General features: G+C 42.4%; 2 protein-coding genes across 2 annotated transcripts; one reads left to right on the forward strand and one right to left on the reverse strand.

The window, feature by feature from the left end:
- The first annotated feature begins 43,760 nt into the window (after nucleotides 1–43,760).
- LOC139390663 (GPI ethanolamine phosphate transferase 2-like) lies at nucleotides 43,761–169,876 on the forward strand. The gene is made up of 14 exons (XM_071137936.1): nucleotides 43,761–44,228; nucleotides 44,485–44,690; nucleotides 55,006–55,215; nucleotides 55,528–55,716; nucleotides 92,181–92,319; nucleotides 94,962–95,174; nucleotides 105,392–105,609; nucleotides 109,429–109,704; nucleotides 124,133–124,569; nucleotides 130,910–131,101; nucleotides 143,689–143,823; nucleotides 144,039–144,213; nucleotides 150,594–150,754; nucleotides 168,508–169,876. The coding sequence occupies exons 1-14, from the start codon at nucleotides 44,075–44,077 to the stop codon at nucleotides 168,728–168,730; spliced, it is 2,928 nt and encodes a 975-aa protein (XP_070994037.1). The 5' UTR covers nucleotides 43,761–44,074; the 3' UTR covers nucleotides 168,731–169,876.
- A 91,348-nt stretch (nucleotides 169,877–261,224) lies between these two features.
- LOC139391214 (transmembrane protein 271-like) lies at nucleotides 261,225–262,288 on the reverse strand. The gene has a single exon (XM_071138832.1). The coding sequence runs from the start codon at nucleotides 262,286–262,288 to the stop codon at nucleotides 261,491–261,493; it is 798 nt and encodes a 265-aa protein (XP_070994933.1). The 3' UTR covers nucleotides 261,225–261,490.
- Between the last annotated feature and the right edge of the window lie 15,092 nt (nucleotides 262,289–277,380).

Raw genomic sequence — 277,380 nt, forward strand, 5'->3', positions numbered from 1 at the left:
AATTGCTTTCAAAATCAGAACATCTCAATGTCATGGGTATGAAATAGTAAGAATGCCCCTGCAGCCTACTGATAACATGGATTTATCTAAACACAAAACTAAAAATACAATCTTAAAGGAAAAGGACACCTACATTGAAGAGCACTGATATTCCAACCTACTTTCTCAATGTTTTGCCTCTCCAAAAGTCTTGACCCACTGAAAATGGAAATACATAGATATCCTGGGATCGATTTCACAGCTTTATGGACTGAGCATTGCAGGTTTTGTGGCTCGGATTAGGAAGTGGAAGTGTGATTGGCAGACATTCCTGTGCCCAAACCGTGGACTTGGAATTTGCAGAACATTCCGTAGCTTTATTTTTCCAGTCCACAACTTTCATTCTCTGCAAAAAAATAAATACATCTCAATGACATTCCTTTAAGGGACATGTGAATAACAAAATATCCACAAAATGTTTACTTTTAATAGATGTTTTGACATGTGGATCAAATCACATTTAATTTGTCACATCGTAAACAAAAGTTGTAGACCTACAGTGAAATGCTTACTTATGGGCCCTTCCCAACAGTAGAGAAATAATAGATAAGTAAAACACATAATAATAAGTCATAATAAATCCACAATGAATATGTCACACCCTGATCTGTTTCACCTGTCTTTGTGATTGTCTCCACCCCCCTCCAGGTGTCGCCCATCTACCCCATTATCCCCTGTGTATTTATTCTGTGTTTTCTGTCTGTTGCCAGTTCATCTGGTTTGTTTAAGCCTACCAGTGTTTTGTGTCTCAGTGCCTGCTTTTTCCAGTTTCTAGTTCCTCACCCTCCCAGTTTTTGACCCTTGCCTGTCCTGACTCTGTACCTGACCACCTTGCCTGTCCACCCTGCCTGTCCCTGAGCCTGCCTACCGTCCTGTACCTTGGCCTCTACTTGACCCCTGCCTGCCTTGACCTGTCGTTTACCTGCCCCTGATGTTACAATAAACATTGTTACGTCACACAGTCTGCACTTGGCCTTACCTTGTTACCTGATAGTGTAACGATAGCCAAGTTATGTACACGGGGTACCAGTACTGAGTCGACGTACAGTGGTATGAGGTAATTGAGGTAGATATGTACATATAACTAGGAATGAAGTAACAGAAAATGAACAGTAGCAGCAGTGTATGTGATGAGTATAAAAGTTAGTGCAAAAATGGTCCATGCAGATAGCCATTAGGTTAACTATTTAATTGGCAGAGAGAACAGTCTATGACTTGGGTGGCTGGAGTCTTTGAAAAACTATAGGGCCTTCCTCTGACACCGCCTGGTATAGAAGTCCTGGATGGCAGGGAGCTCAGCCCCAATGATGCACTGGGCTGTACGCACAACCCTCTGTAGCGCCTTGCGGTTGGGTGCCAAGCAGTTGCCATACCAAGCAGTCATGTAGCCAGTCAAGATGCTCTCAATGGTGCAGCTGTAGAACTGTTTGAGTATCTGAGGGCCCATGCCAAATCTTTTCAGCCTCCTGAGGGGGAAGAGGTGTTGTCGTGCCCTCTTCACGACTATGTTGGTGTGTGTGGACCATGATAGATCCTATGTGATAGAACCTGCTCTACCCGTGCTCGGCCCTCATTTTCCTGTAGTCAACGATCAGCTCCTTTGTCTTGTTCACGTTGAGGGAGAGGTTGTAGGTCTGGCTCCACACTGCCAGGTCTCTGACCTCCTCCTTATAGGCTGTCTCATCGTCGTTGGTGATCAGAACTATCTCATCTTTGTCGGCAAACTTAATGATGGTGTTGGAGTCATGCACGGCCACGCAGTCGTGGGTGAACAGGGAATACAGGAGGGGACCATGTGTTGAGGTTCAGCATGGTGGATGTGTTGTTGGCTACCCTCACCACCTGTGGGCGGCCCGTCAGGAAGTCCATGATCCAGTTGCAGAGAGAGATGTTCAATCCCAGGGTCTTTAGTTAGTGATGAGCTTGGACGCTGAGCTGTAGTCTATGAACAGCATTCTCACCACAGGCTGTTGGTGGCACCTTAATTTGGGAGGACGGGCTCGTGGTAAACGCTGGAATGGTATCAAATACATCAAACACATTCCATCCGCTTCGTTCCTGGCCATTATTATGAGCTGCCCTCCCCTCAGCAGCCTCCTGTGATTCTCACGTAGGTGTTCTTCTTGTCCAGATGGGAAAGGGAAGTGTGGTGTGCAATAGAGATTGTGTTATCTGTAAATCTATTGGGGCAGTATGTGAACTGGGTCCAGGGTAGAGGTCTTAACGGATCCAAAAAGTTGGACCAGTTCTGAAATGTACCTGGGGATTTCCCACCTGGACCCAATATGCATGAATAAATAATATAGAGACCCGTTCCAATTGGACCTGAAGACAACAATACCCGTACTGTATAGACCTGTTCGGATTTAGACCCAATCCGAGTGAGGGAAGCAGCAGAAAAGTCATTTTTTAAAGCTACTTTATTAACCGGAGCTGATAAAGCGTGATAGGAGCGAGAGAGAGGTGCCACTCTAGTAGGCCGGTGGAGGGGTCGTACTTTGAGCGAGTGACACGGGAGGAGGGAGGGTGGGAGGGAGAGTAGAGAGACCAATCAAGCAACCAACCAAGTAGACCAATAAATGCCATAGCTAGGTTATTTATCATCAAATATGATTACGTAGTGCCTGTCTTGAATGCATAAAACTGTGAGAAGCTAGTTAGCTAGGTGGTCTAATTGAGGCTGCAGTGCATACACTTTCTCATCGTACAGTTACAAATAACGACTCCATTCAGAATATTAAATAGCAGCCTACCTGTTGCCTCTTGGTCGTTGTATCCTTCTCCTTTAACTTTGAATTCCATTTTAATTCCATCTTCCATTGATTAGATATCTCCTAACTTTTGCCACATATGGAGATTCTATGACTGTAGCCTATTTCCGCTTTGATGACTTATGATTGGCCAACAACAACAAGCTACAATCAAGCTTGTTGTCTCGTGACAAGCAAAAGCAGCAGGATAATTGATAAAATGTCACTATCTCTCTCTACTGTATTTTTTATTTTTTTATTTCACCTTTATTTAACCAGGTAGGCTAGTTGAGAACAAGTTCTCATTTGCAACTGCGACCTGGCCAAGATAAAGCATAGCAGTGTGAACAGACAACACAGAGTTACACATGGAGTAAACAATTAACAAGTCAATAACACAGTAGAAAAAAAGGGGGAGTCTATATACAATGTGTGCAAAAGGCATGAGGAGGTAGGCGAATAATTACAATTTTGCAGATTAACACTGGAGTAATAAATGATCAGATGGTCATGTACAGGTAGAGATATTGGTGTGCAAAAGAGCAGAAAAGTAAATAAATAAAAACAGTATGGGAATGAGGTAGGTGAAAATGGGTGGGCTATTTACCAATAGACTATGTACAGCTGCAGCGATCGGTTAGCTGCTCAGATAGCTGATGTTTGAAGTTGGTGAGGGAGATAAAAGTCTCCAACTTCAGCGATTTTTGCAGTTCGTTCCAGTCACAGGCAGCAGAGTACTGAAACGAAAGGCGGCCAAATGAGGTGTTGGCTTTAGGGATGATCAGTGAGATACACCTGCTGGAGCGAGTGCTACGGATGGGTGTTGCCATCGTGACCAGTGAACTGAGATAAGGCGGAGCTTTACCTAGCAAGGACTTGTAGATGACCTGGAGCCAGTGGGTCTGGCGACAAATATGTAGCGAGGGCTAGCCGACTAGAGCATACAAGTCGCAGTGGTGGGTGGTATAAGGTGCTTTAGTGACAAAACGGATGGCACTGTGATAGACTGCATCCAGTTTGCTGAGTAGAGTGTTGGAAGCCATTTTGTAGATGACATCGCCGAAGTCGAGGATCGGTAGGATAGTCAGTTTTACTAGGGTAAGCTTGGCGGCGTGAGTGAAGGAGGCTTTGTTGCGGAATAGAAAGCCGACTCTTGATTTGATTTTCGATTGGAGATGTTTGATATGAGTCTGGAAGGAGAGTTTGCAGTCTAGCCAGACACCTAGGTACTTATAGATGTCCACATATTCAAGGTCGGAACCATCCAGGGTGGTGATGCTAGTTGGGCATGCGGGTGCAGGCAGCGATCGGTTGAAAAGCATGCATTTGGTTTTACTAGCGTTTAAGAGCAGTTGGAGGCCGCGGAAGGAGTGTTGTATGGCATTGAAGCTCGTTTGGAGGTTAGATAGCACAGTGTCCAATGACGGGCCGAAGGTATATAGAATGGTGTCGTCTGCGTAGAGGTGGATCAGGGAATCGCCCGCAGCAAGAGCAACATCATTGATATATACAGAGAAAAGAGTCGGCCCGAGAATTGAACCCTGTGGCACCCCCATAGAGACTGCCAGAGGACCGGACAGCATGCCCTCCGATTTGACACACTGAACTCTGTCTGCAAAGTAATTGGTGAACCAGGCAAGGCAGTCATCCGAAAAACCGAGGCTATTGAGTCTGCCGATAAGAATATGGTGATTGACAGAGTCGAAAGCCTTGGCAAGGTCGATGAAGACGGCTGCACAGTACTGTCTTTTATCGATGGCGGTTATGATATCGTTTAGTACCTTGAGTGTGGCTGAGGTGCACCCGTGACCGGCTCGGAAACCAGATTGCACAGCGGAGAAGGTACGGTGGGATTCGAGATGGTCAGTGACCTGTTTGTTGACTTGGCTTTCGAAGACCTTAGATAGGCAGGGCAGGATGGATATAGGTCTGTAACAGTTTGGGTCCAGGGTGTCTCCCCCTTTGAAGAGGGGGATGACTGCGGCAGCTTTCCAATCCTTGGGGATCTCAGACGATATGAAAGAGAGGTTGAACAGGCTGGTAATAGGGGTTGCGACAATGGCGGCGGATAGTTTCAGAAATAGAGGGTCCAGATTGTCAAGCCCAGCTGATTTGTACGGGTCCAGGTTTTGCAGCTCTTTCAGAACATCTGCTATCTGGATTTGGGTAAAGGAGAACCTGGAGAGGCTTGGGCGAGGAGCTGCGGGGGGGGGGGGGGGCGGAGCTGTTGGCCGAGGTTGGAGTAGCCAGGCGGAAGGCATGTCCAGCCGTTGAGAAATGCTTATTGAAGTTTTCGATAATCATGGATTTATCGGTGGTGACCGTGTTACCTAGCCTCAGTGCAGTGGGCAGCTGGGAGGAGGCGCTCTTGTTCTCCATGGACTTCACAGTGTCCCAGAACTTTTTGGAGTTGGAGCTACAGGATGCAAACTTCTGCCTGAAGAAGCTGGCCTTAGCTTTCCTGACTGACTGCGTGTATTGGTTCCTGACTTCCCTGAACAGTTGCATATCACGGGGACTATTCGATGCTATTGCAGTCCGCCACAGGATGTTTTTGTGCTGGTCGAGGGCAGTCAGGTCTGGAGTGAACCAAGGGCTGTATCTGTTCTTAGTTCTGCATTTTTTGAACGGAGCATGCTTATCTAAAATGGTGAGGAAGTTACTTTTAAAGAATGACCAGGCATCCTCAACTGACGGGATGAGGTCAATGTCCTTCCAGGATACCCGGGCCAGGTCGATTAGAAAGGCCTGCTCACAGAAGTGTTTTAGGGAGCGTTTGACAGTGATGAGGGGTGGTCGTTTGACTGCGGCTCCGTGGCGGATACAGGCAATGAGTCAGTGATCGCTGAGATCCTGGTTGAAGACAGCGGAGGTGTATTTGGAGGGCCAGTTGGTCAGGATGACGTCTATGAGGGTGCCCTTGTTTACAGAGTTAGGGTTGTACCTGGTGGGTTCCTTGATGATTTGTGTGAGATTGAGGGCATCTAGCTTAGATTGTAGGACTGCCGGGGTGTTAAGCATATCCCAGTTTAGGTCACCTAACAGAACAAACTCTGAAGCTAGATGGGGGGCAATCAATTCACAAATGGTGTCCAGGGCACAGCTGGGAGCTGAGGGGGGTCGGTAGCAGGCGGCAACAGTGAGAGACTTATTTCTGGAGAGAGTAATTTTCAAAATTAGTAGTTCGAACTGTTTGGGTATGGACCTGGAAAGTATGACATTACTTTGCAGGCTATCTCTGCAGTAGACTGCAACTCCTCCCCCTTTGGCAGTTCTATCTTGATGGAAGATGTTATAGTTGGGTATGGAAATCTCTGAATTTTTGGTGGCCTTCCTGAGCCAGGATTCAGACACGGCAAGGACATCAGGGTTGGCAGAGTGTGCAAAAGCAGTGAGTAAAACAAACTTAGGGAGGAGGCTTCTGATGTTGACATGCATGAAACCAAGGCTTTTTCGATCACAGAAGTCAACAAATGAGGGTGCCTGGGGACATGCAGGGCCTGGGTTCACCTCCACATCACCCGCGGAACAGAGAATGAGTAGTATGAGGGTGCGACTAAAGGCTATCAAAACTGGTCGCCTAGAGCGTTGGGGACAGAGAATAAGAGGAGCAGGTTTCTGGGCATGGTAGAATATATTCAGGGCATAGCAGTCACATTCAGAGCTGTACGGGCCCTTCCAGACAAGTCAGTTAAAAATTCTCATACCCTTGACAATCATATTATGTCCGATTCAGACCTGTGATATTATTTAGAATTCTGGATCCAAACCCGCTCGGGTACTGGATCGATTCTTGGGTATTCAGGTACAGGGGGATCCGTGAAGACCGCTACTCCATGGTGTCTGGCATGATGGTGTTGATGTGAGCCACGACCAGCCTTTCAAAGCATTTCACGGATTTCATGTGAATGCTATGGAGCGATAATGATTTAGACAGGTTACCTTGGCATTCTTGGGCACAGGGACTATGGTGGTCTTGTTGAAACATGTAGATATTACAGACTGGGTCAGGGAGAGGTTGAAAATATCAGTGAAGACACTTGCCAGCTGATCAGTGCATGGTCTAAGTACACGTCCTGGTAATCCCACTGGCCCTGTGGCCTTGTGATTGTTAACCTGTTTAAAGTTCTTACTCACATCGGCTACGGAGAGTGCGATCACACAGTCGTCCGAAACAGCTGGGGCTCTCTTGTATGGTTCAGTGTTGCTTGCCTCTAAGCAAGCACAGGAGGCATTTAGCTTGTCTGGTAGGCTTGCGTCACTGGGCAGCTTGCAGCTGATTTTCCTTTTGTAACCCATGATAGTTTGCAAGCCCTGCCACACCTGACGAGCGTCAGAGCCGGTGTATTAGGATTAAATCTTAGTTCTGTAGTGATGTTTTGCCTGTTTGATGGTTCATCGGACAGTGTAGCGGGCTATCTTATAAGCGCCCAGATTAGTGTCCCGCTCCTTGAAAGCAGCAGCTCTAGCCTTAGCTCAGTGTGGATGTTGCCTATAATCCATGGCTTCTGGTTGGGATATGTATGTACGGTCACTGTGTGTCCTGAAGTTCAGCATCCGCTTCATCGGACCACTTCAGTATTGAACGCGTCACTGGTAATTCCTGTTTGAGTTTTTGTTTGTAACAGGAATCAGGAGGATGGTTATGATTAGATTTGCCAAATGTAGCGCAAGGGAGAGCTTTGAAAGCATTTCAGTTTGTGGAATAAAGGTGATCAAGAGTTTTTCCGCATCTAGTTGCACACGTGACATGCTCGTAGAAATGAGGTAAAACGTTTTCAGTTTTCCTGCATTAAAATCACCGGGCACTAGAAGTGCCGCCTCTGGATGACCATTTTCTTGTCAATTTATGACCGTATACAGCTTGATGGCCCTATACAGCTCATTATATATTTGTTGCGGTAATAATCCAGCTAAATTAATTTCAGAATTAGGTTTTCAAAGTTCTTCAGTCTAAACACGGAGTAATCTGGCATCTAATTCTAAATCAAGAACAATCTCTTGAGATGAAATACTACCTTGTAGTTCAATCAACTTACTATCAACAAAACGTCAAATTCAAATTCAACTTTGTGTCACATAATCTTCAAGGTATCATACCAGTACTTAAACAATGGAAATTAGTCCAGTACGCTGATGCTCCAGGTGGGTCGTTTCCTTCTCTCTAGCTATTGGCTCAGGTCCAGCTAAGACTATGTTGATGGAGCTATAGGTAGTGGGTGGCGTGTCCGAGAGGGCATCAGTGTTGCACAGCTCATCTGGCATTGCAGCAAACGTGTAATGTATCAATTCAGTAAACCATGAGAAGACCAGATCACTCTGCTCTTTTTGATTGGCTACACTGAAGCTACAAGCAGGAGTACATAATTAGTTATTGTGTTCAATGATTTTGAATTGTTTAGAATTCTTACCAAAAAAAAGTATGCATTTTACCATATAATTTCCTTCTAAATAGTAAATACCACCTGTACAATAAAGAATTATACCAAAATGTTGTCATTCCTTCTCTAACCTGTGCTCAATCATCAACAAATTGCTTGCTTGTGCATTACTTATTTCTTCCACTGCAACTATAGAAACACATCCACAAGCAATTCATCACTGGCTGTGGTTCCTCTGTGTCCTATTCAAGATACTCCAGTGCTGTGATTGCTCTTATATATTAATGCGATCACGTTCGAGGTGGCACACAAAGTGAATTAAGAAGCTGAGAAATTGATTGTTTGGTGAATACAAAGGCCTAGGTAGCTTGTACGGCACTTTAAATACCCCATAATAAACTTGGAATTTAGATCACGCAGCAGAATTCAATGGGGGGCTGAGGTCGTATTTGTTTCAAGAAGCGGCCACCGTGAGGTAACAAACAACCTCCCTTGACCTTAGATTTACTTCCGAAAGTGTTTCCATTCCCCTTTAAGGTCAAGGGAGGCTGTTTGTTACCTCAGGGTGTCCGCTTCTTGAAAAAAGCACTTGCAGGGACTCAATGCATTTAGTTAGTTATCAGATTCAATGGCAGATTCAACCATGGGGTATTTACATGTCTTTCTCTCAGACAAGCACTCCAAGGTTGATTTGTACCATGATATTTTCATACATATACAGTCAGGTCCAAAATGATTGGCACCCTTGATAAATATGAACAGAAAAGACTGTATAAAATAAATTATTCAAATACTGAACTATATTGTATGTAAAAAATTAAATAAAAATGGGGAAATTATATAATATTATACTTACACAATTGCTCCGCTTTTTCCTGCAATCTAGAGCCACAATCACTATGCTTGATTCTTTGTCCAAAATATGTCTATTTATTTTCATATAAAATCAAAGTGTATTTGTCACGTGTGCCGAATACAACAGGTGTAAACCTTACAGTGAAATGCTTACTTACAGGCTCTAACCAATGGTGCCAAAAAAAAGGTATGTGTGTGTGTAGGTAAGTAAAGAAATAAAACAACAGTAAAAAGACATTTAAAAATAAGAGTAGCAAGGCTATATACAAACACCTGTTAGTCAGGCTTATTGAGGTAGTATGTACATGTAGATATGGTTAAAGTGACTATGCATATATGATGAACAGAGAGTAGCAGTAGTGTAAAAAGAGGGGTTGGCGGGTGGTGGGACACAATGCAGATAGCCCGGCTAGCCAATGTGCGGGAGCACTGGTTGGTCTGGCCAATTGAGGTAGTATGTACAGTGGGGAGAACCAGTATTTGATACACTGCCGATTTTGCAGGTTTTCCTACTTACAAAGCATGTAGAGGTCTGTCATTTTTATCATAGGCACACTTCAACTGTGAGAGACGGAATCTAAAAAATCCAGAAAATCACATTGTAGGATTTTTAAGTAATTAATTTGCATTTTATTGCATAACATAAGTATTTGAACACCTACCAACCAGTAAGAATTCCGGCTTCCACAGACCTGCTAGTTTTTTCATTAAGAAGCCCTCCTGTTCTCCACTGTATTAACTGCACCTGTTTGAACTTGTTACCTGTATAAAAGACACATGTCCACACACTCAATCAAACAGACTCCAACCTCTCCACAATGGCCAAGACCAGAAAGCTGTGTAAGGACATCAGGGATAAAATTGTAGACTTGCACAAGGCTGGGATGGGCTACAGGACAGTAGGCAAGCAGCTTGGTGAGAAGGCAACAACTGTTGGTGCAATTATTAGAAAATGTAAAAAGTTCAAGATGACGGTCAATCACCCTCAGTCTGGGGCTCCATGCAAGATCTCACCCTGTGGGGCATCAATGATCATGAGGAAGGTGAGGGATCATCCCAGAACTACACGGCAGGACCTGGTCAATGACCTGAAGAGAGCTGGGACCACAGTCTCAAGGAAAACCATTAGTAACACACTACGCCGTCATGGATTAAAATCCTGCAGCGCACGCAAGGTCCCCCTGCTCAAGCCAGCACATGTCCAGGCCCGTCTGAAGTTTGCCAATGACCATCTGGATGATCCAGAGGAGGAATGGGAGAAGGTCATGTGGTCTGATGAGACAAAAATAGAGCTTTTTGGTCTAAACTCCACTCGCCGTGTTTGGAGGAAGAAGAAGGATGAGTACAACCCCAAGAACACCATCCCAACTGTGAAGCATGGAGGTGGAAACATCATTCTTTGGGGATGCTTTTCTGCAAAGGGGACAGGACGACTGCACCGTATTGAGGGGAGGATGGATGGGGCCATGTATCGGGAGATCTTGGCCAACAACCTCCTTCCCTCAGTAAGAGCATTGAAGATGGGTCGTGGCTGGGTCTTCCAGCATGACAACGACCCGAAACACACAGCCAGGGCAACTAAGGAGTGGCTCCGTAAGAAGCATCTCAAGGTCCTGGAGTGGCCTAGCCAGTCTCCAGACCTGAACCCAATAGAAAATCGTTGGAGGGAGCTGAAAGTCCGTATTGCCCAGCGACAGCCCCAAAACCTGAAGAATCTGGAGAAGGTCTGTATGGAGGAGTGGGCCAAAATCCCTGCTGCAGTGTGTGCAAACCTGGTCAAGAACTACAGGAAACGTATGTACTCTGTAATTGCAAACAAAGGTTTCTGTACCAAATATTAAGTGCTGCTTTTCTGATGTATCAAATACTTATGTCATGCAATAAAATGCTAATTAATTACTTAAAAATCATACAATGTGATTTTCTGGATTTTTGTTTTAGATTCCGTCTCTCACAGTTGAAGTGTGCCTATGATAAAAATTACAGACCTCTACATGCTTTGTAAGTAGGAAAACCTGCAAAATCAGCAGTGTATCAAATACTGGTTCTCCCCACTGTACATGAATGTGCAGTTAAACCGACTATGCATATAAGATAAACAGAGAGTAGCAGCAGCTTAAAAGAGGGGGTGGGGGCGGCACACAATTCAAATAGTCCGGGTAACCATTTGGTTACCTTCAAACTCAGTGCATCTTTGCTTGACATCATGGGAAAATCAAAAGAAATCAGCCAAGACCTCAGAAAAATAATTGTAGACCTTCACAAGTCTGGTTCATCGTTGGGAGCAATTTCCAAACGCCTGAAGGTACCCCTTTCATCAGTACAAACAATAGAACACAATTATAAACACCATGGGACCACTCAGCCGTCATACAGCTCAGGAAGGAGACGCATTCTGTGTCCTAAAGATGAACGTATTCTGGTGCGAAAAGTGCAAATCAAGCAAAGGCTCTTGTGAAGATGCTGGAGGAAACGGGTACAAAAGTATCTATATCCACAGTAAAACAAGTCCTATATCGACATAACCTAAAAGGCCGCTCAGCAAGGAAGAAGCTACTGCTACAAAACCACCATAAAAAAGCCAGACTACGGTTTGTAATTGCACATGGGGACAAAGATCGTACTTTTTGGAGAAATGTCCTCTGGTCTGATGAAACAAAAATAGAACTGTTTGGCCATAATGACCATCATTATGTATGGAAGAAAAAGGGGGAGGCTTGCAAGCCGAAGAACACCGTCCCAACCATGAGACATGGGTGTGGCAGCATCATATTGTGGGGGTGGCTTGCTTGCATGAGGGACCACCTCATTATGAGGTAGACAAATTAGGTGGATATATTGAAGCAACATCTCAAGACATCAGTCAGGAAGTTAAAGCTTGGTCGCAAATGGGTCTTCCAAATGGACAATGACCCCAAGCATACTTCCAAGGTTGTGGCAAAATGGCATAAGGACAACAAAGGCAAGGTATTGGAGTGGCTATCACAAAGCCCTGACCTCAATCCTATAGAAAATTTGTGGGCAGAACTGAAAAAGCATGTGTGAGCAAGGATGCCTATAAACATGACTCATTTACACCAGCTCTGTCAGAAGGAATGGGCCAAAATTCACCCAACTTATTGTGGGAAGCTTGTGGAAGGCTATCCGAAACGTTTGACCCAAATTAAACAATTTAAAGGCAATGCTACCAAATACTAATTGAGTGTATGTAAACTTCTGACCCACTGTTAATGTGATGAAAGAAATAAAAGCTGAAATAAATCATTCTCTCTACTATTATTCTGACATTTCACATTCTTAAAATAAAGTGGTGATCTTAACTGACCTAAGACAGGGAATTTTTACTAGGATTAAATGTCAGGAATTGTGAAAAACTGAGTTTAAATGTAATTGGCTAAGGTGTATGTAAACTTCCCACTTCAACTGAATATATACACACACACTAACGGTAAAAAGGTTTAGAACACCTACTCATTCAAGGGTTTTATTTATTTGTACTATTTTCTACATTGTAGAATAATATTGAAGACCTGAAAGCTATGAAATAACACATATGGAATCATGAAGTAGCCAAAAAAGTGTTAAACAAATCAAAATATATTTGAGATTCTTAACCAGGCAAGTCAGTTAAGAACAAATTCTTATTTTCAATGACGGCCTAGGAACAGTGGGTTAACTGCCTTGTTCAGGGGCAGAACGACAGATTAGTACCTTGGAGCATTTATTTGGGCTGCAATCTGAGGTGCAGTTAACTCCAATGATCTTATCCTCTGCAGCAGAGGTAACTCTGGGTCTTCTTTTCCTGTGCCGGTCCTCATGAGAGCCAGTTTCATCATAGTGCGTGATGGTTTTTGCGACTGCACTTGAAGAAACGTTCCAAGTTCTTGAAATTTTCCGCATTGACTGACCTTCATGTCTTAAAGTAATGATGGACTGTCATTTCTCTTTGCTTATTTGAGCTGTTCTTGCCGTAATATGGACTTGGTCTTTTACCAAATAGGGCTATATTCTGTATACCACCCCTACCTTGTCACAACACAACTGATTGGCCCAAACACATAAGGAAAGAATTTCCACAAATTAACTTTTAACAAGGCACACCTGTTACTTGAAATGCATTCCAGGTGACTACCTCAAGAAGCTGGTGGCGAGAATGCCAAGAGTGTGCAAAGCTGTCATGAAGGCAAAGGGTGGCTACTTTGAAGAATCTCAAATATAAATATATCGTTTTTGGTTACTACATGATTCCATATGTGTTAGTTCATAGTTTTGATGTCTTCACTATTATTCTACAATGTAGAAAATAGTAAAAACAAAGAAAAACCCTTGAAGGACTAGGTGTGTCCCAAAGTTTGACTGGTACTGTGTATATACACAATGAATGTACAAAACATTTTTCATTACATAGATTGACCAGGTGAATTCAGGCGAAAGCTATGATCCCTTATTGATGTATCTTGTTAAATGAAGGGGAGGAGACAGGTTAAATTAGGATTTTTAAGCCTTGAGACAACTGAGACGTGTATGTGTGTCATACACACGTCTCTGAGGCTGTTCTGAGGGCAAAAGGGGTGCAACTCAATATTAGGAAGGTGTTCTTAATGTTTTGTACACTCAGTATATATGCGTTTAAATATGGTGATGGACTGGAAGATGGTGCTTTTAACATTCAAAGCATTCTGAGCATTAGTGTTTTATTCGTCTCTGTACTAAACTATATTTTGTACATAATTCAGAATTTACATAAAATCTGTCAATACGAAGCGTGGTGATGCCCTGATTCCCTCACTCTCTTATCGTTGAACATGTTGGTGCTCCTCTGTGCTGATTGCACCCCTGATTATGTGTGAAGTGTCAGAGTTATTTTTGTTGATTTGAAGACCATTTTGGTGATCTTTAGGGGAGATCTGTTCATTAGCAGTATAAGCCTGTGCTTGTCAGAGGGACTGGAAATAACTGTGGGGGTTCGTTCACTTCTCTCCACCAGCCATACACATTCAGTTGTGTTTTTTTTTTTCTCAAATTAATTCAGAATTGCAGCATGCGGCCAAAAATTATTTTGAACAAATGCTCTGAGGTCCAACACACACAGCCACACGTTTGGCCTGGGCCAACTTTTCAATTAGATTTCAACCACTCCACAAAATTCTTGTTAACAAACTATAGTTTTGGTAAATCGGTTAGGACATCTACTTTGTGCATGACACAATACATTTTTCCAACAATTGTTTACAGACAGATTATTTCACTTATTATTCATTGTATCACAATTCCAGTGGGTCAGAAGTTGACTGTGCCTTTAAGGACAACAAAGTCAAGGTATTGGAGTGGCCATCACAAAGCCCTGACCTCAATCTAATAGAAAAGGTGTGGGCAGAACTGAAAAAACACACAAATCTGTCGTTCTGCCCCTGAACAGGCAGTTAACCCACTGTTCCTAGGCCGTCATTGAAAATAAGAATTTGTTCTTAACTGACTTGCCTAGTTAAATGAAGGTAAAAAAAAAAAGTTGTGGCAAAATGGCATAAGGACAACAAAGTCAAGGTATTGGAGTGGCCATCACAAAGCACTGACCTCAATCCTAAAATAAAGTGGTGATCCTAACTGACTGGGAATTTTTACTCAGACTAAATGTCAGGAATTGTGAAAAACTGAGTTGAAATGTATTTGACTTCAACTGTACGATCCGTAGTACCGCCACTGTCTTTATCACTGTTCTTCAGGCATTTGTCAGTTCCTAAAAACAGTCCACAACTAATTTATTCAGATTCAAAAAATACATTTCAGGCTGATTCATGTTAATTCAAACTTTACTGAGTTTAAATTCATTATTTAAAATGAACCGTTGAAGGGAAGATAGGATCATTGACTTGTCAGCAGAGTCTTTACATTATGGATGTCACTTTACGGGACAATGAAACTAGTTAATGTAGGGGAACATGGTTTGATTAAAAATGGCCTCTAGATTACATTCATCCACTGGCTCAAATGTGGCTGAAAATATGGGGGGATAGGATTTTTTTATACTTTTTTACTCTGATGGAATTCTAGCATTGCACATAACGCACAAAGATCCAAAAGTAAACACCCTGACACTCAGTTCCAAGAGACTGAAATGTAATATCAAGTAAAAAAGGGAGCGTGCTGTACATGTCTCAAGTTCCTCTTGTCTAAGTACAATGGGTATTGTATATTAAAAGCTACGATTTTGAGTCAGTCAGACTGAACTCAGAAGTTGTTAATGGTGACATAACATTAGTTGTCTCCAGAGTGATGAGGCCAAACATAGACACGGAGTTTAAACCAAAATATGAGCGGCAGTTAAGAGTATAAGTGGGGGATTGAGTGAAGACGGTATCCATCACTCCCTGGATTTCTCTGTTATCTCTCTCCAAGCAGATATTTTAAAGCCAGGCCCAGAAACCTCCCATGTCTCATAGCTCACCATGTCTTTCTTCATGACTGAAACGCCAGCCCTCCTGAAGGATTTTCACCTCTTGCCATAGCAGAAATGTGTTGATTAGGAACTTTAATGGCACTGCTGGTTGTTATTTTGTCAACTTTGTGAGTATTTTCTTCTTAATTGGGAATTTTGGTCATTTGGCTTGTTGGTTGCTTTCTTACATAACTTTCAAGATGATATACTATATATATATATAAACCAAAGATCAATTCCACAAAATTCCACTTGCAGTCCAACCACTGTCATCAATATATTTTTATCCTTTGATCATCTTTGTTTTTAGTTCTCCAAATGCTAAGTGCACACAATTAATATTTACCCATGACTATGTCACCTGTGAGTGTTAGCCTTTCATGAAGGTGGCAAACCAATTTGGTCACTTGCTAATGTTATCTTCCCTCTGCATCCTTGTCATTTTATTTAACATTTAATCTGTCATCCATCCTTTCATTTCCCCTTTCTCCTGTCAGTGCCCCCCCCCCCCCAAAAAAACAAATGGGATGGTATTTGGTGCATTGTATTCATGCTGATCTCTCTGTCTCTTTTCGATTAGCCATTTTTCCTAGCAGCCAGCCACAGGTTGGCAAATCTCTGTTGTGTTTCAAATGAGGGCATTGCAGAATAATTGTTTTTGCCATCTGTGATATTTGTTATTTGTTTGGATAATGGGCACCAGCCATTGTTTATTCGCAACTTCCGATAATAACCTTCCCTTATACACAGGGGTTGACTGAGACTTTAGTTTAATTGATCAAGTCAGAATGGATCAAATTAAAAGTGATTTTACTCTTGATTCATGGATGTGTTGTAGGAAAGGCCGTACCAGATAACACATATAGTAGGCTAACAACTATACTGAAAAAATATATAAAAGTGTTGGTCCCATGTTTCATGAGCTGAAGTAAAAGATCCCAGAAATGTTCCATAATCACAAAAAGCTTATTTCTTGCGAATGTTGTGTACAAGTTGGTTTACATCCCTGTTAGTGAGCATTTCTCCTTTGCCAAGACAATCCATCCACCTGATAGGTGTGGCAAATCAAGAAGCTGATTAAACAGCATGAACATTACACAGGTGCACCTTGTGCGGGGGCCAATGAACAGTCACTCTAAAATGTGCAGTTCTGTCACACAACACAATGCCACAGATGTCTCAAGTTTTGAGGGAGCGTGCAAATGGTATGCTGACTGACGGAATGTCCACCAGAGCTTTTTTTCCAGAGAATTGAATGTTCATTTCTTTACTATAAGCCCCCAACAACGTCGTTTTAGAGAATTTAGCAATACATACAACCGGCCTCACAACCACAGACCATGTGTAACCACGACATCCAAGGACCTCAACATCCGGCTTCTTCACCTGCGTGATGGTCTGAGACCAACCACCCAGACACCCAAACTGTGGGTTTGCACAGCCAAAGAATGTCTGCACAAACTGTCAGAAACCTTCTCATGGAAGCTCATCTGCATGCTCGTTATCCTCACCAGGGTCTTGACCTGACTTCAGTGGGCAAATACTCACCTTCGATGGCCACTGGCAGCAGCTACTCTTCCTGGGGTCTGGCAAAATTAAGGCAGTTATACAATTTTAAAACATTACAGTACATTCATAACAAAATTCACAACACACTAAGTGTGTGCCGTCACGTCCATACTCCACTACCACATATCGACAACACAAAATCCATGTGTACATCTGTGTATAGTGCGTATGTTATCATGCGTGTGTGTGTGTATGCATGTGTCTGTGCCTATGTTTGTGTTGCTTCACAGTCCCTGCTGTCCCATAAGGTGTATTTGTATCGTTTTTTAAAATTTGATTCTACTGCTTGCATCAGTTACCTGATGTGGAATATAGTTCCATGTAGTCATGGCTCTATGTGGTACTCTGCACCTCCCATAGTCTGTTCTGGATTTTGGGACTGTGAAGAGACCTCTGGTGGCATGTCTTGTGGGGTATGCATGGGTGTCTGAGCTGTATGCTTGTCGTTTAAACAGACAGCTCGATACTTTCAACATGTCAATACCTCTCACAAATAGAAGTAGTGATGAAGTCAATCTCTCCTCTACTTTGAACCAAGAGAGATTGACATGCATATTATTAATGTTTGCTCTCTGTGTACAATTAGGGCCAGCCGTGCTGCCCTGTTCAGAGCCAATTGTAATTTTTCTAAGTCCCTCTTTGTGGCACCTGGCCACATGACTGAACAGTAGTCCAGGTGCGACAAAACAAGGGCCAGTAGGACCTGCCTTGTTGATAATGTTGTTAAGAAGGTAGAGAAGCTCTTTATTATAGACAGACTTCTCCCCATCTTAGATACTGCAGTATAAATATGTTTAGACCATGACAGTTTACAATCCAGGGTTACTCCAAGCAGTTTAGTCACCTCAACTTGCTCAATTTACACATTATTTATTACAAGATTTAGTTTAGGGTTAGGGTTTAGTGAATGATTTGTCCCAAAAGTCTGTTGTCAATTTGTTTCATGTAAAATAGCATTGTATCTGGTCAAACACAATTATTTCTAAAACTTTACTAAGGGTTGGTGTCAAGCTGATTGAGCCAGGCTATTTGTCTAGCTATTTGCCTATTAGCCTTTACTGGCTATTTGAGCTAGTAAAGGGTGCTTTACTATTCTTAGGTAGCGGAATGACTTTTGCTTCCCTCCAGGCCTGAGGGCACACACTTTCTAGTAGGCTTAAATTGAAGATATGGCAAATAGGAGTGGCAATATTGCCGCTATAATCCTCAGAAATTTTCCATCCAAGTTGTCAGACCCTGGTGGCTTGACATTGTTGATTGTTGTCTATACATTTTTCACCTCTTCCAAACTCACATTACGGAATTTATAATTTGGTCAGATATATTTGGGTGTGTAGTGTCAGCATTTGTTGCTGGCATGTCATGTCTAAGTTTGCTTATCCTGCCAATGAAAAAATCATTAAAGTAGTTGGCAATATCAGCCAGTTTTGCAATTAATGAACAATCTGATTTAATGAATGATGGAGCTGAGTATACCTTTTTTCCCCAAATTTGATTGAAGGTGCTCCAAAGCTTTTTACTATTGTTCTTTATGTCATTTCTTTGTTTTATAGTGTAGTTTCTAATTATTTTTATTCAGTTTGGTCACATGATTTCTCAATTTGCAGTACATTTGCCAATCGGTTGTGCAGCCAGACTTATTTGTCGTTCTGTTTGCCTCACGCTTAGTGTATGCAAATCAACCAGTGAGAACTCCAAAAGCATATGATCTATTTGCTGTTCTCATCCAACTGCCAAGCAGAAAGAGATATGGCTAGCCAAGTGGTGGCACTGTCAACACAACTTCACAAAAACAAATGTGCACCAACAATCTAAATATAAGATTTGGCACAAGCTGACTTACATTAAAGGATACTAATACCTAAGCAGTACAATTTCTGCTCATCCTCACCACATCCAAGAAGGAAAAATGTCTGCATGTGTTGAATGCAGTGAACTAGCGTGGAGGTCTGAGGTCAGCAGGTGTTACTTTCATGGATGTCACCCCAAGGCGGCAGGGATCTCGAATCCCTCGGATCACGTCAACGCTACCCTGCTGCAGGGAAATATCGGGAGATGAGCGTGAGCACTTGTTAACATCTTCATGCGGTCAAACTCACATTGAAGGACAGGTCAACCCTCACTCCGATAAGGTTATATGCGGCTTTGTACAGTTCAGGAAGCAGCTCCTGCTAGAAGGGAAAGTGTCAATTTAGTCAATTTTACTTCCTGTCCCTGTGCAGTATGTTTTCTTTACTCTCAGATTACATCCTTTTTATCCCCAGCCAGCAGCTCTGGTGTGGGACTTCAGAACGACAGTCCCCTAATATGGCCAATTATCTATTCTGATAGGGGCCGGCCAGTTGATTCAACACTAATCTCATGAACTGATATGATGTATTTAGGTGGGCGGACACCTGGGGCGGGTTGATTTGTGAGTTGCCCTTCGTACCTGCTCCCATACCCTATAACTCTGTATTTATTTTTGTCATTTGTATATTGGTAGACCAGAAAAGCCACATCCTGATTGGCAGATGAGTGTCAAACCCGGATTAGAAGCACCTGCTGCTCATCGGATGTTCTTTACAAATGCTGTTTTGAATTAAAAGATAATTGTTTCCTAATAACTGAAGAAGGCTGTAAAGCCCCAAACATCTGTGTACACTATCCCTGATGCAGTGAAAATCATTAAAAAAAATAATTAATAATTAAGTAAGCTTTATGCAATCTTTTTGAGCGCGAACACATTACTCCTTTTTGTTCAGTTGATTCAGCACCCATTGATTTAGTGTTAGGCTTCCCTGTCACTGATGGAGCTTGACATTTCTAAGTAACACACTGAAGTAAGTGAGTCATTTCATATAACTAAATAATGGCAGCCTCTGTAATTTTGCTTCAGTACTTACCTTCCTCACTCGTGCCCCAAATGCTGATCTGGCATTCGATTCGATGTGTGAACTTCAAGTTTTCCCACATCTCCATTCATCATAACTCATTATGGTTCCGAACAGCTGGCGATATGGGGATGCAGCGTCATCATGACCGATCTATCCGTCCATTTCCATCTGTTTCAGCCCATTAACTCTGGAGATTGGCCTGTGTCTGGCGTAAATGCCTTCCCAAAACCCTCTAATCACACTCATTTATCTCCTCGTCTGTCATCGGTCCCCACATCCCACAAATATTTGTGTTCTTTCCATCGCCACGCCTACCATATGCACCCGATGCTAATCCCAACCCAAATGGGATGCAATCCACAGACTGGGGGGAACCTGTAGATATGGAACTGAAAAGCAACAAACCCCCCCCCCCTTGTGTAGTAACCTATTGTAGTAAGGTTACTACGTTACTCATTCCTTCAGAATGCACATCCCTGCTCTTCACTACAAGTTCCTGGTGCTGGGAACCATTGACATATAGTTTTGATCCAATCAGAAGGCTCAGATTCAAATATTACAAATCAAAGCATTTCTTGCAAAACACCAATTCTTTAAAACACAGCTACTCAAAAACTATCAAGGGCTGCAGGCTTATATCTGTGACAGGCACTTGTTTTGGCATTTTCAAAGGGCGGAATAATTTAATGATAGCATTAACTAATCATGTCTGAGTGTTTCTTCAATAATTTATTCATTAGCACACCTGGGCTGTGTCTTTTGAAATATGCCAGTGACCTTTAGATTGGCCCTCCTCGGTGAAATGCTCCAGGGTGATATTTCAACTAGGTATAGATCTAGTATCAGCTTCACCTCCCACAAGACTAACTTTAATCATTAGTGGGGAAAATGCAAAACTAACCCCAAATCAGCCTCTAGGGGCAACTTCACCCTACCACCGGTGGAATATGGAAAGGAAACCCTTTCCATTGTCCTCCAAACACGACGAGTTGAGTTTTTACCAAAAAGTTATATTTTGGTTTCATCTGACCATATGACATTCTCCCAATCTTCTTCTGGATCATCCAAATGCTCTCTAGCAAACTTCATACGGGCCTGGACATGTACTGGCTTAAGCAGGGGGACACGTCTGGCACTGCAGGATTTGAGTCGTGTGTAGTGTGTTACTGATGGTAGGCTTTGTTACTTTGGTCCCAGCTCTCTGCAGGTCATTCACTAGGTCCCCCCGTGTGGTTCTGGGATTTTTGCTCACCGTTCTTGTGATCATTTTGACCCCACGGGGTGAGATCTTGCGTGGAGCCCCAGATCGAGGGAGATTATCAGTGGTCTTGTATGTCTTCCATTTCCTAATAATTGCTCCCACAGTTGATTTCTTCAAACCAAGCTGCTTACCTATTGCAGATTCAGTCTTCCCAGCCTGGTGCAGGTCTACAATTTTGTTTCTGGTGTCCTTTGACAGCTCTTTGGTCTTGGCCATAGTGGAGTTTGGAGTGTGACTGTTTGAGGTTCTGGACAGGTGTATTTTATACTGATAACAAGTTCAAACAGGTGCCATTAATACAGGTAACGAGTGGAGGACAGAGGAGCCTCTTAAAGAAGAAGTTACAGGTCTGTGAGAGCCAGAAATCTTTCTTGTTTGTAGGTGACCAAATACTTATTTTCCACCATAATTTGCAAATAAATTCATTAAAAATCCTACAATGTGATTTTCTGGATTTTTTTTCTCATTTTGTCTGTCATAGTTGAAGTGTACCTATGATGAAAATTACAGGCCTCTCTCATCTTTTTAAGTGGGAGAACTTGCACAATTGGTGGCTGACTAAATACTTTTTTGCCCCACTGTATATATACATACATTCACACATTGAGAAATTCCAACAGTCCGTGACTTCATGGCAACATTGCATGTACCGTGGCTTGCAAAAGTTTTCACACCCTTGGCATTTTTCCTAGTACTGTATATGGCATGCTAGGCACATCCATGCTTTGGCCAATGAGTGCATGTATCCATTGTATTGTATTAATTGAATGCCCCCTCTAAAATACCATCCACGGTATAGTTGGAGAGGAGGTCGCACACATTGACAGAAATTCTGTCTAAACCCATTTACAAAATAAGAGTTGTCATCTTGGACACATTCTGTCCCTCAAGGTCATGTATTCAAGCAAGGATCATCACATGCACTGTCAGTGCAAATACAGCCATGGGTGAGAAGCCGTGTGGCATGCTTAAACGTGCCTCCTGTCACATTACATTTAGAGTAGGAGTGACTTACAATGCAAGTGGCTATTTCAGGAACAGCTTTACATGATGTGTAAGATCCATCAGCTGAAGTGATCAAAGAAAAGACAGAAGGGATCAGGAAACAGGAAAGGAGAAAAAAAAGGAGGAACACCCCTAAAAATAAACCCTCATCATGGATTTTAAGAAAATGATATCAGTCACATAAGCTACCTCGTGAGCCAGACAATTGCAAAGCTCATTTTCCATATACATTTGGGGGGGGAAACAAACTGAGGTTTATTCCTAAATCTGTGTTTGCGTGTTATATAGCATTTATCATGAATCTGTGCCTGGCTCTGGCATAACTAAGGTTGGTATATGCAGTCTTACCGAAGCGCCTCGCTTGCAGCCCCTTACTCAAACGGCTGTCTGGATGCAGAGCCAAATTATTCTCACTCTCTTCATCAGATGCTAATGAGCAATTACTCAGCCAAGAGTGGTCTTTGCATATCAAAACGGAAGCACATGGAAATGTGACTCCAGGACTGACTACAGTAATTTCACCACCATACCCCCAGTAAAGTAAAACTGACTTAGGCAACTCATGCATGTCCTCTGTTTATTATATTTCCATTCAAATTGCCCCTTAATTCAGATAGCTGGGGTGAAATTGTTTGTCACAAGAAAGTGAGCAAAAAGTAGTACAGTACACAAATCAGTATTCTCCCATGTATGCGAAGACCCTGTGTGAAAACATTGTACAATACATCTCAGACTTTTAGTTAATTCTCCCTGGGCAAAATATTGTCCAACGTTCCCCTCGTTATTTATATTTACTTTACCAATGTAATCACTTGGCATAAACATAACTGTTGGTATTTTTTATTACCCAAAAGTCCTCAACATACATTTTATTTTGTCACAATGTAACCTAGATTTCAACCACAACATTTGAAACATTTACGTTTCTTCACAAATAAATCAAATATTAACCCCAAATTGTGTGTTGATCGGATCTGGCCTAGACGGTTATCGGCATTGCAAGACAAGCACAACAGCTTTGTCAAGTAAGATTGTAATGAAAACATGTAATTCCATCCAGCAACAGTGATGGGAGTCCTATCTGTTATTCCCAGAATGTGCAGCGCTATGCAGCACTTGGGAAATAAGAAAAAGGTCAGTAGGTGCTGAAAGGCTGGAATTACTGTACCTTGGCACCACATGGTGGCTAATACAAAACTCATCCTGCCAAGACTGAAAGTCCAACCGTGTATTTAAATAATGAAAACGTCTACCCAGAAACCAACACCAGTGGTATAAAGCTGATCCGTCAAGATTTACCTGATGGTTTCCCTCACCTTACACAATACAAGCACAAACGGAGCTGGGCAACGAAACATCAAAATGGTATAGTTGATATTACTCTAAATACCCCACAAAACTATTATTTTGAACTGGTGTCACATGTACACTATATAGTATTTTCACAAGAAATATAAAATGTTTAATTTTCTGTACTTACCTGTTTTCAAGGTGAAGTAGAAGTCCTCCTGTACTTTTTAGATGGTATAGTCCTAAGGATGGGAAGGCAATCTGAAAGATGATTGGGCACTCTGTTCTAGACCATTGGGTTGGGTATGGGGGTGATGATGCTATGCAAAGCTCTATCCTAGCAAGCCAGCTTTTGTGAGTCCAAGTTATTGTATGCTGTTTAAACTCAGTGAGACAATTTACAGTAAGACTTGTTAAAGTCCATTTAATTTTCATATTCATCCCACATAAATGTAGATTTCTACACTCTAACAGGCCTCAACATGCAGCATTCCCATATCCATATCTGCTATGACAGCGTATTAATTTATTTAATCATAATTCATTTATTATCCATTAATGTATAATGCGGTAATAACCACAGCTGGGCAAATTGTCTTGTTAAAGCATGTTGAACGGCATGATTTTCTTTTGAGGAGCGAGTGACAATAGTCACTCACCACAGCCATGTGTCTTAGAAGCCTGGGAGCATGGTAATGGCACATTAATATGCATTAGTCCAATGTAAGAAATTAGATTTGGGCTAGAACTGAGAAATCCGTTTGAACTGAATGTTCTAACATCGACAATAATATGTTTTGTTACCATGGTATTACGACAGCTGAGATTCAGGGTCTTCTCAGAGTGCTACAATCAAATGGTTTGTACAGCTCTTACCACCTCGTTCTATTACAGTGCCTTGCAAAAGTATTCATCCCACTTGGCATTTTTCCTATTTTGTTGCATTACAACCTGTAACTTAAATTGATTTTTATTTGGATTTCATGTAATGGACATACAGAAGATAGAAGTGAAATGAAAAAAAAAATACTTATTTAAACCCCCCCCCCCCCCAAAAAAAAAAAAAAATATGAAAAGTGGTGCATGCATATGTATTCACCCCTTTTGGTATGAAGCCCCTAAATTATATTTGGTGCAACCACTTACCTTCAGAAGTCACATAATTAGTTAGATTGCACACAGGTGGACTTTATTTAAGTGTAACATGATCTGTCACATGATCTCAGTATATACAGTGCCTTGCGAAAGTATCCGGCCCCCTTGAACTTTGCGACCTTTTGCCACATTTCAGGCTTCAAACATAAAGATATAAAACTGTATTTTTTTGTGAAGAATCAACAATAAGTGGGACACAATCATGAAGTGGAACAACATTTATTGGATATTTCAAACTTTTTTAACAATCAAAAACTGAAAAATTGGGCGTGCAAAATTATTCAGCCCCTTTACTTTCAGTGCAGCAAACTCTCTCCAGAAGTTCAGTGAGGATCTCTGAATGATCCAATGTTGACCTAAATGACAAATAATGATGATAAATAGAATCCACCTGTGTGTAATCAAGTCTCCGTATAAATGCACCTGCACTGTGATAGTCTCAGAGGTCCGTTAAAAGCGCAGAGAGCATCATGAAGAACAAGGAACACACCAGGCAGGTCCGAGATACTGTTGTGAAGAAGTTTAAAGCCGGATTTGGATACAAAAAAAATTCCAAGCTTTAAACATCCCAAGGAGCACTGTGCAAGCGATAATATTGAAATGGAAGGAGTATCAGACCACTGCAAATCTACCAAGACCTGGCCGTCCCTCTAAACTTTCAGCTCATACAAGGAGAAGACTGATCAGAGATGCAGCCAAGAGGCCCATGATCACTCTGGATGAACTGCAGAGATCTACAGCTGAGGTGGGAGACTCTGTCCATAGGACAACAATCAGTCGTATATTGCACAAATCTGGCCTTTATGGAAGAGTGGCAAGAAGAAAGCCATTTCTTAAAGATATCCATAAAAAGTGTAGTTTAAAGTTTGCCACAAGCCACCTGGGAGACACACCAAACATGTGGAAGAAGGTGCTCTGGTCAGATGAAACCAAAATTGAACTTTTTGGCAACAATGCAAAACATTATGTTTGGCGTAAAAGCAACACAGCTGAACACACCATCCCCACTGTCAAACATGGTGCTGGCAGCATCATGGTTTGGGCCTGCTTTTCTTCAGCAGGGACAGGGAAGATGGTTAAAATTGATGGGAAGATGGATGGAGCCAAATACAGGACCATTCTGGAAGAAAACCTGATGGAGTCTGCAAAAGACCTGAGACTGGGACGGAGATTTGTCTTCCAACAAGACAATGATCCAAAACATAAAGCAAAATCTACAATGGAATGGTTCATAAATAAACATATCCAGGTGTTAGAATGGCCAAGTCAAAGTCCAGACCTGAATCCAATCGAGAATCTGTGGAAAGAACTGAAAACTGCTGTTCACAAATGCTCTCCATCCAACCTCACTGAGCTCGAGCTGTTTTGCAAGGAGGAATGGGGAAAAAAGTCAGTCTCTCGATGTGCAAAACTGATAGAGACATACCCCAAGCGACTTACAGCTGTAATCGCAGCTAAAAATGGCGCTACAAAGTATTAACTTAAGGGGGCTGAATAATTTTGCACGCCAAATTTTTCAGTTTTTGATTTGTTAAAAAAGTTTGAAATATCCGATAAATGTCGTTCCACTTCATGATTGTGTCCCACTTGTTGTTGATTCTTCACAAAAAAATACAGTTTTATATCTTTATGTTTGAAGCCTGAAATGTGGCAAAAGGTCGCAAAGTTCAAGGGGGCCGAATACTTTCGCAAGGCACTGTATATACACCTTTTCTGAAAAGCCCCAGAGTCTGCAACATCACTAAGCAAGGGGCTCCACCATGAAGACCAATGAGCTCTCCAAACTGGTTGTAGGGAAGTACAGATCAGGGTTGGGTTATAAAAAGATATCTGAAACTTTGAACATCCCAAGGAGACCCATTAAATCCATTATTAAAACATGGAAAGGATATGGCACCACAACTGTCACACTCTGACCATGATTTGCGTTGTTTGTTTCTATGTTTTGTTTGGTCAGGGTGTGATAGGAGTGGGCATTCTATGTTGTATGTCTAGTTTGTCTATTTCTATGTGTTTTGGTCTGATATGGTTCTCAATCAGTGGCAGGTGTTTGTCGTTGTCTATGATTGGGAACCATATTTAGGTAGCCTGTGTTGTAATGTAGTTTGTGGGTTATTGTCTATGACTGCACTAGTATTATATAGCTTGACGGTCGGGTTGTTGTTTTATATAGTTTGTTAAGTGTTCTTCGCCATTCATTAAAAAGTATGTATTCTAAATACGTGGCGCTTTGGTCTCCTCACTACGACGATCGTGACAACGAACCTGCCAGGACAGGGCCACCCACCAAAACTCACGAACCAGGCAAGGAGGGCATTAATCAGAGAGGCAACAAAGAGACCAAAGATAACCCTGAAGGAGCTGCAAAGCTCCACAGCGGAGATTGGAGTATCTGTCCATAGAACCACTTTAAGCCGTACACTCCACAGAGCTGGGCTTTATGGAAGAGTGGCCAGAAAAAAGACATTGCTTAAAGAAAAAAAAATAAGCAAACAAGTTTGGTGTTTGCCAAAAGGCATGTGGGAGACTCCCCAAACATATGGAAGAAGGTACTCTGGTCAGATGAGACTGAAATTGAGCTTTTTGGCCATCAAGGAAAACGCTATGTCTGGTGCAATAGTGAAGCATGGAAGTGGCAGCATCATGCTGTGGGGATGTTTTACATCGCCAGGGACGGGGAAACTGGTCAGAATTTAAGGAATGATGGATGGCGCTAAATAAAGGGAAATTCTTGAGGGAAACCTATTTCAGTCTTCCAGAGATTTGAGACTGGGACGAAGGGTCACCTTCCAGCAGGATAATGACCCTAAGTAAAGTATAATGCTAAAGCAACACTCGAGTGGTTTAAGGGTAAACATTTAAACGTCTAGTCAAAAGCCTAATCATAGCCCAGACCTCAATCCAATTGAGAATCTGTAGTAAGACTTAAAGATTACAGTACACCAGTGGAACCCATCCAACTTGAAGGAGCTGGAGCAGTTTTGCATTGAAGAATGGGCAAAAATACCAGTGGCTAGATGTGCCGAGCTTACAGAGACCTACACCAGGAGACTTGCAGCTGTAATTGCTACAAAAGGTGAATAGTTATGCACAGTCACATTTTCAGTTTTGTCTTATTTCGTTTGTTTCACAATAAAAAACATTTTGCATCTTCAAAGTGGTAGGCATGTTGTGTAAATCAAATGATACAACCCCCCCAAAAATCCATTTTAATTCCAGGTTGTAAGGCAACAAAATAGGAAAAATGCCAAGGGGGTGAATACTTTTGCAAGCCACTGTACATTTGTGACTCACCACCTGGATTCTGTGTTATGTAGCAACATTTGAATATCTGTATTTATTACATTGGATAAAAGTAGAGACTCAGAGATACAAAATGGTATATAATACACTGCATTTGAGGAAACAATGGGAAAGTAATTCTGCTTTGAAAGTTGATCAACTTGTGAACTCACATTTTGGAGAAAACCATCTTTCAATGTTTTGGTACTACTATTGGAGAGCCCTTCTTTTCTACACACATTCAGCATTGTTCACACCCATCTCTTTAAGGGTTGAGCCATGCATTCTGTACCAACTTGCCAGCTACTTCCAGACATCTAAGAAAGAGAGAGAACAGCTCACTGAACATTACTCACCCTAGCAGAGCTGGTTAGGCTGTTACAGTATGTTATCCAGAGCGTTGGGGACTGCAACTGTGCTGTCAGATTGTCCGTTAGTAAATTCAGAGTGTTTCGTGTTCAGATGGCACAGTGGACGCTCTGGCCAATAAGTAGGGTTGTTCCGAAAGCTCTGACCTCACAACGACAGTCAAGTACCCAAGCTAACTGGCTAACATTGGCTAGCTACTTCCAGACACATAAATGAGAGAACACCCCACTCTGACCATTTTACTCCCCCTAGCAGAGCTGGTTAGGCAGTTTTCATGTTATCCAGAGTGTTGATGACTAACTGTACTGCTGGCAACATTTGAATTATGCTTTCTTCAATGGGTGTTGAGCGTTTAAAAATGTATCAGTATTCTGCGCTCTGGCACACTAAGACAAGAGTCTTTTGTTAAGAAATGTGGCTAGATAGCTAGCTAGGTAAACAATGAATCCCAATGCATGATGTAACATTAGATAGCGAGCTAGCTAGATAACAGTACACTGACTTGAAATTAAAATACTTTGTCATAATTAGAGTGGAGTATTTTGTTAAAATATGTAGCGAGCTAGCTAAACAATGGACCATAATCACAACTCATGACGTTACTACCCTGCGTGAATCTGCAGGCAGCTAACCAACCAGGTTCTATGGCTATAACTAGTCAAACAAATGTGTCTGAGATACGAAGAATAAGATCATACACATAATGTTAGCTAGCTATTAAACCACTTTCGGTCAAAATTAGAAACCTGTAATATATGAAAATGTAGCCAGCTAACAGTACACTTTACATTAGGTTTACTTATTTTTTAATTTTTTTTAAAGCCGGGTTTGACACAATAACCTAGGCATACTGACCAGCTCCAATAGACGACGCGTGCTATATGACAGACCATTCCAAACTCATCTCTGAGCATTGAGCCTGCTGGTCATCTATGAACATTTTGGCCATGTTCTGTTATAATCTCCACCCGGCACAGCCAGAAGAGGACTGGCCACCCCTCATAGCCTGGTTCCTCTCTAGGTTTCTTCCTAGGTTCTGGCCTTTCTAGGGAGTTTTTGCTAGCCACCTTGCTTCTACACCTGCATTGCTTGCTGTTTGGGGTTTTAGGCTGGCTTTATAAATACATTTGATTGATTGATTGATTGATGTCTAGCCTACTCATTATCTCAGCCAATCACGGCTAGCAGGAAGGTTGCGTGCTTTGTCTGTGGCTAAACCAACTAGGCTAATAATTTAATAATTTAATTTGTATTTACAGTTGGCAAACACATTTGATATTAAGGCAAATTAAAGTTCACAAAAAAAGCTCAATTTCAGTCTCATATTTTTTTAACGTTCAAACAGCTCTCCTGTGAAGTTGTGACTTGCGACATATGCCTAGTTTCCTGAATCGGGTCACATTTTTGGATAATAAAATGGATAAGGAGTTCATACTTGTTTTAAAACTATGGCTGGCCCCATTAACACTTCAAACCTTATTCCCTTTTTTTACTGTCTATTTTGCCATTTACAGTATGTGTCACGGTTGTCTAAAGAAGTGGACCAAAGCGCAGTGTGGTGAGCGTACATTACTTTATTTATATATATGTCGCCAACAAAACAAGAAACAAAGAAACGACCGTGAAGCTTACGAGGTCTATAGTGCCACTAACAAAGATAACTTCCCACAATAACAGAAGGAAAAAAGGCTGCCTAAGTATGATTCCCAATCAGAGACAATGATGGTCCCTGATTGAGAACCATACCCGGCCAAAACATAGAAACACAAAAGATAGAAATCAGAACATAGAATGCCCACCCAAATCACACCCTGACCAAACCAAATAGAGACATAAAAAGGCTCTCTAAGGTCAGGGCGTGACACTATGTTATATTTTTCTATGGGCTATAGTAGTAAAGACCACATTCAATATTTATATCTTTAAAAAAAAAAAATGTTTTAAATAAATTATCCATTGTATGGCTAAAACATTTCCATATGTTAGCGTAGTAGAACACTCTCCTCCCAGGAGGTGACCACAACTATCATTTCCCACCGGTGTTACCGATTTTCACAGGTCATTAATTTAAGATATTGTACCTCTGCCAAACACAGTACAGTGTAACAATGAGGGTTTGACACACAATGGCTGCAGTGTGGTCTCTTAATTGGAGTTGTGTTGGCCAGATGGTTACAGGAAACCCATATGGCCCCATTTGCTGCTTACTGAGCCAGTTTGCTCAGAATGAACCACATCTGAGCCAGGTCTTTCACACCTTTAGCCAAGACAAGACTACTGCTGGACGGCTCAATCTTAATATTGCTACCTAATTACATTTTGGGTGTGTGATATATGCAGTTTTTATTTACTATGTACTGCATTGCATGTATGTGTGTCCCCATGCACAGATGTAGGTGAATACACTCAGTAAAGTCTTTGTACTGTGGAAATGAATAGGAAGATCACTCAGAAAGCCACTGTAACACAAAGCATTTTGCCAATTGGCACATATTTGCTGTTGAATGGCCAGTTGAAAAGGTTGGTTCACAGTCTCACTAGATTATTGAGACCAAGTCCCCATACTGCCAATGCATAAGAACAACAACAAGGGATTGGATTCACACAGTGCTTTTCCTGGTGTTAAAGTCAAGAGGCTTTCAATTGTTGGGAAACTGACCTTTCCCACTCCCAATGTGTAGCATCAAAGTAGTTACTAATACGGCTTGTGCCAACCTAGACAGTGAGGCAGTGGCGATAACCCATTAACACACACCTGATTTGGCATGTCTCCAGATTGACATAGTTCCAACAAGCCTTGGCTCATGGCTGTGTGTGAAAAAGAGTCCTGTGTCACGAGACCTGAGAAATTAGCTCAATTAGACTATAGAGACGGAAGCTATCCAAACTCCTTGGCAGTGAAGCACCAAACATGTGTTCCCTCTGTATCGGAAAAAGCACCACACTTGTGCCTGTGCATAAAATGCACTTACATAATGTACTTTAATGATTTTCAGTACTTTTAACAGGCTTTGCTCTTGATATATGAGCTGTTCAGCCCCCCTTTTTGTAAGTAATCGTTTTTCTTGGAAAAGTGTCTGCTAAATGCAAAAAAATAAATATGAATTCAAATAAATATGGCGTAGCTCAATTTTGTTAGTATGTTACAAAATCAAACTGACCTTTTAAATGTTTTGAATATATTTGGCGCCCAAGCCAGGATACAGAAAGCCTCCTGTCTGATCCAAAACGAAATCACATACCCATTGTCCTCTGTTACCCATTGTCCTGTGTTTTCTCCGTAACCCATCTCCAGTATATCTATGAGCATGCGTTAGGCCACATCTTAATGTTTTTTATCACATTCAAATGTAATAAATGCAGATAATTGCATTAAAATTGCATGTGATTTGCCAGGAACATAAATGGGGCATGTCACATCTCCATTTACTCAACATTCCGCAAATATGAATATTAAGTAGCCTCAATGTCAAACTAGCACTGGCGGCTGTGTCTGGGAGGCATTCTCTCATAGAGGGTGAGTGGGTAGGCAGTGAAATGGCAGCCGCAGGGAGCAAAGGATCATGGACCATGGTGGAGGGCACAGGGGCCGTTGATGAGTTATTAGGGTGGAAGTAATAGGAAGGCATTCAGATGAGGCGGACACACCTGCTGCTCCATAATACTGGGGCTGTAAATTCTCAGGGATTGTACTAGGATGTGTGTACTACTTGAGTTGAAGGATGCTACAGTATATGGGTACTCTAGAGTAGACAAAACCAATTGAATGGCTATTAATCTTGTTGTCACTTTTAGAAGCAATGTTAACATAGTACCATCACCCTCCCTAAAAGGTAGTGAGTAATATCTGCACAGGTAAAGTCCTTTCCATACAACATGTATTACAAGTCAAATGGTCTTGACTGCTTACTTTGTAGTAGTTACAAAAAATGCAAAGGCTTTCTGTTTTGTTTTCTGCGGACAAATGCTTTTAGAAGAATAGTATATAGTAAGAAAGGTGAACCATAGACACGTTCAGTGGGGAAACAACAGCGCTGAATGCACATATTAGGCTACATTACATTAGGGACCAAAAACAGCAACCCTAACAGTGTCCTCTAGTGCAGGTATTCCCAAACCAGGGAATGCTCTAGTGCAGGTATTCCCAAACCGGGGTAGTCCCAAACCGGGGTATGCTCTAGTGCAGGTACTCCCAAACCGGGGTATGCTCTAGTGCAGGTATTCCCAAACCGGGGTATGCTCTAGTGCAGGAATTCCCAAACTGGGGTATGCTCTAGTGCAGGTATTCCCAAACTGGGGTATGCTCTAGTACAGGTACTCCCAAACTGGGGTATGCTCTAGTGCAGGTATTCCCAAACTGGGGCATGCAATACCATCGGGGGTACGCCAAATAAAAATGTGATTCACATCAAACAAAAATCAAACAATCCATTTATATTTTCCAACGGGGCTATACATTTGGGTGTTTTTTCTTGCCTAAGTAGCCTCGTTTCACTGCCAAAAATAAAATGAAACCATCTAGTGTTCAGCGAAATAACAACACAATGTCAAATACGGGTAGCCTAGTCAAATAATATACATCCAATCACATTAACCGTTACTTTCTCACGGGAATTCCACTAACGGTCCATTTGTAGCCAAACGTAGCTGCTGCTCATGTTGCCATCTGTAGTGATGGCGCAAAAGCCATGACAGGGAGATATTGTGTAGCGGTAACGCGCGTGCAAGCAGTTGCTCCCGATTCCACTTGGGTACACTGCAGCCACTTGGGTACATTGCAACATCCATCAAGAGGCTCTTGCTGCCAATATTCCATTGGAATGCCTGACAGCTTGAAATACATTTTGGATACAACAGTGAAAATTGTTTAACTTTGTTAAAGCAAGGCACCTGAACTCTTGTGTATTTTCTGCACTATGCAATGATATGGGCAGCGACCATGTAACACTTTTACAACATACAGCAGTGAGCTGGTTATCAAGGGGAAAAGTATTGACATGTTTTTTTAAATTAAGGGATGAGCTTAAAGTTTTCTTTACTGAAGATAATTTTGATGTTGAGATTCTCACACGACTGGCCTATCTGGGTGATGCATTTTCTCGCCTGAATGATCTGAATCTAGGATTACAGAGACTCTCCCCAACTATATTCAATGTCCGGGACAAAATGTAGGCTATGATTAAGAAGTTGGCGCTTTTCTCTGTCTGCATTAATAAGGACAACACATATGTCTTTCCATCATTGTATGATTTTTTTGTGTGCAAATGAACTCAAGCTTATGGACAATGTCAAATGTGATCCCGAAATGGATGACACAATCAACAAGATTAGTTATCCCTTTCATGCCCTGCCTCCAGTCCACTTACCGATATCTGAACAAGAGAGCCTCATCGAAATTGCAACAAGCAGTTCTGTGAAAACGTAATTTAATCAGAAGCCACTGCCAGATTTCTGGATTGGACTGCGCTCAGACTATCCTGCCTTTGCAAATCGGGCTGTTAAGACACTGATGCCCTTTGCAACCACCTACCTAGGTAAAGGTGGATTCTCGGCCCTCACTAGCATGGAAACTAAATACAGGCACAAACTGTGTGGAAAATGATTTTTAAGACACTCCAATACAACCCAACATTGCAGAGTTATGGGCATCCTTTCAAGCACACCCTTCTCATTAACCTGTGATGAGTTATTCACAATTTTCGGTTAAAAAGAGCAAAATGATTTATTATTATCCTATTATGTTTTTGTGCCCTGGTCCTCTAAGAGTTCTTTGTCACTTCCCACGGGTTGTGACAAAACCTCACACTCAGTCTTATGTTTAGTACATGTATTGTATAGTGTGTGTGTGTGGCAGGCTTAAAACTACGGCAAAAAAACAACATTTGAGAGTGCGCTGACCCTGGTGCTAGAGGGGGTACGCAGCTGGAGGTTGAATGTTTGAAGGGGTACGGGACTATAAAAAGTTTGGGAACCACTGCTCCAGTGGACACCTAACTTCCTTAAACTCCACAAACTCATTGAATTGTATATATGCCCCTGTGTATTTCGTGTAAATTCTCTTACATTTGATGTCTCATATTATGGTACAGTAGATAGCAGCAAAAGCTGAAGACCATGCTGTTAAGCGTGTATATAGGAGGCGAAGTCAAGTGCAGGAGAGCGGAGTATATTAAACGGGTGCACTTTAATACCGGTCAACAACGACAGCACATAAAACATACTAGTGCCACAAACACGGTCCACAACAAACGTGCAGCGCCTGACAAGATAATTACGTAACAATAAACAATTACACACAAAGACATCGCTGCACCTCATTTACCGTGGTGGGCGTCGGCCAATTACGCAAGGCTGCAATGTGGTCACTCTCCATCTCCACCCCTGATGTGGAAATGCGATACCCTAGGAAGGAGACGGCCTGCTGAAAGAAATGCCTTGACGTACAGGTCATGCTCCAACAGTCGTCCACGTACCCTGCGTACCAAGGACACATGCTCGGCGCGTCATTGATATATGCCACTACAGCCTGCCCATGCAGGTCCCTGAAAATCTTGTCTACAAAGGATTGGAAAACTGATGGAGCATTCATCAACCCCTACAGCATGACGAAGTACTCATCATGCCCTGAGGTGGTACTAAACGCGGTCTTCCACTCGTCTCCCTCCCGGATACGCACCAGGTTATACGCACTTCGGAGATCCAGTTTCGTGAAGAAGCACGCCCCATGCATTGACTCAATTGCCATGGCGATAAGAGGTAGCGGGGTAACTGTACCTCACCGTGATTTGATTGAGACCTCTATAGTCAATGCACGGGCTTAGACCTCCATCCTTCTTCTTCACAATATACCCTGTTGCAGGGATTCAGAAACATATGTTTCCATATCCTCCGTCTTCGCCTGTGAGAGGGGATACATGTGACTCAAATCAAATCAAATCAAATGTATTTGTCACATACACATGGTTAGCAGATGTTAATGCGAGTGTAGCGAAATGCTTGTGCTTCTAGTTCCGACAATGCAATGCAGACTCCTGGGAAGCACAGCGTCTGCCATCGCACAATCCCCCTGTCGATGGGGTGGTAATTGAGTCGCCTTCTTTTTACAGAAGGCGAGAGCCAAATCGGCATATTCTGGGAGGATGCGCACAGTGGGGACCTGGTCTGGTTTCCACCATGGTAGCACCAACGGAAACCCCTACACACCTCCCCGAGCACTCTCGCGACCACCCCGTGAGAGCCCTCTGTTGCCAGGAAATAGTGGGGTTATGATGAGCTAACCAGGGAAGGCCTAGTACCACGGGAAACACAGGACAGTCAACGAGGAATATACTGATTTTCTCCTCGTGACCCCCCTGCGTCTCCATGACCAGGGAGATGGTGGCTTCCCTGATTAGCCCGGACCCTAATGGTCGACTATCCAGAGCGTGAAACGGGAAAAGTCTAACTACAGGAATAATGGGGATCCCTAAACTAAGGGCTCACGCTCTGTCGATAAAATTCCCAGCTGCGCCTGAATTGACGAGCGCCTTGTGCTGGGAATGCGGGAAAAATCAGGGAAACAAACAGGTATAAACAGGTGGTCAACAGAGGACTCTGGATGAGTGTGGTGCAGACTAACCTGGGGTGACGCCAGAGCACCGACTGCGACACGGCACCGACCGGCAGTGTGCCCTCTGCGGCCACAGATGGTGCACGTGATGGCTCCTCCTCCAGTCTCCCTATGCGCAGCCCCTCCCAACTCCATGGGCACCGGAGCGGGGGTGCTGGAAGATGGCACCGACAGAGCCCCCTCTGGACGTCCGTGGGTGACCAGCAGGTTATCCAACCAGATGGACAAATCCACCAGTTGGTCGAAGGAGATGGTGGCATTCCTGCAGGCCTTAGATCGCTGAATGCCACCCGAACAAGGAGAGGAGCCGACTCCAGCAGAAGTCGTGACACATGCATACATCCAGTAGATAATAGCTCCAATCCTTTCTGAACCAATCAATTCCCATTGTTCCTAGTGTGTCTTCAGGTGGTGAAGGCATAACAGTGATAGCAGTGTTGGCTTGGCCTACCTCATTCACTGGCTACTCAGGCTGCATGATAATCATGGTCTCAATTCAACTGTATTTCTGAGTGGGCGTAACACATACACTCGGTGTTGTACATCAACGTCAATGCCTTGTGCAATTCTGGTCAACTGTAATAACCTTTTCTAAGCTCTGCAGTATGTGGCATTTGAGGTAGGGCCAATTTGAGTCTTACAATAGGCACTTTTGTGTGAGACCTTATGCTGGCATCTACATTAATCAAAATGTAATTTTAAAGAGCATCCATGTTCTGTTTACGCATGACCCGTTCTTGCCACAATGAATCCATCCTAATGTAGCAGGCGTAAAACAAACGCCTGAAACCAGATCCCCCACACACTGGACTTGTCACCTCCTTAATGTCCAAATGCAGAAGTTGTGTCACAGACTCTCTTTCCATATCCCCTGAAAACCGGAACATCCGGTTTGTTGGAGAATTGGCAGAGGCTACATTGGATCCAACCTGAAGACTTGTATGTCTCATCTGCCGTGCTAGGCTACTCAACAATCTGTGAGTGGAAGGATGGTAAATGGATTCCAGGCAACAGCAGGCTCTGGTTCGGCCACACACTCTCTTCTGGCTCACAGTCACACACTCAGACTTGCTCCTGGCACACACACGTACACACATACTCACAAACGTATACGCACATGCGCGCGCGCACACACACACTGTTTAATCACCTATTCAGTGGTGGCACGGAAGGGTTGGTACAGAAAAACTCTCTGAAATCATATTTCCTATTTTGTGCCATCTGTGGCAAATGTGCACGCCAAATTGGGGAACTGAAGCCAGGAGAGCCCATGTTTTTAAAAGTACCCTGAGATGTGCCATCTTGAATAATTTAATGTAGCTAATTTTCCAGTAAAATATAACAAAGCGAGAATATTTACCTGAAACATGTCATTTCTCATGGGTCCATTTCTTATTGTGAAGTGTATCTTCATGAATGAGCAAATTCCGCATCAGTGACATTGCTTTCTCACTGAAAAATACATCTTAATTTGACTGAATTCCAGCTTTTATATAGGAACATAATATTGAATTGTCCAATGTCTATCTCTATGGATTCTGCTATTTGCGGGAAATGGAGAGATGATTTGATTCATACTAAGCTTGTAATCTGTGACAAATCTTTTATGGGCGTAAAACAGAGCAGCAAAATTACAGGTTGTCACAGAGAAATGAGATCTAAGAAAATGTGTAACAGAGGGATTTCAGTTAATCTTATTTCAGGAGTAATCTTTCAGATTCAGAAAGCCAGAGCTGACTCAAAGAATACTTGCTCCATCTACTGGAAACATTGTGTAATGGCAGTCATTGGCATCATGTTGATAACACACTTCAAAATAATAGATCGACCACCAAAATAATAATAATAATAATAATTCCACATGGTTACAATTATTAAAAAGTATGGCTTTAAATAAGGATGGATCCTTATGAGTATGATGTGCTGATAATTACTAGCAATTGCATTGAATAGTGTGAAAAAGACCTGTTGGTCGGTTGTCTCCAAAAGAGATGCTGGTTTAGCATATGTACAACTTTCCCAGAGTCCAGGTAAGAGAACTGTTAACGGCAGGATTCAGGGATACAATCCACACTTTATTTCACACTCAAGACAGGCGCACACACACACACACACACACAACTTTACAGAGGAGGGAATGAGTGGAAAGGATTTCTATGGAAGAGAAGAATGAAGAACATATTACACAGTGATAGTAACGTGACAGCAATGTGCCATGGTAACAGTGATATAGCAATAATGTACATATAGTAAAGGACAATGGCCTATATACTGTACATACAGGGATAGCATCAACACGCTAACAAACTAAACATAGCACACAATGCAGACACTATATACAATATCTACGTGTTAGCAATGGGCTAGAGCTTCATGCTAGGCCATAGTTTCGTAGGCTAAATACAGTACAAGGTATGCAACTAGCATTAGCAGGGCTAGGCAAGCAGCATTTGCTATATGGCTAACATAGCACACAGTAATATATTTAATATCAGCTAGCCCTTTAGGCTAGGTTACACAGTGAAGCATAGCACAGTGATATGGGCTGTATACAATTAGTGGCCAACAAAGTGCTAGCATGCTAGGTGGCTACGCTAATATGTAAACAGTAGGCCTCTATGAAATGACCATGGGGGCAGCCATCTTCGGTTATGCAAAAATGGGCCATAGACAGGTTGTTACATGGTAAGAGCTAACAGTTAAACTATACAGGCACAACATAGATAAATAACAGTCCAGGGAGCAGGAAGAAGGTCCATGGGTTGTGGCCCAGCTGTTGGTGTGTAGGGCAGAGCTTCTACACAATAAGTCCATCTCCCACCTGTCACCCAGGCCCCCCCACTGGGGAGCCAGGCCCACCCAATCAGATTGCTATATATTTGTCAGTGTTCCAAACACAACATTATTTGTCTTTTTACCTAAACACAGTACTTGACTTGGGCAGGAACTCACCAGAGCTGAGTACTGGCAGCTAAAATGTTATTCTGATTGAGTTCCTGCACCTCCTATAGAATATTAGCTAAAAAATATTGAGCAATTCCTGCACCTAAATATAAACAGTACCAGCACCCAAAATGAGTACCGCCATCTATTTCTATCCAAGTCACGCACTGGCCTAAACATGCACTATTCTTCCCTCGCAAAATAGTCCCCTTCTTAAGCTTAGCAGATAGATAAACCCGGTACAGCTACTGTAGTGTTGAATGATGATTTATTGCGACCACCTCATAGGTACAGTAATAGTGACTGAAATGAGTAAGACTGAAATATATTAAGAAAATAACAACATGTACGACTTATTGTGTTCTAGCTGAATACTAGGCTTAATTCTCAATAATAACACAGCATGTATTTGTATATATGTTCATAAACACACGAATATGCAGCCGTATGCATTAAATCAGATGTAAATAATTCCCCAAAACATGACACGGTCAAATGCGCTGAACAGATGTCCATGTGGCAATCAAGAAGATCCATACAAAATATCGTCATGAATTGAATGCCAAATATGATTCATTTGACTTACAGACAATGCTTCTACAAAATGCTAGCAAGTAGGATGGAGTTTGATAACGTCTGCAGCTCCACAGTGTGACTTTCACCATTTTGGAATGTAACAATACTTATTCTACAGGATTTAGCACATTTAACAAGCAACACACATCAACACAGGACAGTGGCCCCCAAGTGGTCAGTAATGGAATTACTAGACAGCCTAATAGAACTCAAACCCAACTACAGGAGCCAGAACACTCCCCGCCTGGTATCTGTAAGGATGCCACCATTAAGACTATGCAGGTTAGAACTTCAATGTTACTTGTCAGTCTCAGGAGAGAGGAGTAAGATAGTCTCTGAGACTGGACGCAGGAAGGTCTAGCATGACCCCTCTCTTGCTGTCTTGACTTCAACCTTTCTCACCTTTGAATCTCTGCTGGGAAAGGTCTTGGTGTCTAAGAACTTGACGGTGGTACCTTGCAGCATCTGCTGTAGGGATTTCTGCCCTATTGTTGGGAAGCTCATTGCACTCGATGGGTGTGGGAAGAGGTAAACAGGCCTTTCCATCAGCTGATTCCACAATGAAGCCTCTTGCTCTCCGGCACATGGTCTCTGAGATGCCTGCACACGTTTTGAGGGTGTAAGGTGAGGCATCGACGGCTACGTTGAACATCTTGAAGAAGGCTGATCTGGCTAAGTATTTATTACTTTGGTCGTCGAGATTGGCGTATGTTTTCATCTTCTCAGGCTGACCCTCTGGGTAGACATTAACAAGACAGATCTTGGAGCAAGATTTTCCCTGGGCGTTGTCCCCACAGACCTCTGTGCAGGTGGAAGTGGCAACTGGAGAGGAGGGAGACTCGTATTCCTCCCTGCCATCCTGTGTGGAGGAGCTGAGGGCTTCTTTCTGTGCCTAAGGGGCAGGACCCATATGAAGAGCTGAAATGTGTCTGTTGCTTCCACACTCTGAACACTGGATGACAGCTTTACAGTTATTCGCCTGTTGTGCGGTTGAGGAGACACACCAAAAGCATACAGAGTTCTCTTTAAGGAGAGTTTTCCTCTCTTCAAGGAGTTGATTCCTAAGTCCTCTACACTTTAGCAGAGGGAAGGGCGGGGGGGGCTTTTTGTGGATAGGGTACTGTTTGTTAGGATCATCCATCTTAGATGCATCTTTCTGGATGGCATTGTCCACTTTTGTCTTGTGCACTGTGAAAGGGGAATTTTTTATTATTCATACTTTTACTTTGGATACTTAAATACATTTTAGCAATTACATTTACTTTTGATACTTAAGTATATTTAAAACCAAATACTTTTAGACTTTTACTCAGGTAGTATTGTAATGGGTGACTTTCACCTTAACTTGAGTCATTTTCTATTAAGGTATTTTTTACTTTTACTTGAGTATGAAATTTGAGTACTTTTTCCATCGCTGGCGCCGAAGGAGATGACTGCCGTTTTACGATCCCATAACCAATTGTGCTATTGTGTATGTTTTTTTTGCATTATTTGTAACTTATTTTGTACATACTGTTTCTGCCACCATGTCTTATGACCGAAAAGGGCTTCTAGAAATCAGAACAGCAATTACTCACCTTGAACTGGTCGAATCATTTTTCTTTAATGAGTGACGGGAGGTATTGACTCCAGACACCCGAACAGACCCTCATTCCTGTCATTTGCAAGAGAAAGAGACAGAAAAGATATTGCGGAAAGAGATCGGGGTGCCTTGTGAGGATCCGCCGACGAGTGGCTAATCTGCCTTTGCCATCGGTACTATTGGTCAACGTACAATCGCTGGATAATAAATTGTATGAACTAAAATCACGTATATCCTACCAACGGGACACTAAAAACTGTAATATCTTATGTTTCACCGAGTCATGGCTGAACGACGACATGAATAACATGGAGCTGGCGGGTTATACACTGTATCGGCTGGATAGAACAGCAACCTCTGGTCTATGTATATTTGTAAACAACAGCTGGTGCACGATATCTAAGGACGTCTCAAGGTTTTGCTCGCCTGAGGTAGGGTATCTCATGATAAGCTGTAGACCACAATATCTACCCAGTGAGTTTTCATCTGTATTTTTTGTAGCTGTCTATATATATATACTGTATATATATTATTTTTTGGCTGCTGCTGCTGCTGCATTTGTCCTTTTTAGGTTGCTAGCCTACAGTGTAGGCCTTAGCCTACCTTGCAATAATTTTTTGTCAACTTGAAATATTTTAAATTTCTCCCACTAATAGTTACAGCTAATTGAAAGCTCCTTAATTGAAACAATAGGCTAACAAACAGGACACATCAACTCTGTTTTGGTAAAAAGCTCACTGACGGGCCTGGAGAAATGTAACCACTCTCAAATTCATAGACCAAGCTATGGATACAAGGACTGACCATCCATGATTTTAAAATGATAGTTTTAACCATGATTTGGTGCTATACAGCATTTGTTTACATCTAAATCAAATCAAATCAAATTTATTTATATAGCCCTTCGTACATCAGCTGATATCTCAAAGTGCTGTACAGAAACCCAGCCTAAAACCCCAAACAGCAAGCAATGCAGGTGTAGAAGCACGGTGGCTAGGAAAAATTCCCTAGAAAGGCCAAAACCTAGGAAGAAACCTAGAGAGGAACCAGGCTATGTGGGGTGGCCAGTCCTCTTCTGGCTGTGCCGGGTGGAGATTATAACAGAACATGGCCAAGATGTTCAAATGTTCATAAATGACCAGCATGGTCGAATAATAATAAGGCAGAACAGTTGAAACTGGAGCAGCAGCACGGCCAGGTGGACTGGGGACAGCAAGGAGTCATCATGTCAGGTAGTCCTGGGGCATGGTCCTATGGCTCAGGTCCTCCGAGAGAGAGAAAGAAAGAGAGAAAGAGAGAATTAGAGAAAGCACACTTAAATTCACACAGGACACCGAATAGGACAGGAGAAGTACTCCAGATATAACAAACTGACCCTAGCCCCCCGACACATAAACTACTGCAGCATAAATACTGGAGGCTGAGACAGGAGGGGTCAGGAGACACTGTGGCCCCATCCGAGGACACCCCCGGACAGGGCCAAACAGGAAGGATATAACCCCACCCACTTTGCCAAAGCACAGCCCCCACACCACTAGAGGGATATCTTCAACCACCAACTTACCATCCTGAGACAAGGCTGAGTATAGCCCACAAAGATCTCCGCCATGGCACAACCCAAGGGGGGGCGCCAACCCAGACAGGATGACCACATCAGTGAATCAACCCACTTAGGTGACGCACCCCTTCCAGGGACGTGAGAGAGCCCCAGTAAGCCAGTGACTCAGCCCCTGTAATAGGGTTAGAGGCAGAGAATCCCAGTGGAAAGAGGGGAACCGGCCAGGCAGAGACAGCAAGGGCGGTTCGTTGCTCCAGAGCCTTTCCGTTCACCTTCTACTTTGTTTACAAACAGTGGAGTAAAACAAGCTTATATTTTGGGTTCTGTTGGGGAATGACAATTGAACTACAAGCTCATGATGCATTTATAAGTTATATTCTTCATTATACTCTGGATGGTTCGAGCCCTGAATGCTGATTGGCTGAAAGCCGTGGTATATCAGACTGTATACCATGGGGATGACAAAACATTTATTGTTATTGCTCTAACTAGATTGGTAACCAGTTTATAATAGCAAAAAGGCACCTGGAGGGTTTGTGGTATACTCTGCGTTGCGTCGTGCATAAGAATAGCCCTTAGCTGTGGTATATTGGCCGTATACCACACCCTCTAGGGCCTTATTGCTTAAATAATCAATGGGTATATATACTGTACAATTACATATCCAGAAATGACATACAGATTCTAACTTTAAGGTTATGATTGGGGAAGGGAGTTGATTTTAGATCTGTAGTAAGGCAAATTTTACCTCAAAGCTTTACAAAAACATTACAGCAAACCATGCTCCACAAACTGTTTTCTGTTCTTACCAAACATTTCAATTTTTACCTTAATTTAACTAGGCAAGTCAGTTAAGAACAAATTCTCATTTACAAAGACGGCCTACACTGACCAAACCCAGGCCAATTGTGTACTGCCCTATGGGACTCCCAATCATAGCCGGTTGTGTTACACCCTGGTTTGATTCCAGGCTGTATGTAGTGATGCCTCTAAGCACTGAGGTGCAGTGCCTTAGACCGCTGCACCACTCGGGAGCCCAAACGAAATATTTTCTCTTTTGACCATTCAACATATCACAATAATTAAATACATGAAACTTGTAGTTATTTAAAAAATCACAAATATCAATAGATGTAATCTTTCCAAAGCATATTTCTCTGGATGGATCGTAATTATTCTCGAAGTCCCAGTTACGTTGTTTGACTGCTTCGACTATCCGTAGCTAGTTTAAACAAACCCGGAACCAAGTTGACAGCTCCAGTTCCTGAGAGCATCCTTTTCAACTTGTAGAAACAAATGTTTTTCGGTGGTGATGAATATGCCACAAAAACGAACCTTTTATTATTGTAAATCGATTTTTTTTTGGTGCAAAATTGGGGCGAGTTAGCTCGCCAGTGGGAGAGCCATTCATTACATCAAGCTAGCCACTTCCTTGTAATGCAATAGTCAGAGGATTAAATCAAACACTGCTGTCAAGATAACGTTTATCCTTTCATGTCATAGCTGTCAACTAGCTAGGTAGCTAGCCTGTCAGCAAAATGAGGGTACGTTCGTCAGTTTTTGCCTCGTTTTGTCTCATACTCGAAGTATTAAGCGTAGCCTTGTTTCTTAGGGGATTTTTCCCAGTCCCTGTCAAATCATCTTTTTCATCGAAAAGCAAGCTGTCAGATCTTCCGGCTGAACCATTCACAGGTGTGTTTTGTTGACATTCTTTTCTCTCTGGCTAGCTAGCTATACTTAAAATAAGAGTGGCGCTGTTATTCTTGGCTCTTAGCTGACTATATTGATTTTCTGCATTGGATAGCTAGCTACTTGCTTGAATGATGGCAAGTAATAAAGTTCTTCTTTTGCACACATAATTAATGTTACTTTACCCATTTGTTCCTCAGTGTTGTCTACAATACCTTTAATGTGTTGGTAACTGTGGCATTTTCTTTGGCATTTACAGGGAGCTCCCCAAACTTGTCCAAGGTCCCAGACCCCCTTTTTAAGAGAGTGGTGATAGTGTTGATTGATGCTCTCAGGGAGGACTTTGTGTTTGGTCCCAATGGGAGAAAGTACATGCCATACACAAGGCACCTAGTGGAGAGGGGCTCCACACACAGCTTTGTGGCCAAGGCAAGACCTCCTACAGTTACAATGCCCAGAATCAAGGTACGAAAGTAGAACACCACCATAACTAATTCTCATTTGTGGTGCAGTTATTACAACCCTTTACAACTTCATTGTAGAAAAGAAAACTCCCACACTCACAATATTGCAATAAATGTGCAGAAGTAATATTGTGTGCAGGATTATCTTTTCTAACTTTGAAAATGCTGCTTTGTGATTGTGACGGTGTCAGGGTGAAATGTCATGGGTTGTCATATGTTTGGGTTCAAAGTGTGTTGAACTAACTGGGCACATATGTCTAGTTTTGGTTGATTCCTTGATTTGAGTTCTGGCCATTAAAAAGTCCTAATAATGCATTTTCTTTGAAATCTTCCAAATGAGACACTGTTTCAACTGTTGTCTTGTTATAGATCTAGTCTAAGCACTGTCCTGTATTGAAGACCTTTGAATATAAGTACTTATGAGTATTAGTCTAGCTATAGATTTAATGACATAAGTGGTATGTGGTTCAAAGAGAGGCAGAATATGTGTACCCTACCACCTTATTCTGACAGTTGATCAAATTACTCTATAGCTACTTTCAAAATGTCAACGCTCATTTACCATAGCTAATTGGGCCTAATAGATCATTCATAGATTCAAGATTCAAACTTTGATTCAACAACTCCCCCCAAAAATGGCCTACCCTGAATAATAAAAGTAAACAACAATTGGCACATCTTTGTGTTGAGACGTTCTCATTCATACCAGAAGGTGGCAGTGCAAGTGTGCCATCATGGACTGCTGCATCTTTCCAAATCACTGCAGTGCACCCAATCAACTGGTATGACACGGCCAACTAACCCAAATCAGAATCACCCAGAGACACAGCCCATTCATTAGGAGTACACCAGCCAGCCTCTGGCTGTGTGACAGGAAATACATCCCAGAAAAGGCAGTTTGGGGAGAGAATTGTTGAGGAAAATAAATATTTCAGTGGATATACTGGCTGAATTGTACGCTGTGTATTGCTGCCCTTGTGTTTTGAGGCACACAGGGAATGGCGTGACTTAGGCCCAGTTTCCTGTTGTTGATAACATGTACACACAAATACACAGGGCCGGCTCTAGCCTTTGGGCCCCCCACCTCGCGACAAAACATTTTAGTGGCCCACCGCTTGACGGTGGAGAGAGAAATTCAAGTTTTAAAGCAAGTTTCCTGCAATTCTACACATTTTTTAATGACTTATACCCATGTTAATATGATATCGGAGTGAGAATGACTAACAAAATGAATGTGGGGCACCCTGGAGGTCAGGGCTCCTGGGCACGTGCACTGCGTGCCTGGTTGGTATTCGGGCATGATTACTACAAGTTTAGATACAGTAGCTGGCTAGACTAACTACCAATTAAAAAAATGTGATTTTTCAGAACAAGATAACTGCTTATGCACAACCAAATGTGGAAATTTCACCTGATGTATTGTACCTGGAACTGGCCCTGCGCTCTCTCGCGCGCACACGCACTCAGAATCCCATTCCAATTCCAGTTTCCCTTGACTATTTTCACATCTCCCGCCCACTTAAGTGATAAGAGAAAGTATTTTCAGGACATAACAATGCCTTTGCAGGTAAAGCTACAGTGTGTCCGGAAGACCCAATCACTGACTATGCTCACTCACTAACTTTAGCCGACTAGGCTGTGTTGGGAAGACCTTTGCTTTGCAGACAGGGAGTTCTCTTATAAATTAGACTGTGTGGAGTTTATTCATTTGAAAAAGGTGGAATTGTGGCCATTTAAAATAAAAATAATAATAATACCATAGGCCTACTGGTAATTGTTGAGGTGAAGACCAAGCCTGTATGTTGAGCTCTGTCTATTCTTGGAAGCCTTTTTCAGGCCTTTTTCACCACACTTTATTGGCTTTGCTGTCACAAATACTGCAGATGGTAGTGTGTGATGCAGACTTAATAACTCTGAATAACTCTTCACCCAAATGAGGTGAAGTGTATGTTATTAAGCGAAGACCAGTGAGTGAACACACACGCTCTCACCACAGCCCCGGTGGACTAGTGATGCTTCATGATTCCCTGATGATGAATGTTTGCCACTGTGACTGCACGCGTCATCGACAATGACCCGTTTGCTCATCACTTCTGTTGAGAAAGTTGGAAATGAAAGTTCATCTCTACTTATCACGGGTCAAGGCTTTCGCACATTCCCTTAGGTTGCATTGTTGAGAACACTGTTCTGTGTGGAGGAAATATTTGGTTTCTTTTTGCTCAGGTTGACAAATTGCTCTACACCTGCTCAGACTGAACTCGTTAGCATTCCAAATACTTTCCGGTGGCCGGTAGTAGTTTTCTGCTTCTGAAGAATTTCCTCACATATCCTTTCATTGGAGTGGACACATGAGAAAATATGTTTTTGTGGCCGATTGTATAATTTCCAAGCCTTCAGTTTGACTGTAACAAGAACATACAGCCAGCGGGGAGGAGTTCTGGTGAATCATCTCTATTGAACACATTTTAATAGGCCTAGGCTAACTCTGGGGAAACTGGCCCAAAATAGTGAAGACCTGTCTGCTCATGATGACCCTAAGTTGGACACAACGTCCATGAGGGTCAGCAAGGAATTGCAGCATTTGGAAATGCCAATATGGGTGACTGGGTCTATGAGAAAGTGGTTTTGACTCAATCAATAACTCAATCAATACATCGCAGACATTATTAGCCTTTTAATTCCATTGTAATGGGAAGAAGTGGGAGCTTTTCTTTCTGTTATTTGCTTTAGATACATTTGACATATTCATCTCAATGTACCTTTCCTTTGTGTGCTTTGTTCACCCGTAGTGATGTGCGTGGGTGTAGTCATTCTATTTAGTAAATTATGAAGATGACAATTTCTCAGGGACGGGGACGGGGACGGGGGATAATATTGGTTTCTGGAGAGTATGTAGGAATAAATGAAAATGCCCTGGGAAAAGAAAGCAATCATTTAATCTGCATTACTAAGACTGAACAAACCAACCATCCAACCAACAAGAAGACCTAATATTTAGTCGTTATCCCAAACACAGCATTTGGCCTCGTGTTTTTGGGCTAAACCACATCATGCTTTGAGAGGGCACTTATTGGACCCACTTCTTTATTTTCGCCAGTCTTTGACTCCGCCTTATTTAACATGCAATGCTAGCTGCATTTTCAAGGCCCTCCCTTAGTGCTAAGCCTTAATAATGCATCGGGCGTTCTAATTGGCCTAGCGTCGTCCGGGTTAGGGAGGGTTTGGCCGGTAGAGATATCCTTGTCTCATAGCGCACGGTGACTCCTCCCACACATTGGTGCGGCTGGCTTCCGGGTTGGAGGCGCGCTGTGCTAAGAAGCAGTGCGGCTTGGTTGGGTTGTGTTTCGGAGGACGCATGGCTCCCGTACGGGAGTTGTAGCGATGAGACAAGATAGTAATTACTAACAATTGGATACCACGAAATTGGGGAGAAAAAAGGGGAAAATAAAAAAAAGAAAGCATGGTGCGTTCCAGCGTGTTCCCTTAACATACGTGTGAGGATTACTTCGGTTCTGACGCAGACTAATATGTTTTTGTGTCAGGTGTATGCTTCCCCCAGAGCTCAGTCAAGGGTTTTCTCTGTTCCTCCACCAAGTCCCAAAAAGTGGATCTTCTCTCCATCGACTCCAATGCTCAACCAACATATTTATTTTGCCTACCAGTCATATCCTCTGCAGGAAACAGGTGTTGTGGTTTTTCCCAGCCTGCCAATGATGAAATCGTCAGAAACCCTGCTTGAGACAAGCTCTTTTCTTGCATCTGATTTGAGCGTGTTTTTTCTTACCACATCTAAGAACGAGACTGTACAGGTTTCAACTGAGCTCTCTGTCACAGACGGAGGGTTGTGTGGTTCGTGTGAGCTGCCAAGTGAACCTTCATAGATGAATAGACGGATGTTGTCTCTCTAGGGTTTATGTAAATATCCTGCGTAAGATCAAAAGTTAAGCATTGATCTAAACTTTTCTCTGACTTTTGCAATGTAGGCCTAGCTTGAAAAGGATGTATATGTTACCTCCAATCAGGGTTTGAAGCTATAGCAGAGTAGGGATCTAAAGATATCCATTTGGGCCACCTTGGGGTTCTGAACCAGGGGCATCTTACACCCCAACAATCTGAGGGGGCGCAGAGTGAGTGAGGATGGCTATATAGGATGGAAACACCGGAAACAGCCTTGTCTTGCAATCTAGAGCCATAATCATTATGCTTAATTCTATGTAAAAAAAGAGTACATTTTCCTGCATATCTAAGCATACCTCTTGAGCTGTCTGTATGCTCCTGACTGATGTTTCTTTTTTTTAAAGACACTAAATATTCTCTGTACCACTGCTAAATTTGGGTAAAGGATTGAAAGGAATGTGAGCCTTATTCAGTTTAGTTTGTATTTATTTATTTAGTTATTGCATGCTTATTTTCTAATGTCTACCAACCTTGCCAGCAGTCATGCTAGCTAAGATAGTTAGACAAGCTAGCTACTCTAACTTGATTGATAGCCTGAAATGTTATAGAAAATGCGCTGTAGTCAAAGACTGCAGAAAACAAAAGTTGACCGAGGGGATGCAGGATTTTGTTTTTGCCTGACTTTAGATTTGTTTCTTCTTATAATTTCTGACATTTTGGTAGGCTATTTGTTAGTCAACTTGTCTATAATTAGATACATGCAGCTTCTCGTTTGTGCCCTACAAGTCTAAATTAACCTTTTGCAAGAAAAACAAAAACCGGAATGATTTTCTGGGCAAAATGTCCGATTTACTTCATTTTGACCGGTTGTAAGGAAATAGAAAGCTGTGAAAATGACCCAACATGTTTCTGATACGATTTCAGGTTGGCCTTTTATAATGCTGATGAAGATAGCTAGATATCGCCTGTAGAGGTGCTAACTGCGAATTCACATTCTCTTAAGATGGGGAAATAAATCAATAATATATCTCCACTCCTGTTCCTGAGTAAAAAGTTAGCCTACATTTGGTGTATCATTTTAAATGCAGGAAATGCTTAATTTTGCAGGAGTTAATATTAAGGTTATTTGAGAGGTTATAGACCTACAGTCAGTTTTCAGTCTCCATTCAACCCATCCAAACAGTAGACTTCAGTTGCCTTTACGTGCCATAGGGCCATTTGAAGTCGAATTTGTTTAGCACCTCACAACCATCACACATAACATAACATAACATAACACTGCTATCATTCGTCGCTCTTTACTACTATGGCTGACCCTGTAAAACAACACATTTCACTGCTCCTATCCGGTGTTTTTGACAGTAAAACATCTTTCTTTACCACTTCACCAAATCTTTCCCAAACATTACTTTTCTGTCCCTCCCTTTTCTTTATTTACAACTCTCAATTTCACAGCTTTTCTCTTGTTGAGTTCAGCTCCTTTTTGCCTCCGTGGATCAACATGATTAACCTTTTCTGCCCATTTCCAAAAGCAATCGGCATGTAGGCAATTTAGCATGCGTACAGTTAGGCCCTAAAGTTTAGGCTTATGCACTAATGACAGACAGACTAAAATAATGGGAAAAAGTCAATGAAGCCTGTACATATATATTGCACAAGAATTCTACATTTATTGATTTGTATTAAAACATTTTTTTTTACATTAAGTATTATCTCTTTATTAAACCCGCCCCGCTACCCACCCGCCCTTCATCCCTTCATCCACACAATATTTAATGACCCTAAACCGCCCACCCGACGCATAGATATAACTGAGGGGACGATGAGTCAACGAACCCCCGCATCACTACCGCATACTATATTAAGTCGGAAGTTTACATACACCTTGGCCAAATACATTTAAACTCAGTTTTTCACAATTCCTGACATTTAATCCTAGTAAAAATTCCCCCGTCTTCGGTCAGTTAGGATCACCACTTTATTTTAAGAATGTGAAATGTCAGAATAAGTAGAGAGAGTGATTTATTTCAGCTTGTATTTCTTTTATCACATTCCCAGTGGGTCAGAAGTTTACATACACTCAATTAGTATTTGATAGCATTGCCTTTAAATTGTTTAACTTGGGTCAAACGTTTCGGGTAGCCTTCCACAAGCTTCCAACAATAAGTTGGGTGAATTTTGGCCCATTCCTCCTGACAGAGCTGGTGTAATTGGGTCAGATTTGTAGGCCTCCTTGCTCGCACACGCCTTTTCAGCTCTGCACACACATTTTCTATTGGATTGAGGTCAGTGCTTTGTGATGGCCACTCCAATACCTTGACTTTGTTGTCCTTATGCCATTTTGCCACATCCTTGGAAGTATGCTTGGGTCATTGTCCATTTGGAAGACCCATTTTGCGAACAAGCTTTAACTGATGTCTTGAGATGTTGCTTCAATATATCCACATCATTTTCCCTCTCATGATGCCATCTATTTTGTGAAGTGCACCAGCCCCTCATGCAGCAAAGCACTCCCACAACATGATGCTGCCACCCCCATGCTTCCCAGTTGGGATGGTGTTCTTCGGCTTGCAAGCCTCCCCCTTTTCCTCCAAACATAACCATGGTCATTATGGCCAAACAGTTATATTTTTGTTTCTTCAGACCAGAGGACATTTCTTCAAAAAGTACGATCTTTGTCCCCATGTGCATTTGCAAACCGTTGTCTGGCTTTTTTTATGGCTGTTTTGGAGCAGTGGCTTCTTCCTTGCTGAGCGCCCTTTCAGGTTATGTTGATATAGGACTCGTTTTACTGTGGATATAGATACTTTTGTGCCTGTTTCCTCCAGCATCTTCACAAGGTCCTTTGCTGTTGTTCTGGGATTGAATTGCACTTTTCGCACAAAAGTACATTAATCTCTAGGAGACAGAACACGTCTCCTTCCTGAGTGGTATGACGGCTGACGGAATTTTCCAAGCTGTTTAAAGGCACAGTGTATATACAGTGTATATAAACTTCTGACCCACTGGAATTGTGATACAGTGAATTATAGGTGAAATAATCTGTCTGTAAACAATTGTTGGAAAAATGACTTGTGTCGTGCACAACGTAGATGTCCTAACCAACTTGCCAAAACTATAGTTTGTTAACATGATGAAAATTACAGGCCTCTCTCATCTTTTTAAGTGGGAGAACTTGCACAATTGGTGGCTGACTAAATACTTTTTTGCCCCACTGTATGCTTAGTTTAATACACTGAAAACAAACTTAAAGATACCAAAAAACAATTAAGTTAAATTAGTGTTGCTTAATATCATGTGGCTGTCCATGGTACTGATTTATGTGTGTGTCTGTGTGTGCTTGCACACTCAAGTAAAACTAATTTAAAAAGTTGACTTGTAGAGTAGTTGAAAACTGTCGAGACTTGACTCTAATATTAATCTGAAGACTCTAATTTATCGAATTACCTAAAAATGTTTATTTGTTACCCGATTAAATTAATCATCTAACAATTTACTCGTTAGGATCTGGGGCACCACGAGAGGTTCTTTAAAGAGTTACCATCTCCCGAATTATCACATCCATAAACAGACAACTTATTAGTCATAACCTCGTATCATATCATCATTCTGAACAGTCGTAACCTCCTTGCATCTGCAAAAGCCCGAGCCTTACTTATGATTCAGTACTACACAAATTAGTTTAATTATTTATTTACTAGCTAACTAAATGGTAACACTGGATGAACATACACTCTTAATACGCTAATATCAGGTCTCTAGCGGACTGACAACAATATGGCTGCTTGTTACAAAAGACATGGAGAGGGCGAGAGAGAGAGAGACAGAGACAGAGACACTTAACGTTGGTACATTTAGAAACTACTCTAGTTTACAGTACTCCTATACTTTGCACATGAACCGTCGCCCGCTTGGCGTAAGAAATCATGAATGCATTTACATGCATTTGTCGTGTAGTCCTGAACAGAACTATAGAGTTTATTCTCCTTCCATTCACTCCGGAAGATGCTTCTTTGAAGATGGGCTAGTGAGGTGGTTCCCAGTGAGGTGATGAGAGTAGGGTAATATGGTGGTTTGAACAGAGTAATAGAATAGAGTCCCACTTACATTCGCATTTTTTGATATTTTACTTAGGACAGCTAATTAGCCATACCAGTTGGGGGCTGAGTGTATCGTCTCTACCTCGAGTTGAGATTCAGATGTCAAACCCCTTTAAACATAAGCTGCACCTCCTAAGTCTCTCTGTTCTGGTATGTTAATTCTTAACTCAGAATTTTATACAGTTTGTTCTAAAGGGCGATTCCGTCAGGCTGACACGCTCTCTGACCTCACTTAGGGGTGTGACATGTCACTGTGCAAAGTTTATGTAAAACAATTGTCTCTTGTGGCTCCTAAAATCATGTCCCTCTCTTAACAAAAACACTTCCATCATTTTTTATATTTTCATACACAATGTAGAGGATGCTTACTTCGTAAATATAGAGTGTATACTTTCCAAGTTGCAGTATTTCCTTTATAAATTGTTTAACGACATCACAAAATAACAAACAAAACAACAGTGTTCTTTAGATCGCCTCTGACCATTCTCCATGTTCTATGTTAGAAATATTGTTCCAGTATTCGCTTTAGAATGTGTTTTGGCGGAAAAAGTCTTCTTGAAACAAAGCACATTCCTTGGGTGAATTTGTAGAGGTAGACATGAATCTTCTCCGTTGGATTTACAACAGTGCGCGAGTTGTTAACCCCCCACCAGCCGCGGGTGAGATGGGGTCTGGTTGAAGTCGTCCATTGCAAACCTGATCTGACCTATTTGGATCCTCACAGGACAGTCATGTCCACCAATACCATTCTCCTCACTTTCATGTTAGCAAAACGGTCTGTTGCTCTTTCATACAGTGTGCCTTTAGTTTTATTTTTCATAGGCTACCTAGCTAAAATGCTTGCTAGCCTAACAATGCTTGCTAACATGGGCAACAATGAACCAGCTAAGTTAGCTTGCTAAATAACGTCAGCCTACTAGGCTACATCTAGGCTACATATTAAACTCCAATCATCTCAGGCCAATCATCTCATGCCAGTGGCACATTATATGCATTTATAGTTAGATCAGATTATCCGTCATAATCATAAGCCAGTACGGAGAAAGAAGTCAAAACAAAATCCACCTCCATCCATGCCTTAGGAAAGAGACAATTTTAGCAAATAGACCACTTGCGAATTGATGGAAAATCACGAAAACACAGAGCGACGAAAGATAATTTTTGTTTTATTGGTCAAATATTTGTGGAAGACTGGCTTCCCTTGGCATCCATGAATACACACAGCTGGAAGGGAGCCATGCCAGTTGTGCTCACAAGGTCAAGTACATGGCCTCTGTCATGGGTGGGCAAGTTTACATACCTTGTGAAGTTGAAGCAATCCAACAGGGCCATGAAGTCTCTGGCAAAATCACATCCGTCAGAGTCCACATGAATGTTAAGTGCGGGAACTTGCGGGGTCTCGTGAGGCCTGTGCATGAACAGCCGGGGGGAAAAAAACCTGGTGAAGACAAAAAGGCAGAAAAACATCACAAAATGTTGTAGTAATACATGCTGGAACTGTTGCGACTGGGAAGCAATACGCTAAGCTTTAGTCGCACAATCTAATTAAGATGTTTTGTGCCGTATTTCTCAAGTGAAACGATGTGCGTGAAAACATGTTGATATGCCTCGTTTGTGACAGACTAGTGAGATACTGCCAACAACCCTATATGGGTTTCTTTATTGGCTTTAACTAGCTGAGGAGGACACAACATTATGTAATAAATTGTGATACAATAAATAGTCATATAATAGTATTCTCATTACATAATACAGTATTTTATTTGTTTATCGTAAATAAATGTCCCATTGTAATTGCTGTAGCTCCGGTGTTAGCCTTATTCTACTGCAAATCACAGTTAAGTAAATGGAGATGCTAGCGTAACGAAATAACAGTGATACTTTGAATAACAGTGATACTTGCTGACTACACCTGACAATTATGTTGCACAATTAGCCTATTGCTAGCTTACATATAGTACCAGTCAAAAGTTTGGACACACATACTCATTCCAGGGTTTGTCTTTATTTAGAGTATTTTCTACATTGTAGACATCAAAACTGTAAAAAACAGTGTGCAAAGTTGTCATCAAGGCTACTTTGAAGAATCTCAAAAATAAAGTATGTTTTGATTTAACACTCTTTTGGTTACTACATGGTTACTACATTTTGGTTACTACATATGTTTTATTTCATAGTTTTGATGTCTTCACTATTATTCTACAATGTAAAAATGTTTACAAATAAAAACCATTGAATGAGTAGCTGTCCAATTTTTTTGACTGGTACTGTACGTAGACTGACAAACTCCCTTGGCCCTCCTCCTCCTGCTCCCTCTAGGCCCTGACCACAGGCAGTATCCCAGGTTTCATCGACGTGGTGATGAACCTGAACTCCCCCGCACTGCTGGAGGACAACCTCATCTGGCAGGCCAAGACGGCGGGCAAGCGGATGGTGTTCTATGGGGACGACACCTGGGTGAAGCTCTTTCCCAAGCACTTCATGGAGTATGACGGCACCACCTCTTTCTTTGTGTCCGACTACACTGAGGTCAGTCATGGTTATTGTCTGTTTGAAGGTCAGGGCCATGCCCTTTAACCTTTGCACTCTCATTGATTTTGTCTGTTTGATGTGATTTTTTCATTGTTAGTTACATGGGAATGCCATGCTAATTTACTAAAGGTTTTTTCCAAGATTCCGTATCATATTGGCTCAAGTTTAATCTGCTTCTATTACATAATATTTCTAACATACTATACATAAAGACTTTCTCAGAGGTCTGATTCAGAAACAATGACACAGTCTAGATTGTGTCTTGGTGTTAGTCTTTTGTGTTGACATGTCCCCGCTAACTCTTCCCAGGTTGACAACAACGTGACTCGTCACCTGGACAGCACGCTGAAGAGAGACGACTGGGACATTCTGATCCTGCACTACCTGGGCCTGGACCACATCGGACACATCAGTGGACCCCACAGCTCCCTCATCCAGCCCAAACTAATGGAGATGGACGACATCCTCAAGAAGATTCATGGCTCCCTCATCTTAAAGGTATAGAAGCCTACTTTTCAATAGAAAAATAACGCATACAGTACCAGTCAAAAGTTTGGACACACCTACTCATTCAAAGGTTTTTCTTTATTTTGACTATTTTCTACATTGTTGAATAATACTGAAGACAACAAAACGATAAAATAACACATATTGAATCATGTAGTAACCAAAAAAGTGTTAAATAAATCTAAATATATTTTAGATTCTTCAAATTAGTCACCATTTGCTTTGATGACAGCTTTGCTCACTCGTGGCATTCTCTCAACCAACTTCACCTGGAATGCTTTTCCAACAGTGTTTGAGAAGTTTTCACATATGCTGAGCACTTGTTTGGCTGCTTTTCCTTCACTCTGCGGTCCAACTCATCCCAAACCATCTCATTTTGGTTGAGGTTGGGTGATTGTGGAAGCCAGGTCATCTGATGCAGCACTCCATCACTCTCCTCCTTGGTCAAATAGCCCTTACACAGCTTTTCGCACTTAGTTCCACTAAGCTCGAAAACAGATGGGATGGCGTATTGCTGCAAAATGCTGTGGTAGCCATGCTGGTCAAGTGTGCCTTGAATTCTAAATAAATCACTGACGGTGTCACCATCACACCTCCTCCTCCATGCTTCACGGTGAGAACTACACATGCAGAGATCATCCGTTCACCTACTCTGTGTCTCACACAGACAAGGCGGTTGGAACCAAACATCTCAAATTTAGACTCGTCAGACCAAAGGACAGATTTCCACTGGTCTAATGTCCATTGCTCGTGTTTCTTGGCCCAAGCAAGTCTCTTCTTCTTATTGTTGTCCTTTAGTAGTGGTTTCTTTGCAGCAATTCGACCATGAAGTACTGATTCACACTCACCGCTGAACAGTTGATGTGTCTGTTACTTGAACTCTGTGAAGCATTTATTTGGGCTGCATTCTGAGGTACAGTTAACTCTAATGAATTTATCCTCTGCAGCAGAGGTAACTCTGGGTCTTCCTGTGTTGTGGCGGTCCTCATGAGAGCCAGTTTCATCATAGCGCTTGATGGTTTTTGCGACTGCAAGTTCTTGAAGTGTTACGTATTGACTGACTTTCATGTCTTAAAGTAATGATGGACTGTCGTTTCTCTTTGCTTATTTGTGCTGTTCTTGCCATAATAATATGGACTTTTACCAAATAGAGCGATCTTCTGTATACCACCGGTACTTTGTCACAACACAACTGATTGGCTCAAACGCATTAAGAAGGAAAGAAATTCCACAAATTAACTTTTAACAAGGAACACCTGTTAATTGAAATGCATTCGAGGTGACTTCTTCATAAAGCTGGTTGAGTGAATGCCAAGAGTGTGGAAAGCTGTCATCGAGGCAATGGGTGGCTTCTTTGAAGAATCTCAAATTTAAAATATACTTTTTTTGGTCACTACATGATTCAATACATGATTCAATATGTGTTATTTCATAGTTTTGATGTCTTCCCTATTATTTTTCAATGTAGAAAATAGTAAATATAAAGAAAAACCCTGGAATGAGTAGGTTTGTCCAAACTTTGGACTGGTACTGTATATTGTTCCAATCAAGATTCTAAGAACAGTTTTTAAGGATATGCGGTACTGTTTTTGTCTGCCCCAAAACATTGAAACTCCACCTTTCTATTTACAAATTTTCAGGAAATCTCCTGCTTATTTTCAACCTTTTGTAATAAGGTTTAGGATATCAGTTATGACAAGTATCATCATTTATTTGTGGGAGAATGTCCTGTTATGATTAGCGCTTTTGAAGCACTCAACAGTAGTTTTCTTGTAAAAACATGTATAGGATCATGACTGTAAACGGTGTTCTCGTGCATATTTAACCGGGCCAGCCTTGTAGCTATTTTACTCTCTCTTGCGCTTAGGCAACAGGGAGCTCTGAATTAAATGTTCTTGAAAGCCTCCGCTCCAAACTTTCCCAGTAAAAGCCTGCTGCTGTTCTTTACACAGTACCGTTGTGACCTATATATATAGACAGCCCATTGTGGTCCCATAGGGTGCCTTAGAAGCTGAATGAAGAAACCCACAAAGTATGTTACCTCAGATGGCTGAGATGACTAGTAAGACGTTCAACGAGTTTTGAGGTGTAAAACATTCCAGTGACTTTCATAGCCTTGCCGAACTAACAATATCCTTTTTCTTCACTCTGTGTCGGTGCTGTGATAAAAGAAATGACGCATCGTGCAAAGTGGTTGGCTGGGATAGGGAAAAAAGGCAACGCAGGCTCCTCCCATGGCTCCACGGTAAAAATGTAGCCAGAGCTTCTTTCCTACTTTGGCCTTCCCGGATTAGAAAGGAGATGCCAGTACCTGCAGTGTGGGACAACACACAATCTGAGCTACGGTTTCTGGAGGGGAAGGGATTAAAGACTGCAGCACTGTGACTTTTGCAGACCTGCCAACCTGCACGCGGTTACAAAAAACGACCCTAAAATAGGCTTCTAGTTCGTACATTGTGGTTTTTGACTCAACCATTTGAGGTTGGAGATGAGCCAATCAGAGAACTTGGCTAGGAGAAAAAATCTCTAGCTCTCCGCTCCAGCTGTTCCACTTTATACTGTCTTTCACAGAAGTTATGTTAGACTTTTAAAGATGATTAGGACGATGTTAATTAATCAGTTAATTAATCTCTAGACCCAAACTGTTACAGATCTATATCCATCCTGCCCTGCCTTTCTAAAGTCTTCAAAAGCCAAGTGAACAAACAGGTTCACTTGGCTATGCAATCTTGTTTCCGAGCTGGTCACAGGTGCACCTCAGCCACGCTCAAGGTCCTACACAATATCATAACTGTTATCAATAAAAGACAGTACTATGCAGCCGCCAAGGCTTTTGACTCTGTCAATCACAGTATTCTTATCGGCAGACTCAACAGCCTTGGTTTCTCTAATGACTGTCTCGACTGGTTCACTAACTACTTCTCAGAGTTCAGTGTGTCAATTCAGGGGGCCCGTTGGCCGGACCTCTGGCAGTCTCTATAGGGGTGCCACAGGGTTTAATTCTCGGGCCAACTAATTTCTTCGTATATATCAATGATGTTGCTCTTGCTGTGGGTGATTCTTTGCTCCACCTCTACGCAGACGACACCATTCTGTATACATCTGGCCCTTCTTTGGACATTGTGTTAACAAACCTCCAAACGAGCTTCAACGCCATACAGCACTCCTTCCGTGGCCTCCAACTGCTTTTAAATGATAGTAAAAGAAATGCATGCTCTTCAACCGATCGCTGCCCGCACCCGCCCGCCCGACAAGCATCACTACTCTGGACGGTTCTGACTTAGAATATGTGGACAACTATAATACCTAGGTGTCTGGCTAGACTGTTAACTCTCCTTCCAGACTCACATTAAGCATCTCCAATCAAAAGTGAATTCTAGAATCAGCTTCCTATTTTGCAACAAAGCCTCCTTCACTCATGCTGCCAAATATACCCTCGTAAATCTGACTATCCTACCGATCCTTGACTTTGGCGATGTCATTTGCAAAATAGCCTCCAACACTCTACTCAGCAAATTGGATGCAGTCTATCACAGTGCCATCTGTTTTGTCACCAAAGCCCCATATACTACCCACCACTGCGACCTGTATGCTCTCGTTGGCTGGCCCTCGCTACACATTTGTTGCCAAACCCACTGGTTCATGGTCATCTGTAAGTCCTTGCTAGGTAAAGCTCCATCTTATCTCAGCTCACAGGTCACCATAGCAACACCCACCCATAGCACACGCTCCAGCAAAATAACTTTCTAACATTTAGCAGACGCTCTTATCCAGAGTGACTTGCTGAGTAGTGAGTGCATACATTTTCATACTTGTAGCCCGTGGGACTCGAACCCACAACCCTGTAGTTTCAAGCGCCATGCTCTTCCAACTGAGCTACACGGGGCACAAGGTCTCAAACTGCACCATTTTTGGTTTCTCTCCGTCACCCATGCACTTTCAAACATTTTTCAAGATGATTGCTGAGAAAAGTATTGTCCAACCCATAGGGTATCTCACTGCACCCTTATATGTCATGTCTTGAAATATGCAGACAGACAGATTAAAAGTTTCCATTGTAATACTTCTGAACCCCAACTTTCTAACTTCGCCCATAACTTTTGGACTTTATAACATTCCCAGAAGGCATGGATTATTATAACCTAATACAAAATGTACCTGGTCATTTAATTTAATGTACTGCAGGCGTAAGACCTTCTGAATGAATGATTATATTGAAGATAGAAGCCGCCTCTTAATGAGTTCCGAGAGCCGATCTGTTACCCAAATAAATAACATCAAATTATTTAGTCTAATTGATTTTGACTACAGACAGTATGCTGTTATTCCTTTTTTCCTGCATTCATACATTTGTCTGTATGTCTATTCAACATTTGGCAAAAATGAAACCATTCCATGAATTAATAACAATATAGATTTTTTTCACAATGCAATGTGACACATTGACAACTCAAATCACTTTAAAGAGCCGTCTAATATTAGACAACAAATAAATATACAAAAAAAATGACTTCAAACAGTCCATTGATCATTGAATTTCTTCAAATTGCTGTGCAGGAAAAGGATGTCATCCACCATGTCTGGTCGTAGGCTCGCAGCTGGCTTCCCTTCGCTCTCTCTCTGCACCTCCATTCATTTACAAGGCTTACAAGTCTAGTAGTGGCTTGCGAAAGTATTCACCCCCCTTGGCATTTTTCCTTTTTTGTTGCCTTACAACCTCGAATTAAAATAGTTTTGGGGGATTTGTATCATTTGATTTACACAACATGCCTACCACTTTGAAGATGCAAAATATTTTTGGGTGAAACAAACAAGAAATAAGACAAAAAAACAGAACTTGAATGTGCATAACTATTCACCCCCCAAAGTCAATACTTTACAGAGTCTATTGGGGTATGGCACATCTATCCACTGGGATTTTTGCCCATTCTTCAAGACAAAACCGCTCCAGCTCCTTCAAGTTGGATGAGTTCAGCTGGTGTACAGCAATCTTTAAGTCATACCACAGACCATTAATTTACAAAAGGATAGTCTAATAGCTCGGCTAGGTGTGAAAAATCACCCAATTTGTGCCACAGTTTAGGCTAAAAATATATCAGCGATTTAACTCCCCCTTGTGATAGTGTGGCTCAATGACCGAATGACTCAATTTTCCACCATCTGCCGCCATCTACCGCAAACTGTTGCGGCATAAGCTCAAAACATGTCGTTAGTAAAGATTGAAAAAAGTAAGTGGCCTAGACAGCTGCCGTGGGGAATTCCTGATTCTTCCTAGTTTATGTTAGAGAGGCTTCCATTAAAGAACACCCTCTGTGTTCTGTTAGACAGGTAAGTCTTTATCCACAATATAGCAGGGGATGCAAAGCCATATGTTTTCCAGCAGCTGACTGAGTCTAAGAAAACAGCCCCTCCCCCAATATTTTATCATCAATTTCTCTCAGCCAATCATTAGTAATTTGTGTAAGTGCTGTGCTTGTTGAATGCCCTTCCCTAATAAGCGAGCTGAAAGTCTTTTGTCAATTTGTTTACTGTAAAATAGCAATGTATCTGGTCAACCACACATTTTTCCAAAAGTTTAGTAAGGGTTGGTAACAGACTGATTGGTCGGCTATTTGAGCCAGTAAAGGGGGCTTTACTATTCTTAGGTAGCTTAATGACTTATGCTTTCCTCCAGGCATTTTAAAACTACAATGCAGATTAGATGGAGGTAATGACTCTTAAGCATCTTGGATGTGTGGTGTCAGCGTTTGTTGCTGGCATGTCATGCCTAAATTTGCTAATCCTGCCAATGAAAAAATAATTAAAGTAATCGGCAATATCAGTGGGTTTGGTGATGAACGAGCCAATTGATTCAATGAATAATGAAGCTGAGTTTACCTTTTTGCCCAAAATTTCATTTAAATGAATGAATTTTTACTATCATTCAGTATTTCATTTATATTTGTTTCATAGAATGGTTTCTTCTTTTTTATTTTGTTTAGTCACATGATTTCTCAATTTGCAGTAAGTTTGCAAATCGGTTGTGCAGTCAGACTTATTTGCCATTTCTCTTCCCTTATCTCCCTCAACCATAAAATGTTTCAATTCCTCATCAATCCATGGGGATTTAACCGTTTTTACATTCATTTTCTTAATGAGTGCATGCTTATTAGTAACTGGAATAAGCAATTTCATACATGTATCATGCGCCCATTAAGGTGTATGGTTGCACCTCATTACACACCAACAAAAATTATTTACATCAAGAACACAGGAATCAATACAAAACTTATTGTATGACCTTTAATATACGATATTAGGCACAGCCTTTGGAACTTTGGTTTTCCTAGATATGCCTACGATATTGTGATCATCAGGTGGATCTAGATACTGCTTTCAAGCATATTTCTGCAGCATTAGTAAAGATGTGATCAATACATGTTGATGATTTCATTCCTGTGCTGTTTGTAACCTGTGCCTGCAACCTGAACCAGGTTGCAGGCACTGGTTGTTTGTAACCTGTGCCTGCAACCTGAACCAGGTTGCAAGCACTGGTTACAGTTTGAAGCTTTTTCTTGAGTGGGCAGCCTGATGGTGTCCTTTAGTAGTGGTTTTGATGCAGCCATTCGACCATGATGACTGATTCACGCAGTCTCCTCTGAATAGTTGATGTTGAGATGTGTCTGTTACTTGAACTCTGTGAAGCATTTATTTGGGCTGCAATTTCTGAGGCTGAGGTACAGGAGTTGCAGCGTGGGACAAGACTGTAACTACCTACCTGTTTTTTCTTTGTCATTATTGGGTATTGTGTGTAGATTGATGAGTAAAATAAATAATTTAATCAATTTTAGAATAAGGCTGTAACGTAACATAATGTGTCAAGTGGTTTGAATATTTTCAGAATACACTGTATAGTGTCAGAAAAGCAAATTCTGCAATTTCCAAATCACATATCCTTGCCAAACAATTCTTAAAAATCAACCCATGCTCTATTTCACAATATAACTTTTTGGGCAGAATTACTGCAATTAAATGCACTCCTCACGTGCACTCACAATACTCAAAGTAGAGTAATATACACTATATATATACAAGAGCATTTGGACACCCCTGTTTCAGCCACACCCGTTGCTGACAGGTGTATAAAATCGAGCACAAAGCTATGCTATCTCCATAGACAAACATTGGCAGTATAATGGCCTTACTGAAGAGCTCTTTGACTTTCATTGTGGCACTGTCAGTTCATCAAATTTCTGCCCTGCTAGAGCTGCACTGGTCAACTGTAAATGCTGTTAAGTGGAAACGTCTAGGAGCAACAACGGCTCAGCAGCGAAGTGGTAGGCCACACAAGCTCACTGAACGGGGCATAGCTCGTAAAAATTGTCTGTCCTCAATTGCAACACTCACTATCGAGTTCCAAAATGCCCCTGGAAGCAGTGGTGCAAAGTACTTAAGTAAAAATACTTTAGTACTACTTACAGTAAGTAGTTTTTTGGGATATCTGTACTTTACTATTTATATTTTTGACAACTTTTACGCCACTACGTTCCTAAAGAAAATAATGTACTTTTTACTCCTTAAGTTTTCCCTGACACCCAAAAGTACTAGTTACATTTTGAATGCTTAGCAGGACAGGAACATTCTCCAAATCATGCCTCTGATCTGAAAGACTCACTAAAAACAAATGCTTCGTTTGTAACTCTGCCTGAGTGTTGACGTGAGCCCCTGGTTATCCGTAAATATAAGTAATATATGGCCTAATATAAGGAATTTTAAATGATTAGTACTTTTACTTTTGATAATTAAGTATATTTTAACGATTACATTTAATTTTGATACTTACGTACATTTAAAAACAAATACTTTTAGACTTTTACTCAAGTAGTATTTTACTGGATGACTTTCACTTTTACTTGAGACACTTTCTTTTAAGGTATCTTTACTTTTACTCAAGTATGACAGTTGGGTACTTTTTCCACCACTGTCTAGAAGCAATGTCAGCACAAGAACGGTTAACCGGGAGCTTCATGAAATGGGTTTCCATGGCCGAGCACCCGCACACAAGCCTAAGATCACCATGCGCAATGCCAAGCGTTGGCTGGAGTGGTGTAAAGCTTGCCGCTATCGGACTCTGGATAGTGGAAACACATTCTCTGGAGTGAAGAATCACGCTTCACCATCTGGAAGTCTGATGGATAAATCTGGGTTTGGAGGATGCCAGGTGAACGCTACCTGCCCGAATGTTTAGTGCCAACTGTACGTTTTGATGGAGGAGGAATAATGATCTGAGTCAGTTTTTGATGGTTTTGGTGTAGGCTCCTTAGTTCCAGTGAAGGGAAATCTTAACGCTGCAGCATACAATAACATTCTAGATGATTCTGTGTTTCCAACTTTGTGGCAATAGTTTGGGTAAGGCCCTTTCCTGTTTCAGCATGACAATGCCCCCATGCACAAAGCGAGGTCCGTACAGAATTGGTTTTATCGAGTTCGGAGTGGAAGAAATTGACTGGCCTGCACAGATCCTGACCTCAACCCCATCGAACACTTATGGGATGAATTGGAACGCTGACTGCGAACCAGGCCTAATCGCCCAACATCAGTGCCCTACCTCACTAATGCTCTTGTGGCTGAATGGAAGCAAGTTCCCACAGCAATGTTCCAACATCTCGTGGAAACTCTTCCCAGAAGAGTGGAGGCTGTTATAGCAGCAAAGGGGGAACAAACTCTATATTAATGCCCATGATTTTGGAATGAGACGTTCAATTAGCAGGTGTCCACATACTTTTGGTTATGTAGTGTATTTAAACTCAAAATGTGCCATTCTATTCTTTTGAGATGCATTTATTAAATTCATAATGTTCTTTAATAACTGCCCTTAACAAATCAGTAATGAATGGTCTTTGGTGTTTAATTAATTAATTTTAACACTTGAATTGTGTTAAGTGTTTTCCATTTGTTTGTGCGTGTAGCCTACAGTTGCATAAAGTAAGGAAAGTGCTCTTTTGTTCTTTGAAATACATTTGATTTCATATGTTACTTAAGACCTTCATAAACACAACCAAATACGTATTATTTTGATAACATATATGACATTTATTTGTTACATTGTTAGAATGTTGATGTTCAAAAGACACGTCATTGCTCCACATTGGGGTCCAAACGAGGCCAGGCTTTTCTGATGTTAATCACTTTTACGGAGGCCAATCAATGTAGATCAGGCTATGGCTCCATATTAGACACCATCAAAGGAAGCAAATTGTAGCCTAGCAGTGTGCTAATGCAATAATAGTAGCCATTAGCTTATGTAGACTAGAACAGTGGTCAGCAACCTTTTCTTATTACAAATGCAAGCCGAGTGCAATTCTCTGCTGGGTGCCGGACATCAAGTCGGCCTAAAATGTGTTGGGTGATATCAATTGCATTATCAATAGCCTATAGGGCCTAGCTAGAGTGCACGGTCGGAGAAGCACAGGGCAAAGTTATTTTTCCAAGAAAATGTACTTCCTAAAAAGTATTAGCTATTTACACTGATTGGAAAAATAAATATTGTTTGATGCATTTGCCTTTTTATCATATATGATAAGAGAGGTCTGATTTTCTCCATGTAGGCCTTCCCTTTATTATAAATAACGTAGAGTCCCCTATATTTCAAAACTTGAATCTCAAGCTAGACTGTATGATAACACTGGTAATAGGTCAGTTGTTGTAGCCTGTTACATTGCCTTCAGAAAGTATTCATACCCCTTGACTTATTCCACATTTTGTTGTGTTACAGCTTGAATTCAAAATGGATGAAATTGTTTGTTTTTTCTCACCCATTTACACACATTACCCCATAATGAGAAAGTGAAAACATGTTTTTAGACATTTTTACAAATGTATTGAAAATTAAATACATAAGTAATCACACCCCTGAGTTCAACTTCCGGCGCCGACAGCGATGGCCGCCTCGCTTCGCGTTCCTAGGAAACGATGCAGTATTTTTTATTTTGTTACGTGTTATTTCTTACATTGGTACCCCCGGTAATCTTAGGTTTTATTACATACAGTCAGGAGGAACTACTGGATATAAGAGCAACGTCAACTCACTATCATTACGACCAGGAATATGACTTTCCCTGCACACTGCCTTAACCCATCTGGACAAGAGGAATACCTATGTGAGAATGCTGTTCATCGTCTACAGCTCAGCATTTAACACCATAGCACCCTCCAAACTCGTCATCAAGTTCGAGACCCTGGGTCTCGACCCCGCCCTGTGCAACTGGGTACTGGACTTCCTGACGGGCCGCCCCCAGGTGGTGAGGGTAGGTAACAACATCTCCACCCCGCTGATCCTCAACACTGGGGCCCCACAAGGTTGCGTTCTGAGCCCTCTCCTGTACTCCCTGTTCACCCACGACTGCGTGGCCATGCACGCCTCCAACTCAATCATCAAGTTTGTAGACGACACTACAGTGGTAGACTTGATTACCAACAACGACGAGACACAGGGAGGAGGGAGGAGGTGAGGGCCCTCCTATAGGGAGGAGGTGAGGGCCCTCGGAGTGTGGTGTCAGGAAAATAACCTCACACTCAACGTCAACAAAACAAAACAAAGGAGATGATCGTAGACTTTAGGAAACAGCAGAGGGACCACCCCCCTATCCACATCGACGGGACAATAGTGGGAGGGTAGTAAGTTTTAAGTTCCTCGGCGTACACATCACGGACAAACTGAATTGGTCCATCCACACAGACAGTGTGGTGAAGAAGGCGCAGAAGCGCCTCTTCAACCTCAGGAGGCTGAAGAAATTTGGCTTGTCACTGAAAACACTCACAAACTTTTACAGATGCACAATCGAGAGCATCTGCTCCGCCCACAACCATAAGGCTCTCCAGAGGGTAGTGAGGTCTGCACAATGCATCACTGGGGGCAAACTACCTGCCCTCCAGGGCACCTACACCACCCGATGTCACAGGAAGGCCATAAAGATCATCAACAACCGACAACAATCGACAACAACCACCCGAGCCACTGCCTGTTCACCCCGCTATCATCCAGAAGGCGAGGTCAGTAGAGGTGCATCAAAGCAGGGACCAAGAGACTGAAAAACAGCCTCTATCTCAAGGCCATCAGACTGTTAAACAGCCACCACTAACATTGAGTGGCTGCTGCCAACATACTGACTCAACTCCAGCCACTTTAATATTGGCAAATTTATGTAAAAAATGTATCACTAGCCACTTTAAACAATGCCACTTAATATAATGTTTACATACCCTACATGACTCATCTCATATGTATATACTGTACTCGATACCATCTACTGCATCTTGCCTATGCCGTTCTGTACCATCACTCATTCACATATCTTTATGTACATATTCTTCATCCCTTTACACCTGTGTGTATAAGGTAGTTGTTGTGAAATTGTTAGGTTAGATTACTCGTTGATTATTACTGCATTGTCGGAACTAAAAGCACAAGCTTTTCGCTACACTCACATTAACATCTGCTAACCATGTGTATGTGACAAATAAGATTTGATTTGATGTTAGAATCACATTTTCCAGTGATTACCGCTGGGAGTCTTTCAAGGTGTGTCTCTAAGAGCTTTGCACACCTGGATTGTACAATATTTTTCCGTTATTCTTTTCAAATGTCAAGTTTTGTCAAATTTGTTGTTGATCATAACTACACAACCATTTTCAAGATTTTCCATAGTTTTTCAAGCCAATTTAAGTCAAAACTGTAACTCGACCACTCAGGAACATTCACTGTCTTCTTGGTAAGCAAATCCAGAATAGATTTGGCCTTGTGTTTTGGTTTATTGTCCTTCTGAAAGGTGAATTAATCTTCCAGTGTCTGGTGGAAAGCAGACAAACAGGTTTTCCTCTAGGATTTTGCCTTTGATTATCTCCGTTCCGTTTCTTTTTTATCCTGAAAAACTCCCCAGTCCTTAACGATTACACCCATAACATGACACAGCCACCACTATGCTTGAAAATATGGGGAGTGGTACTCAGTAATGTGTTGTGTTGGATTTGCTCCAAACATAACACTTTGTATTAATAAGGACAAACAGTTCATTTCTTTGTCACATTTTTATTTTTTATTTTTGCCTTGTTGCAAACGGGATGCATTTTTTTGGAATATTTGTATTCTGTACAGGCTTCCTTCTTTTCACTCTGTCATTTAGGTTAGTGTTGTGGATGAACAACAATGTTGATCTATCCTCAGTTTTCTCCGATCACAGCCATTAATGTCACCATTGGCCCCATGGTAAAATCCCTGAGCGGTTTCCTTCCTCTCTGGCAACGGAGTTCAGAAGGAGGCCTGTATCTTTGTAGTGACTGGGTGTGTTGATCCAACTTCCCAAGTGTAATTAATAGCTGTACCATGCTCAAAGGGATATTTAATGTTTGCTTTTTTTCTTTGAACCAATCCACCAATAGGTGCCCTTTTTTCTGAGCCATTGGAAAACCTCCCTGGTGTTTGTGGTTGAATCTGTGTTTGAAATTCACCGCTTGATTGAGGGACCTTACTGATAGTATGTGTGGGGTACAGAGAGAGTCATTAAAAAAGTCATGTTAAACAGTATTGCACACGGAGTGAGTCCATGCAACTTATTATGTGACTTGTTAAGCACATTTTCACTCCTGAACATATTTATGCTTGCCATAACGAAGGGTATGACTATGTATTGACTCCATGACTTCATTTTTTTATTAGTTTGTAAACATTTCGAAAATATAATTCCACTTTGACATTATGGGGGTATTGTGTAAGCCAGTTACCCAAAACATCTCAATTGAATCTATTTTAAATCTAGGCTGTAACACATCATGTGGAAAAGGTCAAGGGGTACGTGTGAATACTTTCTGAAGGCACTGTACTTACGAGGCACATCGGAGCATAAATTGAGAATTTTTTTATTTATTTGACTGGACTGATGGTCAGTCTCAGTGGAGGGAGGCAGAGAGTGTGAGTCGAAGTGGAAAAGCGTGTTTCCTTTCTGAAAGGTATTTTCCTGGTTAAATAAAGGTTAAATAAATAAACAAAAGTGTTGTAGGGAAAAACACCCATTTGCTGTATTCTCTGACAACCTCTCGCTCTAGGCATGGTTTTGAAATCTTACAGTAGCCTGCTCTACAGCCAGTATTCATTTAGCTGTGGACGCGTGGAAACTGCTGTAGACACAGTGATCTAAGGTATCAGATTAGCCAAACGTTATGCCTACAGATGCACCTATTTTACTGTCTGGGCTCGCCAGGAAGACAGAGTTTGTATTGTCAGACAAATAAAATGGTTCAAAATGGGAACACTTCAGTTGCCTGGCATGCAGGGTAGCTGAATTAGGTATACCTATTGCATTATTAGCAAAGAAACACATTTTTAATACAAATAAATACAAATAAAAAGTAGCTTGGCTGGGCGCCCAACCCTCTGTAACTTTCGTTGAGGCTGCTGTACAAAAACACTTAGTTCTACGTCCTCCACAGAAATGCCATAATTGTTACTGGGTGGCTGTATCGCTGTAATTTTGCCAAATGAGTCGGATCGGGGCAGGCAGGCAGCTGCGGCCTCCTTCATGAGCCCGTACGATTGTTCTGAAAATGACTGTTGAGTTCTATAAATTGCCTGTCCAATATCTCTTTCCATAATGTCTGTAAATCCGAGTTGCTCCTAACTGGGGCTGCTTTCCCCGCTTTAGATTGTGACACGCGAGTCCCCAAACCTTGCTAACAGTTTTTTGTTTCGGGAACAGGTAGCTAGCATCCTGGTTGTGGATTTCATGTTGACCATCAAATCATCTGTAACCTTAATGATTTTAATCAAAATCACCTTTAGAATTGTCTCTTATGTACTGAAACTGTCTTTTAAGGCCCTTGATTAGATCGATGCAATTAGTGATTGATATAGAGGGGGACTGGAGGCCCTTCATGGGGAAATCACTAATATCAAATAACTTGGCAAATGCTCCAACATCCTTTTCTATATGCGGTTTCTTGAAAAAAAAATGTAACAGTGAGATTTGTTTGGCCATTTCACGTGTTTTTGTTTGCCAAGTCTAGCTAGCTAATAGTGAGTGGCCTACACAGTATAGCCTAGCCTACACAGCTGTAGCTACTGTTTACTGCACATGGTATCACTGCGGAGTGACATGTGCCAGAACCCACCAATAATGTTTTCAAATTGATACGCGGATTTGTTTTGAGTTTTTCCCTGGTAAATAATCGAGCATAATTCAAATGCATTACTTTGTCCTACATGGAATAGATTTCATGTACAGCACTAGATTTGATGTGGATGTACTTTTAATGTAAGACGTCTTTGACTGTCTGGAAAGGCATCTGCCAAATAAAATATATTATTGTTGTCGTTATTATTATTATTATTGTTTTGTCTGATGGTGTATGCATGTTTAGGACAGTGCTTGACTTGGATAGAAATGGATGTCGGTACTCATTTTGGGTGCTGGTACTGTTTATATTTAGGTGCAGGAATTTCTCAATACTTTTGATCTAATATTCTATAGGAGGTGCAGGAACTCAAGCAGAAGAACATTTTAGCTGCCGGTACTCATTTCCCGTGAGCTCCTGCCCAAGTTAACTACTGTGTTTAGATAAAAATACAAATCCAGTCCAGTTTGGAACACTGATACGTGGAGCGTAATTTGTATGTTTTTGTTGCTCAATCTTATTGGGTGAGCTTTTGCTCCCCAGTCCACCCGTGCCAACGCCCCTCCTGTGATGGCTACACTGTTTGATATCATTTAAGACTCTAGGTTTCAGGAAATGGCAGTTACAGGTTTTTCTAAAATGCAAAATGCTCAACTTCCAGACCTCCCCCTACCCAACCGTAGGCACCACCTTGTCAGAAAATCTTAGGGAGAGCCCTGGTTGTACATTTAAACGTATTTCCAGTCGTCTCCTGAAGAGTAGTCAATTACCAAGTCCCTGTAAGACTTTATTGCCTACCATTTCTACTGAGACAGTCTTCTGCCAACATTTAGGCTAAAAAAGGTGTATTTGCCTATGATTTAAGCCGTGTGGGTGTCGCACGCGTGCCATCGTGGAGTGCCGCCGCCGCTTTGAAGTGGTATTTATAAGAATGATTCAAGGTTGGCAAGTCTGCATTCGTTTGAAGACATTTTGTTAAAGGACAAGCTAATCGTTACTTAGAAAAAGAGAGGTGGAGGGACTATGAACGTGACTGAAGATGATCATGCTGACTAAGGCTGGGTTTTCTAAACCATTGGCCTTGCTACTTGAATGGTATAATTTGATGTTTGATTTACTTGAATATATATTTTCTTGACCATCAAAGGTGTCTTTTGTACAGCGCCGTGAAAAAGCATTTCCCCCCCTATTTTGTGTTGTGTTCACTCGGGTTCCCTTTATCTAATATTCTATTTTGATTGAAGACCTGATAACATTCAGGGTCTAGAAAATTCTAAAATACAGAGAGAATTTCAAAGGGGACAAATACTTTTTCACGGCACTGTATATCCTAACTAAACAGGATATTGGTTGATGCTTTGCAAGTTGCAGCCTCTTAATCGTTTAGGGATTTAAAAAAAAGACAAAAAAATCTGCAACAAAACGAATGGCTCAGAAAGCCAAATCCGCCCCGGCACATCTTTGGTTGTGTTTTCTCATTTGCACGATTTGATTTCACGGCATGCGTTTTCCACTGTGCTGAAAGCAGCCCTGTCAAACATACTCTTGCTGCTGGGTTCTCACGAGTCTACGATAAAAGGGATTACGGAAGCAAAGAAAACCTGGGCTTGATCAGCGTATGTCAGCTCCAATATACCAGCCACCTTGTTTGTCTGTGCCTGTCACCTGCCATTGCCAAATCCACCCATCCCTGAAACAACAAGAGAGCAAACGTTGCAGGCACAATTTGCCATGTTGTGTGCGTGTCAAAATCATGTCCTCACTCTTTTAAACTGTGTCTGTTCCACTGAGGTTTCAAGAGATTACTCTCTTTCTTCCCTCTGTGTAATGGCTGCTGAAGGCAGCCCCCCCCACCCCCCCCCCCCCCCCTCAGAAAATAAACAACAGGAGGGATGCCACCAAATACACTTATATTGTAAGTTTAGGATGGCTGATACATTTGAACTAGACCTAGATGTTCTGCAGATAGTCAAACAAATTCTACAATACGTACCTCGTGTGATGTCAGTCATAGGAACCCTGCACGGTGCACAGCTCCAGTCCTTGAAGGCCACATTGTATTCTCTTGTCATCCTTGCCAACGCTGTATTAAGGGGATAGTTCATCCAAAGTACACTATTTGCGTTTAGTTTCCTGAGACTTATTTCTTCCATGTATTTCTTCCACATTTTGTTGTGTTACAACCTGAATTTAAAATAGATTCAATTGAGATTTTGGGCCGCTGGCCTACACACAATACCCTATAATGTCAAAGTTGAATTATGTTTTTAGAAGGGTTATCAAATTAATTAAAAATGAAAAGCTGAAAGCTGAAATTCAACCCCCTATGTTAGGGCAAGCCTAAATACACAGTGTACAAAACATTAAGGACACTTGCTCTTTCCATGACAGACTGACCAAGTGAATCCGGGTGAAATCTATGATCCCTTATTGTTAAATTCACTTTAATCAGTGTAGATGAAGGGGAGGAGACAGGTTATAGAAGGATCTTTAAGCCTTGAGACAATTGAGACATGTATGTGTGCCATTCAGAGGGTGAATGGGCAAGACAAAACATTTAAGTGCCTTTTAATGGTGTATTGTAGTACACTTTAGGTGCCAGGTGCACTGGTTTGTGTCAAGAACTGCAACGCTCCTGGGTTTTTCAGGCTCAACAGTTTCCCGTGTGTATCAATAATGGTCAACCACCCAGACATCCAGCCAACTTGACACAACTGTGGGACGCATTGGAGTCAACATAGGCCAGCATCCTTGTGGAATGCTTTCGACACCTTGTAGACTTCATGCCCTGATGAATTGAGACTGTTCTGAGGGCAAAAGATAGGGGTGCAACTCAATATTAGGTTGGTGTTCCTAATTTTGGTACACTTGGTGTAAGTTCAGGAGTAACAATTTGCTTAACAAGTCACATAAGTTGCATGGACTGAAATAATAGTGTTTAACATGATTTTTGAATGACTACCTCATCTCTGTACCCCACATACACAATTATCTGTAAGGTTGCTCAGTCGAGCAGTGAATTTCAAACACAGATTATACCACAAAGACCAGGGATGTTTTCCAATGCCTCGCAAAGAAGGGCACCCAGTGGTAGAAAAAAAATACATTGAATATCCCTTTGAGCATTGTAAAGTTATTAATTACACTTTGGATGGTATATCAATACACCGGGTCACTACAAAGATACAGGCGCCCTTCTTAACTTAGTTGCTGGAGAGGAAGGAAACCGCTAAGGGATTTCACCATTAGGCCAATGGTGACTTTAAAACAGTTACAGAGTTGAATGGCTGTAATAGGAGAAAAGTGAGGATGGATCAACAACATTGTAGTTACTCCAAAATACTAACCTAATTGACAGAATAAGATAAGGAAACCTGTACAGAATTAAAATATTCCAAAACAAGCATCCATTTTGGAATAAGGCACTAAAGTAAAACTGCAAAAAATGTGGCGAAGAAATTAACATACAGTGGGGCAAAAAAGTATTTAGTCAGCCACCAATTGTGCAAGTTCTCCCACTTAAAAAGATGAGAGAGGCCTGTAATTTTCATCATAGGTACACTTCAACTATGACAGACAGACAATTAGAAAAAAAAATATCCAGAAAATCACATTGTAGGATTTTTAATGAATTGATTTGCAAATGATGGTGGAAAATAAGTATTTGGTCAATAACAACATTTTCTGTAAGTCTTCAAGGTTTTCACACACTGTTGCTGGTATTTTGGCTCATTCCTCCATGCAGATCTCCTCTAGAGCAGTGATTTTTTTGGGGCTGTTGCTGGGAAACACGGACTTTCAACTCCCTCCAAAGATTTTCTATGGGGTTGAGATCTGGAGACTGGCTAGGCCACTCCAGGACCTTGAAATGCTTCTTACAAAGCCACTCCTTCATTGCCCGGGCGGTGTGTTTGGGATCATTGTCATGCTGAAAGACCCAGCCACGTTTCTTCTTCAATGCCTTTGCTGATGGAAGGAGGTTTTCACTCAAAATCTCACGATACATGGCCCCATTCATTCTTTCCTTTACACGGATCAGTCGTCCTGGTCCCTTTTCAGAAAAACAGCCCCAAAGCATGATGTTTCCACCCCCATGCTTCACAGTAGGTATGGTGTTCTTTGGATGCAACTCAGCATTCTTTGTCCTCCAAACACGACGAGTTGAGTTTTTACCAAAAAGTTATATTTTGGTTTCATCTGACCATATGACATTCTCCCAATCTTCTTCTGGATCATCCAAATGCTCTCTAGCAAACTTCATACGGGCCTGGACATGTACTGGCTTAAGCAGGGGGACACGTCTGGCACTGCAGGATTTGAGTCCCTGGCGGCGTAGTGTGTTACTGATGGTAGGCTTTGTTACTTTGGTCCCAGCTCTCAGCTCTCACTAGGTCCCCCCCGTGTGGTTCTGGGATTTTTGCTCACCGTTCTTGTGATCCTTTTGACCCCACGGGGTGAGATCTTGCGTGGAGCCCCAGGTCGAGGGAGATTATTAGTTGTCTTGTATGTCTTCCATTTCCTAATAATTGCTTCCACAGTTGATTTCTTCAAACCAAGCTGCTTACCTATTGCAGATTCAGTCTCCCCAGCCTGGTGCAGGTCTACAATTTTGTTTCTGGTGTCCTTTGACAGCTCTTTGGTCTTGGCCATAGTGGAGTTTGGAGTGTGACTGTTTGAGGTTGTAGACAGGTGTCTTTTATACTGGTAACAAGTTCAAACAGGTGCCATTAATACAGGTAACGAGTGGAGGACAGAGGAGCCTCTTAAAGAAGAAGTTACAGGTCTGTGAGAGCCAGAAATCTTGCTTGTTTGTAGGTGACCAAATACTTATTTTCCACCATAATTTGCAAATAAATTCATTAAAAATCCTACAATGTGATTTTCTGGATTTTTTTTCTCATTTTGTCTGTCATAGTTGAAGTGTACCTATGATGAAAATTACAGGCCTCTCTCATCTTAAGTGGGAGAACTTGCACAATTGGTGGCTGACTAAATACTTTTTTGCCCCACTGTATGTCCTGAATACAAAGTGTTATATTTGGGGCAAAATGAACACAAAGAATCACCGAGTACCACTCTTCACATTTTCAGAATGGTGGTGGCTGCATCATGTTATGGGCAAGGACTAGGGAGTTTTTTAAATATAAAAAGATACAGAATAGAGCTAAGCACAGGCAGATTCCTAGAGGAAAACCTGTTTCAGTCTGCTTTCCAACAGACACTGGGAGACAAATTCACCTTTCGACAGGACACATTCCTAAAATACAAGGCCACATGTACACAGGAGTTGCTTACCAAGACGACCGTGAATGTTCCTTAGTGGATGAGTTACAATTGTGACTTAAATCAGCTTGAAAATCTATGGCAAGACTTTAAAGTTGGCTTGTTTGCAAGCATCAACAACCAACTTGACCGAGCTTGAAGAATTTAAGAATAGTGTGCAAGTATTGTACAACCCAAGCTTCTAGAGACAACCCAGAAAGACTCAGAACTGTAATCGCTGTCACATGTGATTCTAATGTATTGACACAGGGTTAAATACTTATGTAATCAAGATATAATATGTGTTTATTTTTCTTTAATGTTGTACACATGTTAGAATTATTCTTCCACATTGACATGTCCAAGTATTGTGTAGATTGTTGACAATTTTTTATTTATTTTTTTTAATTAAAAAAAATTATATCCCACTTTGTAACACAACAAAATGTGTATGTGCACTTTACAGCCAATCTGTCTAGTATTGGATCCAATAGCTCAGCAACATTTGATTCAACTACTCCCAGGGTTTGATGACCTGGGTTGGAACACAAATGTAGAATTAAAGAATGACAAGTCCCACACTTACCCGTACGCTGAGCATACATCGCTGAACAGATTTTCTTCCTCACAAGATCAATCTCAATCACCCAGATCGAGAAGACGTGACTGCTCATTAGAGTGTTTGACATTAGTCAAACAAAGCAGTAAAGAATTAGCCATGAAAAAACATCGGACTCTTGTACTCTACACTTTTTTGATAATGCATAGAGTTCGTCCTTGAATGTTCGTCCTTCAGTGTATAGAAATAATTGGTTCTCTGAGATGGAAAACATGCCCCTGCAACGGATGTTTATGGGATTGTGTTCATGTTAAAAGGTAAGCTCTTTCAGTTACGGCTAAGCTGCATTTTTCTAAAAACCTTGAGGAAATCAAATTGATCACCAAGTTGTTGCATAGAGCAGGGTTTCCCAAAGTGGGTCCTGGGGCCGCATTGTGGTTTTTGCCTTAGCACAGCTGATTGAAATAATCAAAGCTTGAGGATGAGTTTGTTCTTTGAATCAGCAGGGTAGCGCTAGGGTAAAACCCATAATGTACATCCAGGGGGTCCCCAGGACCCCGTTTGAGGGAGCCCTGGCATAGACCACCGTTTAATACACTGATGGAGAAACATGTTTTTTCTATTAAATGTGGAGAGGTTTGTGTTTTACCGATTCACGTCCTCGGATGAAATGCCTTCTCTTAAAGAAGCGGCAGTGCTTATGTGTGCGGCATTTTGTAATGCAGACATAATTTGATACCAGATTGAGTTTCACTTCTCTTGAATGTAACTATGTAGGAATCTAGTCTTTATTCAGTGGGCCTCTAAATTACTACGTCTATGCGCTTGCCGGGGCACTCGATCCAGCCAATCAAATTGCATTTTTTCTTTTGTGTACATAATCACTTCATCAATTCTATTTCTTATTGGTCTTTTGGAAGGAATGTAAGTGTTGTTGAGTCTTCAGATGAATTGGGGGAAATACCATGGTAACGGAATTACGCTTTGACCTACGTGCTAAAATATGTGCTAAACAAAAAAAACATTGTTTTCAAAGTTAAACCATACTCTATGCACAAGGACTACTTTAGTGGGAAAACGTTGGTAACGGAATTAGGAAAGAATCTCCTGCAGAAAGAATGGGTGTCAGCTATGACACGGCGCCTTGAGTTTGAAAGTATTGAACTACAGTAACAGAGTTACATCATGGCTCCCTGATCTGTACTGCACAAAAATGCAAAATTATGGATATCCTCGTTTTTCACAAGTTTTGACATCACATTGCAGCAGACCACAGTAGAGTACAGTGCAGTACAATACAGCACAAAAGAGCAGAGTAGTGTTTAGTACAGTACAATATACTGTGCTCACCTGTCCTATACTGTATTATATTGTACTCTCCATACTGTGCTCTACTCAACGTACTGTATTGTACTGTACTGCCCCACAAATACAAAACACAGTAACTATGTATTTTTATGTCTAGACAGACAGCAATCGGAAATTGCTATCATAACACAAGGCGAGACCCAGATGCAGACACAGGAGGCAGATGGTTGGAGTCTTAGATGCTTAATAATCCAAAAGGGAGTAGGCAAGAGAATGGTCGTGGATAGGCAAAAGGTCAAGGAGTCCAGGACGTACAGAGTGGCAGGCAGGCTCGAGGACAAGGCAGGCAGGCAGGTGGGTCAGAGTCCAGAAACAGGCAAGGGTTGAAACCGGGAGGACTAGAAAAAGAATAGCATAGGCAGGAGAATGGGGAAAAACCGCTGGTTGACTTGGTATATACAAGACAAACTGCCACAGAGAGACAGGAAACACAGGGATAAATATACTGGGGAAAACATGCGACACCTGGATGGGGTGGAGGCAATAATGAGGACAGGTGAAACAGATCAGCGTGTGACAGATACTCCATGATATATTCTGATCAACTGGCTTGTTCTTGTGTCGGAACTAAATACCACATTAATCAGACAATATACCTGGCCATTATAACAGATCAAAGATTTTTGACAGAATTCATATTTACTGCATTTGATCTTTGTAGGGCATTGTACGCTACTGTGCTCCACTTACTGTACTCTAATGTACTGTGTTATCCACATTTGTGAAACATACACTGAGTATATCAAACATTAGGAACACCTTCCCAATATTCAGTTGCAAAGCCCACCGTTCCACAGGGATGCTGGCCCACAGTTGGCTTGATGTCCTTTGGGTGGTGGACCATTCTTGATACACTTTAAGCTGTTGAGCATGAAAACCCCAGCAGCGTTGCAGTTACTGTCACAAACCGGTGCGCTTAGCACCTACAACCGTACCCCGTTCAAAAGCACTGAAATATTTTGTATTGCCAATTCAGCCTCTGAATGGAATCTATGTCTCAAATGTCTCGAGGCTTAAACATCATTTTTTAACCTGTCTTCTCTTCATCTACATTGATTGAAGTGGACTTAACAAGTACCACAATAAATGGATCATAGCTTTCACCTGGATTCACCTGGTCAGTCTGTCATGAAAAGAGCAGGTGTTCTTAATGTTTTGTGTACTCAGTGTACGTTCAGTGCATTCGGAAATAATTCAGAATGCTTTACTTTTTCCACATTTTGTTACATTACAGCCTTATTCAAATATGTATTAAATGCATTTTTTCCCTCATCAATCAACACACTACCTCATAATGACAAAGCATAAACAGGTTTTTAGAATTTTTTGCAAATGTATAAAAACTAAGGAACAGAAATACCTTATTCACATAAGTATTCAGACCCTTTGCTATGAGACTCAAAATTGAGCACAGGTGCATCCTGTTTTCATTGATCATCCTTGAGATGTTTCTACAACTTGATTGGAGTCCACCTGTGGTAAAGTCAATTGATTGTACATGATTTTGAAAGGCACACACCTGTCTACATAAGGTCCCACAGTTGCATGTCAGAGGAAAACCCAAGCCATGAGGTTGAAGGAATTGTCCGTATATCTCCGATACAGGATTGTGTCGAGGCACAGATCTGCGGGAAGGGTTCCAAAGAATGTCTGGTGCATTGAAGGTCCCCAAGAACACAGTGGACCTCCATCATTCTTAAATGGAAGAGGTTTGGAACCACCAAGACTAGAGCTGGCCACCCGGCCAAACTGAGCAATCGAGGGAGAAGAATCTTGGTCAGGGAGGTAACCAATAACTCGATGGTCACTACGACAGAGCTCTAGAGTTCCTCTGTGGAGATGGGAGAACCTTCCAGAAGGACACCCATGTCTGCAGCACTCCACCAATCAGGCATTTATGGTAGTGGCCAGACGCAAGTCACTCCTCAGTAAAAGGCACATGACAGCCCGTTTGCCATAAGGCATCTAAAGGACTCTCAGACCACCATGAAAAACAAGATTCTCTGGTGTGATGAAACCAAGATCAAACTCTTTGGCCTGAATGCCAAGCGTCACGTCTGGGGGAAATCTAGCACCATCCTTATGGTGAAGCATGGAAGTGGCAGCATCATGCTTTGGGGATGTTTCTCGGCGGCAGGGACTGGGAGACTAGTCAGGATCGAGGGAAAAATGAACAGAGCAAAGTACAGAAAGATCCTTGATGAAAACCTGCTCAAGATCGCTCAGGACCTCAGACTGGGGTGAAGGTTCACCTTCCAACAGGACAACTACACTAAGCATACAGCCAAGACAACATAGGAGTGGCTTCAGGACTCTTCAAGTCTCTGAATGTCCTTGAGTGGCCCAGCCAGAGCCCGGACTTGAACCCGATCGAACATCTCTGGAGAGATCTTCCCATCCAACCTGACAGAGCTTTAGAGGATCTGCAGAGAAGAATAGGAGAAACTCCCAAGTACAGGTGTGCCAAGCTTATCGCGTCATACCTTAGAAGACTCAGGGATGTAATCACTGCCAAAGGTGCTTAAAAAAATGTACTGAGTGAAGGGGTCTGAATACTTATGTAAATGTGATATTTCTGTTTCTGATTTACAAAATTTACAAAAAACTGCTTTTGCTTTGTCATTACGGGGTATTGTGTGGAGAAAGAATCAATTTCATTATACGGCTTCGACGTAACAAAATGTGGGAAAGGTCAAGCGGTCTGAATACTTTCCGAATGCATTGTATATGATAGACCCGGACTAGACCAAATTTGAACCTATCTGTGGGCGTTAGCATCAAGGCCAGGGTGGACTGACAACATTTCAACTACTTTTTAATGTCCATGGACGTCCGGTGTCTGTTGGTGCTCAGTGGGTGATGATGCTGGTTAAAGTAAATGGAAGAGAGAGTAGGTGTCAGTAAGAGCTGGGAGAGGTGACATTAACTGGAGTTTGAGAGAAAAGGCAGAGAGAAAGGGAGGGGTTGTCCAGATGGACTGTTTTAACAATCTTGGTTGGACCTCCAGACAACAGAAAGACAGAAAACAAAGTATACCGTGTACCAAACATTAGGAACACCTTCCTAATATTGAGTGAAAAACACAAAAACATGTTTCCACCAGCCCAAATGTTTATACCCTTCTTTAGGCAGAGTCTCCTCCTATTTCAAACTATAACACAAGAAGGTGTGTGAGAGAGAGAGAGAGAGAGAGAGAGAGCTCCTCTTTGAGTGGCATGCCTATAATTTAAGACCCGCACACGGGCATAATTAGATCTAGGGTAGAAAATGTCAAACGGCACTCATAGAAAGCTGTGAAGAAGATGCACATTATGGCTGGTGGCGTTTCCTCCTGCTATGATTTTGTACACTCTTAGCCCATGTTCTTAGCTCATGTTCTGCTTAGCCCAAGCCTACCTTCAAACTCAGTGCCTCTTTGCTTGACATCATGGGAAAATCAAAAGAAATCAGCCAAGACCTCAGCAAAAAAATTGTTGACCTCCACAAGTCTGGTTCATCGTTGGGAGCAATTTCCAAATGCCTGAAGGTACCACGTTCATCAGTACAAACAATAGAATGCACGTTTAAACACCATGGGACCACGCAGCCATCACACCGCTCAGGAAGAAGACACGTTCTGTCTCCTAGAGATGAACGTACTTTGGTGCGAAGAGTGCAAATCAATCCCAGAACAACAGCACAGTAAAATGTAAAACCTTATGAAGATGCTGGAGGAAACGGGTACAAAAGTATCTATATCCACAGTAAAACAAGTCCTATATCGACATAACCTGAATGGCCGCTCAGCGAGGAAGAAGCGACTGCTCCAGAACCTCCATTAAAAAAGCAAAACTACAGTTTGCAAAGATCATACTTTTTGGAGAAATGTCCTCTGGTCTGATGAAACAAAAATAGAACTGTTTGGCCATAATGACCATCGCTATGTTTGTAGGAAAAAGGGGGAGGCTTGCAAGCCGAAGAACACCATCTCAACCGTTGTGGGGGTGCTTTGCTGCAGGAGGGACTGGTGCACTTCACAAAATAGATAGCGTCATGAGAAGGGAAATTATGTGGATATATTGAAGCAACATCTCAAGACATCATTCGGGAAGTTAAAGCTTGGTCGCAAATAGGTCTTTCAAATGGACAATGACCCCAAGCATACTTCAAAGTTGTGGCAAAATGGCTTAAGGACAACAAAGTCAAGGTAATGGAGTGGCCATCACAAAGCCCTGACCTCAATCCTATAGAAAATTGGTGGGCAGAACTGAAAAAGCGTGTGCGAGCAAGGGGGCCTACAAACCTGACTCAGTTATTGTTACTGAAATGTAATTATGCAATGTGCTTTCATTAATTTAAAACCCTTAATCTATTTTATTAGAATTTGTAAGATTCTTGTTTGCATAAAATAGACGCAGACCAGTCTTTCAATAATAGGTAACAGAATTTATTCTCGGAGTGCGCTGCTACTTAACCACGAGCAACGGTTTATATACAGATCATGACGTCATTTCATTGCTTTTACAGAATCCCCTCCTCTCTTCCAGGACAAAGTGAGGTGAAAAGTTAATTCTTACTAACACACTCCCAGGTAACTTTTGACCCCTCAACATTATCGATCACCACTGAGCTGACAGTTCTAATTAACAGAAAACCTAGGAATGCACTCACTGTCTTGTCTAAAAACCCCAGAGCTAAGTTTCTGTAGGTTCAACGCTAGGTTAACGACCTTATGTGTTTACACAGTCCCCAACCCATTTGTTTCTTCCTAGTTGGAATGGTGTTCATTAACTTTAATTACTCCTTGTCCGTGTCACACAATCCCTTCTTATGAACTCATATTGTTAATCAGATATAATAAAACAGAGTATAAGTTTTACTTAGTTACGGTTCCATTTAAAATGATTTGTTCAGTCATTTAATCATAATTTTACCAACAGTTACACAGGCTCTGTCAGGAGGAATGGCCAAAATTCACCCAAGTTATTGTGGAAGGCTTCCCAAAATGTTTGGCCCAAGTTAAACAATTTAAAGGCAATGCTACCGAATACAAATTGAGTGTATATAAACTTCTGACCCACTGGGAATGTGATGAAAGAAATAAAAGCTGAAATAAATCATTATCTCTTAAAATAAAGTGATGATCCTAACTGACTTAAGACAGGGAATGTTTACTAGGATTAAATGAAAGGAATTGTGAAAAACGGAGTTTAAATGTGTTTTGCTAAGGTGTATGTAACCTTCCGACTTCAACTGTATTAGTATTGTTTTCACAATCTGATGAGGATACAGAGTCTGTAGACAACATGTCATGTTTTAATGTTTGCTTTGAAATTCAAGGTGACATTGCTCCCCATTTTTAGTGAAGTGATGATGCATACAGCACATTTCCCCGCAGTGTGATTGTTTTCACTCTCATGCAGTATTAATGTTGCACTGCCACTATGCAGGACTGAGCATTGCTTATTGTCCTTAACCAACAATGCTTTCTTATGAATGAAACCATGCAGGGAAAGCGACAGATTGGACTCTATCCCCTTTTCCATTGCCTGTTCCATTCCCTAGTACAGTGGCTTTTAACACTTTTCGCCCTAAGCTCATTTAATGTGATTTCCAGACTGGTGGCTTTCAGATCCCTTCTTAGCACAGGCACGCACGCACACACACACAAATGCTGGGATTTGCTTTTCATCCTCTATGTTCAGTGAAGATTATTCACTGTTTGTGGCTCATTCTTTTTAGTTGGTTTTGATTATACAGTTTGTCTCCACTTGATCTCCTGTTGTACATTTTTGTTTTCGTAGTTTTTTTTCTGGATGTACAGTAGTATATTTATATAAAGCAATTAAAGTACACGCAACTCCTAAATACTGCGTTGAAAATATTTTTTTAATCATTAAATCAAATGTGTTACTATGATCTGTGGAATAATGTCATTTACAACAGAATTAACCGCTATTTGTCATCTAAGCTAGGAATGGCATCACAGTCTCACAGATGACAACCCCCCCCCCCCCAAACTCAGACATGCCCATGTCAGCCGCATCCTTGGAGCTAATCTTGGTTCGGAGCAGAAGATTGCTCTCCCTGGTACCGCAGGTCCTGCTCCACAGAAGCCTCCGAGTGTGTTCAAACAGGTTGCTGGTCCACCTCCCAAGACGCCACTGAGTGCGGTCAAACACTTTGTTGAACAGAGAGTTGACCCACGGTGGCTGGACAGTGACTATGTTCCTGACCACGCTCCTCTCCATGTGTCTACAGTCGATGTGGGACTGCAGACTGAGTGGCGGATGGACGGACAGGCGATTCTAACTCAGACAGATGTGTGGGAAACACCCAGCATCTCAGTGCTAGAGGCGTCACTACAGACACCCTGTTTCAAATCCAGGCTGTCTCACAACCGGCCGTGATTGGGAGTCCCGTACGGCGGTGCACATTTGGCCCAGCGTCGTCCGGGTTTGGCTGGTGTAGGCCGTCATTGTGAGAGATCCAAGATGGCGTAGCAGTCAGGCGTCTTTGTCTTCGTCTTGCCGTGTATGCATCTTTTTTTCTTCAAATTTTCTTCGCACATATTTTGTATATATTGAAAAATATATTTTTTAACCTCAACTCCAACATACTCTCCTGCAATCAGCCTCAACCAATGTGGTATGGATCTGCTATTTTATTTTATTTTCGTACCGGAATCCCCAACAAAAGCTAGCCAGCTAACTAGCTTCTAGCTAGTAGTCAGCTAGCCACTGCTAGTGGTCATCAGCTAACCTTTAGCCCGGACAACTACTGCCAGACTCTTTTTCCCCACATCTCCTGATTCCTACCGCAAGCTCTGAACCTTTTCACCTTGATCATCGCAGCTAGCTAGCTGCTATGCGCGTGGCTACTCCTGGCTAACATCTCTGTCTCAAAGCAATCACCAATTAGCCTGGAGCTAGCCTATGCTAGGCCCATCTCCCAGCTAGCTTAAATATGTCCATCAGCCACTCCTTGGGCTACAATACCTATTTTGCCAATTGGCCTTGACCCCTTTTACTGCCGATACGGAGCCCCGCCGATCCATCACGACTGGTCTACCGACGTAAACTGACTGAGGGGGTTTTCAACAGGCTCCTCCATCGCGACGTCCCCTGAATGCCCATCTGCTAGCCTGCTAGCCGTGGCCCGCTAGCTGTCTAGAGCATATCAGACTGTTAGCTGAAGACGTCCATCAGCCAATTTTCTTGGGCTACAATGCCAATTGGCCTGGACCCTTTTACTACACGGAGCCCTGCCGATCCATCACGACTGGTCTGCCGACGTAACCGCCCGAGGGGGCAACAACTGACTCTTCCGTCGCGACGTCCCCATAAGGCCCTTCTGCTAGCCTGCTATCCCTGGCCTGCTAGCTGTCTGATTCTCTGTGTCTCCAGCCCACCTAGCTATTCACTAGACTCCATGATCACTCGGCTACGCATGCCTCTCCCTAATGTCAATATGCCATGTCCATTTTGGTTAGTGATTATTGTCTTATTTCACTGTAGAGCCTCCAGCCCTGCTCAATATGCCTTAGCTAACCCTTTTGTTCCACCTCCCACACATGCGGTGACCTCACCTGGTTTAAATGGGGTCTCTAGAGACTATCTCTCTCATCGTCACTCAATGCCTAGGTTTACCTCCACTGTATTCACATCCTACCATACCATTTTCTGTACATTATGCCTTGAATCTATTCTTCCGTGCCCAGAAACCTGCTCCTTTTACTCTCTGTTCCGATTGCACTAGATGCCCAGTTCTTATAGCCTTTAGCCGTAACCCTATCCTACTCCTCTGTTCCTCTGGTGATGTAGATGTTAATCCAGGCCATGCAGTGCCTAGCTCCACTCCCATTCCCCAGGCGCTCTCATTTGTTGACTTCTGTAACCGTAAAAGCCTTGGTTTCATGCATGTTAACATTAGAAGCCTCCTTCCTAATTTTGTTTTATTCACTGCTTTAGCACACTCTGCCAACCCGGATGTCCTAGCTGTGTCTGAATCCTGGCTTAGGTATGCCACCAAAAACCATGAAATTTCCATCCCTAACTATAACATTTTCAGACAAGATAGAACTGCCAAAGGGGGCGGCATTGAAATATACTGCAGAGTTATTCTGTAATACTATCCAGGTCTGTGCCCAAACAGTTTAAGCTTCTACTTTTAAAAATCCACCTTTCCAAAAATAAGTCTGTCACCGTTGCCTCTTGCTATAGACCGCCTTCTGCCCCCAGCTGTGCCCTCGACACCATATGTGAATTGATTGCCCCCCATTTATTGTCAGAGCTCGTACTATTAGGTGACCTAAACTGGGACATGTTTAACACCCCGGCCGTTCTACAATCTAAACTGGATGCCCTCAATCTCACACAAATGATCAATGAACCTACCAGGTACAACCCCAAATCCGTTAACACGGGCACCCTCATAGATATTATCCTAACCAAGCTGCCCTCCAAATACACCTCTGCTGTCTTCAACCAGGATCTCAGTGACTGCCGCCTCATTGACTGCGTCCTTAATGGGTCTGTGGTCAAACAACCACCCCTCATCACTGTCAAACTCTCCCTAAAACACTTCAACGAGCAGGCCTTTCTAATCGACCTGGCCCTGGTATCCTGGAAGGATGTTGATCTCGTTCCGTCAGTAGAGGATGCCTGGTTATTCTTAAAAGTGCTTTCCTCACCATCTTAAATTAGCATGCCCTATTCAAAAAATGTAGAACCAGGAACAGATATAGCCCTTGGTTTACTCCAGACCTGACTGCCCTTGACCATCACAAAAACATCCTGTGGATGACTGCATTAGCATCAAATAGCCCCTGCGATATGCAACTTTTCAGGGATGTTAGGAACCGATATACACAGGCAGTTAGGAAAGCAAAGGCTAGCTTTTTCAAACAGAAATTTGCATCTAGCACAAACTCCAAAAAATCCTGGGACACCGTGTAGTCCATGGAGAATAACAGCACCTCCTCCCAGCTGCCCGCTGCACTGAGGCTAGGAAACACTGTCACCACTGATAAATCCACGATAATGGAGAATTTCATAAAGCATTTTTCTATGGCTGGCCATGCTTTCCACCTGGCTACCCCTACCCCGGTTAACAGCCCTGCACCCTCCACAGCTACTTGCCCAAACCTCCCTTATTTCTCCTTCACCCAAATCCGGATAGCCAATGTTCTGAATGAGCTGCAAAATCTGGACCCTTTCAAATCAGCCGGGCTGGACCCTATCTTTCTAAAATGATCTTCCGCAATTGTTGCAACCCCTATTACTAGCCTGTTCAACTTCTCTTTCGTATCCCTAAAGATTGGAAAGCTGCCGCGCTCATCCTCCTCTTCAAAGGGGGAGACACTCTAGACCCAAACTGTTACAGACCTACAGTTGAAGTCGGATGTTTACATGTTTTTAATCTCAGTTTTTCACAATTCCTGATATTTAATGTTTTAGGTCAGTTAGGATCACCACTTTATTTTGAGAATGTGAAATTTAAGAATAATAGTAGAGGGAATGATTTATTTCAGCTTTTATTTATTTCATAACATTCCCAGTGGGTTTCCCAGAAGTTTACATACACTCAATTAGTATTTGGTAGCATTGCCTTTAAATTGTTTACCTTGGGTCAAATGTTTCGGGTAGCCTTCCACAAGCTTCCCACAATACGTTGGGTGAGCTTTGGCCCATTCCTCCTGACAGAGCTGGTGTAACTGAGTCAGGTTTGTAGGCCTCCTTGCTCACAAACCCCACAATTTTTCTATAGGATTGAGGTCAGTGCTTTGTGATGGCCACTCCAATACCTTGACTTTGTTGTCCTTAAGCCATTTTGCCACAACTTTCGAAGTATGCTTGGGGTCATTGTCCATTTGGAAGACCGAGCGACCAAGCTTTAACTTCCTGACTTGAGATGTTGCTTCAATATATCCACATATTTGTCCTTCTCATGATGCCATCTATTTTGTGAAGTGCACCAGTCCCTCCTGCAGCAAAGCACCCCCACAACATGATGCTGCCACCCCCGTGCTTCACTGTTGGGATGGTGTTCTTCGGCTTGCAAGCCTCCCCCTTTTTCCTCCAAGCATAACGATGGTCATTATGGCCAAACAGTTCTATTTTTGTTTCAGCTGACCAAAGGACATTTCTCCAAAAAGTACAATCTTTGTCCCCATGTGCAGTTGCAAACCGTAGTCTGGCTTTTTTATCATGGTTTTGGAGCAGTGGCTTCTTCCTTGCTGAGCGGCCTTTCAGGTTTTGTCGATATCGGACTTGTTTTACTGTGGATATAGATACTTTTGTACTTCCCTCCAGCATTTTCACAAGATCCTTTGCTGTTGTTCTGGGATTGATTAGCACTTTTCACACCAAAGTACGTTCATCTCCAGGAGACAGAACTCGTCTCCTTCCTGAGCGGTATGACGGCTGCGTGGTCCCATGGTGTTTATACTTGCGTAATCTAAATCCTCCCGTTTATGATAGTTTTTTTTCCTGCATCACTAACAACTCCTTTTACCTATTCCCTGCCTGTACTTTAGCCTATCGGATTTCCTGTTATAAACCTATTGCCTGATCTTCCTGACGCCGTTACTAGCCTTTTCCATGCCTGTACTCTTGCCTTTTTGGACCCCCTGTGTATGACTTTCTGCCTGCTCCTGGACCCAGCTACCTGCCTCCTCCTGTGGTCCTTTACAAATAAACACCCTGCGCCCTGCGCCCTGCTCTTGAAACCAGCTCTCTGTCTCCCATCGTGTTCGCTACACTTACTGAGGTGCTCTGTCCCAAAATCATTAACCTAATATGTTTTACTTGACAATTGTTTCTGGTGTTCTCTCTAAGATCTGGAACGTTACACATATCCGCGGCCCCTATATAAAGAAGGAAATCCTTCTGACTTTAGATAACTACCATCCCATTTCTAAATGATCTTGCCTTTCCAAACGTTTTAGAATCCCTGGCCAACTCTAAGCTAAGAACTTTTAAAACGTTTCATTCTATTCTTAATGTGCACCAGTCTGGTTTTAGACCTGGGCATAGCACCGTTTCAACTGCTACGCTTGTTCGAGATGACATGTTAAATTGCTTAGATTATAAAAACCATTGTGCCGCCTTATTTATAGACCTTCCCAGGGCCTTCGACACTGTTGACCGTTACATTCAAAGGCTGAATGAAGTAGGCCTGGATCAGGCTTCTTACAGGTGGTTTGAGAATGATCTGGCAACCCATGGACGTCTATGAGTATCGGCGAGCATGCTAGCAGATACCCATCGACTTCGAGTCATTGCGCTAACGCTAGTTAGCATTGGCTCTCGAAACTACCTCTAACGTCCTTCATACTGTACATAGAGACATATAAATGGTATCCACAAGTTCCTCTGACTCTGGGAAAATGCCAAAGTACCCATTTAAACCACAGGTGCCAGTTTTATTACTCACCACTTGATCCTGTATCAAAAGGCTGGTTGGTCCTCATTAAGGTCCAGTAAATCACTTCGCTATTCCTTTTTTGTATGCTCAAGCTTCCGACTTACCTAACTCTGCTGTTAAAATATAAAAACATGAGATGCCAAAACCCGTTCACAAGGTTGGTTAACTCTTGACGTTCCTTGAGTCTCCACCAAACTCGATAAATCCACTTTTAGTTTGAAAGCACCTGAAACCAACTAAAAAATACATTACAATTGTTTGTCCTGGTGCTGCCTCTGCAATTAAAATGATTGATTGGGGACCTTCTTATTGACGAATGTATTCGTTTTTTCTTCAATTTGTGGTGTGGTGGATATTACTTGTTTTATATTTTTATTTTATTTTAGATGTTTTCTCCTATGAAATTGTATATGCAGGGCTCTCTTGTGAAAGAGACCCTGGTCTCAAGGGTGCTTAAATAAAAGTTTTAAAAAGATGCAGAGGTTGCGCTGGCTGGCAGCTGGCTAGGTGTCGATCTCTGTACAGACAGAGCAGCGGAGGTGGTCTTCCAGAGAAGAGGAAAACGTGGCCGTATCGGAGCTGACTGTGTATTGTGGTCAAATGACAAATGTCAGATAAGTCTGTCCCTAAAGCACAGAGTCAAAATGAACCTTTACTCTCAGCCTCAAGTGATTGGTGTTTCTATCTTATCTGAAAGGGGCCGGAGCGTTCCCTTATCCAACGCCCACAGGCCAATACTTTTCCCACAGTAATTCTGGTCTTATCCATGACCCTACACATTCATGGTGTGTTTAGAATTATCTACGGGTCAATTCCTAGACAACTGAGGCAAGGCATTCTCCATTATTATTATTATTATCTACAGATAAAACTATGCCGTGACTACTTGAAATTAAATATTTTGAGAACTCGAGTGTAGAAAGTCAAAGCTGAACCTCTTTGAGGTAGAGAGTCGTCACAGAAGGCTTGGCCTGATAAAGGGGTCTCTCATCACTCATGGAAAGAACCTAAGGCCTCTAAGGGGACCTCAAGGTACATGTTTGAAAAATGTGATCAATGATTGTTTTTTGGGAAGGTAAAACATTTTCCTTGCAAAACCCCCCAAGGATGCCTCTGTAGATACTGTGCATTTTTAAAAGGTTGAAACCAGAATATTTCAAGCTTCAAATGTGAGTCAAAACACTTTGAGTGGTCTGTTTCAAGCCACAGAACAATCCATGAAAAACATCCTCTTTTTTTACGACTACCCAGAGAACTTCCATGCATTTATCCATTTTGGTATGACATTCCCTGTCACTATGACATTCAAAGGCATGAAGTCTACAGCTTTCAATAGTGGTCTTGATCTGGCGCATTCGCTATGGGTTCCTGAGCAATCACCGTTTCCGCAAAGACGCTCAGACTTCAGAGAGCGTTTTGTCATTTGGTTTGAAAAGTATTGATTTTCTTCCCATTTCTAAAGCTCTGTTGAGTGCTGACCTCGGTAATAGGAGGTTGACATGCAGGACAAGGCCATCCCTCATCCTTTTACCTTTTCCTTTTTCATTCTTTGCTACAATTTGCCTCGGGGTCAGCCCCTTTTCTCCTAGGACATCACATCTCTCACATTATGATCTAAACTCTGCAATGGTGCTGCAAATTGCACTCGCCTTTCACCCACACAACTTGGCGTGTGAAAAGTTGAAGACAAAATTGTCTTTCATTGAAAATGGGATGAGTTTATTTTTCGTTGAAAAGAAGCAGTTAGTTTGTGTCATGTTGTTCATTCCGCTTTGTGAAACATTTTACAATTTTGTCGATTACTCCCAGAACCTTGGCAATAAATCGATCGGAATAAGGCATGGCAACATATGTATTTGGTAGGCTACAAATGAGCACACTTTCAGTACCGCGTCGTAAATCACAATGGCTGCCTCAGTGCAGGGGAGGGAAAGGAGCATTTTTCTCTTTCCCCTGTTCCTTTTGCTTTACCTCCTTAAAGACTCAACTGAACGAATAACCCAATCCAGGGTGATAAGGCCACTCTTTTTTTTCGCCTGCGGATTTCATCGATCTTCATTCCCGACAGACTTTTCAACGTTTTGTCTCCTTGCCTTCCACCAGACTGCAACTGCGACTTCCGACGTCTGGCAGATTGACGCTCTCCTGCTGGTGCTCAAGCGCCCCGCTCGAGGAAGCCTTGGGGTTGTTTGATCAGAAATACAAATTGCCTGGCAGTCAGGAAACCTCACAGAGTGGTGGTGGCGAGCAGGTCCCCGACTCGCTGCTTAAACACCAATCAAAGTTGGCCAAGTGTTGTGGGGGCTCGACTTCACTTTTCTTCATCTCCAGACTTCATATATGGGAGTTGTATCCCTTTTTTCCCGTGCAGAGCAAATGACTATTACGTAAAGCCCAACTGTCTTTGCATTTGCAGTTAATACTGTTGTTGTGATTCAGTATTGCTTCTTGAATTAATTAATAGGCCTAGACATTGTGGTGAAACGTGGCTTATTGAATTACTTGTATTTACTGCTGTAGTGCTACTAGCTTCCTTACTAGCTACCTGGTGAGTTCTGAGGAGCCTGTCATGGGTTTCCCAAAAACCCGAAAGAACTTTCTATTGAAGACGCAGTCAGAATTTCCCGCCACCCGATAGTTTGAAACTGTGGCTTTGGGAAAAATAAAGCACGTACCATCGAGTGGTTGATATTCATGGTCACATGACAGCATAATTATATTTGGAATGGCCACAGGTGACGTTGCCAGATCACGTCTCTCAGCCTCCTCAGTCATATACTGTACAGTACAAATTCAGCACTCAGAGAGGGTTAGCTTATTTTTGGGGGTTAGTATAATCTACCAGCAGATGGATAAAATAGTCTATAGTAGATGACACTTGTAGCATGAACTACTCATGAGAGTAGCTGGCTATGCAGGCTGCTGATGAGGAGGAGGAAGGTTTGGAGTGGAGCTCGCTCACTTAGCGTTAAGATGCCGTTGATTTGAAAATAGCTGGCTTGGTTAGGGCGAGCGGCTAAACTGGTAGGGACTCGAGGCTTCTGTTAGCTTGCACTGCTAAAGGAGGCAGGTGAGTTTGGAAGAGAGGGCCTGAGAGCTTCTTTTGACATGAAACGGCGCTGACCACCTTCCATTCCCTGAAGAGAGAGTGAGTCTAGCCCCTCAGGCGCTGTTTAGACACTCCACTGTTTCGCTCCAGCCAGTGGAGGACATGAGGCGAGGCTGCAACTTCCAGCAGCAGGCCTCTATTTCAAACAGATTTCAAACATCCCCCCCCCCCCCCCCCCCCCCCCCCGTTTCTCCCCTGACTCTGCGTTTCTATTACCTGTTGAAGCCCACACTTTCTACCTAAAAGTCCCTCATAGCGAGTTGAGTAGAGATCAGATGTCCGTGGCTGGAATATTGAAGTAGCCCTGAATTGACTGCACAGGCGGAACAATTGTTATTTTCCAATGTGAATATATGTACCCATTATGCTTACAAACTGCCAAAGGGATACAATAGTACTACTGCTGGCACATTTAGGCTGGCATTATCTGTGAAGGATAGCCTATTGAGGCTGATGAAGACAGAGTTTTTTCCCCTCCCCAGACTCAGTCTTATGTCACGGGCCACTTACTGAATATATGCTAGCTGTAAATTGCAGTGGATTAAAAGTTTCTGATAAATGGCCATATGTCAATATTTGCTCAGCTTATGTCCCATGCATCCTCAGGAGACAGAGGGCGCACTACCCTACCTGCTGGTGCTGTGTGGCGACCACGGGATGTCCGAGACGGGCAGCCACGGGGGCTCGTCTGCGCATGAGGTCAACACCCCCCTGGTGCTCATCAGCCCTGCCTTCAAGAGGAAAGGTAAGCACTTTCGTTGGCTCCCCCTGTTATCCTTTAGCCTGTCGGTCTCCGTCTGTCTTGCTGTCAGTGCACAACTAGGCACATTCACACCAGTGTTCAAATCCATATCATAGCACTGGTCCACCCCTTTTTATATGCATTTACATTTGTTTTCACATAGCCACGTTTTTCCTTTTTCCTGAGTGAGGATTAATGTCACTTATGATAAGCAGGGGCCTACTCCAGAGTGCCTGAGCCACACACGCATACACGCCTGGATAAATACAGTTGAAGTTAGAAGTTTACGTACACTTAGGTTGGAGTCATTAAAACTCACTTTTCAACCACTTCACAAATTTCTTGTTTACAAACTATAGTTTTGGCAAGTCGGTTAGGACATCTACTTTGTGCATGACACAAGTCATTTTTCCAACAATTGTTTACAGACAGATTATTTCACCTATCATTCACCGTATCACAATTCCAGTGCTTCAGACAATTAAATAAACTTAAGTTGACTGTGGCTTTATGGAAAATTCCAGAAAATGATATCATGGCTTTAGAAGCTTCTGATAGGCTAATTGACATAATTTGAGTCAATTGGAGGTATACCTGTGGATGTATTTCAAGGCCTACTTTCAAACTCAGTGCCTCTTTGCTTGACATCATGGGAAAATCAAAGGAAAATCAGCCAAGACCTCAGAAAAATAATTGTAGACCTCCACAAGTCTGGTTCATCCTTTGGAGAAATTTCCAAACGCTTGAAGGTACCACGTTCATCTGTACAAAAAATAGTACGCAAATATAAACACCATGGGACCACGCAGCCGTCATTCCGCTCATGAAGGAGACGCGTTCTGTCTCCTAGAGATGAACGTACTTTGGTGCGAAAAGTGCATATCAATCCCAGAACAACAGCAAAGGACCCTGTGAAGATGTTGGAGGAAACAGGTACAAGTATCTATATCCACAGTAAAATGAGTCCTATATCGACATAACCTGAATTGCCGCTCAGCAAGGAAGAAGCCACTGCTCCAAAACCGCCAAAAAAATGCCAGACTACGGTTTGCAAGTGCAGATGGGGACAAAGATTGTACTTTTTGGAGAAATGTCTTCTGGTCTGATGAAATACAAAAAATAACTGTTTGGCCATAATAATCATTGTTATGTTTGGAGGAAAAAGGGGAGGCTTGCAAGCTGAAGAACACCATCCCAACCGTGAAGCACGGGGTGGCAGCATTATTTTGTGGGGGTGCTTTACTGCAGGAGGGACTGGTGCACTTCACAAAATAGATAGCATCATGTGGAACGAAAATTATGTGAATATATTGAAGCAACATCTGAAGACATCATTCAGGAAGTTAAAGCTTGGTCGCAAATGGGTCTTCCAAATGCACAATGACCCCAAGCATACTTCCAAAGTTGTGGCAAAATGGCTTAAGGACAACAAAGTCAAGGTATTGGAGTGGCCATCACAGCCCTGACCTCAATCCCATTGAACATTTGTGGGCAGAACTGAAAAGGTGTGTGTGAGCAAGGAGGTCTACAAACCTGACTCAGTTACACCAGCTCTGTCAGGAGGAATGGGCCAGAATTCACCCAACTTATTGTGGGAAGCTTGTGGAAGGCTAACCGAAACGTTTGATCTAAGTTAAACAATTTAAAGGCAATGCTACCAAATACAAACGGAGTGTATGTAAACTTCTGACCCACTGGGAATTTGTTTGAAAGAGATAAAAACTGAAATAAATTATTCTCTCTACTATTATTCTGACATTTCACATTCTTAAAGTGGTGATGCTAACTGACCTAAGACAGGGGATTTTTACTAGGATTAAATGTCAGGAGTTGTGAAAAACTGAGTGTATTTGGCCAAGGTGAATGTAAACTTCCGACTTCAACTGTAAATATATTTACACACACATACTCTCTCTCACACAACTGAGCTCTGGCTGTGAGAGACGATGACGTATTTCACGTACACACAGGCACCGCCATCTCTCAGCTGAGCTCTCACGCTGTGAGAAGCGGTGACGTCTTGACACAGTGTGAAGAGGAGCTCATTAACGTCTCGCCGCTCCGTGACGAACGTGTTGGTGTCCGTCCATGTGAAAGTGATAATTGTTTCCTCATCCGCCACATCTATTTCCGAGATCACTCCTCATCCACATGGGTTTATTTCAGGGGGATAAGATTGTCCTGAGAGACTGGCTGAGGAATTGATGGACAGGCTCATGCAGTAGCTTGTACTGTAGGGCCTCTGAGACGTGAGCAGAACCACAGAATTCATCTTCTGGATTGGCCTGTCAACTCAACTGTCAGTATTAAGATTGAGCTTTTGTCAAACCGAAAAAGTGGACACAGCATTGATAAAATATAAATAGATGTTGTTGTATTTGAATTTGTGCTACACAAACCAAATCAATAATTATTTTTAAAAAATATGGCATGGTAGGGGTTGATTAGGGATTCGAATGTTCTGGCCTGTAACTTCTCAAATGATTTTGAATGGGACTGCATTGTGTGTCCCCAGAAGGTCATTTATGCAAGACTGTGTGTCTATGCCTGTGTGCCTCCTTGCAGGCATGTGTCTCTATGTCCTGAGATACTCTATGCCCTGAGATACCCTCAATCCACCTCCTCTCTTTGCTCCTTATAACCAGTGGGGATGGAGAAGCCACCAACAGTAGAGCAGGTGGACCTGACCCCAACCCTGGCCCTTGGTCTGGGCCTGCCCATCTCCCAGAACAGCGTGGGCCGACTCATCCAGCCCGTGGTGGAGGAAGCCTCGCTCAGGGACCAGCTACGCTTCCTGCACCTCAACGGCCACCAGCTGAGCTGCCTGCTGAAGGACAGCATGCCAGCCTATGAGAAAGGTAAGAGGGAATGGTGCAGTGCAGTGCAGTGGTAGTGCCAGATCAGAGCAGAGAAAGGTTAAACCAGCTCCCAGCCTCCCAAATCCACAGAGTTGTCCGTGTGTACAAAGCTAATCAGAAAAAGCAGCTAAATTCAAGTGTGTTACTACTACAAACACAAGCAAGTATACAGGCGCTTAGGCACATACATACCATTTGTGGCGTGGACACACACACACACACACACACACAATAAATGTATTGACACCTGCAAAGGATTCACAAAGATTGCCTTTGGTTGGCTCTCTCCAGAGGACAATCCTGCCCTCCTTTCCCCTCTCTCTCTTTCTCTGTCTGCACACACACACACACACACACACACACACACACACACACACACACACACACACACACACACACACACACACACACACAGTCCCCTTCTGCAGGGTTCTACACTCTCCTACTTCTATTATCTTACTGAATCACTGTCAAAGAAATAAACAAATAGAAAGGATAAGATTATCCACCTAAAGGGGTTCTTTCACACACACACACGCACACACACACACCGCCCCCGTAGTTCCATTTCAATCTCGGCTGCTGTGTTTAGGCTCTGTTGTATACAGGTCAAAGCGAGGCTGTGAGACACAACAGAAGAAACCTGGGCCCGTATCCACAAGCATCTCGGAAAAGGTCCTAGGAATCCCTTTTAAGACAACAAACCTCCCAGCTCGGAGTAGGTTTTAGGATAATGTTAAGACTTCTCAGACCAACTCTGAGCCAGGAGTAAAATGAAGTCATAAAAGTTTATCTCAGCTGGTAATCACCACACTTTGAGGTACTGCGAAGGAAAGATAATGATGTTTCTCATTGACATTGTTGCAAATGATGGGGAATAACCAATCGCGATGAGGCATCGCCAGCTGTGAACTCTGTATCACCCTTTAGACAGCCACAGTGAATGTGACTGGACATCAAATATGGCAATGGTAAAATGTTTGATATTCTGTCATTTTCGCCTGACATGATCACTTTGCCTATTCTTAATTACTGCCTAATATGTTGGCATGCATACTTTTGATTTTTTATTTGACAATTCTGATGGTTGTTATTAGCAGAATTTTGACAACGTTTCCATTATATCAACACACTCGTCACTTCCATTTTACAACTCTAAATCGCTTTGGCACTGTAGGCATCAAGCCACTTGCCGATGATGTTGTACAGTGGGGCAAAAAAGTATTTAGTCAGCCACCAATTGTGCAAGTTCTCCCACTTAAAAAGATGAGAGAGGCCTGTAATTTTCATCATAGGTACCATTAATACAGGTAACGAGTGGAGGACAGATGAGCCTCTTAAAGAAGAAATTACAGGTCTGTGAGAGCCAGAAATCTTGCTTGTTTGTAGGTGACCAAATATTTATTTTCCACCATAATTTGCAAATCAATTCATTAAAAATCCTACAATGTGATTTTCTGGATTTTTTTTCTCTCTTTTTGTCTGTCATAGTTGAAGTGTACCTATGATGAAAATTACAGGCCTCTCTCATATTTTTAAGTGGGAGAACTTGCACAATTGGTGTCTGACTAAATAATTTTTTGCCCCACTGTATATAATGTTCCATACAACATTTGAAAGGCCTATCATTTTCATTGAACACAATCAAAGTTAACATAAGCTCTAGGTTTCCTTCAATTGCCCAATTTATAGGCATGTCCAATCACAACGTGATATTGCGCTCCAAATGGATAACTTGAAATAACATGATGTAGATAATTTGTTTAAAAAAATTGAAAGAAAACCACTTTTATTTATTAGCGTTATGGTTATGACCATTTAGTCGTGTCATGTGAAATAGGCATTCTGAAATCATTGTCAAAAGCGCAAAGGATACTGTTGCGTGTAGGTCTACATTATTTATGGCTCGATCATATAGAAAAATCAAAGCATTATTTCAACACCACCATGTACTGCTTGTAACTGCTCATGAGCTATCCTAAATATCTGTTGACTAGGTGTGACTCTTATGACCAAAGAGGCCTCATGCTTAGCTTTTATTTCTGCCCATAAGAGTAGGAGTAAAATGTCTCTATTCTCAGCACTTAGGACCAATTGTCTACTCTTGAGATGCTTTGTGCACATGGACCCTGTGCTTAGTCTATTACAGCGGATGTTCTGTAATAGGTCATTTAGACAGTCTCTTCCCAGTTTTCAAAATTTCTCCTGCACTTTTTATGTGGTTCATCATCTTTAAAAGGGTGGTCTCAAATGTGCAATATAAATGTACAGAAAAACGTGGTACAGAGTTTTTTTTTTAAAGTGGTTCACATGCAACTCCAGGGTTGTGGGTTTGATATCCTCAGGTTCCCCATGCTGAATATGTTAATTTAGGCGCTCTTTGACATATCAGAATCCCTTGATGATTCTCTGCGGAGTGTTCCAACTCTACAGTATAGGAACATATTCCATATTCATTGGAGGTACGGTTCCCACTTCAGAATGATCCGGGATCTGGGTTTTGAAAAAACGAACGATCCTTGTCGGGAGAGAGATCCGTAGAGAGTGTGTGCGGGGGCGTGTCTGTGTTTGCATGTGTCTCTCATCAGAGTACTCGAACCTGATCAAAGCCACGTCGCGCCACGCAGATTTGTGTTGGTGAATGTGGCTGCATTTACAAAGGCAGCCCAATTCTGATTTTGTTTTTTGGCACTAATTGGTCTTTTGACCGATCAGATCTGCTTTGAAAAAGGATCTGATGAGATTGGTCAGAAGACAAATATCAGAATTGGACTGTCTATGTAAACGCAGCTCGTGTCAAAACAAGCCCTCTTGCGACACACATGTTCTTTCACTGAGTGCTACGCCACATACACTCCCCTCCATATGTGTTTGGAGAGTGAAGCTAAACATTTTACGTTTGGCTCTATACTCCTGCATTTTGGATTTGAGATCAAGTGTTTCATTTGAGGCGACAGTACAGATTGTCATATTTTGTTTGAGTGTGTTTTCATACATATCTGTTCTCCGGTTTAGAAATTAAAGCACTTTATATATCTATCATATATCTTGTCCCCCAATTTGAAGATGTCATAAGTATTTGTTCAAAGTTCACTTACAGTGTATTAAAGTCAAAAGGGTTGTATTTGGTCCCATATTCCTAGCAAGCAATGACTACATCAATCTTGTGACTCGTTGAATGCGTCTGCAGCTTATTTTGGTTGTGTTTTGTCCATTAGAAAGTGAAGGGTGAATAATGACTGGAGTAATTTTCTTGATCATCCAAGAAGTTTGTAAAAGGCAAAAGCTTGATGTAGTCATTGTGTGCAAGGAATATGGGACCAAATACTAAACTTTTGACTACTATATATACACTATACTTATGACAAAAATACTTATGACAAAATACTTATGACATCTTCAAATGTGGGTACTAGATATTTAAAGTGCTTTCATTTAAAAACTGCTAAACAAATGTATGAAAATACCCTCAAAACAAATGTGACATTCTGTGCTGTTGCTTCATATGAAACATTGTATCTCAAATCCAGAATGCTGGAGTATAGGACCAAATAAAAATGTTTAGCTTCACTGTCCAAAGGCATATGGAGGGGAGTGTAAATGGATACACACAGACATACACACGTGCACACACACACACAGATCTACATAGTTACAGGGTAAGATTGTGTTTAAATGAAGTATTTTAACAGTGACGAAAGGTATTAATTATGGAATTTGACTACACACATACACCACATTCTCATGAGAGGGTAATCACACTCTGTGTGTGTTACCTTGCAGACTATAGCATTGAGCAGTATTTCTCCATTTATTGCATGTGTGTTAATTTAATGTCATTTATTTTTATTTAACCTTTATTTAACTAGGCAAGTCAATTAAGAACATATTCTTATTTACAATGACAGCCTACCAAAAGGCAAAAGACCTCCTGGGGGGACGGGAGCCTGGAATCAAAACAAAACAACAACAAAAAATAACATAGAAATATAGGACAAAACACACATCACGACCAATGATGTAGATGGGATGTCAATCTGCTCAATCCGCTTATTCTGACTGCATTGTGAGCGTTTTCCACAAACATTTAGCTTGAATAATCATCCTAGATGAACTGGAGAATTTGGGGCACTGATGTACCATGAATCAACCATACCAGCTTCAGCTTATTATTTTAGCAAGAGTGTGTCTTCTCCTCCTCACAGAATTCTCAATCATCTTTTAATCACAGCTTTTTGTTCCATACGTGAGGTGCGAAGAAACTTCTCTTCAGAATACCCTTAAAGTTCAGATTGTTGGTAGAGGACTTCGCTGAGGATCAAGGTTTTTTTTTTTTTTTGATTTTGTGTTTTGTATTTTTCTTTATGGGTTTCTTAATGCTCCTCCTTTGATTGATTCATTGCTTGGTCTTGTCATGCAGTGCTCCCTCAAAAAAAGAAACCTTGGTCTCAATGGGACTCCCCCTGCCTAAATAAAGGTTAAATAAATATATGTTCATAATTTGAAACACTGTCTAACAATTCACCCGCCGCCCTTTCCCCTCCATCTCTTTCCTACTTGTATTTTGGGGCTCCGGTCTTATGTCACCCCATGGGCCTCTAAATGCTGAATGCACATTACTGTAGACCAATACATGCCAATCAATCACAGTGGCTGCTTATTGCAACTGTCATTTAAAACATATTTATATTGCAGTACAGTAGCTCAAGAGAAAGGAGAACTCACACAGGCCTTAAATTACTATTCTGAGTTGGATCTAAAATGGCTGCCAGGAAGGTCCTTGTCTACACTACAGATTATTCAGCTCCATTTTTTCACTCGCTAGTTTCCATAGTGATTCTGGGACAACTTTACAAGCGGTGGACCTAAATATTGAGTGTGAAATCTGGCCATTACAACTCTGAGACATGAACCGCATAGCATCCTTGTGAGATTGTCCTTACTGTATACCCGATGGACATGCGTAGACATCTACACAAACAACCATCTCACACCTACAGCAAATGTCTTGACAAGCCCAGACAAGACATGGTGAAAATGCTAAATTCAGTCTGTGGCGTGTGTACCTCATCTTTTTTTATTCTTCTTGTCTTTATCACATATTTAAATTACTGGAGCTCCTTTTGAGAGGCTCTTAATTTTTCCTCAGTAAAAGGAACAGAGGACCGGGGCCTCCCGGTTGGCGCAGTGGTTAAGGGCGCTGTACTGCAGCGCCAGCTGAGCTAACATAGTCCCTGGGTTCGCGCCCAGGCTCGTAACCGGCCGCGATCGGGAGGTCCGTGGGGCGACGCACAATTGGCCTTGCGTCGTCCGGGTTAGGGAGGGCTTGGTCGGTAGGGATGTCCTTGTCTCATCGCGCACCAGCGACTCCTGTGGCTGGCCGGGCGCAGTGCGCGCTAACCAAGGTTGCGAGGTGCACGGTGTAGCCTCCGACACATTGGTGCGGCTGGCTTCCGGGTTGGATGCGCGCTGTGTTAAGAAGCAGTGCGGCTGGTTGGGTTGTGTATCGGAGGACGCATGACATTCAACCTTCGTCTCTCCCGAGCCCGTACGGGAGTTGTAGCGATGAGACAAGATAGTAGCTACTACAACAATTGGATACCACGAAATTGGGGAGGAAAAAAGGGGTAAAATTTTTTAAAAAAGGAACAGAGGGTTTGGTAATCTGTGAGAAATCTCTGCTAGAGAGAGTTGGGCAAAGAGAACTCTGCAAGGTTGTGGTTATTGCTGTCAGTCACCTTGATTAAGGCAGCCTTAATATGCAAGTTAAATAAAGGTTACATTTTAAAAAATGTAATAAAAATGTCACATCCAGCCAAGGACACAGCAAGTAATCTGATCCTAAATTCAACCGCTCGGCTGTAGTAGGCTAAATTACAGTGTGGCCGAACAAATTGGACTGACACAATAGTGCCTTTATCGAGGCTGCTCGGCCCTTTCCCATTTTGACCTGTGGATCTCAAGCATACGTGAACAATTACATACAGTGCTGGAATGAAAAAGATGCTGGTACACATTTTTAGATGTTCATATTTTAGTGCGATTGGACGTTCATGGAGGGGGCGGACATTGTGATTTTGTCTGGATTGTGACCTCTGACTGATGTGTGTCACGAATGTCGATCTCGAACCGAACACTTGGCCCCTAAGCCTTTTATTGAGTGGTCATTTGCTTTTGCTGTTCTGTTCGATAGTGATCACTCGAGTCTGCAAGTGGTTTGGGCCCAAATGAGCATTGAGACGATGAACACGACATCCCAACTGCCACTTATAAATATTCCAAAATGCAAAATCCATCCGTGAGCATCTATCTTGTAGCATGACTCACTTGCTATGAAACACGGGCAGTGAGGACCCCGGGGCAGACACAAATGCATAGTCTGATAGACAGTGAGAAAGTTGTCAAAACAACAACATCTCTCTACTCCTGCCTAAACTATGTGCAATTATATTGGTCACCAGTGATTTCATCTGCTGGTTTCAACATAATCTAATCACCTATGCTTAGTCTAAATACAGTGGCAACTAGAAGATACCCCAAAAATATTTAGTATATCAACGTAAGCTAAATATTGTATGATGTGGCTTTCCATGGTACTGATTTATGTGTGTGTGTGTGTGTGTGTGTGTGTGTGTGTGTGTGTGTGTGTGTGTTTCGACACCCGCCGAAGTCGGTCCCTCTCCTTGTTCGGGTGGCGTTCGGCAGTCGACATCACTGGTCTTCCACCTTTCATTTTCCATTTGTTTTGTCTTGTTTTTCCGCACACCTGGTTTACATCCCCTCATTACTCTACGTTTATATTATCCTCTGTTCCCCCCATGTCTGTGTGTAGATAGACACACAACACAGCGGGGCGCTGTTTCGTTCGCTCGGCTGCTTTGTCTGGTGAGATACATTCAGCAGCCTCTGGCAAATTGAAGGAAATTTGGAAAACACAGAGACGAAATATAAAATAATTTTGACAGGTTTGTTTTTTAAGTGTTTTTTTTTGTCTCGTAAATTTGAGCTAGCTAGTTCACTTGCTAATGGAAGGAGCATAGCATTTAATGTTTCACTAGATGGTTGATTAGTTTCTCTTTAGTTTCATATGAAGTGAATTGCTCAGGCTTAGCTAGCAAGTTAATAATGGACAAGATTTTGTGTAACGTTACATGATCAAACTTCAAATATACACTAAACTCCTAAAGCCTTCCGCAAGCTTCCGTTCGGCTGGTACTTAGCCAAACTTGGCTAGGCGAATCCAAAAGAGTGTGCTCGCATACTCCTTTAATAGAAAATAGTACTGTTTGTTCATATTGTCCTCAAAATAGTCCAAGATAAGATAACTCAAGAAATCTGTAATTAACTTTGTTAATTGTTGTTTTTCTGAGGATATTTTAGTCGCACAATTTTACATCTAACTAATGTTTGGTGTAGTATTTCTCAAGTGAACAAATGTGCATGAAAACCATTTGTCTGTTGTTGATTGACAACAAACACTTCAATGAAGAATCCCATTGAAGAAAACACTCTTTACTTACTTTGAAATGTTCATATTTTTAAATGTTAATTTGGATTCTTGCCGCACCTAATACTCTCAGAGAATCTCTGTACTCTGTGCACCCGAATGGAACAGAGGAGCTGGAAACTAAACATTTTGATTAGGAGGTGAAACAACCACAATCCAGGGCCAAATTCAATAAACTCAACCATATAACACTTTATTCTTACTCTGCGGAGATGAAAGTGCTAAACAAAACCAGCCCTTACAGTGCGATTCAAGAAGTACACTCCCACATGTTAGGCATAGTTCAAACATGCTTTCTTCCTGAAGGGAAATAGTGTTACTTCAAAATAGTTACAGGCCAGTTTATATAACCTGTACTTCTTATTTCAATACAGCGCTTTTCCCATCTAATTTCTTTCTTCTCCAACCGTCTGTCTTGGTATTAGATTGATTGAGCTTATGTATTTGTTTCTTTGGAGTGGAGGAGGTACAGAGGTACAAATGAGGGGAACAGGAGGGCACCAGAGGTTTGTGTTCTTGCTGACGTGGCTAATTTCTGTTCTAAGTGCCGTAGCATCCCCTTCTCTGAAAACTTGGCCAGCCACCTCAGTGGGAAGAGAAAAATAACACTGATGGTTGCATGACTCAGCAATATGACAGTGGATTATTGAAGAAGTCCTCGACTTGTTGGAATTATTTGTACTACAAGTGAAGTACCGCCCTCAGCCTCATTGACAACTCCCACTTCTTTTGATATCTGTTTTTCAAATGATTAGATACTTTTTTGTGTGGATTCAGCTAAAGCGAAACCATTGTTTCATTAAAATATGCTGTAATAAACTTTGCATTTCACAAAATTAGGATAACAGAATAATTAAATGATGAATAGCGAGCGTTATCAATTATGGCTGTGACGATAACAGTATCTCAATACTTTTTCCATGGCAAAAATGAAAACACAAAGCAGACCCAGTAATAATCGTATTAGGAGACGATGGGGAGATTATAAAAAACCTTGTCTATGCCAGGCCAGGGTATTCATCTCTCCTAACCCATGATCAATTAATTAAATTACAGTTTCATTATGAATGGATAGCGTGTCATTTTCGCTTATGTTTGAGGAATTTGTCACCTGAGAAATCAAAGCAGGACATAGGGTGGATCCTGTGTGTAGTATACAGTAACTGAATGAGTAAATGAATTAGTTATTATTGTTTCTGTAATCGGTGTTTAGCAGTATAATTGGGTACATTAGCTGCAGTGTAAGTGTCTGTTGAAGTGGCAGCTGTTGTAAGATGGGGATACAATTGTAGAGTTTTGGCAGTACAGCTAGTAAATAATTTATAGAGACATACTGTATATGATCTACTTTTTAGAGCAAGTCTCCTCAAAATATGTCATATTTATAGGCTGTATGTCTGTCAACCAACAATGGGTCGCATTCATCAACCTGAATTACTTTGGTACTTTTTCGTGTCCATCACTGATGAAAGTGTAATGACAGTTCACATTAGAGTAGACAGCCCATGTCTCTCACTCTCATTTACACTGTCTTTTTAATATCTTTGATTTGCTAATAACTTCAGGCATCTTGTGGATACCTAAAAAGGCCATCCTCTGACCAATAACCACTTTCACTTTCACTCTGACCAAGGACCGTTTGTATTGTTTGATTCATGCCTATGGCTGAAGGCTCGTATATTCTCACCTCCGTTCCTGTGTCTGACATCATCACAATCTCTGTTTATCATAGTTATGCTCATATGATTCAGATAGAGGCGCCAGCAAACGATGGGTATCAGTCGAGTTGTATGCGTTCTAGAACAGTTGGACAAAGCCAAAGCAAAGGGTTGTTTTATTATACTCTACTTTTGAATGTTATTGTTCCCAAAATTACGTCTCTGATGGTCCTGGAAATTTGGAACGGTCGTGACGGTTATTTTATTTTCATGAAGGTCTCCATCCATAATCGTTGGCTACATGATTATACAATTACCATGCCAACCCTACCCAAAATGCTATTTTGGAAGGTTATTAAAATGCTTGAATGAAATTAATACAGAAAAGTCAACAATGTTGAATGGATTTTTTTTCATATCCTGGCTACGAGTTGGCAATGTTAAGTGAATTACGAGCGGACTAATGGAGCTATAAATTTGCATACAAATTATATGGAGTTGGTTATCGATTGTACTTTTCTCCAAGTCTCCGGCGCAAATGATTTAAGCACGTTTCGCTAATTAAATGTATGTAAATCATTACCCGTGGTTTCTTACTAACACAGGAGTAACTATTAGTGTATTATTGTGTTATTGCCGCTGTACAACATATACAACACATTCTTGAAAGGTGCCTCTGTTAGTTATTGTGTGTCTACCTTCGCAACTACTACAACTACTACGGGGCGGGCAGCGTAGCCTAGTGGTTAGAGCTTTGGACTAGTAACCGAAAAGTTGCCGTTCGAAAATCTGTCGTTCTGCCCCTGAACAGGCAGTTAACCCACTGTTCCTAGGCCGTCATTGAAAATAAGAATTTGTTCTTAACTTACTTGCCTAGTTAAATAAAGGTAAAATAAATAAAAAACTACTACCACTAGTAGTGGTAGTAGTTGTTTATTGTTCATGTGAAATTGATTGACATCTGATATCACTCACATTTTGGCATAACACCTTCCTTTCCTCGCCCTCCTCCTCTCATAATTGTCTCCCTTCCTCCTCTCTCTCGCCCACAGAGGAGGGCTACGAGCAGTTCCGCGTGGCGGAGAAGTCCCATGGGAACTGGTTGAAGCTGGTGGTGGAGGGCAACACGTCAGAGGTGCTGAACAGCATGGGGAAGAAGGTGCTCAAGCAGTACCTGGAGGCCCTCAGGGTCATGAGCGCGGCCCTCAGCAAGCAGATGGGCAAATATGACATGTATTCCATGGTGGTGGGCGTGGTCCTCGTCTTCCAGGTGGGTAGTGGGGTGTTGCCCCCCCAGACGCTTGTGTCAGTTTGGGATTTTCCCCACGAATGGTTAAGGTTAGGATTGGGGGAGAACCTGATCCTAGGTCTGTACCTAGGAGAACTTCACCCCAGAGCTGGGATTGATGGACAGGAAGTTACATGATAGTGGTGATGATGTACTCGGTAATATCTTGTGTGTATATAAATATTTATATACAGTGGGGCAAAAAAGTATTTAGTCAGCCACCAATTGTGCAAGTTCTCCCACTTAAAAAGATGAGAGAAGCCTGTCATTTTCATCATAGGTACACTTCAACTATGACAGACAAAATGAGGGGAAAAAAATCCAGAAAATCACATTGCAGGCTAGCCTAGTGGTTAGAGCGTTGGACTAGTAACCGAAAGGTTGCAAGTTCAAATCCCGAGCTGACAAGGTACAAATCTGTCGTTCTGCCCCTGAACAGGCAGTTAACCCACTGTTCCTAGGCCATCATTGAAAATAAGAATTTGTTCTTAACTGACTTGCCTAGTTAAATAAAGGTAAAAAAAAAAAAAATTGCAAATTGTATATATTGTATATTGTATACATACATACACATATACATACATATACATACATACATACACATGTACTTTGCATGCAACCCATAATAAGACTATGCAAAGTCTATTAAAATATTATCTGACTCCATAAAGACAATTTAGCAATGTGCAAGCGGGACTGTTGTTAGTTACAGGAATAGGCTATCAAGAAATGTCTGAGAATTGAATGATCAATGCTAGTAGATTTAAATTGCAAACTGAATCAATTCACATACAAGGCTAAACCACAAATTTCCAGTTATTGCTGGCATTATTCTAGGCATGATCAAAGAGGGAGAGAGAGAAGTCAAGGTCCTAAAGACCATGCCACAAAAGGTCCATGGGGAGGAGCTAGAGAGAGAGGCAGTGTAGGTTCCTCACCAAAGCAAAAGAGAGAGAGACAATTCATCTAAGATCAATGTATAACCCATATGACCTGTTTGAATTCAAAATCTGAGTTGTTGACCAATAGCAGACTCTAAAAGTTCACTTCCAATCAGATATCAGACGTATAGAATGTTATCACAACAGCACCTCTGCTTCCCAGAGATGTGACAGAATGGGGGTTGTTGAGTGCAACACAGATCATTCAGCGTAACTGAGAAACACAATTGAGTACTTGAATACGGTGTTGTCATAGACATGTCAGGGGCTGCCACTACATGCTGATCAGAACACTTGTATACATTAGACCAAAAGTGTTATGTACAGTACATATGCATGCCAGTGCATGGTATATGTATATGTGTGACCATGGTGGGATATTGCTGATGGTTTTCATATTGAATGGTATTAGCCTAAATGAGCACTTTGCGTTGTAAACTGGTGTCATATGGTACGTATCACACACAACCCACATCCAAATATTTGCATTTTAAGATGCCAATTCTGCTGCTGAAGTGATCCAATATCTAGGCATATTCATAGAACACAATACATTTTAATGAACCGTTTTAATGTTGATTTAACGCTTGACTTGACTTAATCCTGTGGTTTACCTTTACAGAGAGTGTTGATATAGCCTTCAATTATTAAAATGGCCTCGAGCTAGCGTGGGAATAACTATACAGTTGGAACAGAACTTCCCCACAGTTCTGATTGGATAACAGATAATTCTGTTTCCTCTGTCTGTGATAACTTTAGATGATGATCTTGATCTTTATCGGCGCTACTTCTCAACATTGCTGCTACCAAACACTTGGACAAAGGGTCTCTAATGAAGTGAGGTGTGTGTGCGCGTGCGTGCCATATTGTTTGATTATCAGGTTCAAATCGAATCAAATGAAATGTTTTCGTCACGTGTTTCGTAAACAACAGGGGCAGACTAAAAGTGAAATTACTTACCCACGGGCCCTTCCCAACGATGCATAGAGAACGAAAATGGAGAAATGATTGAAAAGTGATAGCACGTCATAATAAAAGTCCTAGTAAATATATTGTGAGTAACGATTGCTATATAATGTCACATGGGATACCAGTACCTATTTGATGTGCAGGGGTACAAGGTAATGGATTTAGATATGTACATAACTATAAATAAAATGACTAGGCAACAGGATAGATGATAAACAGTAGCAGCGGCGTATGTGAAAATAGGTCCCAAAAAAGTGCAAAAAGGGGTCAATGCAGATAGTCCGGGTAGCTATTTGGTTCACTATATAACTAACTATTCATCAGTCTTATGTCTTGGGAGTAGAAGCTGTTCAGGGTCCTGTCGGTTCCAGATTTGGTGCATCGGTAGCAGGTTAAATGGTGTAGCGATGCTTTAAAGGTCAACACATCTTTATACTGCTCTTTGTTGAGCAAGCATTTCTCCAGGGGGGGGGGGCTCTCCTTAACAATACAACTTTCCAACTTTCCTGGGCTTGTACGACAAAAATCTTCCATGTGAACAATATTGGATGAGGCAATTCCCATGCTTTCCCTTCGAAACAAATGAACAGAGACAAATCTGCTGCGCTCTCATGCTGACTGTTGCAGTCGCACCTTACGTTCATTTGAATATGTTTCATCTTAGAGATGAGGCTTTAATATGCAAACAGGCAATTTGCCGGTAAAAGCGGAAAACAATAATCATAAGAAAATCACGGAACGTGTTGGCATTTGCTCACTTAAGTTATTTGTGTAAGGGTTTGACTTAACGTTGGACCGTTTTGGATCATTGGTGGAGCTGTGAGATGTTTTTTTATTAATTGTTTTTGTAGAATATACTGTATGTTGTAACGTCCTGGGTTTAGAAGTTTGCCTCCAATTTTAGAATTTGCTCAGCAACAGTCAATACTGTACGCACAATAAATAAGATATGAACGACAAAGATAGAAATGCTTTGCATTTATTCCAGTTTGTACTCAAATTTCAGTTCAGTTTCCATTGAGTTCACTGGGTTTGTTGTCATGCTCGCACTTTAAGACCGTTTCCCTACAAGTTCTTTCTTTCTTTTCAGAAATAAAACTGCTAATTGCAGCACGACATAAAACGCTCTGCATAGACTCCCCAGCGAGTATTATTGGGAGCGGTTGGGAAAGTTGACAAAAAAATATCCCAAACTCTGAATAGAAACTAGAAGTGTCCCTCGAGCGGCGACTGCCTTCTATCAGGAAGAAAGAAGCAGAGAGAGAGAGAAAAGAGGCTGTTTCCAAAATGAAAAAGTTGGACTTGTCAGCAGTTTGTCCCAGTCGATACTCAAGGACAAGGCAACTAGTCTACTCTCCACTGCACGGTCCCTGATAGATTTTGTCCGTAGAGAGAAAGGGAAGAGGAAGGGATTTACGTAGCAAAGGACCTGGAACTCTTGTCTCTTGTGTTCCATGTACTTGTTTAATTTGAAAAGAAAGAGCTTCCATATTTGCTTCCAAAATGGCACAATGAAAGGTTCCAGGTGAAAGACTTCAGTCAAGCCAAAATGCAAAAATAGGGAAGCACACAAATTATGCTTTTGCTTTGACTCAATCTAAGCCACATCAACCACAGATTGACAAATGTCTGCACTCTGTTCACACATTGACTCCAGTGTTACCTCGTAGTTTGCCCATCTATCCAGCCATCTCTCTCTATCTTCTGTTTCCTTTACTGTATGACTCATTGACCTCATGCGACAGTTGCAAAGACTTGTAGCTATAAAGGTGAGCTTGGTCTATCCGGTGTTTTTGCATTATGTATGTGCATATTTGCACACCCTTGTGAGTCTGTTTTTGCTTACATCCATGACTGGACTGAGTGTGTGCGTTCCTCTTTCTCTCTCCAGCTCCTTCTCCTCCTGCTGCTGGCCATGCCCGAGGCACTGAGCGGTGCGTCAGAGGTGGATCTCCCTGTGTCCTCGGCTCTGCTTTCGCTGCCCTTCTACCTGCTGTGCCTGCTCCTCTTCTCCGTGCACATGCTGGTGTGCACGTCGGCCGAGAGCGCCTGCTACTTCTGCAGCCTCTCCTGGGGCCTGGTGTTCGGGGCAGTGGCCCTCTCCTCTGCCCTGCTCTGCATTCTGGTATCCATGTCAGCCAGGAAGGGAGCAAAGCCCCCTGGTAAGGTGAGTACATTGTCCGAGAGCCATCTCCAATGAGACATTAGTAGCTCTTTTGTCTTCTAAAGACTGGTCAAATGTTACGCTCGACCTAGTAAATAATGGTTGTTTTCAGACCACTTTTGAGGTCTGAAGACATTTGACACTGACCTTGGAGAGAACTATCACTTGAAGAATTAGGCTAGTGCATTTTCTTCTCTGACCCTCCCTGACCACAGTAGCCTATTCCCTTTCATCGACATTATACAGACCTGCTCAAATTTGTTGGTACACTGACAGCTCATTGAAATAATGCTTCATTCCTCCTGAAAAGTAATGAAATTGAAATCTATTTTATGCCTTTGGTATGTCATAGAATAAAGCAAAGAAGCTGTGAAAAGAGATGAATTGTTGCTTATTCTACAAAGATATTCTAAAATGGCCTGGACACACATGTTGGTACCCCTTAGAAAAGATAATAAATGATTTGATTATAGTGATATTTCAAACTAATTTAATTAGTATCACACATGTCTCCAATCTTGTAGTCAGTTATTCAGCCTATTTAAATGGAGTACAGTAGTCACTGAGCTGTTTGGTATCATTGTGGTCACCACACTGAACATGGACCAGAGTAAAGTAGTCACTGTGCTGTTTGGTATCATTGTGGTCACCACACTGAACATGGACCAGAGTAAAGTAGTCACTGTGCTGTTTGGTATCATTGTGGTCACCACACTGAACATGGACCAGAGTAAAGTAGTCACTGTGCTGTTTGGTATCATTGTGGTCACCACACTGAACATGGACCAGAGTAAAGTAGTCACTGTGCTGTTTGGTATCATTGTGGTCACCACACTGAACACGGACCAGAGAAAGCAAAGGAGAGATTTGTCTGAGGAAATCAGAAAGAAAATAATAGACAAGCATGGTAAAGGTTAAAGTCTACAAGACCATCTCCAAGCAGCTTGATGTTCATGTGACAACAGTTGCAAATATTATTAAGAAGTTTAAGGTCCATGGAACTGTAGCCAACCTCCCTGGGCACGGCTGCAAGAGGAAAATCGACCCCAGATTGAACAGATAAAGAACCAAGGATAACTGCCAAAGAGATACAAGCTGGACTCCAAGGTGAAGGGCATCCTGACTGGTTGCATCACTGGCTGGTATGACAACTGCTCGGCCTCCGACCGCAAGGCACTACAGAGGGTTAGTGCGTACGGCCCAGTACATCACTGGGGCCAAGCTTTCTGACATCCAGGACCTCTATACCAGGCGTGTCAGAGGAAGGCCCTAAATATTGTCAAAGACTCCAGCCACCCAAGTCATAGACTGTTCTCTCTGCTACCGCACGGCAAGAGGCTTCTAAACAGACTTCAACCCCTAAGCCATAAGACTCCTGAACTTCTAGTCAAATGGCTGCCCAGACTATTTGCAGTGCCCCCCTCACCCCCTCTTTACACCACTACTACTCTCTGTTGTCATCTATGCATAGTTACTTTAATAACTCTACCTACATGTACATGCTACCTCAAATTCTGATCACACCATCCGTCGCTTTTTTGAGCGAAAGTGGGCTGCAAGGAAGAAGACACAGGAGGACTCCACTTTTGAAAAAAAAACATTTTAAAAAGCCAGCCTGGAATTTTCTAAAATGCATATCGACAAAGACACAATCCTTCTGGGAGAATGTCCTTTGGACAGATGAGCCAAAACTGGAGCTTTTTGGCAAGTCACATCAGCGCTACGTTCACAGACGAAGAAATTAAGTTTTCAAAGAAAAGAACGCCATACTTACAGTGAAACATGGAGAAGGCTCGGTTCTGTTTTGGGGTTGCTTTGCTGCGACTGGCACAGGGTGCCTCGAATCTGTGCATGACACAATGAAATCTCAAGACTGTCAAGGCATTCTGGAGCGAAACGTACTGCCCAGTGTCAGAAAGCTCTGTCTCAGTCGCAGGTCATGTGTCCTCCAACAGGATAATGACCCAAAACACTCAGCTAAAAGCAACCAAGAATGGATAAGAACAAAACATTGGACTACTCCGAAGTGGCCTTCTATGAGTCCTGATCTGAATCCTATTGAAAAAAGAGCTGGAACTTGCAGTCTGGAGAATGCACCCGTCAAACCTGAGACAGCTGGAGCAGTTTGCTCAGGAAGAGTGGGCCAAAGTACCTGTTAATAGCTGCAGAAGTCTCATTGAGACCTACGGAAAAAGTTTGATTGCAGTGATTGCATCTAAAGGTTGTGCAACAAAATATTAAGTTAAGGGTCCCACCATTTTTGTCCATGCTATTTTCATTTGTTTTATTATTTCCAATATTATGTTGAATATATAATCAAAAGCAAAGTCTGATTTCTATTAAATATGAAATAAACAATGGTGGATGCCAATTACTTTAGTCAGTTTCAAGTTATTTCAGAGAAAATTGTGCGTTCTTCATTTTTTGTGGAGGGGTACCAACACATTTGAGCACGTCTGTATATATTGAGCAGACAGGTTAAATAATTGCATTGCATGTTAATCAAAAATACACCGTTTGAGACAACAACAAATATATATTTCAAAATGGCACCTCAAGCATGTAACATAAAGAGAGGTGAATAATTCAAATGAATTACCCTTTCCAGAAAAAGTTTTAAAGACAAACTGTTTCTTTCTACTTCTAAGTCACCAGTGTCATTTAGCTTTCTTAATTATGTTTGAAAAAGTGGCCTCTTCCCTCTCTCTTCTGGGAACTAACAGAAAGTGCTGACACAGAGGAGAAGAATGTAGAGAAAGACAGAGAGAGAGATACAGTGCATTCGGAAAGTATTCAGACCCTTTGATTTTTAACCCCCCACAATTTATTACGTTACATCATTATTTTAAAATTGCTTAATTGTTTTGTTTTTTCACAGTACCCTATAATTTTGAAGCAAAAACAGGTTTTAAGAAATGTTTGCAAATGTATTAAACATTAAAAATGGAAATACCATCAGACCCTTTACTCAGCACTTCGTTGAAAAACCTTTCGCAGCGATTACAGCCACGCGTCATCTTGGGTATGACGCTACAAGCTCAGCACACCTGTATTTGGAGGAGTTTCTCAGATTGTTCTCTGCAGATCCTCTCAAACTCTTGTCAGGTTGAATGGGGAGCGTCGCTGCACAGCTATCCAGAGATGTTCGATCGGGTTCATCAAGGATCACTCTGTACTTTGTTCATCTTTCCCCCGATCCTGACTAGTCTCCCAGTCCCTGCCGCCGAAAAACATCCCCACAGTATGATGCTGCCACCACCATGCTTCACAGTAGGGATGGTGCCAGGTTTCATCCAGATGTAAAGCTTGGCATTCAGGCCAAAGAATTCAATCTTGGTTTCATCAGACCAGAGAATCTTGTTTCTCATGATCTGAGAGTCCTTTAGGTGCCTTTTGACAAACTCCAAGCAGGCTGTCGTGTGCCTTTTAGAGTGGCTTCCATCTGGCCACTCTACCATAATGGCCTTATTGGTAGAGTGCTGCAGAGATGGTTGTCCTTCTGGAAGGTTCTCCCATCTTCACAGAGGAACTCTGGAGCTCTGTCAGAGTGACGATCTGGTTCTTGGTCACCTCCCTGACCAGGGCCCTTCTCCCCCAATTGCTCAGTTTGGCCAGGCGGTCAGCTCCAGGAAGAGACTTGGTTGTTCCAAAGTTCTTCCATTTAAGAATTATGGACACCACTGTGTTGTAATAACCAAAAAAAGTTCATCAAATAAAAATAGATTTGACATTCTTCAAGGTAGCCACCCTTTGCCTTGATGACAGTTTTGCACACTCTTGGCATTCTCTCAACCAGCTTCATGAGGTAGTCCAAACCTTTGACACACCTGCTCGCTTAGTGCGACTATCATTTGTTTTTCGGCAGGGCAAAGACCCAAAACACACCTCCAAGCTGTGTAAAGGCTTTTTGACCAAGAAGGAAGTGATGGAGTGCTGCATCAGATGACCTAGCCTCCATAATCACCTGACCTCAAACCAATTGAGATGGTTTGGAATGAGTTGGATGAGTTGGACCGCAGAGTGAAGGAAAAGCAGCTCAGTGCTCAGCATATGTGAGAACTTCTTCAAGACTGTTGGAAAAGCATTCCTCATGAAGCTGGTTGAGGGAATGCCAAGGGTGTTAAAATATTTTTTATTTGTTTACACTTTTTTGCTTACTACATAATTCCATATGTGTTATGTCATAGTTTTGATGTCTTCACTATTATTCTACCACTGCTTTTAATCAGGGCAAGGTGTCTGGTAACATGACCGAATACAAACAGTGCAGCTATTCCCTCCACAAGGCTATCAAACAAGCTAAGCGTCAGTACAGAGACAAAGTAGAATCTCAATTCAACGGCTCAGACACAAGAGGCATGTGGCAGGGTCTACAGTCAATCACGGACTACAGGAAGAAATCCAGCCCAGTCACGGACCAGGATGTCCTGCTCCCAGGCAGACTAAATAACTTTTTTGCCCGCTTTGAGGACAATACAGTGCCACTGACACGGCCTGCAACGAAAACATGCGGTCTCTCCTTCACTGCAGCCAAGGTGAGTAAGACATTTAAACGTGTTAACCCTCGCAAGGCTGCAGGCCCAGACGGCATCCCCAGCCGAGCCCTCAGAGCATGCGCAGACCAGCTGGCCGGTGTGTTTACGGACATATTCAATCAATCCCTATACCAGTCTGCTGTTCCCACATGCTTCAAGTGGGCCACCATTGTTCCTGTTCCCAAGAAAGCTAAGGTAACTGAGCTAAACGACTACCGCCCCGTAGCACTCACTTCCGTCATCATGAAGTGCTTTGAGAGACTAGTCAAGGACCATATCACCTCCACCCTACCTGACACTCTAGACCCACTCCAATTTGCTTACCGCCCAAATAGGTCCACAGACGATGCAATCTCAACCACACCTCACACCGCCCTAACCCATCTGGACAAGAGGAATACCTATGTGAGAATGCTGTTCATTGACTACAGCTCGGCATTCAACACCATAGTACCCTCCAAGCTCGTCATCAAGCTCGAGACCCTGGGTCTCGACCCCGCCCTGTGCAACTGGGTACTGGACTTCCTGACGGGCCGCCCCCAGGTGGTGAGGGTAGGTAACAACATCTCCTCCCCGCTGATCCTCAACACTGGGGCCCCACAAGGGTGCGTTCTGAGCCCTCTCCTGTACTCCCTGTTCACCCACGACTGCGTGGCCACGCACGCCTCCAACTCAATCATCAAGTTTGCGGACTACACAACAGTGGTAGGCTTGATTACCAACAACGACGAGACGGCCTACAGGGAGGAGGTGAGGGCCCTCGGAGTGTGGTGTCAGGAAAATAACCTCACACTCAACGTCAACAAAACTAAGGAGATGATTGTGGACTTCAGGAAACAGCAGAGGGAACACCCCCCTATCCACATCGATGGAACAGTAGTGGAGAGGGTAGCAAGTTTTAAGTTCCTTGGCATACACATCACAGACAAACTGAATTGGTTCACTCACACAGACAGCATTGTGAAGAAGGCGCAGCAGCGCCTCTTCAACCTCAGGAGGCTGAAGAAATTCGGCTTGTCACCAAAAGCACTCAAAAACTTCTACAGATACACAATCGAGAACATCCTGGCGGGCTGTATCACCGCCTGGTACGGCAACTGCTCCGCCCTCAACCGTAAGGCTCTCCAGAGGGTAGTGAGGTCTGCACAACGCATCACCGGGGGCAAACTACCTGCCCTCCAGGACACCTACACCACCCGATGTCACAGGAAGGCCATAAAGATCATCAAGGACATCAACCACCCGAGCCACTGCCTGTTCACCCCGCTATCATCCAGAAGGCGAGGTCAGTACAGGTGCATCAAAGCTGGGACCGAGAGACTGAAAAACAGCTTCTATCTCAAGGCCATCAGACTGTTAAACAGCCACCACTAACATTGAGTGGCTGCTGCCAACACACTGACACTGACTCAACTCCAGCCACTTTAATAATGGGAATTGATGGGAAATGATGTAAATATATCACTAGCCACTTTAAACAATGCTACCTTATATAATGTTACTTACCCTACATTATTCATCTCATATGCATACGTATATACTGTACTCTATATCATCGACTGTATCCTTATGTAATACATGTATCACTAGCCACTTTAACTATGCCACTTTGTTTACATACTCATCTCATATGTATATACTGTACTCGATACCATCTACTGTATCTTGCCTATGCTGCTCTGTACCATCACTCATTCATATATCCTTATGTACATATTCTTTATCCCCTTACACTGTGTACAAGACAGTAGTTTTGGAATTGTTAGTTAGATTACTTGTTGGTTATTACTGCATTGTCGGAACTAGAAGCACAAGCATTTCGCTACACTCGCATTAACATCTGCTAACCATGTGTATGTGACAAATAAGATTTGATTTGATTTGATTTGTCGAAAATAGTACAAAAAATAAAGAAAAACCCTTGAATGAGTAGGTGTGTCCAAACGTTTGACTGGTACTGTATACCTTGTAATAGCTGTACACTGTAAAGTCCATTATTCCTCTGAAGAGTATGAAGTAGGCTGTTTGATAAGGTTTGAATCCTAAGAAACCTGCCTACACATAGTTTGAAGTACAATAGCATTATAGCTACTTTAGTAGGTCAAAGCGTAGTAGGCCAAAGCTGTGTGCTGGAAAACCTTGGTAGAGCATGTATGGAATAGGCATTGTGGTGCTCATGTGAATTTCCTGTCTTTTTTTGGCTTCAGACCATGCATACTTCTCACTTAAAACATTTTTTTTTTCATGTTTTTTACACAACATTATTATACCACATTATAATACAGCATAACACAGCAATAAAATGTAGTTAAAAGTAAACAGTAATCACAAATGTCAACAGAGATAATGTAGTTGTTAGTATTTATTTAATATTAACAGCTGATTTTCCAGAGGGAAGCAAAAAAACAGAAACTCACTTAAGCCAATTTGGAGTAAACTGGGGGAGAACAATGTCCTGATTTCTCCTAAGACAATTGAGCAATCTACATTACCTGGAAACAAAAGTGAATTATCACTAAATATAGCATTTACAACCAAATGTACATTCGTCAGATATAGTCAACTTTGTAAATACAATTCAGGGATGGCCACAATTGCTCTTGAGAAGCTGCAGTTTTATGCAGGCTTTTTTTTTTTTCAATCCCAGTTCTAGCACACCTGATTCTAGTCGAGTAGTAGAATCAGGTGTGGTAGCACTGGACTTGAAGAAAAAAAAAACATTTATAGCCCTGTGGATCGTCAAGAACAATTTTGACAACTCCAGATACAAACAATGCTGAGAAACCCCTGTAAAATACAAGTACCAAACGCTCTTAAGAACGACGATATACATATTTACAAATCTGCTCTAAATCCTTTAACTACAAATGTTCAACTCCAATAAAAGAGCACACATTCCCTTATTTATATTTGACAGTATAAATATGAAAACAGATGGGATATGCACAGATTTGGAACAGAACATACATTTTAAGTATTGATAGTGTGCGAATGACCATGTGTGCATTGGAATTGGCATAAGTCGTTTGTCAGCTCCACATGGGCCAGCTTGCATTTATTTCTCTGTGACAAGCGCTTGCCCACAATCCACTACTCTGCCATAAAGCACTGTGTCCTTGGGAAGTACCGTAGAGATGGCGTGCATCTCAATCAATGAGGGCAACAACCTGTTCCTTTAGAATCTGAAAGCTGGTCTCTCCTCCATTCTAGCAAGACACACGCAATATTACACACCACCACACTCACTGCCACTTGCCTGCCACTCCACGGACCCAAAGGCTCTTTTAAGAGCCACCTAATTAATGCAAATAAGTGTGTGTGGGAGGGGTCAAAATGTATCCTCTGGGAGACAAACCCACAGTCTTCAGATCCACAGGCGGTAACTCTAAACGTTAACCCTACGAACCCTGTTCTTAAAACATTGATTTTGACAGACCTTTTAAATGGACAGATTGGAAGCGTTCATTCCGAAATGATTTTGCTCATTCACTCAGTACTGATTGAACATTTATTTAGCTTTCTTGGTTAAAATACAATAGTCTAAAACTGTTGATTTGTTGAAAACAGACACAATTTATTACGTAGCTGACCAAGTTAGCAAGCGTGTCATTTTCCTTTGACTGCGCACAGCATGGCGTACAATTTAAGTTAGCGACATTTGTGGGTTTTCGAGCATGAACTGCTCTTTTCAGGTCCTGCCACAACATCTTAATCGGGTTTAGGTCTGGCCATTCCAGAACTATAAGTGTGTTGCTTTTGAGTCTTTATGGTGTAGAATTGCTTGTGTGTGTTGGATCATTGTCTTGCTGCATGACCCAGCTACGCTTCAGCTCACAGATGGATGGCCTGACTGGTTCCTTCAATGAGGGAAAGTCATCCAGGTCCTGAGGCAGCAAAGCATCCCCTTACCATCACACTACCACCACCATGCTTGAACGTTTGTGTGAGGTTCTTACTGTGGAATGCAGTGTTTGGTTTTTGCCAGGCGTTATGCCTGTTGATGTCTTCTGAAAAAAGGATTAGCAGGCAATGATTTACATTGGCTCGTTTGATGTTCCAGGACAACTTTTAGGCATGGTGCCAACGGCGGGAAACACCGCATCGCTTCCAATTATTGACCGGATGTGTCTGTGATGAACTGAAGTGAGGTCCCGCCACTGGATGCACCGTGACAGGTTTACTTTGGCTCTATGTCTGTGTCAGCATGCCTTCAGAAACCGAAGGGGGAGAGGAGGGAGCCTTGTGGGGTTCCTTTTGTGTGACAAACCCAGACGGTCTGGCAAAAAAAAGTGGAGTTATAATGGCTATGTCCTGAATGGCACCCTACTCCCTATTTAGTGCCCAATGGGCCCTGGGGATAGGGTGCCGTTAGGTAAGCAGGAAAACACTTGGGTGACAAACTGCCCTGTTGATGCTAAACGCACGTTACGACCAGACGAGATCTCCAGCAGTGTGCCAGTCTGCTATTGGATTAGCATATACAGTCAGGTCCAACATTATTGGCACCCATGGTAAAGATTAGCAAAAAAGACTGTATAAAATAAAGAGTTTAAATATTGAGCTATATTGTATGCTAAAAAATCTTGGGAAATTATATTAGTTTTTACTAATACAATTGCTCAGAGAAAGAGATTTTATTTCACAAGTAAATATTTTTACTCAAAAAGATATGGGTCAAAATTATTGGCACCCTTGTTTCAACACCTTTCAATATCTCACCTTGCGAGGATAACAGCACTGAGTCTTTTTCTAAAACTTTTTATGAGATTGGAGAACACTTTGGGAGCGATCTTATGCATTCCTCCTTACAGAATCTTTCCAGATCCTTGATATCTTTCGTCTCCGCTTATGGACTGACTCCTTCAATTCAAACCACAATTTTCAAGTGCGGCGACTTTCACCATTGACCTTAACAATGGTCCCAGGACCAGTAGAAGCGAAATAGCCAATAACATCCAAGATCCTCCTCCATATTTACAATAGGTATGGGATTCTTTTTGCATTTGCATTTTTCTTTAGATGCCAAACCCACCGCTTGTGTGCAAAAGAGATATCTTTTCATGTCATCCAACAAAGGCCTGCCGTTTGCTAAACAGCATTGGCAACTGGATCAGAACCGGTGCTATGGTTAGATGACATGAATCTAGAGCTATTGGCCGTGCACACCATTGGTGGGTTTGGTGTTGAAAGAAAGATGCAAATGCAGTAGATAACCACATACCTACTGAAAATATGGTGGATATTTGATTTTATGGAGCGATTTTGCTTCCACTGGTCCTTGAGGCCCTTGTTAAGGTCAACAGACTAATGAACTTTACTCAGTGCCACAACATTTAAGCAAAAACCTGGATGCTTCTGCCAGGAGGCTGGAACTTGGCTGCAAGTGAAGAAATGGTTAATTGACCGGGGAAAAAACAATTGTCCGTCTGTCTCCAGACTTGAACCCCATTGAAAACCTGTGGTTTGAATTGAAGAGGGCCGTCCATACGCAGAGACAAAGAATATCAAGGATCTGGAAGGATCTAAGATCCCTCCCAATGTGTTCTCCAATCCCACAATTAAGGTGAGGTATTAAGAGATATAAAAAACACAGGTGCCAATAATGTTTATTCCTATTAGGAATAAGGACCTGCTATTGGAGGACCAAAAAAAAGCCGATACCGATTAATCAGCTGATTTTTATATATATATATTTGTAAAAATGACAATTACAACAATACTGAATGAACAATTTTATTTTAACGTAATATAATACATAAATAAAATCAATTTAGTCTCAAATAAATAATTAAACGTGTTCAATTTGATTTTGTTTAAATAATACAAAAACACAGTGTTGGAGAAGAAAGTAAAAGTGCAATATGTGACCTGTAAAAAAGCTAACATTCAAGTTCCTTGCTCAGAACATAAGAACATGTGAAAGCTGGTGGTTCCTTTTAAGTCTTCAATATTTCCAGTTAAGAAGTTTTAGGTTGTAGTTATTATAGGACTATTTCTCTCTATATCATTTGTATTTCATATACTTTTGACTATTGGATGTGCTTATGGGTACTATAGTATTGCCAGCCTCATCTCGGGAGTTGATAGGCTTGAAGTCATAAACAGTGCTGTGCTTCAAGCATTGTGAAGAGCTGCTGGCAAACGCAGGAAAGTGCTATTTGAATGAATGCTTACGAGCCTGCTGCTGCCTACCGCTCAGTCATACTGCTCTATCAAATATCAAATCATAGAATTAATTATAATATAATAAACACACAGAAACACGAGCCTTATGTCATTAATATGGTCAAATCCGGAAACTATAATTTCGAAAACAAAACGATTATTCTTTCAGTTAAATACGGAACCGTTCCGTATTTTATCGAACGGGTGTCAACTCTAAGTCTAAATATTGCTGTTACATTGCACAACCTTCAATGTTATGTCATAATTATGTAATATTCTGGCAAATTCATTATGGTCTTTGTTAGGAAGAAATGGTCTTCACACAGTTCGCAACGAGCCAGGCGGCCCAGACTGCTGCATATACCCTGACGCGAATGCGCTTTTGTTAAATCATCACCCGTTTGGCAAAGTAGGCTGTGATTTGATGATGAATTAACAGGCACCTCATTGATTATATGCAACACAGGACAAGCTAGTTAAACTAGTAATATCATCAACCATGTGTAGTTAACTAGTGATTATGTTAAGATTGATAGTTTTTTTATAAGATAAGTTTAATGCTAGCTAGCACCTTACCTTGGCTCCTTGCTGCACTCGAGTAACAGGTGGTCAGCCTGCCATGCAGTCTCCTTGTGGATTGCAAGGTAATCGGCCATAATCGGCATCCAAAAATGGCGATTACTGAATGTTATGAAAACTTGAAATCGTCCCTAATTAATCAGCAATCCCGGTTGACCTCTACTATCAATAATTGTATTTATTTTCTTATCAACGAAACATGAAATACGGTAATATGCTTTTCTTCCCGGAGTCATGTCTGAACAAGGACATGGATAATATACAGTTAGCTGGGTTTTCTATGCATCGGAAGGACGGCAGTGTCTGGTAACATCGTGGGGGTGGTGTGTGTCTCTTTGTTAACAACAGCTGGTGCGCAATCTCTAATATTAAGGAAGTCTCAGCTTATTTAGAGATTTTCTAACTCGCCTGAGATGGATTACCTCATGATAAGCTGTAGACTATTATTTACCAAGAGTTTTATACCATATTTTTCCATAGCGGTCTATTTACCACCACAAAACTATGCTGACACTAAGGATGCACTCAAGGCCTCCCGGGTGGCGCAGTGGTTAAGAGCGCTGTACTGCAGCGCCAGCTGTGCCATCAGAGTCCCTGGGTTCGCGCCCAGGCTCTGTCGTAACCGGCCGCGACCGGGAGGTCCGTGGGGTGACGCACAATTGGCCTAGCGTCGTCCGGGTTAGGGAGGGATTGGTCGGTAGGGATCTCCTTGTCTCAACGCGCACCAGTGACTCCTGTGGCGGGACGGGCGCAGTGTGCGCTAGCCAAGGTTGCCAGGTGCACGGTTAAGTCTCCGACACATTGGTGTGGCTGGCTTCCGGGTTGGATGAGCACTGTGTTAAGAAGCTGGTTGGGTTGTGTATCGGAGGACGCATGACATTCAACCTTCGTCTCTCCCGAGCCCGTACGGGAGTTGTAGCAACAAGACAGTAGCTACTACAACAAATGGATACCCCGAAATTGGGGGAGAAAAAAGGGGTAAAATTAAAAAAATAATAATAATAATTTAAAAAAAGGATGCACTCAACGAGCTCTACAAGACCATAAGCAAACAAGAAAATACTCATCCATAGGCGACACTCCTAGGGAGCCTGTGATTTTAATGCAGAAAACCTGGAATCTGTTTTACCTTTCTACCAGCATGTCACCTGTGCAAAAAAAACAAAAAAACTCTAGATCACCTTTATTCCAAACACAGAGACGCATACAAAGCTCTCCCTCGGCCTTCATTTAGCAAATCTCCCAGAACTCTACTTTCCTGATACCTGCTTACAAGCAAAAACTCAAACAGGAAGTGGTCCGATGAAGCAGATGCTAAGCTACAGGACTGTTTTGCTAGCACAGACTGGAATATGTTCCGGGATTCATCCGATAGCATTGAGCTGTTTACCACGTCAGTCACTGGCTTCATTAATACTGTAAGTACAGCCTGTAATAACTACATGTTTCAAGCAAACAACCATAGTCCCTGTGCCCAAGAACAACAAGGTAACCTGTCTAAATGACTACCGCCCCGTAGCACTCACATCTATCTGTAGCCATTAAATGCTTTGAAAGGCTGGTCATGGCTCACATCAACACCATCATCCCAGAAACACTGGACACCCTCCAATTCGCATACCGCCCCCAACAGATCCACCGACGACACCATCTCTTTTGCACTCCACACTGCCCTTTCCCACCTGGATGAAAAAGGAACACACGTGAGAATGCTGTTCATTGACGACAGCTCAGCATTCAACACCACAGTGCCCTCTAAGCTCATCGCTAAGCTAAGGACACTGGGACTGCTACTCTGTTTATTATCTATCCTGATTGTCTAGTCACTTTACCCTTACCTACACGTACATATTACCTCAACTACCAACACTGCTGCTACTCTGTTTATTATCTATCCTTTTTGCCCAGTCACTTTACCCATACCTACACGTACATACTGTATTACCTCAATTACTTCAACTACCTGGTACCCCTGCACATTGACTCGGTACTTGTAAACCTTATATATAGCCTCGTTATTGTTATTTTATTGTGTTACTATTACCTTTTATGTACTTAGGAAGTATTTGTCTTTGTAACTCTGCATTGTTGGGAATGTTGTTAGTAAGTCTACACCTGTTGTATTTGTCGCATGTGACCAATAAAATGTGATTTGATTCGAATGTTGTTCCTGACTGTATATAGCCATGGTTTGACACTCATTTTTGTTAGCCATAAGCAGACAGTACATTAAATCCCGGCCAACCCCAACAAATCTGATAAATTGGCAGATGTGAGACCATTCCAGGCAAATGCTGTTGCGATTCAAGTACCCTCCGCCCCTCAGCTCAGGGACCTTGAAGCAACAGAGGGAGAGAGGGATGATGAAGAAAGGAGAGATGAACAAAGAAAGGGTGTTTCCCCCCCCTGACTTTGGTTTACACAAACAGAGTTCTGCTTACACATTCCGTTTTCCCCTCTGCTGAGCTTTTGGCATGGTGCGCCCCACCCGCCGATGCGTGAGCGGCACTTGGCAAGGACGAGCCCCTCTCTGTGGAGCAGCGTGTTACCGTGACACGCTACCGGGGGGTGGGGGGTCCTGTGTTTATGGAAAGCGATCACTTCACCTTCTTTTGTTTGTGTAATAATTCATTTCATGATGTTTCCTTTACTCGTACCATTTTGAGGGAGTGTGAGGGAAGGAAAATGAATACTACAATACAGACAATAGATTTCGATAGTCAGTCAATAGATTTGCGTGGCCCTGAAGCACGTTACACACACTCTGTCCCTGTGTGTTTTAGCTGCTGTCCCCAATGACAGTGCGTTAACTTAGTGGGATCAGAGTAGTCCACTTACTCACTCTGTCAGGCTCCCCCTGAGTACTGAGTCAACAACAAGCCCCAGTTCACAGGACCAGGGGGAGTACTTTACAACTCAGTGTGGGGCGAAAACACACAGACACACAAACACACGCATGGTCCTAGAATAGAAATAGACTCTCTCTTTGTTGTTGTTGTTGTTCTGCTTTCTAACAGCTTAGGTCAGGATCTTGGGAACGCCATCAAAAAGCCTTCTCTTTCTAGGTTTGGGCATCTGTGCTCCCTGATATGTTATTGTGTTAAAATGTTAAAACTAATATGACATCTTCTCTTTGTCTCCTTCTCCCCTAGTCTCCATCCCGTGCCAGCGGCAGTGGGTGGTCGCTGTCGGAACTTGACATTCTGCTCCTGGCTGGCACAGCTGGCCACACCCTTAGCCTGTCGGCCAGCAGCTTCGTGGAGGAGGAGCACCAGGTCTGGTACTTCCTGCTCAACACCCTCTGTCTGGTAGTCTTCCAGGACGTCTGTCGCAAGTACTTCCGGGAGCGCAGTGCCAACATTGGCGTCATAGGGTGTTCGGAGGACGAAGACTGCCTCCGTCCTTCCAAAGAGGGGGATGCGGTCGCCTCACCGTTGACTGATTTGGGGGTGACGGGCGCAGATTCAGAGAGGTGGCTGGCCCTGGCCACACCGCTGCTTACCCTGGCGTGTTGCCGTCTGCTGCGCTCGCTCAACCAGACCGGGGTGCAGTGGGTTCATCTGCCTGACCTGGGACACTGGCTCAACAGGTGGGTGTGCTGAGGTTTGAATAGACTGGAATACTTGCTTTTTATTGTTGTGCTGTGTGTTACTTCACACAGGATAAATGTTGGCATAAGTGGAGTGCCATACACTACCATATAGTGGTAGTTGAATATATTACATTTTCTTAATTTGAAGCGGCCTTTAGGAAAATATCAGCGTTTTTGTTAGCTTGCTTTTTGCCAGTTCAGATTCACTATTTGATACATAGACCAATTCGTTAAAGCAACATTTTGCATAATTCTGCTTTGTGAAGGCCATCGGCAGTGCTTTCATGGAGAAGCGGTAGAACAAGTCTACTGCTTGAGTATAACAGTTCCTCCATCTTTTATTCATACCCCTATCATACACTCAGATCTGGGCCCGGTTTCCAGCCTTCAATGGCTTTCACGACGCACCGTCACTGAAGTGCAACTCTACTTCTGAGTAAAAATCTGTCGTTCTGCCCCTGAGCAAGACAGTTAACCCACTGTTCCCCGGGGCGCCGAAGACGTGGATGTTGATTATGGCTGCCCCCCCACCACACTTCTCTGATTCAGAGGGGTTGGATTAAATGCAAAAGACACATTTCAGTTGATGCCGTTCAGTTGGACAACTGACTAGGTATTCCCCTTTCCATTCACACAACACAGGAGTGCCTTATTAGCTTGTGAAGGAACCATGTAGGGGATTACAGTTCTAGAGGGCCGACTCACAGGCAGTACTAAGGCTGTCTTCCCAGTCAGTTATGACTATGTTGTATGAAAGGAATACATATAGCTCATGGTAATACTATTCCATAGGTCTCAACCCGCATGGTCTCAAGTCTTAGCCTGTCCAAGAGACTTCAGTTCCTGAGCTCATCCTCGTTTCCAACATGATTTTCCCTCCTTCCTGTTAGAGTTATGGTAGTACAAAAAGTACAACAACTACCGCTATGACCTCTGCAGAGTCATCAAATGAGCAAAATGACAATGTAAATTACGCAGGCTCTGCCGCTCGCCGCATGTGGCAGGGGCTACGGTCCATTGCGGAATACAAAGGAAGATCCAACCGTGATCTGCCCAAATGATGCCTCTCTACTCGACCAACTCAATGCATTTTATGCCAGCTTTGAAAACAGCAACGTCGTGCCAGGTGGGATGGCCATCACCGACCCAGAGGATTGGGTGATCTCGCTCTCCGAGGCCGCCGTGAGAAACATCTTTAATCGGGTCAACACCTGCAAGGGAGCGGGACCGACAGTAATCCAGGGAGCAGTCTCAGAGCATGGGCAGAACAGCTGGCAGGCATATTAGGGTACTTTTCAACCTCACCTTGTCCCAGTCTATAATCCACACGTTTTAAGAAGACCACTATCATTCCTGTCCCCAAGAACTCTAATACTTCATGCCACAATGACTACCGCCCTGTAGCACTCACATCTGTAATCATGAAGTGCTCTGAGAGGCTGGTTATGGCAACACATTAGCTCCATCATCCCAGACACCCTAAACCCACTCGTTTGCATACTGCCCCAACAGGTCCATAGATGACGCAAACTGAATTGCTTTCCACACTACCCTCACCCACTTAGATAAGAGGAATACCTATGTGAAAATGCTGTTCATTGATTACAGCTCAGCGTTCAACACCATCGTCCTCTCCAAGCTCGTCACCAAGCTTGGTGCTCTGAACACCTCCCTCTGCAACTGGATCCTGGACTTCCTCCGCCACGCTATCCCTCAACACAGGGGCCCCACAGGGGTGTGTGCTTAGTCCCCTCCTCTATTCCTTGTTCACCCACAACTGCGTAGCCACGCACGACTCCAGGACCATCATCAAGTTTGCTGACGACATGACGGTGGTAGGCCTGATCACTGGCGAAGATGAGTCAGCCTACAGGGAGGATGACAGTGACCTGGCAGTGTGGTGCTAGAACAACAAACTCTCCCTCAATGTCAGTAAGACCAAGGAGCTGATCATGAACGATCAACGATGGGGCTGCAGTGGAGCAGGTCGAGATCTTCAAGTTCCTCGGTGTCCAAATCACTGAAGACTTAAAATGATCCAAACACAAGCGCACGGTCGTCAACATGGCGCGACAGCCCCCCCCCCCCCTCGGGAGGTTGAAAAAGTTTGGCATGGGCCCTCAAATCCTCAAAAAGTAAATGTCTGGTGTGGCAATAGCACCGCCCTCGATCACATGGCTCTACAGAGGGTGGTGCGGACAGCCCAGGACTTCACTGGGCCACATCTTCTTGCCATCCAGTACATCTACACTGAACGAAAATATAAACGCAACATGTAAAGTGTTGGTCCCATGTTTCATGAGTTGAAATACAAAACTCCATACGCACAATAATCGTATTTCTCTTCAGTTGACATCCCTGTTAGTGAGCATTTCTCCTTTGCCAAGATAATTCATCCACCTGACAGCTGTGGCATATCCAGAAGCTAATTAAACAGTATGATCATTACACAGGTGCACCTTGTGCTTGGGACAACAAAATGGCACTTTATAATTTGCAGTTCTGTCACATAACACAGTGCCACAGATGTTTCAAGTTTTAAGGGAGCGTGCAATTGGCATGCTGACTGCAGGAATGTCCACTAGAGCTGTGTCCAGAGAATTTAATGCTGATTTCTCTACCATAAGCCACATCCAACGTTGTTTTAGAGTTTTTGGCACTACATACAACCGGCCTTACAACCACAGACCACGTGTAACCACACCAGCTCAGGATCCCCACATCCGGCTTCTTCACCTGCGGGATTGTCTGAAGGGGCTGAGAGGAGTATTTCTGTCTGTAATAAAGCCCTTTTCTGATTGTCTGGGCCTGGCTTCCCAGTGGGTGGGCCTATGCCCTCTAAGGCCCATGGTTGCACCCCTGCCCTGTCATGTGAAATCCATAGATTAGGTTCTAATAAAAAAAAAATCAATTGACCGATTTCTTTATATTATTTAAAATCTTTGAAATTGTTGCATGTTGCGTAATTTTTTTTGTTCAGTATATATCAGGCAGTGTGGTCGGAAGGCCCAGAGAAATTATTAATGACTGCAACCACCCAAGCAATAGACTATTCTCTCTGCTTCCGCACAGGAATCGGTACCGGTGCATAAGTATGCCACCAACAGGCTCTTGAACAGCTTCTATCCCCAAGCAATAAGACTGATATATAGCTAACAAAATAGCTGACACGGACGATCTGAGTAAACCTTGTATCTTTATTGACCTTTTATTGTTATTTTTGCACTTTCTCTATGCACACTCACTGGGCCCTACACACACACACTCACGCACACACACACACACACCCCACCCACCATCATCTGCTCACTCACACATAATATGCACATACATTTATACTGCATCTACACACACGCACAGCCCATCACATACAACCTGCTGCTGCTCTGTTTATCTTATATCCTGTTGCCTAGTCACCTTACCCCTATACATATCTACCTCTATCACTCCAGTATCCCTGCACATTGTAAATATGGTATTGGAACTGACCCTGTATATAGTATGCTTACTTACTTATTGTGTTCTTCTTATTTCTGTTTTTTCATAGTATTATATTGTCATTGGTTATTGCATTGTTGGATTTTGAGCTAGCAAGAAAGGCATTTCACTCTACTTGTCCATGTGACATTGAAACTTGAAACTTTCATATGCTGGTTTTCCAATCTAGTCTTTCACCTGGTTTGCTTAGCTGCACCGTACTCACTCCCTCACAAATCGGGTCAACGTGCTACATTGTCTGCCCATGTATTGTGTACATAGTCATTATTCGTCCTTGGAGAGCTCCCTCAAGGCTGCAGAACTGCCACACAGACAGATGGCTAGTCCGGGCTTGTCTCCCAGTCTAAACCAGGGCCCATTCCACCCCATTAGATATGTGCTCTGGCCAGCACAGTGAATCAAGACTCAGTTAGTTGCTTGGTTGGATGCGAGAGGAAGGAAGCCTATGTAAAGAAAAATTTGCAAAAAACTGTGATTTTTTTTCCCCACAGGATTATGTGACTTGGACATAAACACCCAATGAAAGTTCATTTGAAGTATATGGTCAGCCCCGGAATGACTCTTCACATAATATAATTGAATGATTTGCTCCTTTAGAAATTTTGCAGCATCATAACAGTTAGAGCACTCAGAGGTTAAGTCTTAAAAAGATACGACCAGGTGAAGTTCCCCACAGGCCAGAAAACTTGCAATATGTCATTTTTCTTACCAAGCTTCTTTGTAGCGTTGCCTAGGCAAAGTAGACTCTACAATATATGGACAAATGTGAAATCCAATCTACCACAGGGCTCCTATTCATTTTAGCAGACTCAACATGGCGTATAAAGACTTTTCCTAAGGAAGGCATGAAGTGCTCAGACATGACATGCTCATGACAAGTCTTGACCTTATTATAATGCATTGCCCGCATGGCCTCTTAACTAAATTGTCACCATGTTTCAATAAAACGTTGACATCCAATAGTCTGACTTCAAAGTGAGTGAGATTCTGAACATACAGAAAACTTGGTGACCCTACGGTACTATACCTTGGCAAAGGATTTAGGCTAATGAATGTAATAAGATGCATTGTATAGACCAAGAGAAAGCGCATTGAGTGTTATCCGTTAGAGCCTGTTGTCTGTTAACTTACCATATCTACAGCACCATAATGGTGGCTAGTTTCCTCACAGCAAGGATATAAATAAAAATGGAGTCACTCCCGTAGGAGCTAATGAATCATATCTTTGGCTGTCTCTGCAGGTAGCATTAGTCTGTTCCTGTCCATTGTGTGTTAAAAGCCTCTCTCTGACTTCCCTGTAATTCTTACATTTTACATTTACATTTGAGTCATTTAGCAGACGCTTTTATCCACAGTTAGTGCGTTCATCTTAAGATAGCTCTTTGAAGAGGTAGGGTTTAAGATACTCGTTGAAAAGGTTGGGTTTTAGATGTTTTTGGGAAGATGGGCAGGGTCTCTGCTGTCCTAGCTTCAGAGGGATTATAGGGCCAAGATAACAAACCCTAATTGCCTCCGAATCAGAGCCGGAATAAGATTGTTATCCGTGAAGCATCGCACACTCGGATTCTCAGAGAGATGTACAAAAAACATTCCAGTCTGGCAGAAAGTTTGAGGAACCGTCAGTGAACCCGCTGTTCTCATTGTTGAACCCAAAGTTTTTCTGTTCCATTAGCATTCTCGCGGTGACACATGTAACAAGACGAATGCCTTGCGCTGGGGGGCACCAGGGTCAGCGTATTGTGGAATTAGAATTTCCTTCTCGCCGTCATTAGCTGGCCTTTACCCTGTCTGGCGCTGCCCCTTTTCCCATATTCCCCCTGTTCTATGCGGAGTGGGTACACTGGGTAATGAGCTCGGGCATCGTTCCTCCTTCATGTTCCCCCAAGGTGTCCGCCAGTTCCCCTTCCCTGACCCAACCCCCTGCCCCGATTCCAGGGCCATGCTGTTCCTCTGGCGTAGCTGGGCTGCATCTAAAAAGTTGAACGTGGTCTCCTCTTCCTTGTCTCCTCTCTTTCAACTGCAGTGTTATGAATGCAAAAGAAGGGTACGTGTAAAAAAAAGTTTTTTTTTAAAATTAGATGCTTACTGGGAAGTTGCTATCACCAGTCCAGTTCTGTCACATCAGAGTAGATGATGTGGAGGAAAGAAGACAAAGAAGGAAGGTCCTTTCGAGCTATTGTACCGCACACCCTCTTACTCTATTGCTTGCCTGAGATTTTCCCATTTTTTTCCCCATTCTCAACTCATTTAGGATTAATTGCCCTGTCCCTACTAACATTGAATGGGTGTGTTTAGACAAGAAAATGTAGCCGAAACAGCTTTACATCCGCTGCTGCTGCCAACATCATTACAGACCTTTCCCCTTAGAATACTAAGGTGATTTGATTTGAAAATCGCCATGTTTTGCCCTTGAGTGACTTCTATTAGAGTACTTGTGAGAAATGGACTTGCAGATGTGTAATCTTTCGCATTACTGTAATGAAGGTGTACATCTTGAGCCAAGGAGTTTCTCTAATTTCCACTAGCCCTTCCTATGTAGAGAACAGTGGGACCTGAGTACAGTGAATGTGCTATTCTTAGTTTAGTACCCCCCTTCTATTTTTCAATGTATGACTGAGGTGTGAGTCCAAGGAAACAACCTCCTATGGAAAGTTAAGGGCAACATTTTACCAATGCAAAATGCCTCTGAGCTCTGCAACAAATAGCTTAATGCTTTCAATATTACAGCCCTAAACTGTAATATTGCTGCACTAAACTGCCACATTGTTCAAAAACGAATTACTCTGTAATTAGTGAAGTTTTACAGTGGTTTAAATGTTAATCTGTTCTGTCTCTACAGCTCAGAACACAAGACGGTGCTGTCCTTGTTGGCCGCCATGTCATTGGCTCTTATCTACTTCCTGGTCCAGCGGCGATGTTCCTTGGTCTCCAAGATTGCCCTGGCCCTCGGCCTTCTGGGTGTCTACAGCTACCGGGCGGCTGTGGGCAACGTTGTGTTACCATGGCAACATTCCGGTGGAAACATGTCCAAGTAAGTTTTCGCCGACTATTATGTGGCAAGTGATTACTCTTTCCCAATCGCCCTTTAATGCAATTGCGGTTTTGCATCAAATCTGAAGAAATGCTGTATTGCATTTGTGTTTGTTGAGCCTTTTGATAGGTGATCACATCACACTAGTTAATGAACGCATTTGTCATGAGCCAAAACGGGTCACCGAAAATTGTGTACTATGTCACCCATTTTGTATGATATGTTTCGTCCTGACCTCCAATTTGTTTTTGTTTTTACGAATTCCAATTCGTAAAAACAATCACCTACTTGCCTGCCTGCCTTACAGCCCGTCTTCAGCCCCACTGCAAGAACACAATGAGTACGCAGGTGCTACTGCCCAGTTATCCTGCCCCACTGCCCAGTTATCCTGCCCTATAATTGACAACGCCACCATGCAAAGTCGCCCAGTCATTAATCACCACCGGAAGTTGTTTACGCTTGCGCCGTGGCAACCTCCTGGCATTCCCATTAAATTGAGTCCACAACAGCAACGGCCCCAGCTCGATCACTCACAGCCAGGCTAATCTGGTAGCATGAGACCCCTTCATCCTTTGTGCCTCATCACACTGGCCCACATTGCTGAAAGAGGGTCTTCCACACTGACTCGCTATGATAGTTCAGGCTGCATCTTTTTGTGTGTGCTTCGTAAGGCAGTTGGGCTTGACTGACAGCAAAAAAAAATTGGCAAATTGAGATTTCATTTTTTTTTTATGAGGAAACAATTCTTGGTATAGCTCTCTATGCAGTAGTCTTCTCTCCCAATAATAACTTAATCATTCTTCTCCTGTCCTTAGCTTTAAAATCATACAGAATACCCTGTGACATTTTCTGGTATTTGCTGTAAGGAGCTGGTAGGTAGGGATTGAGTGCCCACATTTATTACTCCCTCTATTTCTCCCTCCTTTCTTCTATTCTTTCATCTGTTTCACGTGAGGAAATGCTCAATCAAATGCCTCCAAAAGAGCATTGTAGAGTCAACAGAAAATGGAGGGAAAAGGGGCCTTGGAATTTATGGGTCTCCTGCTGTCTCGCGTTTTGCTGTCGTGGCGCCCGTCCTCGGCCTGATGAGTGGCCATGATTGATATGGCCCTGCAGACGCTGTCGAGTCATACCCCCCTACCAGATGGGGTCATCAATCAGACCGTTTTTGTCATTTTGAAAAAGCGGAATTGTCATGTACCTCCGGCATAAGGAAAGCCATTCTGGGAAGTAATGTGGTTTAAGAGGCACTTTGAATCATCAAGCTTTTTTGTAATAGTCACAACTTATTTATTTTTTTATCACTTGTGATTTTGCTGTTGTTCATACTGCTTGTTGTTCATTTTTTGTTTTCCCATGTAGGTTTATATTGTATAACATTTTACCTCACATCATTATAGCGTCGATAGGCCAGTATTAAAACTAGTCTGTGTATGTTGTACCACATTTTAACATTTACATTTTAGTTATTTATCCGACGCTCGTACCCAGAGCCCTTTGCAACTAGTGCGTATATCTTAAGATAGCTAGGTGAGACAACTACATATCACAGTCGTAGTAAATTCATTTTTCCTCAAGAATGTAGATATCAGCAAAGTCAGTGCTAGTAGGAAAATACCGGTGCACGTTCCCACACATCGACTAAGGTGAGAAAGCCATGCTACTCATTCTCACTAGTTCAGCTAATCCTAAATGTAATCAAAATTGTTGGTTTTTTGGGGGGCTACGTCAGGTGTCACAGAACACATATGATTGGCTCTCAATGTGAACGTAATTTGTGGCATACAGTATTGAATGTCTTTGGGGGGTGGAGTACTCCAGTCTTTGTGACCAGCCTTTATCTGCCCCACTGATATGACCCATCCTCTTGTTAAATGACAACGTGGAATCATATCTCATCCCAGTGCAGTTAATGTGAATTACAGGAGTGGCTTAAGGGCCGGCGTTGCCTCTGTGAGGAAATACATCTCCCACCAACCCTGGGAGGCTTCTGTGTTATCTGAACACACCTGAGTTGCTGTGAAGGGCATGGAAGCGTTTGTGTTACAGCACCATACTGAATAGAGTAGTACTATAATACTTTATATATTATATCAGAAATGTGTAGTTTGAGGTTCTGCTCCCAACTCCCCCAGATAACACACAAACATAGGGTGTTCCCGAGTTTCAATACCCCTGTGTTTTGGGGTGGATGTTGCACCTGGGATCTGAAACAAAACAACTCCTCAGATTCTACTTTTTTTAGAGAAATAGTGTAGTCAAAATCTGTATTGTAGTCAAAGTGACATCGTATTTTCTTCAGCAGCCACTGCAAGACAAGTATGTACTGTCAAATGTTACTCATGATAAGATATGGGACTGGAGAAAAAAGTCCCTTAAAAATGAAGTGAGGCACCAGAGTTGACACAAGGCTGGCAAAAATGTAGAGGATACTTACGTTGTTCCAAATATCATTATTGCGTAGTTACGTTACTAGTCCCTGAGATGCCATAGCAATGCAAATGTTCTCCCGAACATCACTTAGCTCCCAGCTGTAATTCATTTCCATTGTTCTGGGGATTTTGTTTGATATCCCATCTTTTATAATCCCCTTCCTGTGAGGAAAGGTAAAGATTGAGCGATACTTAAGCAATGTCATGTTTCTCATTATCCTAGAGAAACCACCTTGTGCTCAGAGGGTGGCTGAGTAGCTATAAACGTTTCAACGATCTATCAAGGTTATTGTTTGGACCTTTTAAGTATAGGGACACTTGCTTCGAAGCCGAAGAGTTACCACTAACTCTACTCCAGAGCACATAGAACTGACACACCACGTCAATCGAGGTGTCAAAAATGGCTGAAATATCTTCAAAGTTCTGTTGCGTGTTCTGTCAAAGCACAGCTTGTACTAGAAAATAACTACACATAGTATCTCAATTGATTCCTGCAGTGCTTTACACCTGCCCAAAAACAGTCCCTTTATTTGTTGTCCTTTTTTAAATGTTAGTTGTGCTGACACTTCATTTGGGAACATTTATGCATGCAGATCCCTCATGAAGATGCATATTAATTCTGACTCTCATCGGAATCTCTGAGTACACACACGCATGCACATTGCACATTACACACACAAAAATACACCCATGCGGGGATTTCAGGTGTCATGGATGAGGGGTTCAAAGTAAGGCTCAGTCTCTCTGTCTTCAAAGACATGCCTGGATAAGAATGAAGCTCTCATTGTTCATACACACATTTAGCCTATAGCTGATGTGATCTCCTGTTCTAAGTCTCCCTCTGTCACAATCATATAATTAGTTCCGAATGTTCACGTTATATACAGTGCCTTCAGAAAGTATTTCACATTTTTAAATGGATTACATTGAGATGTTGTGTCACTGATCTACACACAATACCCCGTACCCCATAATGTCAAAGTGGATTTTTAAATTCAATTAAATTAATGAAAAATGAAAATGTCTTGAGTCAATAAGCATTAAAACACGTACGTCATTCCTAACTCAATTTCCGGAAATGAATCAGGGATTTCCCCATGAGGCCAATGGTGACTTTAAAGCCGTTACAGAGTTGGATGGCTGTGATAGGAGAACTGAATATGGCTCAACAACATTGTAGTTTCTCCACAATACTAACCTAATTGACAGAGTGAAAAGAAGGACACCTGTACAGAATAAAAAATATTCCAAAACATACATCCTGTTTGCACTAAAGTAATACTGCAAACAAATGTGGCAAAGCAGTTAACTTTTTGTCCTTAATTAATACAAAGTGTTATATTTGGGGCAAATCCAATACAACCCATTACTGAGTAGCACTCTCCATATTTTCAAGCATAGTGGTGGCTTCATCAGGTTATGGGTATGCTTGTAATCGTTATGTACTGAAGAGTTTTTCAAGATAAAAAAAAGACTGAATGGAGCTAACCACAGGCAAATTCCTGGAGAAAATACCTGGTTCAGTTTGCTTTCACCAGACACTGGGATATTAAGGCCAAATCTACGCTGGAGTTGCTTACCAAGAAGACAGTGAATGTTCCTGAGTGGCCTAGTTGCAGTTTTGACTTAAATCGGCTTGAAGATCTATGGCAAGACTTGAACATATATGTCTAGCAATGATCAGCAAACAATGACAGAGCTTGAAAAATGTTGAAAAGAATGATGGGCAAATATTGTACAATCCAGGTGTGCAAAGCACTTAGAGACTCACAGCTGTAAGCACTTTCAAATATGAGATAATGAGATATTTCTGTATTTAAATTTCAATACATTTCCAAACATTTCTAAAAACCTGTTTTCACTTTGTCATTATGGTGTATTGTGTGTAGATGGGCTAGAGGGGAAAAAAGCAATTTAATCAATTTTGAATTCAGGCTGTAACACAACAAAATGTGGAATAAGTCAAGGGGTATGAATACTTCCTGAATTCACTGCATCTCAACATTCTCTCCAATTTTTGTTCAATTGTTCACAAAATGTGTTTTGTTCATTTCTGTGTGGATCTCTGTCAAGACCAAATCTATTCTCAAAATAGAAAGGCCTTTGAGCATCCAAGATACCACTGTTTGTCCGTTTCTCATGTCGTCCCTCTTACAGCCTGCTCTCATTAGCAAGTAATGAACACGCAGGTAACTATTTAAACTGTTCTCCCGAAAAGTGACAAAAAATTATCATTACCTAATCATCTTTCCAATCCACTGATACTAATGTGAGGTGTCTTGGCGGGTGTCTCTCATGGGTTTGGAGTCCTCTCTTGAGTGATCCATTGTGCTTCACTCTCCTAGATGGTAGTGCCCGGGACGACACCAGTATCGAATATTTTTTCACATGGCGAAAATGAAAACATGAAGCAGACACATCTATTTGGTCCTTTAAAAACCTATTTTATGAAAAATAGTGTGTGCTATAGCTTGGAAAATAAATACATGTGACTCTGGGTGACAACATGATGATGTTTGTTTCCAAAATAAGTTTCCTAAAGATGTTTGGTATTTTATTAGGATCCCCATTAGCTTTTGGAAAAGCAGCAACTACTCTTCCTGGGGTCCACACAAAACATGAAACATGACATAATACAGAACATTAATAGACAAGAACAGCTCAAGGACAGAACTACACTAACAAGTATTGCAATGCTGGTATCGTCCGGGCCCTACTAGATGGCTGTTCTGGCTTTTTGATGACTGACGTCAGGACACACCCATCTTTTCATTCAAGGCTGTGGGATGTTCCCATCACTGTCATCAGTCAAGTTAACTAGGATACACACCTTGTTCAATAACCATTTATTAATCCCATTTTTTTTTACTTTTAGATTGTGGGAATTGTGAGATACTACTGCCACTGTTGGAGCTAGGAACACAAGCATTTCGCTACAACCGCAATAACATCTGCTAAATATGTGTATGTGACCAATAAAATGTGTTTTGATTTGATTTGAACCAGTTATACAGGTACTTTAGGAAAGCAGACCGAGACAAACCCCCCGAGAGCATTTGCCTCATCACTGCAGAGAGCGAGAGGAGGCTGGCATCATGTCTGCATTTGCTCGTTCTGTACCCATATGTGTCGCTCACCCCAAACAACACACACTGGCCTCAACGTGCCGTTTGTTTGCCATAATTACAGCTCATTTAATTTGCTGATTGTGTTGCTCCGTGCAATAGCATCCAGCTTAAGCCTGCACACAGGCACCTGTGGAAAAGCCAAGACACCACCATATTTACCTTCACACACAAAAAGAGACTCCTCTTCATCCTCACATAGTCAACCCAGTTAACAAGTCAGCCCCCCCCCCCCCCAGCCATGCTTAGAATAAATACAACAAAACAAGAATTTCCAGCTATGCTTAGCATAAGAACCAAGAAGGGCATGGGATTCTCTCCACCTCGGATTTGTGTTTTAGATAAAACATTTGAATAATATACAAGTGAGAGATGTAGCTAGGGCACAACTCCAGGGTTAGAAGGAACTGCTGGCCATTCATCTGAGGGATGAAGGCTGCAATACAAACCCAGTGAATGAATAATACATTGCGCAACACCTGCTTGACTCCCTCTCCTAGTGAACCAGACCCTTATCCCACTCCTATCACTACAGTCTCCTTAAAATTCAAGGATGTCTGGCCCTTTCGGGGACACGCCGTCAGTCTAGTGCGTGTTTGACAATAAGGCGGGAACTTGAGTGTTCTACTTTTATAGGCACCTTGTTTAGGAAGTGAGGTCTGCCTGGTGAGGGCTTTCCCAGCAGGCTAAACAGGTTTAAATTACATCATAAAACCAGTTGTCATTATGAATTCATTTCAAGCATGTTTTGCCCACTAGGTAAGAGGAGTTTTACTGATAATCACTCTGCCTCTCCTTCCCTAGGTACAGCAGCTAGCAGTAAAAATGGCCTAATCCATGCTTATTGTTTAGGTGCACATTTTCATATGTATATCTCTCTATCACGCGCGCACGCACACACACACACACACACACACACACACTGAACTAAGGATTGCAGGGGGTTTGCTGTTTGGCAGACTGACTATCTGCACCCTGTCACTCCTGTGGGTCCTCACATTAAAAACTCCTGACTCTTGTTCACACAACCCTGTCTCCATGGTTACCTGCCAGGAGGCTACATGGCATCTACTGTTGTCGTACCTTTTCCCGATGAGCGATGACGCAGAAAATGTTCTGCGTGCCATAATAACAGGCAGAGAAATCATGATTCATTCATCCGTATGGATTTTAGTCAAAGCAGATGTCTTTGTGACTTCTGCTATTACAAATAGCACACATGAATTTGAATCAAGAGGCTGGGAACTTGTGTTTATCTTTTTGGACTTATCTTTTTTTACGAGGTTGTCGGTGTTTGTCAGAATTGCGTAAGTGTGTAATCGGACCAGTCTAGTTTGGTCAGTGTCAGACTTAGAGGGCACACCTCAGCTGAAAGGAGAAATGACTGTGTTTATCTGTGTACTTGCCTTCATCATATCAATTGCTAGATTGCCTTGCCCTTCAACTCCCCACCTTGTCTAGAATCCAGTGGTCTTGTATCTTGTGTACATGGTGCTCGCTCAGGTCTTAACATGTGAAAAAGTTACAGACCAATAGCAATTTTTAAAACATAAAAAAATATGGAATTGTACACTACAGTCTGGAAAAGATCCAGAGCCTCATTTATAAACATTGCGTAGGCACAAAAGAAGGCATGCGCCATTTTCGAAGCAAACTTTGGGATTTATACAAATAAATAAATAACTTGACCGGAGAATGTTTGGTCCTCCACGGACACTTTGACCCATACGTACGCACGTAAACTGGGGACATTAGAACTGCGACTCCCATGGCGGAAGGGTGAAACTAGAAACGCTTTGAAATCGATACCATTGTGTATAATTAATCGAAATATTACATCTGACGTATTATATATGAAGAGTTCCCTGGAGTGCACACAAAAAAAAACACACAAAAAACCTGATTTAGGATAATAAATACAAACGGAGATATCGGTTTTTGCAAAAGAACCCCTCAAATATGTTGTACAGTTTAAATCGGATCTGTAATTATTAAACAATACTTGCATGTTATGAAATGTATTCTCATAAATAGTAAGGTGAACAGTAGGACAAATTACATTTAAACTGATTCCGTTTTCGATGCCTCAATCGGGCAGATACAAGTACACAGTTTCATATATTGTTATCACATGTTCGTTGCGCAGAACTGTCAATGTGATAATGGCCCTGTCATTGTCTGTTACAATCAGGGTAATTACCACACCTGAAGGTGTTACGCAATTGGGTAGCTTTGACAATCAAACGGGTGGGTATAAAAAGGCATGCAATTACAATGTGTAACGACGCACAATGGCTGCTTTGGCACTGTTGGAAGATTTGGCGAATGGAAGAATTCGGAGAGAGCGAATTCTCAGAGACCAGCAAGATTTACTGGCCAATGATGATGAGTGGCTTAAGAGCCGGTTCCGATTACCAAGAGCTGTTCTCTTGGATCTCTGTGCTGTAGTGGGCCCAGCTTCACATAGAAGCACCCGCAGAAACCAAGACGTGCCTGTCCCACAATCCTCGGATTTCTGGCACCTTTCAAAGGGATTGGCTGACAGGTCAGGGATCTCTCAGCCAACCTTTAGCCGCGTTATGCCAGACGTGTTAGGCGGTATAATTGGATTGGATCTCTACATAATGTTTCCTTACACGGTGGGTGAACAGGCAAATAGAAAAGTGCAATTTGCAGCAATGTCCTGGTGTTATTGACTGCACTCATGTTGCTATATGTTGCTTTCATTAATCGAATGCGTTATCATTCCATTAATGTCAAAATCATATGTGATGCGGACATGGTACTGACTAATGTAGTGGCTCGGTGGCCTGGGTCAACCCATGACTCATTCATATGGAGCAACAGCAGTGTTGGGCGCAGTCTTGAGGCCGGAGCTGTGCGTGATGGCTGGCTTCTAGGTATTGCAATTTTTCTCTACTGCAGTGCCTAACCAATTCACTAAATTTGCAGGCGACAGTGGATATCCCCTCCAGCGGTGGCTGCTCACCCCTTTCACCAATCCACGGAGCGCAGAGGAGAGGAACTACAACGTGCGCCAGGTACGCGCTGTTGTGGAGTGCACCATCGGGCTTCTGAAGGGCAGATGGCGCTGCCTCGATTCCTCAGGCGGAAACCTTTTGTACAAGCCCAAAATGGTCTGCGACGTTGTGAGGGCGTGTGCTGTGCTACATAATGTGGAACAGCTAAGGAATGTGGCTTTACCCCCTGACACTGTTGGTTGTGTTGGCCCCAACCCCTATCCCAGGCTTTTGAACCAAACGCAGCTGCAGCACCACCGACCCCGCTGGAACACTCAACTCTGGCTCAGCTGCAGCACCACCGACCGCTGCTGGAACACTCAGCTCCTGCTCAGCTGCAGCACCACCGACCGCTGCTGGAACACTCAGCTCCTGCTCAGCTGCAGCACCACCGACCCCACTGGAACACTCAGCTCCGGCTCAGCTGCAGCACCACCGACCCCACTGGAACACTCAGCCCCGGCTCAGCTGCAGCACCACCAACCCCTGCTGGAACACCCAGATCCTGCTCAGCTGCAGCACCACCGACCCCGCTGGAACACTCAGCTCCGGCTCAGCTGCAGCACCACCGACCCCGCTGGAACACTCAGCTCCTGCTCAGCTGCAGCACCACCGACCCCGCTGGAACACTCAGCTCCGGCTCAGCTGCAGCACCACCGACCCCGCTGGAACACTCAGCTCCTGCTCAGCTGCAGCACCACCGACCCCGCTGGAACACTCAGCGACTAAAAACAATAGAAAACGTCACAATTGTTTGTGTAAATAAATGTTAAACAACTTGAATGCATTTGGTTTACTCTTTTCAAACGAGGGAATGCCAATTTACATACCTGGATCATCCAGTGCGTCTTACATGTCCGTGTCCCCCCCACTCAGGAGGGATTCCCCTTTAATACCGGCAAGTCGCTCATCAAGGGAGGTTGAGCTCCGGTGTCCTCTTTCCCCCACCCGTGGCACAAACACTTTGTCTCTGTAAGGCTATTCACCGTTTGGCCTACACTTATATCGGAGCATTTCTTTTTTATTTCTGAGAGGTTCCGACCTTCTGAGCCAGCAGCATTCACAATGTCCGCCACATGCTGCCACTCTAACTTTTTTGCATTTGTAATGCCCACTGTGTCCACCAAACAATATATTTTTCCTCGCTTCAACCTCCCCTACAAGAACACTGGGTGCAATTTCTTTTTTTAGCCTTTCTGTTGGGATTTGCCGTCATTGCCGTCATGCAGTCAATATGGATGAATATTAATTAGGAGCGTTTCACTGACTATTCATAAGCAACTATGGGCGTTAAAAGGAAAGATGCTCGCTCACGTGTGGCAAATTTCAAGTTGATTGTGATTTATTAAGGGAAACCGGCGTGGGACGTGCGTGCGCACTGTGTTATAAGTCAGATTGTTTTTGTGTGTAAGCACTTTCTGTGAATCCTCTGCACAGTTTTATAAATGAGGCCCCTGGACTTTTTTGAACTAAATAGATTCAAGATAGATGAATATTAAAATAGTCTGCCAAGCAAGATGGGCCTAAAACATTTCAGTTCTTGAAGAACAAAATGTGGCATTCGATCAGCACTCGCATGAACAATGAGTCAGTCATCTCCGTCAATCAGTCATGAACAATGAATCAGTCATCAGTTGCTGCAAACGAGAAAGGTCGAGGTTTTGACAATGTGTCCGTTAGCTTGGGGAAAAGTCTGGGAAAAGTCTGTGTTTTTATTATCTGACATGGGCAAGCTCACTTTGTATTGGGCCTCAGTCCAACATTATTTTTATTCACCTTTCCCAAGTTCAGAGTACACTTAGCTCTATCCACCTACCCGTTATACTGTCAAATGGATCGATCATTGTTATTTTCCTCTGGGCCCATGGGAGAGTAAAACACTCATGAATAAACACATTTTTACTAGCGTTAGCGCAATGACATGCCAGCTGTTTCCATAGACTTCCAGTCATTGAGCCAGCAACCATCCATTTTAAAGCACGCCTTGGCAGAAATATACAATATAAAGAATTCATACCCCTTGACATATTCCACATTTTGTTGTGTTACAGCCTGAATTCAAAATGGATTACATTTTTTGTTCTCGCACCCATCTAGACACAATACCCCATAATGACAAAGTTAAATCATGTTTTTAGAAATGTTTGCAAATATATTGAGAATAAAATAGAGAAATGTATCATTAACATATTGAGCTCAGGTGCATCTAATTTCCTTTTATCATCCTTGAGATCTCACTACAACTTGATTTCGGTCCACCGGTGGTCAATTCCATTGATGGACATGATTTAGAAAGTGACACACCTGTCAATATATGGGCCCAAAGTTCACAGTGCATGTCAGAGCAGAAATTATACCATGTCCAAGGAACTGTCCGTAGATCTCAGAGAGAATCGTCTTGGGTATGTCTGTATCAGCTTTGCACATCTGGATTTGGGGATTTTCTCACATTCTTCCTTGCATTTTTCAAACTCTGTTAAGTTAGATGGGGAGAGGCAGCAACCTTCAAGTCTTTCCACAGATTTTCAATGGGATTCAAGTCTTGGCTTCGACTGGGCCACTCAAAGACTTTCACATTCTTGTTGTGAAGTCATCCCAGCTTGGTTTTGGATGTATGCTTGGGATCATTGTCATGTTGGAACGTACATCTTCACCCCCTGTCTAAGTTCTATGCACTAAAGCAGGTTCTCGTCAAAGATTTGCTAGTCTCCCAGTCCCTGCTGCTGAAAAGCATCCCTATAGCATGATGCTGCCACCACCATGCTTCACGGAAGGGATGGTGTTAGAGGGTGATGAGCTGTGCCTGGTTTTCTCCAGACATAGCACTTTGCGTTCAGGCCAACGAGTTAAATTTTTGCCTCATCAGACCACAGAATCTTTTCCTTTATGCTCTGTATTCTGCATGACTTTTTGCAAACTCCAGGCATGCTGTCATGTGCCTTTTTCTCAGGAGTGGCTTCCGTATGGCCACTCTCCCATGAGTCAAGATTGGGGAAGTGCTGCAGAGAATGTTGTCCTTCTGGTAGGTCCTCCCATTTCAGCCAAGGAACTCTGTAGTTCTGTCAGAGTGGTCATTGGGTTCTTGGTCACCTCTATGACCAAGGTCCTTCTTGCCTGGTTGTTCAATTTGGTCGGACGCCAGCTCTAGGCAGAGTCTAGGTAGTTCCATATTTTTTTCAATTTCCCAATGATGGAGACCACTGTGCTCTTGGGAACTTTCAACTCCCTAGAAATGTTTTATATATGATATATGCCTCATCACAATTATATCTCTGAGATCTACAGACAGTTCATTGGACTTCATGGCATAGTTTCTGCTCTGACAACTGTGGGACCTTACATAGACAGGTGTGTTTCTTTCTAAATCCTGTCCAAACAATTGAGTTGGCCACAGGTGGACTCCAATCAAGTTGTAGTGACAAAGGAAATTGGATGCACCTGAGCTGAAAGAGTGCCATAGCAAAGGGGTGTGAATATTTATGTAAATTAGATATTTCTGTAAATCGTTTTAACATTTCTAAAAACCTGTTTTCACTTTGTCATTATGGGGTATTGTGTGTAGATGGGCGAGAGGGAAAAAAGCAATGTAATCCATTTTGAATGCAGGCTGTAACACAACAAAATGTGGAATAAGTCAAGGGGTATGAATACTTTCTCAAGGCACTGTTTATCATCATATCATCATGTTTTATCATCATATTTTTTGCAGCAGTGGCAACTATTTTTTTATGAATATAGGGGAATCACTGCTGCCATTCTTCACTAAAACTGCAACTGCAGATGCTTCTGTATTTTTAAAGTGTTGTGTTAAAAATGTACGGACAAAACATGTTACTTCAACAAAAAAGACTCAAGAGAAGGTAAGACTGACTAAATCTGAAAACTGGACCTGGGGCTTGTAACAGGCTCTTGGGCATTCAGATGGAGTGGCCAGCCCTTGGACACTCGCGTTCCGTGAAAAATGTTCTCAACAGGCTAACCACTTCATCTCATCTCTTTTCTCCCCTCAGGGGGACGATGAAGGCTCGCTTTGTGTACGTCTTCATCCTGGGCATCTTCTTCACGGGCTCCAAGGACCTGCTGAGGTCCCAGGTCATCACAGCCGACGCCCGGCTGAAGAGCAGGGGATTGTGGGAAATCTACAGGTAGGTAGCCTACACGGCAAGTAGCCTACAGAATAGAGAGGCGGGCTAGCAATCGGCAGGTGGCAATTTTGAATCCTGTTCAGATATTCGTCTGATATTCGTGTACATTGTTTTATTCAAACTTTTTTGAACCACGCAAGTCAGTTTAGAATAAATCATTGTTCTTATTTACTCATATTACATAGTTATTGGACAATAAATACATCTTCTTACAGTGGTGTGGTTCTGTTGGTGGCCCTGTTGTTGCGGGCACACAACCTTCCGGTGCTATGCTGCTGCCTGCTGGTCCAGTCCCTGATGGCCCAGTTCATCTGGAAGAAGCTCCACTATGACGCTGCCCAGACCACCATCATGCACTACTGGTTCGGACAGGCCTTCTTCTACTTCCAGGTAACGGGCGGTTAGATTATATAGTATTCATTGTGGAGTATGTTACTTGTAACCTGGCTATGCCTACACCTGGCTATGACTTTTTAAGAAGGAGTTTGTAGCCTTGGCTTGTGCGAGCCATAAAGGCTCATACAGTGTTTTTCACTAGCGCCGGCTGTCGACTATACAACCTATTACAGACTCATTTTCAGCCTGGTACTTTTTCCACTTAAATTAACTAGGCTACTTTTCAATTCGCTAGTCAGAAATCAGTCTGCCGAGCCCGGTCCCGCTAGAATGAACGATATGCATCTTCTAGCTATCTATTGATAGGAAAGGCGCCTGTCAGTCACAAAGTGAGCGACGACAGGGAAACGCTGCTGGCGGGACAGCCTCTCGGTACCTGGGTCTGTGTGTTGTGTGCGCTATGGTTGCCGTCACATTTCTTTACACAGAGGGAGAGAGTGTGAATTTGTACATCCTAATGTAACGTTAGTGAATTTGCACGTCCCATATAATGTGGTAATAATTTGTCAAAATCCACTTAGCCTATTGTTTTCTTGCACTTTAATTTATGTTCTTTCGCGTGCAGGGTCCGACATTAACTATGGCCCGCTGGCCCGAGGCCAATGGAAAATTTGTCGGTCGGGCTAGTGGATCTCCTCTGTCGGGCCAGTAACTTTTCAGCACATTTTTGCATTCCAGTTCAACATTTACCTGCTCTGTCACAGTCTACCATTGAAAACCATTGAAGACTACACAGGTAAATGCCATGCTATTTGAGCAATATGATCGGCCATTTATTCATGCATAACCACGCTCCTGCGGGTCACAACTTCTCGAGTAACTTGAGCAGTACACGAGTTGACGTCTTCACACAGCAAACGCAAGTTGTCCAGCGCAAAAAGAAGCACCCATCAATCTACTCGATGCGCTTATTTATTTAGATTCACAAAAGTAAACCTTCAATAGGGAACACACTAGCAATATGCTGGCTACTGTTGATAGAAAGCTGCAAAAAGACACCTAGCATTCCTCTTGGCTAGCCTATTGTAGCCATGTTGATATCTAGTGGTGGAGAGTCGACTCCAAAATAATAGATTATTTGACTCCTTTCCCGTCAACTCCCAAGATTCAGTATTTTTGCAACGGAGGAGAATGAGTAGTTGCCGTTGGCTACTTCCAAGAACACAAACTCTTGCATCTTTCACAGCAAAGAAAGAGTGATCTAGTGAGGGAGAGAGTGTGTAGGTGCACAGCCAGGCATACCAGGCAGACATTCAGAACCGTGCATCGGTAATAAAAGCTGTATCTCGCAATGTCTTAAGTTCACTAAAGTAGGGGCTATCAATGAGTAGGCTATTCTACACGCAATAGACCAAAGACTAAACAGACACTCAAATCTTTTATAGCAAATAGAATGAGCAGGCGAGGCAGTGAGGGAGAGAGTAGAGGGGCAGGCAGACAGACAGTTGGAACAGTGCGAATAGGCCCCTGGCGTGGTGTAAACCCCTGCAGCCCTATGGGCCCGTCATCTCGCACCTATGTCAAATTACCTACTACATGGGTAGTAGGTGAGTCAAACAGACAATATACTTGTCATGTATCTAATTAGCCTATTTCTCAGAGGGCACCGGTGGCAGCCTACCTCAGCATCCTAACTGGTTATGAAGTTTTAAAAAGTTATGTGAATCAGGTCAGACTCGGAGGGAGAGCGAGTTGGTCAACAAAAAGCAAGGCCAAGTGTTGCACAAAAAAACGCAGCAAAAAAAGCTTGATCTGATCAAGATCGTGCAAAATCACCAAAGATCACATCAGCAAAGCTACCACCTCTTCCTCAACAGACGAAACACCATCGCATGTGGAAGCTAGCCAACTGACTTGCAGATACCTTACTGCCCGGGCCTGGGAATGACAGTGGCCTTGCTCCTCCTCCTTCTTCCTCTTTTTGAGAATAGTGACTCTAGTGAGAGTGCCGGCCCTCCTCATCCTCCTCTCCCAAGCCCAACAGCACTCATGAGAGCGACGTGTATGTTTATTCAGAAAAATGATATTGGTTAATTCATTTTATAATCTATAATGTTTGAATTTCCCAATTTAATTACTGAACAAGTAAATACACTGAACAAACATGTAAAGTGTTGGTCCCATGTTTTATGAGCTGAAATGAAATGTTATTCCTTTTCATGGTTTTGAGTGCGAGTACTTTTTGAACTCTACAGATATTTTCTCACCCACGCATCGGCCGCCTTTCATTCTAGCCTGAGCGCAAACCCTCATATTGGCTTTCTACTGAAATAAAAGATCCAAGAAATGTTCTATACGCACAAAAAGCTTATTTCTCTAAAATGCTGTTCACAAATGTATTTATATCCCTGTTAGGGAGCATTTCTCCTTTGCCAAGATAATCCATCCACCTGACAGGTATGGCATATAAAGAAGCTGATTTAACAGCATGATCCTTATACAAGTGCACCTCAATAACACAGATGTCTGAAGTTTTGAAGGAGCATGCAATTGGCATGCTGACTGCAGAAATGTCCACCAGAGCTGTTGACTGAGAATGTAATGTTCATTTCTCTACCATAAGCCGCCTCCGTTTTAGAGAATTTGGCAGTACATCTAACCGGCCTCACAACCGCAGACCACATGTACCCATGCCAACCAAAGACCTCCACATCCGGCTTCTTCACCTACGTGATCGTCTGAGACCAGCCCACCTGGACAGCTGATGAAACTGAGTTTGCACAACCGAGGAATTTCTGCACAAATTGTCAGAAACCGTTTCAGGGAAGTGCATCTGCATGCTCGTAGTCCTCACCAGAGTCTTGACCTGACTGATGTGTGGCATTGTAACCAACTTCAGTGGGTAAATGCACTCCTTCGATGGCCAATGGCACTTTGAAGAAGTTTGCTCTTCATGGTTGAATCGCAATTTCAACTGTACTGGGCAGATGTCAGACAGTGTGTATGCCATGATGTGGGCGAGGAGTTTGCTGGTATAGGCAGGCATAAGCTATGGAGAACGAACACAATTGCATTTTATCTATGGCAATTTGAATGCGCAGAGATACCGTTATGTGATCCCTAGGCCCGTTGTCATGCCATTCATCCGCTGCCATCACCTCATGTTTCAGCATGATAATGCCATGCGCTATGTCGCAAGGATCTGTACACAAATCCTGGAAGCTGAAAATGTCCTAGTCCTTCCATGGCCTGCATACTCACCAGATATGTCAACCATTGAACATGGGTCGACGTGTATGACAGCGTTTTAGTTCCCGCCAATATCCAGCAAATTCTTACAGCCATTGAAGAGGAGTGGGACAACATTCCACAGGCCACAATCAACAGCCTGATCAACTCCATGTGAAGAAGATGTGTCGAAGCTGCATGAGGCAAATGGTGGTCACATCAAATACTGACTGGTTTTCTGATCCACGCCTATACCTTTTTTTTAAAAGGTATCTGATGTGATCAAAGCAAAAATAGCCTACATGAAAGTAAGGGAGAGTAAACATTATTGTTTCTAGTTTTGGTTAGTTACAATTGAAGTGTCCTGGCATCCGTTCAAAAGATCAGGTCGATCAGACCACGCTGCTGAAATGAGAGGATCGCATTAAAAATGTCGCAAAGGCATGCCCACTGATGATTAAACAGCTTCATGTCAAATTGAATGTCCATTCGTCTCACGTGGATGTCTTGTCACATTTTCATCAACTAAAATGAAAACGTATTTGTTGCAGTTATCGTTTTTTTCATGGCATCTTGTTATCGTTACTTGTTTTCGTAAGGAAAAATAAGATGTTGACACATTTTTGGCTTGTCTCAATAAAACTATAACCTAGTCCTACTGTAGGCCGAGTTGAACAGCCCAATGTCCTGAGACTCCGATTGTAGCCAGTCCATGGTCAGCAGCGTACCACCCTGCATCCCACTGCTGGCTTGCTTCTGAAGCTAAACGGGGTTGGTCCTGGTTGGTCCCTGGATGGGAGACCAGATGCTGCTGGAAGTGGTGTTGGAGGGCCAGTAGGAGGCACCCTTTCATCTGGTCTAAAAAAATACCCAAGGGCAGTAATTGGGGACATTGCCTCATGTAGGATGCTGTCTTTCAGATGGAATGTTAAACGGGTGTCCTGACTCTCTGTGGTCACTAAAGAGCCCATGGCACTTATGGTATAAGTAGGGGTGTTAACCCTGGTGTCCTGGCTAAATTCCCAATCATACCATCACGGCCACCTAATCATCCCCAGCTTACAATTGGCTCATTCATCCGCCCTCCTCTCCCCTGTAACTATTCCCCAGGTCGTTGCTGTAAATGAGAATGTTTTCTCAGACGACTTACCTGGTAAAATAAGGGTTAAATAACAAAGTAAATTAAAATGGTCAGCTGTGTGGAACTTTCGAACATACATTGCATTCAGAAAGTAATCACACCCCTTAACTTTTTACATTTGTTTTTTGTGTTACAAGGTGGAATTAAAATGTATTTATTGGCATAGTTTTGTCAACAATCTACACCAAATACTCTGTAATGTAAAAGTGGAAGAAAAATTCTAACATACTGTATGTAAGAAAAATATATATTAAAATAAAACACTAATATGTCTTGGTTACATATTCAACCCCCTGAGCCAATACATGTTAGAATCACATTTGACAGTGATTACATCTGTGAGTCTTTCTGGGTAAGTCTCTAAGAGCTTTGCACACCTGGATGGTACAATATTTTTTGATCATTGCTAGACAGTGATTTTCAAGACGATTTTAGTTAAAAACTGTAACTAGGCCACTCAGGAACATTCAATGTCGTCTTGGTAAGCAACTCCAGTGTATATTTGGCCTGAACCTGAATCAGGTTTACCTCTAGGATGTTGCCTGTGCTTAGCTCTATTCTGTTTCTTTTTTTATCCAGAAAACGTAACGGTTACATGCATACCCATAACATGATGCAGCCACCACTATACTTGAAAATATGGAGAGTGGTACTCATTAATGTTTTGTGTTGGATTTGCCCCAAACATAACACTTTGTATTCAGGATGTGAAGTTAATTTCTTTGCCACATTTTTTGCAGTATTACTTTAGTGCCTTGTTGCAAACAAGATGCATGTTTTGAAATATTTGTATTCTGTACAGGTTTCCTTCTTTTCACTCTGTCATTTAAGGTTAGTGTTGTCGAGTAACTACAATGTTGTTGATCCAGCCTCAGTTTTCTCCGATCACAGCCATTAAACTGTAACTGTTTTAAAATCACCATTGGCCTCATGGTGGAATCCCCGAGTGGTTTCCTTCCTCTCCAGCAACTGAGTTAGGAAGGACACCTGTATCTTTGTAGTGACTGGGTGTATTGATACTATCCAAAGTGTAACTAATAACTTCATCATGCTCAAAGGGATATTCGATGTGTTCGCTTTGCGATGCATTGGAAAGCCTCCCTGGTCTTTTCGGTTGAATCTTTGTTTGAAATTCACTGCTCGACTGAGGGACCTTACAGATAATTGTATGTGCGGGCTACAGAGATGTAGTAGTCATTCAAAAACCATGCATTTATTTTGCAAAGTGAGTCCATGCAACTTATTTACTCCTGAACTTGCCATAAAACAAAAGTAAACGGTTGTGATTACTCTCGAAGGCACTGTACATGATCCACTCATATGGTGTTGGGTTTGTCCGTTGGAGGGTGGCGTTGCCCTGGCACACACAGGTCCTTTCACACACACACACACACACATACACACCCAGGCGAGAGAGAGGGGAGCTAGTGGCCTTCATCAGCCAGTGAATTAATTCAGCTCCCGCTGCAGTCGCCGAGAGCTCTTCCATCACATCTGTGTCACTCCTGAGCCCTCGTCAGGAAATGGAAAGGGGAATGAGACTGAGCCAAAGAGAGTGGGGAGGAGGAGAGATGAGGTGGAGGGGAAGGGAGATTTCACCCAGTCACTGCAACCCTTACAAGGCCAGAGAGTTGACAGACAGCGAGCTTTGAATAGCTAGCTACCTGGGAAGTGGAGGAGCATGCAGGAGACTGACACATTTTATTCATATAATCTTCTGACTTCTTTCAAAAGTTAACATGGAGTGTATTGTGCAATCTTCATATATATACAATGGGGAGAACAAGTATTTGATACACAGACCTCTACATGCTTTGTAAGTAGGAAAACCTGCAAAATCGGCAGTGTATCGAATACTTGTTCTCCCCACTGTATGTTCATTTTAGGTCAGCTACACTAGCTACATTAGCTAACTTATGTACTTTGTCTAACTAAGTTCCTTTAGCGACGTTACTTAGCTACTTTGTCTACTTCGTAATAAGTTAGCTAAGTAAGTTAAGGTTAGTTGTGAAAATGAAGCTTAATAAAACGTACGTCTTCTGTTTGGCTGTTTGTCTGTCTGTAGGGGAACTCCAACAGCATAGCCACTGTGGACATCTCGGTTGGCTTTGTGGGACTGGAGAGCTACGTAGAAGCCCCGGCTGTCTTCCTCACCGCCCTCAGCACATACGCCGGGCCCCTGCTCTGGGCTTCCCACCTCATCTGCTACCTCAGCTCCGAAAACAGGTCAGTTACTGTACACTCACGGCAGTGAATGTCATTAGTGATGATTCATTCAGAAGTTAATTCATTCCAACTTACACTGATTCACAACAGCCCAGGAACCAGTTAACCATATGTTTATCTTGGCAATTTTGTGTTTATCTTACTGTAGCAGACCAATGATAAAGTAGAAGATTTAGCAAGATTTTTCAAATGAGTTATTATTCCAGTATAAAATGAAAAGCCTTGAAATGTATTATTTAGGATGCCCATATATATACTCAAAACATTGATTCTGCCTAAAACAAGAGGCTGGCGAAACAGTCCAGTTATGGAATTTCAATTAATTCACGGAAATTGAATTGAGCACGACCATGCCATGATACATAAAGCCGAAAGGGGGAAGAAACCCAACATTTCAACAAAGACAAAGGACTCTGTATATTCCTCCCATCTAGCATGAAACTGCAGTGTGTAATTATTGGGACAGGATCATAATACGATGATGAAGACGACGACGCCTTGGCCACGTGCCAATTTATTATGGAATTAAAAGCTACCCCTGGATGTTATTTGCAAAAGATGCGAGAGATCGTTTCGAACATTTTGTACATCGTTTTAATGCCTTGCGCCTCTAATTGATTTTCTCATGAATTCATACAACAGGTTAGTCACCTAGAGCAAAATTCAAAGAGCATAACTTAAAAGAAAGAGATGATTAATAAATGAGCGAGGTGTGCTACCCCACGTCTTGAATGTATATACATTACGCTATGCATCACAGATTGTGTGTTAAAGAGAAGCTGTAAGCAAAGTTATGGAATGGAAAGAAGGGATGGGGCACACAGAGGAAATCCGAGAGCTGTTTGTTGGGTGGACGTTTTTTTTTTTTTCCCTTTAAAGGGGCCTTTTATCATTAAGCTCCTGTAAGCCTCTTTGTTACTGGCATCTAATTCCAATTAGGCTGAGTGATAACTAGCTTCATACCGCAATCAAAGCAGACTGTAAAGCCCAGTCCAACATGGGGGCCTCCTTCTCTCAACGCACGCCAGCCTTTCAATAATTGATGAAAACGATGGCTGCTGAGTTGATCCTCCCTCCAGGAGCCATCGTCTTGGAGAGGGGAAAGAGGACTTATGCACACACACATATACAGGAAGTTTTCATACCCCCTTGACTTATTAGACATTTTGTTGGGTGACAGCCTAAATGCAGAATGGGTTTATTTGATTTTCTTCTCACCCATCTACACACAATACCCCATAATGACAAAGTGAAAACAGGTTTTTAGAAATGTTTGCAAATTTATTGAAAGTAAAATCTAGAAATATTTAATTTACATAAGTATTCACACCCCTGAGTCAATACTTTGTAGAAGCACCTTTGACAGCGATTACAGCTGTGAGTCTTTCTGGGTAAGTCTCTAAGAGCTTTCCACAACTGGATTGTGTAACATTTTCCCATTATTATTTTCTAAATTCTTCAAGCTCTGCCAAATTAATTGTCAAATCATTGCTAGACAACCATTTTCAGGTCTTGCCATAGATTTTCAAGTTGAGTTGACCTTGTGTTCTAGGTTATTGTCCTGCTGAAAATGGAATTCATCTCCTAGTTTCTGGTGGAAAGCAGACAGAACCAGACTGAATTGCTTTGGATCTAAGCACAATTTTGTCTGTGCTTAGATCCATTCCATTTTTTTTATTCTCCTGAAAAACTCCCCAGTCCTTTTAACAATTACAAGCATACCCATAACATGATCCAGCCACCACTGTGTTCAACAAGTTTTTAATCCTGAACTTATTTAGACTTGATGAATACTGATTGACACAACACATTTCAGCTTTAAATGTTTTATGAATTACTTTTTTTTTTTTAATGGAAAACACAATTCCACTTTGATATTATGGGGTATTGTGCGTAGGCCAGTGATAAATTCAGGCTGTAGCACAACAAAATGTGAAAAAAGTCAAGGGGTGTGAATACTTTCTGAAGGCACTGTATGTCCTTGTCAAATCTGTGCAGACTGCACCCAATTGGAAAATAGATGGTGCAAACACATTGCCAGGGCTGTGTTTCTGTGTGTCAAAAAAGGCCAGCTCTCTAAAGATCAGTAAATTCAACTTCTTTAGCTCCAGAGATCTAGAGGTGGTATCCCTTAACGCACATCCTGTATCCCACACTCCTTTACAAGCAGTCATCCCTCTTTAATCCTGCTCCCTGGAGGATAGGGTCAGGATAGAGGTAGCGCACCAGATGAATACTAAAGACAGCCCAAAAGGAGGACGGGAAGTAAAGTGAGAGGGAGAGGATTTGGGACAGGCTTGGAAGCGCATTACTAATGCCTGATCTCGTTTCGCTTCAGGTAGCTTCAGGTAGAAACCTTTGCCTAGGACATGACATTAACACTAAAACTGTCTTAGGCCAACAGCCACCGACATTCTGATTTTGTAAAAAAAAAAAAAAATGCCCCAGAAATTGCAATGCCCTCCATCTTCCCTGATTTTTCCTAAATATTTATATTTGACATTGCTCAGTTGTCAGAATTGTTTTAAGTAAGACAAATGTGCCAAAAGGGCATTGGTACCCATGCGTCAGTCTCCTCACTGAATGAATGTCGTCACTGTTTCAATCTACAAATGAACTTGATCAAATGGATTACACTGTAGTGTTTTTATGATAAGGAAAACCAAAATAGTCTATAGGCTTACATTTTTCACTAGGACTTTGTGGAGTTATACAAAACATATCCTTGAGTCTATCTTAACTATTTTAGTTGTATTTTTAGATGGATATATTTCCACTAATAATTGCAATTCATCCTTTTACAATTGTTGATGCACTATTTATCAAGCCTTGGTGCTTATGTTTGCGCATCTTGCAGGTTGATATGCATCTGACGCGTATGCTAAAGGGGATGCCCGGTAACTTTTTCTAGCGGGTACTTATAGGCTGAAAGGCTGTTCATTTCTAGTGTTAACAGACACCTGATTTGCCAGATGCAAGGCAGGTGTCTCCTGCGGCATAGGAATGGGGATGTATGGAGATGAGAGATGTGACCACCACAGCAAAGAGAAGACAAATGTACACTGCTCAAAAAAATGAAGGGAACACTAAAATAACACATCCTAGATCTGAATGAATGAAAAATTCTTTACATAGTTGAATGTTCTGACAGCAAAATCACACAAAAATGATCAATGGAAATTAAATGTATCAACCCATGGAGGTCTGGATTTGCAGTCACACTCAAAATTAAAGTGGAAAACCACACTACAGGCTGATCCAACTTTGATCCAACAGTCAAAATTAGGCTCAGTAGTGTGTGTGGCCTCCACGTGCCTGTATGACCTCCCTACAACGCCTGGGCATGCTCCTGATGAGGTGGCAGATGGTATCCTGAGGGATCTCCTCCCAGACCTGGACTAAAGCATCTTCCAACTCCTGGACAGTCTGTGGTGCAACGCGGCGTTGGTGGATGGAGCGAGACATAATGTCCCAGATGTGCTCAATTGGATTCAGGTCTGGGGAACGGGCGGGCCAGTCCATAGCATCAATGCCTTCCTCTTGCAGGAACTGCTGACACACTCCAGCCACATGAGGTCTAGCATTGTCTTGCATTAGGAGGAACCCAGGGCCAACCGCACCAGCATATGGTCTCACAAGGGGTCTGAGGATCTCATCTCGGTACCTAATGGCAGTCAGGCTACCTCTGGCGAGCACATGGAGGGCTCTGCGGCCCCCCAAAGAAATGCCACCCCACACCATGACTAACTCACCGCCAAACCGGTCATGCTGGAGGATGTTGCAGGCAGCAGAAAGTTCTCCACGGCGTCTCCAGACTCTGTCACGTCTGTCACATGTGCTCAGTGTGAACCTGCTTTCATCTGTGAAGAGCACAGGGCGCCAGTGGCGAATTTGCCAATCTTGGTGTTCTCTGGCAAATGCCAAACGTCCTGCACGGTGTTGGGCTGTAAGCACAACCCCCACCTGTGGACGTCGGGCCCTCATACCACCCTCATGGAGTCTGTTTCTGACCGTTTGAGAAGACAAATGCACATTTGTGGCCTGCTGGAGGTCATTTTGCAGGGCTCTGGCAGTGCTCCTCCTTGCACAAAGGCGGAGGTAGCGGTCCTGCTGCTGGGTTGTTGCCCTCCTACGGCCTCCTCCACGTCTCCTGATGTACTGGCCTGTCTCCTGGTAGCGCCTCCATGCTCTGGACACTATGCTGACAGACACAGCAAACCTTCTTGCCACAGCTCGCATTGATGTGCCATCCTGGATGAGCTGCACTACCTGAGCCACTTGTGTGGGTTGTAGACTCCGTCTCATGCTAACACTAGAGTGAAAGCACCGCCAGCATTCAAAAGTGACCAAAACATCAGCCAGGAAGCATAGGAACTGAGAAGTGGCCTGTGTTCACCACCTGCAGAACCACTCCTTTATTGGGGGTGTCTTGCTAATTGCCTATAATTTCCACCTGTTGTCTATTCCATTTGCACAACAGCATGTGAAATTTATTGTCAATCAGTGTTGCACTTGTGTGGACAGTTTGATTTCACAGAAGTGTGATTGACTTGGAGTTACATTGTGTTGTTTAAGTGTTCCCTTTATTTTTTTTGAGCATTGTATTTCTACTGGTTATGTAGTTCTGTTATGTAATCATGCATCGTTTTCTTCATGACACCTGTGCATTCTGTTAAAACATGTAGATGTTGATTAATTATATATCTGATAAGTCCGACCCCATGTCTGAGTAATGTGGCCTGTTCTGCATTTCAGGAAGTGATGTCACTGAGTACTGCCCCTATATATGTGACCGACCGGCTCAAATCGGTCTTATGTAGCAACATTTGATTGTGTGTTTTACATTGGATAGGAGTAGAGACTCAGAGCTACAAAATTGTATATCATACGCTGCATTTTTTTATTTGACCTTTATTTAACTAGGCAAGTCAGTTAAGGACAAATTCTTATTTACAATGACGGCCTAGGAACAGGGGATTCGGTTTAGCAACCTTTCGGTTACTGGCCCAACGCTCTAACCACTAGGCTACCTGCCGCATTTGAGGAACAATAGGGAAGTAATTCTGGTTTGAGAGTTGACGAACTTGTAAACTCTCTTTTGAGAAAATGGCCTTTTAATATTTTGGTAGCTACTGGAGAGCTCTCTTTTGTCTACACCCATTCAGCATTGTTCACGCCCTATTAAGCTAGCCCCACCCATCTCTTTAAGGATTCACATGTGAGGTCATGTACTAAACAGTGAGTAGTGTAGTAAAGATTAAGACTAAAAGTGGTAGTAGTCTACAATAACAAAACATTCCAGGTAAACAGAAAATATTTAATAAATATTAGATGACGCTTACCCAGACACACTTGTCTAAATTGATGGGTCATGTGAAAGAAATGCTATAACCCCCAGCCATATCTTGCCAAGTGGACGGATCTCTACAGAAGGTGTAAACGGTACAGCCAAATGGTTACTTGTATAGTAGTAGTATCTCAAATAGATAGTGTCAATATAAAGAAAAAATACAGTACGTACACAAACAATATCAAAAACGATCGTGGTAGATGAGGTAGTTGTATGCATACAGTCAGGGGTAAAGTGGCTAAGCAGCAGGATGAATGAATAATATAGCAGCAATGTATGTGTGTTAGGAGAGAGTCATGTGAATAGAGGTACTTCAGATAGTACTGATGACCACACATGAAGAAGGGAATCTATATTCGGAGAGCCTGTTTCTGTCCTGCCCTTGACTTTGGTGCAGGGCATGTGATGCCCATAGCCTCTTCGTGGCTAAACTCCCTCATCTTCTCAAAAATATACATTTGTCTAGTTCTGTCCAGTCCAGGTGGTGCTTGTACAGGCAGGCCATCTATGGGGAGGAAGGATCAGCGTTGCGCAGCAGCTGAAACCTTGTCCCCACTGAGAACGCTCCTTGGCGACAACAACACCAGGCTCCAGAGCATCGAAGCTGTAAAACAGGAAATAACAAAAATAATTAAGACATTACAACCTTGCACAACATCAATTAATCTCCCAAGTTTAGATAAGAACAACAACCTCATACAATGCACTGAAAAGGATATTCACCTGAAGTGCTGGTACTGCTTGAACTGTGGCAGTGGCCTAAAGTACGGAGTCAGGTGTTGTTGCCAGCCATAGCTTTCCACCAGCACCGTACCATCCTCCAGTCCAACCAGCTGTGGGATGTTGACCCCTGTCACAGTGCTGTCCTTCACAACACCAATAAATCTCAGACAAAGTGTTCACTCCGGTCTTTCTGAAGTGCTGCTTGATGAGGGCGAAGCACCAGCCGGGGGCAAACTTGGTGTGGCCTCTGATCAGGAAGTGAATGTCCAGACTGTGGTGGAGTATGTGTATGGTCCGCCAGGCACAATACCAGAGCACAAACGTGTTCTTGTTTTGGCCACTGCAGTTATCACAATTCAGGTGAACACGTGTTTCCACAACTCCGTGGTTGGTGAAGAAATGGTGCATGTAGTTGATGACTGCGCTGCTGCCTTTGCTGGATGACATGCCTACATCAATCAAGTAGTTGACTTGTTGTGGTATTCCTTCACAGCAGACACCAAACAAGCCACACTTGCGAGGAGTTAAAAAGTAGATGGGACCTGGCTGCATAAGGTCAGAAGGATAGTGCACCTGCAAACAACAAAAGAACATTAAGATAAGTTAATGAAAAGAAAATGTAATGTAAAACGTGATATCATTTTGTAATGCATCGTTATCAGGTAAGTTTCACTTACCTACAAATGTGCAGAGCAGCAGCACTGCATACAGAAACATCGTCTTGGAAACTGGAAGTTAAAATGATATAACACACAGCCCGACTACACGTACCTCTGGAAAATACAGAAGTAATGTGAGATCAATAAAAGTAGTGCCAGTCATGTTGGTCAGTTAAATAATGAAAACGTGTTGTTCATGCTTTACATACCAAGTGTTCCATTCCATGTAGAGACGCCACACTGCTGCTTTTGTCACATGGGATGGCAGCAGCTTTCCACCAAAGTGTTTGTGTCCTGGGCAGCGTCCTTATAACACTATTGCATTATCATCTGTGTAGTTGTTAATGACGTTTCACCACTCGCTGCAAGTCCTCATGCTTCAGTGTAAGCTGTGCTTGCTTGGGCCAGCTCTCTTTTTGATGGGAGACATTAGACCATTCTCCTTGAATGACTGGTGGAAGAGAATCAGGCGTGTTCTACTGGTGCTGAAAGACAAATACCAGAAACAAATATTTTGGCATTATTATACAATAGATTGCTGTAATCACCGTCAGACACACCTGGCCAACTTGATGGGTCATGTAATCATCTGGCGTAGTGGAGTCTTTTGTTTAGACATGCTAGCTAAACAACGAATCTGAATCTTAATCCTAATCCATAGAGTACTAGCAATACAATCCGATTGTCATAGCTAGCTAAAGTTAACCAAATAGGTTCAAAGGTAGCTAGTTAGCTAGCAAACATTAGGCCATAACTAGCAATCTGAAATGGCATTCTGAGATAACATTACTACACACAGATCATAAACGTAATGTAAGCTGGCGAGCCAGCCATCTATTGTCAGCTAGCTAGCTAAAACTATGCTTTGATTTGCAAAGAAAACAACTTTCTGACAAAATTAGAAATGTATAGTATCTAAAACTGTAGCTAGACTCTTACCTTTATACATGGATGAATGCTTCACGGCAGACTGCAACTCCTTTCATTAAATTAGACTTCCTGTGTCGTTTCCGTTGCTTGGCCCGTTGTTGTGTCAAGTCACTCTGGTTCAAATTGACAGTGTACAATGCCATAAGAATCATCTTAAGCTTTAGCCCCCACCCAAACTCTGACCATTTCACTCACCCTAGCAGAGCTGGTTAGGCTGTTTTCATGTTATCCATAGTGTTGGTGACTAACTGTGCTCCTAGCAACAATTTAATTTAGCTTTTCATAAATTCATCAGTTATTCTGCGCTCTGGCACACAGACGAGAGTGCTCTGAAACAGTTGTTGCAGTGATGTTCTATTGAAATGGATACTTGCATAGTGGAGTCTTAATAAATCCTCTTGGAACTACCCATCCCGGATCCGGGAGCGTTGCCATCAACTGACACTAATTAGCATAACGCAACGGACATAAATATTACTAGAAAATATTCATATTCATGAAATCACAAGTGAAATATATTGAAACACAGCTTAGCCTTTTCTTAATCACCCTGTCTTCTCAGATTTTGAAAATATGCTTTACAGCCAAAGCAAGACAAGAATTTGTGTAAGTTTATCGATAGCCTAGCATAGCATTATGCCTAGCTAGCAGCAGGCAACCTGGTCACGAAAATCAGAAAAGCAATCAAATTAAATCGTTTACCTTTGATGAGCTTCAGAAGTTTTCACTCACGAGACTCCCAGTTAGATAGCAAATGTTCCTTTTTTCCAAAAATATAATTTTTGTAGCCGAAATAACTCCGTTAGTTCTTCACGTTTGGCTGAGAATTCAACCGGAAATTGCGGTCAAGACAATGACGAAAACTATTCCAAATTAGCTCCATAATATCGACAGAAACATGGCAAACGTTGTTTATAATCAATCCTCAAGGTGTTTTTCAAATATCTATTCGATAATATATCAACCGTGACAGGTGGCTTTTTAGTAGGAAAGAGAGAAACAATGGCCGCATTTGTCTTTTACGCAAAAAACACTGAGAGACTCCAGCTGACCACTGACGCAATGTTGATGTAAAATAAAAGACTGAAACTATGTATTGTGACACTAGACACATTAGGGAAGTCATAGAAAAAGGAATCTGGTTGATATCTCATTCACTGCTCAATAGGGACACATAGGAATGCAGAGCTTTCTAAATAAGAGTCCCTTCCTCATTGGATTTTTCTCAGGCTTTCGCCTGCAATATCAGTTCTGTTATACTCACAGACAATATTTTTACAGTTTTGGAAACTTTAGAGTGTTTTCTATCCTAAGCTGTCAATTATATGCATATTCTAGCATCTTGTCCTGACAAAATAGCCTGTTTGCTTTGGGAACGTTATTTTTCCAAAACTGAAAATAGTGCCCCCTAGATTCAACAGTTTTAATATGTGATTCTTTTTTTTTTTTAAAGCTGCGTTAGACAGGATTACCTACTGACCAGCTCAAATAGACAGAAGCGTGCTGTATGGCAGACCAATCCAAACTCATCTCTCGGCATGTCCAGCCCACACCTTATCTCAGCCAATCATGGCTAGCGGGAAGGTTTTTCTCGTTTTCTGTGGCTTAACCAACTAGGCTAATTTAAATATTTTATTCATATTTACAGATGGCATACACGTTTGTTATTAAGGCACGTGAAAGTGCACATGTTCGAGAAGGCATTTCTGCCCCCCCCCCCCCCCCCCACAAAAAAAAAACATTTTGATTAAAAAAAAATAAGTTTACGTAGAAACGCCTCTCCTGTGAAGTAGTGACCTGCGACATACTCCTAGTTTCCTGAAACGGGTCACATATAGGACCTTCCACCCCCACCTGGGATATGGATGGATGCCTGATGAATACCTAAGGGTTGAACCATTGTTGTAAATAAATATCACCTGGGAGCATGAGCAGCAGTGTGCAGCGTTTTCCTTTCTGTTTTCCATGGGTTTGCCAACAACTCCAGCACCTGCGGAAAGTACCTGGATGTGCTGTTGTAGAAATTCTTACACAGGGACACTCAAAGTCCATCTTAAATTAGTCATTGTTTATTGTCAGCGCACTGGAGAGGTTCCAACCAACTTAATGCACCATAATGAACGTCTGTCAGACGCTCTGCTGTCTGCTATACACAGACAAGTTATTTTTGCATGATTTAGCATGATTAATTCATCATTACCGTTTTGTTTCATTCATGTGACCGACCAATACTGGTTTGTAACATGTGACAGACCAGTACCTCACAAGGCTTCTTCTCTCTAAGCTGAGACCATGAAACTGAGATATCTTTCGTTCTCAAAACAAGGTCTGGGCGAACTGCCAAACTGCAGATAAGTGAGGATTCGTTCAATCAGTCACTTGCATGAACACAACAATTGGTTATTAGAACAGCACATGTGTTAAATGTCCATCACAGTGCGTATGTTCTTCAGCTTTTGTACATGAACTCTCTACCATACAGCACTCATTTTTGAGACTCCCCTTTCACAAGTCTACCTTTCTTCTGATATTATGGCTGAAATAGCAGACTCTCAAATGGCGGGCCAAAGCAAGTCATTTGAGTTCTCAGAGGATGATTATTCCCGGATCATAATGAAGGACTCGCTTTTTGATGAAACTGGCCCAACGACAGATTGCAATGCAGACTCAGTTATCACATCTCTCAAGAATCTACAGGTCCATGAGACAAAACAATATTATCATGATGTCACCTTAAGTGATTATCTAAGATAATCAAATGAAAGGCAGAAATGGATTATAGATACAGAAAACACCGGGTCTTGGTTCGAACAATCCCTCTTTTTGTGACCGACCGAAGTGACAGAACAATTGAGCACGACTAGAGATCAAGTGACACAGTTAAATGTTGATCGAGAAAGCAAGATCACCCATAAGGAGAAAAGAGAGAACATTCTGACCAATATGGAAAACATTTGTGATAAACTTGCGGAAGAGACAAAGACAAGTGGGAAAAGCTGAAAAAGTTTGAGCATGATACTGCGGAGCAAAAAAAAAAAATTATGGAGGGATGGCCGGAGACAGCCAATTGGCACTCCCCCACGGGCAAGCTGGAAGGGTAAACGCCAGCCCAGCCGTAATCCTAGAGGGCTACTAATATGGCAATCAACCAACTCCCTCACATCTGACTCCAGTGACCAATCCAGAGCGCCTTCTTTTTTGGGGAATCGAATAGGCCGTCATCATGACCACCGCCAACCGTGCTTCCCCGCAAGAAATGCAGGAGAGGACTACGCAGGAAGATGGCAACACCCGAAGTCCCCGCACATACACGGAGCAAGACACGGTAATTAGCTTGTCCAACATGTTCATCTGCCCTGGGCAAGGGACTATCATTTGTCAAAACATCACAGGCCAATGACTTTGATACAGTTATAGACTTTCAAAAGGTTTTTCACAGTTTGAAATTGACTTGAGGTTTTTTGTAATGGGGTTGCTCCCTATAAACCTGCCAATTTTAATCTATTGAACAATATTAGTAACCAGGCAGGAAATAGTGCTGTTTTTCCCATTGATGTTTTTGTATTTATTTTTTAAGAACAAAGTCTTATTTACAATGACGGCCTACCGGGGAACAGTGGGTTAAACTGCCTTCGTTCAGGGGCAGAACGACAGTTTTTTACCTCGTCAGCTCAGGGATTTGATCCAGCAACCTTTCAGTTACTGGCCCAACGCTCTAACCACTAGGCTACCTGCCGTCCCATTGATAACCTGAATGACAATGAACATTATTGATACTTACCCACAATTGAAACCCATTTTTAAATATACCCCACATATGGTCTTTAACTTAAGTCTACCCCTTCCTTTTTCGAACATTCTGTTAAAAATCGCGCAACTTTTCAGCGTCCTGCTACTCATGCCAGGAATATAGTATATGCATATGATTAGTATGTGTGGATAGAAAACACTCTGAAGTTTCTAAAACTGGTTAAGTCACGGCTGTGACTATAACAGATTGTGTGTTTCATTGAAAAACGCAAGAAAAACTGCTCTCTGAAAGCTAAAAATAATTTCCATAAGTCACTTTCATGGGTTGTTAAAAGGGCACAAAATGTAATATTGACCTGCATGCAATTCATACAAATTCCACACGATGTCGCCATTGTCGTCATTTTCAATGGAGTTTTTTGTTGGAAAATCCAACTAACTGGATTCCGTTTCTTCCGGTCTCCACCAGGATGTTTTCAATGTGCACATTGGCAGCCATTGATTTGCAGATGAGGAGCTATTGAATATACATCGCCCTGTAATCATTTTGATAGATTATAAACGTTTACTAATACCTAAAGTTGGATTACAAAAGTATTTCGAAGTGTTTTGTGAAAGTTTATCGTCGACTTTTTTAATTTAAAAAAATGACGCAGCGTTTAAAAACTATGATTTTTTCTGAATGACACAGCTTCCATAGAAAGCTATTTTGGGTATATATGGACCGATTTAAACGAAAAAAAGACCCAATAGTGATGTTTATGGGGCATATAGGAGTGCCAAGAAAGAAGCTCGTCAAAGGTAATGAATGTTTTATATTTTATTTCTGCGTTTTGTGTAGCGCCGGATAAGCAAAGTCTTTGGCATTTTGAGGTGTTGCATGCTATCAGATAATAGCTTCTCATGCTTTCGCCGAAAAGCATTTTAAAAATCTGACTTGTTGGCTAGGTTCACAACGAGTGTAGCTTTAATTCAATACCCTGCATGTGAATTTTGATTAAGGTTTGAGTTTTAACGAGTACATTTAGCATTTAGCGTAGCGCATTTGCATTTCCAGGTGCCTAGTTGAGACATCTGCGTCTCAAGTAGGATCAAGTAGGATCAAAAAGTTAAAGGACCCCCAAAACGTGAAAGACAATGTGGTTAAATCTGATTACCCACCAGAGAAAATTGAAACTTTATTGGACAAGGTTCCGGAGGGTAATTACAAATGTGTCCAATGTCCTCAATGCAGCTTCATGTACAAACGCAACTCATTTACCCACCCCCGCACAGGACAAAGATTTAAAATCAAGGGCCTAATTACCTGCATGTCCTCCAATGATATTTACATGTTCAAATGTTCTTGTCGTCTGTCTTACATAGGGAAAACCCATAGAAGCCTTAAGACACGGATCAGTGAGCACCGCAACAATGTGTAAGGGCTATTTTATCAAGAAGGAGAGTGATGGACTGCTGCATCAGATGACCTGGCCTCCACAATCCCCGACCTCAACCCAATTGAGATGAGTTGGGATGAGTCAGACCGCAGAGTAAAGGAAAAAGCAGCCAACAAGTCTTGGCGGACAGAAGACACAGCTGAGGACACACATTCCCAGTGCAGTCAATGCTACCTGCTACATAGGCAGCATGAGCAGCACTCAACACATGCCTGGAGGCTTGTGTGCCTGGAGCGTATATTTCATCTCCGAGTTTATTTCCTATGAAGAAACACTCTCTGAAGAGTACACTACACACACAATACAGCAACTTGTCATATGCCTCTGGTGTAGAAGTAAAAACAGATCGACAGTACCAGTCAAAGTTTAGACACACCTACTCCTGCAAGGGTTTTTTCTTTATTTTTACCATTTTCTACATTGTAAAATAATAGTGAAGACATCAAAACTATGAAATATCACATATGTAATATTGTAGTAACCAAAGAAGTGTTAAACAAATAAAAACCTATTTTATATTTGAGATTCTTCAAAGTAGCCTCAAAAACCATCAGGACCGCCACAGGTAAGGAAGACCCAGAGTTACCTCTGCTACAGAAAATAAGTTTATTAGAGTTAGAAGTTTCAGAAATTGCATCCCAAATACAGTTCAGTAAACAGACACATCTCAACATCAACTGTTCAGAAGAGACTGCATGAATCAGGACTTCATGGTCGAATTGCTGCAAAGAAACCACTACTAAAGGACACCAATAAAAATAAGAGACTTCCTTAGGCCAAGAATGCGAGCAATGGACATTAGACCGGAAATCTGTCCTTTGGTCTGAGATTTTTGGTTCTAACCGCCGTGTCTTTGTGAGACTTTGTGAGACGCAGAGTAGATGAACGGATGATCTCCACATGTGTGGTTCCCACCGTGAAGCATGGTGGAGGAGGTGTGATTGTGTGGGGGTGCTTTGCTGGTGACACTGTCGGTGATTTATTTTGAATTCAGGGCACAATTAACTAGCATGGCTACCACAGCATTCTGCAGCGATACGCCATCCCATCTGGTTTGCGCTTAGTGGGATTATCATTTGTTTTTCAACAGGAGAAGGACCCAACACATCTCCAGGCTGTTTCAGGGCTAATTGTCCAAGAAGGAGAGTGATGGACTGCTGCATCAGATGACCTGGCCTCCACAATCACCTGACCTCAACATAGTCGAGATGGTTTGGGATGAGATGGACTGCAGAGTGAAGGAAAATCAGCCAACAAGTGCTCAGAATATGTAGAAACTCCTTCAAGACTGTTGGAAAAGTCAACATCAAAGCAAAGGGTGGCTACTTTGAATAATGTCAAATATAACATGATTTTTGATTTTTTTAACGCTTTTTTGGTTACTACATGATATGATTCCATACGTGTTATTTCATTGTTTTGATGTGTTCACTATTATTCTACAATTTAGAAGAAAGTAAAAATGAAAAAAAAAACTTGAATGAGTAGGTGTGTCCAAACTTTTGACCGGTACTGTATATACAAACAACCTTCCTGATGTAGTTAAGCTGTTAGTGTTGGAGACAACATTTTACTGATGTCCCGCAGGGACTGATTCTTGGTCCACTTCTTTCCTTATACATGGCTGTACTGGTATTACCGGTGTTCCATGGGGATTGATTCTTGCTCCACTTCTTTCCTTATGCATGGCCCCCACTAAGCAAAATAATTTCTGAAAATTGTCGACTTTCACACCTATGCAGATGACACACAGTTTAAAATGTATTTAGTACTTGATAATGTTTAGGTTCTAAACCCATTGATTAACTGTTCATCTAGCATTGTCATTGTCAGAGTAGATGCTACAAATGTGAATGTCAGTTGATATAAATCAATATGGTTTGTGAACTAAAGAGATTTGAGATTAAACATCAGCCAGTGCAGTTCTAGACCTGACCTCTGCCCAAAAAATGCAAGGGTGTGCGCTATGTGCATTCATCAGGGTTTGAGAGAGAGAGAGAGAGAGAGATTCAACACCTACCCTAAGTTGATTGCACTACTGAAAAATTGTGCCACCATGGGATGGTCTCCGATAGAGGTGTCGGTCAGTCCCTCACCCCCTGGTCAGTAAGGGACACGGCGCTCATAATGTCCATGAGGCCGGGTAGTCCAGCAGGAGTTGGGGCGGTCCGTGTCCATGCTGCTGGAGGTGTCCAGGCTGATGGAGGAGGCCATCCCACTGAGGCAGGCTAGGCATACTTGATACGGACAGGGAGAGAGTGCTGAGAGTCCCACAGGGCCTGGAATGTTATCCAGGTCCAGAGCCCAAGGCCGGTCCACATCTGGTCCAGGCGGTGGATCCAGGGCTGGCACTGAATCTGGTACTGAGGCGTCAGCAGGCAGGAGTGGATGGCAGACATATGACTGGAGCTGAGTCAGCCGACAGATCCAGGACAGGGTCAGACATCGAACCCAGGGCGGGTGCTCGGTCTGGTCATGGGCCCAGGTTGATGCTGGACTTGATCTCCGGGACGGCATTGAACATCGGGACCAGAACTGGGGTCTGGTCTAATGCTGGCAGGTACAGGAGAGATAGTGAAGGATTGGACGCCGACTGGGACTCTGACTGTGGAGTCGGCTTGTGTGTTAGATCCAGGCTAAGCAGGTCTGCAAGAGCAGAGGGTAGTGTAGCGACCAGCACTGGAGTTGAGTCTGGTCATGTCTGGTCCTGGAGAGACACTAGCAGGAGTGTCTGTTGAGGTGGTTGCTTGGGCACCGGTGGCTGTGAATCTGGTCCTGCAGGTTGATAAGGTTGGTTCACTGGCGGCTGCTGGTTGGGCTGCAGCTCTTGTATCGTCTTTGCTTCTTTGAACTCTGCTGGTCATAGGGCAGGGTGCAGCACTGACAACGGCTCAACTGGCTCAGGTGCTGCTTGTGTTGGCACTGACTGGGGTGCGGAGTTCAGCCAGCTGCTGGAAGACTTGGGCCTCTGTATTCATCGTGGGGCAGGCTCATGCACTGACAGTCGCAGGTCTGGCTCCACCTCTGTCATCGGTTTTGGCGTCTGAAGCGCATTGGATAGAATTGGTTGAGGCTCTGGCAACTTCTTGGCTGGCTCAATGACTGGCTATGGGAGCTGTTGAGGCTGGGTTGGTTCCGGCGCTGGCCTGGGTGTGAATGGATGCCCGTCGGGGCTTCAGTCTAGGTGGCAGGCCTGGCTCTAACTCTGGCAGCTGCTTGCCGGACTGGCACTTTGGGACCGCATGATTTGCTGGAGTGCAGGGTGCTACGTAGCTGTCTGGACGTACTGGAGTCCTGGTGAATGTGTGTGCCTGACGTGCCAAGGAGCTGGTGAGAGCACTGGCTGGAGAACCTCCTGGGGCTCTTGTGACTACTGGACATGCTGGAGTCCAGGTGGCAGCTGAACTGGCTGGCGGGCCGGTTGCCACTTGACACGTGTGAGTGGTGACTGGACCACCAGCAAAGCCCCCCAAGCCATTCGAGGCTGCTGCAATACCTGGTACACAGGACACAGTTGGTCGATCCTGTGGTACTCGAGGACATGATGTGCAGTCCCTGATGGCGACAATGTTGCAGTAGGGGGACAGTATCCGCATGGGGGGCCTCGATCTGCTGGACTCCCCAGTCCTTCTATTCACGCCTGCATGTGCGCCTGGTCTGGGGCATGGCATATGGCATGAACTGCATCCTGTCAGTAGTGGTCTAATCCAGCACAATTGCATCTATCCAGACAATGAAAAAGAGCGCCACCATGTGGTGGTCTCCAATATAGGTGCCGGTTTAGATATACAGTAGGTGCAACTGTCCCGGTGTCCCAGTAAGAGAATTGAAAATGAACAGTAGGAGACAAGGATACAATTCACACTTTATTACCACACTCAAGACAGGCACACACCCACAGCAAACAGGAAGTGAACTAGGTAGAAGTGTTGTAGTGATAGTGTTCAGGAGAGGGACTGTACGGGTTTTCTTCAACTACCACCCACTGCCTCAGTGCAGCACTTTAGCGTGCCTTTATTTGTTTGGGAGGGATGACTTCCCAGGCTTGAACTTCCTCCCCCAGAGCTTTGCGATCACATGGCTGCAGTATCCCAGTCTGAATATGGAATGAGCTGTGGCTCTATTCAGACGTAGGAGCTTTTGGATGCGGTGTGTGAATGTGTGTGTGTTTGTGCCTGTGAATGCGTGCACACGTGTTTGTGGGTGCAGGTTTGTGCACGTGTGTGCTTTTGTGAAAGAGAACGAATGTTGAAAAAAAGAGTGTGAGGAGACCGTGTGTGCAAGCAAGCAGCTTGTACACACTTCTCTGTATTTCCGACTGTTTTGAATGAGAAATTATCCTACCATATCTGCCTTTCGTTTGAGTTGAAAGGCTGTCGTGGAAGGTCATATTCTATACGTCCTACATACGCTGGCATCCCTACAGCCCTATCTGAATAGACAATTAGATCACATTATTTTCAGAGGTACCAAGGTCGCCTTCATGTTAGAGTCGATGGTAGGCTAAGGCAACCATAAGCATTGAGACGGCCGAGATGCAAGGTCCTCAGGAAGAAATGCTGATGAAGACATGTGCCTCAAGGCTAAGAGAATTGCAGTAGGCTCTGTCTACGAGTCCAAGAGTTCAATAGCGTTTGTTTTCTATCAAGTACTTTAGATCTGGAGGTTGACCGTGCACATGGTGTTAAAACGTGACCTATGAGATGCGAACCTCCAATCCTGTAATTGTCCCATGCAGTATTTATTTATTTTTGTCAGGTGCACATTTGTGTTTTTTTTTTACTTCTGTTTTTCCATTGTTCTGACAACCAAATGAGATTCAAGTCAATTTCTCTCCCTTCTCTCCCACTGTATCTCTTCACCCTCTCCCATATCCCCCTCTACCTCTCCTTCTCTCTCCAGGAGCTCAGTGGCGGTCGGCCATGGCTGCTACTGCTTGGCCCTGCTGCGCTCCGTGCCAGCGGCAGCCTACGTGGTGCTGGTCACGGCTCTGCGCTACCACCTCTTCATCTGGAGCGTCTTCTCGCCCAAGCTGCTGTATGAGTCCATGCACACACTGCTCACCGCCGCAATTTGCCTCTTCTTCACCACCATGGAGCAGAGCCGCAGCTCCAGCAGGCCCTAGGGTCCCCACGTCTCCGAGGACTCTCAGCTTCCAGGAAGAGAGGTTAAGGAGAAGGGCCGAAGGGCAAATACTATGATAATGGGTGGTCCTGATACTGTCGTCGTTGACTTCTGGATGCCCTACTACACCCCGGAGGTATGAATGTAGGTGTGAATGTACTGTCCCACTGCGCTGGAGTTCTGGGACAGCGGCATTCACCTTTTGGAAAGCAATATATTTTCTCTATGGTATCAAACAAAACTTATTTAGTAAGATTATTATTTTGATGTGTTGGTTGGTTCTACTGAAGTCTGTTGTGGTGTTTATTGAGCAGAGTTGAACATAAAAGGTAAACAAATGAATTATTTAATTTGAATGTGTCGAAAGCGCAATCGTGAAGGTATACTGTAAGTCCCTTGAAATTGGATTTGTATTCATTTTTTTTTCTTTTTTTTCCTGTGTTATTGTTTGTTTTGTTTCCGTAGACGAGTAAGTGCTTCTATTGACCACCGTTTCTCTGCAGTGCTTTATGCCAGTTGCATTATACTGTATTTCCTCCATGCACTTTAATCAATACAGTGACCACATTATCAGCACAGGGACTTTGTCGATATGCTTTCCAACCGGTCTGTATTTTCCATCTCTTCAATGAACTAACTGAGTTGAATGGATTCCCTTTGTAGATCTGCTCCAAGCTAATAACAAGCCATACTTTCCTCCCATTTTACTTTCAGGTATATATGTATATATCTTCTTCTTATTTTTTTTTACTCTCTGGGAATATATTGAAATTCAGTAAAAGCTCTGTTAATACACTGGATTTTTCCTAAGATTCAGATGAGAATTGATTCTGGGTGAATGCCGTTAATCAAAAGATAATTTAGATTTAGCCGCTGTGTGGGGATAAAGGTTCATTGTTGTTGGGTAAGGTGATATACATTTTCCATCTAAAAGTGGTTATCTTTTGATAAATAAATTGTGTCCGAGGCAATATTTCACTTGTATTTCTCTATTGCTAATTTGATTTCTAATGTTAAAAAAGGGTTATGTAACGCCAATCGACAATTTGATTTCTTACAGACTTCTGACCGGACTTGTGAAACCTAATCAGAGGCCATTGGGAGGCCTGGGCCTGACACACTAATTAAATTTTAAATTGAAATACAATTAAAGTGTTGTTGTTTTTTATACATTTACGAAGATATCGCCTAGGAAAATCTTGTGAATACTGAATGTATAAAATGGTTAGTTGCAGTCACACAATCTGTTTGGATAACTTGCGAAGAACTTGAACGGAGATCCATATTCTGATAAAGGGCTCTCCATGTACAATAATAATATTACTGTAGCTGTTTGCAAATCTGGTGAATAAGCATATGAGATTGCAGCAAATCATACAACTTTATACATATAACCTTAGATATGTGATTGTCGTGTATTACTTATCAATTCCCAACTATTCATGTGCTAATTAAGATAATGTTGATTTGTTTTTTTGTGCAAATATTTTGTTACAGTACCAGTCACAAGTTTGGACAACTTACTCATTCAATGGTTTTTCTTTATTTTTACTATTTTCTACGAAACTATGAAATAACACATATGGAATCATGTAATAACTAAAAAAGTGTTAAACAAATCAAAATATATTTTGTATTCTTGAAAGTATCCACCCTTTGCATTGATGACAGCTTTGCACACTCTTGGCATTATCTCAACCAGCTTCACCTGGAATGCTTTTCCAACAGTCTTGGAGCAGTTCCCACGTATGCTGAGCACTTGTTGGCTGCTTTTCCTTCACTCTGCGGTCTAACACATCCCAAACCACCTCAATTGAGTTGAGGTCAGGTGATTGTGGAGGCCAGGTCAACTGATGCAGCACTCCATCACTCTCCTTCTTTGTCAAATAACCCTTAAACAGCCTGAAGGTGTGTTGGGTCATTGTGCTGTTGAAAAACAAATTATAGTCCCACTAAGCGTATCGCTGCAGAATGCTGTGGTAGCAATGCTGGTTAAGTGTGCCTTCAATTCTAAATAAATCACTGACCGTGTCACCAGCAAAGCCCCCCACACCATCACAACTTCTCCTCCATGCTTCACGGTGGGAACCACACATGCAGAGATCATCCGTTCACCTACTCTTCGTCTCACAAAGACACGGCGGTTGGAGACAAAAGTCTAACATTTGGACTCAACAGACCAAAGGACAGATTTCAACTAGTCTAATGTCCATTGCTCGTGTTTCTTGGCCCAATCAAATCTCTTTTTCTTATTGGTGTCCTTTAGTAGTGGTTTCTTTGCAGCATTTCGACCATGAAGGCCTGATTCACGCAGTCTCCTCTGAACAGTTGATGTTGAAATATGTCTGTTACTTTAACTCTGTGAAGCATTTATTTGGGCTGCATTTTCTGAGGCTGGTGACTCTAATGAACTTATCTTCTGCAGCAGAGGTAACTCTGGGTCTTCCTTTCCTGTGGCGGTCCTCATGAGAGCCAGTTTCATCATGGTGCTTGACAGTTTTTGCGACTGCCCTTGAAGAAACTTTCAAAGTTCTTGACATTTTCGAGATTAACTGACCGTCATGTGTAAAACTAATGATTGACTGTCGTTTCTCTTTGCTTATTTGAGCTGTCTCTTACCAAATAGGGCTATCTTCTGTATAACACCCCACCCAACCTTTAACAATGCACACCTGTTAATTGAAAATGCATTCCAGGTGACTACCTCATTAAGCTGGTTGAGAGAATGCCAAGTGTGTGCAAAGCTGTCATCAAGGCAAAAGGTGGCTATTTTGAAGAATGTCAAATTTAAAATATATTTGGATTTGTTTGACACTTTTTTGGTTACTACATGATTCCATATGTGTTATTTCATAGTGTTGATGTCTTCACTGTTATTCTACAATATAGAAAATACTCAAAATAAAGAAAACCCTTGAATTATGAGTAGGTGTGTCCAAACCTTTGACTGGTTCTGTGTGTGTGTGTATATATATATATATTTTGTTCTTTGATATTTCACTACTTATATAGGGAAATAAGGTCTGACAGTATCCAGATTTCCATTAAACTGTTCTCACGTGAATTAAATCATATTGTATAAAAGGTTAATGTAGACATTGAAACAGGAAAGTACCGACTGTCACCAGCAAACAGCCAAATATTTTAGAAAATGGTAAGATTCAAATGTGTTTGACAAATTATCCACTTTAATGCAATATAAATGTTTTTTAGATCATTTTGATAAACTGACCAATTATGTGATGCTATGTCGAATGATAAATGATGCGCATAATGTACAGGAAATTATCCTTGACAGTGCGTCACTCTTCATTCAATCCCATTCTTCATAAGATCTCACGAGTGGACACTTGTTGCCAGAGCTTCAGGGTGACTTCCATCATAAAATGTGCAAGTTGAAAATGAAATGTATTATACTTTACTATATTAAAGTATACATTATTTATACTTTATTATATCATCATTTTATAATTTAATCTTTAACCTCTTGATGATGTTCTCTCAAACATTGCAATATCACATACATACAGTATGTTTTGTGTATTTGGAGAAAGAAAACAGGGCTTTTGCAGGAAGTGATGAGATGTCATGATGTCCAACGATTATAAAGAAGGGATACACCATCCATTCTCGTTTGCGATTAGTGGGACTATCATTTTTTTTTTACGGGACAATGAACCAACACACCTCCGAGTTGTGTAAGGGCTATTTGACCAAGAAGGAGCGTGATAGTGTGCTATATCAGATGACATGGCCTCCGCAGTCAGATGAGTTGAACCGCAGAGTGAAGGAAAAGCATCCAACAAGTGCTCATCAAGTGCTGATGTCTTCACTATTATTTTACAATGTAAAAAATTAGAAGAAAAACTCTTGAATGAGTATGTGTGCAAACTTTTGACTGGTACTGTATATATTTTTTATATTCATATATACAGTTGAAGTCGGAAGTTTACATACACTTAAAACTCGTTTTTCAACCACTCCACAAATGTCTTGTTAACAAACTATAGTTTTGGCAAGTCGGTTCATCCTTGGGAGCAATTTCCAAACGCCTGAAGGTACCACGTTCATCTGTACAAACAATAGTACGCAAGTATAAACACCATCAGGGCTTTGTAATGGCCACTCCAATACCTTGACTTTGTTGTCCTTAAGCCATTTTGCCACAACTTTGGAAGTATGCTTGGGGTCATTGTCCATTTGGAAGACCCATTTGCTACCAAGCTTTAACTTCCTGACTGATGTCTTGAGATGTTGCTTCAATATATCCACATACTTTTTCATCCTCCTGATGCCATCTATTTTGTGAAGAACACCAGTCCCTCCTGCAGCAAGTGCCCCACAACAAGATGCTGCCACCCCCGTGCTTCACGGTTGGGATGGTGTCCTTTTGTTTGCAAGCCTCCCCCTTTTTCCTCCAAACATAACGATGGTCATTATGGCCAAACAATTACAATTTTGTTTCATCAGACCAGAGGACATTTCTCCAAAAGTACGATCTTTGTCCCCATGTGCAGTTCAACTGGCTTTTTTTGGCGATTTTGGAGCAGTGGCTTCTTCCCTGCTGAGCAGCCTTTCAGGTTATGTCGATATAGGACCAAAGAACGTTTATCTGTATGCGTCTCCTTCCTGAGCGGTATGATGGCTGCGTGGTCCCATGGTGTTTATACTTGCATACTATTGTTTGTACAGATGAATGTGGTACATTCAGATGTTTGGAAATTGCTCCCAAGGATGAACCAGACTGGAGGTCTACAAATGACAGATTTCTTTAGATTTTCCCATGATGTCAAGCAAATAGGCACTGAGTTTGAAGGTAGGCCTTGAAATACATCCACAGGTACACCTCCAATGTCAATTAGCCTATCAGAAGCTTCTAAAGCCATGACATCATTTTCTGGAATTTCCCAAGCTGTTTAAAGGCACAGTCAACTTAGTGTATGTAAACTTCTGACCCACTGAAATTGTGATACAGTGACTTAAGTGAAATAATCTGTCTGTAAACAATTGTTGGAAAAATTACTTGGGTCATGCACAGAGTAGATGTCCTAACCGACTTCCCAAAACTATAGTTTGTTAACAAGAAATTTGTGGAGTGGTTGAAAAACGAGTTTTAATGACTCTAACCTAAGTGTATGTAAACTTCCGACTTCAACTGTAGGTACTGAATGTCAAAAAGCTTGGCCCCAGTGATATACTGGGCCGTACACACTACCCTCTGTAGCGACTTATGATTGGATGCCGAGCAGTTGCCATGCCAGGCGGTGATGCAACCGGTCAGGATGCTCTCGATGGTGTAGCTGTAGAACCTTTTGAGGATCTGGGGACCCATACCAAATCTTTTCAGTCTCCTGAGGGGGAAAGGCGTTGTCGTGCCGTCTTCACGATTTCTTGGTGTGTTTGGACCATGATAGTCTGTTGGTCATGTGGACCTCAAGCAACTTGAAACCCTCGAGCCGCTCTACTACAGCCCCATCGATGTGAATGTGGGCGTGTTCGGCCCGCCTTTTCCGGTAGTCCACGATCAGCTCCTTTGTCTTGCTGACGTTGAGGGAGAGTTGTTGTCCTGGCACCACACTGCCAGGTCTCTGACTTCCTCCTTATAGGCTGTCTCATCGTTGTTGGTGATCACCTTTGGGTCTTCAGCAAAGTTAATAATGCTGTTGGAGTCGTGCTTAGCCACACAGTCGTGGGTGAACTGGGAGTACCGGAAGGGACTAAGCATGCACCCCTGAGGGGCCCCCGTGTTTCAGATGGATAACTTGGAGTATGACTGATCCTCAAGACTTTTAGTGTGAAGTCCCCATGTACTTTTGGACAAATCGAGAAGGAGACATTCATATTCCATTTTTCTGCAAGAATATCGTCAAACCTGTAAACTTGGACTTTGATTCAGCTTTCCAAGTATTTGTAGCCATATTATATGTCCAACCTTTGCAAAACAACCAGTTTTCATAACTTCATAACTCTGAATATCCTTATAATTTTTGACCAAAATGTAAAGGCATGCTGTCGTACAAGGTTAGTTGCTACATTTAACGACATATACATGGTTTCCGGATACTCTCGTAAAGCCCAACTCATTGGCTATCTAGCTAGCTTTGTTTGACCCCGTTTGGTGCTTATTTGACAAAGATACAGTCGTTCAAGTGATGGCCGCCCGCGTCATCGGCGTCAAGGCGTTGCTCTCTGACCAAATATGGTGTCCTATAGGATATACTACACCCCTAATGAAATAGTGAAGTCTTGTTACCTTCTAGGATCTCTGAGGAATAGATATAAATGTGATTTCAATCGTTGAAACAACATTTAGGGTGAGATTTTCACAGATTCCTTTCTTTGCAAATTGGAACGAGTGGAAATACAAAATCGATATGGACTTTTTTAGGATGTGATAAATGATTTGATCTAACAAAATGAAACTTCATATTATCTCTGGGACCCTTTTGGATGATAAATCAGAGCAATATTTCCGAATGTAAGTACACATTTCACCTTCAGAGGTGAATTTATCAAACCTATCGCGGTGAAAAAACTGTTTTGTTGTTAGGAGTTCTCCTCAAACAATAGTATGGAATTTCTTCACAGTAATAGCTACTGTAAATTGGACAGTGCAGTTATATTAACAAGAATTTAAGCTTTCAACCGATAAGACATTTCTATGTACTGACATTTGTTGTTACTCTAAAATCTGCGATCTTGACATAACGTGCTGAATGATTTACAACTGTCCCGCTGACGGGACGCCAATCCTTATTAATGATTACAGATGTGAGTGCTACAGGGCGGTACTCATTGTGGCAAGAAGCCTTAGAGTTCTTGGGAACAGGAATGATGGTAGACATCTTAAAGACTAGGACAAGGAGAGAATTACCATGAATTTGCCTGACACTCGATCTGTGCATGCTCTGAGAACACGCCCTGGAATACCGTCGGGCCTTGGCCTTGTGAGTGTTGCCCTGATTAAGAACCTACTCAAATCGACCTCGGAGAGTGAGGTCACCCAGTGGGGGCCCTCACACACAGTACGCTGTTTGTTATTGTCGAAGTGTGCATAGAATGCTTTCAGTTTGTCTGGAATAGAGGCATCGTTGGGCAGGTCATGGCTGGGTCTTCCTTTATAATTCGTAATGGACTGTAGCCCCTGGCACATGTGGCGGGCGTTTAAGCTTGTGTACAGTAGTATGATTCCAACTCATTCCTATATTGTCCTTATGCTCATTTGATGACTCTACGGAGGTTGTAGCAGGACTTCTTGTACATGTTCCTATCCTCAGCCATAGTGTCAGGGTAGTCTGCGATTGCTGTAGCCCTGTCCTTTAGCATAGCGCCAACCTCCGTGTTAATCCAGGGCTTTTGATTGGGGAAGCATCGAACCTTCACTGTGGGGACAACGTCGACGATGCATTTCCTCATGAAGCCGGTGACAGAGGGGGTTAGCTTGCCGATTTTATCAGCACCGATTAACGCTAGCAAAGCAGTCCTGTAGCATGATCTATGATTCTGATGACCATTTCTCAATGGAGTGAGTCACGGTTACTTCCTGTTTGACCTTTTGCTTGTAAACAGGACGCAGGCGTACGGAGTCATGATGTTATTTGCCAAATGGCTTGATTGTGTGTAAAGTATAGTTGTCTAAGACTTTATCGCCCCTAGTGGTGAAGGAAACGTGTTGATAGAAGTTGGGCATCACATGTTGTTATGACTCAGAATTCAAATCACCGGCGACAAGAAAGGCATACGGATGTATGTTTTCCTGCTTGTTTATAGAACTTTGATAAGTGCCAGCTTGTTATATTTCTTGTTTTGATGTGGATTGTATCCAACAGTCACGTTAACAGCTGAAATGCCTGGCCTGCTGAAGAGTGACAGACTTCATCCTAGCTAGAATGTGGCTTTCATTTTATACATCAACAAAGTCAGGGCTCTAACTCCTCTCGATCCACAATGAGATAGGGAGCAGTCCAGGCAGGCAGCAGGCAGTTAGCCAGCCTGCGAGCTTAGTTGACTACAGTCAGTGTAGTCAGCTCAGTTTTCCCAATTGAGATTGTGTATGTGCCTCAACCTACTGTAGGTCGTACAAAACTAAACATAGAGGTGTTTGCCAATCTCACTGGAATAAAGACCAGTCCTGTCATTTCTGAAAGAGATTGTGATAATACCTCATCTCAAAATTGGACTTCTTAATGTTAGATCCCTCACTTCCTAGGCAGTCATTGTGAATTAACTAACCACTGATCTTAAACTTCATGTGATTGGCCTGACTGAGACCTGGCTTAAGCCTGATGAACTGACTGCGCTAACTGAGGCTAGCTTGGAAAGAAAGTACCGTGCAATAACGAAAAACCCTCGATCAGACTACTTTTCCAACCTGATTGAGGAGAATAAAAAACAATCCCAAATGTATTTTTATACTGCTTTAAAGCCAGCTAATGTGAAGTTAGCCTTCACTTCAGCAGTGATGAATTCATTAACTTTTTCGACAAAAATGAAAACTCAGTTATTCCTGAGTCTGCACAGAACTGCCAGGACCTCAATGCAATGGAGACACTCAAGTTTTTAATCCTGTATCTCTCGATACTTTCACTAAAATAGTAATTGCCTCTAAACCTTCCAGATGTCTACTGGACCCTTTTCCAACTAAACTACTAAAAGGGCTACTTCCTTTGCTTGGCCCTCATATGTTGAACATAATAAACGGCTCCCTATTCTCCAGATGTGTACCAAACTCACTAAATGTAGCAGTAATAAAGCCTCTCCTGAAAAAGCCATACTTTGACACAGAAAATGTTATATATCGCCTATATCGAATCTCCCTCTCAAAATGTTTTGAAAAAGCTGTTGCTCAGCAACTCGCTGCCTTCCTAAAGACAAATAATGTACCCAAAATGCTCCAGCCTGGTTTTAGACCCCATACCTTTTAATGGTGTCAGATCAAGGCTCTGTGACCTCGTGCTCCAAGACCTTCGCGCTGCTTTTGACACCATTGATCGCCAAATTTTTGGAAAGATTGTAAACCCTAATTGGTCTACGCGGACAAGTTCTTGCCTGGTTTAGATCTTATCAGTCTGTCTCTGTGAATGGTTTGTCCTCCAACCTGATTCGGTCACTACTTGACACCATCAAACCCTCCATAATATCTGGCACTCTGCCCTACCTAAATCGTGGCATTGAACGGTTCAGCAGACCTCTAGCCCTCCATAACTGGCTACGAGACTATTGCAGCTCTGTGGGTGTCACGTTTATTGACAATTTTGAAACCTTCTGGAAACAAAGCTAATATTATAAGGATCCCTTCACAGAATTAAAAGGCTGTGTTGAGACGACGACTTGTCAAAAACCCTCAATTAATCCCTACCATTGTGTCGCTGAGTTGTCATAATGCTTCAGCAAATGGACAGTACTCCAGGGCCGTTGGAAGACACAATGTAAGAAACCTAATGTATGTCCTTCTTACTGCCCTGAATGTCTCTGCTGATCCTACAGCTATTGTATGCAGTACTAATATTCCTATGAACCAGAGTTATACTGTTAGCACTGAGGTGGTGTGCCCTAGCAGGAAGTCCACTGCGTGCAGCTCACCCTGCACTAAGATAAATAACCTGAGCATGTCTACCTCTGCTAAGCTTGCCAGTAAAGCAAGAAAAACAATCAACCATCCCAGAGAAGTATTAAAAATAGCTCATGTTAACATATATAGCTTAAGAAACAAGGTTCAGGAAATCAATAATTTGCTAGTAACAAATGACATTCATATTCTGACAATCTCTGAAGTTCACTTAGATAATACCTTTGATGATACAGTGGTAGCAATACATGGTTATAAGAGCTACAGAAAATACAGAAATGCCAAAGGTGGAGGTGTGGCTGTTTATATTCAGAACCACATTCCTGTGGAGCTTAGATTGGATATCGTGTTAAATACTGTTGAAGTAATATGGCTACAGGTTCATCTGCCTCAGCTAAAGCCCATTCTGGTGAGAAGCTGCTATAGACCACCAAGTGCTAACAGTCAGTATCTGGATAACATGTGGAATGCTTGATAATGTATGTGATATCAATATAGAGGTATATTTTCTAGGTGATTTAAATATTGACTGGCTTTCATCAGGCTACCCACTCAAGAGAAAGCTTCAAACTGTAACTAGTGCCTGCAACCTGGCTCAGGTTATCAATCAACCTACCAGGTTAGTTGCAAACAGTACAGGAATGAAATCATCAACACATCTTTACTAATGCTGTAGAAATTTGTTTGAAAGCAGTATCCAAATCCATCGGATGTAGTAATCACAATATAGTAGCCATATCTAGGAAAGCCAAAGTACCAAAGGCTTAGCCTAATATTGTGTATAAGAGGTCATACAATAATTTATGTAGCCATTCCTATGTTGTTGATGTAAAAAATACTTGCTGGTCCGTGGTGTTTAATAAGGGGCAACCAGACACTGCACTTGACACATTTATGAAATTGCTTATCCCAGGTACTAATAAGCATGCACCCATTAAGAAAATGAATGTCAAATCTGTTAAATCCACATGGATTGATGAGGAATTAAAAGAATAATGGTTGAGAGGGATGAGGCAAATATAATGGCACGTAGGTCTGGCTGTACAACCGATTGGCAAACATATTACAAATTGAGAAGTTGTGACTAAATAGGAATACAAAGAAGAAACTACACTGTGAAACAAAGATAAATGAATGTATAATAGTAGAAATAAAGAATGATAGTAAAAAAGCTTTGGAGCACCTTAATGGAAATTTTGGACAAAAGGGCTGATTCATTCATTCATCACAAAACCCTCTGATATTTCCAACTATTTTAATAATTGTTTCATTGGTAAGATTAGCAAACTTAGGCATGACATGCCAGCAACAAACGCTGACACTACATATCAAAGTGTATCTGACCAAATTATGAAAGACATGCGTTGTAATTTTGAATTCCGTACAGTAAGTGTGGAAGAGGTGAAAAAATGATTGTTGTCTATCAACAATGACAAGCCACCGGGGTCTGACAACTTGGATGGAAAATTACTGAGGATAATAGCGGACCATAGCTGTAAATATTATTATTTTTTAAATGTTTTCTAGGAATGTCATACTTTTCTACGAGTTCTTCAAATAACATAAAAATACCTTTTTTAAACAGGTCTCAAACTTTCCATAAACCCTTGCTCGCCCATAGTTGGAAACCCGGATCAGCTCTCCCTAGAGAGTGAAACTGTGGTTTCCCCAGATTGAACTAAAACATGACAAAGAATGCGTTTCACCAAGGTTCTTCCACACCTCATACCAAACGTTGCTCGTATTAAAATCAAAGGGATTATTTGTTAGTTTTTTAGTGTCTTGACATCAGCTGAGTAAATGTAGAGGTTAAGGGGTAATTTGTGTACAAGTGAAGACATTTCAATTTCCATCCACGAAAGGAGAGACTCCGAGGTAAAATAGTACATAGCAGTGCGAAGCTGTGCTGCCCAGTAGTACCACTGGATATTATGCAAATGGAGCTCCCCTCTGTCATACGGTAGGTACCATAAAGACAAGTGAACTCTGGTATGTCTGTTATTCCAGAAAAATATATAGTGAACATATATTTAAGCCTTGTAAAGAGGGATGGTGGTGGCGGCAAGGGAATGTTCTGAAATAGATACAACCGTTTCGGGAGGACATTCATTTTCAGAATGTTAATCCGGCCTATTAAAGATATAGGTAAAGATGACCATCTATCTATTGATTGAGTTATTGAATCTACGACAGGGTCATAGATATTTGAGAATATGCGGTCAATCTCTGGCACAACATGAATGCCGAGATATGTAAAGCATTCTGTTGCATTAAAAAAAAGTAGTCAGAGGTGTAGGTGTCTTTCCTCCTCCTTTAGCATCATATTTTTAGGATTTAGTACTATTTATTTTGTATTCCGAGAACACGCCAAACTCTTTGATAAGGTCCAGAAGTGCGGGTATGGAATTGCACAAGTCTGTAAGAAACAATATTACAGCATCTGCATAAAGGACATTTCGATGTTCCATCTGATCTTTTCTGATGCCTGAAATATTGGGGTGGGACCTAGCTATGGCTAGAGGCTCAATGGCTAGGATATACAGGAGAGGGGAAAGAGGGCAGCCCTGCCTAGAACCCTTGCAGATGTCAAAAGGTTTAGAGACTGTATTAGTAGTAAGGATCTCTGCAGTGGAATTTGTATATAGTATCTTTATCCATTTACAAAAGCTCTCTCCACAACCAAAACAAGTTAACACTTCAAAAAAGTAGGGCCACTCAACCCTGTTGAATGGCTTCTCTGGTCCAACGACAGGATCGCAGTGTCTGACGACCCAATTCTAGCATGTAGAACATTTAGCACTCTCCTAACATTATGAAATCCTTGACGACCTTGAATAAAGCCATTTTGGTCTCTACCCACCACATCTGGGAGAACCCGGATTTGGTATGCAGCTTTCCAGGTTTTAGGAGCAGAGTGATCAGAGCTCCACTCAAAGAAGGGGGCAGGAGTCCATTTTCGTAAGATTCCAAAAACATCCCCAGGAGGGGAGTGCACAGTTTGTTCTTAAATCTCTTGTAAACGTCAATGGGCAGCCCATCTGGGCCAGATGCCCTCCCCGCGCTCATGCTATCAATTGCATTGGAAATTTCCTCCACCGTCAGCTCAGCATTAAGAAAATCCTTAGATTAATCTGAAATATTGGGAAATTCCAATCTATCTAAAAAGCTAGCCTGGGTATCAGTTTCAAGAGGATACTCTGATATGCATATCATTTTTCATAAAAGTATTTAAAGGTATTGTTTATCTCCCGAGGGTCTACCGTCACAGCTCCCCCTGAATCCTGAATTTATTGCTCTCTCTGCTTGCTGCTGTTTAATCCGCCAGGCCAACAGCTTCCCAGCTTTTTCACCCTGGTCATAATATGATTGGTTTAGTCTCAATAAGCTTGCTGCAACTCTACCTGCAGAAATTCTGTTATATTGAGCCCTGAGCAAGAGCAACTCCTTGTGTGCACCTGTGGAATTTGTGAGGAAATTTCTCTCTCCAGAGTTTTAATTTTGGTTTCAAGAAATGTCATTTTTTGATGAGTAGTTTTTGACTTGGAGCTGGTGAAATTTATAATTTGTCCCCTTATGAAAGCTTTAAAGGCTTCCCATCTAGTACAAGCTGAAGTCTGTGATGTATTAATTGAAAAGTATAGGTCAATTTGCTGTCCAATGTATTCTGCAAAATGTGTCTCTTGTAGCCATTTAGGTTGGAAGAGCCATTTAGGTGAGTCACCTACTAAATTTGTATTGGAATATATAGGAGATGCTGGAGCATGGTCAGAGATGACAATGCTATCATAAAAGCAATTTTCAATTTCAGAGCGTAATGCTGCTGAGATCAAAAAATAGTTGATTCGGAAATAGGTCTGGTGAACACTACAGTAACAGGAGTATTCCACATCATCTGGTTTCATTTCTCTCCAAATATCTTTTAAATCCTTCATAAAATGCTGTATGGTTTTCCTAGATTGGGTGTGGGAGTAGTTTGAACCCCAGGTGCGATCTTTAACAGGATCTAACGTGCAATTAATGTCTCCTGTAACAATATAAGTGTAACATCTGCTTCCAACTCACACTCTCCCCTGAACACAGCTCACTTTCCAGCCCACTTTCCAGCTCACACTCTCAAAGACCTAAATCCTCTGAACGCAGCTCACTCTCCAGATCCCAATCACCTGAATTCTGATCACCTGTTCACTCACCTGTATGTCATTATAACACACTATTTAGTTCAGTTCTTTGCACCCCATCATTGTGAGGTGTTGTTTGTTTTGTGACACACTTCTATGTGGAGCTCTGTTTTTCCTGTAATTTAACCCTCCCATGTATGATAGTTTTTGCCTGCCTCACTAATGACGCCTTTTGCCTAGTCCCTGCCTGTACCTTAGCCTATCGGATTTCCTCTTATCAACCTATTGCCTGATCTCCCTGGCAACGTTACTAGACTTTTCCCTGCCTGTACTGTTGCCTTTTTGGACCCCCTGTGTCTGACCTTCTGCCTGCCCCTGGACCCAGCTACCTGCCTCCCCCTGTGGTCCTTTACAAATAAACAGCTGCTGTGCCCTGCACTTGAAACCAGCTCTCTGTCTCCCATCGTGTTCATTACAATAATTACCTGGAAGTGGGGACGGGTTTAAAAACAAATCATTCAAGAATTTAGAGTCATCTTCGTTGGGACCATACACATTAATTAAATTAAACTGCTCGGACAGCAAGGTACCCCATATAATAATACATCTGTCGGCAGGATCGCAAATTGTTTGCAATATCTGATATGGAATGGACTTGTGGATAAGAATAATAACTCCCCTTGCATGGGTACTAAATGAGGCTACAATGACCTGCCCAGGCCACCTCTTGTGTATGTTAGGAATGTCGCCAGATAATAGATGTGATTCTTTCACAAATATGATCTTCGCCTGAAGTTTTAATCTACTTATTACCTGTTTTATTTTGGTGATTTTATTTAATCCCCTACAGGGCCAGGATGTAAATTTAACCTTAACACTATGAGTCATCGAATTTACCAGGGACACTTGAACTAGAACATTGCTCCATAAGAGCACATTGGATCAGCCTAATATACCAATAGACCTCTGTCTACACCATAAACAAAAACACAAAGTATGCTTTAAAGCACGTCATTGTACAAAAACACATGCCTGACAATCAACCATGAATGTGTGATTAACCCTCTTACTCCAAAGTCTCTAACAGACCTCCCCCTTCCCCTCTCTGTGACACTCCGTATAAGATGCACAACAGATCACACAGACGTGAGGAGCCGCCTCTGGGGTTTATTCCCCTCTGTACACCTTCTGACCTGCCACTTGTCATTACATTATATTGTGTTCACCATATAAGGGCACAAGGCGAGACCCAGATGCAGACACAGGAGCCAGATGGTTAGAGTCTTTGTAGTTTATTTATAATCCAAAAGGAGTAGGCAAGAGAATTGTCGGGGACAGGTCAAAACCAAGAGGTAAAGAGTGGCAGTCAGGCAGAAGGGTCAGGCAGGCAAAAAAAAGAGAATATAAAACAGGAGCACGGGAAAAACATGCTGGTTGACTTGAAAATATATAAGACGAACTGGCACAGAGACACAGGGATAAATACACTGGGGAAAATAAGAGACACGTGGAGCGGGTGGAGACAATCACAAGAACATATGGGCCTAGATAGAACAAACTCGTACCAGGATGTTCTGATGCATAAAAGCAAAGTTTCATGGTACATAAGTTATAATAAGGCCTACTTGTAAACTGCCCATGTTATTGTCATGACGTGGCCCTTTTTGGGTATAGATCGTTGCACCCCCCCCCCCCCCCTCTCTCTCTCTCTCCTACACCCAGGTTCTGTTGTCTCAGGTTGTAAATTCCTGGCCCTGCTGAAAGAGACATAGAGAGAACAAAGGATTTCCCATGGCAAACTCCTAAATCCCCAAAATGAGGATTTGATACAATATGTCCACTTGTGAGTAGGTGGGAATGGTCCGTGGACACTTAACAACTTCTTATGGTATAGGGGACGCTTCGACAAAAGCAAGGGAAAATGCAGCGTGGCAAATTCAAATAAAATGATATAAATATCAAACTTTCATTAAATCACACATGTAAGATACTAAATTAAAGCTACACTCGTTGTGAATCCAGCCATCATGTCAGATTTTTAAAAGGCTTTTCGGCGAAAGCATAAGAAGTTATTATCTGATGATATCACAACAGTAAACAAAGAGGGTAGCATATTTCAACCCTGCAGGCGCTACACAAAACGCAGAAATAAAATATAAAATATGCCTTACCTTTTGACGAGCTTCTTTTGATGGCACTCCAATATGTCCCATGAACATCACAATGTGTCCCTTTGTTCGATTAATTCCGTCCATATGTATCCAAAATGTCCATTTATTTGGAGCGTTTGATCCAGAAAAAAAACAGCTTGCAAATCGCACAACGTCACTACATAATATCTCAAAAGTTGCCTGTAAACTTTGCCAAAACATTTCAACCTACTTTTGTAATACAACTTTACGTATTTTTAAACGTTAATAATCGATCAAATTGAAGACAGGTCTATCTGTTTTCAATAGAGGACGAGAGGAAACTAACGCTTACTTTTCAAGTCTTGCACAACTCTCAACAGTGTTACCCATTTCCTAGATGGCCATACTTCTTCATTTCACAAAGGAATAACCTCAACCAAATTCCAAAGACTAGTGACATCCAGTGGAAGCGGTAGGAACTGACAACAACTCACTGAACAGACAGAGACTTAAAAAAAGAAGAATTCTGAACGGTTAGTCCTCTGGGTTTTGCCTGCTACATAAGTTCTGTTATACTCACAGACATGATTCAAACAGTTTTAGAAACTTCAGAGTGTTTTCTATCCAAATATACTAATAATATGCATATCTTATATTCGTGGCATGAGTAGCAGGAAGTTGAAATTGGGCACGCTATTTATCCAAAATTCAAAATGCTGCCCCCTATACCTTAAGAAGTTAATGGATGGGCATGACAAGTGTGTTTCATTTGGTGACCTCAGAGAGGACAGAAAACACACATAACTATATCTCTGAATATATACATTTCTAAATGATCGGGTTTGCATCTAATTATTGTATAAAATGAATGGGTAAAGATTAAACTAGTTGTGAAATGATGTAAACTGCTAAGGTTGCAATGGTTGTTGAATTGCTAACTATACTACGTGGAGCATTGGCTACACAGGTGGAAATGGTTAAACTCTGAGATCCCGACAGAGCAAATCTTAGATAGTAATTACTAGTCTGTAGCTAGAATCCGCCGAAACATCCACCGAGACATCTATTCTATGAGAACATTTCTGAATCGTACTCTGAAGTATCCATTCTAATCACGAAGGACTGATCTTCAGAGATGCAGAGAGAGGGACAATGATGAACTGACTCTCCAACAGAAGGACTGATGTTTCCAACAGAGATTACGACACACTGTGCGTAAATATATATTGATTGCAATTATTCCCGAATGAGTGAATGTTCATGTGCTAAGGATTAGCATTTAAATTAATATAATTATCAATTGTGTAGTGTCTCCTTTTGTTCTTTCCCGCCTTTTCAGTCCACACCCACGTCCACACCCACATTTTCAGTCCACACCCACCAAGCCGTCATATCGGCTTAGCCCACTAGGGAACCTCCCCTATCATTTCCTTGTAACCATATCTACTGTGTTTGTTTATGAATTTCTGTGATTAGTTAGTTCGTAAATAAATGATTAAGACAATTGATGTATGGATGATTCATAGTAAAGGCTGGGTTCGTGCAGATAACCAACAATTTATGACATTTGGAATGAGACTAACGTGAGGTAAAGAATAAATCATTAATTAGAAGACTAATTGATCAGATATTAAAATATCTGAATAGTTATATTAGGAAAATTATAACTTTGTAATCTGAAGATTTGCCTTGGTGCTCCGACTTCCTAGTTAATTACATTTACATGATTAGTTTAATCACATAATAATAATTACAGAGAATTGATTTGACAGTCTTCACTTTAATGTTGCCAAAGACCCAACATTATTATAGTTCAATAGACAGTGTTACTAGATCAATTATAGCACGGTGATCTGGCAAATATTTAAATACTTGTTTAGTCAAAACCGAAAGCAACAGTTCGAAAAATGTAAGGAAAATAGGTAAAAGTTTAACTTTACGTTGCTATTGCCTCTTCTTCAACGTTGCTCTGATTCCACACCTCTGCCTAGCTTCTCAAGAAACTGCTCAGCCTCGGCTGGTGTTTCAAAAATGTAGGAATGATCGTCGTGGGAGACCCTCAGGTGCACTGGAAAAATGATTCCATAACGGATAGCCTTAGCCCGTAGCCGCTGCTTGACACTGTTGTGTCAAGTGTTTTGGCTGCTTGTGGACTTCCATGAAGAGATCTTGGAAGAACATAACTTGCCGATTCTTGTAGAGTACTCTCCCTTTCGCCCTGGCTGCATTCACCACGTGCATCTTATCTTTGTAGTTTAAGAACTTCATTATCAGAGCCCCCGGGGTGCGTTGGGGTTGGATCATGGGCCAGAAATCCGATGAGCTCTCTCAATAATCAAATCAAAGGAGAGCGGAGTGGCTCAATCTCTAGAGCCTCGGGAAGCCACCACTCTAGGAATGAGTAAGCATCGCTTCCCTCAGCGCCTAGTCTCAAGTTTGATCTCCTGCTGCGGCCCTCCAAATCAACTAGTTTAGAGGTAAGCGATTCAACCTTTTCCTTAAGAGCTGTGGTCGTTGCCTGCAGTACTATGCTGTCTTCGGTTCCAGAGATGCGTACCTCAGCCTGAGGGATCTGCCAAGCACATTCTTTGACTTCCTTTTTAACGTTGTCCACTGCAGACAGTACATTTTAAAATTTGATAGAGAATTCTGCACTCATATCTTTGATGGCCTTGAGGATATCTTCAGAGCTAACGGCACTGCACGTGTTTGTCGCCTCAGTCCCGCTTCCACCACTAGCACATGAAGCTAGCACGACGCCTTCGTCCTCAGACTCTAAACTTTCACTCATTAAGTCTGGCTTTTTGGTGTGACTTATCTTTGTCGGCATTGTGGGTTTCGGAAGCTAGTAAACTATTACTGCCTTTCCTGGTACATGAAGCTTAAGGGTGAACTTATTTCCGGATTTATTTCAAATTTGTAGAGGAGCTGAAAAAGATGTGACTGATTAGATCTGCGCCATACCGGAAGCCCCTGCTCTGCATTCTTAATAGCACTATCAACAAGGCAGGTCCTACAGGCCCTAGTTTTGCCACACCTGGACTACTGTTCAGTAGTGTGGTCAGGTGCCACAAGGAGGGACTTAGGAAAAATGCAATTGGCTTAGAACATGGCAGCACGGCTGGCCCTTGGATGTACACAGAGAGCTAACATTAATAATATGCGTGTCAATTTCTCCTGGCTCAAAGTGGAGGAGAGATTGACTTCATCACTACTTGTATTTGTGAGAGGTATTGACATGTTGAATGCACCACATTCACTTCTCAGTCCCCAAGTCCAGAACAGATTATGGCAGGTGCACAGTACTACAGAGAGCCATGACTACATGGAATTCTATTCCACATCAAGTAACTCATGCAAGCAGTAAAATTAGATAAAAAAAACAGATAAAAATACACCTTATGGAAGAGTGGGGATTGTGAAGCAACAGAAACATAGGCACAGAAACATGCATACAAACACACAATAACATACACACACATGGATTTTGTGTTGTAGATATGTGTAAATATAGAGTAGGGGCCTGAGGGCACACACTTAATATGTTGTGAACTCTGTTGTGAATGTATTGTAATGTTTAAAAAAATGTATAACTGCCTTAATTTTGCTGGACTCCAGGAAGAGTGGGGATCCATAATAAATACTAATACAAATCAAAGATAAGTTTCAGTGTTCCTCAAGGTTCCGTTCTAGGACCACTATTGTTTTCACTATATATTCTACCTCATAGTGATGTCATTCGGAAACACAATATCAACTTTCACTGCTATGCGCACGACACACAGCTGTACATTTCAATGAAAAATGGTGAAGTCTCTTCCCTACCCTGGAAGCCTGTGTTTAAGACGTTTTTTAAATGTTTTACTTTTAAATTCCGACAAAACAGAGATGCTTGTTCTAGTTCTTAAGAAACAAAGATACCTGACATTGAATCTAGATGGTTGTATAGTCGTCTCAAATAAAACTGAGTAGGACCATCTCGTTACTCTGGACCCTGATCTCTCTTTTTTCCAACTTTGTAACATTCCTAAATCTGAAAATGTTTACCAACAAATTATGCAGAGCATCCAATTCATGCTTTTATCACTTCAATATTAGACATAAGGCACTAAATAAATGTCAGTGTAAAATATTGCTAAATACGGCTGCTAGAATCTTGACTAGAACCAAAACATTTGAACATATTACTCCAGTGAAAGCCTTGCTTCCTCTTAAGGCTAGGGCTGATTTCAAGGTTTTACAGTTTACCTACAAAGCATTACACGGACTTGCTCCTACTTATCTCTCCAATTTGGTTCTGCCGTACATACCTACACGTATGCTACGGTCACAAGATGCAGGCCTTCAGCTGGAGGCAGGGCTTTCTTAATTTTACTGGAATGGTCTGCTGATCCATCTAAGAGAACCAAACAAGATCTTAAAATTAAAGTCTTTATCGAAGCCTCATTATTTTCAGTAGTTCCTATAATTGAGTGTAGTCTGGCCCAGGGGTGAGAAGGTGGATGGCAAGGCATTGGAGTGATGAATCATCCTTGCTCTCTCTGCCTGGCCGACTCCCTTCTCCCCACTGGGATTCTCTGCCTCTGACCCTATTACAGGGGCTGAGTCACTGGCTTGCTCATGCTTTCCCATGCAGTGGGGGAGATCTTCGTGGGCTATACTCTACCTTGTCTCAGGGCAATACGTTAGTGGTCTGTTGATATCCCTTTGGTGTTGTGGGGGCTAAGCATTGGCAAAGTGGGTGGGGTTATATCCTGCCTGGTTGGCCTTGCTCGGGGGTTGATAGCCCCCCCCCCCCCCCCCCCCCCCTCCATCTCAGTTCCCAGTTTCTAAGCTGCAATAGTCTATGTGCTGGGGGGCTAGGGTAGGTCTAGTCTATGTGCTCGGGGACTAGGGTAGGTCTAGTCTATGTGCTGGGGGGCTAGGGTAGGTCTAGTCTATGTGCTGGGGGGCTAGGGTAGGTCTAGTCTATGTGCTGAGGGGCTAGGGTAGGTCTAGTCTACGTGCTGGGGGGCTAGGGTAGGTCCAGTCTATGTGCTAGGGGGCTAGGGTAGGTCCGTTTTATTTGGAGTAATTCTCCTGTCTTATCTGGTGTCCTGTGTGATCTTATATCCTCTTCACACTTACTACACTTTTGTTAAAAATACTGTCAGCGAGACATATTACTCAAATGTAAACTTGCGTACTTGCTACGTCTCGACCGCTACCTCTGGAGATACTGCACGACACTTGCCCGACAGTTGCCCCACATGAAAATAAATAAAATTGTCTCGTTGAGCAAGTACCACTATAGTCATAGCAGAGCAATGTTTTTGAAACAGCTGAAATGTATAGACATTTCCTATTATTTTGAGACTTGTATTGAGTTTGTAGCTGAAATTGCAGCAACAGACTTTTTTACATTCAGAAATTGTCGCAGTAGCTGCCCGGCTGCACTGAGCCACCAAAACATGTCAAATGTAGATCAGACAAATAAGATATGTTTTTTTTTCATTCGTAACATTATTTGGTGATTTCAAAGGTGGCACCACTGGTCACAGAGAGGTGGGGGGGAATTGTTTTCCTCGGGCCCAGAGTTTTTCTGGATTTGGTAATAACTTATTTTTTAAGCGTATTTTGTACATTATGTGGCTGCTACCATTTGTTATGACCGAAAAGAGCTTCTGGACATCAGAACACCTCGAACTGGACAAAGATTTATTTTTTTAAGAGTCTGACACGAAGGATATACTGCTTTCTCGAGAACAGGCCCAAATCCCCATAATTTGCATGAAGAAAATATGGAGAAAAAGGGGGCTGAGGTCGGGCTGCCTTCTGAGAATTTGTAGGCGAGCGAGTAAACCTTGACTAAAATCTGTTCTATTGGCCAACGTGCAATCACTGGAAAATACAATTAATGATCTACGATTCAGACCATCCTACCAACAGGACATTAAAAACTATAATATATTATGTTTCACAGAGTCGTGGCTGAACGATGACACGGATAATATAGAGCTGGCTGGGTTTCCTGTACATCAGCAGGACAGAGAAGCTACGTCTGATAAGAGGGTGTGTGTCTATTTGTCAATAAAAGGTGGTGCGCAATGTCTAATATTAAAGAAGTCTCGAGGTATTGCTCACCTGAGGCAGAGTACCTCATGAAAAGCTGTAGACCACACTATCTACCAAGAGAGTTTTCATCTATATTATTCGTAGCAGTCTATTTACCACCACGAACCGATGCTGGCACTCAATGAGCTGTATAAGTCCATAAGCAAACAAAAAAATGCTCATCCAGAAGCGGGGCTTCTAGTGCCTGGGGACTTTAATGCAGGCAAGCTTAAATCCGTTTTACCTCATTTCTACCAGCATGTCACATATGCAACCAGAGGGAAAAAAACTCTAGACCACCTTTATTCCACACACAGAGACACATACAAAGCTCTCCCTTGCCCTCCATTTGGCAAATCTGACCATAATTCTATCCGCCTGATTCCAGCTTACAAGCAAAAACTGAAACAGCGACTCGCTCAATACAGAAGTAGTCAGATGACATTGATACTACGCTACAGGACTATTTTGCTAGCAGACTGGAATATGTTCTGGGACTCATCCAATGGCATTGAGGAGTTTACCAACTCAGGCACCGGCTTCAACAATAAGTGCATCGACGACATCGTCCTCACAGTGACTGTACGTACAGTGCATATCCCAACCAGAAGCCATGGATTACAGGCAAAATCCACATTGAGCTAAAGGCTAGAGCTGATGATTTCAAGGAGCGGGACACTAATCCGGACGCATATAAGAAATTCTGCTACAAACTCAGACGAACCATCAAACAGGCAAAGCGTCAATACAGGATTAAGATGCTCATTGGATGTGGCAGGGCTGAAAACTATTACGGACTACAAAGGGAAACCCAGCCGCAAAGCTGCCCAGTAATGCGAGCCTACCAGATGAGCTAAGTAACTTTTATGATCGATTCGAGGCAAGCAACACTGAAGCATGCACGAGAGCCCCAGCTGTTCCTGACAACTGTGTGACCACGCTCTCTGTAGCTGATGTGAGCAAGACCTTTAAACAGGTCAACATTCACAAGGCCGCGGGCCAGATGGATTACCAGGATGTATTCTCAAAGCATGCGTGGACCAACTGGCAAGTGTCTTCATTGACATTTTCAACATCTCCCTGACCGAGTCTGTAATACCTACATGTTTCAAGCAGACCACCATAGTCCCCGTTCCCAAGGAAGCGACGGTAGCCTTTGTAGCACTCATGACGTGCTTTGAAAGGCTGGTCATGGCTCACATCAACACCATCCTCCCAGAAACCCTAGACCGACTCCAATTCGAATACCGCCCAGAACAGATCCACAGACGACGCAATCTCAATCGCACTCCACACTGCCCTTTCCCACCTGGGCAAAAGGATCACCTATGTGTTCTTGAGAGCCACAGCGGTCTAAGGCACTGAATCTCAGTTCAAGCGACATCACTACAGTCCCCAGTTCGAATCCAGGCTGTACCACATCCAGCCGTGATTGGGAGTCCCATATTGCGGCGCACAATTGGCCCAGCGTCGTCCGGCTATGGCAGGGCAGGACCTCATTGTAAATAAGAATTTGTTCTGAACTGACTTGCCTAGTTAAATAAAGGTTCAATAAAATAAATAAAAAAATAAAACATGTGAGAATGCTGCTAATTGATTACAGCTCAGCGTTCAACACCATAGTGCCGACAAAGCTCATCACTAAGCTAAGGGCCCTGGGACTAAACACCTCCCTCTGCAACTGGATCCTGGACTTCCTGATGGGCCGACCCCAAGTGGTAAGGGTAGGCAACAACACATCTGCCACGCTAATCCTCAACACTGGGACCCCTCAGTGGTGCGTGCTTGGTCCCCTCCTGTACTCCCTGTTCACCCATGACTGCGTGGGCTAACATTTTTCCAACACCATCATTAAGTGTTGACACAACAGTGTGATCACTGACAACGATGAGACAGCCTATAGGTAGAAGGTCAGAGACCTGGCAGTGTGGTGCCAGGACAACAACCTCTCCCTCAATGTGAGCAAGACAAAGGAGCTCACACAGGCCCCCATTAACATCGACGGGGCTGTAGTGGAGTGAGTCGAGTGTTTCACCAATAAACGATCATGGTCCAAACACACCAAGACAGTCGTAAAGAGGGCATGACAACACCTTTCCCCCTCAGGAGACTGAAAAGATTTGGCATGGATCCCCAGAGCCTGTTCTATGGCAGCACCATCGAGAGAATCCTGACCAGTTGCATCACCACCGTGTATGGCATCTGCTCGGCATCCAACCATAAGGCGCTACAGAGGGTAGTGTGTAAGGCCCAGTACATCACTGGGGCCAAGCTTCCTGACATCCAGGATCTATATACTAGTCGTTGTCAGAAGAAGGCCCAAAAAATTGTCAAAGACTTCAGCCACCCTAGTCATAGACTGTTCTCTCTGCTGCCGCACCACAAGCGGTACCGGAGCGCCAAATCTAGGACCAAAAGGCTCCTTAACAGCTTCTACCTCCCAAGCCATAAGACTGCTGAACAATTAATCAAATGGCCACCCGGACTATTTACATTGACCCCCCCCCCCCCCCCCCCCTCCCCCCGTTGTTTTTACACTGCTGTTACACGCGGTCTATTATCTATGCATAGTCACTTTACTTTAAATTATTTTTTTCTGTAGTTTATTTAGTAAAGATTTTTACTCTATTTCTTGAACTGCATTGTTGGTGAAGGGCTTATAAATAAACATGTCATGGTAAGGTCTACACTACACCTGTTGTATTCAACGCAGGTGACAAATACGATTTGATGCTAACCTAACCACCTCCGGACCCTAGTTGTAGTGTATGACATAAATAAATCAGCTGGAAAACAAAAATGATGTACAAGGTTTTATACGGATGAAATGGGCTATGATGGGAACAGATAATTTTTCTAATCAGGTCATATAGTTTTAAAGAAAACCAAGAATCCCAAACAGATATGTTTGACTAAAACATAATAATTTCAAACACGTCTCTCTATTATGTGTGGCAATATTTGAGAGCAGATTTCTTACATTAAAATCACTTGGAGCTGATTTCCTGGTGTCATTACAGTCTTGTATGTCCAACTGAAACGTGGGGGGCCAAATAAAACCACCCGCGAGCCGCCAGTTGAGGAACCCCTTAAAAAGATACCTATAGAGTGTCATCACTATTGTGGCGATTGATTAATTCCAGTCAATCATTTTTATTATTGACTGGAAGTGTGAATATAAACCAAATTTGATCACATTTTCTCAGAACACAAGTAAATGGGCCTATTTCAAGTTAAATACATAGCTTAGACTATAAAAACATGACGTTGCGATTTTAATTAATAAAAACATGGTGGTGGTGGTTGTGAGCTTCCATAGAAAACAGTTTGAGGCGGTGAATTCACTTATGCCCACAATTTCAGTTGCAATTTTGTTTTTACCACATGTAATGACTGGCATGATATTGATAGAAATTAAGCCTGGTTTACTGTAATTTTGTTTTTACCACATGTAATGACTGGCATGATATTGATAGAAATTAAGCCTGGTTTACTGTAATTTTGTTTTTACCACATGTAATGACTGGCATGATATTGATAGAAATTAAGCCTGGTTTACTGTAATTTTGTTTTTACCACATGTAATGACTGGCATGATATTGATAGAAATGAAGGTTTACTGTAATTTTGTTTTTACCACATGTAATGACTGGCATGATATTGATAGAAATGAAGGTTTACTGTAATTTTGTTTTTACCACATGTAATGACTGGCATGATATTGATAGAAATTAAGGTTTACTGTAATTTTGTAAGGTCGGCCTCATGTACTTTTATATTCCTATTGTCTACACATGAATTGTTGCATTATTCAAAAGTGTAATATATTTCAGAAGAACAGTTTCAGTCATTTTCGTTAATAGTTTCTGCTTACTGGCTGGCGGCTACTGCGATTTTTACTGTCCATTTGAGCTGCGGACCATGTCGCGTTGCCAGCCACAACGAAAGGTAAGGCAAGGATGTAATGTGATTTGAAAAGTAGAATTCTCTTTCGCCACCCCGCTCCTCAGACTCTCCTTCATATCAGGAAGTGGGAATAGGGCCTCAGGCATGCTCCCTCTTCTTCTCCTCCTCTCTCTCTCTGATGCTTGCAACTCCAGGACAGTGGATTATTTTCCTAGGGCCACCTGTGTGTTAGATGTATGCATGCATGACTGTAAGATATTTTGGATAAAAGCGTCCACTAAATGGCATATCCCACTGCTCACACACTGGTTGAATCAATGTTGTTTCCATGTCATTTCAATTCAATTACGTTAAAACCAATGTTGAAATCATGTCTGTGCCCAGTGGGTTATTATTATACCATCGCACTACATCAGAACCCAAAATATGATGTTCCTAAACAAAGTAAATGTAAATTGGCTTCAAATTATTCAAAATATAATTTGGATATCAGTCCTTGTATCCATAACACTTTCTATGAATTTGAGAGTTGTTACATTTCTCCAGCCACATCCTTCAGCTTTTTACCATAATGGGTGGGGAATATGCTTTGTTATTGTTTCTACTGCTGGTTGCTGCTTTAAGCCCTGAGCACAAATCTATATTCAAAGCTTTCTCTATAACGATATGAGCTAACTCCTTTTCTACTCTGAACGCTACATCAATCAACGCCGCCTACTTGTTCACTACCAATGATGTGTAACTGTTTTACTATGCAACACTGTGTGTCTCCCACAGTTCTCCCCCTGTGAGTAGATAGACAGGTGCACCTGGGTCTCCACATTCCCTGCTGTAGCCTCTTAGCACTCAGCTGCCATCCAGCATTGTCAGCTCATTAGGCTACATCAGCGACTGATGTGGGAAACCAATGACGTTCTGCAACCCTTAAGTATGTTGCGATAATGGACCGAGCAGCTAGCATGTGATGCGTCGTCTAATGATCAGCTAAGAACACAGTTAGTTTTGTACTGAAGGTGGTCCAAGTGGAGGATGAAGCCAGTATAAGGTTGTAATCACAATGTGCATGAAAGGCGCATGGCACTGGCAACATATGAATTGTACTTTAGTGAGATGTTATGACATCTTGTTCTTCTCTTGGCCGCTGTGAATGGGTAAAGGCAGGACCATTACGATGTCCATATTTTAGGATGTCCATTTTAGGACCTCCTCATGTACAACAAACTCCTTAAGTGAAGTCAAGTGTTTACCAATATAGTCAGTGTCAGACACCAGTGTAGCCTACACAGCTCAATGATGAGAACCACCATCAGTGATACAGAGAGTGTGTGTAAAGGTGCTGCAGCAGCCTCTCCAATTGCTATTGCAGTCGATGGAATTAGCTCTGAGGCCTCTGAGGCCAAGCGTACTTTAGCGTTGCCACTCCCCCTTGACTCTCCTCACTCTCCTTTGATCCCCGGGAGCTGACTGTCTGCCAAGTGGCAGCGGGTGGAGAGCCAAACATTTTATGGGTGGCAAAGCTGCGAAGGAATTTGTTCTAAGAATACTGAGGCAGCATAAAGTATTGATCCAACGGACAGCTCATTTGCGCCTGCCTGGGGGTCTACCTTGCTTCTCTCAGGCCTCCTCTATTTGCAGTGTCTTTTTCTTCACAGTTTATGCCTTTCAATTGAGGGAAACATGGCCTTGGAAGACTGTTTAGATGTTTATTTACTGGTGGGGCGAGACAGGGATGCCCTTTGTCTCCTTCCCTGTTGTGGTACTGTGGAGTCCCCTTCTTTCTCCCTCATCCATCCACTACACTGACTACAGTGACTCCAGCCCTGATGCTACAGCAAGGGATCCCCCTGAGCTAGATGCTGCTAGATGTATGCAAGACAAACACGTGGCTATCTATCCCAAATGTAATGTGTGTATATATATAAAAAAATACATTATAAATAAAAAGGACCCATGTGGCAGCAAAAAAACTGCTTTAGAAAGAGTTGATGGTGAATCATGAGTCCTTTTCAGACAATTATTCAACAGACATTTGTAGAGAGAATTACAAAGAAATCACAAAAAGGCGATAGAAATAATAATATACAAGGCAATCTCATATTTCCTAAAACACAGGCTAATTCTATCCAGCTAACATTGACTCTAAATTTGTTTACTAACACTTGGCATTTCCCTTTATACATGACATTTATTCAAATATATGTTGTACTCACAATGCTGCTGCCACTTGTACAATGTTTTGTAAAAAAAAAACTGTGAAGAAAAAAAAAGTGGGTTTATAATTACCTTAATGTAAAGTGTTATCATTGGTTTTATGGATCTATCATAATACACACATTTCCGGAAATGACTGTGCTGTGGACACAGCTTAGATATTATTGCGGCCACTTCACAATTTCTCCGTGCTTTTGTCATGGCGACCAGTGTAGTGGCAATGTGCTCTGCTCCTCTGTCTCCTCCAGGCGTCACCGCTCTGATCAATATGCATGACTTGGTTTCGCCTCCACAGTTAGGTCCAGACACTGATGCACCGTTGAATCACTCAAATCCTTAACATTTCACAGACGAAGGGGAAAATCGATAGACAAGAAAAACAAGGGGTCTATAATGAAAACACCTATGACATCGTGATGTGTGAGCATGGGGTGTGTGTTGAATGTTTTAGTGTGTGTATGTGAGGTGGTAGGTGGGGCGTCCTACGCGCGCACGCGCGCGTGTGTGTGTGTGTATGTGTATTTTGAAGAGAGAGTGGGAGGGAGGGCCTTAGGAGGGTTTAGTGTGTCTAGACAGAGAACATGACTGCATTTCATTTTGTGAGTGTGGAGAGATTGTGAAATGAAAGTGAGTAGCCTACAGTTTTTCTTCTTGGAAAGGATCTCGAACAGCAAAGTAACATGAGTCAAGCTGAGAAATGTCTTTGGATTTGTATTAAAAGTTGCATTTCATAAAGCTAAGGCATTGGGCTGTGGACTTAACTGTTCTGTGAACACAGAAACAACTCAGAATAATTTGATGGTGGTTGGTTCAAAATGAAGTCAGCTAGACATTTAATCTGCAACAATTTTTTTTACCTTTATTTAACTAGGCAAGTCAGTTAAGAACAAATTCTTATTTTCAATGACAGCCTAGGAACAGTGGGTTAACTGCCTGTTCAGGGGCATTATGACAGATTTGTACCTTGTCAGCTCGGGGGTTTGAACTAGCAACCTTGCGGTTACTAGTCCACCACTCTAACCACTAGGCTACCCTTCCGCCCAATGTAAACAACCTCAACCCCTTAGTGCCTGACTGCATATTCTTGACCAATCCAACCAGGTTTACGCATAGACATTTATTTGATAGATTTGTTACAACAAATTCCACTTTTTTAATAATAATTGAAAAAAGAAACTCACTCTGGCCCCCTTGTTTGCTCCACATGCAAACCAGCTTTGTTCTTGAGACATCTCATGGAGATTTATGTTGTGCTTTTGGTACTGTCCTAATGGATATTTTTGTATTTAATACTCCTACTTATCGATGTGCAGAAGGAATCAGCAGGTAGCTGAATTTTCTTGCTCTGCTTTAAATAGGGTCGTAATTTGAGTCCAAAGCCCCAGATGGCATCTGATTCCAGAAATAGACCTAAATTGACATTGTCTACCTTTGAAAAATCTAGAGTTTTTGCTCAGCTCCCTTTGTGAAATACCCCTCTGGTTGAAATCTGTCTGCGTCATTCTGCTCCTTACTTTGCCCTCAAACGTTGGACCGAGCTTTGCTTTTGGCGGAAAACTTTCATCTTGCTGCTTTCACCTGGGATTCCAACGGCCTGCACCGCTTCAAAGGGGAAGGAAACAGAAATGGAGGTAAACAGAAAGAGAGTAGAGGCTGAGAGGAGAGTTCTCAAGGGGAGACGATGCCCGTCTCCCTCATGATCCGTCCACACACTCACAACATGATGAAAGAGCATCACTGGAGAGAAACGTGCTTTTAGATGCCTTGATTATTTAACCATTTCGCTGTCTTTACCTGGTTGTCAATACTTTGTATGATTGCATGTATCCAACACATGTATTCAACACACAGTATTGACATCCTTGTATTCAATCATCAACTAGGTAGTGTATAGCGATTGTGCTCTTGTATTTTGCAGTAGCTTTGGTTCAAAAACACAATGTGATCCCAAAGAACAGCATGTGCTATTTTTCAAGCCCAGAATTCAGAATCCCTTTCGCTGTGGTTGGGGCTTTACAGTCTTTTTATATTTGCACAAAGCCACAGAACGATTTGAGCTTTTCTCCTTCAGAAGTCTGGAGAAAATTGCAGTCTTTAAAAGTGAAAAATAAGCCAGCCTTTAATCGATGCTGCATCCAACTGTCCGGAAATAGCATTTCCAGTGTTTAAAAAAAAAAGTTTTATCTCAGGAAGAGTTTCGGAAAATCAATCACTGTAACATTATAATCAGCAGCACTATAGGACTTTTACTGTGATTTCATATTGAAAGCGTCAAGGGGTTGACTTTGAAGGGGACTGAAACTCCAGGGCCACTCGGGACTTCATAGTTTTTTTTCCCTCTAATGGTTTGTTTACATAGATTTCTTTTTTCATCACTTGTCTTTTTTGGCATCGTTGTCAAGTCTCTACATCTAGGGGCATGTTTTTCTCTGTCGCTGGATATGAGTTTCATTCTCCCCCCCCCAGTCTTACATTGTCATCTTGATGTGCTTATTGAAGACCAATGTCTTTGATGATTTGCTTCAATTTGTAGATCATACAGAGAAGAGAGAAGACAAATCATGAGAAATAATCTAGCATGGCAATTCCTGGGACTTGTGCATTTTTATTTTACCTACAGTAACTTCTGCAAAACAGCAGCTTTGGCTCAAGCCACAGGAATAAGCAAAGTGGGCAGAATTGCTTATATGGAGTGGACCATTCACTCATTATGTTTCCCAACCCAGCCCCAGAGGTGAGCTGAGGCAATCATAGGCCTTTCTTCATATTATAGCTCCTAAAACCAAAAATATCATCATAACATTTTTACGGGAGGGGGACTTAATTAAACCTTACCTCTACAGGAGAAAACACAAAAATCAACTTGCTTAGAACCCCTCAACTTTCCCGGATGTGAGAAACACAGACCCAACTTTGACCTATTGACAGACAGCCCTCATTGCATAAGTCAGGTGTTTTCCATGTGTGTGTGTGTGTGAAAGAGAGGGAGAGTGTATTAATCTCACACACGCTGAATCTAGGTGGCGAGGAGGTCATGTTCCGGTGCTCCCGACCCTTTCACTTTCCCAGAGCTGCTCGCTTGAGACACAGAAAACAATCCTGGCACATCTGCCGAGGCACTGGAGGAAATCATCAGGATCCTGTCAGACAGCTGCATTAGAATAGCTCATGAAATTGTCTCCCGAGTGGCGCAGCATTCTAAGGCACTTCATGGTTGTGTTGCGGCATCACTCTTAACGACTCCTTGTTGTGGACCGGGCGCCTCCAGGCTGACTACGGTCGGGAATTGACCGGTGTTTTCTCTGACACATTGGTGCAGTTGGCTTCCGGGTTAAGCGAGCAGGTGTTAAGAAGCGCGGTTTGGGCGGGTTGCGGTGATGAGACAAGATCATAATCCCGAAATTGGGGAGAAAATATCACATGAAATTGCTGTGAGGACAAGTAAACAGGCCTATTGCACGTTCTGAAACATATATGGAGGTGCAACCGAAGGCTTCAGATTCTTCCGTGTCTGGGTTTGGGGGCTTGATGACAACAGGCTTGAGAGTATACAGTTGGCTCAAGATAAGCACTTCATTTAGCTTCTGTACATTATTTTGAATTACTCCCGATAACGGCATGCTCCAGTTTAGATGACACTGTCAATGACAATCACAAGTTGCATTTGTCAGGTGTCAAATTTCGTAGAGTTTTCTCTACGACTGCATTACATGATACACACATCAAGATTTGGTTAAACTAGTAAAAGAGTTTTGGAAAACCTTTTGTTATATAAGTACACATTTGGTGACTAGGCAGGAAAGTCAATACAAACTCAAGGCAGTAAATAAGGATATTGTTGGGCAGGTAACTTTGTTCACAATGATCTTTCGATTCTGCATAATAAATCATTTAAGGTACACTCAATAGTGTATATTTAGAAAGTAGTCCTATTACAACATTTCCCTTGGGCCTAAACAAGATCACAATGCATTGTTGATGCAATGCACCGCATAATAAACAGTGAATATTAAATGTTACCCAATATATTGGAGGAAATTATTTTTTTCCACGTATATAGGCAGGAACTCCAACCCATAGAACTTCACGATAAACAAATTACCCTTGCCATGCCCAGCGTTCATATATAATTTATGGCACGCCTCGGTGCCTGACAACATTTGGATTTATTGGCAATATAACCCTTCGCCGCCATGCATAAGTCATGCGCTCTGACTTATTCTAAGTAGTTACCAGTCATTTACTGATGAGCCAGAGGGACAAGGAATAATATTAGGAAATAATACAGAGAAATGTGCATATAGGTAGATAACCACACGTCTTTATGTCAGCGACCTTCCTCCTGTGCAAACCGGCGCATGTATTCGGAGGGAATGACGTCGTTGTGACAAAGAGGCGCTTGGGATACGCTCGGCTTCCTTCTGCCAGTCAGCTGGTGCATGGTTCTGTGAATAGGAGACCGCTCTAACCTTTTAGTATACGCAGCCTGACAGTGATCATTCTCATGCAAAACAAAATCATTTGAAGGATGTTGACACACCATTACAAGGGAGCAGTCCCCAGAATTCCCCAAAGCCAAGCATCTTCAAACCCTCACACACAAAAAAAGTTTATCTTCACTCGAGAGCCACCAGTCACGTGCAAGTCTCTGTCTTCGACTTTGTCCAACCAGTCCTGCCATAATAGCAGGCTCCCGGCTAAAGATCCCACTTCCCTGCATCATTGTACACTCTGAGAAAATCACTGTGAATTCAAAGAGTCCTTTCTAATGGTGAGCCAGATAATCATTCAATCATACACCTGTGAGATTGTCTGGAGTTAGTTCATTTGAGCTGGAAAAAAAGCTGGTTCATTTTTCCCATCACACCATCCTTTCATGTAATGTATTTTTCTCCTGTCCTGGTCATCGTCCTAAAAATATATAATATTAGCTGATGGTCATTTGGCCATTTCTGATATCATGTCACCATTTTATTGAGAACAAGATCTTGAAAGTATGAGAAGAAACCGGACATTGTCCAGCCCTTTTTGGACAGGCCTAAAAATGGCTGAGAAATACCTTTTGATGACATCCTCGTGGCACTTTTTTAGGACCTTATCATTGGCACTGATCTGGTGCTGGATATAATTAATATGTGTTTTAGTGTTTTATGGAATATCCCTCTGGTTTATGGAGGCAAGGTTCCATCTGGGAGTTAAGCTCAAGAAAACAGTTTAATTGGTTGCCTTCTTCCTTCAAAGGTGACACCTGTCCTCCTCCTCCTTTCTGGAGATCTGAAACACTCTGTGTCCCAAATGGCACCCTAATATTCCCTATGTAGAGTACTACTTTTGACCTGGGCCTATTAGGCTCTGGTCAAAGGTAATGCACTACACGGGGAGTAGGGTGTCATTTGGGATGCATCCACAGACTGACTTCTATTCTGTACATGTACAGAGAAGCCACTTTACTTGAAGTAGACTCATCCTAATTTATACCCGAGGAGCAATTTTGTTTTGCCATAGGTTTACATACAGACAACATGTAAGCATAAATACTGTAGATGTACTATGTAATACAAACAATGGATGAAAATGAATATAGCCAACCTGGAAAATGTAGTCACAGAACACGTCACTTGCATCATTATGTAAAAAACAACAATATCCTATCATACATAATTCCTATGGAAATCAGGGTTGGGGTCATTCAGAATTTCCTAATTTTATTCAATTCAAACAATAAATATTGAATTTAGCTTCAATTGGCCACACCCCTTATGAAGCGAAATTTGAATTGAAGGATGTAGAATTGAATTCAAACCAGTTCAAACCAATTCATCTGAGACGTGAAACATGAAACTCTTTTAGCAAAAGTATAAGCCACTTATTAATGCAAAGAATACAAATACTAATATCCTTATCAGACAGATGTTTTGCATGGATGATACATTGGAGATAATATGAGACAAGTACTGGAAACAATAGAACACTTTGAAAATCTGGGAAACCAAGCCTGGTAATCATAGCTGACATACAACCAAATCATGTACAACCAAAGTATACTACATTAAGTATTAGATTACAAAAAAATACACATTTTACATTACTGTGTAGTTTACCAATAAAATGGTCAGACTGTGTAGTGGACATACTCGGTATTCATATCCCAAAATAAGTACATTATCTCACTACAATAAATGTTCATAGAAAGTTAGCAAAAATAGGCAAGATCTTGCTACCATGGAAAGGAAAATACCTGTGTATTTGTAGAATTATCACCCTGATTAACTCTTTAGTCATATTCCAGTTGACCTATTTGCTTATGGCCTTGCCTCCACCTAGTGACTTGCTTTTTAAATTATGTGAGCAAATACTATTCAATTTTATTTGGAATGGCAAGACAGACAAAATTAAATGGGCTTTAAACGATCTTGAATTCGGAGGGCAGAAATGATTAAAGAGTAAAGCATTTGACCTCTCACTAAAGGCTTCAGCCATACAAAAGTTATACTTAAATCTGAACTGGTTCTCCAGCAGATAAGTAAGAATGTCTTACCCAATGTTCAAGAATGGCCTTTTCCCATGTATTCAGATTACAACCTCTCACTTCTGGTTATCTCCAAAATAGGAAAATTGGTTGCAATTTCAGTTTAATCCAACAGAAAATAAAACAAATATTACAACAAATATTCTGGTAAAAAAAACATATGGAAATGTCTGCTCTACTCAAAGTTGCAACCAAATAATTGCGGCGTTACCACAAAAATGGAAGAGGCAAGTGAAAGGGGGAGAAAGTAAGAAACGTGTCTGTCTGCCCTGCATTAAAGACCTACATTGGCTAAAGAAAATTGTGATGAATAAAAAAGTATACATGTTTAATTTAAAGACCAAAAAATGTACTTATACATTTTTTGCCACACAGATTGCAAAATAATTGGGAAGAGATTTTCGATGTACCGATTCCATGGCACATGGTTTATGAACTGATATACAAATCAACACTGGATTAAAAAAAATGTTTTTCAATTTAAATTATTATAGAAAATTCTTGCAACCAATATAATGTTATATATATGGGGGATACAACCAAATCAAAAATGGATGGTGTTCAGAGATAAATGGGAAGGGTTGAGTGGAGCTGAAGGACGGGACTAAAGACAAACAAAAGATAATTATTGTATACTGTGTCAGTAAAATGTATAATCACATTGTATGATTTATAAGTAATTAATTTGCAAGGAGTCATCATGCCAGGTAGTCCTGAGGCATGGTCCTAGGGCTCAGGTCCTCCGAGAGAGAGAAAGAAAGAGAGAAAGAGAGAATTAGAGAGCATATACTTAAATTCACACAGGACACCGGATAAGACAGGAGAAGTACTCCAGATATAACAAACTGACCCTAGCCCCCGACACATAAACTACTGCAGTATAAATACTGGAGACTGAGACAGGATGGGTCAGGAGACACTGTGGCCCCATCCGATGATACCCCCGGGCAGGGCCAAACAGGAAAGATACAACCCCACCCACTTTGCCAAAGCACAGCCCCCACACCACTAGAGGGATATCTTCAACCACCAACTTACCATCCTGAGAGAAGGCCGAGTATAGCCCACAAAGATCTCCGCCATGGCACAACCCAAGGGTTGTGAAACCAGCAAAGATAATAATAATTTTTCTTTGTCATGATTTGTTAGAGTGTTCTCTTCCTTACTGCACTGATTGATCTAACGCATTCTGGGAAATGTATTTTTTCTGATATTTCAAAACATTAAGAGAATTATGAATTATTATAAACAACACACAACATGATCTTATAATATTTTCCGTCCACTGTAATTTTTTAAGAAATTGTAAAAAAATAAAATATAATACAATTTAAAGAAAGGTTTCAGCCTTATGCTACATGGTATTGGTAACAACACATGATGTCAAAATGAACATTACTATGATGATGTGTAGAATAAATAAGCCATATGATTTTCATTCAATTACATTTGACTTCCTTTTCATTTAAATTCTGCTTCCTGTGGGGTGTGGCCAATTCAAATTTAATTCAAGAGCAATTCGAAACTCAATTCCGAATTGACCCCAGCCCTGATACAGGAAACACTGTATTATCCATGTGCATTTACATTTTATCAGACGCTCTTATCCAGAGCAATTTGGGTCAAGTGCTTTGCTCAAAAGCACATTGACAGATTTTTCAACTAGTCTGCTCGGTAATTCCAACCAGTAACCTACCATTTACCAGCCCAACGCTTTTAACAGCTAGGCTACCTGCAGCGTACCCACTGGGAACAAACTGGTTGAATCAACATTGATTCCACATTATTTAATTAAAAAAATCCATGTGACGACGTTGAATCAACTTGGAAACTTATTGGATTTGCAAAAAGACATTAACATAAAAGGACTTTCTGGATTGTAAGTTTTTTTCTTTTTCACTCAACTTTTTACCTAAATCCAATGACATGGTTCGCATTTTTATTGATTTCACGTTAGTTGACATCTCTATCAAATGTAAATCAGAACTAGTTGAACTGAAGTTCGTGCCCAGTGGTTAGGAAAGACCAAATGTAGACCTCGTAAAATTATAAGACCCTATGAATACTTGCACTCCAATATAGAGACACATCCTTTCAAAATTGAGAAGACCATTTGTTTCTAACTTTCTGGTCCCATAGACGTTGTGATTGAGAGTTATTTGTGTGTCCATCCAATCTTTTCCCAAATATGGTTCCCACATTACCAGACACTAAGTGCTCTGAATTCCAAATGATACCCTATTCCCATTATAGTGCACTACTTCTGAACAAAGCCCATAAGGCGTTGGTCAAAATTAGTGCACAATATAGAGAAGAGCGTGATATTCGGTATGCAACTCTTGTCCAGTTCTTAATATTCTCATTACAGCAATGTAACATCACCACCACTTAGAGGTATTGACAGCATAATAGCTAGGCAGTATTTGGTCTACTAAGATGGCTTGAAAAACATCTCCAAGAGCATTTCAAGTACTTATACAAGTACTCTGGGATGTACTGCAAAACAGTGATTTTAACATGAAAATATTGGTGGGGAAAACGCAATCAACAAAGCTCACATGCATCAAAACAAGTACACTACACTGGATACCCATTGAATGCACTAATAACCAATACCAGAAATGATTAAGATTCATATCAACTTTATTATCCTACCAGGGGGAAATTCATTTGGGCATGAATTTCATGTACAGTAACACAGAAACTACACAAAATAATTAATTCAAAGTGCTATAGCTACACATTTAAAGTGAAAGTGCAATATGCTGTATACTCGAGGGACCAACAGACTATCTATTATACAGCCTAATGGCTGTTGGAATAAAAGAGTCCCCATATCTATCTTTAAAGGTTCTTTTGAAGAAGCCACTTTCCCATTGTGCGGCCGCTTCTGTGACTGAATTTGGAGTGAAGGGAATGAGTACTGTCCTGTAAAATGCTTTCAAGTTTTAGGAGGATGAGTTTTGTGTACAGGTTGGTAGCTGATTCTTGATCTATACCAATTATCCTTACCGCCATCTTAATCAAAAGCTGAAGCTTGACTTGGTCTTGCACTCGCATGTTTCTGATCACGCATATCAGACCAAAGGACAGCACACTCTGCAGGACAGATTTACAGATTTTTTATTTGCAAGATATGGTGGTTGACATTAAAATGATTCAGTTTGCCTAAAAAAAATAAACATTCTCTGTTGCAATTTCTTTATCTTTGCAAAGGCACAGTCATTGAATTTCAGTTTATTTTCTATTTCGATTCCAGGGCACTTATATGTGGTCACTCTATCGACTGATTCCCCATTGATCTTCGTAAGGGGTAATGGAGTTTTATTCCTTCTGAAATCAATTTCCATCTCTTTTGATTTCTTAACGTTCATTTCAAGAAAGTTGTCTGCACACCACTGGATACATTTTGACGTTTCTCTGTCCAAACCTTGAAGAGAGGCTTGGTCTGGGTGGAGGAAACCCACACCAGCTGTGTCATCTGCATATTTAAAACAATGTGTGGGCTGCGTCAGAGGCTTGACGATGGTTCGTGTACAGTATCAGTAGAAGGGGCTGTTGTATTCATCGTAGTAGATGTCACTTGTTGAGTACGGTTCACAAGGAAACTACTAATTCACTTGATCAGTAGAGAGTTGACACCCAAGTTCAACAGCTTATCCAACAGTAGCTCATTCACCAGGGGTTGGATGGTGTTAAATGCGCTACTGAAGTCAATGAATACAATTTTCACTAGGCTATTAGCCTTTTCTAAATGTTCGCAGATATTGTTCAGCATGACCAGTGACGCATCATCAAATTAGTTTTGAGCCACACACAAACGTTAACACATTTGGGTTATGATCAGCTTGTGGCCACTTACCATATCTTTAACTCATTTAGCATGAAAGACCACATTAGTCGAGTATACTTTTATGGTGTAAACTAGATAGTTATCAGGTATCAAGGTAAGACCCAGATGCAGACACGTCGAATTGACAATGGTTTAATATTCTAACAGGGGCAGGCAATAGACAGGTTAAGGCAGGCAGGGGTCAGTAAACCAGAGGTGAGGCGAAAGTACAGGTCGGCAGGCAGGGTCGGGGCAGGCAAAGGTCAAAACCAGGAGGGCGAGAAAAAGAGAGACTGGGGAAAAAGCAGGAGCTGAGAACAAAAACGCTGGTTGACTTGACAAACAAGGCGGACTGGCAACGGACAAACAGAGACGGACAACGGACAAACGCTATTCCCTCACTTCACGTATGGCACCGTTACAGTTCCATCAAAAGTATTTCTAACTAACCCTTCTTCTACATGTGATTCCATGGGGATTACGGTCAGTCTGCCATCAAACATCAACAATTTGACATGTAGCCTATAGGATATTCAAATCAAATCAAATTGTATTGGTTACATACACATGGCTAGCAGATGTTAACGCGAGTGTAGCGAAATGCTTGTGCTTCTAGTTCCGACCGTGCAGTAATATCTAACAAGTAATCCAAGAATTTCACAACAACTACCTTATACACACACAAGTGTAAAGGGATGAATAAGAATATGTACATGTAAATATATGGATGAGCGATGGCCGTGCGGCATAGGCAAGATGCAATAGATGGTATAGAGTACAGTATATACATATGAGATGAGTAATGTAGGGTATGTAAACATTATATAAAGTAGCATTGTTTAAAGTGACTAGTGAAACATTTATTACATCCAATTATTAAAGTGACTAGAGATTTGAGTCTGTATGTTGGCAGCAACCACTCAATGTTAGTGATGGTTGTTTAACAGTCTGATGGTCTTCAGATAGAAGATGTTTTTCAGTCTCTCGGTCCCAGCTTTGATGCACCTGTACTGACCTCGCCTTCTGGATGGTAGCGGGGGTGGTTGTTGTCCTTGGTGATCTTTTTGGCCTTCCTGTGAGATCAGTTTGCCCCCGGTGATGCGTTGTGCTGACCGCACTACCCTCTGGAGAGCCTTACGGTTGTGGGCGGAGCAGTTGCCATACCAGGCTGTGATACAGCCCGACAGGATGCTCCCGATTCTGCATCTGTAAAAGTTTGTGAGTGTTTTCGGTGACAAGCCAAATTTCTTCAGCCTCCTGGGGTTGAAGAGGCACTATTGCGCCTTCTTCACCACACTGTCTGTGTGGGTGGACCATTTCAGTTTGTCTGTGAAGTGTACGCCGAGGAACTTGAAACTTTCCACCTTCTCCATTGCTGTCCCTTCGAAGTGGATAGGGGGATTCTCCCTCTGCTGTTTCCTAAAGTCCACGATCATCTCCTTTGTTTTGTTGACGTTGAGTATGAGGTTATTTTCCTGACAGTCTGTAGGCTGTCTCGTCGTTGTTGGTAATCAAGCCTACCACTGTAGCGTTGTCTGCAAACTTGCATGGCCACTCAGTCATGGGGGAACTGGGAGTACAGGAGAGGGCTGAGAATGCACCCCAGTGTTGAGGATCAGCGGGGTGGAGATGGGGGCGGCCCGTCAGAAAGTCCAGGACCCAGTTGCACAGGGTGGTGTCGAGACCCAGGGTCTCGAGCTTAATGACGAGTTTGGAGGGTACTATGGTGTCAAATGCTGAGCTGTAGTCAATGAACAGAATTCTTACGTAGGTATTCCTCTAGTCCAGATTACGATTGAGTCGTCTGTGGACCTATTGAGGCGGTAAGCAAATTGGAGTGGGTCTAAGGTATCAGGTAGGGTGGAGGTGATTTGATCCTTGACTAGTCTCTCAAAGCACTTCATAATTACAGAAGTGAGTGCTACGGGGCGATAGTCATTTAGCTCAGTTACCTTAGATTTCTTGGGAACAGGAATAATGGTGGCCCTCTTTAAGCATGTGGGCACAGCAGACTGGGATAGGGATTGATTGAATATGTCCGTAAACACACCAGCCAGCTGGTCTGCACATGCTCTGAGGATGTGGCTTGGGATGCCGTCTGGCCCGGCAGCCTTGCGAGGGTTAACAAGTTTAAATGTTTTACTCACGTTGGCCAAGTTGAAGGAGAGCCAACAGGTTTTGGTAGTGGACTGTGTCAGTGTCACTGTATTGTCCTCAAAGCGTGCAACGATGTTGTTTAATTTGTCTGGGAGCAAGACATCAGTTTCCGCGATGGGGCTGGTTTCCTTTTTGTAATCCATGATTGACTGTAGACCCTGCCACATATGTCTCGTGTTTGAGCCATTGAATTGCAACTCCACTTTGTCTCTATACTGACGCTTAACTTGTTTGATTGCCTTGCAGAGGGAATAGCTACACTGTTTGTATTCGGTCATGTTTCTGGTTGCCTTGCATTGATTAAAAGCAGTGGTTCGCGCGTTCAGTTTTGCCCGAATGCTGCCATAAATCCATGGTTTCTGGTTAGGGAAGGTTTTAATAGTCACCATGGGTACAACATCACGATGCACTTGCTAATAAATTCGCTCACCGAGTCAGCGTATACATCAATGTTGTCGTCTGAGGCTATCCGGAACATATCCCAGTCCACGTGATTGAAGCAATCTTGAAGTGTGGAATCCGATTGGTCGACCAGCGTTGAACAGACCTGAGCATGGGAGTTTCCTGTTTTAGTTTCTGTCTATAGGCAGGAAGCAACAAAATGGAGTCATGGTCAGATTTGCTAAAAGGAGGGCGGGGGAGAGCTTTGTATGCGTCGCAGAAGTTAGAGTAGCAATGATCCAGAATGCTGCCAGCTCAAGTCACGCATTCGATATGCTGATCAAATTTAGGCAGCCTTGTTTACAGATTAGCTTTGTTAAAATCCCCTGCTACAATAAATGCAGCCTCAGGATATATGGTTTCCAGTTTACATAGAGTCCAGTGAAGTTCTTTCAGGGCCTTCGAGGTGTCTGCTTGGGGGGGATGTACACGGCTGTACAAAAGTATACCAAAACAACAATACAATGGGAAAGTGACCACATATGCTTTATTAGATCAAGCACATTTTTTAAATAAAATAAAATTGTTTGCTAACCGATATGATATATTGTTGTGATATTAAATAACAGAATTGGATGCAAATCGCTTGGATATTGCAGCTTCCCCATGTAACGTGTCACTACTGTAACCAAGATATCTGCCTTTCCTTCACTAGATCTGTGATACAGCTTCTGTGTCAAGAATGAAATACATGACTAATTATGTATGCTGTGAGAGGAGGTGAAGACTATATATTCCATGGCTGAATATGAAGTTGTTAGCGCAGAGGTTGCATACTCACAGAGCTGGTGGAACCAACACTGCATGACACCAGTAGGTATCCATGGATACGGAGTGAGCCGCCAGTCTGGGTAAGATAATACTGAACTGCTATCAGACATTAATGGCTAGATTTATAACCCATTAACTGCCATAGTGCCTCTCCCAAAAGATAGCTCTCCTGAAGTAGTGATTCAATCTGATGTTAAGGTATGTTAGTGACAGGGGCAAGACCAAGTCTGCTACCTTTGAACGGTAGGTTACATAATGTTGCCTAGGTCCTTTTCCTCACTCGGTTATTTCATTGCATATTTGTTTAAGAGTGGAGGCAAGGTGACAGGGCTGTATAAAATGTACAGTTGAAGTCGGAAGTTTACATACACTTATGTTGGAGTCATTAAAACTCGTTTTTCAACCACTCCACAAATTTCTTGTTAAAACAAACTCTAGTTTTGGCAAGTCGGTTAGGACAGCTACTATTTGCATGACACAAGTAATCCAACAATTGTTTACAGACAGATTATTTCACTGTATCACAATTCCAGTGGGTCAGAAGTTTACATATATTAAGTAGACTGTGCCTTTAAACAGCTTGGAAAATTCCAGAAAAGGATATCATGGCTCCAGAAGCTTCTGATAGGCTAATTGACATCATTTGAGTCAATTGGAGGTCTACCTGTGGATGTATTTCAAGGCCTAAAGTATAAACACCATGGGACCACACAGCCGTCATACCGCTCAGGAAGGAGACGCTTTCTGTCTCTTAGAGGTGAACGTACTTTGGTGCGAAAAGTGCAAATCAATCCCAGAAGAACAGCAAAGGACCTTGTGAAGATGCTGGAGGAAACGGGTACAAAAGTATCTATATCCACAGTAAAACGAGTCCTATATCGACATAACCTGAAAGGCCGCTCAGCAAGGAAGAAGCCACTGCTCCAAAACAGCCATAAAAAAAGCCAGACTACGGTTTGCAACTGCACATGGGGAAAAAGATTGTAATTTTTGGAGAAATGTCCCCTGTTCTGATGAAACAAAAATAGAACTGTTTGGCCATAATAACCATTGTTATGTTTGGAGGAAAAAGGGGGAGGTTTTGCAAGCCAAAGAACACCATCCAAACTGTGAAGCACGGGGGTGGCAGCATCATGTTGTGGGAGTGCTTTGCTGCAGTAGGGACTGGTGCACTTCACAAAATAGATGGCGTCATGAGGATTAAAAATGATGTGGATATATTGAAGCAACATCTCAAGACATCAGTCAGGAAGTTAAAGCTTGGTCGCAAATGGGTTTTCCAAATGGACAATGACCCCAAGCATATTTCCAAAGTTGTGGCAAATGGCTTAAGGACAACAAAGTCAAGGTATTGGAGTGGCCATCACAAAGCCCTGACCTCAATCCTATAGAAAATCTGTGGGCAGAACTGAAAACGTATGTGTGAGCAAGGAGGCCTACAAACCTGACTCAGTTACACCAGCTCTGTCAGGAGGAATGGGCCAAAATTCACCCAATTTATTGTGGGAAGCTTGTGGCTACCCAAAACATTTGACCCAAGTTAAACAATTTAAAGGCAATGCTACCAAATACTAATTGAGTGTATGTAAACTTCTGACCCACTGGGAATGTGGTGAAAGAAATAAAAGCTGAAATAAATCATTCTCTCTACTATTATTCTGACATTTCGCATTCTTAAAATAAAGTGGTGATACTAACTAACCTAAGACAGGGAATGTTTCCTCTGATTAAATGTTAGGAACTGTGAAAAACTGAGCTTAAATGTATTTGGCTAAGGTGTATGTAAACTTCTGACTTCAACTGTACATGCAAAATAGAGGGAAACTTTCTTCACTGCTATGACTATATCTCTCTTACACATACAATGTGTGTGTGTGTGTCACTTTGTATTGTTCTAATCCTATATTCTGCTATAGGCGTGATCAGGCCACATGACTCATTGATATGAACTGAGCACATCATGACGAAATGACCTCCCACCCCCTTCCGCTTATTGGTGCTCCCTCTCTCATCGAAGTTATTATTGCAGGATTGAGGCTGCCATCACAGGACATTAAAGAAGCTGGGATCCCGACCAGGAGAATGTGTGCCCTTGTCCAACCAGCACCAGTAATTGAATGTATTGAGCATCTTAAGCTCACTTTGATAGCCCAGCGGAGTCAGATGGGGGGTTATCTCAACAAAAAGGAATTAGACAAAGGTGAGGCTTCCCAGATTGGGAATTACTGTCACCACACTTGATCAATTTCAGACTAAAGGGGATTTAAATGGGACTTTGTAATTGTGTATTTTTGTCCAGGGGATCAGTGTATGACCATGGTTTATATGTCCTGGAAAGGCTGGAAAGATAGATATGCTAGTCTTGCTAGCCACTTCAAATTAACTAAAACTTTGGGACAGCCATGAGAATGTCAGATCTCAAAACTAGTTTCTTTGGAATTCAATCTTCCTCCCAGAAGTACAGTAAACTTTTGGGGACTTGATTCTCAAACCTATCAGTAGCACTTTGCATGTTTTTGACTGGCCGTTTGGAGGTCCAGGCAATGGAGTATCAGTTTTCATGGATAATTATTTGAGTCTAATGTTCTCACACAGTCCTCGGCTGCCCTGCCGGGTGATGATATCACTTTGGATCTCCTCAAAGAGTCAACCTCTCGGGCTTGCCTTCGGCAAATCATACCTCGTAGCTCCAAGCTGAGGCGGAGCTGATAAAACTGTCATGTTAGAAGCAGTGGGAGGGTGACAGGAGAGTTGAGCTGTCAGCACTCACAGCAAACAGCCCTCTGTCCATATCTGGAGCTAGAAACTTTACTGAAAGAGCTCAGGCGAAAAACTAACTTTTGTCGAAGGTCCACATTCAATATTTAAATGGAACCTATCAGATACACTTCAATTGTCATATCACATCACCCTTGAATTCAGATAGCTAACCAGGTCAAACCTCATGGATGACATTTTTGAGCTGTATGGAAATATGGAAATATGTATGGAAATATGCAAAATGACTGCATTCCTGACAATAATTTTGCAGCTATTCCAAACTAATTCCAGACTCGTTCCACTGCTGTCTTTTTGAAATGTGTGAAATTCTGTCGGATCTCTGAAATTCAACACATTGTGAGAGCTGTTTAGGTGAACAGAAAATGTGTACCAGTCCATAACATAAATTGTTGTCTGATCAAGGTTACTTGAACTTTGTTAGTGTAAACTGTCAAGGAATTTGGTAGCGATGCCTCTCGAGCCTGTGCGAAGTTTGCAGCTATTCTTTTCATTTTAACCTACACACTTTGCAGTGGTGCAAACGCTTAGTAAATATCAACCAAATAGTTTCACTTTTTTTTGGGGGGGGGGGGGGTTATACTCAAAGACTTTGGTTGAAAGCCCCTTTTCTTTATTACTTTGTGTGTTTTAAAGTAACTGCTCCTGTTTGTTTTGTTATTTTATTATTCCTGGGACGTATTTGGAAATCTTCTTTTCATTTCCCTAGAGTTACCTTAAGAGTGAGTTGAGTTTTTACTTTATTGATGCTACTTTGCTATGATGCCTTTTGGGGGATTTCTCCTCTGTTTGACATTGAGTTGTTTTTTTTAAAAGGCTAATGTTGCAGTGGGGGAAAATACAAATAAACAGAGTTCATGTTTTGCAAGTGAACTCATTTCTTTGTATTAGATCCTTTGTACTTTAGTAAAAATCCTACGGAAATGTAAGTATCATTTTATTCTCTTCTCTGTTTACCCTTGTCCTTGCCTTGACATATTTTCATGTATGTTGTTGTTATTGTTTCCTTCCGGTGCACAATGCAGAAAGTTGCTCTTATGACATACAAATATTTATTCTTAACTGTAGCATTTGTTTTAGCACACACATATGGCAATCATCAATTGTAATTCATTATTTCCAAGAAAATACATACACAATATTGTTAACACCTACCAGGTCAATAATAGCTAGTACAGCTTTCAAAAGGGGATCAGTGACATGCATGAAAATGTTTCTGCAATACATGCCAAACTTTCACCGAATCACAAAACCTATTACATTTAATTCAATCTTTGCATGTATTGAGTACAAAAACAACCTGCTAAGTTGCTTGGAACCAACTGAGATTTTATCATTTTCTTCCTTCTCCTTCTGTTTTTTTATACATTGATGTGATACTCAGATGCTGCCTAACAAAACCCATCAGATGCCTTAACTTACTTATCTATTGTTTAATCATGTTCACTTGAATTGCAGTTTGTCACAGAAAGTGTCCTCTGACAGCAAAATCTGATTGCAAGATGGTGCCGACAGAGAGGGTCACCTCGCTTCGAGTTCTTAGGAAACTACGCAGTATTTCGTTTTTTTATACATTATTTCTTACATTGCTACCCCAGGAAATCTTAAGTCTTATTATATACAGCCGGGAAGAACTATTGGATATAGGAGCAACGTCAATTTATCAACATTACCACCAGGAATACGACTTTCCCGAAACGGATCCTCTATTCGGACCACCACCCAGGACAATGGATTTAATCCCAGTAACTGATCAAAAACAACGGCGCCGCAGAATTGGCAGATGGAGCGGCCTCCTGGTCAGGCTCCTTGGACGTGCACATCGCACACCGCTCCCTGGTGTACACCTCGTCAATGTCCAGTCTCTTGACAACAATGTAGATGAAATTCGAGCAAGGGTTGCCTTCCAGAGAGACATCAGAGACTGTAACGTTCTCTGTTTCACTGAAACATCGTTCTCACGGAATATGTTGTCGGAATCGGTTCAGCCACCGGGCTTCTCCATGCATCGTGTCGACAGAGATAAACACCTCTCTGGGAAGAGGAAGGGCGGGGATGTATGCTTAATCATTAACGACTCATGGTGTAACCGTAACAACATACAAGAACTCAAGTCATGCTCACCCGACTTAGAATTCATTACAATCAAATGCCGGCCATTTTACTTACCAAGAGATTTCTTGTCAATTACAGTCACAACTGTGCTCATTCCCCCTCAAGCAGACACCAAGATGGTCCTCAAGGAACGTCACTGGAAACCATATATCCTGAGGCTGCATTTATTGTAGCTGGGGATTTTTACAAAGCAAATTTGAGAACAAGGCTACCTAAATTCTATCAGCATATTGATTGCACCACGCGCAGGGGTAATATTCTCGACCACTGCCACTCTAACTTCCGCGATGCATATAAGGCCCTCCCCCTCCCTCCCTTTGGCATATCTGACCACGACACCATATTGCTCCTACTGTCTTATAGGCAGAAACTCAAACAGGATGTACCAGTGATGAGAACCATTCAACGCTGGTCTGGAAGCCATGCTTCAATATTGTTTTGATCAAACGAACGAGAATATGTTCCGGTCAGCCTCAGATAACAACATCGACCTATACGCTGACCTGATAAGTTTATAAAGAAGTACATTGGAGATGTTGTACCCACTGTGACTATTAAAGCCTACCCTAACCAGAAACCGTGGATGGATGGCGGAATTTGAGCAAAACTGAAAGCGCAAACCTCTACATTTAACCATGGAAAGATGTCTGGAAATAGGGCTGAATATAAACAGTGTAGTTATTCCCTCCTCGATGCAAACAATCAAGCAAAATGCCTGTACAGGGACAAGATGGAGTCGCAATTCAACGGCTCAGAAATGAGATGTATGTGGCAGGGTCTACAGGAAATCACGGAATACAAAAAGAAAAACCAGCCACGTCAAGGACGTCAAGGACGCTTCCAGATAAACTAAACACCTTCTTTGCACGCTTTGAGGATGGTGCCACTGCCACAGCTCGCTAACAAGGACTGCCCCCCCCCCCTCCCTCCTTCTCTGTGGCTGAAGTGAGTAAAACATTTAAACCTGTTAACCCTCGCAAGGCTGCTGGCCCAGACGGCATCCCTAGCCGCGTCCTCAGTGCATGCGCAGACCAGCTGGCTGGTGTGTTTACGGACATATTCAATCACTCCCTATACCAGTCTGTTGTCCCCACATGCTTCAAGATGGCTAACATTGTTCCTGTACCGAAGAAGGCTAAGATAACTGAACTAAATGACTACTGCCCATAGCACTCACTTGTGTCATCATGAAGTGCTTTGAGAGGCTAGTCAAGGATCATATCACCCCCACCTTACCAGCCACCCTGGACCCACTTCAGTTTGCATCCCGCCCCAACAGTTCCACAGATGACGCAATCGCAATCACACTGCCCTATCCCATCTGGACAAAAAGAATACCTATGTAAGAATGCTGTTCATTGACTACAGCTCAGCATTCAACACCATAGTACCCTCCAAGCTCATCATCAAGCTGGAGGCGCTGGGTCTCAACCCTTGCCCTGTAAAATTGGGTCCTGGACTTTCTGACGGGCCACCCTCCAGATTGTAGGAAACAACATCTCCACTTCACTGACCTTCAACACTGGGGCCCCACATTATCAGCCCATTCATCCCATTCCTGTACTCCCTGTTCACCCATGACTGTGTGGCCATGCACGCCTTCAACTCAATCATCAAGTTTGCAGACAACACAACAGTTGTGAGCTTGATTACCAACAATGACAAGACAGAGGAGGTGAGGGGTCTTGCAGTGGGGTGTCAGGAAAACAACCTCTCACTCAATGTCCACAAAACAAAGGATATGATTGTGGACTTCAGGAAACAGCAGAGGGAGCACCTCCTTATCCACATTGAAGGGACAGCAGTGGAACCGGTGGAAAGTTTTAAGTTCCTCGGTGTACACTTCACAGACAAACTGAAATGATCTACCCACACAGTCAGTGTGGTGAAGAAGTTGCAACAGTGCCTCTTCAACCCCAGGAGGTTGAAGAAATTTGGCTTGTCACCCAAAACCCTGACAAACCTTTACAGATGCACAATAGAGCATCCTGTCGGGCTGTATCACAGCCTGGTACGGCAACTGCACTGCCCTCAACTGCAAGGCTCTCCAGAGGGTGGTGCGGTCTGCCCAACGCATCACCGGGGGTAAACTTCCTGCCCTCCATGACACCTACAGCACTCGATGTCACAGGAAGGCCAAAAAGATAATCAAGGACAACAACCACCGGAGCCACTGCCTGTTCACCCCGCTATCATCCAGAAGGCGAGGTCAGTACAGGTGCATCAAAACTGGGACAGAGAGATTGAAATATGACTTTTATCTCAAGGCCATCAGACTGCTAAACAGCAATCATTAACTCAGAGAGGCTGCTGCATACATTGAGACCCAATCACTGGCCACTTTAATAAATGGATCACTAGTCACTTTAAACAATGCCACTTTTATAATATTTACATATCTTACATTACTAATATCATATGTATATACTGTATTTTGTACCATCTATTGCACCTTGCCTATGCCGCTCGGCCATCGCTCATCCATATATTTATATGTACATATTCTTTTTCACCTCTTTAGATTTGTGTGTATAAGGTAGTTGTTGGGAAATTGTTAGATTACTTTTTAGATATTACTGCACTGTCGGAACTAGAAGCACAAGCATTTCAATACACTCGCATTAACATCTGCTAACCATGTGTATGTGACCAATAACATTCAAATTGATTTGATTTAATTTAGTCCCCCCACACCAAATGCGATCACGACATGTAGGTTAAAATATCAAAACAAACTCTGAACCAATTATATTAATTTGGGGACAGGTCAAAAAGCAATTTAGCTAGCTTGCACTTGCTTGCTAATTTGTCCTATTAGCTAGCTTGCTGTTGCTATCTAATTTGTCCTGGGATATAAACATTGAGTTGTTATTTTACCTGAAATGCACAAGGTCCTTTACTCCGCCAATTAACCCACTCATAAACCGGTCAACCGAATCGTTTCTAGTCATCTCTCCTCCTTCCAGGCTTTTTCTTCTCTTGACTTTATATTGCGATTGGCAACTTCATCAGTTAGGTGCATTACCACCACCGACCTCGGTCGTCTTTCAGTCACCCACATGGGGAGATGGCACATGGGTACCTGCTTCTATAAACCTATGAGGAGATGGGAGAGGCAGGACTTGCAGCGCAATCTGCGTCACAACTTCTATTTTAAGCCTTGACAACGCAGACGCTTGTTGGCGCGCATGAGCAGTGTGGGTACAATAATTGAATAATATAGATTTCTACATTTATTTTGCAAGCCCTCCCTAACCCGGACGACGCTAGGCCAACTATGCTTCGCCCCACAGACCCCTCGGTCGCGGCTGGTTACGACAGAGCCTGGGCACGAACCCAGAGTCTCTGGTGGCACAGCTGGCGCTGCAGTACAGCGCCCTTAACCACTGCGCCACCCGGGAGGCCCTTTTTTTCGGTGTCATTTAAAATAAAGTAAAATGTACGCCTACCACGCTGCACCTTGGTCCAATCCATCCGTCAACTAAAGTGACAAGCAGGGTCAGGGCAGGCAGAATGGTCAAAACCAGGAAAACTAGAAAACAGGAACTAGAAAAAAAGAGAGGAGCAAGGGGAAAATGCTGGTAGGCTTGACAAACAAAACGAACTGGCAACAGACAAACAGAGAGCACAGGAAAAAATACACTGGAGATAATGGGGAAGATGGGCGACATCTGGAGGGGGTGGAAAAAAGCACAAAGACAGGTGAAACAGATCACGGTGTGACACAGTGATGCAACCGGTCAGGATGCACTTGATGGTGCAGCTGTAGAACTTTTTGAGGATCTGGGGACCCATGCCAAATCTTGTCAGTCTCATGAGGGGGGAAGGTGTTGTCATGCCCTCTTCACAACTTTGTGTGTTTGGACCATGATAGTTTGTTGGTAATGTGGACACCAAGGAACTTCAAACTCTCAAACCGCTCCACTACAGTTACAATGTTAATGGGGGCCTATTCGGCCCACCTTGTCCTGTAGTTCACGATCAGCTCCTTTGTCTTAATCACATTGAGGGAGAGGTTGTTGTCCTGGCATCACACTGCCAGGTCTCTGACCTCCCCCCTATAGCCTGTGTCATCGTTGTAGGTGGTCAGGTGGTCACTGTTGTGTCATCAGCAAACTTAATGATGGTGTTGGAGTCGTGTTTGGCCACGCAGTCGTGGGTGAACAGGGGAGTACAAGAGGTGACTAAGCACGCACCCCTGAGGGGCCCCATTGTTGAGGATCATCATGGCAGATGTGTTGTTGCCTACCCTTACCACTGGGGGGTGGTCCATCAGGAAGTCCAGGATCCAGTTGCAGGAGGACGTGTTTAGTCCCAGGGTCATTAGCGATGAGCTTTGTGGGCACTATCTCCATCTATCACCATCTCATGTGGACATCACTTCTGCAAGATCTGTATCACATGATACTGGCACTGACCTGTTTCAGTGTCCATTCTGTCAGGAGAGATTCCCTAGAAGACCTGAGCTACAGGTCAACACAACACTCAGGGAGGTTGTTGAGAAGTTCAAAGTGTCCATTCTGTCCCCAGCTGACCCCAGTCCCAGCTCCTGTCCCAGCTCCAGCCCCAGACCCAGCTCCAATAGGACCTGGAGAAGTTGCTGGCAGTGGTTGGTGGAGGATGGCGCTGGTGCTTTGCTTGTTGTGTGTGGTGTATGTCATGTATCCACAGACTAACAACAAATCCTAAGGGAAGCGGCGAGAGAAAATGGTCAGTATGTATGGAGATGAAGAGGGATCCAGGCATTAGAAAGTGACATCGATCTTTAAAGGGTCAATCAGTGTTACATCATGACTTTTAAATTCATGATATATAGCCATTGATTCTTGAAGAATATTAATTATAAATGCCTAATGAGCTTAGTTGAGCTAACCCGACCAGAACCCAAAATATAAGCTTGTTTTACTCCTTTGTTTGGAAACAATGTGATTGTAAACCAACACTGTATAGCCTCAAAACATGGTTAACTTCTTGGTGGTATTTTCACGTTCGGTTGAAATGCATGCCCAAATTCAACTGCCTGCTACTCATCCCCAGAAGATAAGATATGCATATAGAAAACACTCTGAAGTTTCTAAAACTGTTTGAATCATGTCTGTGAGTATAACAGAACTTATTTAGCAGACGAAACCCAGAGGACAAACCATTCAGATTTGTTTTGTTTTGAGGTCACTCTCAATGAGTTTTCATTGGGAATCCATCTAAGGGACCTTCTTGCAGTTCCTACCGCTTCCACTGGACGTCACCAGTCTTTAGAAATTGGTTGAGGTTTTTCCTTTGTGTAATGAAGAAGTACCCTGTTCAGAACGAGGGTCACTTGTAGTGTACTGTTAGCTAGAGGCGCTTGACCAGAAAGCTAGCTACAGTTTGTTTTCCGGTATTGAACACAGATCATCCCGTCTTCAATTTTATCGATTATTTACGTTAAAAAATACCTAAAGCTGTATAACAAAAGTAGTTTGAAATGTTTTGGCAAAGTTTACAGGTAAGTTTTGAGATATTTTGTAGTCAAGTTGCGCAAGTTGGAACCGGTGTTTTTATGGATCAAACACGCCAAATAAATGGGCATTTTGGATATATATTGACGGAATTAATCTAACAAAAGGACCATTTGTGATGTTTATGGGACATATTGGAGTGCCAACAAAAGAAGCTCGTCAAAGGTAAGGCATTAATTATATTTTTATTTCTGTGTTTTGTGTCGCGCCTGCAGGGTTGAAATATGCTTTTCTCTCTTTGTTTACGGAGGTGCTATCCTCAGATAATAGCATAGTTTGCTTTCGCCGAAAAGCCTTTTTGAAATCTGACATGTTGGCTGGATTCACAACGAGTGTAGCTTTAATTTGCTATCTTGCATGTGTGATTTAATGAAAGTTGGATTTTTATAGTAATTTATTTGAATTTGGAGCTCTGCATTTTCCCTGGCTTTTGGCTTTTGGCCGCTAGTATCCCACATATCCCAGAGAGGTTAAAACTATAACTCTGATATCATGAATGGTCAGTCATTAACTTCTTGCTCCTACTTGAGACGCAGATGTCTCAAGTAGACACCTGGAAATGCAAATGCGCTACGCTAAATGCTAAATGTACTCGTTAAAACTCAAACGTTCATCAAAATTCACATGCAGGGTATTGAATTAAAGCTACACTCGTTGTGAACCTAGCCAACACGTCAGATTTTTAAAATGCTTTTCGGCGAAAGCATGAGAAGCTATTATCTGATAGCATGCAACACCCCAAAATGCCTGAATGCGATGTAAACAAAGATTTAGCTTAGCCGGCACTACACAAAACGCAGAAATAAAATATAAAACATTCATTACCTTTGACGAGCTTCTTTCTTGGCACTCCTATATGCCCCATAAACATCACTATTGGGTCTTTTTTTCGTTTAAATCGGTCCATATATACCCAAAATAGCTTTCTATGGAAGCTGTGTCATTCAGAAAAAAACATTGTTTTTAAACGCTGCGTCATTTTTTTAAATTAAAAAGTCGACGATAAACTTTCACAAAACACTTCGAAATACTTTTGTAATCCAACTTTAGGTATTAGTAAACGTTTATAATCTATCAAAATGATTACAGGGCGATGTATATTCAATAGCTCCTCGTCTTCAAATCAATGGCTGCCAATGTGCACATTCAAAACATCCTGGTGGAGACCGGAAGAAATTGAATCCAGTTAGTTGTATTTACCAAGAAAAAAGTCCCTGGAAAATGACGATAATGGCGACATCGTGTGGAATCTGTAGGAATTGCATGCAGGTCGATAATTAATTTTGTGCCCTTTTAACAACCCATGAAAGTGACGCATGGAAATAATTTTTAGCTTTCAGAGAGCAGTTTTTCTTGCGCTTTTCGATGAAACACACGATCTGTTATAGTCACAGCCGTGATTTAACCAGTTTTAGAAACTTCAGAGTGTTTTCTATCTACACATACTAATCATATGCATATACTATATTCCTGGCATGAGTAGCAGGACGCTGAAAAGTTGCGAGATTTTTAACAGAATGTTCAAAAAAGGAAGGGGTAGACTTAAGTTAAATTCATAGCTCTCTATGAATTTGTGAGTGGGTACATCAATCGGCTTTTTACCAAATCAGTGACGGGGTAAGGACTGCCAAAGATCTTAACTCTCACAAAGATTTATTTTAATTTTAGGGGGACCTACAATGAGTGCACAGAAAATTAAGAACACCTTCCTAATATTGAGTTGCACCCCCTTTTGCCCTCAGAACAGCCTCAAATCGTTGGGGCATGGACTTTACAAGGTGTCGAAAGCGTTCCACAGGGATGCTGGCCCATGTTGACTCCAATACTTCCCACAGTGTCAAGTTGGCTGGATGTCCTTTGGATGGTGGACCATTCTGTATACACATGGGAAAATGTTGAGCGTGAAAAACCCAGCAGCGTTGCAGTTCTTGACATACTCAAAAACGGTGCGCCTGGTACGTACAGTACTACCACACCTCTTTCAAAGGCACCTAAATCCTTTGTCTTGCCCATTCATCTTGTGAATGGCCCACATATACAATCCATGACTCAACAGTCTCAAGGCTTAAACATCCTTCTATAACCTGTCTCCCCTTCATCTACACTAATTGAAGTGGATTTAATGATTGACATCAATAAGGGGATCATAGCTTTTACCTGGATTCACCTGGTCAGTCGATGTCATGGAAAGAGGCAGGGGTTGCTTCTGTTTTGTACACTCAGTACATTTAATATTTAAAAAGGTTTCTGTTTATTTGAAATTGATTGCCAGGCTATAATAGTATATTTTGTGTCCACAGAACTGAGGAGGATGCAGCACAATGAAGATGTGTGCTGCACAAATGTTCACATTTTTATCTCTATACCGTCTAGTTTCTCTATCTTTCCCCGACAGTGGATGTTAACTCTAGACCCTGATACAGCACATACTAATCTAATTTTGTTTGGCGATGAGAAACAAGTGCCTTGTCGAACCAAACCGACATTCTCTCTCTGATAACCCAGAGGTTTGATCCCATTGGCTGTGTCCTGGGTGAAGAGGGCTTCTCCTCAGGGAGATTCTGCTGAGGTGCAGGTTGAAGGAACGACCGACAGGGCAGGGAGAGAGGCAAGGGAGTCTGTCAACAGGAAAGGGAAGATTTAATGTGCCCCTGAGTATGATTTCTGGACTGTGTCGTTAAGGAATGAATAGTACCGGGCTCTTGCCCAACAGTGCTCTTCATCTTCTGTGAGGTTTATCAGAGGTTGGCATCCAACGTTATGGTGCATTACCGCCAACTAGCCTACTGTACTGGAGCGCCCCTGCCTCCCACCTATGTACTGGAGTCATAGCTTAACCATTCACCCATAGATGTATAAAGAGGGGTTCCTGCAGATGCAAGAATGCCCACATGCAGGAACTCCCCAAACTGCGGGCTGCAGTTACACCCTTCTCTTATCATTGGCTTTTTCTACAGAAATGTTTGGCGATCGACTAGGAATGCTTTGAAGATCGACCAGTCGACCTCGTTCGACAGGTTGGTGACCACTGCTTTAAAGTTTACACATGAGAAATGTTTGATGCAACGCAAACCAACATAGGCTCAACAGCAAAGGCTGTGGTAAAACATGGTATTTACAGGGTGTTACACACAGCTTGCAATTACCATGGTATTATGGAACATGGTGATTTACATAATGACCTATTAGTTACTTTCTTTCTTTGGGATTCATTGAAACAAGCACCACACTGCATATTGTCTGGTAACAGGCAGTTAAGACTACCAATTGTGATGAATTCTTCAAAGTAAATACTAACAAATATATCCTTTTACCACATTACCAGAAATAGGATTATATTGGAATGAATTCAATCACAATTTTTTTTGGTTTGGGTTCACATAAAATATTGGATGGGGATAAGGATGGGAGTGGATTTGTGTCAATATCCAATAAAAATGTCTAGGGGGATGCCTCAGCTACCAGACAGCGTGGGAGGTATGTCTTGGGCTACCAAGCGATTAGAATCATGATGTGCAAGAGCTACCAGATAACCAGAAAAATACTGGGCTGTGATACTGAGAGAGATGTCACACATGGCACAAGCACATGCTGTGCCATTGGAGTTTACATCAAAGACATTCTGGTTGTCATCCATGATGGGATCATTATGCGAGGAGTGTGTGATGAGCATGATCTGTTCTGCCTTTTTGTCGTATGGTGTCCGCTGTTGGAAACAGTCCTTGAAAAAAAACATGCACTGTTAGTGGAATGGAGAACAAACCTACAACCTGAAGGACAGAGAGAGAGAGAAAGACTTCCACGCTGTCACGGTCGTCCTCCTCTTCATCTGAAGAGGAGAGGCGAAAAGGTTCAGAGGACCAATATGCGGCGTGGTAAGTGTCCATGGTAGATCTTTAATAAAGAAAGACTGAACACTGAAAACTATACAAAAACCAGTAAACAAAATAACAACCGTGACGCTAATGCGAGCTGCGCTGAAACAAGCCATCAACATAGACAATCACCCACAAACAAACAGTGCAACCCAGGCTATTTAATTATGATTCTCAATCAGAGACAACTAATGACACCTGCCTCTGATTGAGAACCATACTAGGCCGAAACAAAGAAATGCCCCAAAACATAGAAAAACAAACATAGACTGCCCACCCAACTCACGCCCTGACCATACTAAATAAATACAAAACAAAGGAAATAAAGGTCAGAACGTGACACATGCCAGGGCTGGGGGCTCCTCTACACAGCTATCTTTATTCATGTTTCATTCACTTCTCACTCCCACCCCATCCCATATTGCTCCCCCTATGGACATTCTACACCCCCCCCCCCCGCAATATGTATAAATTATTATTGTCATTTTTTATTATTGTCCATGTTTTCTTTCACCCCTCTTTTTGACCTCCACTGTTGGAGCTTAACAATTTCACTGTACCCTGCAGTTACATCTGCGTCCCTGTGCCACTGACTAATAAACTCATCTAATCTCATCAACAGCTCTTTTTCATTGCCGTGGCCGATTTTCAGAGCGCGAAAGAGAATTGCCAAAGCCAGATGACAGGCTGTCTCCTGGGTGTTGATACTACCCCACTCACTCACACAGAGGTGACATACCTGTCTGTCCAACATGCTGTCGCCTAGCAACCTATTGTCTTGGCTCCACTGCTGACAGTTACCACAAGGCCCAGCGAAGAGCTCATCTAGGCCCAGGAGGAGACTGCATACATGCCCCCACTGTCGAAATCTCTCTCCGTTTACTCTTTGCTTTCCCAATTCATCAGAGCAGAAGATAGACAGTGATGATTAACATCAATGAGTGTTCATAATGAATATTGAATCTATAAACACAATAAGTATGCCAAAATAGGTACATGGAGTTTTTGCTCAGTATATTTATGATGATAGACCTCAACTGCTTCAAGGCTTGACATCTCACAGACATTTCCTTTTTTTGGTATTTTACCCCCTTTTTCAATCTTGTCTCATCGCTACAACTCCCCAACGGGCTTGGAAGAGGCAAAGGTTGAGTCATGCGCCCTCAGAAGCATGACCCGCCAAACTGCACTCCTTAACACCCACCCGCTTAACCCAGAGGCCAGCTGCACCGCCGTTCAACTGATGACCGTAGTCAGCCGGCAGGCGCCCGGCCTGCCACAAGGAGTTTCTAGAGCGCAATGAGCCCTCTGGTGCACAACGCTGGGCCAATTGTGCACCGCCCTACATGACTCCGGTCACAGCACAGCCTGGGATCAAACCCAGGTCAGTAGTGACACATCAAACACTGTGATGCAGTGCCTTAGATCACTACGCCACTCGAGAGGCCAACAGACGTTTTCATTAGATATTGACATATAATCCCAACTGCATGTGCCACTATGAGAGGTTACAAACCTTGATAATGTCTCTCACGCCACTGTGCCTCTACAGAAGGACTCTTGAGAACAGATTCAGCACCACACTTCAGCCTTTCAGGGCACTGGACAGCTGCTGGTCACTTCAGCCCAGTAGCCAAAGCCACTCTACAATGTGACTGTGGGGAGCTGTCCTTCAGCACCGCCGTTCAGCCTTCCCGGACCTTGGACATCTCCTGGTCACTCCAGCCCTGCATCTGAAGCCACTACAGAGCAGTAGAAGAGCTGTCCTTCAGATCGACCTCAAGCCATTCAGGACCCTGGACAGCTGCAGCTGAAGCCACTCTACAATCGCCCAGTTGCAGGGGATTGAGTGATCAGCCTGGCAGGGATTAAAGGCTGCCTCAACTGCACAGCACTCTGAAAAGCGGGGAAACAGCTACCTAAAAACTGTCAATGGGACCGGGTTTCCCAGCCCCTCTCCTGGGAGACCATCAGACAGTCCATGGGTGTGTCCCAAATGCACTCTATGCACGTTTATTGAGCCTTATGAGCCTTAGGCTATTTGGGGTTGCGCCCCATATTTATGTCATAGCACTGCACTGACACACCTGATTCAACTAATCCACAAATCACTTAGCCATTGAGTAGTTGAATCAGGTGAGCGAGTGCAGGGCAAGAACAAAAATACATTTTAGGCCTGTTTCAACTTTTGTCTCACTGGACCTGGGCAGTAAAAGTCACTCAGCATTTTTAAACAACTTAAATGCATAAACCATTTCGATAATTCAAATTGTCACATTTGTTTTGCATGATTTCAATGATTGACATTCACAATAGGGATAGAAATGGAAAAACTAAAGCAACCAACAATTAGGACACACTACAAATGAGATGTTCCCAAAGTAAACAGTCAGAGAGACACAGGTATGTTTTTTTTTAAAGAGCCAACCACAAATGTAATCTAATGGTAATTCTACAACAACAACAAAAATTCTACAAACCACACCTGGCACTAAAGCAGATACCATCATGCTTGTCGTATGAATAACAAAAAATGATGTCTGCATTCCATGTAGATTGGAATGCAATCTATGTCACCTTCATTTTGTGCCAATGAACAGTGTCTATTTTAGAACCGCCTCTGTTATTATGCTAATATCCTGTTGTTGTTTTGTCTGCAGCATGCAATCATTTGGGGTGAAATTCATGAGTGTCAGGGGTTTAAAATCCTCTTCTTACTTGAGTAGGGGTCGACTTGCAGTCAAGATAAACACTCAGGTGACGAGGAGTGCCTCAGATAAACATGCATGCTAACCAAGTAAATTGACGCCGCAGGTATTCTAGGTTATGCTAATCAGATACACTGTTGAACCACAACCACCTCATCCTTCTTCACATTATCTCCCTGGCTCTCAATGTTTATGTTAATCCGACAGGACCCATTCCCTTCCCCCAGAATGCACTCTGTCACCGTTCCAGACGCCGCTAGCGCCGCATCATCTATTATCCGCCACAGACAAACAGTGGCCTCTCAGCCAAGCCCAGTGACATGGAAAAAGCATGGCAGATTTGTTGTTTGAACGCTAACACACTCTCAGACAAGAGAGTCAGAATAAGGCATGGGGTGAGACAGAAGAGGAGTGTGTGGCTACCAGATTGCTGGTTGAGTGATAGTCTGGCTGTAGTTGTAGACCCTCCAGTGGACACTGTTATGTTGTTGTGTGGTTCACCCTGGTGCCACTGGCTGTGCTCCACTGCTCCATTCTGAGGCGGCATCCCAAATCACACCCTATATCCGATTAAAGTACACCACTTTTGTCAAAAGTAGTGCACTTCATAGGGACTAGGGTTCCATTAAGAACACCGTTTGATGAGTCCTCTTCGCAGTCCTCTCTCACTATCCCTCACAGGTTGACTTACAGGGCAGAATAGCTTAGGCTGGGATAGTGTTCTGAACAGTGTGTACGACGTCTACAGTGGTACATTCAGTATGCTCTCTTCTTGGGTTTCATTGCATAAGAGTATTGCGTACTGTCTTGCAACATTGCTGATGTAAACAGGAAACGCCCTTGATGGCAATGGCACGCAAGCGGCCCACCATTGGCAAAGTTACAGGCCCACTTCTCCTTTTGCTCACCAGCTTTTTTAGTTATCCATTAGCCATTGTTGGTGCGCTATTGCCTAGTTAAATAAAGGTTCAACAAAACTTGGTATGGGCTGGGGACACAGGCTCCGTTACTGGCTTGCCCACAATGGTGTGCTGCCTCATAGCCACCAGTGGTCCGGTAAGTGTTTGCTAGCTTAGAGATGGATAGCCACTTAGATCCAACTTAAACATATAGTAATGGTCATGGCACAGAGAGAAGTTCATTCATTGCAGAGGCTCTCCAATTTCAGCCTGCAGACTGATAGCACCAGGGGTTAAGTAGTGTGCTATGCTCACCAACCCTCCTGTAAATACGCATGCACACACACACACACACACACACACACACACACACACACACACACACACACACACACACACACACACACACACACACACACACACACACACACACACACCTCTCTATTCTTCGCCTTCACAACAGTGTTCTGAACAACAGAGGTTTTTCCTTTTCAATCACGCACACACTCACAGACTCACAGACTCACACACTCACACACACACACAAGCACACACACAAACACACAGGCAACACAGCTCTAACTTACTGAATAGAGCCCTAACTGACTGAATAGACCCCTCCCTAACTGACCGAATAGAGCTCCAACTGACTGAATAGAGCCCTAACTGACTGAATAGAGCCCTAACTGACTGAATAGAGCCCTAACTGACTGAATAGAGACCTAACTGACTAAATAGAGCCCTAACTGACTGAATAGAGCTCTAACTCACTGAATAGAGCCCTAACTGACTGGATAGAGCTCTAACTTGCTGAAAAGAGCCCTGACTGACTGAATAGATTAAACAGAGTCCTCATTTATTGAATAGAGATCTAATAGATGAAATAGTGCATGGTACAGTATGCCCTGATGTTCCTCCACACTGCAGCTGCTGAGTAACTTGTTTCTGCTGACTTCATCAAATAGTCACCAAGCAATTTGCCGCTGAGATGAGCACGGCAGCCCGTTTCTGGTGCGGTGGCCATCACAACACAGAGGGTTTGGTTGATGGTCTCTCTCTAAGGACAAAGCCCCTCTTATGCACATGTCACTCATTGTGGTACGTCTCAAATGTTACTTTACCACTCACCTCCACAGGTCCACGTTATACATCAAGCCTTTTTGAGTGGTGTGGAACCGTCTTAAACTACAAGGTTCCAAAGACAGCCCTCACAATGCAAAGTTGCCCTCAATAACTATAACATATTAAATAGACGCCACTTAAATCCAGAACTAGTTTGGAATACAGCAGTTAACATCGTATGAAAATGATGTTGTCTGTTTGCTGTTTACTTGAATATCTGCATAAATAATCACAACAGTAACATGTTTTTTTCTTTTTTGCAGAGTTCAGCTGTTTTGCAGAGAGAAAATGTAGCCCCAAGACTAATCATGCATTGTGAGGGTTCTGTGGGCCCTCTGTGTGAACTCCTGGTGCGTTGACTGTTTAAATCTGTGTGAACTCCTGGTGCGTTGACTGTTTAAATCTGTGTGAACTCCTAGTGCATTGACTGTTGAAATCTGTGTCAACTCCTGGTGCATTGACTATTTAAATCTGTGTCAACTCCTGGTGCTGCACCATATGTCAAGCTCCTTTAATATTTGATAACCACGTATTTAAACAGGAATGCATTCCACCGGGACTGCTGCAAATCCTGTGAGAACCTTCTGCACTTGTGTCTGCAAGGAGAGCCCATTGTGTCTCATAGAGTGGATAGTTTTGCTACTCTGCAATTGTAGTGTGTTTGACGCTTAAAGCAACATTACACTCCAAAATCAAAAGTTTGTGCAATGTTTTCGGGCACTTTTTCAAAAGTGGTATTCTATTCGTTGAGAGAAGTCTACCTCCCTGACTATTTGTTTTTGTAGATCTAGCTACTGTACACTACATACCACAATCCAAAATATATATATTTTTCTCATTAATTTGGGGTTGAGGCATACACGGTAGCTGAATCTACATTATTGATGGCGTGGGACATGGACTCATCTTGACATTGGACTACTTTTGATGTCTGAAATCATACAGTACCAGTCAAAAGTTTGGACAGGCCTACTCATTCAATGGTTTTTCTTTATTTTTACTATTTTCTACATTGTAGAATAATAGAGAAGACATTAAAACTATGAAGTAACACATATGGAATCATGTAGTAACCAACGTTTTTTTGTATATTTTATATTCTTCAAATTGCCACCCTTTGCCTCGATGACAGCTTTGCACACTCTTAGTATTCTTTCAACCAGCATCACCTGGAATGATTTTCCAACAGTCTTGAAGGAGTTCCCACATATGCTGAGCACTTGTTGGCTGCTTTTCCTTCACTCTGCGGTCCAACTCATCCCAAACCATCTGAACTGGGTGATTGTGGAGGCCAGGTCATCTGATGCTGCACTCCATCACTCTCCTTCTTGGTCAAATAGCCCTTACACAGCCTGGATGTGTGTTGGGTCATTCTCCTGTTGAAAAACAAATGATACTCCCACTAAGCACAAACCAGATGGGATGGCGTATTGCTGCAGAGTTCTGTGGTAGCCATGCTGGTTGTGTGCCTTGAATTCTAAATAAATCACAGACATTGTCACCAGCAAAGCACCCCTACACTATCACACTTCCTCCTTCATGCTTCACGGTGGGAACCATACATGGGTAGCTCATCTGTTCACCTGCTTGGCATCTCACAAAGACACGGCAGTTGGAACCAAAAATGTCCAATTTGGACTCATCAGACCAAAGGACAGATTTCCACCGGTCTAATGTCCATTGCTCGTGTTTCTTGGCCCAAGCAAGTGTCCTTTAGTAGTGGTTTCTTTGCAGCAATTCGACCATGAAGGCCTAATTCACGCAGTCTCCTCTGAACAATTGTTGTTGAGATGTGTCTGTTACTTGAACTCTGTGAAGCATTTATTTGGGCTGCTATTTATGAGGCTGGTAACTCTAATGAACTTATCCTCTGAAGCAGAGGTAACTCTGGGTCTTCCATTCCTGTGGCGGTCCTCATGAGAGCCAGTTTCATCACAGTGCTTGATGGTTTTTGCAACGGCACAATTTTCCAGATTGGCAGACATTCATGTCTTAAAGTAATGATGGACTGTCATATCTCTTTGCTTATTTGAGCTGTTCATGCCGTAATATGGACTTTTACCAAATAGGGCTATATTCTGAATACCACCTCTACCTTGTCACAGCACAAGTGATTGGCTCAAACCCATTAAGAAAGAAAACAATTCTACAAAATAACTTTTAATAAGGCACCCCTGTTAATTAAAACGCATTCCAGGTGACTACCTCTTGAAGCTGGTTGAGAGAATGTCAAGAGTGTGCAACGCAGTCATCGAGGCAAAGGGTGGCTACTTTGAAGAATATCAAAGATATTTTGATTTGTTTGACACTGTTACTACATGATTCCATATGTGTTATTTCATAGTTTTGATGTCTTCACTATTATTCTACAATGTTGAAAATAATAAAAAACAAAAATAAAGGCAAACCCTCGAATGAGTGGGTGTGTCCAAACTTTTGACTGGTACGGTGTGTCGGAGTGTTAATGTCCCTTTAAACAGTTAGAACATTTCCCCAACGCTCTTTAACATTTGCAAACGGCATCCAACTGGAAGTGCATGTTATAGACAGAGGCCTCTCACTCTCACTCACAGAAGCTGTGGGCCTGTCCACTACTCATGAGTAAGTTGCACACCTCTGAGGATTGTCTTTATTGTGATTCTCAGTGGAGCACTGTTGAATCGACATCTTGAGTTGAATGAAAAATCGATCAATGTCTCTTCTGTTTCGCCGGCGAGCATGCACTCTGTTCTATTGCCAGTACAACTGTAGATGCAACGTCAACAGGTCATCTGTGCAGATCTTTGATATGCGACTGCTTGTTTACAGCGTCTGCTTACTGTAAACTTGTCTAAGAATGATGGGAGTTATGTAGGTCTATACCAATATCTTCTGAGATGCTGTTTAATCATTTGTTCTCTTTCAGACATGGCAGAAAGGTGTGGTACATGTGTTGTCTTTGTTAGTCAGCAGTAAGTTTGCCAGTTACAGGGGAAATCCGGGAATTGGTACATTGATTTGTTAACTATTGATTCTTGAAGAATATCCCCTTTTTATAATCCCATTTTGCCCCTTTTAACTGATATCACAGAGAAGCAGCTGACCTCAGTTTAGGCAAATACATTTCAAGGAACGGGAAATGAGATTGAGTCACAGGTGTGTGTAGGAGTTGCAAACCAATCCCATCCAGTAAGTAGCATTGAAAAGAAATGCAAGTGAAAATGGTTACAAAAAAAGTGTAAAATCCTTGGAAAATTTTTAATTACACTCTCGATTCCTTCCACAGCAGTTATTAACATGCTGCAAAGAGACATTGTGGTGGCACTCTTATATTTATGACTCACCATGACATGCATATCACAAAAAGGAGAAGATTCCTGGGTGACGCAAAACAACATAGTCACACTCGAAAAAGCTCAGTTGACAATGATGTGTACAACCATAATATGACCATAACCATAGCCATAACAGTATATGAATCTCAAAATGCAGTAGCACAATGGATACTTCCTCCACATCAGAAGAAGATGACCGTTTCCAGGTTTGTGATGAAGGGAATTCTACTCCCTAGTTGTACATTTGGATCAGACACATGTTAGTTTACATGAGTTTGCAGACTTCAAGAAAGCCCTGTTAGGGCCCCGTGGGTGCTTTGGATTATGGCAACAAGACGCCTGATACAACGAAGCCTGATTGATGTGCTGGTTAGTAGAATCAGGGTCACGACTTCCGCCGAAGTCGGCCCCTCTCCTTGTTCGGGCGGCGGTCGAAGTCACCGGCTTTCTAGCCCTCGCCGCTCCATTCTTCAATTATCCATTGGTTTTGTCTTGTTCCATTCACACCTGGTTTGCGTTCCCCAATCACACTACATGTATTTATTCCTCTGTTCCCCCTCATGTCTTTGTGTGTGATTATTCTGTGTGTTACGTGTTGTACGCACTAGGCTAAGCGTTTGTTATTTTCCTGTGTGTTTTCACAAAGCTTATTTGTATTGCTTTACATTTATGTTGTGTGACATTTGTGCGCGCTGTACACTTTGCCTTGTTTGGCTGGAGGAGGTTTTTGAAGCAGCTGCGTCCGTCTGTGTATCTCTCTCCTGCCTTAATAAAGTGTGTGCCTGTTCACAATTCTCTGCTCTCCTGCACCTGACTTCACCACAAGTACGCACACGCCTGACAATCAGGTGTTTTACTGTTTGACTGGAGCAAAAGCTTACACCCACAACGGACTCGTTTTGCCCAAGATTGCCCATACCTGCTTTACTTTTTAAAAATCTGATGTGCTATATATCGCCATCTGTATTGTGTAGAAACAAGGCCCCAGTAGCTGTATAGCTTTAACCATTAATGAAAGTGCTTTGAAATCAGGTTCAATTGTGAGCATTCTTTTGCAACATGGTCTCGTCAATGATGCCATGACAACTGTGGCACCTAATGTTTCTTCTCTCAGACTGAAAGGGACATGCAGGGACGTAGGAGCAACTGTGACATTGAGGTGGGGCGACTGGGGGCGATTTCTAGTGAAAAGAAATACATACACATCTTAACTTACAAATGGGCAAATTTACAGGGCTTAAGGGTAGCAGAAGGGCACTTATACTGGTACAGTCCATTCAGCCTTAGAGCATTGAACATTCATACTGTAATGAATACCAGTGTGACTGTTAATGTGGATATATTCAATTAAACAACCATGTTGTACTCTTTCTCTGCTGCTGTATGATTAATTTCCCAGTATTGTTCTCACTTCCCCTAGGTTGTTACTAATGTTGCTCTTCATAATGTATGGTTTGAAACTTCACATAATTGTTTCTACTTATAATACAGCTATTATACTCTAATAATAACCAGCAACATACACCGTTAAAAACGGTTTAAAACATGTTTTAAAGGTAGGCATGAAAGGTCCAAATGGAATGAATCAATCTACACAATTATCAAAAGTTAAATATAAACATGGCTGCCTCTTTCTGCAAGTCAACACATGCAATACACACTGTACTTAAGCTGTAAATCCATAGGGTCTCAAGAAACAGGATATGAAGATGTTTTTTTTCTCCAGATTATCAACAGGGGCGGGGGGGGGGGGGGAAGACATGTAATTTGTGAATGGATGGAGGCAGCGTTTTCCTGCTGTTTTTTGTTCAATCAAGCTGGGCAGTAGCCTACTCCGGTTTTTAACAGCTGAACTTAATATTAGCAGCTGAGAAATAATTATCGTAGCAGTAGCAAGCTGGGATCCGACAAAACTCTGCTTTCAAACAGGATTGCGTATAGAAATGTCTGAGCTTATAACACTTGTTTCACTCTACGCATCAACAACTGCTTGAGGAGCAGCCTTTCACTGCCGAAGAGTGATATTCTGCCCAAACTCTGTATGCCATGGGCTCTCCAACTCTGCTCATGCAGATCCAGTGCTTAATTTGGGAAAACAAGTGATATCTGTTCAGGAACATCGAGAGTGAAATGTTTTCACAACAAAACTATTTTGTTCAGCTGCTGATAGAGCCTCTCTCTGCGTGCTAAAGAAATGAATGGAGGAGAGAGAGGAGGAGATGGAAACGCAAGGTGGCGAGATATTCTGTAGCTAAAGGTATTAAAATTAATAGGTATCAGCCTATTAATTTTGAAAATATTCCCTATTACTTGGCTTTTCAAAATCAAATGCAAATGGACTATAATTGTAGGCTAACTATAAGCCTATGCTTACTCTCCCAGCCTCATGGATAGAACATTTGAAGCGTAGCATAAGGTAACCAGTTTATTCAGTATGAATAATAATACAGTCCACAGTCAAAGGCGATTACTAGAGTTTGTAGGCTAGATCAATGATGTACTAAAGACATCTGAAATCTATGTTCTCTCTTTTAACCCCTAATCGGTAGTAACTCCCGTACGGGAGCAACTCCCGGACGGACTCGGGAGAGGCGAAAGTCAAGAGCCATAAATCCTACAGAACACGACCCAACCAAGCCACACTGCATGCTTAACCTGGAAGTCAGCCGCGCCAATGTGCATGCCAAACCCTCCACTAACCCAGGCAACACTGGGCCAATTGTGTGCCACCTCATGGGTCTCCAGGTAGCGTCTGGCTGTGACACAGCCCAGGATTGAACTCGGGTCTGTAGTGACGACTCCAGCACAGCGATACAGTGCCTTAGACCGCTGTGCCACTCGGGAGGAGCATCTATGTTAGTTTTATATTTTTCTGCCGTGCGTAAAATGTGGTAGGCTATTAGGCTATGTAGAAGGATTGTATTGCACAATCATTATTTTAATTCAGTGTTTTTGGGGCTCATTTATAGGCACATGTGTATGCATAAGCTCTAATATGTATGTAAGGGTTCTACATGCTACGTCTTAAATGCTTAGAATTAATCATCACCTTAGATAGCACTAACCAGTCCCCATCTATCCGCACACATCCTCCTCAAGGGGCTATCATCGTTAAGCAAGATAGATGGAAAACATTTCATATTTAAATTGTACTTTGAAATGAATTTTGTAACTTTTCCCCAGAAGCATTTAACTGCAGGGCACTCCCACATCATGTGAGGAATGTGCCAACCTTAGATTTAGGGGACACAGTTGGGGACAAGTTCATCATAAAACATGTCCTTGGGAGGTAAATACAGCCTTTGAACAAACTTAAAATGTATAAATTTGTGGTTCGGATTACAGGATGCCAGGATACATGTTTCCACATTAAAGGGTGGTTCAGATTCAATTAGATATGTGGACAATCCTTTGTTAATGGCTAGCTCAGAATATAATCATTCCAAAAGTTGTTTATATATTATTAGAGATTAATCCTTTCGGGAGCCCAGATCATTTATTTTCAGTGCGTTCGGAACATATTCAGACCCATTGACGTTTTCCAGATTTTGTTACTTTACAGCCTTATTAAAACATTTATTAAATTATTTTATACCTCTCATCAGTCTACATATATACTCGAAATTGAGCTCAGGTGCCTCCTGTTTCCATTGATGATCCTTGAGATGTTTCTACAACTTGAGTCCACCTGTGATAAATTCAATTGATTGGACATGATTTAGAAAGGCACACACACCTGTCTATATAAGGTCCCACAGTTGACAGTGCATGGCAGAGCAAAACCCAAGCCATGAGATCTGGGGAAGGGTACAAAACCTTTTATGCAGCATTAAAGTTCCCCAAGAACACAGTGGCCTCCATCATTCTTAAATGGAAGAAGTTTGGAAGCACCAAGACTCTTCCTAGAGCTGGCCACCCAGCCAAACTAAGCTATCGTGGGAGAAGGACCTTGGTCAGGGAGGTGACCAAGAACCCAAATGGTCCCTCTGACAGAGCTTAGAGTTCCTCTGTGAAGATGGTTGTCCTTCTGGAAGGTTCTCCCATCTCTGCAGCACTTCACCTATCAGGCCTTTATGGTAGAGTGGCCTGACGGAAGCCACACCTCGGAAATAGGCACCTGATAGCCCGCTTGGAGTTTGCCTAAAGCCACCTATAGGACTCTCAGACGCTGAGAAACAAGATTCTCTGGTCTGATGAAACCAAGATTGAACTATTTGGCTTGAATGCCAAGCGTCACGTCTGGAGAAAACATGGCATTATCCCTTGGTGAAGCATGGTAGTGGCAGCATCACACTGTGGGGATGTTTTTCAGTGGCAGAGACCGGGAGGCTAGTCCGGATCAAGGGAAAGATGACCGGAGCAATGTACAGAGAGATCCTTGATGAAAACCTTCTCCAGAGCACACAGGAACTCAGACTGGGGCAAAGGTTCACCTTCCAACAGGACAATGACCCTAAGCACACAGCCAAGACAACAAAGAAGTGGCTTTGGGACAAGTCTCGGAATGTCCTTGAGTGGCCCAGTCAGAGCCTGGAATTGAACCCGATCCAACATCTCTGGTGAGACCTGGAAATAGCTGTGCAGCAAAGCTCCCCATCCAACCTGACAGAGCTTGAGAGGATCTGCAATGAAGAATGGGAGACTCCCCAATACATGGGGTATTTATTGTGTGTAGCTTGATGAGGGGGGGATGAATACATTATAAAGCTGTAACAGAACAAAATGTGGATAAATTCAAGGGGTCTGAATCATTTCTGAATGCACTGTATAAATCACATCATTGGATGTTTCGGTAGTTGGGTTTCCCAAAGGATTCCATAGGCCAACATGGGCCATAGGCCAGCACGTCTTTCGCGAGCATTTTAGAGCTTGTTTCTACCATAAGGCATCACCGAGTTAAGCATTGTTATGGAATACTTGATATAATCTGGATCTAATCTGGATCTATTTCAAAATCTAAAGCAAACAATAGAGATCCTTTTTGCCATTTTCTTTAACAAACGCTATCACTTAATTCGAGCGCTGGTTTAAGTCAAACACACCAAGCCCTTCCCAGACACCAAGGTATTTAAATCAGTGCATGCGACCAGGCCTGGAGTATTTGGCTACACGGACATCTATGGATAGGATAAGTGTGTCTATCAAACAGGTAAGCTTACCACTTATTTTTTGGAGGATGAAGAAATTAATTCCAATTATCTTTTACTTTAGCCCCTGCATCGGAGAGTTACATTGTTGCTATCACTATGCAACCTACTACCTCTAGTAGGAAAATGAGTTTCTGATTAATAATATCCCACCTGTTATCACCCATGGCACGATCCCATAATTGTTACAATTACAATAAAACAACACTTTTATATGACATATTTAACATATATTTTAATATTTCTGTAGAACTTTAAAACAGAGTAAGATCATTTGAGCTTTGGAAACAAGTGCTTTCATAAATGCATGGCGGGCCTCGTTTCAATGGAACAGTGTCAAATAAGTATTACGTCAATGACCCAGCCTTAACAAATTTAGTTTATTTACATATCGAATTTGATTGTCCAACATCAGTTTCAGCATTTATTTATTTAGTCTCCATCTAGAGTGACCTCTTTCCTCTGATGTGGTGCTGCAAAGCAGTCAGCAATGTTTTCTCTCGGTAGCTGTCCATGGTCCTGAAATTAAATCATCTGAGTGCTTGGACACCAGCCTGATCTCCAGCTCCTTCCACTTCTAGAAACTAGTTAGGTGGTCATGTGACTTCTCGTGCGAGCTGAGGATGTGGCACAGATTCTTCCAGGCCCTGGTTCCATCCCTGACCAGCGCAGATTTGCACTCGTGGGAAAAATGTTTTCAGCAAAAACAGAAGGCTACATCGTTTTGCTTGGAATAGACAAGCCTTGGTTTCTCCACTCTCTCCTCGTGCGCCTTCCACCGATTGTAGTGGGCCACCGAAAACTTTCGTTGCACCTCATATCTTGGGAAATTCCCCTCCTTATCCTGATGTGGCTCCGCCTGCACTAACGTATCCCGTAAAGATCCATTCATATATTTTGGCCACTCAACGGGATCTTCTATGTTTTTTGTCTGGGAGTTGGATTTAGCAGCATCACCGTCATCGGGGACATGGAGCGATGAATCTGAGTCTGGGTCCAAGATAGTAGGGTCCTTGCCAGCATTGTTTGGAGGTTTGGCTAGGGCTGGTGCGACCACCTGTTCTTGTCCAGACAGAGAGCTGTCATCATCGGGGGAAGAGCATGGCTCGGACTCCTCCGGTTTGCCCTCTTCGCTGCTAGAATCAGCCAACAGGAGCACGTCGTTTTCGGCGAATGAATGGCCTGTCCTGGTAGACTTGTCATTCTCCACACCGACTGATGGACATTGCTGCACGCTGATAAATTTCACCAGCGAATTTCTTTGGTTTAAAGATCGTGCTTTTTTCTCATTGTTTTTTAAAATATTCGCTTCCTGATAGTTTTTGTTTCTTAGACATGGTAGCAAATTGTTTAAAAATCTCTATAGATTACTTTTGACTAAAAGTATATCCACTCGTAGTAGCTAGCTAACGCTAACAGGCTAGTTTAGGCTACTGCCTTAATCACTAATCGTCTCCGTCACAGACAAACATTAAAAAAATAAATACAATCATTTAATTGTCAGATTAATTTTTATTAATGTTTCACAATTGGATAATCCCATATAAAAACACACACATCACCATAGCTACCAATGATAGTGGGAGTGAACTTCGGGAGAAGCGGTAATGTGGTGGAGGCGGAAACTGAATCAACACTATGAGCTGGTAGCTGGGGTGCCGCGGGCGGGGTAGTAGCCGATCAGGGGCGCCGGAGGGCGGCAGCTAATTGTCAAAATGCCAGCCCAAATTCATGTCCTAATCTTGCCTAATGGGTTCATTAGTGAGTTGGGTACTACCAACGCAGCAGCACGATTCATGTAGACAGCGCATGGAGGAGGAGATTACCGTGACTTAACGGTCATGTGTAATTTGACTGCAGTGATGACTCATGACTGCCGGTATGACTGCCAGTGACCCATAATCACTGTGATGAAGTTAGCCTTTGACTGCAGTGGGCCCAACCAGGCTCACACCGTGTGTCTTGGTAGTCTGAAACAAATATACTTTGAAACAAAAGTTGACACCTCACACACATGGTTAAGGTCTTTAAAAAAAGAAAACACCTGTATCATGTCAGATACCAAATTAAAATGTATTACATTTTGAGTTTGCATCCCAATATGAACCTTTATATACATCACAGAAGACTGAAATATAGCAAAACCGTTTGACACAGATTCTCTGTGGCTGTTTATTAATCATGAAATTATGAAAATTATGAATAACATTCCACTCATGAGGCCACTAGGTCATTTGTATTTATAGGTAACAAAATCATGACTACAACTAAGTTAGTAAGTCTTTGAGGCCAAGGCTTCCTACCCTTTAAAGAGCACCAGTACCAGTCAAAAGTTAGGACACAGCTACTCATTCAAGGGTTTTCTTTATTTGTCCTATTTTCAACATTGTGGAATAATAGTGAAGACATCAAAACTATGAAATTACACATATGGAATCATGTAGTAACCAAAAAAGTGTTAAACAAATCAACATTTATTTTAGATTTTAGATTCTTCAAAATACCCACCCTTTGCCTTGATGACAGCTTTGCACAATCTTAGCATTCTCTCAACCAGCTTCACCTGCAATAATTTTCCAACAGTCTTGAAGGAGTTCCCACATATTTGTATTTATTTATTTATTTAACCTTTATTTAACCAGGTAGACAAGTTGAGAACAAGTTCTCATTTACAATTGCGACCTGGCCAAGATAAAGCAAAGCGGTTCGACACATACAACAACACAGAGTTACACATGGAGTAAAACAAACATACAGTCAAAAATACAGTAGAAACAAGTCTATTTACGATGTGAGCAAATGAGGTGAGATAAGGGAGGTAAAGGCAAAAAAAAAAAGGCCATGGTGGTAAAGTAAATACAATATAGCAAGTAAAACACTGGAATGGTAGATTTGCAGTGGAAGAATGTGCAAAGTAGAAATACAAATAATGGGGTGCAAAGGAGCAAAATAAATAAATAAATAAAATTAATACAGTAGGGAAAGAGGTAGTTGTTTGGGCTAAATTGAAGATGGGCTATGTACAGGTGCAGTAATCTGTGAGCTGCTCTGACAGCTGGTGCTTAAAGCTAGTGAGGGAGATAAGTGTTTCCAGTTTCAGAGATTTTTGTAGTTTGTTGCAGTCATTGGCAGCAGAGAACTGGAAAGAGAGGCGGCCAAAGAAATAATTGGTTTTGGGGGTGACCAGAGAGATATACCTGCTGGAGCACATGCTACAGGTGGGTGATGCTATGGTGACCAGCGAGCTGAGATAAGGGGGGACTTTACCTAGCAGGGTCTTGTAGATGACATGGAGCCAGTGGGTTTGGCGACGAGTATGAAGCAAGGGCCAGCCAACGAGAGCGTACAGGTCGCAATGGTGGGTAGTATATTGGGCTTTTATATGGGGCTTTGGTGACAAAACGGATGGCAATGTGATAGACTGCATCCAATTTGTTGAGTAGGGTATTGGAGGCTATTTTGTAAATGACATCGCCGAAGTCGAGGATTGGTAGGATGGTCAGTTTTACAAGGGTATGTTTGGCAGCATGAGTGAAGGATGCTTTGTTGCGAAATAGGAAGCCAATTCTAGATTTAACTTTGGATTGGAGATGTTTGATGTGGGTCTGGAAGGAGAGTTCACAGTCTACACCTAGGTATTTGAAATTGTCCACTTATTCTAAGTCAGAGCCGTCCAGAGTAGTGATGTTGGACAGGCGGGCAGGTGCAGGCAGCGATCGGTTGAAGAGCATGCATTTAGTTTTACTTGTATTTAAGAGCAATTGGAGGCCACGGAATGAGAGTTGTAAGGCATTGAAGCTTGCCTGGGGGGTTGTTAACACAGTGTCCAAAGAAGGGCCAGAAGTATACAGAATGGTGTCGTCTGCGTAGAGGTGGATCAGAGACTCACCAGCAGCAAGAGCGACATCATTGATGTATACAGAGAAGAGAGTCGGTCCAAGAATTGAACCCTGTGGCACCCCCATAGAGACTGCCAGAGGTCCGGACAACAGACCCTCCGATTTGACACACTGAACTCTATCAGAGAAGTAGTTTGTGAACCAGGTGAGGAAATCATTTGAGAAACCAAGGCTGTCGAGTCTGCCGATGAGGATGTGGTGATTGACAGAGTCGAAAGCCTTGGCCAGATCAATGAATACGGCTGCACAGTAAAGTTTCTTATCGATGACGGTTAAGATATCGTTTAGGACCTTGAGCGTGGCTGAGTTGCACCCATGACCAGCTCTGAAACCAGATTGCATAGCAGAGAGTGTATGGTGAGATTCGAAATGGCCGATAATCTGTTTGTTGACTTTGCTTTCGAAGACCTTAGAAAGGCAGGGTAGGATAGATATAGGTCTGTATCAGTTTGGGTCAAGAGTGTCCCCCCCTTTGAAGAGGTGGATGACCGCAGCTGCTTTCCAATCTTTGGGAATCTCAGACGACACGAAAGAGAGGTTGAACAGGCTAGTAATAGGGGTGGCAACAATTTCGGCAGATAATTTTAGAAAGAAAGGGTCCAGATTGTCTAGCCCGGTTGATTTGTAGGGGTCCAGATTTTGCAGCTCTTTCAGAACATCAGCTGACTGGATTTGGGAGAAGGAGAAATGGGGAAGGCTTGGGCGAGTTGCTGTGGGGGTGCAGTGCTGTTGACCGTGGTAGGGCTAGCCAGGTGGAAAGCATGGCCAGCCGTAGAAAAAATCTTATTGAAATTCTCAATTATAGTGGATTTATCAGTGGTGACAGTGTTTCCTATCTTCAGTGCAGTGGGCAGCTGGGAGGAGGTGTTCTTATTCTCCATGGACTTTACAGTGTCCCTTAACTTTTTTGAGTTAGTGTTGCAGGAAGCAAATTTCTGCTTGAAAAAGCTAGCCTTGGCTTTTCTAACTGCCTGTGTAGATTGGTTTCTAGCTTCCCTGAAAAGCTGCATTTCACGGGGGCTGTTCGATGCTAATGCAGAACGCCATAGGATGTTTTTGTGTTGGTTAAGGGCAGTCAGGTCTGGGGAGAACCAAGGGCTATATCTGTTCCTGGTTCTAAATTTCTTGAATGGGGCATGCTTATTTTTTTTTTAAAAAGGCCTGCTCTGAAGTGTTTCAGGGAGCGTTTGACAGTGATGAGTGGAGGTCGTTTGACCGCTGACCCATTATGGATGCAGGCAATGAGGCAGTGATCTCTGAGATCTTGGTTGAAGACAGCAGAGGTGTATTTAGAGGGCAAGTTGATTCGGATGATATCTATGAGGGAGCCCGTGTTTACGGCTTTGGGGAGGTACCTGGTAGGTTCATTGATAATTTGTGTGAGATTGAGGGCATCAAGCTTAGATTGTAGGATTGCTGGGGTGTTAAGCATGATCCAGTTTAGGTCGCCTAACAGCACGAGCTCTGAAGATAGATGGGGGGCAATCAGTTCACATATGGTGTCCAGAGCACAGCTGGGGGCAGAGGGTGGTTTATAGCAGGCAGTAACGGTGCCAGACTTGTTTTTAGAAAGGTGCATTTTTAAAAGTAGGTACAGAACTGGATAGTAGGACAGAACTCTGCAGGCTATCTTTGCAGTAGATTGCAACACCGCCCCTTTTGGCAGTTCTATCTTGTCTGAAAATGTTGTAGTTAGGGATGAAAATTTCCGAATTTTTGGTGGTCTTCCTAAGCCAGGATTCAGACACAGCTAGAACATCCGGATTGGCAGAGTGTGCTAAAGCAGTGAATAAAACAAACTTAGGGAGGAGGCTTCTAATAACATTAACATGCATGAAACCAAGGCTATTACGGTTACAGAAGTCATCAATAGAGAGACCCTGGGGAATAGGAGTGGAACTAGGCACTGCAGGGCCTGGATTCACCTCTACATCACCAGAGGAAAAGAGGAGTAGGATAAGGGTACGGCTAAAAGCAATGAGAATTGGTCGTCTAAAACGTCCGGAACAGAGAGTAAAAGGAGGTTTCTGGGGGCGATGAAATAGCTTCAAGGTATAATGTACAGACAAAGGTATGGTAGGATGTGAATACAGTGGAGGTAAACCTAGGTATTGAGTGATGATGAGAGAGATATTGTCTCTAGAAACATCATTGAAACCAGGAGATGTCATCGTATGTGTGGGTGGTGGAACTAACAGGTTGGATAAGGTATAGTAAGCAGGATTAGAGGTTCTACAGTGAAATAAGCCAATAAACACTAACCAGAACAGCAATGAACAAGGCATATTGACATTAAGGAGAGGCATGCTTAGTCGAGTGATCAAAAGTGTCCAGTGAGTAGTGAGGTTGGTTGGGGTCACGGCGAATTCAGACAGCTAGCCGGGCCATCGGTAGCAAGCTAGCATAGGATGGAGGTCTGTTTTTAGCCACCTCGTGCGTTTCCGTCAGTAGGATTAGTGGGGTTCCGTGTGGTAGAGGGGATCAATGCAATTCACAAAAAAAAAAATAGATATAGTTGTAGAGGCCCAAGAATAATTGTCCGATAGATCTATTCAGATAGAAGCCGATTAGACAGCTAACGATTAGCGGGCCGCAGATGGGCGTTCAGGTAACATCGCGATGGAGGAGCCAGCTGGATAACTCCCTCGGGCAGATAACGTCGGTAGTCCAGTTGTGAAGGCCCGGTGGGGCTTCGTGTTTGCAATAAAATTGGTCCGGATAGGGAGTAGGGATAGCCCAGGAGTGGCTGATGGAACTCTTTAGCTGGCTAGCTCCGGAATAATTGATGTTTGCTCCAGGATCGACGTAAGCCGATAGTCACATGGATAGCAGCTAGCTAGCTGCGAGATCCAGGTATAAATGTCCAGAGCTTGCGGTTGAAATCCTGGGACATGGAGAGAAAAATAGGTCCGGTATGTTCCGGTCCGAGCTGCGCCGTACAAAACCGGCGATAGATTTTCGAGCTAAAGGATAGCTGATGACCACATACTGAATACTAACGATTAGCCAGTAAAGAAGCTAACTAGCTTCTGACTAGCTTTTGGTTAGCTTCAGGCTAGCTTTTGGCTAGCTTCTGGTTAGCTTCTGGCTAGCTTCTGGCTAGCTTCTGGTTAGCTTCTGGCTAGCACGAGTGTGCAAAGCTTTCATCAAGGCATAGGGTGGCTATTTTGAATAATTTGTTTAACACTTTTTTGGTTACTACATGATTCCATATGCGTTATGTATAGCACCGCCCAACTGGCAAAATGGTGTGAAAAGAATGTGTCCTGGACCATTGTACCTGCTTCTACTCCCTTGGAACATGTCTTGTCCGATGTTACCTCAGATATTATCTGTCTGTCTGTAAGAAAAACAACATGTTGTGGAAACTATCATGCCTTTCTGGAACTGCTTGTTTTGTCTTTTGACTGTCATAAACAGAGAGGGTCCTTGAGTCTTTCTGTCTCTTTATACTGAGAATGTCTCAAGCTTGTCAGTTGGCTGTTGCTAATGGCTTGAAAGCCCACACAGAGGTAATGAAGCAGGTTTGGTCACAGGAAGGGAAGGCCCATTGGTGGCTTTTTAAACCCATTGGACTGGAGTCCCTACAGCAGTGACTTTTCCTTGGCAGCCCTGCATAGACAAATAGATGAAAGGCTTTTAGGGGGTATCGATCCCCCCCCCCCCCCCCCCCCCCCCCCCCCCCCCCCCCCCCCCCGGTGTTGCTGGATATCTTACCCGTGAAATATATTTGGACTCTGGATGGGAATGGGGGAAAAAAGCTACTGGGCCGAGGTATTTCTGCCTGAAAACCCTTGTGATAATTGCCTTTGATGTTTTGCCTCTGCCTTCTAAATGTCAAGATTGTCTGCAATTATTTGGCCATTTAGAAAAAAAACATATATCAAAGCTGCCTCTTTGCCTCTTAGCTGCTTTTATAGCCCTATTTTCTTACCCACTTTCAAATGGCATTGATGTAAAATATGCTGTAATTAGATATATTTTCCCAAGAGATTCCATTATAAATTGGGTGTGGCGCCAGTCCAATGATAAGGAAAGTATCCACCCCCTGATCAATCAAGCTATAAACAAATTGTTCCCCTAAGGTTAGTGGATTATTCCTTAGTCAGCACCACTAATGACTTCAATAAAAGGTAATTACGCACCGTTGTGGGGATCAAATTGATTAATCATGCCTGTGTCGCTGATCTATCCTCCTGCTATTCCTACATGAGCTCCCAGCCCTTTACCTTTAGGCCTACCTCAACCACCAATTCCTCCCAAACACGTACCGCGGTTGATAAGTTATCGTTCATCTCAATTCTCCTCTGTGTAATGAGTTGCGTCAGAATCACTCCCATGTATCACTGGGAATGAATCACAGTAGCTAGTTTGATTTGCAAGTCAACGATTTCGGCTTTGTATGGTCAGTGCTGTAGGCTGTGATTAAACTAATGCATCACTTCCCTACAAAACTGCATTCCCCGACCAGAAAAAAAATTATGAAATGGTGAAGTAACATATCTTCTGGATAATAGACTTGCCTTTATACCTAACTACCTCTACCACCTGACATGTCTTTGCTACATCACCCCAAACTATGATCTTGAGTGGTACAAACTGTTTAGCTTAGGATTGTGGAACGGAACAGCACGGCAACATTAGGCATTGGACACAGAAAGCACTTATGATGTACTGATGTGCTTTAAATAGGCTCAAAAAGCACTTAGGCTGAGAAGTGCTGACACGTTCTGGCCTTCTGTCTGAAATCTGAGACGTGTAACTGGGAATATACAGTGGGGCAAAAAAAGTATTGAGTTAGCCACCAATTGTGCAAGTTCTCCCACTTAAAAAGATGAGAAAGGCCTGTAATTTTCATCATAGGTACACTTCAACTATGACAGACAAAATGAGAAAAAACAATCCAGAAAATCACATTGTAGGATTTTTTATGAATTTATTTGCAAATTATGGTGGAAAATAAGTATTTGGTCAAGAAACAAAAGTTTATCTCAATACTTTGTTATGTACCCTTTGTTGGCAATGACAGAGGTCAAACGTTTTCTGTTAGTCTTCACAAGGTTTTCACACACTGTTGCTGGTATTTTGGCCCATTCCTCCATGCAGATCTCCTCTAGAGCAGTGATGTTTTGGGGCTGTTGCTGGGCAACACGGACTTTCAACTCCCTCCAAAGATTTTCTATGGGGTTGAGATCTGGAGACTGGCTAGGCCACTCCAGGACATTGAAATGCTTCTTACGAAGCCACTCCTTCATTGCCCAGGCGGTGTGTTTGGGATCATTGTCATGCTGAAAGACCCAGCCACGTTTCATCTTCAATGCCCTTGCTGATGGAAGGAGGTTTTCACTCAAAATCTCACGATACATGGCCCCATTCATTCTTTCCTTTACACGGATCAGTCGTCCTGGTCCCTTTGCAGAAAAACAGCCCCAAAGCATGATGTTTCCACCCCCATGCTTCACAGTAGGTATGGTGTTCTTTGGATGCAACTCAGCATTCTTTGTCCTCCAAACACGACAAGTTAAGTTTTTACCAAAAAGTTATATTTTGGTTTCATCTGACCATATGACATTCTCCCAATCTTCTTCTGGATCATCCAAATGTTCTCTAGCAAACTTCAGACAGGCCTGGACATGTACTGGCTTAAGCAGGGGGACACGTTTGGCACTGCAGGATTTGAGTCCCTGGCGGCGTAGTGTGTTACTGATGGTTGGCTTTGTTACTTTGGTCCCAGCTCTCTGCAGGTCATTCACTAGGTCCCCTCCCGTGTGGTTCTGGGATTTTTGCTCACCGTTCTTGTGATCATTTTGACCCCACGGGGTGAGATCTTGCGTGGAGCCCCAGATCGAGGGAGATTATCAGTGGTCTTGTATGTCTTCCATTTCCTAATAATTGCTCCCACAGTTGATTTCTTCAAACCAAGCTGCTTACCTATTGCAGATTCAGTCTTCCCAGCCTGGTGCAGGTCTACAATTTTGTTTCTGGTGTCCTTTGACAGCTCTTTGGTCTTGGCCATAGTGGAGTTTGGAGTGTGACTGTTTGAGGTTGTGGACAGGTGTATTTTATACTGATAACAAGTTCAAACAGGTGCCATTAATACAGGTAACGAGTGGAGGACAGAGGAGCCTCTTAAAGAAGAAGTTACAGGTCTGTGAGAGCCAGAAATCTTGCTTGTTTGTAGGTGACCAAATACTTATTTTCCACCATAATTTGCAAATAGATTCATTAAAAATCCTACAATGTGATTTTCTGGATTTTTTTAATTCATTTTGTCTGTCATAGTTGAAGAGTACCTATAATCAAATTACAGGCCTCTCTCATCTTTTTAAGTGGGAGAACTTGCACAATTGGTAGCTGACTAAATACTCGTTTGCCCCACTGTATGTAGCTTAAGAAACAAGGTTCATGAAATCAATAATTTGCTAGTAACAAATGACATTCATATTCTGACAATCTCTGAAGTTCACTTAGGTAAAACCTTTGATGATACAGTGGTAGCAATACATGGTTATAAGAGCTACATAAAAGACAGAAATGCCAAAGGTGGAGGTGTGGCTGTTTTATATTCAGAACCACATTCCTGTGGAGCTGAGATTGGATATCGTGTTAAATACTGTTGAAGTAATATGGCTACAGGTTCATCTGCCTCAGCTAAAGCCCATTCTGGTGAGAAGCTGCTATTGACCACCAAGTGCTAACAGTCAGTATCTGGATAACATGTGGAATGCTTGATAATGTATGTGATATCAATATAGAGGTATATTTTCTAGGTGATTTAAATATTGACTGGTGATTTAAATATTACAGGTCTGTGAGAGCCAGAAATCTTGCTTGTTTGTAGGTGACCAAATATTTATTTTCCACCATAATTTGCAAATAAATTCATTAAAAATCCTACAATGTGATTTTCTGGAATTTTTTTCCTCATTTTCTCTGTCATAGTGTACCTATGTGTACCTAGTGTACATATGATGAAAATTACAGGCCTCTCTCATCTTTTTAAGTGGGAGAACTTGCACAATTGGTGGCTGACTAAATACTTTTTTGCCCCACTGTATAGGTTAGTCTGTGGTAGCATTGGCTTTCATGGTAGGTTAATAGGTCTTTGTTGTTTCTCTTTGTCTTTGACTGTTCTATACTTATGACTTAATACTGTTTTTCTCATTTTCTTTTTCATGATTCCTTCTAAACAGCCTTACCTATAGTACAAACACATGCACACACGCATGCACACACGCACACGCACACACACGCACACGCACGCACACACACACACACACCACACACACACACACACACACACGTTCAACCTAGAGAGAGCTGGCAGAGACATTACCTAATTTCACAGTTGACCCCATTTAGGCCACACCCTCAATTAGTTCCTCAGCGGACAACTCAACTGGCAGCGCCCAATCAATAGTTAAAGCTAAGAGCATGTACAGGAAAAGTGATATGGATCCCAAAGCTGCTACCAGTGTGCAGCCTAAACCCAGGAGCCCCAACAAAGTAATCAACTGTCCGTTTGAACAGCAACAGCCACTGAGAAGCCAATCACCAGGGATCGCAACTTAGCAGTCTCGCCTCTGATGATGTTATTTTCCCATTATCATCAGTACTGGAGAATCTGAAAGTGGTTTCCAGGAACGGACTGGGACCAGATATCAGCCTGGGCAGACCTTTGTTTTTTCCTCAAGGCCCCCGCACGGCCCATCTTTCTTTGAAGCCCCCATTATTAGCCAAATAATGGTAATTTCCCGCAAAAAAGGAAAGAACAAATAAATGTAGACAGGCCCACTTGCCTAAATAAAGAACCAGCCCTTCTGGCATTTGCCAGAACTGCCCAATGGCCAGTCTGCTCCTGTTCCCTCATAATATCTGGGCACTGGAAGCCCAGACAAATTTGATTAAATGAACCAACTACTGATTTGTAAAGTGGGATGTGATAGTACTGTATATATGATCTGTTAAAAGTTTGACACCTCCAAACAATTAAGAAATTGTGCTAACTATTGTATCCGCTGACAGTACCCACGTCTCCTGAAAGCTAACGTCACTGTCACGGTGACACTTTGAACCGTTTGACAAATTAAAGACAACTGTCATGTTGCATGCATTGGCAATAGTTGTGTTCTTACACAAGGATATTTGTACAGTTTGTACAGTGTTTTTAAACTATAGCATATACATATACAGGCTTGTGAAAGTATTCCGCCCTTTGGCATTTTTCCTATTTTGTTGCCATGTAACCTGGAATTAAAATATTTTATTTTTTTTTGGGGGGGGGGGGGGGGGGGGGGGGGGTTGTATCATTTGATTTACACAATATTTCTACCACTTTGAAGATGCAAAATATGTTTAATTGTGAAACAAACAAGAAATAAGACAAAAAAAACGGATTCTCCAGCTCCACTTCAATTAGATGTTGAAGACCACTGTACACATGCTAGGTATGAAAGAAAACTATAGAAATAATGTAGAGGTAGAGGATAACTACTTCTCCTGTGAGGGAAATAAATGAATCAGAACTAGGAGCTGGGAGAAAGTAGACCAGGCAGAAACAATGGCTGACAGAGACGTTGGCATTCGCTGGGAGTTGCTCGAGCAGTGTTCGAAATGTGAAATGAGTTGAAGGGAGACGGTGACTGTACCAACAGGCTTCCCCTGTATGTCTGACACCTGGGGACTGAGGACATGGGAGAGAGGGCTTTTTGGAAAAGCTCTCAACCTTTACATCTTCACAGGCAAAGAGAAAAGCGGTGGGGTGATCACAGGAGGCCATTTCTCAAAACAAGCATCATTTTCCAGCAGCCTCGTCTCTATTACTCATGAACTGAGCGGAGGACATTTAGCGAATACAGCTCAGGAAGTCGGGAACATAAGGCTATGGGGATAAGCTGACAACTAACTTGTGTGGGATACAGGGGGCCCTGTTCACTGTCTTCCCTTGCAGAGAGAACACATGTATAATTATTGGGAAGTTCAGTTTCTTTATGTTTTAGATTGTGAACATCGCTCTGCTTAGAACAAACTGAAAGTGCATTCCTGCAGTGCAAGGAAGGGAATGTTTTTCCTTTATCACGAAACACCGGATTTTACTTATAAGGGTCTCCGATTTTTTTCCCAGGTTTTGGTTGGTTATGTACACTACATGGCCAAAGGTATGTGGACACATGCTCGTCAAACATCTCATTCCAAAATCATGGGTATTAATATGGAATTGGTCCCCCCTTTGCTGCTATAACAGCCTCCACTCTTCTGGGAAGACTTTCCACTGGATGTTGGAACATTGCTGCGGTGACTTGCTTCCATTTAGCCACAAGAGCATTAGTAAGGTCGGGCACGGATGTTGGGCGATTAGGCCTGGCTCGCATTCGGTGTTCCAATTCATCCCTAAGGTGTTAGATGAATTGAAGTCAGGGCTCTATGCAGGCCAGTCAAGTTCTTCCACACCGATCTCGACAAAAGGGCCTTCCCTGTTGCCACAAAGTTGGAAGTACAGAATTGTCTAGAATGTTATTGTATGCTGTTGCGTTAAGATTTCCCTTCACTGGAACTAAGGGGCCTACCCCCAAAACATGAAAAACAGCCCCAGACCATTATTCCTCCTCCACTTAACTTTACTGTTGGCACTATGCATTGGGCCAGGTACAGTAGCGCTCTCCTGACATCCGCCAAACCCAGATTCGTCCTTCAGACTTCCAGATGGTGAAACACGATTCATCACTCAAGAGAACGCGTTTCCACTGCTCCAGAGTCTAATGGCGGCAAGATTCACACCACTTCTGCCGATGCTTGGCACTGCGCATGGTGATCTTAGGCTTGTGTGTGGTTGCTTAGCCATGGAAACCCCTTTCATGAAGCTCCAGAGGAACAGTTCTTTTACGCACTGGGCGCTTCAGCACTCGCCAGTCCCATTCTGTGAGCTTGTGTGACCTACCACTTCGCCGCTGAACCGTTGTTGCTCCTAGACGTTTCCACTTCAAAATAACAGCACTTACATTTGACCGGGGGCAGCTCTAGCAGGGCAGAAATTTGACGAACTGACTTGTTGGAAGGGTGGCATCCTATGACGGTTGCCACGTTGAAAGTCACTGAGCCCTTCAATAAGGCCATTCTACTGCAAATGTTTGTCTATGGAGATTGCATGGTGGTGTGCTCGATTTTATACCCGTCAGCAACGAGGGTGGCTGAAATAGCAGAATCCACTCATTTGAAGGGGTGTACAAATAAATACTTTTGTATATACTGTATGGTGTATGTATTTTCTACTCAACTGATCGAATGAGGGAAAGAATAGCCTGCAATCTGTGTTTGATGCAGCCCACAGAATACTCCCCTGCCAAGATGGGAATTGGAGGTTTCTAGAGGCTGCGTGAGTCTGTGAGGTGCTTGTCTTCCTCATATTAAAAGAAGAACAATTTATTCAAAGAAGCGTTTCTGTGTCTTACAGAACGTAGTGAAATTTGCTCATGATAAATTAAATAATGGAAAAGGCCAATAAATGAGGTTTGCTGTGTATTTTCTTTGGCTGACATTTCTGTTCGTCGTCTTATCAGCCAATTTCCAATAACTTTTATCAAAGTGAAATAGTGGAGGCAATGGAGCAGTGGAGGCAATTTGAAAGATAAACACCTTCTGTGGATTTATAGTTTTTGCATTTTTGGTATGAAAATGGCTTGTTTGGAATGTTGACCACACACAGCCATGTTGAATTTGGTATATTTGATATAATAAATGAGACAGCATATTATTGCTATAATGCCATATTTCCAAGAGGTTTGCAGATAAATCCAATCATGGTTTTAAGACACATTCCTAAATTCCATTTGTCATTACAGCTCATGTCTATACATTTCGGTTTCAACATTTTCTGTCAAAATTCACATTTATGTAGGTACATTGGAGGTTCAATTGTAATAGCATGTGCAGTTTTTCTTTCTGATATTTTCCAGTGTTCAGGTCCTCAAACAGACAGTATTAATTCTTGCTGCATCAAAACAAAAACAATTGGGCAAAAACAGGTGGTAATACTTTCTTTATTAATTAACCTCCATAAAATACAGTATTTTTTTCACTGTGAAAGGAAATAACAAAGGACTACTTTTTCTCACTCCAGTCTGTAAAGGTTGCCTACTTTAATTCTCACTGAGTGGCCTGGTACATTCTCATGGGTTGTGTTAGAGACCATCCAAAACCTCATCTTTAACTTCTAAATCATGCTAATAAGGTCTAAAAGTTGATAGGGAAGTATACATGTCCTGTATTTTAATGAAGACACCAGTTGGAGAGGTGAATTCGGAGTGATATAGTTTTCAAGGTCTACCAATGTCCTAATTGCTCCTTATTTCCTACATAGTGCATTACACCCCTATGGACCCTGGTCAAAAGGAATGCACTACGTAGGGAATAGGATGCCATTTGGGACACAGGCTTGCAGTCCTCTGATTTAGATGATCCACTTGGTGGTCGGCGAGCGGCAGTGCAGTAAATCAGCTTCATTACTGTGGAATTGCCCAGAAAGGCTAAGCAATAAAGCCAAATTGAATAAACAGGTTTCATTAAACACTTGATATGCATCAACTGAACGGGCTGTTTTAATGCAACGCGTCTCCCTGGGTTTGAAGATTCCACCTGAGATTGATGAGGCTGAAAATAATTTGGTGCAATCTGGGATATTTACAGGTGTCATAACCTGTCTTTGCAACCAAAAATGTGTCTATCAATGTAAGGCTTGTTACAGTTCTACAGCCCAATCCCTCAGTGTAACCTTTTCCTTGCAGTCAAATGACCTAGTGGCCTCACGGGTGGAATGTTATTCATATTTTTCATAATTAGTCAACATTTTTTCCAAAAACGTGCCGAAAGTCTGGTGTTTCCATGTCTAACAGTTTTGTTATATTTCAGTCTTCTCTGTTGTATATAAAGTGTAATATCTGGATGTAAACTCAAAATGTAATACATTTCAACTCTATATCTGACATGGTGTCTTCTTTATTTTAAGCCCATAACCATGCGTGTGATGTTTACCCCCTTCTCCTCCCCAATTTTGATCTTGTGTCATCACTGCAACTACCCAACGGGCTTGGGAGTCATGCGCCCTCAGAAGCATAACCCGCCAAACCCACCCGCTTTACAACCCAGGAAAGCCAACCGTACCAATGTGTCGGAGGAATTGATCTGTAGACTCTTGTTTCAGAGTAGATTTGTTTAGGACTACCAAGAAACACTCTGTGTGACCCTGGTTTAGCCGACTGCAGTAAAAGGTGAAGTGGTGGGACTGCCATTGGGCTGACACACAAATTCCAGATTGTAGCTTTTTCAAACAACATTTGAAGAGAGACAAAAGGGATAGTGATTTTCACTTTGCCAGCTCTTTTTTTGCTGAGCAGAAAGATTTAGGCCCTGTTTTTCACCCACCCTTCCACCATTCCTCATTTCCTCTTCCTCCCTGTCAAGTGAGTGAGTGCAGTAACCACAGTGCAGGTGTCAGGACCTAGTCTGGAGGCCAGCACTGACAGAGAAACACACAGAAACACTGCAGGGTAAAATGCCCGGCATCAGACACATGGTTTGCATCACAATACCGGGAGCTACGTTTCCTCTACACCAGAGTTCTGCAACTGGCTTGTCCGTGGCCTCCCAATTTAAAAAAAAAAACAACTAAAAAACTAAATGTACATAAAATACTGTAAAAAGATCAGCAAATCAACTTTCAAGTGATTTTAATTTTGGAAATCTGTTCCACAGTATTATCACGCATGATATAGAGATATATGTGATTGTATACAAATGTCAGCAAGGTTTGAAGTGATTATGTGTTAGTCATCTGTTTGGGCTTCTTGTGGTCAATTTGCTGTCTATAAATGATGTGTAATTATGTTCCCGCCCCCCTGACCATCTGCTCAAGAAAAAGAACGTCCCGCAAATGAATCTAGTTGATGATCCCTGCTCAACACAGACGGTGGCCAGTCTTATCTAGGGGTGGACAGTGGGGATGCAGGCGTTTGTTCCAGTCGAGCAGTAGGATACACCCGATTCAACAAATCGAAAAGTTTATATTGACGATTATGATTAGCTGATTAGTTGAATTAGATGTGTTACTGCTTGGCTGGAACAAAAACATGCACCCACACCAGCCTTCGCAGAGTTAAAATGCCTATTTCAGATTGCCTACCTACGTCATCATTCTAAGTCATCCCCTCCCTGAGCCATCGACTTAACCTCAATACCATAGCCCACTGCGATAACACCACAGTTCCTTATGAATTGCTATTTGAGAGTCAGAAAGAATATGGGTCATATCTCCTTTCACTGCTTGCAGTCTTCTAAAGTGCATTAGCACTAATAAGACAGAAGCCCACATGGTGTAAATCAGTGTAGTTAAAAAGCCTGTGAAACAGTGAGCCTAAATTACACTCTTGTATCACTGCTTTCAAAGACTCTACTGTACTTGATGAGATCACACACCACACGAAAGTCATATTAGTCAAGACGTGTCAATGCATGTCCAGATACATGTAAATCTTAGTCCCTACCCTCTTTTTCTCTCCGACAAATAAGCGATGAAATTTGAATTTACAACTGGGAAATCGTTTTAATTCGTCTAATTAACAGCCCTGGGGCATGTGCCTTCTGAAACAGCCCTGATTGTTATTTTCCTCGTCATTTGAATATTCACTAATTGGATGAGGTGAGCAGGAAAGAAGTGAGAAGATTGCATTCGATTGCAATACATTACATTAAGCAAATTAAACAGCAGGGATTTGATCAACCACGGATATCTTTAAAGTCACCTTTAAATTGACATGTTTTGATGTACAATAGACCTTTCAGAACGACAGGATGCCCAGATGCCATCAATGTAACATTATAGACACGCCTTGCATCAGTGTCCTTGTAACAAAGTATGTAAAATTGCTTATAAACGACTTGCTAGGTTTGATACTGAAAGATCACTAAGAAGCACTATATATTGTAGCTGCAAGTACACACTGTACATATTTTGTGCTAATGACATCATTTCATTAGTAGCAAAATAAAGTGTATTGAAGTATAGCACCTGTAAGAAATAGCTATACATGCAAGCATAATCATACAGGTAGCCTATTAGGCAGCCCCCCCGCACCTCTCTGGTTCAGCGGGGTTGGGTTAAATGCGGAAGACACATTTCACTTGAAGGCATTCAGCTGTACAACTGACTAGGTATCCCCTTTCCCTTTATGCAAACTGTTCTGTAAAATATCCAAGGTAAAACAGACAGCAACAAGGCTTGTGGTCCCTAGGCAATTCAAGAAATCAGTTTCTCATTGAGATCTCCGATAGACCTCAATGAACTGCAAAAACTAGCAGACCCAGCAATATTCTAGGACCATATTTCACCCATGCTTGCTCAAATGAAAGTTCCCTATTTTCAAAAGAGCCCCAATATGGGCACGAGACATGGTCCTTCACATCTTTTTTAACCAGCTCATGTTTAAAACAAATACAGTATGTAAAAACACCACTGGAGATAAAACTCTCCACTATAACTCTGTCTCTGCTTTAGCCATTTTGTTTGCATCCCTGTTGTGCTGTCTATCGGTCTCAGCATCTTCTCTGCTGTCACTCTCTGCTTCTTCTTCTCTGTCTGTCTGTGTTAATTACTACATGGATCCAGACAAACATTTCCCCCTGTTGTTACTGGTGCCACTAACTTTTACAGTAGGTGTCACTAGTTCATGATTTGGTAGGGACCCAAATCATGAGTAATTATCTTATTTAAGTAATTCATAGTGCTTTATTAGATGTATACTAAATAGACTACTGAGGTATTCAAGAAATTAGTTGTTTCATCTACCAAGTCCAAGCAGGAATGCATGACTCAAGATATTTTGATGTGCAACCAAATCCAGTGATTGACATGAATTATGGGTTGAAAATTAGACTACCGTTGCTATATTTTATTGTCAAAATAAAATAATAGGACTCCAGAATTTCCAGATTTTTTGTTTTGTTCACTAGAGATGAATCACATACATATTTATGTGTACTAAGGAAGTGGAAACTCAAAACACGTGAACTAGATTTATAACTCTAAATATATTACCCTTTGCTAGTTTCCATGTATTCTTCCAACAGTAAATGCAATGTCCTAAAAAAAACATTGCAGTTGTATACTAGTACCCATAAGACCTATGCTCTCTCAATGGCCGATGCACATATTATACAGAAAATGGTGCCGGAAGAAATGGTAGCAGTTTTATGGGCGCCCAACCAATTGTGCTATTGTGTTTTTTTTTTGCGTTATTTGTAACTTATTTTGTACATAACGTTTTTGCAACCGTATCTTATGGCAGAAAAGAGTTTCTGGATATCAGGACAGCGATCACTCACCTCGGATTAGACGAAGATTTTTTTCTCCAACAAGGAGGACAAGACATTCCCCAAACAGCCCACAGGGCCGACATCCATGTTATTTGCAAGAGGAAGCGACACAGGTACAGAGGACAAAGAGCCGGATGCCTGGTGAGGACCCGGAGAAGGTGAGAGGGAAAGCTGCCGTTATCATTAATACTACTCGCCAACGTGCAATCATTAGACAATAAGTTAGACGAGGTACGATCACGAATATCCTACCAACGGGACATCAAAAACTGTAATATCCTATGTTTCACGGAATCGTGGCTGAATGACGACATGGATTTTCAGCTAGCGGGATATACGCTGCACCGGCAAGATAGAACAGCACACTCCGGTAAGACGAGGGGGAGGGAGGGAGGGGGGGGGGGGGGGAGGGGGGGTCTGTGCATATTTGTAAACAACAGCTGGTGCACGAAATATAAGGAAGTCTCTAGATTTTGCTCGCCTGAAGAAGAGTATATTGTGATAAATTGCAGGCCACACTACTTGCCTAGAGAGTTTTCAGATATACTTTTTGTGGCTGGTTATTTACCACCACAGATAGATGCTGGCACTAAGACCGCACTCAGTCAGCTCTATAAGAAAATAAGCAAACAGGAAACCACTCACCCGGAGGCGGTGCTCCTAGTGGCCAGAGACTTTAATGTAGGGAAACTTAAATCAGTTCTACCAAATTTCTATAAACATGTTAAATGTGCAACCAGAGGGGAAAAAAATTATTGATCACCTGTACTCCACACACAGAGACGCATACAAAACTCTCCCTCGCCCTCCATTTGGTAAATCCGACCACACCTCTATCCTCCTGATTCCTGCTTACAAGCAAAAATTAAAGCAGGAGGCACCAGTGTCTTGGTCTATAAAAAAGTGGTCAGATGAAGCAGATGCTAAAGTACAGGACTGTTTTGCAATCACAGACTGGAACATGTTCCGGGATTCTTCCGATGGCATTGAGGAGTACACCACATCAGTCACTGGCTTTATCAATAAGTGCATTGAGTACGTCGTCCCCACAGTAACTGTACGTACATACCCCAACCAGAAGCCATGGATTACAGGCAACATTCGCACTGAGCTAAAGGGTAGAGCTTCCACTTTCAAGGTGAGGGACTCTAACTATTACAGACTACAAAGGGAAGCACAGCGGAAGCACAGCCCAGTGACACGAGCCTACCAGATGAGCTAAATCCCTTCAATGCTCACTTCGAAGCAAGCAACACTGAGGCATGCACAAGAGCATCAGCTTTTTCGGACGACTGTGGGATCACACTCTCCGTAGCCGACGTGAGTAAGACCTTTAAACAGGTCAACATACACAAGGCTGCAGGGTCAGACAGATTACCAGGACGTGTGCTCCGGGCATGTCCTGACCAACTGGCAGGTGTCTTCACTGACATTTTCAACATGTCCCTGACTGAGTCTGTAATACCAACATGTTTCAAGCAGACCACCATAATCCCTGTGCCCAAGAACAGAAAGGTAACCTGCCGAAATGACTACAGACCCATAGCACTCACGTCTGTAGCTTTGAAGTGCTTTGAAAGGCTGGTCATGGCTCACATCAACACCATTATCCCAGAAACCCTAGACCCACTCCAATTTGCATACTGCCCAAACAGATTCACAGATGATGCAATCTCTATTGCACTCCACACTGCCCTTTCCCACCTGGACAAAAGGAACACTTATGTGAGAATGCTATTCATTGACTACCGCTCAGCGTTCAACACCATAGTACCCTCAAAGCTCATCAATAAGCTAAGGATCCTGGGACTAAACACCTCCCTCCCCAACTAGATCCTGCACTTCCTAACAGGCCGCCCCCAGGTGGTGAGGGTAGGTAGCAACACATCTGCCACGCTGATCCTCAACACTGGAGCTCCCCAGGGGTGCGTGCTCAGTGTCCTCCTGTACTCCCTGTTCACCCATGACTGCATGGCCAGGCACGACTCCAACATCATCATTAAGTTTGCAGACGACACAACATTGGTAGGCCTGATCACCGACAACATCGAGACAGCCTATAGGGAGGAGGTCAGAGACCTGGTCGGGTGGTGCCAGAATAACCTATCCCTCAGAACAACCTATCCCTCAACGTAACCAAGACTAAGGAGATGATTGTGGACTACAGGAAAAGGATGAGCGAGCACACCCCCATTCTCCTCGACGGGGCTGTGCATGTTGACAGTTTCAAGTTCCTTGGCGTCCACATCAACAACAAACTAGAATGGTCCAAACACACCAAGACAGTCGTGAAGAGGGCACGACAAAGCCTATTCCCCCTCAGGAAACTAAAAAGATTTGGCATGGGTCCTGAGATCCTCAAAGGGTTCTACAGCTGCAACATTGAGAGCATCACTGCCTGGTACGCAATTGCTCGGCCTCTGACCGCAAGGCCCTACAGAGGGTAGTGCGTACGGCCCAGTACATCACTGGGACTAAGCTGCCTGCCATTCAGGACCTCTACACCAGGCGTTGTCACAGGAAGGCCCTAAAAATTGTCAAAGACCCCAGCCACCCTACTACCGCATAGCAAGTGGTACCGGAGTGACAAGTCTAGGACAAAAAGGCTTCTCAACAGTTTTTACCCCCATGCCATAAGACTCCTGAACAGGTAATCAAATGGTTACCCGGACTATTTGCATTGTGCCTCCCCACCAACCCCTCTTTTTATGCTGCTGCTACTCTCTGTTTATCATATATGCATAGTCACTTTAACTCTACATTCATGTACATACTACCTCAATTGGGCCGACCAACCAGTGCTCCCGCACATTGGCTAACCGGGCGATTTGCATTGTGTCCCGCCAACCCCTCTTTACGCTACTGCTACTCTCTGTTCATCATATATGCATAGCCACTTTAACCATATCTACGTGTACATATTACCTCGATCAGCCACGCTACCTAGTGTATATAGCCTGTATTTTTACTGTTGTTTTATTTCTTTACTTACCTATTGTTCACCTAATACATTTTTTGCACTATTGGTTAGAGCCTGTAAGTAAGCATTTCACTGTAAGGTCTACAGCGGTTGTATTCGGCGCGCGTGACAAATAAAATTGGATTTGAATTGACATATCGCGCGCGCCCCTCCATATCGCAAAGCCATAACAAATAGCTTGGTTGTAGTTGCTATTAAGCTGAATACTGCGAGTTGAGAAATAATAACTATACCTATAGAAGCTTAAACCATCCTCTCTTCAGGGACAAGGGGACGAAGCTTTCAAAGTTGTATTTTTACCACAATTGGATGTTAAATGTTTTACGATCAGAACTAATTTTGCATAGGGGGACAGGAGATTGTCTCGCTCATCACAGCAGCATGTCCTAGTTCGCTATACACTGCATTACTTTTGACCAGAGACCTATAGGCCCTGGTGAAAAATGTGTGCATTATGTAGGGAATAATGTGCCATTTGGGGCACAAACATAATATTCAATGGTTTAGTGGCCATTTAGTGAAGCATGTGGGACAAATGCAGGCTACTCATTAGGTTATACTACAGTGAGAACAAGAGCAATTGGCTCCGCTAAGTGAGAAAAAAAGGTGGAAGGGGAATACATCTACTACGTACAACTTTTTCACTACTACTGTATTGCATGTAGATGGTAAAGGAATTTCATTTTAGAGTCAAAATGATGTGGGCCTGTCTATCATCTTGTTCTGTCAAGCACTAGCCTGATTTAAATGGGCCACACCTGTTGGGTGTGCAAGACGCATTACATGCGTAGATGTTAGGAGTAATGAAGGTAAAAATGGAGGTTGACTTTTACATAGAACTTCTAACATCAGGCGAGAGTAAATACACGTTTATTCATGTTTTAAAGGAAACAATAACAACAGCAAACTATATGGGCATATGATGTGTATACAATCTGAATTCAAAACACAAATGCTTCTTTGATATCTGAACTCGTATGGTAGCATCTAATGGTCTATAGATCTGTTGTAAGTATCTTTATTTCCATGGAATGTTCACTATTTTGACCGATGGCAATGGGCTAGTTCATTGGCAGTATAATAGTAGATGTGCATATACTGCCAGTGTACCAGGAGGCTGGCTACCTTTGCTAAGAAGAAATAAGCATGAAGGCGAAACCGTTTTCGGCTGTGAACGGAAAACTGTTTAGGTAAGAATCTCTCCACGATTGTTTGTCTCAACACTGAATAGGCCGAAGGGGGAAATACAGTGATTGTCATTGCAGAATTTAGAGCCCATGTTGCAACTTTGTTTGTTCTGAGTTGCTATTTGTTACTTTCGTCTCCGGGGAAAATGTCTTCGTACGCGGGCGGTAGCTCGTTCGGGAGCGGGTAAGAAAACGGGTAGGAATGGTTGAGCTCGGGATCCGTGGGTGAATAACCCGGGAGCTCGATAGACGGGTGGCCCCTGCATTGTACTTCCACACCTGCCTCGTCGAACACGTGAAATATCCCCAAGTTAATATAGGAAACCGGTTGGAATTCGGACACGGTGAAGTCTTGCTCATCGCTGCAAAGAATATCCCCCGCGCTCTGCCTATGTGATTGCCTCCGTCTGTAAAATTGCGCGGTTTTGTACCTTTTGATGATCACCAAGTTCATAAGCCCAAGAAGGCATTCCAAAGTGCTAAAAATGGTCGAGATGACTAGACTTTTCTGATAATCCTTCAGTTGGTTGCAGATGGTGGTTAATTCCACAGAGTCTATGTCTAGGCAATAATGGGAATATTTGCGCTCCACAAGAGACACAGTGTCCCCGTCCACCACCGCGCCGGAGAAAGCGGTGAGAACTCCCAACAAAAACACCAGGATACCCATGAGAAAGAAATTCCGACACCCGGGCTTCCCTTTGCAACAAAGCAGCGCAAAGCCCAGCAGCGCCTGCCCTAGTCCGACCAGTATCCCCGAGTAGAAAGCCCCAGCCGCGGTCGAGAGGTGAAAATGCACTTTTACTTTGGTGCCCAGCGAGATGCATTTGAATCCGACCACAACTTCGCTCACGGCGCAGACGAAGAGGAGGGTGCTGGAGACGATGGTACACAGTCCTTTCCCACTCAACTTCATTATATTCCTCCTCTACCACTCCCGGTCCCTCTCCCTCCTTCATCCTCCTTTGTCCTCCTCGTCAGCCCGTCTCGAAGCACTGTCAGATTTTGACATGATACACCGGTGACTGCAGTTCAAAACTTGGATCTCCGGAGCTGCGTGCTCTCTCCCCCTTTCCCGCTGCTTCGGGAATAGATTAATTATTGATAGGAAGAGCGCGTTCCTTCTGCGGTAGCGACCCCCGTAATCCAATTGAAAGGTAATGTTCACCCTCATGACCCTGCTCGCCCCCCATCCACACTGTTATGCAAGCATCCACATCTCCAAACGCGGTTCGAAATGATTATGGAGGACGATTAGCTCAAACTGGTGGTTATTTCCACGTCGCGTGATTGCGATCATACAATGAGTGCTAAACAGAATGCGGCAGTGGAGTGCCGCTAGGAGCGCAGAATAACTATTCCGGAGAAGAACGCTTTTAAATTGCTCAGAATCCCACAGGCTTGCGGCTCATAGCAAATGGCCATACTGGCTGCCCACTCTACACCATTACTCCTTTGGCTAAAGTTATATCCAACCTGACTCGTGAATAATTGGTACCAAACACACAATGGTGTGGTTTTGCTTTGAAAATAAAACAAATAGTCCCATGCTTTTTAGTCTGGGTCCATTTTAATTTCAACCTAGGCACGTAACATCATGTCTGTGATTTAAGGCAATACTGTCCACATAATGTCGTTCCGGCAGGAGCAGGTGTCCAATCATAATCAATTTCTAGACTGACACTCAGATGACGGGATTTGTTTTTGTTAGTGACAAGATTTAGTGCCATATTAGTTCCCATTTGTAGGCACCCAGAGTCTTGTGACACGTTGTTTTGAGCAACTTTAGGGTGTTGGGAATTTAGCTGAAAGTTGGTGGGGAGCATAATTAAATTCAAACATTGTACAATTAACCTTGGATCTACTGATTCAAATAAGAAGATCTTTATTAATGCATGTCGACATTTTATATTTTAGGCCTTCAATACACTCTGAGCATACAAAAAAAATAGGAACACCTTCCTAATATTGATTTGCACCCTTTTGCCCTCAGAACAGCCTCAAATCGCCAGGGCATGGACTGACTACAAGGTGTCGAAAGCATTCAACAGGGATGCTAGCCCATGTTGGGTTGGCTCCAATGCTTCCCACAGTTGTGTCAAGTTGGCTTGATGTCCTGTGGGTGGTGGACCATTCTTGATACACCCGGGAAACTGTTGAGCGTGAAAAGCCCCGCAGCATTGCATTTCTTGACACACTCAAACCGGTGCGCCTGGCATCTACTACCATACCCTGTTCAAAGGCACTTAAATATTTTGTCTTGCCCATTCACCTTCTGAATAGCACACATACATAACCCATGTCTGAATTGTCTCAAGGCTTAAAACCCCTTCTTTAACCTGTCGTTTCCCTTTCATCAACACTGATTGAAGAGGATTTACAAGTGACATCAATAAGGGATCATAGACTGGCAAGGTGAATCCAGCTGAACGCTATGTCATGGAAAGAGAAGGTGTTCCTAATGTTTGTACAATCAGTGTATGTATACAGCTGTGGAAATTGATAATGAAATGAATCGCCTAGACATTTAAAACTGAGTGACAGTTTATTATAACTTTTTCTGCACCTGTAATCCTGCATCTGAAAAGACAATCTAGAATTCAGACTAGAGAGCATCCCCACCTTTATCTACTCACTGGAAGTAAAACCATGTGGAGGTTGACAATAGTTTCTCCAAAAGGCACAGATCCATTTAGAACAATCAAAGTGTTTCCTTTCACATAATACATAGACATCCAAGGCACTCATCTCCACCATTGAAACCCTCCATTATCTCCTGCTAAACAAGTAATAACTGCAATTAACTGCTAATCCCGACATCTGATTGACTTGCTATCTTAAAGAGAATACCCCTGAACACTATCCAAACTGGGCAGTGTGTGTGTTTGTGTTTGTGTGTGCATGTGTGTGTGTTAAACACATATATGCAGAGTTGAAGTTAGATATACAGTTGTGGCCAAAAGTTTTGAGAATGACACAAATATTAATTTTCAAAGTTTGCTGCCTCAATTTGTATGATGGAAATTTGCATATACTCGAGAATGTTATGAAGAATGATCAGATGAATTGCAATTAATTGCAAAGTCCCCCTTTGCCATGCAAATGAACTAAATCCCCCCAAAACATTTCCACTGCATTTCAGCCCTGCCACAAAAGGACCAGCTGACATCATGTCAGTGATTCTCTCGTTACCGCAGGTGTGAGTGTTGACGAGGACAAGGCTGGAGATCACTCTGTCATGCTGATTGAGTTTGAATAACAGACTTGAAGCTTCAAAAGGAGGGTGGTGCTTGGAATCATTGTTCTTCCTCATTCAACCATGGTTACCTGCAAGGAAACATGTGCCGTCATCATTGCTTTGCACAAAAAGGGCTTCACAGGCAAGGATATTGCTGCCAGTAAGGTTGCACCTAAAGCAACCATTTATCGGATAATCAAGAACTTCAAGGAGAGTGGTTCAATTGTTGTGAAGAAGGCTTCAGGGCCCCCAAGAATGTCCAGCAAGCGCCAGGACCGTCTCCTAAAGTTGATTCAGCTGCGGGATTGGGGCAACACCAGTACAGAGCTTGCTCAGGAATGGCAGCAGGCAGGTGTGAGTGCATCTGCACGCACCGTGAGGCGAAGATTTTGGAGGATGCCCCGGTGTCAAGAAGGGCAGCAAAGAAGCCACTTCTCTCCAGGAAAAACATCACGGACAGACTGATATTCTGTAAAAGGTACAGGGATTGGACTGCTGAGGACTGGGGTAAAGTCATTTTCTCTGATGAATCCCCTTTACGATTGTTTGGAGCATCCGGAAAAAAGCTTGTCCAGAGAAGACAAGGTGAGCGCTGCCATCAGTCCAGTGTCATGCCAACAGTAAAGCATCCTGAGACCATTCATGTGTGGGGTTGCTTCTCAGTCAAGGGTGTGGGCTCACTCACAATTTTGCCTATGAACACAGCCATGAATAAAGAATGGTACCAACACATCCTCCGAGAGCAACTTCTCCCAACCATCCAGGAACAGTTTGGTGACAACAATGCCTTTTCCGGCATGATGGAGCACCTTGCCGTAAGGCAAATGTAATAACTAAGTGGCTTGGGGAACAAAACATCTATTTTGGGTCCATGGCCAGGAAACTCCCCAGACCCTAATCCCATTGAGAACTTGTGGTCAATCCTCAAGAGGCGGGTGGACATACAAAAGGCCACAAATTCTGACAAACTCCAAGCATTGATTATGCAAGAATGGGCTGCCATCAGTTAGGATGTGGCCCAGAAGATAAATGACAGCATGCCAGGGCGGATTGCAGAGGTCTTGAAAAAGAAGGGTCAAAACTGCAAATATTGACTCTTTGCATCAACTTGATGTAATTGTCAATAAAAGCCTTTGACACTCATGAAATGCTTGTAAATTTACTTCAGTATTCCATAGTAACATCTGACAAAAATATCTAAAGACACTGAAACAGCAAACTTTGATTTGTTATTTATGTTGGTCTAGTTTCGGTTTCCCATCTCCACACTTTCTCTAGAGTTAGTACCTTCACACACAGTAATACAATATGGCCATTAATGTCTTTGGAGCCCAGAGGCCCAAACTGTATTGCCTGAGCTATCCATGGTGCTGAAAGGCCTATCTCTTGCATGGGCTGCAAATGGTATGTTCTGCACTGGCCATGGTGCTGAAACAACTCTAATTTGAACTCTACAACTGTATGTTTTGAGTTGTCAATGGTACTGAAACATGACCAAAAGTTTTGAGAATGGCACAAATATACATTTTCACAGTGGTTTTTAACCAAACACCTTTCATAAACTGGTGGCTATTAGAAGAAGGGATCATGATAGCCGTTTCTAAGAGCCGCCTGTTTATAATACATTATGGATGCATATCACCACATGGTGCAAGTATAAGACGTGCTATAGCATTCATATCTATTGATAGCTACTTGTAACACCCTTTATAATTGTCTAAAGTCTAGCCTCCAGCCTTGTCCTCGTCAGTCTACATTTCAATACTTAGAGGATTACTCACCTGGACATGCACATGATAAAGCATAAGCATTCATAAAATCGGCTGACAGCAGAAATATGGTCATATGCATTGTAAAATACTACATAAGCAAAGCTCATGACTAAATGCTTATGTGTTTATAATGCCTTACAAACCAGGTGGCTCATAGAAAGTGCTACCAAACGGGGATAACTTAATAATACCATGGTTATGAATCCCTTCACACTGTTCTCATATCTTTGATATTATGCACATGCTTAGGTGTATGTGCGTGCCTTCCAGCGTACATATGCATGAGCAGCATAATGCTTATGTATTTATTTATAACTTGTACATGTGTTGATGTGAGACGTCTGTGCATGTGTCCTGTTTGACTGTGATGCCAGCTTGTTTGTTCACGCTTGCTTACTAGGTCAAATACAAATAAACGCACCTCGAGGACAGATGAAGAGATTTCTATTTGTTGTAGATCTTTTTTTTCTCCCTTCATGTGTTTTCATCAACCCCACCGCTGCTCTGGTTGCCATGGCATCAGGCAGCCATGGCGAGTGAGAGACAATGGGAAACTTTGCTTTTCGTTAAGGGCCTGATTCTGACTTATGAAATTAAGCCTTTCTTACGCACCTCTCTGTAGTTGGTATTCAGACTAACCTTATAAAAAGGTCCTTAGCGGGCTTTGCAGACGTTGTGTTATTTTCATATTTTTATTTGCCTTCGCTGAATAAATATAATTTAACCGTCTTGCTGGCCAACAGATTTTCTCGTGGAGGTTTACATCAATAGAGTTTTCAGTATATTTATCTTTAGCCCTCCCTTTAAATACGGTGCACCTTTTAGTTAGAATTTTGTCAACAGGCTAGAATACATAGAGAGAACAGGTTCAGAAAGAGAGCCATCTAAATATATGCATATTTGTCTCTGTTTCAACACCAACTGGTAGATAGCAAGTACTCTGATCTTGTAGATTATTTAGGCACATTTCTGGGTTAGGAAATGATGTATGAATCATTTTTAAAAAAACGGTTTTGGCGAGCCTTTACGGAAAAAATATATATATATTGATGAGTCAAACATACAGCTGTTTGATGTTGGAAGATTAGTGTACATATAATTATAATAGGGAGAATAGTTTACAAAAGTCGGCTATACCCTCCTATATTGCCTGTACTAACCATGGAGCTGTGTGATGACACAGCCAAGTATTGCGCCATGCGTCGGGTTCAAACTGCTATGGCTTGGACTGTGCGCCGCTCCATAACAATTGAATTAGCCGAACAATGGAATTAGCCTAACAATTGAATTAGCCTACATTAGGGCTGTTGCGGTGACCATATTACTGGCAGTCATGAGTCATGACCGCAGTAAAATTCCACAGTAACTGTTGAGTCGTGGTAATCTCCTTTTATGCACTCACGACATGCGTTGGTAGTACCAAAGTCTGTAGTACTGTCAGGTCACTAATGGCCTGGCACTCAGCGCTCTATTGTCCCTCTTACAGCTCTGACATCAATGAAAATCCAATCAAAGTCACATTAAACACCTATCATCAAAACAGTACCATGCTTTTAAAACTCACCTCACTGTGATTGATCAATTTGAAGAAAGAAGTTCAACAACAGGTTGAAACTGAGTGGAAAACATGGTCGTTGTGGATGTTGTTTTAAAGCCTAACACAATGATGTGGACCACACTTTCTAAAGTGATGATTCATTCAAAACACCGATTTGCATTTAGCATTTTGGAACTTGTGCATACCAATAGTTCTATATATATGAGCCCCAAAAAATGGAATTAATATAATGATTGTGCCTTTATACAACACATAGCCCACCGCATGTTACACATGGCAGAAATATGTCTTTGGTAAATAATTGGTCTAGCTTACACTCCAACATTAAACAATTTGTAGTAATGGCCTGAGTGTGGACTGTACTATTATGCATAATGGATGGACTGGTTACCTTATGCTACGCTCCAAACAGCCTTAGGCAATGCTTCATGCTTCAATGTTCATTGATTGTGCAGGGGATGCTTACAGAGTTAGCCTACAATTATAGTGAATTTCAGTTTGATTTTTGAATTGCCTAGTAATAGGGAATTATTTATATTTTCCTAATTAATAGGCTGACACGTTACCTTTAACTACAGAATGTTTCACCACCATGCGTTTCCATCTCCTCCAATCTCTCCTTCATTCCTTTCTCGAGCGTGCAGAGAGAGGGGCTGTCAACAGTTTAATGAAATAGTTCCGCTGTGAAAACAAGTTACTATTGATGTTCCCAAACAGATTTCTGTTAGTAAAGAAGAGATTCAATTGAGAATAGTCTGATGGGTGAAAATAGGATCACTTGATGAGAGAACAGGGTGTGCTTCTAAGACATTCTAAGGTTTGTATCATTAACAACTAAAGTTGCCAAATAATGTATCAGACCTGTTTCAAATGATCACTTTTAGGGTCAACATAACCACTTCATAAGCGCACTCCATGTGGAATGGAAAAAATATATTTTCAATTTGATTCAGTTGATCTATATTCTTCTTACTATAAAATCATATAATATAAAAATGGCACGGGATTATAAGCATGTCTTGTCTGCTAAATTAACAGCAGACAGTTGCATGACAATAACCGGCTGACAAAATTGGATGACCACCCCAGCCCTATCCTACCTGTTCTCTTTAATTATCAACTGTTACTAATTATCCTCAGCAAACAAACACGTGGTCGTGACGGTGTTTAGAAGAAGCAAGTGAAGGTAAACGTAACAATGTCATTATAATGTAGGCTATGCCAATTAAAGGGAACTAACAGTAAATTGGCAGTTGAATATGTGTGGTTATTAGGCCTACTGACAGTCTATGCTAATATTGGCTAATATTTAACATGATAGAAACAGTCAACATGAAGTCAGGGTAGGCTATAATTCAGACATTTGAGTGCCCATCCCTGCAAGTTAAAAGGCTGTACAATTTAAATTCTGCATGACGGCACAGCATTTCATAAAGATTACTTTGGGAAAGTTGATAGCTTCAGTTTGCTGCAATATGACTGGTTTGTCTAAAACAGGGGTGTCAAAGTCAAATGGACGGAGGGCCAAATAAAAAAATCAGCTACAAGACGAGGGCCGGACTGTTCGAATGAAAATTTTTTAAATGACGCATATAGTCTAGTGAACCTAATTGAACCTACTGAAAACCTAACAAATATATTACAATATGATCAGATAAATAAAGCAATATTTTCTTATGGCTCTGTCAGTAATCTTTAATTTTCAACAGACACAAAAGACAAATTTCCTTTATATAAATATCCCCATAACATGAACATTAAATGAAAGAAACCGGTATTCAAGGCACCATCAGTAGACTATATTTTCTATTTTAGCAAAAGTGGGCTAAATTTACTTCAAAGAAAAAACAATAATAGCAATTTTCTATCATCCACTCAACTGAAATATTTTTAAAATATAATTGGATTGAAATACAAAAAAATAAAGTGCAAAAATCTATTAATCAAAAACAACACTTTGTTTAAGGAGAAGTAACATGCAGTGAAAACAAATATTAAATTTTAACTTTTAAACTTGAACTGAGTAAAAACTCTAAATATGTGATTGCACAGTAATGTTCACTTGTTTGAGGTTGAGGGTGATACTTGGTGGTGTCCCATCTTTTCCACAAGTTCATCAATGTTCGGGGTAAGGCTCTGAGCTGAAGAAATCCTCAGAATTGAGTGGAGGTGTTCAGCAGTAAGTCGACTTCTGTGTGATGTTTTGTTCAGGTTCATCAAAGAAAACAGTTGTTCACACAGGTATGTGCTGCCAAACATAGACAACGTTTGAGCAGCCTGGATGCGCAGCTGGGGCATTGTGCCGGGGAGGAAACGGGCGAACTCCGCAGCACCCACTGCCGCATATTTTGCCCTCAGTGCATCATTGCATTGGAGGTCAATCAACTCCATTTGGAGGTTTGGTGGTGAGCTTTCCACGTCAACAGCAAATGGGTTACCGAGCAGTTCCAACCTGCTTTTTTGTGCTTCAAAGTCAGCAAATCGGCGTCGAAAGTCAGCGGCAAGCATACCTATTTTATCAGCCAACTGTGTGCTCGGGAACGCACTGGTAGAGAGCTTCTCTTTCATGGTCTGGCAGCTGGGAAAGTGGTTCAAATTTTCTTTCCGCATCTGCGTCTCCCACAGAGTCAGTTTGGTTTTAAATGCCTTCACTGTACTGTACATATCAGAGATGACACGATCCCGACCCTGCAGCTGCAAGTTTATTGCATTCAGATGACTCGTAATGTCACACAGAAAAGCCATTTCACACAGAAACATTTCGTCTCGGAGTTGTGTTGTGTCTTTCCCTTTGCTGTCCAAGAACAGACAAATCTCCTCACGAAGCTCGAAACATCTTTGAAGCACCTTTCCCTGGCTTAGCCATCGCACCTCTGTGTGATAAGGCAAATCACCATGCTCCGTTTCTAACTCCGTCAGAAATGCCTTGAACTGGCGGTGATTCAAACCTTTGGCTCTGATAAAGTTAACTGTGCGCGTGATGATGCTCATTACATGCTCCATTTTCAAGGCTTTACCGCACAACGCTTCCTGGTGTATGATACAATGATAAGCTGTCAGCTCACCTGTCGCGTTTTCCTCTTGCATCTTTTCCCGTATCTTCGCCACCAGTCCGCTCCTGTGTCCACACATCGCAGGTGCTCCGTCGGTTGTCAAACCCACGAGTTTTTCCCAAGGCAGCTCCATCTCATTTACACATCTTGACACCTCTTCATACAAATCATGCCCCGTAGTTGTGCCATGCATAGGACGTAAAGCCAAAAACTCCTCTGTCACGCTTAGGTTGGAGTCCACTCCGCGGATGAAAATTGACAACTGGGCAATGTCAGAAATGTCGGTGCTCTCATCCACAGCCAAGGAATATGCAATAAAATCTTTTCCCTTTTTCACAAGCTGCTCTTTTAGATTGATGGACAACTGGTCTACTCTCTCGGCAATGGTGTTTCTGCTCAGACTCACATTTAAAAAGAGTTGCCTTTTTTCTGGGCAAACTTCGTCACAAACTTTAATCATGCAGTTTTTGATGAAATCCCCCTCCGTAAATGGCCGGGCTGATTTAGCGATCTCTTCTGCCAAAATAAAACTGGCCTTGACAGTTGCGTCCGCGTGTGTGTCCGCGTGTTTCGTTTCATAATGTCGTCTCAGATTATACTCTTTCAGTACCGCCACACTTTCTCCACACAGAAGACACACAGGTTTTCCAGCTACCTTCGTGAACATATACTCCGACTCCCACCTTGTTTGAAACCCCCGGTTCTCAGTATCCACCTTCCGTTTTGCCATTTTTGATGGGTATCTGAAAGTTAATTTTACTGTGATGCTGACGACTGCTGTGCCAATAAATATTGAAATGAAGCAGCCTACTGCTCGGTGCGTCACCTTTGCATTGTGGGAAATGTAGTATTGGTGCGTGTAAAAGATCTGCGGGCTGCCGGCTTGCTGCGGGCCGGTTCTAATAATAAATCAAGATCATCCCAGGGGCCGTAAAAAACCTTCTTGCGGGCCGGATGTGGCCCGCGGGCCTTGACTCTGACATATGTGGTCTAAAACAAGTGTAATTTATGTTTACAATTCCCTTATCCAAACGGATTGCTCTTTTACCTAGCTTTTATCATTGTAAATTATAGTGCATGGAGAATGCGGGAATTAATTCAAGGTTCAAATATGGCATCTCTGTTGTGCATAAAAAAGTGAATAACGTTCAACTTACGCACGCTTGACCGGGTTGTAATCAGGGCCTATGTAGAGCTGGGGGATATGGCCAAAATATCATCTCACGATATATTTTAAATGTTTGACAGTATGACGGTATTTTATGTTAACTAATAAACGTTATAAACTTGCTTTATGAGTAGTGTGACCCTGTGGTGGCAACACATATATTATAAATGATTTAAATGGGTCTTTCTCCATTCTGATTGTTTTTATATTCAATTCAACTTCAACCTAAAATAATTTCCTGCATTTCCATCCATTTCTGCACTCATTTGAGAAGATTTCCACGATATGGACAAAAAAGCTAGGCCTTATTTTTAACAAAATATTGCAATTGTGATTTATTTGACTTGCCATTTAGATGAAAACACTTGGGTGACTGTTGGAATCATGGAAATACAATAAACATTCTAAGTATATAGTTAGAATATAATAGTGGGTACTTTGAATACAGTGTTGCATGACATGTCAACAAATACAAATGCCAGGGAGGAGTTATTGTGACAGGGTAGGAACCAAAGTGATGATCAGTGTTTAATAGGGCAGTGGATCCCAAACTTTCTCACTTGGGGAACAGACCTGCGCATCCGCATCATCTATTTCTATGTGCACAAGTACTGTTCATTACAAACTGTTCACACCCCTCTTGTTAGTGGAGAGGATTTTGCAGGTTTAAAGTTTAGTTCCTGCAATTCTATACATTTTTCCATGTCTAATGTGTATTCATGTGATATTTGAGTGACTAAAACAATTACAACAAAATCTATGGGCAAAAAAAAAAAAAAAAAGGTTAGTGGACATAGGCTAGTTGATCTGGGCATTTCTGACATTTCTATAAATAGCGCTCTAAGGTATGCAATGACTAACATGACAAGAAGAACTGATGATTCACTACCCAATTTCGAAATTGCACCTTGTGCATTCTACTATTACAACTTTCAAGAGTAGGTTCCCCCCTGCTGACTCCTTGCGCGCCCCATAGTTTGGGAACCTATAATCTTTGGCTGCATTAAATGTTTCTTCATGTAGCCAATATATTCATGCTTTGCTTCTTTGATTTAGAAGATACTGTTGCACAAACATGCTGATTTAGGCCGACACTAGGGCCGACACCAAGTTTATTTGTCACGTGCGCCGAATACAACAGGTGTAGGTAGACCTTACAGTGAAAAGCTTACTTACAGGCTCTAACCAAAAGTGCAAAAAAGGTATTAGGTGAACAATAGGTAGGTAAAGAAATAAAAACAACAGTAAAAAGACAGGCTATATACAGTAGCGAGGCTATAAAAGTAGCGAGGATACATACAGACACCGGTTAGTCAGGCTGATTGAGGTAGTATGTACATGTAGATATGGTTAGTGACTATGCATTTATGATGAACAGAGAGTAGCAGTAGCGTAAAAGAGGAGTTGGCAGGTGGTGGGTGGGACACAATGCAGATAGTCCGGGTAGCCAATGTGCGGGAGCACTGGTCGGCCCAATTGAGGTAGTATGTACATGAATGTATAGTTAAAATCACTATGCATATATCATAAACAGAGAGTAGCAGCAGTGTAAAAAGAGGGGTTGCGAGGGGGCGGGGGGGGCACATAATGCAAATAATCCGGGTAGTCATTTGATTACCTGTTCAGGAGTCTTATTGCTTAGGGGTAAAAACTGTTGAGAAGCCTTTTTGTCCTGACTTGGCACTCCGGTACCACTTGCCATGCGGTAGTATAGAGAACAGTCTATGACTGGGGTGGCTGGGGTCTTTGACAATTTTTAGGGCCTTCCTCTGACACCGCCTGGTGTAGAGGTCCTGGATGGCAGGCAGCTTAGCCCAAGTGATGTACTGAGCCGTACGCACTACCCTCTGTAGTGCCTTGCGGTCAGAGGCCGAGCAATTGCTGTACCAGGCAGTGATGCAACCAGTCAGGATGCTCTCGATGTTGCAGCTGTAGAACATTTTGATGATCTCAGGACCCATGCCAAGTCTTTTTAGTTTCTTGAGGGGGAATAGGCTTTGTTGTGCCCTCTTCACAACTCTTGGTGTGTTTGGACCATTCTAATTGTTGTTGATGTGTACACCGAGGAACTTGAAGCTCTCAACCTGCTCCACTACAGCCCTGTCGATGAGAATGGGGGCATGTTCAGTCCTCCTTTTCCTGTAGTCCACAATCACCTCCTTAGTCTTCATTACGTTGAGGGATAGGTTGTTATTCTGGCACCACCCGACCAGCTCTGACCTCCCTGTAGGCTCTCGTCGTTGTCAGTGATCAAGCCTACCACTTGTGTCATCTGCAAACTTAATGATAGTGTTGGAGTCGTGCCTGGCCATGCAGTCGTGGGTGAACAGGGAGTACAGGAGGGAACTGAGCACGCACCCATGGGGAGCTCCTGTGTTGAGGATCAGCGTGGCAGATGTGTTGCTACCTACCCTCACCACCTGGGTGCGGCTCGTCAGGAAGTCCAGGATCTAGTTGCAGAGGGAGGTGTTTAGTCCCAGGATCCTTAGCTTAGTGATGAGCTTTGAGGGTACTATGGTGTTGAACGCTGAGCTGTAGTCAATGAATAGCATTCTCACATAAGTGCTCCTTTTGTCCAGGTGGGAAAGGGCAGTGCGGAGTGCAATAGAGATTGCATCATCTGTGGATCTGTTTGGGCAGTATGCAAATTGGAGTGGGTCTAGGGTTTCTGGGATAATGGTGTTGATGTGAGCCATGGCCAGCCTTTCAAAGCACTTCATGGCTACGGACGTGAGTGCTACGTGTCTGTAGTCATTTCGGCAGGTTGCCTTTGTGTTCTTGGGCAGAGGGACTATGGTGGTCTGCTTGAAACATGTTGGTATTACAGACTCAGTCAGGGACATGTAGAAATGTCAGTGAAGACACTTGCCAGTTGGTCAGCACACATCCTGGTTATCCACCTGGTCCCGCAGCCTTGTGTATGTTGACCTGTTTAAAGGTCTTACTCACGTCGGCTACGGAGAGCGTGATCCCACAGTCATCCGAAACAGCTGATGCTCTCATGCATGCCTCAGTGTTGCTTGCCTCGAAGCGAGCATAGAAGTGATTTAGCTCATCTGGTAGGCTTGTGTCACTGGGCAGCTCGCGTCTGTACGTCCCTTTGTAGTCTGTAATAGTTTGCAAGCCATGCCACAAAAGACGAACGTCGGAGCCGGTGTAGTATGATTCAATCTTAGCCCTGTATTTACGCTTTGCCTGTTTGATGGTTTGTCGCAGGGCATAGCAGGATTTCTTGTAAGCTTCCGGGTTAGAGTCCTGCATCTTGAAAGCGGCATCTCTACCCTTTAGCTCAGTGCGAATGTTGCCTGTAATCCATGGCTTCTGGTTGGGGTATGTACGTACAGTCACTGTGGGGACGACGTCCTTGATGCACTTATTGATAAAGCCAGTGACTGATGTGGTGTACTCCTCAATGCCATTGGAAGAATCCCGGAACATGTTCCAGTCTGTGATAGCAAAACAGTCCTGTCATTTAGCATCTGTTTCATCTGACCACTTTTTTATAGACCGAGTCACGGGTGCTTCCTGGTTTCATTTTAGCTTGTAAGCAGGAATCAGGAGGATAGAGTTGTGGTCGGATTTACCAAATGGAGGGAGAGCTTTGTATGCGTCTCTGTGTGTGGAGTACAGGTGATCAAGAGTTTTATCCCCTCTGGTTGCACATTTAAGATGTTGATGGAAATTTGGTAGAACTGATTTAAGTTTCCCTACATTAAAGTCTCCGGCCACTAGGGGAGCCGCCTCTGGGTAAGTGGTTTCCTGTTTGCTTATTTCCTTATAAAGCTGTCTGAGTGCGGTCTTAGTGCCAGCATCTGTCTGTGGTGGTAAATAAACAGCCACGAAAAGTATATCTGGAAACTCTCTAGGCAAGTAGTGTGGCCTGCAATTTATCACAACATACTCGTGCATCAGCTATTTACAAATATGCACAGACCCCCCCCCCCCCTCCTCTTTGTCCTCTGTACCTGCATCGCCTCGTCTTGCAAATAACTGGGATGATGGCCCTGTCGGGTATTTGGAGAATGTCTTGTGCGTCTTGCTTGTTGAAGAAAAAATCTTTGTCTAATCTGAGGTGAGTGATCTCTGTCCTGATTTCCAGAAGCTTTTTTTTTTTTAAACTCTGTTTATTAAGTTTTGAACATACACACATACAGACAAGACAAAGCAATATAAATAATATACTCAACTAGAAAAAAAAAATACAAATAAAAATACAATACACATAAAAAAATAGCTTTAAAGATACCATACTTTAGACAAGTTAAACACACCGGGCAGAAGGCTACAGAGGTTAAAGGGCAATCTATAGTACAGGGACAGGGCAACCATGTCACCATTGTTCCTGTAAACAGTCAAGGGATAAGGGTGGAGAAATGCAACCACTCACAGAGAGTCATGGCCACAGACCGACCATCCACTGGACAAAAAAAAAAGTTTACAATGCTTTAAAATAAAAATAAAAAAATGATTATTCATGTAGGCGTGAACAAAATGCAAAAATAACTGGGAAAAACAAGCTCACACTTCAGTCTCTGCCTGGGCAAGATGAACAAGGCATCTGCGGACCACAATCAATAGGCACATGGATCTTTATCCCCCCCCCCAGCAAAAACACAGAGAGAAACTCCCCCAACCCTTAAGTCACAGACTTATTTTAGTATTAATTGGAATGCCATCAGAGGATGGACTGTTTAAAGTAAGACCGGAATGGAGACCAAGCCTCATCAAACAGTTTGGGGTTCCCACGTGAATTTAATTTAATTTTTTCTAGTTTCAGAGAGCACAACACATCCCTCACCCAATATTTATAAGATGGGGGAGCTGCCATCTTCCAGTTCTGTAGTATTAGCCGTCTAGCTAAAAGAGTTGTATAAGCAACAGTGTCCGACTGGATTCTTGATAGGGGGGTACCCATGGGCAGTACTCCAAAAAGGGCTGTAAGGGGAGACGGATCTATAACAGTGTCATATATATCAGAGAAACATTTAAATATTAATTCCCAGAAACCTGACAGTTTATGACAGCCCCAAAACATATGCAACAGTGTGGCTGGTTCCACCTTACATCTGACACAGGTAGGATCAAAATCAGAGAATATTCTTCCAAGTTTGGCCCCCGACTAGTGGATACGGTGAACCACCTTGAATTGAATGAGGCTGTGTCTAGTGCTAAAAGAGGACGAGTGCACCCTGTGCAGCACAGATTCCCAGGCGTCTTCC

This window comes from Oncorhynchus clarkii, chromosome 31 (assembly GCF_045791955.1).
Source record: "Oncorhynchus clarkii lewisi isolate Uvic-CL-2024 chromosome 31, UVic_Ocla_1.0, whole genome shotgun sequence".
Taxonomy (NCBI): domain Eukaryota; kingdom Metazoa; phylum Chordata; class Actinopteri; order Salmoniformes; family Salmonidae; genus Oncorhynchus; species Oncorhynchus clarkii.

Bases quoted from the DNA above. Each gene is read 5' to 3' on its own strand.
- LOC139390663 (XM_071137936.1), top strand. From the start codon at position 44,075: ATGAGGGTACGTTCGTCAGTTTTTGCCTCGTTTTGTCTCATACTCGAA. The intron at 44,229-44,484 runs GTGTGTTTTGTT...TGGCATTTACAG, and splicing joins TCCGGCTGAACCATTCACAG to GGAGCTCCCCAAACTTGTCC. The intron at 150,755-168,507 runs GTCAGTTACTGT...TTCTCTCTCCAG, and splicing joins TACCTCAGCTCCGAAAACAG to GAGCTCAGTGGCGGTCGGCC.
- LOC139391214 (XM_071138832.1), bottom strand. From the start codon at position 262,288: ATGAAGTTGAGTGGGAAAGGACTGTGTACCATCGTCTCCAGCACCCTC.